The 247,476-nt window shown below is 41.1% G+C and overlaps 1 protein-coding gene, 1 long non-coding RNA gene and 1 other non-coding gene across 4 annotated transcripts; 2 read left to right on the top strand and 1 right to left on the bottom strand.

The window, feature by feature from the left end:
* Positions 1-4,695: 4,695 nt before the first annotated feature.
* On the bottom strand, positions 4,696-196,938 carry SYT9 (synaptotagmin 9). Of its 2 annotated transcripts, none has more exons than XR_005375717.1 (7): positions 196,754-196,938; positions 140,026-140,377; positions 130,296-130,842; positions 59,093-59,213; positions 57,517-57,688; positions 55,330-55,454; positions 4,696-6,913 (listed from the first exon to the last, which is right to left on the bottom strand). XR_005375717.1 is itself a non-coding variant. In XM_038568931.1 (7 exons), the coding sequence occupies exons 1-7, from the start codon at positions 196,896-196,898 to the stop codon at positions 6,905-6,907; spliced, it is 1,476 nt and encodes a 491-aa protein (XP_038424859.1). In that variant the 5' UTR covers positions 196,899-196,933; the 3' UTR covers positions 4,696-6,904. The 2 variants fall into 2 exon arrangements, 1 of the variants encoding a protein (XP_038424859.1); XM_038568931.1 differs by having other exon boundaries at positions 55,330-55,459; positions 196,754-196,933.
* LOC119864997 lies at positions 112,385-142,021 on the top strand. The gene is made up of 3 exons (XR_005375719.1): positions 112,385-112,501; positions 140,258-140,400; positions 141,778-142,021. It is a non-coding gene; the product is annotated as an uncharacterized LOC119864997 (long non-coding RNA).
* Positions 163,662-176,459, top strand: LOC119864863. The gene is made up of 3 exons (XR_005375718.1): positions 163,662-163,672; positions 167,715-167,720; positions 175,957-176,459. It is a non-coding gene; the product is annotated as a heat shock protein HSP 90-beta-like (transcript).
* Positions 196,939-247,476: the final 50,538 nt, after the last annotated feature.

Below are 247,476 nucleotides of genomic sequence, written 5' to 3'. Positions count from 1 at the left end.
TATTGAGCTTTCATGACCGAGTGTCATGGGTATCTAAGGAGATAAGAGGCTTTGAGAGAACTGGACTACTTGTGCTAGGTGGGCAAGTGCACTCAAGAAGATTTGCCTTAGTTCTGATATTTCCATGCAGCAATTTCTAAAAGATCCAGAGAACTCCTTGTTGCAGAGTTGTAAAGATCAAGTCTCCCGGCTCTGCAAGGGGCCATGTTTCATTAATCATTTTCTCCTGCTTAGGAGGGACAGGAAGCTCTGCACCAGCCTCTTCTGAATGCTCCTGCATAATAATTGCATTTGTGCTCATGTGTGTGCACATGTACAGTGGAGATCCCAAACATAAAAGGATGCAGTAGGGATACTGAGCACCAGAAGTAAAACAGTAAGAGGCTAAGTCAAAGCAGAAAGTCCATGTCACATTTCTGTTGTGTGCTTGAGCTCTTCAAGGATTGCCAAAATCCTCTTAACCCCAGAAGAGTGGGAGCCAAGTACACCCACAAGTGCACTACTTTTTCTCTCTTTGGCATGTGTGTAATCTGGTTGCATGGGGATTGACAAGGGTCTGGGCAGGAACCCTTGAGGACCTGGGGTGTAGTAGAAAGGTAAGGCCTGGAGGTCACAGTGTTGGTCAGTGATGGGGTCGACCCTCAGCCCTACCACAGGTCAGGACTGTCTCCAACCAGCACTCTGCTGAGGGGAAACTGATTTGAGATCCTTCTGCATCTTATAGGGCCAGCTGGTCTCTACCACTGCTCTGTCCACCAAAAAAGGCAAATGTTTTACAGTTAGAACCAAAGCAGTGAGATCACGCACTAGAATAGTTTCAAGTGGCGGGTAAACATTTAGTTGACCTTCCTTCCTAGTCCTTAACCCCCATATAATTATAGCTTCAAGACTGAAATCTGCCTTTCTTAAACTAAGCTGGTGATTTTATGTTGTCCCTTGGAGCAAAGAAGGTCATGGGTTCTTTTCTCATTATACAAATGCTTTCCTCCATAAGATCCACCCTCCCCATGGAAACATGAGATACAAAGACCGTGCTGAGGTTTCCTGGGCCTGCCCAAATAGACTCTTTCTTCTTCCAAACTATAAAGGACCCAAGAGGGGAAGCAGGTCCTCCTAAGGCTTTACCCATAGGAGCAGCCCTTAAGAAGCACCCACAACAGCTACTTTACCTGGGCAGGGAAATGACATACTAGAGCTGTTCAACCAAACATCAACACGTGGACCATCAGATCTAATAAATGCTTGAATAATTTACCTACATTTTCTGGTTTTATGAGACTCTTTAAAGTCACAGCTAGATCCCTTGGATTTCTTTTAAGTCCACTGTTTACATTTTTTGAAATTTCATCTTTATTCCCCTTAAAAATCCAGGATCAATAAACTTTAAAATGTGGAAAAAAATAAGAACACAGCCCTTGGGCCAGCTCTAGATTATGTGTGCCTCACTCCCCTGCACACACACACATGCACACACAGTGGTTGTACACTCTCCCTTGCTTTGGATTTTTGAGGACCAAAGGGCCAAAGTGGCAGTTGCTGCCCAAATGGCATTATCCCGACCCAGAAGCCCCAGAGGTTTCTGTCAAAGCTGCAAGGTGGACTGTTATAGCAAGGCCTGGGTATCTCTAGGCCAAGGCTCGAGGTGGCAGGGCCAGTAGGTGTTAAGAGCACTAGTTCGGGCCACGGATTCACCACAGTAGGTCAGGTAGGCAGCTTCCTCACACCAACCCTGCAAGACCAGTGGCACCTCAATGTGCCTTTCATGTGTGGGAGACACCAGAGGGCGAAGTTTACACATCTTCTGGTTAATTCTACTCCAACAATTACAATTTTTTTAGAACCTACCAGTGCTGTTCAAGATACATTTTCACTTAACTTTGCAGAGAGCAACATAAAACCAGTATGTATTTTGGAAAAATATTTACTTTGGTTGAAGTACTTTCAACCCTAGAGTTCTAATTTGAAAAGTAGCATAGAACAGCTCCTCCTTTTTAAACAGAAGCTGAGACATACTGTTTCTCTCCATGGGGCTTGACTCAGGGCTGCCTGCGTCTTATTCTCAATAAAGAGAATTTCTGTGTTTGCTCTCAGAAAACACTGACCATAACTGAAAAATACTATCCATAATGTTGACCATAATGCAGATTTGCTGCTTGGTTAAGAAAGTTCATGAATGTCACTGGAGCCAGCAGGCCCAGTGTGAGTTGATAGACATGCAGACAGGGCTAGTGCATTTGTTTCCCTTCAAGAAATGTAAAGAAACGTACCATTTACAGCAAAGCATTGCTTTTTCTCTTTAGGTTCTTCTCTTGCTTACACTTTCTAGCACATTTTTAAGGTAATGATTGAAACCAAATTTTATACTCAAAATCTTTAATTCTAAAAACTCCTGGGGGAAAATACATTTTAAAAATCATTACTTTTTTGCAATGAAGACAAAAACCTGTTTCTGGGGTGCCTGGGTGGCTCAGTAGGCTAGGTGCCTGCCTTCTGTTCAGGTCATGATCCCGGAGTCCTGGGATCAAGTCCAGTGTCAGGCTCCCTGATCAGTGGGGAGTCTGTTTCTCCTCTTGCCTCTGCCCGCCCCCCTCCCTACCACTCATGCTCATTCTCTTTCTCATAAATAAATAAATAAATAAACAAACAAATAAATAAATAACTTAAAGAAAAAAACCACTTGTTTCTGGAAGATTTATTTACTAGTTTATGTAGCCCATAAGCTCATCTGTGAAGACCTGAACAGACGTATCTTCAGGTATTTATTATTCTCTGACAGCTTTGAGTTGGATAAATTAGAGAAATTGCCTTTCTTTGATAAAGTCAAATCTGGATACTGCTGCCATGCAAAAAGAACTTTATCTAAATTGTGCTAAAATCAGTGTCTTGAGAATGTTCACTTGATAGGAAAAACTATCAGTATTACTATGTCAGATGCTGGTTTGGAAATAGCTTTAATGCAATTGATAATTACTGGACTAATAGCTACAATAGATTTAGTATTGAGCCAAGAAGATAGTAATTTTTTTTTTTTTTTACTACCTTTACTGTTTGGAATAACACTTGGATTTTCAAAAAGTAAGGAAAATGGGTAAAAGCAACACCATGTGATGTAAACTATAAGATGCAATGGTGTTTATCATCAATTAATTTCTTACTGATAATTATACTTTTTAAAATGTCTGGCAACACTCATCTTGCTTTCATGAAGAAATCTATCCTATGATGGAGTTTAGCGATGACCTAAGGGGACACCTTTGTGGCAAGTGTCCCTTTGGCTTAGAGATGGAAAGTGTCCAACTTAAGCTTTCGAGCTTTCAGTAGAATGATGATAATCACATTTTTCCTCCAAAGTTTCTTGTGACATTGTAAGTTCTGTAACAGCGATAGCCAGTTGCGTTTCCTTAGATTTTGCTCTATTTAAGTGTCCATGGATAGCCCTCCGCACACCTCCCCCTGCCCCTAATTACTGCCTCACTCACCCCACCCTTGTGCATGTTAAGCATTGCATATGCTTTTAAGGTGACAGCTATCCAGGAAGCCCTCTGATTCAGTGCCATCTCCCCTCCACTCCCATCCCTGCTATTTCCAAAGTAGCCCTAGTGAGCCACACTTTCTATTCCATTCTTGTGTAATCCCGTCCCTCAAATCTAGACTGGCCCGACGCAATGACTTGCTCTTGACCGGTAGTGTGTGGCAGGAATGACTCTGTTACTTGAAAGGTTTTTTAGAAGAACCGTGCAGCATGTTCTGGGAACATTTGCAATGTTAGCTCTGGGGGAAGCCAGTACTATGCAAACAGTCTGACTACCTTGAGACCTCCATGTTGTGAGGAAGCCCAAGCTAATCATGTGGAGAGACTATGTGGAGAGAGATGCCCAACCAGCATCCAGCTGTTCCAGTCACCCCAGAGAAGGAGCCAGACATGTGAGTGATGAATCCATCATGAATATTCCACCCTGCCAGGCATTCAGATGAAGCCTTAGCTGCCATCTGACTGCAACCATGAGACTCCAAGAGAGAGCGATCACCTAAGCCCAGCCAACCCATATAACCATGTAGGATAATGAATTTCCCTCTAAATCAGTAAGCTTTGTAGTGCTTTGTTATGCAGCGACAGATAACTGGAACACCCACTGCTGCAGGACAGGATGCCATGAAAATAGCTCTCCATGTCTACCTTTTGTCAGTCTCCTTGGCTTAAATATGAGAACATGCAACACTTTCTTCTTTTCATATGAAATTTAGTTCTACTGATGGTCATGAGGGCTAAGTCGTCTCATTGAGAGGATTGTTGGGGCATTTTGAAAACATCCACACTATAGAAACCACTGCTCTGCTTCCCTCCCTTATTCCTCCTCTGGTCATGCAGCAGTGTACTTCCTGGACATCATATCACTTGCTGAATGTGCTCAGTATGCTGCTGGGGAGATGCTCTGGCAGCTGCACACATCTGAGACAGATCAGCTTGAAGATAAAGGCAGCAAGGGGCTGAGGAAGAGGCTGAGGATCAGGGCCAGGTGGGTAGGGGAGACACTTGGCCTCTCCCATCTCTTGGCACCAGCTTTCCCCAAAGTCTTTTCCTAAGATCTGACCCTCTCACTGCCATTTCCATTTTTCCAAGGCATGTTAATTCCCTTCTCTAACCTGGGAAAGACACTGGAGAATCCTCTTCCCCCCAAGTTCAATGAGACAAAGTTGGAATTTTTCAAAAGGAACATTTACTAGGAAACTAAAGGGAAACCAAACAGAATGCAAGAGAACAGAGGCAGAGGTGCAGATGGGCTCGGGGAGTTCAAATCCAGAAACAGCCTCTGGCCACAGCTGGACTGGCTAGACTAACCTTTCTAGACACAAAGCCACCAGCCTGCCATGCAGCCGGGCTTCTTTGCCTGCTAGCCTCTACAAAGCCACCTTCTGTTTCACACCAACAAGCCAGTAACATACTCAGTAGTACCCAGGGCTGCTAGCTCTCTGGGCAGGAAGATCTTAGGGGGGAAACAATAGGCACAGCTGCCCCAGGATCTCCTACCCAGGCTCTTAGTGCCAAGGACATGTCAAAGTTTATTGAGATGGCTGCCTGCTATCTATTGGGGCCAGTCTGGTTTCTCTGGGACCATTCTTCTGGGCTCATCTGCCTGGCTCTAGAGACAGTCTTTCTGCTGGCTATCCTGCTGGCACATGTCCTTCATGCTTTGGTTCGAAACACTGGTAGGTGGAGGATGTCTGGATGGGGAGGAACAGGCAGGGTGGAACTTTGGGCAAGGAAAGTTGAATTCTTCTCACATCATCAGACACAGGCAGAACCTTGGCTTCTCTTTGGATCCAGGTGGTTGAAAGCCAATCAGAGATGGAAATGGTCTAGGCAGGCTGGGGAATGCGTGAAGCTACAGTGTAGTAACACTGACTCACACAACCAAAGGCCTCTCTCCTTTTTAGATGTGAAATCCGTGTAGAGTTTCTTGCACCAGGCAGCTGCCACAGTAAGAACTTTCTGCAGACATGCAAGGATCTTGCTTCCACCCAGTTAGTCCCACAGCGAAACGTTAATTCAAATGAAGATAGTGAGCTTCCGAGGATGTTATCTTGGAGAAGTGGTGCAATGTGTGGTTGGGGTACCTTGCACCCATAATAGGAGAGAGAGGACCACTAGGTAACACCCACCCCCCTTCCCCCCGCCCCAAGGTATGCTAAGGCCTTTGGTTTCATTTGTATGGAGGCAGAAGCAATGAGGATGAGGAGCAGAGCTGGCAGTGGGTTGGCTGATGTGGTCACAAAGGAAGCTGCGTAATGAATGAGATACCCGGGGAGAGCCCTTGACCTTCACTCTTGTAGGTATTTCCATTCCCCAAGTGCTATGAAAGTGATATATGTGTCTGGAAGTGAAAGGAAGCCTGTTTGTGGCTGCCCAAGGCTATGCCCCTGGGCTGTTGCATATGGAAATACCCCAGAAAGCACTCAGGCCAAGATGGTCCAAAAATTGTGCCTTCCTCAGGGGGAGGGTTGTGTTACCTCTCCATCAACTTATACATAACGGTACACCTGTTCCTGTGGCTGTTCCCCCAGTGGACAAGCATGCTCGGAAAAGGGTATTCCAGAATGCTTATGCCATTGAGACACATGCCTCTCTAACAGAGATGGCTATTAACTTTCATTCTACATTGAACACCCGTTGCAAGGAAGTGGCTGCTGGCCATCTAGAAAACACTGTCAGGGATTCTGACTCCTCAGAATCTGGGTTTAGCACAGAAAGGACTATGATCAACTCTCTGCCATATGCATGGGAGGGGGCAGTGAATTTGCTGTGAATCAGCCCTCCTTGCACTAGATTTTCTCCAGGGGAACAGCCTGTTTATCCTCTTACTGTCCTGGGGCTATTCCTTGCAAGGCTGAAGCACTTTTTGGGGTAAAGTTATTTTCTGAAGACAGTTATTAGCTCAAAGGTAGTCCAGTGTGAATTGGATCTGCTGCCTATTTAGCACCTGGATATATTTTTAAATATTCTGTCCTTCCAGGGCGTCCAAGCAAATATCATGTCAGAGTGACGTTGCCAGGGCAGGTGCTATGACCCCATCACCAAGGGCCTCATGTTAATCACTAAGAATCCTAGTGATCGAGGGTACTCTTAGTGTTCTCACTACATCGGGTGGTTTCTTCCATAGTCCGATCTTGTTCTTGGCCATGACAGCCGTGCTTCCCACACTACCTTAGGCCACTTGAAGATGGCCAGAACGCTCATATTCGCCAAACCTAATCTGGAAAGAGGGCCAGTTATTGCCGTAGTTACAGCTCAGCATTTGGTCACTGGAGTCGTCCGGGTGTTGTTGGATGAGAAAAGTTACTTAAGATCTTTGTAAGGTGGTTGTCCCACTGTGTCCTTGGCACAAACATTCCTCTTAACTGATGGTCATCGTTTCTGTAGGAAGAAGAAACAGAAAGAATACTTTGGTTTTCATCTATATATATTTTTTTATTTTTCTAAATTGAGGTATAATTAACATATGGTGTTATTTTAGTTTTAGGTGCACAACATACTGATTCACAATCCTATATGTTACTCAGGGTTCACCAGGATGAGTGTAGTCACCATTTGTCACCATACAACATTATTATAATATTATGGACTATATTCCTCATGCTGTATTTTTCATCACCGTGACTTATTTATTTTATAACTGGAAGTTTGTATCTTTTAATCCTCTTTACCTATTTCAGCCATTCCTCCCACTGCTTCCCCTCCAGCAGCCACCAATTTGTTTTCTGTATTTAAGAGTTTTTTACTTGTTTATTCATGTGTTTTGTTTTTTAGATTCCACATATAAGTAAAATCATATGGTATTTGTCTTTCTCTTATTTCACATTGCATGATGTTTTCTTTTTTTTTATTTATTTATATTTTTTTATTGGTGTTCAATTTACTAAAATACAGAATAACACCCAGCGCCCGTCACCCATTCACTCCCACCCCCCGCCCTCCTCCCCTTCTACCACCCCTAGTTCGTTTCCCAGAGTTAGCAGTCTTTACGTTCTGTCTCCCTTTCTGATATTTCCCACACATTTCTTCTCCCTTCCCTTATTTTCCCTTTCACTATTATTTATATTCCCCAAATGAATGAGAACATATAATGTTTGTCCTTCTCCGACTGACTTACTTCACTCAGCATAATACCCTCCAGTTCCATCCACGTTGAAGCAAATGGTGGGTATTTGTCATTTCTAATAGCTGAGTAATATTCCATTGTATACATAAACCACATCTTCTTTATCCATTCATCTTTCGTTGGACACCGAGGCTCCTTCCACAGTTTGGCTATAGTGGCCATTGCTGCTAGAAACATCGGGGTGCAGGTGTCCCGGCGTTTCATTGCATTTGTATCTTTGGGGTAAATCCCCAACAGTGCAATTGCTGGGTCGTAGGGCAGGTATATTTTTAACTGTTTGAGGAACCTCCACACAGTTTTCCAGAGTGGCTGCACCAGTTCACATTCCCACCAACAGTGTAGGAGGGTTCCCTTTTCTCCGCATCCTCTCCAACATTTGTTGTTTCCTGCCTTGTTAATTTTCCCCATTCTCACTGGTGTGAGGTGGTATCTCATTGTAGTTTTGATTTGTATTTCCCTGATGGCAAGTGATGCAGAGCATTTTCTCATATGCATGTTGGCCATGTCTATGTCTTCCTCTGTGAGATTTCTGTTCATGTCTTTTGCCCATTTCATAATTGGATTGTTTGTTTCTTTGGTGTTGAGTTTAATAAGTTCTTTATAGATCTTGGAAACTAGCCCTTTATCTGATATGTCATTTGCAAATATCTTCTCCCATTCTGTAGGTTGTCTTTGAGTTTTGTTGACTGTATCCTTTGCTGTGCAAAAGCTTCTTATCTTGATGAAGTCCCAATAGTTCATTTTTGCTTTTGTTTCTTTTGCCTTCGTGGATGTATCTTGCAAGAAGTTACTATGGCCGAGTTCAAAAAGGGTGTTGCCTGTGTTCTTCTCTAGGATTTTGATGGAATCTTGTCTCACATTTAGATCTTTCATCCATTTTGAGTTTATCTTTGTGTATGGTGAAAGAGAGTGGTCTAGTTTCATTCTTCTGCATGTGGATGTCCAATTTTCCCAGCACCATTTATTGAAGAGACTGTCTTTCTTCCAATGGATAGTCTTTCCTCCTTTATCGAATATTAGTTGCCCATAAAGTTCAGGGTCCACTTCTGGATTCTCTATTCTGTTCCACTGATCTATGTGTCTGTTTTTGTGCCAGTACCACACTGTCTTGATGACCACAGCTTTGTAGTACAACCTGAAATCTGGCATTAAAGGCATTCAAATTGGCAAAGAAGAAGTCAAACTCTCCCTCTTCGCCGATGACATGATACTCTACATAGAAAACCCAAAAGTCTCCACCCCAAGATTGCTAGAACTCATACAGCAATTCGGTAGCGTGGCAGGATACAAAATCAATGCCCAGAAGTCAGTGGCATTTCTATACACTAACAATGAGACTGAAGAAAGAGAAATTAAGGAGTCAATCCCATTTACAATTGCACCCAAAAGCATAAGATACCTAGGAATAAACCTAACCAAAGATGTAAAGGATCTATACCCTCAAAACTATAGAACACTTCTGAAAGAAATTGAGGAAGACACAAAGAGATGGAAAAATATTCCATGCTCATGGATTGGCAGAATTAATATTGTGAAAATGTCAATGTTACCCAGGGCAATATACATGTTTAATGCAATCCCTATCAAAATACCATGGACTTTCTTCAGAGAGTTAGAACAAATTATTTTAAGATTTGTGTGGAATCAGAAAAGACCCCGAATAGCCAGGGGAATTTTAAAAAAGAAAACCATATCTGGGGGCATCACAATGCATGATGTTTTCTAGGTCCTCCATGTTGTCACAAATGGCAAGATCTCACTCTTTTTTATGGTTGAATCATAGTTCATTGTGATGTGTGTGTGTGTGTGTGTGTGTGTGTGTGTGTGTGTGTGTATGGGCTGCTTCCATATCTTAGCTATTGTAAATAATGCTGTAATAAACAGGGATGCATATATCTTTTCAAATTAGTGTTTTTCTTTGGAATTTTGGAATTTTCTTTGGAGTTTAGTGGAATTATGAATCATATGACATTTCTACTTTTAATTTTTTGAGGAACCACCGCACTATTTCCACAGAGGCCACACCAATTTGCACTCCCCCCAACAGCACATGAGGGTTCCTTTTTCTCCACATCCTTACCAACACTTGTTATTTCTTGTGTTTTTGATTCTAGCCCTTCTGACAGGTGTGAAGTGGCATCTCATTATGGTTTCGATTTGTATTTCCCCGCTGATGAGTGATATTGAGCATCCTTTCATGTGTCCATTGGCCAGCTGAATGTCTTCTTTGGAAAAATATCTACTCAGGTCCTCTGCTCATTTTATAATAGGATTATTTGTGGTGGGTTTTTTTTGTGTTGAGTTACAAAAGCTCTCTCTATATTTTGCATATTAACCTTTTTTTTTTCGATATATTGTTTGTAAATATCTACTCCCATTTTGTAGGTTGCCTTTTGTTTTGTTGATGGTTTCCTTCACCGTTCAAAAATTTTTTACTTTGGTGTAGTCCCAATAGTTTATCTTTGCTTTTGTTTCCCCTTTGTTCCCCCAGTGGACAAGCATGCTCGGAAAAGGGTATTCCAGAATGCTTATGCCCCTGAGATGCATGCCTTTCTAACAGAGATGGCAATTAACTTTCATTCTAACATTGAACACCAGTTGCATGCATATGAGGAGACATATTTAGAAAAATATTGCTAAGGCCAATGTCAAAGAAATTACTGCCTGTCTTCTTCTAAAAGTTTTATGGTTTCAGGTCTCACATTTTGGTCTTTAATTAATTTGAGCTTGTTTTTAAGTATGGTATAAAAAAGTGGTCCAGTTTCATTCTTTTGCATGTAGCTGTTCAGTGTTCCCAGCATCGTTTATTGAAGTGATGTCTTTTCCCCATTGTATATTCTTGCCTCCTTTGTCATAGATTAAGTGACCATATATGCATGGGTTTATTTCTGGGCTTTATATTCTGTTCCACTGCTCTGTGTGTGTTTTTATGTCAGTACCATGCCATTTGGGGTTTCGAGGGAACATACCTTCACATAATAAAGGCCACATATATGACAAACTTGAAGCTAAAATGATATTCAGTGGTGAAAAACTGAGAGCTTTCCTCTGAAATCAGGGAGAAGACAAGAATGTCCATTCTCACCACTTTTAATCAACATGGTGAGAAAGTCCTAGCTGTAGCATTCAGACAAAAAAGATATAAAAGGAATCCAAATTGGTAAGAAAGAAGTAAAACTTACACTATTTGCAAATAACATGATATTTTATATAGAAAATTCTAAACACTTTACCAAAAAGCTATTAGAACTGATAAATGAATTCAATAAAGTTGTAAGATACAAATTAATATATAGAAATATGTTGCATTTCTATACACTAATAATAAAGTAGCAGAAATAGAAATTCAAAAAAAATCCCGTTACAATTACACCAAAAAGAATAAAAGATTCAGCAATAAACATGACCAAGGAGGTAAATATCTGTACTCTGAGAACTAAAACATTGATGAAAGAAATTGACGACAACACAAACAAATGGAGAGATATTCTAATACTCATGGCCTGGAAGAATTAATATTGTTATTATGTCCATACTACCCAAAGTGATCTAGAGTCAACGCAATCCTGGTAAAAATACCAATAACAGTTTTCATAGAACTATAACAAATAATACTAAAATTTGTATAAAACCACAGAAGCCCTGAATAGCTAAAGCAATCTCTTAAAAGAACAAAGCTGGAGGTATCGGAATTCCAGATTTCAAGATATACTACAAAGCTGCAGTAATCACACATGTATTTCTTAATGTAGCCAGGCACTGTGATAGATGCTGGGGATATAGATCCCACGAGTAAGACACATACCCCACTTTCAAAGGGCTCCCAGGGGGAGAAGTTACAAGGTTAGAAGCTGAGTAACAGAGGTGTGCATGGAATGCATAGGAGCAAAGAGGAGGAAAGGATGAGGGGCCTGAGGAGGTCTACAAAGCGGATTCTGAAAGATAAGTTGAGTTGGGCCATTTAGTCTAAAGGAGAGTCCATCAGGAGAGAAGAAGAGAAGGCTGTTTTGGCCAGGGGAAAGAGCCCATCCAAAGGCACAAAGGCAGGAAAGCATATGGCCCATTGGAGGAATAGGTAGGATTTGGTGTGAGGAGTAGAGAGGAAGGAAATAAGGTAGGAAGAGGAGTGGGTGGGTGGCTGGGGTCTTTGTGGTACAACATCCATTCCTTGTTTTCAAGCTGGGAAGGGATGGGCTCATTCAGGGGAGCCCAGACTCAGAGCAGCAGGATCTCTCCTGTCTCACACTCAGTGCAACATCGATTTAATTTAAACTCAGGGCATGTTCCAATACAGATTAAGGGTATTAATGCTGCCAGCCTAGAGAGAAAGAAAACCAGAGTCGCTCCCAAGGACACAGCACAACAACAACAAAAAAACATATGTATTAACTATAGGAGGGTCACAAACATTCTGAAACAGAAATATATGGATTGCATTTCATGGGTCAAATGTTCACATGTGAGGCTCTAACTTAGAGCAAGCAATAAAGCCAGAGCATACATTGTAGATAGACAGCCGTGTCTGACTGTAACCCTTGACTCTGAAGTGTGTGCCTGGCTGTGGGAGGGATGTTCTTTTCTGAGTCTAGAAGGAAAGTATGAGTGGATATTTGTCTTATGTTGTGATTCAAAACAACCTTCCCAGACTAGCTGATGCTGGAGTAGCCTATGAATGGATCTCCTTCCCATTGCATCCCCCCCACATCCAGCAGGATCTTCCCAGGGCCCCTTCTCTCAGTTGTGAGACCCTGCAGGCCCAGCTTGCCAGCCCCTGTCCCTCAGTCCTTTTTATCTAGGAAGGCAAATTGTCAACAGGCTTAGCCCCACCAAAGAATTAGTTGTGTTGCTATTAGCCAACTAGGCCATGTACCATATTCCTTCAGTTTTTGAGTGCAGATTATGTGCCAGGCACTAGGATATGAACTTTACAAATCCTTAAACAAAGATCTACGAGTTTCTTTACTGGAGGATACAGACATATAGAAAGATTAATTTGCCCAAAGCCACACTGTTACTAAGTGTCAGAGCTGGAATTTGAACATAAGACTTCTAACTTTAAAGTCAATGCTTCAGCAATTACAGAATTCCTAAATCCACTCTGTAAGTCCAGTCTATACATTTGAGCTTTTGCCTTGGTTTTTTAGATACTGTAACTGAGATGAAGGAACTTTCAGGAACCCTAGTCTGAGTCAGTAACATGGAGCAGGTGCCACAGTCCACTTACAGCTTCCAACTTTATTATTCCATTTCTTGGGATTCCCCTGGCTAGTGACCTGCATGTGTACCTCATTTGCTCCCTCAGCTCTACGTACAACCTCAATCTTCCCTGTTCTCACCTTAGTTTCTCCTCTCCATTTGAGCAGCCCTTCACACTGCTTTGGGTAGAGCTCTCCCAAAGTTCCCTGTCTTAGGAACCATCTCTGTACCTGATGTGTTATGGCGTCACCTGAAGCCTGCATAAAGGGCTGAGCTGTGACTTTAGCCAATCTTTTATCAGTCTCCATACCCAGGGATATTATTAGCAGAGCCCACGCTGCCAGGGGCCAGCTCTGACTTGCCTCCATAGCTGGGTTTTGCTCACTTGGTGAGGTTCCTTGCACATACAACTAGCTGGAGTCAAACTCAGCCTCTGGGAATACTGTGGAGTGGCCTATTCTCTTCTTCTTTAGTTGGGTTGATTTTCCAGGCTCTGATCCTGTCTGGTCCCAGTATCTTTTTGTTCCTACTCTGGATAGTGCCATGAAGGCCCCAGGATGTTTTTGGTCTGCCAGCCCACAAAATTACAGGATAAAGGAATTTCAATGTCTGCTGGAATGGTAGGGTCATCTCTACCAGGCGTCTTGCAAGAGAAGCTTCTTGGAAATGAACTTCTCCTAGGGAAAGTCAGATATAGAATTCAGGTGTGAAAAAAATAGTTGTTGTCACAAAAGAAGGACAATTTTGAGTATGGCATGGGTGAACTTTGCTGTGGCCTAACCCCTTCTGTGTGTCTCTTGTGGGGGGAAAGACTGGAAAAACTCAACCAAAGAAAGCAAAATAAGTAAGTTACAACACTTTTCCAAACTCTTATAACCGAATGGGCTGTTTCTCGGGCAAGATTTTTATAAAATGAGGTGTATGGAAGGATTTTTGTATAATTCAGAAGAGCAGTGACTCAGCAGGGTTTTAAAGGGGAGGAGGGACGCGGTGGTAGAGACTGTGGCACCAGCACCAGAGACAGCAATGGTGGTGCAAACACTGGTGGCCAGAAGGCTGGTCTAGTGGGTTCCAGGGCTGGCACCAAGCCCATCTCACGGGGGCGGAAGCGGCAGTGTCCTTGTTATCTGACCAGTGGCCTCCCTGGCAGCGCCAGAGATTTGGAAAGTATCAGGAACTTCAGTGGCATCAATAGGAAGTAGTGGTTACAATCTTATCAGAACAGAGGGGAATTGAAGTGAATTCAATTGTCCTGAGACACACAGATCCTATTTGAATTAAATTGAATTGAAACCAAAGATGAGAACAGTCTCAATGAAAACTGTAATGTGAAGTGACATTTCGATCATAAAAATGACAGCTGATGTGAGACAGGCCATTGAAACTGACCCCAAATTAAGAACATGAAAAGACTGGGTGGATCATTAGATAATATCTTCCTGTGAATTTGAAAATGGGTTTTGATTACAGGAAGTATCTAAGGGCTTTGAACTAAGAAGCTTGTCAGAAATTGAAGTGACTCATTACATGATTCAATCTTACATGGGCTTATTATCATTAAACTTGTACTTTAAATTTTTATTTAAAAACCATAAAAATCTTGTAATTTTGTTGACTATTACTTAGCCCTGCCATGCAAAACACATGAGGAAATATCATGCCCTCCTGCTTACAATCTGATTAGTATTTTTATTCTTTCTCCAATGGCGTTCTTTGTTCATTGCCCCTTACCCCTTTAAAAATCAGGTTAGAGATGTGTGAATGTAACTGTACTTTCAGTCAGAAGACTGGGGTGATAGCCGGAAAAGGGGAATCCACTTGGGAAATAACTACTCTTTGTGGAGCACTCCAGCACTTTGCTCTATCCCAAGAGCTTTGCATAGCTTATCTCTTTCAATTCTTGCCTGGACTCTCTATGATTGAAGCTACAATCACATTTTTTACAGAGGTAACAGTCTGAGAAAGGCCAAATAAAGGTAGTGAATGGCAGAGACAGGATCTGACATCATGTGTTTATGGTTCCAAATGTATGCTCTTAAGTACCATGATCAGGATGGCAAGTCATTGCCCCCTAAATGCTAACTCCATCACCTTTCTAAAAAGGACTTTCAATTCAAAGAATAATTCTGAACAGTCCAGACTTTGTAGGAAAGTGTACTAAGACCCACTATCAAGTCAACCAATAGGGGAAAGGTGGTGAGTGTTGGCATGAGTGACGTGTACACTGTTACTGAGAAGGTTCAGCAGAAACAAGCAAGAAGCAAGAGCTGAAAGTGAGGGGTCATTAAAAAGGTATTGGGGAAGTGCTGTCAGAGTTTTCAGATGAAAGAGCAAGTTAGGGAATTATGGCAAGGCAAAACTTACTCTACTTGATGGAGTTGCATGGAGGATATTTAGAGTTTGCTACTCCAAGTTTATAATGTATTACATTTATTCATGAATTCATTCAACAGACATTTATTGAGCACCAGACCAAAGTGCAGACCATTAGAAACTCAAAGATGATCAATGCACACCATACTCTTGAGGAACTTGCAATTGTCACCAAATGACTAGAGAAACAGGATATTGAGCAAGAAAAGAGTAAATGAGGTCTCATCAAGAAGCTTGACTATAGGGCAGCCATGGTGGCTCAGGGGTTTAGCGCCTGGAGACCCAGGATCGAGTTCCGAGTCAGGCTCCCTGCATGGAACCTGCTTCTCCCTCTGCTGTGTCTCTGCCTCTCTCTCTCTCTCTCTCTCTCTCTCTCTGTGCCTCTCATGAATAAATAAATAAAATCTTAAAAAAAAAAAAGCTTGACTATAGGGGTGTCTGAATGGCTCATTCTGTTAAGCATCTGCCTACACCTCAGGTCATGAGTCCTGGGATTGAATCCCACATCAGGCTCCCTGCTCTGCAGGGAGTCTGCTTCTCCCTCTACCCCTCCTCCCTGCTTGTGGTCTCTCCCTTCCTCTCCCTCAAATAAATAAATAATTTTTTTTTTTTAAAGAAGCTTACTGTAAGTCCCATGGTTGGGGGGAGGGAGAGAAATAGAGTGCGTGTGTGTGTGTGCACATATGCCCACACTCATACAGAATTCCATCTACCCAAATCAAGGAAGAAAAGGGAAAAAAGTTATAAAAACAATTGGGTCAGGGTAAAAGTTGAAATGTTCCTAGGATATATGAGATGCACTGAATTGTGAAATGAAATCCCACTAAAAAAGCCTGGTGTTATCTTCCACTGACAGTGCAACTAGCAGAAGCCAACTAGAAGAGACTTGCCTTGTTAATGCAGAGATGGCATTTCCTGGGGGTGGGGGTGGCAATCCAGCTCTTTCCCATATCTGTGCGCAGGTATCCTACCTTTGCAATTTGGGACTCAGACCTTTGAATAACCATCTATAGTCTCAGAACTGATAATTCTGTTCCTGCTCTTTGGAAAATTAACTTTTTAACACCAGAACAGTATAACACAGAAGAATTCTAAATGATGAATAATACTTTTGTGTAGGTTATATTTATTTCAGTGCAATAACACATTTTGTGATCTACTTTATGTTTTTGAGGTAAGTGCTGAATAATACAATATAATAAAATTACCAGATTTATGATTTTAATGGATATATTTAGGATAATCGACTAGTTACATTTATTCAACATTTAAATGCTTAGGAAAATCCAATATGAGTTCATAAATTTATTTTTTGAAGATGCTGAAATGCTTAAGGTGATTTAATCTAAATGTTAAAGTTTTATTTATTAGCATTATGAGTTAACAGTGTCTGACTGAGGATCTTAAGGACATGGAGATACTCTGTATGATACATGCCATCATATGATGGATAGATTCCACTATATATTTGTGTAAACTCATAGAATGTACAACATCAAGAGTGAATCATGATGCAAACTAGAGACTTTGAGTGATATTGATGTGTCAATGTAGGGTCATCGATTGTAACATATGTACCACTCTGGTGGGGGATACTAATAGTGGGGGAGGATGTGCATATATGCACCTGTTATATGGGAACTCTCTATACATTCTACTCAGTTTTTCTGTGTGAGACTAAAACTGCTTACAAAAATAAAATTTATTAAAAAAAGTTAACAGTGCTTGAGAATAATTTTGTTTAACACCTACTGTGTTAGATGTTTGAAGTGTTTGATATAATCACACTTTAAATTTGTGACTTCAGTTTGAAATATTTAGGGAATGTAGCCAATCGATTGCTTAAATGGTGCTTACATAGTAGGAGAATTTTATGTTAAATTATAAGGCTTTTTCTTTAATTTGGAACTTTTAAGAGAATTTGATTAAGTGTGAAATTAGTGTTTAGCAGTTTAGGGAAGTATAATCTGTCAAATTAATGAGCTAATTGAGAATTAAACAAAGAACAAATGAAAATGAGCATTTTAATTTCAAAACAAAATGAATGGATTTATAAATCATCATAATAGTTAATGTTACATAGCATTTCATATGAACTATTCTAAGAATATTGCATCTGTTAATTTACTTGCTCCTCGCCACAATTCTCTGACGTGCGCATACTCTTATTATCCCCATTTTACAGATGAGGAAGTCAAAGTACATTATGTAAAATGACTGCTTTATCAAGTGCTACAGAATGAATTCTGTACCCCACAAAATTCATATGTTGAAACCCTAACCTCCAATGTGATGATATTTTCAGGTGGGACTTTAGGATGAGATGAAGTCCTGAGGGGTAGGGCCCTCATGATGGGTTTAGAGCCCTTACAGGAGATACCAGAAAGCTAGTGCTCTCTTTCTCTCTTTCCATCACCACACAGGGAGAAAGCAGCCATCTGCAAGCCAGGGAGAGAGTCCTCACCAGAACCCAACTATGCCAGTACCCTGACCTTTGACTTCCAGCTTCCAGAAATGGGAGGAATAAGCATCTGTTGTGTATACACACCCCACCCTCTAGTCTATGGTATTTTGTTATGGCAGCCCAAGGCTACAGCACCAAGTGCATCAGTATCCTGGGGTTTTCATAACAAAATACAATAAACTGGATGGCTGAAAACAATAGGAATTTATTCTCTCCCAGTTCTGGAGGCCAGAAGTCTGATTTCAAGGTGTCAGGGGGCCCTTCCTCTTTCCAAAGGCACTCCAGAAGAATTCTTCCTTGCCTCTTCCTGGCTTCTGGCAGTTGCCAGCAATCCTTGGCATTCCTTGGCTCATAGCAGTATTACTCCAATTTCACCATCACCCTGAATTCTCTTTGTTGGCTCTCTTGTGCCTTCATCACATGATCTGCTTATTATAAGGACACTAATCATTGGATGTAGGGCCCATTCTAATCCAGGATGATGTCATTTTTAAAAAAGATTTCATTTTAGAGAGACATAGAGAGCGAACACAGAGGAACAGACTCCCCACTGAGCAGCGAGCCCCCCATGAGGCTCAATCCCAGGAGCCTGAGATAATGACCTGAGCCAAAGGCAGATGCTTAACTGACTGAGCCACCCAGGCACCCCTGGTATGACATTATTTTAACATAACTAAATATATCTACAAAGACTCTATTTCCAAGAAAGGTTCAGAGTAGGTGAGGATTTGGGAGGACACCATCAACCCAGTATCTCTTTCCACCAATTGAGTTGATAAACTCAATGTCTGTTTTCAGTCCTCATATTCTTTGTCCTATTGGCAACATCTAATCACTGCCTTGTCTTGGAAACAGTATCTTCTCTCCTCTTTGGACACTCCTGGTTTCCTTACTACTTCAATGATTCCTTCTCAGTCTCTGTTGGTTTCTCTTCTTTTTCCTCCCTTTAAGTATTGGAATGTCCTTCAGCCCTTGGACCCTTCTCTTCTCCATCTATATGTTACAGTGTCTGCCTGACCTTTCTCTGAAACTCTAGGTTTTTGCATCTAACTTCCACTTGATGTCTCCCTGTAGATATCTAAGAGATGCTTCACACTTGGGAGGGCCAACTTCTGATTGCCCTACACGGGTGCTCCACCTGCTGTCTTCTTAGCCCAGGTCTAAAATGTTGAAATCGTCCTTCACTTCTCTGTCATATCCTGTATCAGGAAATCCTATTAGGTCTCCTTCCAAAAATATATCCAGACATAGGCAGAGGGAGAAGCAGGCTCCATGTAGGGAGCCTGATGTGGGACTTGATCCTGGGACTGCGGGATCACACCCTGAGCCAAAGGCAGACACTCAATTGCTGAGCCACCCAGGCATATATATATAGACAAATGATGCAAATAATGAAAAGAGGCATCTTGAAAGATTGTGGAGATATGTAGCCAGCATGGTGAGTCTGAACATATAGAAGTTCTGGAGGAAGTGGTCACCATTTCTTCAACCTGTTTTTAAACTAAGATGATACTCTGGCAGAGACCCTTATGAGAACTGTGCTTTTTGTCACCGCAAATCCCCTCTAAACCAGTACTGGGAACTTGGCACTGTTGTAATGCTCATGGGTGTTGCCTCATACTTGGAGAACTGAGAGCTGGAAGGAAGGTAGAGCTTGTCCAAGAAAATGGAGCTTCTTTGGCTTTCAGAGCTAGCTAGCACTGTGTTACTCGTACACATTAATAGAACCCTGTAGCTGCAGTTTTGAAAATATGACATGCAGAGTTCATCTAACAAATCCACAACTATTTTCCAAGTTGTAAGATAGAAGAAATTGGAATTCTATCCAACAAGAATTTATTCAATGCTGACTCCATGACAGGCATTTTGCCAGGTCCTGGTTATATGGCCATGAATAATAATTGCTATGGTCAAGAAGCAGTTGGATGTGCCATGGATGACTTAGACACAGATAATATCAAGTGGCACCAAATGCTATGGTAGGGGCAGGCCCAGGGTACCAGTGGAAGAGAACACATACAAGAGACATTTAACTCATAGTAGGGAGCTCTCCAGAATGCCTCCTGAAAAAGACGACAACTGATCAGATGCTTAAAAGATGAGCTGGATATAACCAAGCAAAGAGAGGTAGAGAGGATAGCACAAGAAGTCAAAGCGGGAGCAAGGGCATGAGGTGAAGAAAAAGCATGGAGCAGACCACCAGAAACTGGGCATAGCCTCAACATACAGTACAAGGAAGAGATGGAGGCAGGGTCACAGAGGACCAGGAATGGCAAGGTAGGGAACTTGATCTTGGTCTGAGCAAAAAGCAGCTATTGAAGTAGGGGAGGAGCATGGTAGATTTGTATTTTAGGACTTGGACCCTGCAAGCAGTGCAGAGGCTGGTTGGGAGAACACACAGGAGAGCAGGGAACCCAGGGTGAAGCGACCATGTAGGAGCAGCTGAAGCACTTCTCTTGCTTTCATGGTCCTCATTCACCCTGGCCCTACAGAAGTGTTGGTTAGATGGAGATAGAGAGGAGGTAGCTGGCTTTGGCTCCTGAGAAATTTTTTTGGCTGGTCCTCAAACTGGACCAGAGTATTTAAATTCAGCAATTCCTAAAAAGGGACAAATGGAACTCTGAAAAATAATGAAGAGCTACACATACATATACCAAAGAGATAATGAATGAAGAGTCATGTATCCACCTCCCAACCCACCAAGGTGTAGTATACAATAAAACGAATGCTCCATCTGTTCACCTGTGAATTTTACTCCAGGGTATCACCACTACTCTTATGGATGGTAACCATTTTCTGACTAAAGAACAAGACCCCAGTATCTTCTAGCACTCATTTGCCTGACATGAGGGAGACATTGTAGGCAGATGTACCCAGTCTGCTGCATGTGTAATTTGTACCTCTCCTCTGGGTGCCACACTGAAGAGCCACATGCAGACTGCATGTGTCTTAATCCTTTCTTGGGGGTTTCACACTGACCAGTCCCTTCTTGCCTATTGATCACATTCGGGAAACTTCTCTATGGATCACAGAGGAAAGGCTCAGTCACTATCTGTAGTAAAAGTCCAGCAATGAGCTCATGTCAGCTAAATACATCAATTGAGTGAATAATGAAAGCCCTTCCTTTTCACTATGGGGAGGAAACATAATCTCAGACCTCAAGGGGTTCACAGTCAAGACTGAAGATAGATGAATCTAACTCAGTATAAAGCGGAAGCTAGAGGCAATAAGTGGTCAATTTGAATCACAATCAAAGTATCATGGGAGTACTTCATGCTAAGTGGGGCGCAATTCACTGGAGACTTCACAGAAGAGGTGGCGCTTAAATTGAACCCTGAGGATAATGTGGGATTTATACAGTAAGGATGTAGAGGAAAGGTACTCTAGGTTAAAGGCAGCAACACGAGAAAAGGTGAAAAATAGAAAATTAATTTAGGGAACATAAATAGGCATGGCCAGCCAACAGAAGCTTTTGAAGGAGGGAGATCTGATAAAAATCTGAGTTCTCCTTCCTAAGGAGAGTGGCTTAAAATGAGAAGGAAACAGCCAAGGGACTGTTGTAGGGGGTGGGGATGGCAGGCACTGGGGGGCCTCTTTCCTGGGCACTTGTTGGGGCCAGCCTCACCCCAACTGGCTGGTGATCCTCACTTCAGCAGATATGACACAGGAGATGGTCATCCGTGCCCAGAGTTTACACAGGCCAAAGAGAACAGCTGTAGAATTTGTAGCCTATTACGGCACCACAAGAGAGAAAATCCCTGCTATGTGGTGGCCTCAAGCAGAGGTCCACCCCCACCAGCTTACCCAGGTCCATTATGCTCCCCCTTCCTTCTCTGGGTGTGAGTATGGATGTATTTTTTCTGGGAGAAACCTGGGAGAAGTTCTCAGAATGAGCTTAAACTCTGGGATGTAGTTGTAGGAAATAAATACATCTAATAAGTTGAGCAGAACTGCATCTTGAAAAGTCAATTAACTACGTGGTAACTAAAAAAAAAAAAAAAAGTAATGTCTTGCAGCTTACTTTTCTGTGGGAGAGAGACATCATTAAATGTGTTTGTTGTCTGGGAAAAGGGTGTGATAGAAGACACTCTCTTTTTCCCAAAGATTTAGAAGCTTATATGAAGTTATAAATAATATCAATATTTGGGGTATTATTCCTACCATCGTCTTCTCATCTCAGCCTCCCACAATGTCAAACAAACAAACAAACAAATAAACAAATAAACCTATCAGCACAATTTTCTCTTATCTGAGTAGCTGCTCTCTTCTGAAACATCTGCCCGGCCATCGGCCATGGAATGTATCCCTCCACAATGCCGTTAACTCTGGGTCTTTGCAAGAATTAGAAACAGGAGCCCCTCTGGGCACACTCACCACTTGGTGAGAGAAGACAGCTGACCTGGCTTCATGTCTCCCCTCAGCCTGGCTCCCTGCTGCAGGAACCACGTGCAGAGTGTTGGTGAGGCCCTGGTGAGAAGCTCTTGGGGATGGGGGTCCCTTTTGGGCCTTAGATGATCAGGTAAGAACCCATCTTGGCCTGAGAGGCTGACATCACAGGAGGCTGCATTGTTGTGTGACGTGTCTTCCTTGCAGGCAGTGTCCCGTTGGCAGGGATAGCCACGACATGAGGTGGATGTGTCCTTCCCTGGCTATAGAATTTCTAGTTTCATATGATCTGTTAGTCCTGTAATTGCTCACGTCACCCCCAGCCCTTAGGAAAGCTTCATTAGACGCTGTGGCCAGGCACTAGCTGTGCTCAGGGGACCCGTGGAGGAGCTGGGTCCAGGCTGGGGGTAAGCGGTACAGGGAGAGGCTGTTGGTTTGGGGGAGAAGGCCTGGGAGCTCTGAGGATGCCCAGCAGAGAACCGTGGAGCGCAGCTGGGGGCAGAACGGGTGAGCAAGGAGTAGGACTCGTGAGACAGGGACTCGCCGAGCCGTGTGGGGACAGAAGTCCATGAGGGCAGACACAAAGGCCCAGGTTCACACAGCTAGAACCCGCGGACCTTGCATCAAGGGGCTGGAAACGCAGGGAGAAGGGAGAAAAGTGATGGGGAGGAGCCAGGACTGGGAAAAGCAGCTCTTCGGGATGGATTAGGGGCTGGTGTTACCTGCGGGGAGGCTGAGCCCTCCCAGCTCTCCTGGGAGCACCTGGCCTGTGAGACGCAATGAGCCTGCAGAGGGGACGGGCTGAGAGGCTGAGCTCAAGGCCAAGGCCCGTCCCCTGGGCTCCTGGTGAGGGGCAGGGGCGCAGAAGGGCAAGGGCAGCCGGCCTGCTGGAGGGGACAGACTCCCTGGGACTCGGCGTCCTAGCCACCCGCCTCCTCTCTGCTGCTCTGCCCAAGTCTCTGTTCCGCGGGCTGCTTCCTGGCCCAGGTTCTGCAAAGGGCCACCGCCCAACACGAAGGTGCCCCCCCCCCCCCCACATCTCTCTGCTACTTTCATCCTTGCACTCATCATGACCTACTTCTGTTTACGCCTTTGCGGTTTGCCAGTGTCCGTCCTCCTGCCACAGTGCAAGTCCCACGCTCGACGCTGCATTCCCAGCGTCCAGGGCGGCAGGCGGCGCGTGGCAGGTGCCCAGTGAACGCTGGCTGCATGACGGGGGGAGGGCAGCCATCGGAACAGCTGGAGCCCACCGTGGGAACCGATGGTAAATGTGCCGGTGGCCAGCCCCCCTCACGGGGGGGGGGCGCAGTTAGCTCACGCTGATGACACCCCCTCCTCTCTGTCACTGCAGCGGTGAGTCCTGGAAGCCACGCTGGCAGGACCTGGCTGTCCCTTTATCCCCCCACCGCACCCCGCACCCCCACTATCCCAGCTGTCCCGGCCGCAGTGGGCACCCAACCCAAGATCTGGGAATGAAAGATCTCCTATGAGAAAGTCAGGACGGAAAAGAGAGAGGAAAAGAGAGAAATGAGAATATGGAGAGAGACAGAGAGAGGGGTGGGGTGAGGGGGAGGGGAGAGGGAGGGAGGGGCAGGGGAGGGGTGGGAGAGAGAGAAGTAAAAAGGAGGAGAGAGCAGAGTGAAAGAGAAAATAAATGTCATCTGCTTTCCCCAGAGTTTCCAGGTGCCAGTCCCAGGCCTTCCTGGAACTTAGATATATTTCTGTTCTCGAATTCCAAGAATTTCCCTCTCCTCACAAAATAGCCCCAGCTAGTTCCATTTGGTTTCTCTGAGCTGTAGCCAGAATAAACTAAAAGAAGAGGGTGCTGGGTGCCTGTGCCACTGCACACCCCGAGCACCCCGGGCCCCCAGGCTCCCCGACAGCAACCGGCACTTCCCCAGTAGAGGTGGTGAGTCAGGGAGGGCAGAAGCCCAGCCCTGCACGAAGGGGTACCCGGTCTCACCACCGCAGCCCCCCTGAGCTGCCAGGGCTCGCAGAGCCACCCCACTCACCCTCAGGTCCCACCACCATCCTCCTGCCTCAGGGGGGCCCTGTCCTGACTGGTCAGCTTCTGGTCCCAGCCTCAGTTTACCACTTCTGCCCCGCCGACTCTGCCTGCCTCTGTCAGTCTTGGAACTTGTCCCTGTGGCCCGGGCCCTGGCAGCTACCCTTCCCGCACCGCTGAGGCGCCCCAGCCCCAGCCACCTGCTGCCACTCCTCTCTTCAGCTTGCTGTTGGTCAGGGGCCGGGGGGCAGGCCAGTTCCACCCTGAGCCACCCCGCTGCTGAGTCAACGCTGAGATGCTGAGTGACATTATCAACATGACTTCACGGTGTCTCAGTCTGCCTCTCCGTCTCTCCCTCCCTCCAGACGTTCAGACCAAGTGTCACCCGGACTCATCATCACTTTCTCCGCATCTCACCGCGGCTCTCCTCTGACTTGCTCTGTGCTGGGCTGTGTGAGGGTGACAGAGCAGGAGCGACTCCACTTGGGCATCCTCAGGCCCCCAGTCTGGGGCAAAGATGTGACTGGTTGACAGTTCCAGCAAAATCCCTGGGCCTAAGCTGGGTCATGTCATCACCCTGAATCGATGCCCAAGTGTGCCAATCAGACACAGGCAGAGGTGACACAGATGCAGTTGTGCTCCTGGGGCAGAGGGCCTCATCACGTCCCCCCAAACCACAGGGGTGGAGGGGTGTGTGGCGGGTCCTCAAGGAGAACAGGGTCTTTTTATCCCAGGAAGGAATGCTGCAGAGGCAAAACACAAGTTCATACTCCAGAGCCTTTCACATTAAGAGAAAATCATGTTCTTATTCGAAGGAAAAAGTCTTTGCTGCTATCAAGTTTAGTCTCATCAGAACACATTTCAAGACACACTTGCAGAAAAAAACCCAGAGAACATAATGTGACTGCTACAACACAAGAGGATTTTTTTTTAAAGGGTTTGAGCGAATCAGTTTTACTGCATATTGTTCATTGAATGTCCTCCTGGTTTTGAAAATTATGATCATGTTGAAGCAGCAGAGGATGAGGTGCAGGAGAAACAGCTAATACAAGACAACTGAAAGGAAGTTAGCCAAAAAAAACCTTCATGAGGAATCATTTGGGAGCGTGAGGTTGTAAGGGATAGAGGATTAGCATATGTGGGAGGAACACAAAAGAATTTTCCAAAGATTCTCAGGCGTTGTTTTGGCTTTACAGTCTTAATTGAGCTGAATAATAACAAGCACAAAGAGAAAGATCTCACAGAACCAGTGGAGCCGTGCAACCCATAAACTGCCTGGCCATGTGAGGGACTGGCTGTGTCCAACTAATGCCGCGGTGTCTTGCAAGCTCTCTGGCAGGCAAAGAAGTGGGTTTGAGAGTTGCTGCGATGTGTAGGTATGGGCAGGTATTTTTCTAGGAACAGAGAGCAACTGGAACAGCTATAGGCTACCTGATTCAACCTGATGAAGACAGGAGGAGAGAGCCTTTTCTGAGAGGGTAATGAGGTCCACATTCAGACCCCGTCAGAACAGCCTTGGTATCTTGATGCCCAAGAAGCACCAGGGCAGGAGAACATGGTGATTTTAAAAGCAGTGAACAGAATCAGAAAAATCTGTATTAGTCAGCTTCTGCTGCAATAACAACCAACTCCCCGATCTTAGCTACTTAAAACAACAAACACCTATTTCTTGCTCAGGGGGCTGTGGGCTAGACCTGGCTCCAGACAGGGGGAGGTCTGCTTCTGCGTCTTCTCATTCCGGGACCTACGTAATTCCCGAACAGGTGCCAAAAGTTAGTTCCACAGGATGAGTAGAAACATGGGCTGCCTCTTAAAGCCCTCACCTGGAGCTATGGCCCTGTCTGTTGAGCAAAGCAAGTCAGAGGGCCTCATCCAGAGTAACCAGAGTATGAGATCCTTGCAGAGTGTAGAGAGCGCGGATAACAAGGCCCAAATAACGCAACCTATGCCAGCTCTACCACTTCTTTGCCTCATGATGTTGGAAAAGTTAGCCAAGTTTCAGTGTTCTGGGAGATGATATTGCATTGTGAGGGTGAAATTGGATGATGCATGTACAGTATTTAGCACGGTGCCCTGGAGTCGGTGCTTGCTAGGAAAGCTAACATGATATTATTATTATTAGTCTGAGGTACTGTGTTATAGGCAAGGTGCATCTGCTTGGAGGGTGGTGACTGGCTCCGGGAAGGTGGGACAGTCATTGCCAGCTTAGATGGGCTCAGTTCAGGGCAGCGGGAGGGGAGGTGGTGATCAGGTAGGCTGGTAAGTGTCTAAACTGGTGGAAAGGCCATGGGCACACTAGGTCCAAGACTCATGAGCACTTGGTGGTGACGTGTGAATGACTGGATACACCGATGACAGATGGTTCAGGTCAAGTCCCCCCACAAACAACTCTTTGAGGGCAGCTAGTCTGAGGGTGGCTGTGGCTTTATCGTCCTACCCCCAGGACAGCCTGGTCACCTTACTTCCCCGAGGGAAGGCACACTTTGCTCTCTGAAGCTGATCAACCAGGCCTCACTCCCTTACCTTCTGCCCTCACTATCCTGTCATCTCATCTCTTCACAATGTCCCCCATATCCTGCTCTGTACTTCCCTTTCTCTGAAGGAACCCCTTCTTTGAACCAACTCTGGCCCTCTTGGTGCTCTCCACAGGCCATCCTCTCCGTCCTTGACTCTTCATTCGAACCTTCCACCAGCCTCCCCACCCTATGTTCTCTCTCTCGGAGCTACAACTCAGAAGCCTCCCAACAGAAGGCCATTTAGGCCCCTATGTCCCCTGGTTCGCAGGGTAGGGTGGTGGCATTGTCTCTATTGCTCCTTGATGCCTCTGTTCCTCCACCTTCTCGTAAACCTCCGGGACCTCTCTTTCCTGCTACCACCAGGAACAGCCCCCTTCGTTTAATGAAGACTAAGGTATCTGCTGCTCCCGGCCCTGTGATTGCCCCGCACTGATAACTAGTCCATGTGGGTGTCTCACGTTGGTGCCAACCCATCCCACCATGGAACCGTGGCCAGCTGTGAGGGCAGTGGTGGTCACGGTGGCTGTGGGGGTGTCGACGGAAATTCAGATCTCTGGGGAAGCTGCAGAGTGGTGGCCTCTAACTCACTGTGCTCCCTGCAAAATTCTGTTGGAGGACCTATAAAAGGTGAGTTATTTTGAGAGAACTCTCTGTGCTCTGAAGCAGAGGAGATTTTGCCACTTTGTCAAAGGATTTCAGTAAGTTTGGAAAACAAAACCATGCAGGACACAACTCTGGAGACACAGTGGGTACAGTTGCCATTTTCAGCATAGACCGAAGCGGGATAATCACAGCATGAAATTGCAATAAATAGGCACAGTCATCTCGCCGAAGCCAGCGCAAGCACACACATGGGCTGCTTTCTTCTTCAGAGCGGGGGTTTCATGCTGCTACTACCTGTCTCCACCTTGCAGGGAGCACACAGAAGCTGAGATCCGAGGGGGTGCCCTTCTCATAGGTGCCATCGAAGGCTCCCCCAGCCTCAAGCTACATCCTCACAACTGAGTGTGGCACACTGGATGGCAAAGGCTGTTTGCAGAACAGACTCTGAAGCCTTTCTGCAGGGCAAGGCCTCTACCCCTGCCACCCCTCCATCACCTGCCTTCATTGTTTCATGAGCAAAGTCACCCAACCATCTCAAAACGTGAAATATCCCAGAGTCAGGGGCCTTGACGCCCAGGTGTATTTCTTTCCTTGGGAGCCTTATAGACTTTCCCTACTAGCCCCTCCAGAGAGGGAGATCCCATGCTGTAGGGCAAGGCATGAGGTGTTGCCAGGGAGGGCTTTTTCCATTCAGCTTTGCAGTGGGTACATGTGTAACCAGGCAATCTGCTGAGATCACGCAGAGGCTGTCAGTGAAGGATGCCCAATCTGTGATCAGGAAAGGGTGTGCATACCTCATGTGAGACATGTGGGAAGCTGGACCCTCTGCCTCTCTCTCATCCAGCCAACTGCAAGCACCTACTTGCTGGGGCCAGATAAGGATCTAGGGATTCAGGGATGAATGAGATCTACTCCCTGTTCTCAAGGAACTCATGGTCTGTTCAGGAACATAAATATGAGATGGCAAAAATCGCATTATGGGATCAAAGGTCTATCTGTGAAGAGAGGAGGTTATGCTTGGGTTGAATCTAAAGGAAGTATGTGTTTGCAGGGAAGCTTTGGGGAGGCATCCCAGGCAGGTGGAACAGCACGGGCAAAGGCAAAGGGACATCACAGAGCACAGGGTCTCCACATCCTCGGAGCAGCGAATGTGGTGTGGCTGGGCATAAAATGTCAAGGGCAGTGATGGGCTAGGACTCCAGACAGACTCCAGACAAGGGCCAGCTTGTGTAGGCCTGTGTGTGCACACTCAGGAATTTGGGGTCTACCAGTAATAGACAGCCTGGGAGAGCTGGAGGGAAAAACAGAATTGGGGTAAGGTGGAGGGTGAGACATGTAGTGGGAGACAATTTCCAGATGTGCCCACTGGAGCACGGGAAAGCTGGCTGCATCTGTCTCCTGCTCCAAAGAGCTCTGGTTACAAGGTTAGACTGGTCAGACCCCAAAATATAGCATCTCACAGAACCGGAAGGCTGAGTTCCATCAGCCAATGTTCTCACCTGTCCTGCAGTCTCACATATACTTCCATGTGGCCAAACCCCATATGCCAAAGCTAAAAGACACGAGGATGTGTGTGCCCGTTGGCTTCAGGAGTGACAGCTGTGTTGCAATTATGGCCAAGTTCTGTTGGGACCCAGGGTGGATAGCCCAGGTGGTATTAGCATCAAAGTATGCCCTATGCTTCCTTCCCTTGCTCTTCTCAAGGATTGGGTCCTCCCTGTCCACTGGATGGGCATTTTATTATTCAGGAGTCATTGCAAGAGACCTGGGGGACAGACCAAGGCCAAGGCTCACAGGCAGAGAGGCAGGGCAGGAACCCCCTCCTCACATTACCCAGGAAGAGGGCAGGGGAAGCTGGGAGGTACCAGTGTACCAGCCTTGAGCCCTGGATGGGGAGCTCACAGAGTATTCCCCTCCTGCTTCTCCTTGAGGGACTCAACCCAGAGGCCATGTGAGTGGTGGGTGTTGAGGGAAAATGGGCAGGGAGGGCCTGTCCTTTTCTCCTTCTGGGCAGTGCCAGGATCCAGGTTCCTCAGGAACCAGCCTGTGGAGTCTATGGTCCCAAATGCTGAGTTTAGGAATCAAAAAGCTGTCATGATATCACTGGGTGTGGACAGGAGGACCAAACCTTCCAAGAGGTCCTAAAGCAGGCGGGCCAGGACTCTATAAGCCACATGGAGTCTGGTTTCTCCCTTAATAATAATAATAATGATAATGATAATAAATAATAATACTAATTAGTATCTATTGAGTATATAGTAGGCACTAGGTACTCTTATAAGTGCTTTATATTTATTAACTCATTTAATTCTTACAACTCTGGCAGGTAGTTAAAAAGATAATCTTCACCTGAAGCCTTCCTAACAATAACCACGATCGTCTATGAACGTAAAGACTGGGCATCCAGCTCCGTGACGTCACAGGCTGGGAGTGTCTCATTTCTCTGCAGTCCTGGCTGCACAGCTGGAGGATCCAGTGGGTGCTCCAGGCCGGTCTGGCACCTGGATGGTGCTGAGCCTGGGGCTGGTTCCCAGCCTGGGGCTGCCACGTAATTGCTGCTTACGTCAGGAGAAAAGCCAGCCCTGCGGTCAGTGCCATTCTGGCCACATGAGTTGGGCTTTGAAGCAACCTCAGCAGAAAAGGCACGTCCTGAGTGCAGGAGGGTGGGGCCAGCTGAGCCCAGAGGCTGGCCAGGCGTGGTGTGGCAGTCTGAAAACGTCAGCTTCTCAATAGGGGACTTCCCAGTGCCCCATGGTGGAGACGGTGCCTCTGGGATCCCTGCTCTAGGTACAGAGTCTCAGTAGCTGATTTGGCCCGAAAGCCGTGCCTATTCAAAGAACTGTGTCTCTGGCATCAACTGTATCCAGTGCCCCGTCCCCAAAAGCTGCTTTGTGTGGCATAGAAGAAAGTTTATGTTAAAACATAAACTTGAGGCATGACTGGATCCAACTTGGTGAGCCCAACTGAATATGAGACAGGAAAGGGCAGTTGGAGATGTAAGAGGAAAGCAAGTTTGTTCTGGGAGCCAGCAGGAGCCTAGAGAGGGGAGGATTGGGGCAGAAGGGGCACAGAGTGAGGCTGCAGTCAGGAGCTCCTGGGCGGGTCACCATGGAGGGAGACTGAGGCCTGAGGGCAGGGCTGTAAAGTCCCAGCTGGCCAGCGAAGCCTAAGGCCTGCTGCCATCTGTTCCCAGAGGCCATTGGGCCTTGACGTGGCACATTTTGGACAGTCTGGTTTTCCCTTCTGCTTTTCTCCTTCCCCTGGACATATGTGTATTTAAGTGACTACAATTATCCAAATTTACCTAGCATGCTTTAAGGGCCGACACCGTATTAAACAAACATGCTACATTACTTTCTCATTAAGTCTCAAGCTGCTCCATGTGGGAGGGTCAATTGCTGTGCCGTTACAGAGGTGAATAATCTGAGGCTCAGAGAGGCTCAGAAATGTGCTCCAACAACACAGCTCAGAAGTGGTGGAGGCAACACGGGAGCCCCGTGGTCTGACTCTGGAGCTTATATTTTTAATACCATGCTCTCCTGGGTTCCCACAGTGAAAAGACTTCATCCTTGGCTTTCGGTTAGCGTGGCCTAGGGCTCCTAGAAAAATCCCTCCTGGAAGCCTGTTGGGAAGATGAGCTACCCTCCCGTCTGTCCCCAGTAGCTGACCTCTAGGCCTGTGTAGTAATCCTGCTCTGGAAAATCATGAGCTCCAAGACAGATCAAAGGCAAAGCTGGTGCCACCCCACCAGCCCATTCCCACCTGGCCCCTCCCATGGCAGGCTTCCAGGGAAGCAGCCACCACAGGACCAGAATATCCCTGGCTCTGCCTCCACGGGGGAAGCACACACGTGGGCCTCCGTTGGCTCTGGAAATTGGGTAATTTTTCACTTAAAACCATCTGAAAACAAACTTCATGCCTTCAAAATTATACATTCACAGAACATTTCCAGACCCTGGAATAGGATTAGGCGGTAATGATTTAATTGATGGTTAAGTGTGTAGATAAAATGAATGTGCTGAATCCTTTCTGTAATTATCTCTCCAAGGAGCCCTGGCAGCTGTAATTACTGTCTGAGGCCGAAATTACAAACCAGCTGTAGTTTTAAGCGAAATGTGTTGAAGCCCCTGCCAGACTGAGTGAAAGTCTGTCACTAGCAGCACAGGGGCTCCTTAGGACTCGTCACAGGGGCCGCGGCCCTTGCAGAGGCTCAGCTCCCAAACCTGGGGAAGGTGTTCTCGCCCTTGCATTTCTCACAGCTTCACCCCTGGCCCTGACCGTCACTACAACACAGTCTACGCCCTGTTGGTGGCCAGTACACCAAATTAGGTTATAGATTCAGGTCTAGACTAACCAGAATGGCTATCTCCACGGATCAAAGGAGCCCAAGCTCCTGCCAGGATACTTATGCGCAATACACATATTCATTCAACCACCACCGCAGAATGAGGGTGTGCCTCCTGTGTGCCAGGTGCTGGGTGAAGGACTGGGTGTTCCAAGGTGAACGGAGTGGATACGGCTCCTGTAATATTGGACCAGGCTGCTCGAGTTATCCTTGACCTGACCAGGAACCTACTGAAGATCTCACACATCTGGAGCTGCACATGGAGATAAGGAGGTTGGGCACAAGACAGTGTCAGGAAGGGGTGGGAGCACTGTGGCTGAGGAGGAGGCACGGGAGCTGCTGGTTTCAGCATAGCTCATTGGAGGCAATGGGCTTGGTTCTCAGACCTCAGGTCTGCAGCCTCCATCACACATTTGGCACCTCCTGAGATGCTCATCATGTGCACAGACTCTGCTCCCCTGTTTCATTCCTTCCACCCCCAAACTATGGATCCCATACCCGATCCTTGCTGTGCAGGACTCTTACTAGATGTGAACAGGGCAGAATGTAGCGAAAGGTGATGCTTACTATAAGTGCTATCAATCTGATTACTTACCTGTGTCTATGTCCTTAGATTCTAAATTCCATGGGAATGGGGGTAGCATTTGCTCCCTGGTATCTCTAGTGCTTGGCAGTATGCTTGGCACCATGCTTGGCACCTGCTCAGAAATATCTGGTTTATCAATGAAATCAAACGTGCTGGGGCGGGGCGGGGGATGGGGGAAGAAGGCAGACGGGGTGGGCACATTCTACTGCTGGAGGGAGGTCAAGGGTCCTCAACTCCACCCCAAAAGGGAAGGCATGTCAGGTGCAGGTTCTGGGTAGTGGCGTCTATGGAATGACGAGCAAATCCAGGCTTCCCCAGGGGTCCACTAGAATTCATCCATTCCCATTCTCTCTCTTTTGCTCTACACTTGTCCCCATTAGACTGTGCGCCTGGAAAGAAAGTGCCATGTGTTTTTATCCTTGAATCCTCAGTGTCTAGACACTACGTAGTAAAGTGGCCCCAAATAAGTATCTATTGAGGAAGAGCATCAGTAAAGGCATCAGGGTGCTGAAGGGTTGCCTGCAGTGATGCTGATGGCCAGGGGAGGGCAGCAAAGGGCAGCAGAGCTGAGGGCAGAGCCCCAGGAGAGAGAGGTTTGCTCTTTGGGGATGGCTTGGCATGGAGGCAAAAGTCCTATTATTCATGTGAATATTTGGGGACACTGGAGGTGCCAGGACTTGAGAACACAGCCAACAGAAGTCCAATGAAGCCTAGTGTCATAAAGTAGGGGGACCAATCTGAGTGGGCAGCTGGAGAGGCTAGGGGCCATAGATGGAGTACTGGTGCGTGGACAGAGGGGCTGATGTCCAGGATCCCAAGGCAGTAGTCTAGAGTCACAGTGCTGGCAGCACAAGCCCTGTGCAGAACAGCTCCCGGAGCTCCAGACTGACTCTTGGAGCTTTGGTTCTTAAAGTGACAAGTGTCCGAAAGCTGGGCCTGATACCACCTCCTGGCCCGGTTTGGGCTCAGGAACAGTAGGAGGAGAAGGCCAAGACCAGCTGGGCTGCATGGAGGGATGCTCCCAAGGTCCCCCATAGGTGTGGGGATTGGCAGACTGCCAGCTCATTGGAAGCACTCCTCATCTCAGTCGATTTTCCCCGGTGCACAGAGTGCTGAGGGCACATGCAGAGGTGTGACAGGCGACAGGTGGGGCACAGGCCGTGGCTGCCTGCCAGGACTGCGTCTCACCTGGAGGAGCAATTACTCAGTGGGGGCTGCTGATCCGGCAAACACAAGCTGCGGACTTGATTCGCTGTCCTGTGGTGCCCATGTTGGCTAGAAAATAGTTTGTTTCCAGGAGGAGAGACAATGGAGCCCAGAGCTGTTGGGGGCGGGCCTCAGGGGAATGGAGGGAGTCACAGCTGGAAGGTTAGACAGACATTGCTAGGGGACAAGGAGGTGGTGTTCCTTGACAATGTGAAGGACAATGTGAAAGACAGCGTCCTCCAAATCAAAGGAAGGCCTCTGTGCCTTGATGGGTGTGACACTGCCAGCTATCCCAAGTGGTAAGTGGGACACAGTCTTTCAGGATGCTCTGAGTGTCGGGAGCTTTGGGAGGTCCTTAGCTGGGGAGGATATAAAGAGGTGCATAACCTCAGGTTTTTTAACCACAGCATTGATGGAAGCACATTTGCTGCACGATGCCTCCACATGTCCCAGTTGTGAAAAACAAGCGGCCCTGGGTCAAGTCCATGGTTCCTTGAAGCAGCTCAGCTTCCCAGTCGAGACAGAAGACCAGATTTCTAAGTGCATGAGCCCCTCTAGGGAAGTGGTGAGACAAGCAAGGTCTATATTTTCTAGAGAGCGGAAGTACAGTGGAGAGGCAGAAGGACGAGGACTCTGCACAGTGGTGAGAGAGAGACCAGGTAGTAAGACAAAGGCAAGAGCGCACCTTCCTTATGGTTTTCATTTCAGCTTTTGTCCCGGTTCATGTAAAGCATCAGTAGGCAGGTCTTCCTCCGAGTCCTTCCCTTCCCATCATTTGTGACCATACAGTCAGAAAGAGCTTTCCAAATATGTGCCATCTCTCCAGCCAGGCTCCCAGCAATTGAAAATGCCTCCCTATTTTTTCTTCTGAGTTTTCAAAAATCTTCATTCGAAAGCTGATAATAGAATCTGACCTTATCCGAACATTATCTCTTTCTCTACCATGATCTCTAGGATGAAACAGTAATTTTCCCCAAGGGACTAATTACTTCTACTTTGCCAAAGAGTTCTTGTTTTTTTTCTACATGTTTTCTTTCTTCTTCTCTTTCTACTTTAATATATTATTTTTTCTCATTGTCTACATTTATCAGAAGATGTCTTATGAAGCATACTGTTAATGACCTGCCCAGCATCCACTGCCCCTTAATGTCCTCCCTCCTAAGGGAATCCTGAATTTGCCAGGTTTCCATTTCTCCCCATGCACCTCTGTAACTTTGGGGAAGAGGACCCATCTCTGGAGTCGGATCTGTTTGGTCCACATGGTCCCATCCTTTTTGCCAGTGGTGGATTCAAAAATTGGCATCTTCTGGTCAATGACATGTAAGGGGAAAGTCTGTGGAGGGCTCAGGGAATTCTTTTCCTTGCCCCCAACAGAAAGCTAGAAGAATTACACTTTCCTCTGGTTATTTTTCATGTCTGGACACAAAGCCTAGAGATCCATCTTGCCACCAACCTGAATGAAGATGGACCAAAAAGGAAAGATGGCACAGCAGTATAGAAAGATCCAGAGTTCCTGATCTTCTCATTAACCACTGTAGAGAACCTATAATTCCCAAGCCCTGTCCAACTCTAACTCCACCTCCTCAGCCAGATGAATACATTTCTTATTGTTTAATCAAGTTGTGGCGGGGATTTTGTCCTTCACCTCTAAAGTCTTCTGATACATCTTGCCAGCAAAGCAACTCAAGAGCTTTCCAGATCCTCTGTTCTTAATCAAAGAGGATTTCCAGGACCTGTCTCCTTGGTGGGAGATTCTGCTTCTGTACTAGGGTTATGGTTCGATTTAGGACAGTGTTGCCCCTCTGCCTGTGATCACTCCACTAAGCCCCACATGTACCCTTGTCGTTGAGTTTTCTGCCATAGGTGCATGGCTTTGCAGGTGGGTACAGCACACTAACCTGCCCATTTCTCTCTCTTTTTAAAATTTTTATTTATCTATTCATGAGAGACACACAGGGAGAGGCAGAGACATAGGCAGAGGGAGAGGCAGGCTCCCTGCGGGGAGTGTGATGCAGGACTTGATCCCAGGACCCTGGGATCACAACCTGAGCTGAAGGGAGATGCTCGACCACTGAGGCACCCAGGTGTCTCTAACCTGTCCATTTCTAAGTGATCCTGCTGACATGTCTGCGTGTCCACAGACCTTGTGCTGGGTTATTGGACTTGTTCTCTGTGTGGGATACATTAGAATGCTGGAGGTCACTTAGAGCTGGGCTTCTGATCTTACCTTCCGTGTATCACTGACACTCCTGGTCCCAAAACTCTTTCTCCCACATCCTACTTAATATTAATAAGGATTAGTCTGGTGTGCTATCTCTTTTGTTGTGTTGTTTCCCCTTTCCTCTTGGTATTCACTTTTAAGTCCTCTTGAAGGGATTAATCAAACAGTTGCTAATTCCTCCATCTCTTCTTAAGATCTGCATTCTTGGCTAAAAATGATTTTGTCTGGTATTTTAAGCCATGGTTCAGAACCTCATCTAAACATCAGCCTGATTTTTTTGAAGCAACTGTTGATCATCTCTGAGGCATTCCTTTCCAGTGTTCCAAAGGACAAGGGGAAGGAGTAAGGCAAATACCTCTCAACGTTCATTTTCTCACTGCAAAACCATTATCTCTGAAGATGCAGCTATGTTTGCTCCTAGTGGGTTGTCCATGAGAAACAGTAAGTTGACCAGTCTCATCTGACTCTTTATTATACCTCATTGGCCACCAGGAGGCCATCCTGCCATCAGGTCATTTGGATCCATCTGCAACTGTCTCATGACAGGGAATCACTGACCAGGGTCTTTTAAAGCTTCCCTCCACGCAGCTTTCCTCACACTCAAGTTCTTGAGGTTTCTCCATCTGTGCTACTCTTCCAGAAACGGTGGCTTCCTCTCAATGGGATACATCTTATTCCTCTTGTGTATTGTTCTATTCATTATAGCTTCTTTTCTATTGAGGGAGTTTCCTACCACCTTCAGGTTTCATCCTAAGCACAGCTGGATTGTGGCAAATTATGTGACAACAAAGGGAGTGGCCCAAATCCAACACTCACCAAATGTACTTCTGGGGAGCCCGACATCCATACATGTTTTGCTAAGTCACTGAGTTGCAAGGAAAAAAGGCTCACTAAGGTAGATCAATATAAAGGTTAGCCAGGGATGGTGTAATTTATCATGAAAACACTCACAGGGCAATAATGGAATGGAATCTCACAGAAGTTCGAGAGCAAGAACCCTGGTAGGTGTAGGTCCTATGACCAATCGGGCAGGAGTTTTGTTCTGGGTCCAAGGTAACTCCTAGAACCTCTGCATCACAAATTCTGGATCTTCGCTCTGGTCCACTATTAACTGAATTCAGCGGTGCTGTTCTCTTTTTACCACTTGGCTTCTTCATCTTCTACTGAGCGTATACTTCTACTCACTACAATTTCAGCATACTTAGAATGTGGCTTTTCCATGGCCAACCGAGACCTCTAAAGCCTCTCTTTATCTCATAGTCCTGCTGATGCCTCATTTTTTTTTTTTTTTGACATATCCAGGGTCACTGGCAGTAATGGACCCAACCTACCCTAGGGTATCATGTGACCATGTCGTACGTTACTGGGCAGCCCGTAGACTGGCTGCTAGGAGCAAGTGCCCCTCTTGATCCAATCATCTGTGGCCAGCGATACATTTTACAAACCATGATGATTAGGAATGCTTCTTCAACAGATGGTCGGGGTGGAGCTGTGTGTGCATACAAGGGAGGCTGAGATAGGGCAGGCACCGTGAGTAACATACTCAGTGGAATTCTCTTGCATGGCTCTGCCTCCCATCTGCTCTGTGTCCCATCCTTGCTTCATTTTCCTCACCTCCGCCCTTGAAGTCTGCTCAGCCTCTCCAATCTCAGTTTACAGCCCTCTCACCTCTTAGCCTATCTGCTGACTTAGTGTTGCCTGACTGAAGCTCCTGTGGCTTGGCCAGGGTGTCCACTATCATCGAACATTTCTACCAAGCCTCAGTAGGTACGGCCCAGCGTTCTTGAGCACTGGCCAACCTGCTGGCATCAGCACAGGCTACATGGATCAAACATGCTCCTCTTCTCTATCAGCCCACACTGTGTGCCAACACTGGCTTCCCCTAGCCTCCTTCTCCTTGTTTGCTGGAACAGAGAAACCTCCCAGAAGGTTAAATTCACATTCTAAGTGAAGGTTTCACACCATTATGAAACTCTAGTGATACAGCAACCTCTCCTCTTGTATGGTGTGTGCATGCCTCAGTGTCTCCATTGCTTATAGTATTTCTTCCATTCTCTCCTGGAACATTGTCTCCTCTATTAAACTGGGTTTTTAGGAACCTTTTTTCACGCTGTTTCATCTCTTCCAACATCTTAGAGTTTGTCTGATTAAGGCCAAAAGGGCACAGCGAGTGTTCATATTCTGAGTTGTGAGGAGCAGCCTCTCACATCAGCTTTCAGCGCTTCAGGACTTTAGAATAAATGCTCAAAGACTGTCCACAGCAGGACCTGCTGGAATTGAATGAGGTGGGGGCTATGAATTAGAATCAGGAGGAGGACTTAGCAGGAAGAAGCTTCTGCATCAAGGCTGATGCTGAAATGAGAGATGAGGTCTAGGCAGAGGCGTGGCACGCCCATTCAGGTGTCAGGCGTGGGACGCTGGGAGGTGCATGGGAGGACAGGGTGCAGTTGATCTGAAGGGTCAGTTTCAAAGTGCAGACAGAGCATTGGAAGGAGTCTGGGCCATTCCAGATATTCTGATCAAAGTTGACAGAAGAATAAGAGCAATGTCTAGATGCTGGCAAAAGGCTCAGCAGGATCCAGGTAGAGAAGGAGGCCCTTTCAAGGTGGGGCCAGGTTGAAAAAGGAACAGCTGCTTTCAGGACATGGCAGTGTGTAAGAAGTATACACAGGAAACCTGGGGACCCAGAGGCTCCAGAAGAGAGCAGTCAGGGGATCATCTGGGTCTTAGTTCTGGTCATCAGGGGAGGTGAAAAGGGGCATTGTGTAAATGCTGAGTGCTCTGCACAGCATCAACCCCGCCTATGGAGTGGCATCTGCTTCCATAGGCCCCCTGAGGCAAGATGGAGCCGTGCTGTGCCTGAACCAGGTGGGAAGAGCACCTGTGTGCTCTGCTAGAGGAGCTGGGCATAGGCCCAGGACCCGGTGTCTCCAGGTTAGCGCCCACACAGCCGCCATCCCTTCTCTCCCTTGTATCTTTGACCTTTCCTTCTCCATTGAAAATTAGGGATTCTTGCTTCTGAAAAAGAAAATCTCATTCTTGAAAATCCTCATCGTTCTCTAATGACTGGCCTGTCTCTTGCCTTCCCATTTCAGCCAAGAATTGTGAAAGAGTTATCTGTGTTTATTTATTAACCTTTCACCTGTCTCTGGAAGACACCAGATACCACCACTCTGCTGAAACTGCTCTCCTTGAGGGGCGGGGTGATATACAGACATAAAAACTCAGGGCAGTCAGCCCAATCAACCCATGCATATGGAAACACAAGAGTGCTCTCCTTCTCTCAAGATTTGATCAAAAATATTTGAGAAATTTGAAGGGAAGCAGAGAGATGCACATAGTATTGAGGAATGATTTTAAAGTATCATTAAGTTTGACAACGATTTGAACAGATTTTGCTAACCTTCCTTCTGTCTTGCCCTGCTCTGTGACACCACCTTGACACTGACTACCTTACTGTTACTCTGTCCCCTTGTGCCTCTCCAGTCCTTGCTCCCTCATCCACTCCTTGTTTGGAAGACACCCATCCATCTGAGCCCCTTGGAAACTGTTGTTCCAGAATTATTTTTTCAGTCCTCACTCTAGGCCTCAGTGGGAGAGGGACACGCTTCGAAGACTCAGCCTGTGTGAATGGATGGCCCTTCTGTTCACAGTAGGGTCACAGCCGAGTCTGGATTCTCCAGTACTGATACACAGGCCATGTGGGAAAATCCACAACCTCCCTTAATTCAGGGAGAGCTTTTGTTGGTAAAGCTCAGAGTTTTCTGACATGCTCTTCCTCACGGGATCCTGGGTTTAAAATCAGGCTAATTAGCCTTTTGTCAGCAGATTATGGGCATGGGCATTTTCACCCAGTGAAAATGGTTGAGTGTCTGTCTTTGCCTCAGGTCGTGATAACAGGGTCCTGGGATCAAGTCCCACATCAGGCTCCCTTCTACCTGCTTCTCCCTTTGCCTATGTCTCTGCCTTTCTCTCTGTCTCTCATGAATAAATAAAATCCTTAAAAACAAAAACAAAAAACAAAAATGGGTGAACAAATCTGCCTTTTTTCCATGGCCTTGGGCCCAGATTAGAATGTGACTGGCTATGAGCTGAGAGGAGGGCAGGAGGTAGGAATGCAGTGTGGGTGTGCATGCATGCACTTCTGTGTGTGGGGGTGAGTAAATGGTCAAAATTGAAGTAACTTAGTTGTGGATACTATATATCTTCAGAGAAGCATCTTTTAGAATGTACTGTTTCAAATGTCACTGCTGTCCGCACATGGTGAAACTCTTTCATCTCTCCACTCCTTGTACGCTTGTACAAGCTCTCTGCACTCTTTTCCTGCACCCAAACACCCTATCCTTTCTCTACCATCCTGTAGCTCAGCAGACGTCAGGATCATCCATTCAGTCAGCATCAGCAGCCTGGGAATCTCCCCAAACTCCTCTCCCTTCCTGGCCTCCCATAAGCCTCAGCAAGACTCTCTTCCCATCGATGCCTCTACTTGTGCCCTCTTCAGGTCGGGGCATGAGCACAGCTCACCTGGACCCTATAGCAGCGTCTGCCCCCAGCCTCATCCCTGTCACTCAAGTTCCTCCAGGTGGTCGGTGTGATCCTTTTGAAACACGGATTTGGGCATACCCGCAGCTCTTCCTACAAATCATTCCAAAGGCCCTTACTGTCCCAGCAGAAAGTTCAAATTTCTTATCATGGCTGAAGAAGCCTTTCCCTCCCTTTTGCACCGATGTCCATCCCCACGGATCCTGTGTTTCAATCATCCTGAACTCCCTTGCCCCAGGCACCAGCCTTCCATCAACATTCCATGACTTTGAATGTGTTTGCCCTTCTCTTTGCTCTGGGAAGATCCCTACTTCTTATGCGGAGCCTCCCCAGTGGACCAGCGTGTCTCTCTTTGGCCAGCCTTCTCCACTGGGTGGCTGGGGACTCCCATCTATGCTCCCTTACAGATTTTGAAAATGATAATACAGTCTGTTGTCAGACTCCCCCACCAGACTCCTTGAAGATGGGCACTGGGTCCTCAGTGCTTAGGACAGTACCCAGCACCTGGCAGGGGTATAGGAGTCCATGGAGAGATAGTTACCCCCAGGGAACTCTGGAAGCAGCAACACATACATCCAACAAGAATTGCCTCTCCCTTCCTTCTGTAGCTTTACACAACATTTTTCTTCAATTATAAATGCACAGTTGGTGTCTCTGTGATGTTTAAAGCATTGTAAGGCTAAGTACAGCTCCAAACTAGGAGGTTAAATATTTGTGATTAAAAATAACTTATCTGTGTTCACACACATGAGTCAACATCAAGTCAGGCCTGCGGCATCCAACATAGAAAAACTAAAGCCAGCGGATGGTGGTGTTTCCTGATAAATACATGTGATGAAAAGCCTAAAATCCCAATCTTTTGGACAAAAAGCATTCTGGATGGTCCTAAAAAAATGCCATGTAGCTAGTTATGGTCCACATTTCCTTCCTAAAACTCCCATACTACATCAAAATCACAGTGGCCCTAAAGGTGCATATCCTGTACCTCTGCGTTTTTCATAGTGTGAACTGTGACCTGTTACTGGGGTTGTGAAGCCAATTTAATGGTTGTGACCAGTATTCTTTTTTTAGAAAAAAAAATTTCTTTTTAAAAAAAAAATGCATCAATATGTGTCTATTATTTCATAAAAAGCTTATTTCAGTTTTATATCTGGTATGTCATGATGTAAAATGTATTTCTTACCCTAAATCATAGCTAAGATCATTTGAGGACACTGCTCTATTCCCTTACAATTGGGAGCTTACTGAAATACAATGCTGCCCCTCACGTTCTTGACATTGAAGTCTCTGGAAATTCCAAAAGCCAGAGAAACGACAGTGTGGAATATCCCCAGGAAAGTTACCTTATTTGAGCACTGCAAGAATGTCCTCAACAACTAGTGGCTGAAAGTCTGGGTAGGGTTGTGTTTTCCCACTTGTTCCTCACTTACTGAGCATCTTTCACTGCCAGGGACTATGCTGGGTGCGTTCATATATGCTGTATCATTTAATCATCACAATGGTCATTTAAACAGTTCATTTTGCCTCAGTTTGCCTTGGAGGAAACTGACCTGAAAGGGAGTAGGTAATTTGCTCTGGTGCAGATTACCAGAGCTCTAAGGGGCAGACTAGAATCAGGCTCCCCTCCCTGTTAGACACCAGTAATGTGGCACAACCGGACCAGCCCACTGGGACGTGTAACTGGTCATGCCTTCCTCTTTGATTAAATTATTTTGCTCTCCATCTCTTTTGCCGGCTTCGATCACAGTAGCTCTTGCATTTATCTGTTTTACTCATTCAGGTTCCAATTAGATTTGACTTCAAGAAAGAGTTCACCAACAAAACAAAACAAACCCCAGCCCCCCAAATTGGACACGACTGTCTTAAAGAATTAATTTAAGCCCTTGGGTATATGCTTAAATTTGCAAAGATTTAACCTATTAAATTTGCACATTTACAGATGCATATAAAGAGTGGGTTACAAATAGTTCAGAATCATGTAGGACCTCCATGGGCCCTCCAGTCTGGGGGCCAGATCCAGTAAGTTCTCACCTTAAAATCTAAATGCAGATCTATGTCAATCCTATTGAAGACTTCCTGGAGCTATTAAGGCTACCTTGTCTCTGGCCAATAAAACTGACTCTGGATCTCACTAAAATGTCTTTCATCTCCCAGCATCCCCCAGTCCACCAGATTCCTTTCCCTGTGGCTGGCTACTACCCCCCAATCCTCTCCCCCAAACCTACTCTTCTTTCGACTTCTTCAACCATTTGTAGGGCTTCTTATCCAACCTCTTACCCCATCCCACTCAGTAGCTATTCAGCAGGCAGGTCCCATCCTGCAACACAGAACCTTGAAAACAGAGGTCACCTAATGTTCTCCTAGCATGGTGGGGTGGAGATGGTGGAGGGGGCTGGCCTTGACCTTCCAGGGAATAGATGAAGCCTTGAGTCTGATCCAGAGCTGCTTGATCTTTCATAGCCCTGGTTCCCCAGCACTCCCTGGCTCATGGACTCCCCTTCTGGTCTTGGCAGCTGATTCAGTAAGCAAAGAGTTAGAGCAGTCTCTGTCTGCAGTTGCTCAAGGACTCTCAAAAAGCTCAGAGCCATCCATGCTGACGACAACACATGGCTCAGCACTGCATTTCCAGGGCTGCTCCTATCATGAATGCCGTGCCTAGTTCCAGCTACTGAGGAGGTCCTTATGCAGCAGGGCAGTTTCCTGGGCTCCCATGAACTCAAACAGCATCTGCAGACACTGAAAGAAGCTGCATCTGTGCTGGGGGCTTTAGAGAATTAGTGGCATAAAGCAGTAAGAAGAACATCTCCTGGGCTGAGTAGTCCTTGAAGACTCCCATGTGATTCAAAAGTCCTTTTCTTGCCTATTATTCCCTTTCTTGCTTTCAAGCATCTCCTCTGGTAGCAGCGGCTGGAGCTAAAAGCTATTTCGCTGTAACAAAGCACAGCTTTCCCAAGGCCTTGCTATTAACACTTTGGTGCCCACTGACTTGTGAGAGCAGTAGCAGGATGCAGGGTGGAGCGGTGGGCACACTATGTGGGATGGCCTAGATTCTGCTGGACTCTGTGAGTGACGGCAGGATCTCAGATTTCCCCTTGTTATTCTGAGAATGTGGGGTTCCCTGAGTCACTATTTCTTTTACTACAAGGATCTCTGGATCCTTATTCCTGGTAAAAGGTTTAGTTCTAGGTATGCCCACATTCACACCATACTTTGGTTCCATACTTGAGAAACAACAGAACACTCACATTATTTTTAAGCAGTAGGAGATGAGCCATTAGCACCAATCCTGGAAGTGGACATTTTGTGCCTTTAAGGAACATAATTTTTTTTTAAAGATTTTATTTATTAATGAGACACACAGAGAGAAAGAGAGAGAGGCAGAGACACAGGGAAAGGGAGAAGCGGGCTCCATGCAGGGAGCCTGATGTGGGACTCGATCCTGGGTCTCCAGGATCACGCCCTGGGTCGAAGGCGGTGCTAAACCGCTGAGCAACCGGGGCTGCCTGGAACATAAAATTTTAAATGCAAGTGTAAGATCAGATCCTGTCACTCCTCACCACTCACCTATGGAGGCACTGCTGACTTCACCCTGCAGGCTGCAGCTGGAGAGGCACAACTGCAGCTCTGTGGCTGCCCTGCTGCACTTCAAGGTCCTGTGAGGCCATCTTCCAGGGGAAGACCTTAGGTGCCCAGGTGGGTCAAACCCCTATACCCTTTGCTTCCACCACCAGATGGATCCAGCCTTCAAAGCTGAGATCCTACTTGGATCCTATCTCAATCCTCAAAGTTTGCCGTGAAGAGCTCTGCCATCATTCTAATAACAGAAGTTATCAGAATGCTAGTGCCTAGTGCTAACTGCCCTGATCCCTGCCTTGGCTCTTGGCTTCGTTAGAGGTTGAATCTGCAGCTATAGTTATTGCTACTGGAGGGCTCCACTCATGACCCTGTATGGAAGCTTCCAGAAATAAAAAGGGTGCCCTAGATGCTCCATCTCAGTATCTTAGTTATGGATCCTATGGGCGCTGTGCCCATCTTCCCCTCATGAGTAGGTGTTGCCTGTACCAATTCAGATCTGCTCCTCAATGTGACCATGATTCCAGGCAACAGGGGGGAGAGAATGTAGATAAAGCCCAACTAATAACACTCTGTGAATCTGCATCTTCATGTCCCCCCCTTCAGAGACTTCATTAAGCATTAATATCAGGAAGGAAAATTTGGAATGTTTAAATTGCTTAATTTGAGTCAATTTGAGTCTCTTTGGATGGCATTTTCTTGATTGGCTTTATGACCTTTTTCTAGTAAACTTCCTAAATCTGGACATTTCCTATCAATACGTACAGTGTGAAAGCACATTCCACTCAGATCCTCAGCTACCCAGGGGGAAGAAGGCACATCTTTGTTTCCCTGCCCCTCATTCATAACTGCTTTTCCTGATAATCTGAGCATGGCTCATGGTAGTACACCCTAAGCCTCAGAGTTAAAGTTGTACTTTGTAAGTGCTCAATGATTTTTTCCCCCTGTTTCTTTATTTCAAAGCATTTGAATGATCAATGTCATTACACTTCATGTTCTGAACTTGATTTAAAGTGGGGGAAAATGTGTAAACTGATCACAGACTTTAAACATACAATTGAGCTATAGATCATAAATAAATAAGAATGGAATTAAAAGATAATGTTAGAATTGCTCAAAATACTGTTATTAAAAAGAGTATCGATTTTTATTTTCATTCTTAACAGAGGAATTGTAGTACATGGTCGGGGAGAGACATCACAGGGAAATGACAAGCATGTGACTGATCTTCATTCCTGAGGAACTGTGCCTTCATCAACCCAAGGAGCCATCATCAGATACAGAGCTGTGCACAGGTCCTTCAGGTACATACAGGTTTTGAATTTCCCTTTGCAAAGTAAGATACAAAAGCAAAGCAGTTTTCCCTCCAATTTTTTTTTCAAAGATCTCATCCCTTTACTTGAGAGAGAGAGAGAGAATATGAGCAGGGGGGAAGGGCAGAAGGAGAGGGAGAAATAGACTCCCTGCTGAGCAAGAAGCCCAATGTGGGGTTGATCCCAGGACCCCGGGATCATGACCTGAGCCAAAATCAAGAGTCAGATTCTTAACTGATTGAGCCACCCAGACACCCCTACCCTAAAACTCTTTGGATCTTGGTCTCATAATCCTCATCTTGCTGTGTCTACCTAAAGTATTACATCATGATCTTCACTGAGTCCTAACCAAGTACCCCCATTCCATACCAGGCAAACAATAAACTCAGCTTTACCCTAGCAACGGTTGTTCTGATGATATATCGGAAGCAGCATTCAACAGGCTCAGCTCCTGAAAGACTTCTTTGCAGGAGCAGTGGAATTCCAGACTCCTCCATCCTCTGCCAGGATGCACTACCCTTGCTCCAGGCTCCTCAACCCAGGAGGTTCCCTCTTACCCCCAGATACCATGTGGGGGTGTGGCTCTTTTAGAGGCTGGCAGATTCGAGTGGGTTTCATCTGTGCAGGAAGAATTGGCCCACTGGCCCACTGTATAAACCGTCGCCTCTGAATGCCATTCCTGGAGATGGAGTATTGCTGAAGACCCAAGCCCATTGTTAACCACTTTCTTATTTAATTATTATTCAAGTGGGCAGCAGATGCACTCCAGGGCAGTGACTGCTGGGGCAAGGTTATTTTTGAATAAGAGGAGAGTTCAGATGCAGTTGACTTTTTGTTCAGGCAGAAATGTTATTTTCTAACACGTTATTATTATCTCTTATATCTCTAGTATTACCCTCAAATGTTTCCATGTTTTGTATGATTACTATCTCTACAGACACTTGGAAGAATGCTGATTTTGCATCCCAGCTGAAGATGATAAAATATTTACCATCTCTCTCTGGCTGTCTGTCTCTCTCTCTTTTTGTTACAGCTAATTCAATATAAGAAAGAAGACTTGCTTGGGAACGACTGAGTGCTCTTGGCTTTGCTTGCTGACCATTTCCTCTACCAGCTGGAAATACAATGCCCCATTAACACTAACCATGCCTACTTGTCCAAACAACATTCTGGCTGCTTGTAACAATTGGCACAGATGCTGAAAGGTTTGTTAATGTTTTTCAGATCCCCAAACATGTAGCGTATCTTTATGCTCCTTGCAATTGGTTTTGCTTCAGTGGCCCTGGAGGTGTTTATGGATACTGGCATGCTAAATATCATCAATAAAAAGTTTATTTTTTGGGAAAAAAAAAATCTCAATTATAAGTTCTTCATTTTGTCCAAAAAATACTTTCCTGGTATTTTTCTCTTTTTTATCATCACAGGTAGGTGGAGTGAATCATTACATTGTATAAAACTGCTGCTAAAGTGTTTCCCTGGTGAGAAAAGCCAACTTACGGACTAATGTCCTTGTCCCTCCTGACTAGTTCTCATAGTCTAGTCTAGTCACAGGATGCATCTGTCTACCACTCGCCATAGACGTCTTTATGGTGTTTTTGCTTCCTCTGTCTAATATAAAAGAAGACACTGAAGTACTCTAGGACCCGGCCACCTACATCAGTTTGTGGGGGGTCCTTCATGATTTACTACGGCCTCATTACTGTTCTGATTATTTCTCAATTATACTCGAAATGCAAAGCTATCACCAGATGGCAGAAACAATAGGCCCCAAATGGAGTCACTTTTGCTAAAGCCCCATGTCAACAAATCAAGACTTAATACCAACTGCAGTTTCAGCCTTTAACCAGTGAATGTGACCTTTAACCAGTCAATCTGGACTTACCTGGTCAGAGCTAGTGAGGTAACCTGCTGAGCCCCTCTCTTCCCCCAAAGGAAGGTGATCTTGCTGAAACAGTCCACTCTTTGCTAGAACAACTTCCTTGCTTCACCTCCTTCTGCCTACAGAAGTCTTTCATTTTGTACAGCTCCTCAGAGCTCCTTTCTATCTGCCAGATGGGATGCTGCCCAATTCATGAATCACTGGATAAAGCCAATAAGATCTTTAAATTTACTCAGTTGACTTTCGATTTTTTTAAACAGTGGAAACAGAGAAAGAAAATGACCTCTTCTCATCCTTTTCCTAAATGGAGAAAAGTTAATCAAAACTTGGAGCTTATTAAAGGCCATTTTCATTTGAACAGCCCACTGAGTGTCAGTACCTTTTACATCTTGCCCTGAAAGGACTTCCACTTTGGACTCTGTTGAATGGAAAATTGTGGAACTTTAGAACTAAAGGAACCCAAATGCTTTCACTATATGTCTCATTCATTCATTCATTCATTCATTCATCAATACTAATTCAATGCCTACATAACAGAAGTAATGTTTCTGTTCTCTGCAAATCATATTGTTCCATGCAATGAATCAATGCCATAGATTCCTATAAGCTAAAGGCAAATAACACAAGGTCAGTCATCAGCTAGTCCCTTATGAAATAAGAGTCTGGAAAGCTGGGCCTTGTTGAGAGAAGAGATAAATTCCAACTGTTCCTTTTACATGCAGATAGGAAATACTGGAGATCTGAACATAAGGCATAAGCAAAGAGGACTCATGCTAGATATAAAGGAAGCATAAACAGAAAGAGTTAGGGGTCCCCCCACCAAAGAAAGATGCGATAGAGCTTCAGTGACCTATGAGAAGTCCTTTAGGTCCCCAGCTATCTTTTCTGATCTACTTGCACAAGCACACTTCTTGTAGAACTTCCTAGGATGTGTCAGAATCACAAAGACATGCAAAAACCACTAATCTCTACCAGGCCAGGGAATAGCCTGTTTGCATCAGAGACAATCAATCAGTGGTAAAACCACCCAGTGCTGTTTCAAAAGTAAGCAAGGACCTGCAGTGGGCTCCAAGATACGGACCCCAAGACTCCAGGCAGTTTATATTGTTCTTGAGCTCCAGGAGCATGTCCAGAGCCCCTTCCCCTTGTCTGACAGCTACCTCTGCTTCACTATACCATCAGGCCCCTAAAAGGAGCACAAACTTCATTAACATAACATAGGATGAACGCATAGTCATGTTTTCTAAGTATGTCTACACAATCTGTCTGTCTACAAGTGATGACAAAGCTCCTCTTTCTGAATATTCATCCTCAATTTTATTTTATTTTATTTTATCCTAAACTTTAAATAAAAAGAACCTGTTCATGCAGAACCTGCTCATGCTTGCTTGGGGGGAGGGGGGTGGTGGTCATAGTTTTGGAAGTTATTCCCTGTGATCTCCTTATTTGCTGCAAATGAAGTTTTCTTTGTGTGACAACTCCCCTTGGGGTAGTCTCCACTTGGAATTCACCAAGGAGCAAACTCACATTAGTTCAGTTACAGAAGTTTCCACCAGCTGAGAGGAGGAAATAAAGAGCCTTTGGCAGAAGAGACAGAGAGAGGGGAATAGAGGCTCTCATGTGAGGTCCTGGCTTCACCCCCCAGGCCTGAAATCCCAAGTTTCAGGTGGATTGAGGAGAAAGCTGAAGGTGGATGTGACCCCTCTGCCCACATGAGGCCAAAGGAAAAATGTAGAAATGGCCACAAGGGGTGCCCAGCTGGCTCAGTGGGTGGAATGTGTGACTTGATCTTGGGATTTTGCCACATTGGGCATGGAGCCTACTTGAAAATAAAACCTTAAAAGAATAGAATAGGCATGCAGAGGGCACCTCCTATGTCATCAAGTCTCCTGTAGCTCCCATGTGTCCCTGATGTTTGGAGGGTGTAGAAAGGTGACAGCTAGCTGACAGGGTTGGAGCAGGGTCCAGCAAGTGGGGAAGTGACCCCATAGCAGGGGCTGCAAAGACTTTCCAGGCTTCCTAGGCTGGGCATCAAGTGAGAGGTGCCACCAGACTGCTGGGATCTATAGGGCTGGCAAGAGCCAAACGCCCAAGGAGCAATCCTACCTGGCTTGTACTGTGAGGAGAGGTTCCAAGTTACATGAGCAGAGATCCTCAGCACAGGCAGTGACAGGCAGTATCTGATGCCCAAAGACAAGAAAGACAGTGTCCCCTGTCAGATGAAAGCATGCGGTCCACCCCTGCCACCTGGACACAGCTTAGGAAGTAGGAAGAAGGGGACTCTAGGAAGAAGGGAGAAAACTCTGGTAGGGAATTTGAACATTAAATTTGACTGAATATTTATCCCAAAGAGACTGAAATTATCTAGAAAAGACCAGAAACATGAATTAGCAAGATCAAGTTTATTTTTTTCCCCTTCCTGTTTCTTACCAGGATGGTATTCATTTTAGATAATACAGAAATTTACATTTTCTTACACTATTTTAATATACTTTAAATGCTTCTTGTTCTCTCAGTTCCATCCAGAGCAAGCATTTTGTTCTCTGTTGGATTATGTGTGTGTGTGGGGGGGGGGGAGCATGTCACAACATGGGGATAATACTGTGATAGCTCGTGGCCTTCTGGGTACTGAATCCTCATCTCCATTACTTCCCCAACACACACTTTAGGCTTATGCTCAGCTCATTGACCCAGTTCTTGAGCCACCCCTTCAGAGGGCAAAGCATGTGATTGCCAGCCTCAGTTCATTCCCTACTTATTGGAACTGGATTCATGGTATCTCCAAAGACCTGCAATGGGTCCCTCCTGCTTCTGAGTGGCAGCACTTTCTAGGGCTCTTCTTGTCCTATCCCTCAGTCCGTGATCCTCCCTCCTCATTCCAACCAGTCTTCTTCTCTGTTAGTCTAGTCCTCACCAGGACTCAAGTCTTGCAAAAGACCCAAATTCCTTTGATCAGAACCCAATCTCCTGCTTGGTTCTTTCCAGCCAACTCCTCCCTTTTCTGGAGAATCACTCCTGTTTCTTCAATCTTTTATAAATAACCATTTGCCCAAAGTGCTAAGGCCTCTGACTCCCTCACTTCAAAATCTGGGTAGCAGTAGGGTTCACCCATGTCAATTTCCCCATCCTGCTGAGCTCTTCTCAGGAAGTGGAAATGGGCCCTGGCTCACATTTCTATGACCCCCGACCGACAGCAAAGTGAGTCGGGAGAGACACTTAACCCAACCAGGGCAATCAGATGCCTTCCCCTGAGAGTATGTGTACCTCAAAGACTCCAGGTAGGTCCTGCTGGGCACCTGATGGATACTACCTAGAGCTGGTTTTAAGGGCCTGCTCATGTAACTCACAGTGCAGTCTAGGCAACTGACATTTGCTTGAGCTCTACAGCTCTAAGTTTACACTTTTAAGGAGGCTCCAGAGGGTGGCAGATGCTCATGCCAGACAGGTGTACAATGCCACACCTGTCCCTCAGTTACCCTGGGGAATAACTCTGAGTTGCAAGGGGGCACTGGGCTCAGTGAGATGGCCCTGCAGATCGCCAGACCAGCCAAGTACAGAACCTCGTTAGCCTTATACACATATACGAGTGAAACGCTGAGCTTGGAGACAAGAGACTTATCCACACCTGAGCACAACTTGAGTAGGACTTTGTGGTTTATAATCTTCTACTTCTGCCCGTCAGGATAATGTTACTGATCTTCACTATACATTATTTTTTTTTTTTTTTAAGATTTTACTTATTTATTCATGAGAAACACACACAGAGAGAGGCAGAGAAATAGACAGAGGGAGAAGCAGACTCCTCACAGGGAGCCCGATGCGGGACTAGATCCTCAGACCTGGGGTCACAACCTGAGCCCAAGGCAGATACTCAATGGCTGAGCCACCCAGGCATCCCTTCACTATACATTCTGATGGATATTCTGTCTTCTAGCTCTTTTAGAAAAGTAAAATTTTATTTAGCCAAACAGTGTCTGTATCTGATCTTTCCAAACAGTGTCTGTATCTGATCTTTCCATTAGACTAGGTCACTCCCTGTTGATGCAGAGGTTGTAGAGCACTCCAATGGGACGCGGTGAAAACCTGGAGCTGTTTTTGTGGACATGGCTGCTATAAACATTGGGGTGCAGGTGTCCCACTGTTTCATTGCATCTATATCTTTGGGGTAAATCCACAGCAGTGCAATTGCTGGGTCGTAGGGCACCCCAATGTTTATAGCAGCAATGTCCACAATAGCCAGACTGTGGAAGGAGCCTCGGTATCCATCGAAAGATGAATGGATAAAGACGATGTGGTCTATGGATACAATGGAATATTACTCAGCATTAGAAATGACAAATACCCACCATTTGCTTCAACGTGGATGGGACTAGAGGGTATTATGCTGAGTGAAGTAAGTCAATTGGAGAAGGACAAACACTATATGGTCTCATTCATTTGGGGAATATAAAAAATAGTAAAAGGGAATAAAGGGGAAAGGAGAGAAAATGAATGGGAAATATCAGAGAGGGTGGCAAAACATGAGAGACTCCTAACTCTGGGAAATGAACAAGAGGTGGTGGAAAGGGAGGTGGGCGGGGGTTGGGGTGACTGAGTGACGGGCACCGAGGGGGGTACTTGACAGGATGAGCACTGGGTGTTATGCTATATGTAGGCAAACTGAACTCCAATTAAAAAAAAAGAAAAAAAGAAAAGAAAAGAAAAGGAAAGAAAAGGAAAGGAAAGGAAAGGAAAGGAAAGGAAAGGAAAGGAAAGAAAGAAAAGAAAAGAAAAGAAAAGAAAAGAAAAGAAAAGAAAACCCAGAGATGCTTTTATTATTCTTGCCAAAGGTTCATGATGGAGGCCAGCTCCACATGCAGGAGGGTGGGACAGGTGCTGGGATGCGGCCAGGCAAACACCATCTTCTCTGGGATGAGAGAAGACAAGGCTGTGGTGGGAGCTCCAAGAGCTCTACTGCCTCCTGAGGCCCCACTGAGGGGCTACTCCTTCCTGTCCCCAGGTCCCAGGCAGCCAGCTCTGGGGGAGTCTGTACAACTTCCCTAGCCTTTGGCATCATGGAGAGTAAAGGGAGCTGTGTTGGCTGACCTTTGAGTGTGCAGTGAAGCCGTCCAGAAACCCTGAGAGAGAAATGGATTTTTGAACTCACTGGCTTTGAAGACTCCATCTGGCACCTGCCCTGGCAAGGTCAGGGTGTGCTGGATGCAGCCTGGAGGCAACTGCCAGACCTCTGCAGGGGTCGGGGTTCAGTCCTAACCTGGTCCCTCAGCCCCCAGCAGTGAAGAGCCTCTGGCAGGTCAGCCTCCCTTTATACTAAATCCTACTTACCCCATGTCTTCTCTCTTCCCTTTCTCTCATTCATTCATACACACACATATGTACACACACACACACACACACACACACAAACACACCCACACATACAGAACTGGGATTTAGTTGCTGTTTTTGTTTTAAAGCAGAAAAATGTAAAGGTTTTTAGATAGTACAAGGAGAGGGGAGAAGAAACAGAATTTAAGCACCTGCACCTACGTCCAGTCATGTCTCAAGTGACCCCTCCCCCTAATCCATTGGGGGCATTTCCAACCTCCCTTTTACCCTCTGTGACAAACATTATGGATGATAGGACCATGAAGACACACAGCAGTCCCTCACAATGTGCGACATACAGAATAACGACCATAATGGAGAACCTCACAGAGTGCTTATTATGTGTCACCACGGTGCTCTCACACTTGGGAGACAGTTGCTGTTATGGCCACTTTGCAGATGGGAAAACTGAGATTCAGAAAGGGAAAAACAAACAACTTGCAAGTGGCAGCACAGGGATTTGAACCCAGGTCCGTTCAGTTCCACAGTGAACACCTCTACCTTATGGCTCAGCCTCCTGCCACTTCTGTCCTTAGAGCTGTCATGGTGACCCTCTCGATCCTGCTTGTCATCTCCTCTGGTACCAGTGTCCCACTTCTGCTAGCTGCACTTTATTTTTGAAAGGTAAAGTATTGCTTCCATTCTCAGGATGCATGTGGAGCCCTGGGTACATACTTCAAAGAGACAGGAAGCAACTGGGCAGAGACAGTTGCTTGCCCCTCACATGGGTGCTCCAGCATGTTGTTCTGCTGCAGCAGTTGAGAAACTACTGGTGTGCCAGCTGGAGTCACTCTAGTTGCTGCAAAAGACAACTCCCAAGTTTCAGCAGTTTAACCCTAAAAACATCGATTTCTCACTTACATAGCTGTCATACACACATTTGCAAGAAGCCAAGTGCTCAGGGTTTAGGGAATATCTCCTAGGTGAGTAAAGTCAGACAGTGTTTTTTCCTTGGCAGTGAAGGAAGCTCCCAAAGCCCGCTTTCTACACTTCCTGTCGGGTACCATGCATGCGCTGCCAGTTGGGCCCAGCGTGCAACACACCACCCATCCTTACTTCCCAGCAAAGGGCATTGAGAAGGAGTGGCTTGTGCACTGAATCGGGGCTCCTGTCTCAGCCTTACACCAGACCCCTAAACCTCACTCCTTCCCCATCCTGTGTCTAAGAAGCAGGGAGCTCTGTGACACTCCAGATTATAAGCAAGAATTATAGTCAGCAGTGACTCATTAGTGTGCAAAAAGTCTATTACAACTGCTCTGATGGCCACTGCTACTGACAGACTCAGGCGGTATAATAAGCCCACACGTGGACTCCTTTGAGAGCGAGCTCCACGAGAAGCTGAAGAAGCAAGGGGCAGTTGGGTCAGTTTCCATCTCTCAGCTACTTCTCAGGTGCTTCCCAGGGACTGTGGGTCTCCCTTAGGGATTAATTTTGAGTCCAGGAAAGAAAGAGTCCTGGCTTCGATGGCTCAGGGGCAAAGGTGTCCCCAGGGACCTGTAAATGAGGGGGCCCTAGGTGCTGCTCAAATACACCCAGAGGCCCTGAAGCTTAGAATCAATCCATAAGGCCCATACTACTCTTCTCCTTTGGCATCACCTCCAACAAAGGAAAGACTGTCCCTTCCTCCCCAGGCCTGCTGCCTCTCCACAGCCGCCCCACATGTCAACTTCAACCTAAGGCTCCTGACTCTCAGTGGCAGCAGGTCTCACACTGACAAGGCTCTTGCCTTGGCCTCTCAGGATGGCTTTGCAGGGAGCAGAGTTGCCTGCACTGGGAGAATAAGAGGGATGTTCCCTGCCTGGAAGTCATGCTCCCTGGAGTCCTGGGTCTTGGGGGCTCACTTCCCTTCACTTACCAAGAGCAGGAGGTGAGAACACTTCTTGGGCAATCTCACCTCCTTCCTCTGTGTGCTCCTGCAGCACCTACTGTGGGTTTAAGCCTATGACCGTACATTTTAATGATTAGTTTGCATGCCTTCTTCTGTCTCCCTTGTGGTCTATAAGCTCTTCAGGGGAAGGCTGCTTATTCACATCTATTTACTCACAAATGTGACCTAGTGAATGCAATTTGTTTTTGAGAGAATGAGTCAGTAAATAAAAATGAGAGTGGGCCAGTGGGGGATGCATAAAATGAGAAGTAAGTGATGGGCGGAAATGAATGAACGTGTGCGGCAGAATGATGGCCCACCGTATGCAAGTATTCACTCCTCTCTTCTTCCTTGCGCACAGAACCCTGGTTTTTAGTTGGGCATATTTCCAACCAACAAAAGAATCCATTTCCCATATGTGGCCATGTGACTGTTCTATGACTAAGTTAAATATAGGTAGATGTGTTGCACACATCAAGGAAAATCCTTTCAAAGAAAATGTGTGTGCTTTTGTCTTTTGTCTTTTTCAACTTTTCTGTAACCTGGAAGATTTGTGATGGTTGGAGCTTAGCAGCCATGTTATTCAATGAGGTAACCTCAAAACAAAACCAAACCCACAAACCCATACTCGGGCAGTGAAGCAGAAAGACAGAAGTCTAGGTCTCTGTTGATCAGAGAGCCACTATAACACCTAGACTGCCTTCTTCTGGACCTTTTTTTAGGTAAGAGAGAGAGAAATTTCCATTGCATTTTTTTTTTTTTTTAAATCACAGGTAGTTGAGTCTGCTACTAATCAGCTTGTCCAGAATCATAGGTTAATGCTAGAGCCAGTCCTGGAATCCAGACCTCCTCCCTCCCAGTCTCCAGTTCTTTCTGATGCTACACATAAGTCACCATATGGCAACCTGAAACTCCACACTCATCCAGATCTTGCAGATACCTTCCAAATGTCAACCCAAAGCCAATAAACAGGGAATCAGAAAATCCTGATTTTTGAAGACAATCAAAGTGAGGGATGAGTGATCCATGTTTAAAACCTACTAGACAGGTGGGGCACATAGATTCAACCTCAGATTGAATGCAATTTCCAACAGCCCCAGGAAAGGCAACCAGAGAAACCCGTCAGTGACCACAGACCCTGGTACACTCACACTTTTGGTGGCTCCTGCATTTTAACAGCAAAGCATTTATTCTTCCATAAAGTGGAACATGTGGGAGTAGGGTCTCACCTCCACCAGGGAATGCCAGTGTGCGATGGGCTTCCGAGGATATGACAACATTTCACTCCAGTGGTCTCTGCCCAGCCTCTCAGCTTCGTTGCCTACTTGACACACGCCGATGATCTCATTATGACCTACACTGTGAAAATGGCCCACAATAATTTTTGCTTAAAATTTTGGTATGCAACAGCAACAACTACTCAATTAAATGAGTGGGAATTAGGGAAAGGGTGGTTTTTTTCATTCCCTCATTTAAAACTACAGGACCAGCATAACAGGTAATAGAACTTGGGATCCAATACTGTACTTGGTGGTACAGAGAGGAGGAGCAGAGTATGGCCATTATACATCTCAGCTTTTGTCACACTGGCATGGCTTGGCTTGTTCTTGATGCCTGCTAAGGATGACTCTAATTCTAGAACTAGGCTGACCTCTAGGTCTTCAAACCTATATACCAAAGAGGAGACCATCTGAAAGGAGTTCCTTGCATTAATGGCTGCTCAAATTCCCATAAGAGGCAACCAAGTATGGGTAAGGGAGAAGTGCTGTGGAGGGCAGCTGTGGTCTTGAGCTTATAAAGAGGGCAGGGTGGAGATAGCTCCTGGTCTTCTTGCAACCCCTCTCTTCAGAGAACATGTATTCTCATGCCCTATGCTCTTTCCTTCCAAGCTCATCAGTGCTTCTTTGATCCAACTTGATTTCCCTACTGTAGAAAGATAATTTCGCCTGTGTAACATTAGGATTAATACTTCTGAAACTTCCCCTGGGTATGTCCCTGCCTCAGGACAATTTGTCCTCCTTAGCAGTTTTTGTTTGGAAGTCATCTGCATACCTACAATGATAGGACCCATCCTTTAACTCTTTGGGATCCAAACTCATGGACTTTCTTTTCCCTTCCTGCAAAGATGAATGGTTTTTCTCCTTATTTGTTTGTAGGGAATAAGAGTGAGACATGGGTGGGGGAGAGTGAGGGATATTCGAGTCTATGCTCATTAAAATCAGTTGCATGCAGAAGCCCCATGAATTCTGCTATGGATTTTTCCAGGCAGATTCATGAGTTTACTGAGAATTGAATTGAAGCAGAGCTCATATAATCAGATTTGTCGATGCGGGAAACTTGGCAATCGCTTGAAAAAAGCTGGCCTAGGTTTCCACGGTTGGTGGGCAATGGCCCCTCCTGTGGCCTGACACTATTGGTGTTGCATTTCCTGCAGGGAGGACAGGATGAGGTCTATCGCTGGATGTGGGCTGTCACACCCATGGGCAGCTGAGCCAACCCATGGGCTCCCTGCGTTGGAAAATGGGTCTGCTTGACCTAGGCATCAGCTAGAAAGAGTGTTCAGGGAGCTGAAGCTGCCTTACTGACATTTCAGGGGTATGTGGGAAAATTCGTGGCTACAAATAATATTTATAAGATTCTATCAGAAGTCAGAATGATTTTTTATAATTGTGCCCAGACCACGTGGGAGGTTTCCAATTAAAAAGAGCCTGCATTTCAGTCTAATGACTGGTTTAACATGTCTAATTCCCTGTTGGTACTTCCTTTGCATATTAAAATGACTGTTTTTCAAATCTGTCCTTTAAATACACAATTGGCTACAATGCAGGCTATAAATATCTCTTCTGTGCTGTATTAATTAGAAAGTCGAGCATCTTATACATTTTAATGTACCCTGTCATCCATACTGATTCTAGCATTTTCAAGAGAACATTTCTGTTTGCTTTCAGACTTAAGTGGATGGAAATGATCTTTATTAAACACATTGAGAGAAGGGAAAAAATAACAGAGTTATGTATTTAGAAATGCAGCTAAAGGAATCACTCTTCTATTTTGAGTGGAATCTTCCCAAAAAGGCCAGGCAGGATTGCACGGGAGAATATTAAGAGCGGTGGGGCCACGGTTTTCCAGGCTGAGATTCTGAGGAGTGTGCAGGGCCAGAGAAGGGATGAGGCTGGGAGGTGGGGAGGGTGGGGAGGGTGGGGAAGGAGAAAGAAATGAAAAGGGGGAGAGCAAACCACTACAGCAAGGTTTGGAAAATGCTGGCTCCTGGTCAGTCAGCTTTCCCCACGGGGCTCATCTGACTCGGTTCCCACAGCATGGGACCCCAGCTAAGAGTCTGTGGCCACACGCCCCCTCTGCCCTCCCTGCCCTGAGCATGGAAGAGCCACCCTGAGAGAGAGCTCCAGGCATCTCACCGGTCGTAGTCCATGACGGCTATGGACAAGTGGATTTGGTCAATGTTCTCAGGGGGGACGTCAAAGACTATGGCTTCGTTGTAAACAGGATTCAGAGTGTTCCTCTTGGTGGATGTTTTCCTTTTCTTCAGTCGTCTGCCATCACACATCAGGGACACTTTCACGTAGGGATCTGTACAACCATGAGAAGCAGAAAGGATAAATGTGAGGATAAATGTGGATCTGGGGGCCAGTTTCATCACGGCAGAGCTCCACGGACTGTGGGATGCAGAACTCCCTTACCTGCCTATAGACGGGAGTTGAGGATTTTAATTAATATGATGCCTGGGCAGTGATGAGAGTTAGGATAATTAAGACATTCATTCAAGAAAAAGCAAAGGACTCCTCAAAGTGTGTGGAATTTAAAGATAGTGTGAAAACATCTGTTACCGAATAAGAAAACATTCCAGCTCTATGCAAGACCTGCCTGGCTTCCATGGGAAGAGACATCAAGGTGTTCCAAGGCAGGGGAAATGGGCTGCAGGCCTCGACTCTGGGCCACCCCAGAGACTCTTCCTAAACATTAGGTCTTTAGGAAAGGGATGGACAGGATATCTAGATGACAGGGAGACTTGGGGGAGAGCAGGGGCCTCGAGCCCCAGAGCTGCCTGCGGCTGCAAGGAAAGGAAGGCCAAAGACTTGCCTGCAGTGCAACACAAGCACAGGGTGACAGGTGACAAGGCTGGTCTCTGCTTCCAGTGGGACTTTCTGGTTCCGCCTCACTATCCTTCTGCTCAGTGGGTGGGTTCTCTCTCATTACCTGCATAACCATGCACTGCCCTGACTGCCCGTACACCGTCCAGGAGGGACTCAGAAGGGGCCACATCTTTTTTTCTCTTGGAAAAATACTGAAGGACAGTAAACAGGATATATTGCATCCAATACACTTTGGTTTCTGTGATCAATAGCCAGTGGACTGGGTGTTTTAGGACCGTATTTTGAGAGCCTCTGCAGAGGCTGCTTATAAACTTATATAGAAAGAACTGCATGTTGAGGCATTTTTGGTTTAGGGTTTAGAATTTAAGTGTACATGCTTGATTCACTGGTAATACCAAATTATACAGCTCATTGATGGGCCTTTTTTGAGGATATAAGATTGTTTTCAATCTTCGTAGGCCTGAGATGGTAACTTTATATCTGAGGAAGGACCCAGTTAGATAAGCTGTATCAGCATGTGCAAACTATAGGATTAGTTCACAATCATGGTGAAGAAGACCTAAGACAGAATAATAATGATTATTCACATTAGATAGCATTTAGTATGTGCCAGGTACTATTCTTACAATTTTATATGCATTAACTTATTTAATCTTACAACAAGCCGATGAGGCAGATACTGTTATTACTCTCATTTTACAGAAGGAGAGTCTAAAGTGCAGAGAGGTTAAGGGACTTGCCCAAGGTCACACAGCCATGAGGTCTAGCACTGGGACTGAACCTAGGTAGTTTGGTTCCATGCACCTCGTTACTCTACTAGAGACTTCATGAGCACTACATTAGAAGCCTATGAGGAAGTCCGAATTTGAGAATGTCCTACCTGATGCTCCTGTTATGTCCATTGCCTTTAAATTCCTTGCTTTTATAATGGTAATGGTCAGCCTGCCAGCAGTTGGAAGATAGCAGAGGGAAAACATCAACTCTCCAAGATCCACATTGTCCTGTGAGAAAGCACAAACTGATGCATTAGAAAGTGTCCTGAGCCTTGTCTGTACACGGATCAGCTGTGGGGCAGCCCTGGAAGGGATAGCACTTCTGCTCCTCTTGTGAGTCCCCGGTATCTCTCCCTTCATGTCAGTCACAAGGAGAGGAACAGGTGCTTGGACTTGGGGGTCCCTGCCCCCAAGGAAGTATAGCCCCTGCTCAGATGGCAGGGCTATGGAGCCACGCAGGGCCTCTACCACTCTCTAGCTGGCAGCTTGCAGCCCTGCTCAGCCTCACATAGGTCCCTGCAGCCCTGAATGTAGCCCCCAGGGATGAAGCCCCCAAAGCCTCAACTCTTCTCCACAGAGTCCCCCATGTGGCTCCATTCACAGTCCCACCACAATCCCCCAGGGTCCCCAGGACAAAGCTGCCTGAAGAGCTGCTCTATAGGTGTGCACAGCCCCACCAACAGCCCAGACATACTCTGCACACAGCCCCACACTGCCTTCTGCAGCGTCTCAAACAGCTCCCCATTTAGTCCCTCCCTGCTTCCTCTAGAGCTTCCCCCATAGTTTTTCCCACAGGCCCCACATCAGTCCACAAAGTCCTTCAGATAGTCAGCAGCCATATACCTCCTTCCTTTACAGTCCTACATACGCCCTAACACAGGACTGCCATACTTCCACACACTCCTGCAAACACTGCACCCCCAAAACACACACTGGTGCATGCACGTGCACACACACACACACACACACAGACACAACCCTCCACCCACCAGAGCACTGCACACAAACTGGTCATATACTATGTGTGTAGGCCAACATACAGTTCTGCTCTATCCTGAAATACTTAGTCTCTACCATCTGGTTCTAGACAAGCACTCTGCAGAAGGCTGAGAGTGGCACCCCTTGACCCATATGTGCCATTCACAGTCCTAGACACATCCAGACATTCACTTGGCCCTGTCCAGCCTCAGATAGAACCCTGTGTAGGCTCCACACAGGGAGAGGGGTGATGACCCCCTACTGCTGGCCTCGGGGCCTCCCACCTGGCTATACTTCTTATTTTCTCTTGGTGTGTCCCATGAGGAGCCCCTGCTTCCCTCTGCTGGGGAACACATCTCCCCAGGCAGTGTGCAGTGGTTCAAATAGGAGGTTCTCTTCCTCCTCCTTAGCCCAAGGAGAGTGTTATCAGAAAGGGGGAAAAAAGCCAGTTCATTTAGTTTCAATTTCTGTGATACCTAATGCTATCGAGCTGGGTGCCTGTGTCTAATTAATACAGTTTCATACTGACAATGCTCTGGGGAGTCTGGGTTTTGCCCTCAACATCCACAGCCTCCCCTCCCCTCCTCCATTCGCCAAGGATGCTTCTATTTTTAGAAGCAAAGATTCAGTTCTGGAAGGTGACCTTGCCCAACCTCCCTGCCTTGACCGCTTCTGCAGGATGATGAGGCGAAGGGAATCTGTTTGGTCGCTAAGGCAGATGGATTGCTCTGCATCTTCGTGCATTGCTTGCCTTTTGTAAATAAATGACCTCACTTTGCAGGCAAGGCTTTCCTGTATTCTGAAGCCCGGATCTCAAGAGACCCAGGTAACTGGTCCTTTCCCTCTGGGGTAGAGTGAGGAGGAGAGACAAGGATTCTACAGGAGAGGGGGTGTCACACGGGGTGGACACTGGACAGTTTCATGCTGCTGGACTCCCCATTGCAGGACAAGTATGTGGTCTCCCTAAAAAGGGAAGATCTGACCCAGCTTCCTGCTGGTGGTAGAGGAGAAAGAGAAACAACAGCTGTTCCTACAAATTATCTTTTTCCTTCTACATTCCCTGTCCTATTCCTTTGCCCTTTGATTTCTGTCTTAAGCAAAAAGGCTAAAACACCTGTTCCTCCCTCAGCATTCTGATCACTGCTCCTTGATCACCACCACTTCCTCTCCTCCTGCCCAGAAAATCAGAGTTTGACAAAGTAAAACAGGAGTGACCAAAATCATGCCTATGAAGCTTAATCGTCACTAGCATACAATTCTGGAAGACCTGGGCTTACCCAAGCTCTGTAGGGTTCGAGATGTGCATGCCAGACCCTGCCCTCAAGCCCAGTGCACATGCTGAATGTGACGAGTCCGTTACTTTGTGCTAAGTACATTTTTTTCCCCAATATAAACCACATTCACAAATACTCATAATATGGCTCTTTGCTCATAATTTAAAAGAAAAAAAAATCAAGCTTCAGACCTGGTGAGACAGTATTTGAAAAGTCAACTAGGACTAAAATCCACATTTTTACTTAAAACCCCCCAAACCCCAGAAAATTAAAATGTAGTTACCGAGGAGAAAATGCTTGATTTGATTTCCAAGTGCTTTAAAAATAAAAGTTAACATTTTCTAAGTCATGAAAGTAAAAATGATGATAAAATTCAAATATAGAAACTTTTAGTGAAACAGTAATCATCCCCCTTTCTTATGCATATAACATCTATGTCACTCCTATCCTCAGAGTAACACTGTGAATAATTGTTATTTTCTTTTCATCCATCCATCCAACCATCCACTCACTCACTTATTCCTTTAGTATTGGCTATGGTTGTGATGGTTGAACATTGCTCTTTTCCAGGTGCTGGGAGCTGTTTTTGCAGTGGGGGAACAACAGACACAGTCCCTTAAGGACAGATGGGCTTGCAGGGATATGCAACAGGAGTAGATGGAGCCTAATGTTAATTCTACTTTTTCCTCACCCCCTGATGTTGATTTGGGATCAAGAACCTATAGATTCTGATGTTTGCAAACACTCCCTTAAACCAATGGTTCTTAACTAGGAGCAGTGTTGCTCCCCTGGGAGGACATTTGGCACTATCTGGAGAAATATTTTATTGTTACAACGGGGGAGGCAAGTGTTACTGGTATCTTGCAGGTGGAGTCCAGGGATGCTGCTAAACATCCTACAATGCACATGGCAGCTCCTTCCTGCAAAGAATTATTTGGTTCAAAATGTCAATAGTTTCAAGGTTGAGAAACTGCCCTACACAGAAGTGCCTAATATTATTCATAAAAATTCTTCCAGAGTGCTGATAAAAGTCAAATATAAAAGGGTGATGGAGTATTTGGCTTCTTTTTCGGCTTGACAGGAATCAGATATGTAGAGTGTCACTGGTGGCTGTGTGCCCTGGCGGATACAAGGGGAAAGAAAATGTCATATAAAGAAATGCTTCATTTGCTCCTGCTTTGTGTAGCCAAGTTCAGTATTGATAGCAAAATACATTAAGAATTTATAGCAAGTGTGTGTGAATTCTCTACCTGCCAATTTGTAATGTGGTATGTTTACCTACAGTGGTCCATGATAGCTCTAGTTTTTGTCTAATTAGAGCACTTCTGCATTCCTCTTCTTAGGTTCTTCTGGTGAGCAACTTTCCAATTCTATGAAGTTTTAGAACAGCTGCTGCAAAGCTCAGCAAAATATTCATGCCCTTGTCCACTGTTGTCTATTCAGGGATGAGTATAAAACCCAAGCAAGGCCACTTGCAGTCCTCTCTGGGATTGGAAAATTGATACTGAAATGGAGAAATTATCATTTTATTGGGATTACTCATTGAGATGATATGAAAGTAGGATTGTAAGGTTCTTGTACTGTATATAGCACACATAGTATAATATTGCTTTAAGTTAGGTTGTTCGTATATATTAAAGATGTACACTATAAGTCCACAAGAAATGATTAAAGTATTAAAAGGATTTATAGCTAACATGCCAAAAAAGGAGATAAAATGGATGCTTTAAAAATATTAAATTAATCCAAAAGAAGACAGGAAAAAAAGGGAAAGAGAATAAGATTAGAAGAGACAAATCTGACAGAAATAGAAAACAAATGAGATGGTAAATTTAAACCCACTATTTCCACAAACACATTAAATATAAATGATTTAAGCATCCAGATAAAATGCAAAGATTGATTCAGTAAAAAAGCAAGACTCAATTTTATGGTCTCTACAAGAAATGTACTTTGAATATAAAGATATAAGTAGATTAAAAGTAAAAGAATAAAAAAAGATATGCCATACTAACACTAATAAAAAATCTGGGGTGGCTATATTAATATCAGACAAAGTATATGTCAGAGCAATGAATATTACCAGGGCAAAGAGAATTGTTTCATCATCATAAAGGGTCATTTCATCAAAAGCACATGACAATTCTAAATATTTATGCACCAGATAGAGCACTCTCAAAATACATAAAGCAAAAGATGACTGAATTGTGAGAACAGACAAGCTATAGTTAGAGGTTTGAATACTTGAACAACTCTGTCAACTAACTCAGTGTAACCAGTGGCATTACAAAAGCACTAAACAGCAGCAGAATACACATCCTTTCCAAGGGCACCCAGAACCCAAACAAGAAAGACTATGTTCTGGTCCATAAAACAAGTCTCAAATTTGAGAAGATTCAAAGTATATTTTCTGGCCTCAGTGGAAATGAATTGGAAGTCAATAATAAAAAGGCATCTGGAAAATCTCCAAATATTTTGAACTAAGTATCATACTTGTAAATAATCCATGGATCAAAGAAGAAATCAAAAAAGGAATTAGAAATTATTTAGAACTGAATTGAAATGAAAACACGATATATTAAAATTTGTGAAAAGCAGCTAAAGCAGCAGTTAGGAGGAAATTTATACCACCAAAATGCCTATATTATAACAAAAAAAGTTCAGATCAATGACCTCAGCTTCCATTCTAAGAATTAAGAAGAAAAAAATAAATAAATGAAAATTAAAAAGATTAATAAAAACAAAGTAAGTAGGGCAACCCGGGTGGCTCAGCAGTTTAGTGCCGTCTTCAGCCCCTGGCGTGATCCTGGAGACCTGGGATCAAGTCCCACGACAGGCTCCCTGCCTGAAGCCTGCTTCTCCCTCTGCCTCTCTCTCTCTGTCTCTGTGTCTCTCGTGGGTAAATAAATAAAATCTTTATTAAAAAAAAAAAGTAAGTAGAAGAAAGGAAATAACAAAGATTAGGTAAAATAATGTAAGATGTATATTTCAAACAATAGAGTACTCACTAAAAAACTAATTGGTAAAACAAAGCAAGACCTAACTATATATGCTGTCTACAGGAAATCCACTTAAACTATCATGACAAAGATAAGTCAAAAAGACTAAAAACAATTAGGCTATATAAACACTAATCTAAAGAAAGTTTTAGAGGCTATATTAATATCAAAGAAGATTTCAAACCAAGGAACAATACTAGGAAGGGAAGGTTAAATCATCAAGAGGACATAATCTTAAATGTGTATATATTCATCAATAAAAATTCAAAATACATTAAACAAATCTGATAGAATTAAGAGAGGAAATAGGCAAACCCACAAGTAAAGGTAGAGATTTCAACACTGCTCTTTCAGTAATTGATTGAATAAACAAGCAGAAAAGAAGTAAGGATATAAAAGACCTGAGCAATAATATTGAACAGCTTGGCCTAATTGTCATTTACTTTACCCATTATTATTCCATTTAATAACAACAAAATTCATATTCTTTTCAATTATACACCAAACAGTCACCAAGATAAACTACGTTCTGGGCCATAAAAATAATTCTCATTAAATTCAAGAGGATTGAAATCACACAAAGTATTTTCCAAATAAGACTAAAATTAAACTACAATGCAATCATAGCTATCTGGAAAACCCACAAATACTTGAGAATTAAAAAATACTTCTCTAAATTATGTACAAGTCAAATAAAAAAATATAAAGGATATTAAAAATTATTTTGAAAGGAATAAAAATGAAAATATATCAAAATTTGTAGGACACAGACAAAGCAGGGCTTATGGGAAAACATACTTACATTTTTGGGACACTTGGATACCTCAGTTGGTTGAGCCTCTGACTCTTGATTTCAGTTCAGGTCATGAGCTCATATATCATGAGATAGAGCCCGGGCATCAAGCTCCGTGCTCAGTGGGGGTCTGCTTGAAGATTCTCTCCTTCTGCCCCTTCCCCTGCTGTTTCTCTCTCACACAAATAAATAAATCTTTAAAAAATGCTTACATTCAAACAGAGGTATCATTTCAAAACAATGATCTGATCTTCAACTTAGGAACACAAAAACAAGAGAAAATTGAACACAACATAGATAGGAAGGAAATAATAAATATAAGAGTAGAGAACAATGAAATATAAAAAATGGAAACACCTAGAGGAAAACCAATGAAACCAATATCCTAATAAGACTGATCAGGAGTGGGCAGCCTGGGTGGCTCAGCGGTTTAGCACTGCCTTCAGCCCAGGGTGTGGTCCTGGAGATCTGGGATCGAGTCCCATGTCGGGCTCCCTGCATGGGGCCTGCTTCTCCCTCTGCCTGTGTCTGTGGCTCTCTCTCTCTCTCTCTCTCTCTCTCTCTGTCTCTCTGTGTGTGTGTCTCTCATGAATAAATAAATTAAATCTTAAAAAAAAAAAAGACTGATCAGGAGCAAAAATTAGGAAATACTAATCATCAATATAAAAAATGGAATTGGGTACATCTACACAGATACATCTACACAGATTATAATTATAGACACTAAAATAATAATAAGGAAATATTATGAACATATTATCCCAATTAATCTGACAACATATATAAAATGAACAAATTACTTGAAAGCCAAAAACTCATACTAAAGGAAAAGATAGATAACCTCATTGTTTTCTTTCCACTAAATAAACTGAAGTCATAGTTAAAAACCTTTTCACAAAGAAAAGTCAAGCCCATTTAAGAAGGAAATAATGCCAATTCTATATAAGCTGTCCCAGAAAACTGAAGAGGTGGGAACATTTCCCAACTCATTATACAAAGACAGCAATATCCTGATACTAAAACTGGACAAAGATATTATAAGAAAACTACAGACTAGCATCCTCATGGACACAGATACAATTATCCTTAATAACATCTTAGCAAACTAAACCCAGCAATATATTAAATAGGAGATATATCCTGAACTAGTGGGATTTATCCTGGGGATGCAAGTTTAGCTTACCACTTGAAAATATTAATCAAAGTAAATCACCATATCAACATACAATAAAGGAAAGACCGTATCGACAAACACAAAACAAACCTTTGAAAAAAGTCGATACCCATTCAGGATAGATGCTCTCAGGAAACGAGCAAGACATCTATAAAATATTACAGTTAACATTTAATTTAATGATGATAGACTTTCTCCCCTAAGATTAGGGAACAAGGCTGGGACATCTGCTCTCACCACTTCTATTCGACACTGTGCAAAAGAGTCCAGCCAGTGAAATAAGGCAGAAATTAAAAACATATACCTTAAAAAGGAAGAAGTGAAACTGTTTTATTTGCAGATGCAATGATGGTTTACAGAGAAAGTCCTTAGGAATCTATACAAAGCTACAAAAACAAGTTTAGCAAGGCCAACAAGATTAATACAAAAGCAACATTATTTCTATATACTAGAAATGAAACAATTAAGAATTCAAATTTAAAAATACATTTACATTTATTTATATTATTAAAAAAATTTTTTTTGAGAGAGAGACAGCATGCGAGTGGGGAACTGCAGAGAAAGAAGGAGAAAGAGAAATCTTAAGAAGATTCTCTAAGCTCAGCACAGAGCTGGATGCGGGCCTTGATCCCACAACCCTGAGATCATGACCTGAGCTGAAATCAAGAATCAAATACTAAACCAACTACCACCCAGGTACCCCCCCAAATATATTTAAGTTTATACTCTCACAGATAAATTTAGCAAATTATGTGCAACATCTATACAATGAAAACTACAAAACACTGCTGAGAAAAATTAGATAGGGGACATAAATATATGGAGATATAATCTACATTCAAGAGATTCAATATCATTAAGATATCAATTCTTCCATAATCTATAAATGCAATGCAATTCCAATCAAAAGCTCAACATACCATTTGCAGATGTTGACAAACTGATTCTAAAATGTATGTGAAAATATAAAGAACCTAGAATAATCAAAATAATTTTGTAAAAAAAATTGAAGGACTTAATACTACCTGCCTATGAAGCACAGAATAAAATCACAGTAATCAATAATCAAGGAGGTGTTGGCAAAAGGACAGACATACTGATGAACAGAACAGCATGAAGGGGCCAGAATTAGACCCTCATTTATCTGGTCAGGTGATTTTCTAGAGAGGGGCCACATAATTTAATAAAGGATACTCTTTTAAACAAATAGTACTGGAATAGTTGGATATCTATTTGGAATAACAATAACAAAAGAACCATGACCTTCCTTCACATGATAGGAAAGAATTTGATGGAAAGGATCATGTAAGAACTGAAACTATGAAAGTGCTAGAAGAAAGCCCAAGAGTAAATAAGAGTAAATATTTGTGACTTTGGATTAGATTCCTTAGATGGACATTAAAAGCACAAAGCATAATAGAAAAAAACTAAAAAATACTGTACGTCACCAATGTTAAAAATCTTTTGCTCTTCAAACTCATACTTAGGAAAGGCAGAGGTTAAGTAAGCCACAGGCGGAAGGATTATATTTGCATAACATACAACCAATAAAGGACTTATATCCAGAATTCCTACAACTCAGAGAAGGAACCTAACAAAAATATGGGCAAAATAGCTGAACAGGCATTTCACCAAAATTACATTAAACCACAGTGACATACCACCACACACCCATTAGAACAGCTAAAATGAAAGACTGACAATATGACTTATTGCCCAGGATGCAGAGCAATTGACTCTCACAAGCTCTGCTGGAAATGCATAATGTTGAAACTACTTTGGAAAAACTGTCTGGCGATTCCCCTAAGCTACACATACACTTGTTGAATGACCCAGAAATCCCACACCTGGTTATTTTTCCATCCACATATCCAACCAAAGATTTGTATGCAATTGTTGTGAGACCAAACCAAAAGAAACCCAAATGGCAAATGGACAAAGTGTGGTATGTTCATACAAAGGAATACTACTCAGCAACTAAAAGGAAAACCATTAGTAAAAACAAAAAAACAAAAAAACAAAAAAACAAAAACAGGAATACATTGTAAAAGCGTTATGTTGAGTGAAAGGATCTACACACAAAAGGCAACACTGCATGATTCCCTTTATGTCAAATTCTGGGAAAAGCAAAATAACAGTGACATAAAGTCATCCCTGGGAATTAGGGACTGGGGGGTGGGAGGAGGGGATTGACTGCAGCAGCACTGGGAAACCTTTGACAGAAATATTTTATGCCACTATTATGGTGATGGTTACATGACTGTATACATGTGACAAAACTTGTGCACTTAAAATTGGTGAGTTTCATTGTGTATAAATTAATGATGGGCATTAAAAATTCTGAAAAGACACATTTTGCAGAGGACTATACTCTTCTAATTTTATTGCCTTGAGTTCAGAGAATACGTCTTAATGATTTCAACCATTTAAAATATTATGTTATTCTATCCTATCCTGTCCCATTCACTTGTGCTTAAATGTGCTCAGTGTGTATTCTCCATCTGCCAGGGCCAAATTTCTATGTAGATTAAATCAGGCTTGTTAATTTTGTATCTGAATCTTCTTCCTCCCAGAATTTAATTAATTATGCTTTTTGTCTTTTAAAATATGTTTTTGTTTTTGTTTTTGTTTTTGTTTTGCTATTCAATTATGTTTCCCAGCCAAATTAACTAACATTTAAACTATGGCTAAAATATTTTCATTTCTTTGCTTACTGAAGTTTCTTAAAACCCACATCATCCCCCCGCCCCTTTTAGATACATTTTTCATTTTGCTTGAGTATGTCCTTGAGACCTTTTTTTCCAGTGAGTGCTCATAGACAGTTAAAAGAATCTTTATTGTCTAATTCTTAAAAGAAAGTTGGCTGGGTACAAAATTTAGGTTAAAATTATTTTTTCTTAGAATCATTTTACATTGTCGCAATGTCTCTAAGAACTTCATGTTCCAGCTGGGGTGTTTGATGCCATTCTTTTGTAGATTTTTTTTTCCTTTCAAGAAGGTTTTAAGATTGTCTCTTTGTACTTTTACTTTGTACTTAAACCTTCAGAAATTTCCCCAAAAGGTATTTGGATAACTTTTCACTGATCTTGTTTGGCTCTCAATGATCTATGTTAATTAGAATTCTTTCTTTTCTTTTAATGTCTTTTTCTCCAGTGATCAGTTGATCTATTTGTTTATTTTGGACCATGATGGTGGTTTTTCTCGGATATCCCTAGTTGTCTATCTATATAATCAAAGGGTCAAAGCAAAAGTCTACTACTGCTTTGACCTTTGCAGTTCCTTTACTATTATTTTATGAGGGGTTCCAAGAGGGAGTAGAGGCAATCTCATATTTTTCATCTGATGCATTTAACTAGTTCTGATTAATTATTCTTTAATGCTACTTGTGTAATATTAACATCACAAAATTACTGGACTTTGGCTTTTAGAAGGTTACAAAAATTAGGCAAAGAGAATCATTATTGACAGACTTTTGATACCCCAGTTTCCTCAATATTTTTAAGTACCACTGTACTGGAGGTTCCCAAGATGACTCTCAGTTTTGATGATTCACTAAAAGGACTCTTAGAACCTAGAAAGGCTGTTATTCCCACAGCTATGGTTTATTACAGCAGAACTCAGATTAAAATCAACAAAGGAAAAAGATACATAGGGTGGAGTCCAGGAAAAACCAGGCATGAGTTTCCAGTTGGCTTCTCCCAGTGGAGTCACACAGATAGCACCTAATTCTCTCGGCCATGATGTGTGATGACACATATCAACTATTGCCAACTGGGAAACTTATCTAAACCCTGATGTCCAAGGTTCATATCGTGGGTGGCAAAGAATGTCCACATGACTGACTTTAACTAGTCAGTATTCATTCTCCTCATCAGAGGTCAAAAAGCATGGCTCAGGGCCCTACATGAACAAAAACAGGTGTTCACCATTATCATATTGTTAATGTAAAATATCTGGTGTGGTCCAAGGTCCATTATATAAAGAACTCTTATCAGGCAGGATATTCGAAGGACTTAGAGGTTGTCTCTCAAGAACCAGTCAAAGACCAGTCCTTTCTTCAAAATGTATAGGGTTTGGGCCACCTGGGTGGCTCAGTGGTTACATATGTCTGCCGTTGGCTCAGGTCATAAACCTGGGGTCCTGGGATCGAGTCCTGCATCAGGCTCCCTGCAGGAAGCCTGCTTCTCCCTCTGCCTAGGTCTCTGCCTCTCTATGTGTCTCTCATGAATGAATGAATGAATCAATCAATCAATCAATGAATTAATGAAAGAAATCTTTAAAAATAAAATAAAATAAAATGGGTTTGAGTACCCAAAACTCACTGAGTTAACCCTTTACTGAATGCACTCAGTGCTCTCATTTCAATTTGCTTTGTCAGACATATTTTTTGGTACTGGAAAGGGGAGACGTGGTTGTTGTCCAATGCTTTTGTACCCAACCATAACCTAGAGATCAACAGTTGATGTCATGGAAGACATTCTGGAAAGAGGTTAATTAACAGCAGGACCTGGCAGAGACCTTAGGCAAGATGAGGGCTGACCATAATGCACATAAGCTAGAAATCTACACCAAAAAAGATAATTAGAATGTTTCTGTTTTTTGAAAACTAAGAAATATACTTCCAAATACACCATGAGTACAAGTGAAAATCACGATAAAAATTAGAAGTATATTGAATCAGATGACAGTGAAAATAATACATTTCAAAGTATGTACAATGCTGTAATATTATGATTTATGCAATGAAATGTATATTTGGTTTGTGTCCCCCCTGGGACAGAGTTCCTGAAATCCTTGTAAATTCTTAAGTGATAAAGAGAATGAGGAGCATCTTTTGTTCTACTGAAGCAACTCTGTGTGGGCTTCTGGATGAGGGTTGGAAGACAAGAAAGACAAAGGCATGATAAAAAGCTTGGAATTTTCAGCCCCACTCCTTATTCTCCAGAGGAGAGCCAGATGGAAGGGGTTAATAAGTGATCATGCATACATGAGGAAGGCTCCATAAAATCACAAGAGTCCTAGGTTCAGAGAGCTCCCAAGTTGGTGAACATGTCTGTATAATGGAAAGGTGACACATCCCAACTCCACAGGGATAGCTCCTATGCTTGAGATCCTCCAAAACCTTGCCCTATGTATGTATCTCCTCATCTGGCTGCTCATCTGTATCCTTTATCACATCTTTTAATAAACTGGTAAAAGTAAATAAGTGTTTCCTTGAATGTATAAGCTGTTCCAGCAAATAATCAAATCCCAACAGAAAAGAGGTCAGGGGAATCCCTGATTTGTAGCCATGTTGGACAGAAGTTGTGAGTAACCCAGGGACCCACTACTTATGATTGGCATCCAAAGTACAGGCAATCTCATGAGCCTAAGCCCTTCACCTGTGAGATCTTGATGCTCTCTCCAGGTATATAGTATCAGAACTGAGTTAAATTTTAGGATACCAAGTTGGTGTCACAGAAATGCTTGGGAAAACCCCACATGTTTGGCATCAGACGTGTTGTGAGTGTGACAGTGGTATGAAAGTAAAGGAGAAACACATAGGAAGAGAATGGTAGGGTTTTTTTCTACATAAATGCTTAAAAATCAGATTAAGGGAAAATTTTTAGTTTTAAATGCATAACAAAATAAGGTTGGTTATTATTATTTTTTAAATAAGGCTGATTACTAGTGATCAAGGCATCTACCTGAAGAACTTGGAAAAAGAACAATAAACTAAACCCAAAGTAGAAGGAAGGAAATAATAACTCTAAGAGTGAAATTAATGAACTAGAAAACTACATTAGAAAGAGTCAAAAACCCAAACAAAGACAAAGTTAGCTTTGAAAAGGCTAATGAAAACTACTAAACTCTTTTAAAGACAGATAAAAAAGGGGGCAGGGTAATAAAAAAATGTATGAATAACCATGTCACGGTTGAAAATGCAACACCACTACAGATCTTTACTAAAAACATTAAAAAGATAAAAAAAAACAATTTATAAACAACCTTACACCTATAGATTTTAAAAATTAGAGAAAATTGGTGAACTTTTCAAATCACAAAATTTATAAAATTAATATAAGAAGAATTAAAGATTGAATTTTTATTGTTTATTAAAGAAATTGAATCTATAATTAAACATCTTTCAGGCCCAGCTGGGTTCATGGGAAATTCTATTAAATATTTAGAGAAGAAATAAAACCAATATTGGGCGAACACTTTCAGAGAACAGAAAAAATTTGTTTTTGAAGCCATTAAATTTTAGGTACCAAAATATAAGAGGCCCATTACAAGAAAGGCAAAGTTACAGACCAATTTCACTTATGAACTGAGATTTTTTTAAATTAAATAAAATATTAGAAAACAATGCAGAAAAACATAAATAACACATTATTAGCCTATGTTTTGTATCTCAAGTTTACAATGTTAATTTAACATGTGAAATTAAAAATCATAATTGTCCATAACAGAATAAAGGGAAAAATCATATAATTATCTAAATGAATATAGAAAAATATGATAAAATCAAACATCTATTTGTGATGAAAACCTTTAACAAACCATATACGACAGGGGAATTTACTTACCTGATGGACAGCATCTAAAAACAAGGCTATAGCATTGGTGTATTTAATGGTGAAATGTGGAAAGCTTCCCAATTGAGTTAGGAATAAGACACATAACTACTTCTGTTCTACATTATACTTGAGGTCCTAATTAGGGAAATAAGGCATGAAAAAGATATAAAAGGCATAAAGTTTTGACATGAAGAATTAATTCTGTCATTATTGTTAGCTGATATGATGTATAAAAGTATCCAACAAACCCTACAGAAAAATTATTAGAATCAATAAGCATGTTTATCAATAACTGATAGATTAATGGTCACAAGATCAGTAAACAAAGGTAAGTTTTCTTTTTACATACCAGAAAAAAAATGAAAAAAAAAAAGAAAGAAAAAAAACCCCTCACTTAAAATAGCATCAAAAAACCCCCCATCGAATACCTTGGAATATGTTTACCAAAAAATGTCCAATTTTTTTATAGAAAAAAAGATAAAGCATTACTGAGTAAAGTTAAGGAGGGTGTAAATAAATGAAGAGATATCCCATTTTCATAGACTGGAAGATATAATATTATGAAGGTACTCTCCAAAACTGATCTACATACTAAATATAATTCCAATCAGATTACAACTTGACAAAGTAATCCTAAATTTTATGTGGACATGCAAAATGCCAAAAAAGTCCAAATTCTCTTGAAGAAGAACATTGGGAGACTTCACTAGATAGGAAAACTAATTAGAATTCTACTGGACTAATGTCCACAATGGACTGGACTAGTGTAACATTTGTGCAAAGTAAACAAACCAACAGAATTGAATAGAGAGCCCAGAAACTGACCCGTGTATGTATGGATATTTATTTTATGTACTGGTTATCTTCATTTGCCTTTCCACACAACTCCCTGCTCTATGCCCTAAAAGGCTGTTTTCTACAGTAAGAAATAAAATCTGGTATATATATTATGAGATTTAAACATCTGATAAGAGTTTGGAATGAATTAGTGATAGGAATATGGACACATACAGAAAATAATCCCAGATAATTCATTTGTTTGTTCTTCATTCAACAAACATTTATGGAATATAATTAGCTGTCAGGACTCTTCTGGGTGCTGGGAATCCATCAGTGAACCCAACAGGCAAAAATCATTTTCCTTCATGAGGCTTATATTTCTTGTGAAGCTAGACAACAAGCACAATAAATTACACACACACACACACACACACACACACTCCTAAATACACATATAGCACACATATAATGAAATGTAGAAAAGAAAAAAGTAGAAAAGAGGTTTAAGTAGTGTCAAAGGATTAAATAAAATATTAAATAGGAAGGCTTCATCATAGCATGGCTTTTGAGTAAGGACTTGGGGAAATGAAGTGAAAAAGCTAGCAGTGCAGCTAACTGGGAAGACTCCACACAGACCATAGAGTAAGGGCAGATGCCCTGAGGTGGGAGTGTATCTGCTCTTCCCGAGGAAGGAAAAAGAGATAGGGAAAAAGGAAGAGAGTAAAAAAGACAAGATCAGAGAGGCTGTGAGGGACCAGATCATGTAGGTTATCAAAAGATTTCTGGCTTATGCTCTGAGTAGGAATGGAAGCCATTAAAAGGATTAAAGCAGAAAAGTAGCACAATGTGACTTTATTTTAACAGGATCAGCCAGGCTGCTGCATTGAGAATAGTCTGAGGGGACGAAGGTGGAAGCAGGGCCATTAGTTAAGGAGGTTATCATCAGTTAGTGAGAGGTAATGTGGTTTCGTCCAGAGAAAGCAGTAGAGGCAGGGAGAAGTCATCAGATTTTGAAGATAAGAGGATTTTCTAGTAGATTAAATAATAGAAAGAGAGGAGTCAATGATGATTCCAGTATTTTTGGCCTGAGTTAATAGAAAGGTAGAATTTCTATTAACCCTCATTTCTACAGGTAGAGGGAAAAGACAATGGACTATGGGAGAGATCAAGAACTCAGTTTTTTGTACATTAAATGTGAGACCCAAATGGGGATGTCACGCAGCCAATCAGGTATGAGTATGGAGATCAGAGGAAAGAGCCAGGCTAGAGATACAAATGACCAACTCCTAGGTGAGAATAGAGAATGACAGCACACTTCATGGTTCAACTATAAACCAAGTTAGCATAATAATGGCCTAGACATAATTACTTCCACAAATTTATAACTGTTTTGAGAAGATGGGGAAGAGTTTGCATGTGCAGTGGACTTAGGAGCTATGCTCTCATCTTCCATAATAAAATTCAATAGAAGCTAAAACTAAAAACAAAATAAAGCATTTAAAAATATATGGATTTTAAAAGAAATAGTTAAAGTAGCTCAAAGTATTTGCTTCTACAGTGGGAACTGGAATTGGATGCATAAACATAAAGATGACGACATAAATTGGCAAAGACCCTGCTGATGACATAGATTGGTATTTTAATGACCCTGATGTAGTGCAGCTAACGGGAGCTGAATTCAAGTCTCAGCGCCTCACTTACTATTATGCAAACTTAGACAAGATACGTAATTTCTCAGCATCTCCTCATGTGGAGACTGGAATTAATATCTAAAGCACAGCGTTGTTAAAAAGATTAAATGTGGGATGGCAGGGTGGTTCAGCAGTTGAGTGTCTGCCTTTGGCTCAGGGCATGATCCCGGGCTTCTGGGATCGAATCCTGCATTGGGTTCCCATCAGGGAGCCCACTTCTCCCTCTGCCTATGTCTCTGCCTCTCTCTGTGTGTCTCTTGTGAATGGATAGATAAAATCTTTTAAAAAAAGATTAAGTGTGAAAACACTTGCTATATATGTCAGTACTGAATACGAGGTATCTATTACCACATTGTCTTTGATCACATGTTTCTCACTCTCACTGGTCTATGTACTCTTCAGAAGTCCCATTCACTCACCTCTCCCAGTGGCCAACACTTAGGAGGAACTTGGTCAGTATTACTTGAATTAATGAAATGATTCACAAATGAAGAGTTGGTACAAGGGTCCTGGGACACCTGCTACAGCCTCAGAAGCCTACCTTCCTGGGGCCTTTTGGTCAAATTTCCAGCGAGCCACCATGCAATGGGACATGTGATCACTACAAACTGCCCATATTCTTTAGCACTCCTGACTCGTTGAGAAGGCCTACTGTAAAGTCCCTGTGAGATGCAGCAGCATGAAATTGTCATTTAGCAAGTGGAGAGGAAATCCTAGTTTTAACATTTCCCTCGAGTGTTATGAATCCTCTACTGTAATAATCACAGTGATGGCCCAAACCTGCCCCACCTGTAACATGGAAGCTGTTCATGATTTGATCATCCTGCTTTCTCAGAAACTTCAACTGTATTCCTGATACTTGCCACAGACATGACAAAATTGGCAGAAACATCCTCCAGTGACAGATCCTACCAATAATTAGCGATGCACTGTTAAAGTAACTGTTGATTGCACTTTATTTATAGATATTAACATGATTAATTGCACTGGCAGTGAGCCTCGAGGATGACACTTTCTGATCGGTGCTGGGGCACAAGTAAATCCAGCAGCCCTTGCAGGGTGTTGCATGGGGTTGTGGTCAGCCCACTCCTTTTCCTTCTCTGAATTGCTTTCTCATATGACTCCAAGTCACATTCCATAGGGCTGGCCCAACATTAGACAGCATTTGCTCGGACTAGTGATAGGTTCGGCTAGGAGAGGACCAGAGAATAACATCACATGTGTGTAAAGTATTTCATGGTTGACTAAACATTCAGTATCCTATCTTATCTGATCTTATCCAGCTCCTTGTTTGGATTTTTAAAAAAGATATTATTTACTTATTCATGAGAGACCCAGAGAGAGAAGCAGAGGCACAGGCAGAGGGAGAAGCAGGCTCCATGCAGGGAGCCCGATGTAGGACTTGATCCTAGAACCCTGGGATCACCACCTAAGCCGAAGGCAGACACTCAACCACTGAGCCACCCAGGCATCCCTAGCTCCCTGGTTTAAAATGCAACTTCTACATGGCTGTCCCCAACATTTATGTCTCCATTTCAGGCTCTTCCTGGTATTATAGACTCATACATCGAGGTGTGTTCTCTAGATGTCTAGTTAACTAACAGGCAACCCAACCTTGACAGTTCACAAATGGAGCTGACTTCCCTCTCCTGCCCCCAGCCTTCCCACCCAAGTCGTCTTCATCTCAGTTTGGTAAAAACATCCTCCAGAAGCTGAAGCTCACAATCTGGTAGTCAGCATATCTATATTCCTCCTCTCCTCTCACCCTCCCACATCTGCAAGTCATGTTATCTCTCCCTCCCAAAATATCTCGAGTCTGTCCAATTTTCTCCTTCTCCATACACTTCCTTATTCCAGGATACTGTCACCTCTCTCACATGAACAACTGAAGAACAGTAAAGGAAAAAGGAGAGGCGAGTCCTTGAGGCTACTGGCTGCTCTAGGCCCACAGAGCATGCTCCCCGATGGCTCACGGTGCTCAAGGTGGAAGGAAGCCTTCACTGTTTACTTACATATCCTCACAACCCCACTGCAACATGACTCTATCTGGGATTCCTAGTCTGGTCCCGTGCACTGGTGAGTACATGGACAGAACTTCAGGAAAGGACTGGTCCCACCAGGGAGAGGATCCTGCAGTTCCCTACTTGCCCCTGTGATTGGTGCTTTCCCTTACAGGCTTCTGGAGTATGGCTTGGGGGCTGGGGAGCTCCCAAGATGCCCCTACCACACAGGAAGTGGCTGTCCCCTAGAGCTGCAATGGCAGACGAGACTGTTAATAGTAACAACAGGAGGGAAAACCCACCGACGAGAAGAATGTTAAGAGCTCAGTCTCAGCAACCTCTCTTCCCTCTCATAAAAGAGAGGCAGCTTTGGTTTATCTTGAGTGACATGATGGCTGGTTTTACTCTGCTGGGATTTGAGTTTTTCATATTTTAGAACACGACCCAACACAGCCAGGGAAGATGTAGTGACTTGGCAGGCACTCTCTTCTGTGACATACTTAGCTGACAGTAGCTCATGGAGGGCCTATGAGGTACTCAACTATTCTCAGCACTAGAGGATAAGGGAAAAGCTTGGTGACTGGCTTGTGCTCTGGAGGGACTGACTGCCTACGATGATGCACAGAGCTTCAGCACAGGCAGGGGTAGGGTGCTAGCTGGCAGAGGAAAACCGTACACTCAGGGTACAGAGTTAGGCCCTTTTCCAGGGAAAGGACACTTGGTGCTCCCCTCACCTTATTAGGACTGATTATTATTATTTTTTTTAAGATTTTATTTATTTGAGAGAGCGAGAGGGAGTGTGAGCGAGGGGAGAAGCAAATGGAGAGGGAGAAGCAGACTCCCCATCGAGCAGGGAGCCCGACATGGGGTTCGATCCCAGGATCCTGAGATCATAACCTGAGCCAAAGGCAGATGCTTAACTGACTGAGCCACCCAGGTGTCCCGAGATTGATTATTTTAAAACCATGGTGTTGAAGGCTCTAAAATTTTATTGAGTCTTCATGGATTCATTAAACATGGGAGTCAGTAGACCAACATCACCTCCTTTTTTTGATTTGACTCCCACATCAGGGTACTTTTGTAAGCACAGTAAATGTGGACCTCAGCACAGTATTTGGTGAAGTTTTTCCCAGTCCCCTTGTACATAATCTGGATAAATTTAGGCTGGATGATAGAAAAAAAAAAGATGAATTACCATTTAATTGGACAACCATACCAAAAGGTGCTGCTTAATGATTCAACAATTGGTATTATCCAGTCTAGTATTGTGTCAATAATTTGGAAGAAAACCTAGAATTTGGCCATGACACAATATGTACAATAAGTACACTGGAGCCCAGAATCAAGATTCATAAAAATCCTGATAGGTAAGTGATATGGATAAAGCCTAACAATATAAACTTATTAAGATAAATTATTTGAGGGCCTACAAAGTCAATGATGCAACCTCTGAAGTAGATGCAATTATGTAAAAATAAAAGCCTGTATGGCTTAATTCTACCTTCAATCAAAATGTGATATAACTACCAGAAATTGATTTTGTTTGGGGGCTGCATCAATAGAAGTAGAGTCTAGGAAAGGAAAGTATACACCAGTCACCACACGCCCAAAACATTTATTCTCTTCTGGGCATCTCAATTTTAGACATATGTAATCACCTGGAAAACAGTGTGAGAACAATCACATGGGAGAGCGTCAGGATTATAGGAGGAGCAATGAGGAGCTATTAACCTTTAAGGAAAGGATTTAAAGATTCAAGAAAGATGAGGTTATTGGCAGCACATATTTGAAATGGTGTCACACAGAAGAAGGACTCAACTTGTTCTTAATGCTTCCAAGAATTAGAACTAGGACCCAAAAGTAGAAGCAATGGGAAGATGTAGAACATTTTTCTCTATCACAACACAGAATCACAGTCTGCTCATCTCTGAAAGTGGTAAATTCCCTTCCTGTTGGGCGGGCTACTCTGCTTTGAAGAAGAACAGAATATGGAGAGGTGGGTAAACAAACGTAAAGCCTTGCCCAGCCCTGGTATCCTGCAATTTCCTGATCTCAGACATGAATTGACAGGCAAGCGAGACAAAGTTTTGGAGCAAGGCAATTGTGTTATCAGAAGTGAAATTAGGAGATAAGATTTGGTGGGGTTTGCAACTGTATTTGAGGGAAAGATCTGGAGACTGGGAGGTCAGAGCAGTAATGGCCGTTGACTAAGAAAGCTCAATTGTGTGTCTCAGGAGCACGTATACTTTAAAGGGGGACATGGGAAAGAGGAGGTGAATTTCAAGCCTTGGTGCACCTAGCACAGGAATACTGAGTATAGGAGTCTTCCTGAACCTTCTTAATCTTTCTCAACATGCTTCCCTAATAGATACTTTGAAATTTACACATGATTTTTTTTAATGCTCCTGTTTTCCCAGAGTGCATGTCTAGTCAAAGACTGTCCTCTGTAAAAATAGGTTTCAGAAGTTAAAGGGCTACAGAAAAGGCTTTCGTATTGAATTTGAATGTAAAATGATTTATTCTGAAGACTTTTTATAGATCTACCAATTCTCAATAGGAATAAAAACCCAGAAGTAAATGGAGATGAACATTTGTTCTTATTAAAGCACAAATTTCATTTGGTAATATCAGAGCATCCTTAGAAGCCTGGGCGGTGTGTGTTGGCTCTGATGGCCACAACATGTATCAGTGGCTTTTGGAGAAATCAAAACATTAAGATAAGTTGGAGATAATTATGAATCTACCTTGCATTCTAAACATTCTTGCCATTCTGAAAATGTCCATCAAAACTAAGAATTCACATTTATTGAAGATGGGAGAATGAGAGTCTCTAGTAAAAAACACCCTCTAAAAAGAAGTATAGCAGTAAGTGAATGAAACCAACATGTTCAATGGTAAGAATAATCATAAACACATTATTTTTACCCTACCATGGATGGAGACATGCTTCAGAGAGAATCACAGGATTTGGGTGTTTTTAATCTTTTACTGGAGACAAGCACTAGATATCCCCATCATCTGTTCCTCCATCCCTATCACTATATGACTCTTAGAGTTTAGTACGTGGGTCACTGAGTCACTCACTTCATTTGACCTCCAAAATGTGTCTTCATTAACACTTCCTCTCTATTCCCTCTGCATTAGTCTCTGAAAGATGCCTTGGTGGTAGTTCTACTTCTTCCAATCTACCGTCCATGGAAACACAGATCTGATCACTCCACTCCTTGCTTAAAACCTTTGCTAGATCCCAGATGTCCTTAGCATATCCTGCAAATGATGACTTGTCCAGCTGATTTCTTCTTATTTCTCCTAACATCTCCAATTCTCCAATCAATCTGAACTATTCTTAACTCTCAGCACATACATTACCCTTTCATTGCTTTGTGTGCTGCTGCTTCTTCCTGAATGACTGCTTGCTTCTCTGCTGATGAAATGTTCTTTTGTATCTTTGAATACCCAACTTGCAAGTAATCCCTACTGTGCAAACGTCAGGTCCCTCCAAGCCTGTGCTCTCTGCTCGGGGAAGCTCTTTGTCCATCTTTCCATTACTGCATGAAGTTAGAGATATTTGTGTTAGCTTGTGAGATGCTGAAAGTAGGAGCTATATCTCCTTTCTTTTGGCACTTCTATCAGGGCCCCAGACATTCAACAGAAGAGAACTCTGGGTCAGAGAGGTTAAGTAGCTGGCCCAAAGTCACACAGCTAGTTAGTGCTGAAGCCATGCCCCAACCAGGCAGCCTGACTGGAGAGCCTACAGTGCTCCCAAGTGGAGAATCTTTGCCTAGCCCAAGAGGCTCTAAGAGGATGGTAAAGGAGAAGGTGGCCAAATTCTCCTTTCTTGTATGGTGGAGAGAGACTTGAGGAAGCATGGGGGAGCTGAACTGGGAAATACAAGTCTCCAGAACCTTCCCTTTACCACACAAGGTTTCTACCCTTATGGCTGACCTTTACTTTTTATCAGCAGGTACTCACTTCTGCCTTTGCAGTTAGTGGGGGAGAGAAAAAAGGAAAAAGAGAAGCGACTTTGACTGAATCCTATTTGAGAACTAGGGCAAATGGGGCTTTAGCAAAAGAGGATCTGCCTTTCCTTCCTGCACAAGCATCAGACCATTTCCTTCTATATCCACTAAATGTTCCTAATACTCTTTAGGGAAATAAGAGATTTGGTTACAATAAAGGGAAGTGTAGTGTAATTAGAAAGCATTTCAGATGTGCTTCGAACAAAGACAATAATAATCGTCTCTCTCTTAAAAATTAAATGAACTAATATAGGTAAAACATTTAACACAATGTCTGAAGTACGTGTTAACTCATTATCTGTGTGGCTCCCGCACCTCTTAGAGCACTGCATGGCACAGAGGAGGTCTAGAACTATCAAGCACAATGTATCACTTATCTCTATGGAAAAGATAAGAGAGACTCATCAGAAAAAGCACAGAGCAAAAATTCCTCTCCAATAGCTCAATCCACATTTGAAAACACTCTTACATCCTGATCTGCTAGCTGGATAAAGGAGACACACAGATACTACAGAAATTTCCTAAGCTATGAAAAGAATTATACAAGAAAGAAGACAAATAAAATATCCTTCTAAAATAGTACAGCCCTAGGAGCTACAGAAGGTTATTAGATACCAACAGAGAGGTTGAACAACCTGCCTATGGTCACAAAGTTCACCAATGTCAAGAATGGATCTGAAGATATTTTCTATCTCCCTGGGCTGTGACGCCAAGTCTTCAATCAAAAGTAGTGACTTTTAGAAGGTGTCAAACCATCCTATTAGAACTTTAGAACAAACCTCCCACTCTAACTCCCAGGACTCAGCAGAGTCTGCAGTTTTCTCCACCTAATGCTCCAGCTGAGGCTCACAGGCATTTCTAGGAAAAGGAAGTCAACTGCTATAGACAGTCTACTTCTTGGTGATGATGCACGACCATTCCGTGTGTTGGGGTGTTTTGGGTGACAAACCTGGGCACCAACGTTGCCCTGATCACTTGAGGAATTCCCTGACTCCTTAGAGTCTCATTTTGTAGGAATTCTATCTTCTCTCTGCAAAGGCATAGTTCATTTATGCAGGACAAGAAAGGCAGCTTTGCGGGAGGCAAGGGAGACCTAGGCATATTTTTTTAAAAAGAGAGAAAGAGTTTTTAATTAATTAATTAATTAACTAATTAGAGAGAGAGTAAGAGCAGAAGGGAGAGAGAAGCAGACTTCCCACTGAGCAGGGAGCCTGATGCAGGACTCAATCCCAGGACCCCAGGATCATGACCTGAGCCTAAGGCAGACACTTAACCAACTGAGCCACCCAAGAGCCGGAGTCTTTGCTTTAAATTTACTCATTCATCTACTTAACAAGTGTTCGTTGAAAACCCACCATGTACTAAGCACTATACTAGGTGCTGGAAATACAAAAGGGTAAGAAAGGGTAAAAATCATTGCTGTGATGGAGTTGCCATTGCAGTTGATATTCTAGAATTCAAACAACAAACAAATTTTAAAAAGTAAACTATATTGTATGTTAAGTGGTAAGAAGGGTTACCATAAATTATAGGCAGATAGGAGGTGGTGGAAGGAAACTCAATTTTAAATAGGATGGTCAGGGAAGACCTCAGGGATGATGACACTGAAAAGCAGACCTGAAGGAAGTGAAGAGGCAAGGCCTGTGCATATCTAGGAGAAGTGGTTCAGGCAGAGAAAATGGCCCTGAGGCAGAAGCGTCTGAACAGCAGCAGGAGCCTCTAGTATAATTAGAATGTAGAAAATATTTTGGAAAGGACTTGAGATGAAGTCAGAGGTAATGGGAGATGGGGCCCAAATCCTGGAGGACTTCGGCTTTTATTCTGATGAAACTGGTAGCCATCAGAGGATTGAGGGCAAAGAAGTGACAAGAATTAACCAAAAATTTAAAAGGATCATTCTAGTTTTTGTGTAGAGAATGGCATGAAGCAGGGAGGCAATATAGGATCATGATAACCAATTAGGAGGCCATTGCAATAAGCCTGCAACTTATCCTATTCAAGTGTATATTGTTTTTAGCTATTTTCCTAAGATTATCTTGGATTTTTAAGGTCTCTTTAGTCATTAAGAAGTGGCTTAACTGGTTAAGGAATTCGCCACTGCTTTTGTTATATACACGTCTCTGCTACTCATCTAGTCAGATGCCATAGGGTATGATACAACATTCCTTTTGGTTAGGAAGATTCACAATAGGGGACTAGATGTTTATTTTTCCCAGGAACTCTGGGCTATCAAAACATAACTCTCCAGGACAATCTAGCAAAATGTAAAAAGAACTTTGAAAATGTTCACCAGGCAATCTTTCCCAATGCTGGAGGCCTCAGTCATACCTAATATAGGTAGCTCCTTCTAGGTTCTCCAAAACAGAAGATGTGAAGGCTTCCTCAGCCTCTAGATGCTTCTAGACATCTGGGAGGAGGGAATTCAAGTATTAGGTTGAATTATGTGAAAGTTCCACTTCTGTAGTTAAAAAATGATAGACTATTAGTAATTTCATATAGTTCAATCTATTTCATGGTTCAGAGTCAGTGTAAACTGAACTTGCTGCTGCCCTAAATGCTCTCACAAATGCCCTCTGACTTAGTACAAGAGAACTCATTCCAAAATAAAATGCAAGCCTCAATGACTCAGGGCAGCCTGTACAAAGGAGGCTGATAAAGTCTGTACTTGAAGCAGTCAGACCAAGAGCAGACCAACAGCAGGTGGGAACACCTGGAGCTCAGTACTGGCCAATAACAATATGGGAAGAGGAAGTGCAAGCTTAAGGAAAATCACTCAAGGGTAAAATGGATAGGAGGATAGGAATGAAAATGTGACATACATAACTGACTTACTTAAACATATATTCCAAAGGGGAAGAAAATAATAACTCTTATATTGAGTCTAGTATAACCCTGAAACTAATATCTGACAAAGGTGCACAAAAGTCACAAGCACCTCTACCAAAATAGTAATAAACAAGCAAGCAAACAAATCTATAGGCTAATTCTTATATGGATATAGTTGAAAAATCCTATATATTAACAAAATCTATTGGTATTAATAATACACCTTGACCATATAGGATTTATGCCAAGATGTTTCAAAATTAGTATATACATTAATGGATTAAAGAGGAAGCATCTCAACAGAAAAGGTATTAGATAAAATTCAACACCCATTCCTAATAAAATAATAATGCAAAATTAAGAGCATTATCATTAAATTCATGATCACAAGAATTCTGGCTATCACTCCTGTTATTCAACAGTTTGGGAAGTTCTAGCCAATGCCACAAAGTAAGAAAAATAAATAAAAGCTAAAATTATTATAAGAAAGGAGTAAATACAATTCTTTACAGAAGATATGATTGCTTATCTGGAAATCAATGACAACTACATGAGTAACTACTGAAACTAATGCAACAGGTAGGTAATTACATGTATGTAAAAGTCATAAAACAAGGACAACCCAATTAAAAATGGGCAAAAAGCTAAAGCATAAATTTTATAGAAGATACATGGAAAGCTAGAAAAGGAGCTTGATATCAGTAGTCATAGGGGAAAACCACAATGAAACACCATCACTAGAGTAGCCAAAATAAAAAAGATAATACCAAATATTGGCAGGGACACAAAGCAACTAGAATTCACATGCACCACTGGTGTGAATATGAAATAGGACAATGTATTAAGAAACTAGTTGCATTTCTTATAAACATATATCTACCTTATGAGCAAAGAATTTTACCCTAGGTATTTATTCTAGAGAAATGAAACACATGTCTATCCACAGACTTATACAAGAATATTCATAACAGTTGTGTTCATATTAGCCAAAACAAAAGCAAACAAAGAAAAAAAACTCCAAACTAGAAACAACCCAAGTGTCCAAAAGCAGAAGAATGAATAAACAGATTCTGGTGTGTTCTTATGCTGTAATATTACTCAGTTTAAAAAAAAAAAAAAAAGGAATGAACTACTGATATACTCCACAGCATAGTTAAATATCAAAAACTATGCTGAGCAAAATAATTCCCTCCTACACAAATTATTAAATATAAAAACAGGAAATTGTGGTGATAAAAGTCAGAATTTGGCTGCTGTTAGAGTAGGATAGAGGGACTGACTGGAAGAGGACATGATGGAACTTTCTGGGACAACGGAAATGTTCTATACCTTATTGTGGATGGTGGTTATGTGGGTGAACACAAATGCTAAAACTCATGAAACTGAGCACGTCAGATCTATGCATTTTATCAAATGTAAATTATATCTCAATTTTAAAAGTCTTTTCTATATATATCAGTGAAGCAGATTTTGAAAATGAAAAAAATTCCCATTCTCAATGGCAGCAAAAATATGAAGTACACAGGCAAAATCTTAAAAAGAAATGTAAGGAATCCAGATAAAGAAATTTTACAAAATGTTATTAAATGACTTTTTTAAAGATTCCAAAGTACATGGAGATATTCTATGTTCCCAGATGGGAATCTTTAAATTTGTAACGATGCTCATTCATACCAAAATTGTACATAAACATAAGTAAATCCCACAGAAATGTCACAATTCATTTTTTAAACATCTTTCTGAAATTATGTAAAGGATTACTTGGAAGATTACATCCATGAAATAACCAATCTTTTCACTATTTATAAGAATAAGATGAGACATTTGTCTTACTAGGTAGTAAAATGTATTGTTAAGAGACTGTAATTCTAATACCAGTATACTGCTACCAAAAAAGAGAAGATGAATGGAAAAAAAAAAACCCCATAAAGTACAAAAATAGACCAACTATATAAGCAGTCCCCTACTTGGATGCATAATTATCTCATTAAAACATAAGGTATACAAATGCATACAACTCAAGAAATGTACTTTTTTTTTAATAAAGGGGTTTCTATTCTCTAAGAACTAAATTTCTTATTAAAACCCTAATCACTCATTACTTTAGCAGAACAATTTTTAACATGTTCCCAACATTCTCTTTCATTCACAAGAGATCCCAGAATCACCAGGCTAAGTGTAAGACAGCATCTGTCTGAGGATAACAGTGAACTGTTTTCAAATTCTAATTATTTCCATATTTATCCCAATTTTATTACATTTTTGAGGGTTATACTTTATGATTAATATCAGCACTTTTTAATTTCCCATCTTCTGTGTGTGCACGCGCGTAGGTTTTTGCTTTTCTAATTGCTTTGCAAAAAAAATAATTTGCACCCCATAAAATTCACCTGCTTTTAGCGTAAAGCTCAGTGAATTTCTGTACATTTACAAAATTCTGTTAACATCACCACAATCTAATTTCAGACCATATTCATCATTTAAAAAAAGAAACCTCACACCTATTTCATCACTTCCCATGACCTCCCTAGTCCTAGACAACCACTAATCTACTTTGGATCTCCATAGATTTGCCTTTTCTGGACATCCCATACTAATGGAATTCCATATTAATGGAATCATACAATATATGTTCTACTGTGTCTGGCTTCAAAATAAGGGCAAGATGAGATAGAATTTTTAAACAATTATATAAATATCACTAATCAAATGAAGATGAAAACATCACTAAAACTGCTCTGTTCCAGCCATGCCACTTTAAAAAGTTTTCAAGAGCTTTATCAGCTGATGTGTTAAATGTTAAATTTGGGCTATAAAAGGTGGCTTAGTGATGTCAATGTATAAGTCTCAAAGGTACAGACTGCACAAAAGTTAAAAATATGAGTATTTGTTATATGACAATATTGGCAGTTTAGGAAATGTTGGCTTAATCAGGTGGGGTTGAAATAACTAATAATTTGGGAAAAATTAGTTAAGATCGCTAGTTTGTATGTACACCAAATTCATTCTAAGTGGATTCAAGTTTTAAAGTTGAGAGTACGATTTAGATTGCAGCCTCTGGAGTCAGACTATCTGGGCTTGAGTCCAGGCTTTGCCACTCAGCATGTTAACCTTGAACAAATCACTTCACCTCTTTGTACCTCAGTTTCTTCATTTGTAAAATAAGTTATAATAACAGCATATGCCTTAGGGGGTTTTTGTGATGAATAAAGAAAATTTCATGTGCAAAGCTCTTAGAACAGGGGCTGGCAAATGGTTAAGTGCTTAGTAAATGTTAGTCCTGGATGCCTCTGGTTGTGGGTATAGGTGATTTTTGTAATCTCAGGAATGACAGTGGAGATGGGAGGGACATTCGAAGCACATCTCCAAAGGCAGAATTTTCAGTAGAAGAACATCATGTATGTGAATACATTTAAAAAGGTCAAAAAGCAAAGACTGACACCTTTATTTTCAAAAAGATCTTAAAAACTACTAAGAAAAAACAAATGCAAATCCCAATACAAAAACAAATGAAAGAAATGGACAAATCACAAAAGGAAAAAGAAAAACAAATGGTCAATAAATATATAAAATGATGTTCATCTTCATGAATATTGTAACACAAATTTTTATATCAAAACCTGTACTTTGCCTGTCAGAGAATACTTCAATTATGATAACAAAAAACCTGTGAGATCTATTCAGACTAAAAGAATAACTACAACAACCAGAAAAAAAAAAATTAAAACAGGTGAGAAATCCTCTGAAAATGTCAGTAAAGAGAAAAAGCAAAGAGAATCAGAAGTCAATTATGCCGAGTGAAGTCAGTCAATCAGAGAAGGACAACCATTATATGGTTTCATTCATATGCGGAATATAAAAAATAGTGAAAGGGATTATAGAGGAAAGGTGAGAAAATGAGTGGGAAAAATCAGAGAGGGTGACAAACCATGAGGGACTCCTAACTCTGGTTAACGAACAAGGGGTAGTGGAAGGGGAGTTGGGTGGTGGGATGGGGTGACTGGGTGACAGGCACTGAGGGGGCACTTGATGGGATGAGCACTGGGTGTTATACGATATGTTGGCAAATTGAATTCCAATAAAAAATATACAAAAAAAATAAAACTGGCGAGAATACTCAGCAAGAAAAGTATATCTGCTTATTCATTCATTTAATTAAAAAAAAGTTGTCACTCACGAGATGTCAAACTTGGCACGAGGTGCTAGAATTTGGGGTTTGCAAAGGTGAACTAGAGTCTCCAGACCCTGAGGAGTTCCCATCCCATCCTGTTTTCTCAGAAATGCAAATCAGATACACCCAGCAATTAAACATAATGAAAACATTATCAGAACATGGTATACTATGAAGTCTTAAAACATTTTTAGGCTTGCAAAGACACAAATTGAGAAATGTGAAAATTTTTTTTTTTTCATTTTTGGCTGAGAAAAAAAAAAATGGAGAACGTGCTTTTCACCATAACATGGGAGGAGAATAAAGGCTGTACTTTTTAGACTAGGGTGTCTGTTTTCCCGACAAGTCATCTGTTCCCATTCTCCCACCCCATCTGGACGATTTCTAAGTTGTTTCTTCTCTCCACAATCCTGATGACAAAAACTGAGTACATCATCACAGCTCTCCATATCATTGGAAATGGACAGATTACTGCAGGATTTCACTACCCAAGGGAGTGAGAGGAGATGAGGGTTAGCCTGGGAAGAGGGAGCCTGGTGGCCTCAACAGCATACTCACTCAGATACCCCAGGACACACAGCAAGGGCCCCGAGCAATTCAGAGAACCTGTACCAGGAGGCAAGGCTGTCCCGATACAAGGTTCAGTTTAGGACAGATCTTTTTTCTTCCCTTTCTCCTGCTAGCATTTGCTCCCTCATCCGTCACAGCTGCAGAGTTCCCCAGCCATGAAGGAATCTGACCCCAAATTCTATTTTAGTCCTAGTGATGCCTTACATTTAACAGAAATAAATGTAACCACAGAAGACGACAAACCCTGCTCACTCAGGTTAGACTTTTCAACTGGGTCACAAAGGATCTTCAATATCCCTGTGAACTGTATAAACAGGACAGTGAAGGGGCGGCCGAGAACTCCAACAAGCCAGGGAAAACTGGAAGGGGGTTGTTTGGTCTTTGCCACAGGCTCTAGTGTTTCAAATTAAAGGGTCAGTTGAAAGGCAAACAGATCAGTGGCTTAGTCCCAGCTTTGCTGACCACGTTGGGCAAAAAAATTTAACCTTTGTTTTCACATCTCTAGAGTGAAGGTACTAGCACTGATTTTTTTTTTTTTTTTTTTAAGTAGGCTCCATGTCCAGCATGGAGCCCAATGTAGGACTTGAACTCCAGACCCTGACATCAAGACCTGAGCTGAGATCAAGAGTCAGACACTTAACTGAGCTACTCCAATGCCCCATAAATAGGTTTATCTGTGATTATTAGAAATAATATATGTCCCTGACACTAGAAATTTAAAAAAACATAAGCTATTATTTACCTGTAAATAAGGCTTCTAACTCTTTCTCAAACCTCTCTGAACTTTACCTGTGCTTCAACATCAGCAAATGACTTTGTTTCTTTGAGGAGAAGACAGAAGTCATTGGGCTGCTCCCTCGACATCCTGACAAAGACCTCCGTATCTTTATTCTCCTTCCTGAGCTGGAAGACGTGTTCCTCATCTGATGAGGCAGAACTGACATTCCACCCCACTAAGCCCTTTGAGGAACTTAATGAATTATTTCTGCTCTCCTCATTTTTTTTTTCACCCTTTGCTTCTCCAATGCATCCTGTGTATCACTGTTTAAACATACTCTCTGGGGCAGCCCGGGTGGCTCAGCGGTTTAGCTCCGCCTTCAGCCCAAGGCCTGATCCAGGAGACCAGGGATCAAGTCCCACGTTGGGCTCCCTGCATGGAGCCTGCTTCTCCCTCTGCCTGTGTCTCTGCCTCTCTCTCTCTCTCTCTCTCTGTGTGTGTCTTTCATGAATAAATAAATACAATCTTTTAAAAAAAATAAACATACTTCTGAATTTTTAAATAAATCTCTTTTTTAAAAAAGATTTTATTTTTTTTATTTGAGGGAGGAAGGGATGGAGGGGGGAAAGAGAGAGAGAGAGAGAGAACGAGCCCTCTGGGGAGAGTGTAGGACAAGGGAGAAGCAGACTCCCCACTGAGCAGGGAGCCTGACATGGGGCTTGATCCCAGGACCTGGGATCATGACCTGAGCTGAAGGCAGACTGAGGCCACCTACGTGCCCTAAATAAATCTCGTCCTTGAAAATATGGCCCTCGTCCCAGCTACTGCCTGCCACTTTCTTATTTGGCCCAACTTCTCTAAAGGGTTGTTTAGACAAAATAGTTCCAATTACTTACCTGCCACTTGCTCCTCAACCCATGTCTACCTGGCTTATGCAGCCAGGGCTCTATCCAAACTGCTCTCACAAACCTACTAATACAGTGGGCATTTCTCCATCTTCATCTTGACCTTTCAGAGGCACTTGTCACAAATGAGCCATATGCTCTTTGTGAAAGCATTCACTTCCCCTGGATTTGACAACGTTAGATTCTCCTGCTTTTCTTCCTTCTTTCTGACTCTACCTTTTCAGTTTCCTTTGGTTAGGCTTCCACTACATTGGACCTTTAAATGTAGAAAGCCCCCATGGTTTGGCACTAGGCATTGCTTTGTTTCCCCTCTAGATCTGGGATGATTGCTTCAATATGCTCAGGGCAGCCCTACCTTTCAGTTTTAAACCCACACATCTAAGGGCCTATCCAGCATCTCCACTTGGATGGCCTACAGACACCTCCAATTCACTACGTAAAAAACTGAATTCATTACCTACCACTCTAAACATGTTTCTAGTATCCTCCATTCCAATAAATGGCATCACCATTCACCTAGATGCTAGTGTGAAAAAACTTAGGATCATCATTTTCTTTTTATGACTTTCTGGTATGAAAAGTACTCAATTTGTGCCATGTGGGGTGATATGGGAAAATTTAGGTTAGTTGTTTTCTTACTAATTTCTCTCTCCAGCTCAGTGAAATCACTCAAAAGTTGTAGCAAGAGTGATTCCAGGAGGCCAATTAGGAGACTGTGCAGAGGAATGATAATAGCTTTGACCAAGGTAGCAGTAAGGGAGATTCAAGCTAAATGTACAAACTGAAATTTACAAAAGCTGGTGATTGATGGAATGTTTGAGGAGAACAAGAGAAGAGTAGAGAGAGATGTTCTGAGTTCCTAATATAAGTAACTGGTGCAAAAAAGGTATTGGTACAAAAAAGGTATAGTGGCCAATTGAATAAACAACAAGAAAAAAAGACAGAGGAGGCAAAAAAGATATCAACTATGTTAAAGTGAAAAATAGTAAAATAGTGAAATAAATTCATACATATATAAGTAACAGCAATATATGCATGTGGATTAAATTTTCACATAAAACTTAGTTCTAAGCTCTTTATGAGACATCCCTAAAATACAACAACATATTAATGTTGAAAACAAAGAAATGAAAAATATATGCAAGGTAAACACTAACCAAAAGTTCATATGATATTGGACAAAGGGTCTTTAAGGTGAAAAACACTACTTGGGATAAAGCAAGTACAGCATACTCAGCTGATTTTCTACTAAATATTCAACCTCTCCCATTTCCTGACTAATGGAACCCCAATTTTGTTTGAGGCAGCAATGGGCCCAGTTAAAAATACTCAATTTTCTGGACTGTTTTGCAGCAACGGATGACTGTCATCATTTCTGGCTGAGAATATAAAGGTGGAAATCTACTGGATGGTACTTTTCAGAAGGCTATTATTTTCCTGATATGAAAGAATAGTCTTAGCTGACACTTGTCTTTCAACTTCCTACCATCTTCTTATGCGTAATGCTGAACTGATACTGTAGGTAGAGAAGGCATTCAGTGACTATGAATTTGAAAGTACGATTTTAAGAATAGTGGAGTGGGAAGTTAGAAGGATCTGAGTCCCTGAAAACTTCCTTAGAGTGTGACCAGCCCTGAGCTATCTATTATCAGATTTCTTACTTCTTGAGAAGAATGATATTCTCTCACTAAGCCACTCTAGTTGGTTTTCCATAACATGCAGCTGATCTCATTTCCAGCAGACATGATGATATAAGGAACAATTCATTAGGATATAATAATTCTGAACCAGCATATAGGTACCAGAAAGAGACACCAAATTAATAGTCATAGTAGGACATTATGATATAGCCTTTTCAGTAAATGATAACCCAAGCAAATAAATTATGTGAAGTATAAATTATTTGAAAAACACAATAAATGAGCTTGATCTATTGGATATACATGGAAGCCTGAATTCAACAACAGGAGAAAACATTCTTTTTTATACAGAAATATACATCATAAATTACACTGTTCTTATTTTGGACAAAATGTTATCTGTGAATTGATCTGTTATGTTAGATCAATTAAAAATAAGAAAGATGAAAGTTTTAATTTTTATCTTTGCTTAATTCTTCCTTGATCTACTTCCTTTTTTATACAGATCTAAGTTTCTGACCTATATTATTTTCCTTCTCTCTAAAGAATTTGTTTTAACCATTTTGCAAGGCAGGTCAACTGGTAACAAATCTCCCTCAGTTTTTATTTGTCAAAGAAAGTCTTCATTTCTCCCTCACTTTTGAAGGACAATTTTGCAAGAATTTTTGGTTGGTTCCTGTCTCTTAATACCTTACATATTTCACTCCACTCTTTCTTGCTTACAGTTTCTGAAAATAAATCAGAGGTAATTCTTACCTTTGTTTTTCTATAGGTTAGGTATGGTTTCTTTCTGGATTTCAGGATTTTTTTTCTCCATCTTTGGTTTTCTGCAATTGGAAAGGGCTATGCCTCAGTGTAGTTTTTCAGCATTTATCTTTTGTGGTGTTCTCAGGGCTCCCTGGATCTGTGGTTTGGTGTCTAACATTAATTTGGGGGAAGTTTTCAGTTATTATTGTTTCAAATATTTCTTTAGTATCTTAATTTCTTCTGGCAATCTTGTCACATGGATGTTACACCTTTTGTAGTTGTCCCAAAGTCTTTGAATATTTCTTTTTTTTTTTCCTCAGTATTTTTCCTCAGTATTTTTTCTCTTTGCTTTTCAGTTTTGGAAGTTTCTACTGAGATATACTCAAGCACAGAGATTCTTTCCTCAGCTGTACTCAGTCTACTCATAAGTCTATCAAAAGCATTCTTTATTCCTGCTATGGTGTTTCTTATCTCTAGCATTTCTTTTTGGTTAATTCTTAGCATTTCCCTATTTCTGCTTACTGACCATCTGTTCTTGCATGCTCTGTATTTTATCCATTAGAGCCCTTAGCATATTAATCATAGTTGTTTTAAATTCCTAGTCTGACAATTCCAACATCCCTGCCATGTCTGGTTCTGATGCTTGCTTTGTCTCTTCAAATTTTTTTTTTCCTTTTGGTGTACGCCTTGTAATTTTGTATGGATAGCTGAACATGATGTACTGGGTAAAAGGAACTGCTGTAAATAGGCCTTTAGTTATGTGGTACTGAGTTGTGGGGGAGAGGAAGCATTCGACGGTTCTATGATTAGGACTCAGTCTATTTATGAGCCTGTGCCTCTGGACTGTGACCTTCACAAGTGTTTTTAATTATTTTTTCTCCCATCTTCAGGTGGGGGAGGATGGCTAGAGCTGGCCAGAGTTGGGTACTTCCCTCCCCTAGTTAGGCTTTCATAATACACCAGCAGGTAAGTCTCTGGTTAAACTTTCTCCTAAGGGCAGGTCTTGTTAAGTAGAACAGGGTACCTGGCACAGTTCAAAATGGTTCTTTTTCCCTTCCACCTTCCAGAAGCAAGAAGGGATTTTTTTCTGATATTTACTATGAAAACCTGGTTGAACTGGAGGTAAATTTTACAAAACTGTGAAGTTATGATTGGGTTCCCCTGGAGTTTTTAATTCTCAGAGTTGTCTACACTGAGCCTCTAGCAATTCATCAGGTTTCTGACCCAAGCACTAGTTCCAGCAGTGGTTTCCTTTTTTTTTAATTTTTTTTCATTTTTTAAATTTTTTATTTTTTTACATATTTTTAAAATTGGAGTTCAATTTGCCAACATATAGCATAACACCCAGTGCTCATCCCATCAAGTACCCCCCCTCAGTGCCTGTCACCCAGTCACCCCCACCCCCCTGGCCCACCTCCCTTTCCACCATCCTTTGTTTGTTTTCCAGAGTTAGGAGTCTCTCATGTTCTGTCTCCCTCTGATATTTCCCACTCATTTTTTAAAGGGCAAAGGAGAAAAAATGACCAGCAGTGGTTTCCATGAGTGAGACCTCACTCCAGAAGTTGTTATGCTCCGTACTGCCTGTTGGTCTCTCCAGTCTTGGGGGTTTGTTCTGTGTCCTCACCTCTATTTTAGATTCTAAAAGAATTGGTGGTGTTTTTCAGTCGGCTCAGCCTTTTAGTTGTTAGGAGAGAGAAGCAATTTCCATGTTCCTCACATGAAGAACCAGAAACCAGAAGTTGAAAATACATACTTTTTAAAGAACCATGGAACACATATAAAGCTGCAGAGCAAGCCTCAGTAAAATCAAACCACCGATATTCTTCAAATCATGTTCTCTGAGCAAAGTGCAATAAGATTATAAATCAACAATAGAAAGCTAAACAAACCCACAAACTTGGAAACTTAAAAATCATACTTTTAAATAATTCACCAGTTGAAACAGGTATTAAAATGGGAAATAGAAGCTACTTAGAACTGAATGAGTCATAGGATACAACAACAAAAAAAACACATCAAAAACTATAGACAGCCCTATACAGTGTTCCAAATAGGAGAAACAACTAGCAGAAGGAATGAAGAGAAACGAAGTTGTATTTTGTTAAAATTATAACCTAAAGAGACTCTGCAAACTAATTTAACTAATAGCCAAATATAAAAGTTTGCTGGATATAAGATCAATATTGAAAAAATCAATAGCATTTTATTCAGCAGCCAAAACAACTGTCATTTAAAAGATAACTTTCACAGTAGCATACAAAACTATACCGTACTGAGAAATAAATCTATAAATGTTGTAAAAAAAATTTAAGGAGAACATTATTACTGAATGACAAAAAAAGGTCCAATATAAAACATTATTGTCATTCTTTATTCCTTTGCACATCACTTTTTCTTCTCAGTGATACTTCTGACCTTCTACCATGTGTATTTTTTATTGTGTGTTTCCTCTACTAGAATATAAAGTCCTCAAAGTTAGTACTCTTTTTGCTTTTTTTCTCTGCTGCATAAGTCTCTGGAATAGTGTGCTTGGCACATAGTATGGCTCAATAAATACTTTTTCAATGAATTAATGAACATCTAACCTAATGGAGAAATCTAGTATCGAAGGGTAGAAAAAAAAATCAGTGTTTTAAGTTTGTCATTTCTAGTCAAATTAATATATCAGTTCAATGCAATTTAAATAAAAATGTCTACATTTTTTTCATGAAGCTGAATAAGCTGACCCTAAAATTCTTAAGGAATAATGAAAGGTTAAAAATAGCCTATTCACATAAGAGGGAGGAGAGGGAAACTGAGAACAGAGTTGAGCAGAAGACTCACACTGCCAGATCCAACAGTTACTAACATGCTATAGAGAGGGAGACAAACCTCTCCCTTGCTGGAGGGGAGGTTGGTGGGGGGATGGGGTAATTGGGTGATGAGCATTGAGGAGGGCACATGATGTGATAAGCCCTTGGTGTTATATGCAACTGATAAATCACTGAACTCTACATCTGAAACTAATGATGTACTATATGTTGGCTAATTGAATTTAAATGAAAAGAAATGAACAAATAAAATGCTATAGAAATTGATGAAATAAAAACTGATGGAAAAGGGAAGAGAGCCCAGAGGAAAAACAGTGTCTATCTGAGAATTTATCATATGTCAAAAGTAGACTTACAGACTCACAGGGGAAAGGATGGACTATTCATAAATGGTGCTGAGACATGTGGCTGTTATGGTGGACTGCCTATAAAAATGGCTCCAATGCTCCACCCCTCTCTGTACATACCTTTGGCAAAATCAGGTTTCAGCTCCTCCCATAAAAAGGTGGTCTATTTCCCCATCCCTTGAATCTGGGCCAACCCTGAAACTTGCTTTGGCCAATAAGATGACACCAAAGTGCCTGTGTGTCAGTTCCAAACCTAGGCCTCCAAAGGCCTTATGTGCTTCTACTTTCCTATTCCTGAACCTGTGCCAGGAGAATAAGCTTGGGGAACCACATGGAGCAGAGCAAAGTATAGTTGGCCCAATGGAAGCTCCAGACAAGTAAATGTGCCCAGCCAAGATCAGCAGAGCTACCTGCCAGCTTCTAGCAGATAACATACTCATGAGCAAGGCCCTTTAGGCCCTCCTCTGATCACCACAACAGCCAAGCTTGGGAGCAAAATAATTATGTCACTGAGGTTTTGTGGTTATTTTTTATGCAACGTTGCTGTGGCATTAGATAATGGATATAGATATCTTTATGAAAAAAGACAGGTATCTTTTAGAGAACACTCACACCGCACACATAAAAGAAAATCCACACAGACCAAAGAATAAACTGTAAGATACAAAACTAAAAAGTTTTAGAAGACAGTCGAAAAGGTTCTTTTTATAAAGTTGAGGTATGGAAAGATCTCTTAAAACCATCTAAAACTGCAGACCATAGGGATAGAGACAATTCTGACCGTGTTAAAAGTAAAGGCTTCTGTAGGGCAAAAGATACAACATACAAGGTTAGAAGCTAAGTTTTAGAATGAGAGAAGGGATTTACAATATCTATAATTGAAAAATGATTTATAACTAGAAAGTAAAAAAAAAAAAATCCTAACGATTAATGAACCCAGGAATCCTAAAAGAAAAATGACTAAACTATATGATTAGGCAATCTGCAAAAAATCCTAATGGCAAAACATATAAATGTAATAAAAATATAAGGAAATGTAACTTAAAATAATGAGCTACAACTGTCAAAATTAACCAAACGACCAAATTTGGAGGAACATATACAGATACTGAAAATTATACATTTCTGTTGGGAATATAAATTGGGATAACTACCTAGGGACGCAATTTTTTAATACCTAATAAAAATTGAATTATGTATCTATTCCAACCCTTACCAATTTCATTTCTAGTAATATCCCAAAGGGACATGTAGAAGGATGCTCATTATAGATTTTTTTTTAGCAGAAAGTGGAATCGATGCAACTATCCAGCAGGCAGGAGATGGATAAGCAAACTAATTTATTTACAAAATGGAATTCTGAATAATAATTAAAGTAAGTTATCTATACATCCAAGTATCAATGTGAAATAAACCTTGAGAAAATAAATAAGAAGAAAAACAAGTTACAAAGGGACGTACAAATTGTAATGCCACTTATGAAAAATTTCAACACATGGCAATATTAAATTGTTTATGGACATAATCACGTAGTAAAATACTAACGATATGCATGGAAAAGATATACACCAACTTCAGTGGCTAGGTCAGGTGGTTGGGAGGGCTTTGACTATGTCTGTACTATTTTATAACTATAAAAATATTAGAATCAAATATGGCAAGATATTAACATATGAACATCTGGGTTTTTTTTTTTTTTGGATTTTTTCTATAAGTTAAAATATCAGGAATAAAAGACAAATAAAAAGGACAATGTAGGGGTGCCTGAGTGGCTCAGACAGTAAAGCATCTGCCTTTGGCTCCGGTCATGATCTCAAGGTCTGGGGATTGAGCCTCACATTGACTCTCTGCTCAGCACACTCTCTGCTTCTCCCTCTCCCTCTGTGCTCTCTCTCTCTCTCACACATACATACATAAAATATTTTTTTTAAAAAAATAGAGAGACAATGGAAGGAATTAACATACTAGCCATCCATTCTCTCCCCACTCTAGTCTTCCTGACTTCTCAGTCAACCCCTGTTCCCAGGACAGAATATCTTTAAAATTGTGGATATTTTCCCAAAATGGATGTTACTGATGACAGATGAGCAATGGCTCTTCTTGGGTAATGTCTTAATTTTGTTAGCTCCTGCCAAAGTGCCCTTAAAAAAAAGTAGGAGTTAAGTTTGGGGTCTCTGGTTATCCATTTATCTGAAAACTATCATATCAGGGGTTTACTTCTCATTGTCTCTTTACCTTTAGGACACTCATCCAATTATGGTTGGTTGGTTTACATTACCTCACTTGGGAGACAAAGTTTAGTAATACCAATAATTTAAAAAATTTTATTATCAGGTCTTAAAGACCAGTGTAAACATAATATTACTTTTTTCTTCTTATGCTGGTATTCATATCCTATGGCAAACATTAGCTCCCTTTTGTAATCTCACAACATTAAGACAATACCAATATAGTCCTTGACAATTTCCCTAGACACCTTACAATCTCTTCTTCAGATAACAGTCTGAGGGCTATTTTAAAAATGCAAATAATTTCATGTCACTTTCCTCCTAAAAATCCTTCAGTAGGTTTTTACTTGTTGTTTAAGGGGGGAAAATCCCAAACACTCAACATGGCTTGTTTTTTCATCATGAAATGCCCTTTCCAGAACTTCTCCTTCATCCTCTTCTTCTGGTTAGCTTCTAGTCACACTTTGCCCTCAGCAGAAACATTACAACTTTGGGGAAACCTTCCTTCAGGCCTCAGAACAAGTTCTGCCCTCTTGCTACCGATTCTTGGAGTGTCAGATATTTTTTCTTGTGCCACTTCTCACACTATCAATTAAATAGGAATCTGTGTAATTAGTTGTTGAATATCTATCTATCTGCCTTCCCTCCATGTAGAAACACCACGAAAACAGAGACCCTCAGATGTAGCCAGCCAATGCCTGGCACACAGTAACCATTCAACATGTTATTGTGGGATGCATGAATTAGCATGTCTTAATATTACAACTCAAAAAAAAAAAGTGAATCAAAGATAATGATTCTCCAAATAACAGAACCTGCAAGGGGAGTTTCAAGTGCTGATGATTTTTACTTTTCATTGCATCTACTGTAAAATGTTGACAGTTGTCTATAAAAGACTCATTTTAGATCTTTCAAAAAGTGCTCTCAAGTCATAGGTTTAAGTAATTGGATCACAAGGGGAAAGTAGCATTAGTGGAGAACAGGGGGGTAATTGCAACAGGGCATCCTCTTCTTCCCTCCCTGGGGTGCTGCATTATATGAAGTCAAAGCCATGCTGGGAAGGAGAGATAGCAAGGGCAGAATAGAGCAAGCCCCTAAACCAGGTAAGGTTAGGTTAGACTATGGCCTGGATGCTCACTGCTCCTATTTTAGATCACTGAAATACAAAAGTGGCCATTTCTCCCAAGGGAGAATCTAAATGCTGAGTGTCAAAGTTGCAAAGGTACTACAGTTAAATTTCAAGAACTAGAAAGATGAGTCAAGTTTGAAGATGCAAACAGTGGACTAACCAAACAGTTCAGTCTTTCTTTCTGTGCTAGAACTATATTAGGATCCAGACAACTGGTGTCACAGAACTGCTTCTTCCATCCTTAGGCCAAGCTCATTACCATTTGTGACTTGAACTTCAGTGACCAAGCTCAGCTCCTGCATAAGCTCAAATACTTTGTCAGTTATCTCAGGCTAGACTTGAGACAGTTGATGAGCATAAGAGAAACTACCATTCCACTGGAATGATTTAAGTTTGATTCTTAAATGAAATCCAAGGGAGAGGCTTGGGTGCAACCAATCAAGTTCAGTAAGATACATTTCATGAGCTCCTACTTTGTACAGGGCCCTGGGCCAGGCAGACACAAATCAATAAGGAAAGCAATGGGCCTCCAAGCTGCTCCTAAGATAACCAGGGAGAGAAGACACAGCACAAGAAATGCAAACAGCACAATTGTGGACTAGTTATGAGAATCCTGGCACTCCAATGCCAGCTCCAGGGGATTAAACTAGTTCCACTGAATCTTAGTAAAGCTTCTCTCAAGGCAATCCCACCCATCTCACTGTGCCCTCCCCACCCATCTCACTGTGCCCTCCCCATTCTCTAACCCAGTACTTGCATCTAAGAGATGTCCCAAGGCAGTGGTGAAATATCTCTTCAACTGTCTAATCAATGGATCAGGCAATAACTGTGGTAGAAGTATATGAAAGAGGGTGGGGTAATCTGCTCCAGATGGATGCTCTACTCCTTCTGGCTGAGGAAGGCCAGAGAGAGTTTAAGGGAGGGATGGGACTAGAGTTGGAGCCAAAAGGAATAATGGAAGAGACAGGAGAAGAATAGAAGGTGACTCCAACACAGCGCCTCCCTAATATTTTGTGTTGTGGCAAACAAAGCTATAACTGTAGTGCACCCCAGAGTGGGTGGGAGGGCTGGTGGTGGTGGGAGCCCACCTGGCCTCCCAGAAAACTGAGGAGAAATCAGTATATCAGCACACCTGTAGGCCATCTGGCACCCCTGTGTCCCACAGCATGCCAGTTGGGCAAGAGTCTGATGGCAGGAAGGAGCAAATTGCTGCTTTTAGGTTTCAAGTAGGGTCAAGTATGCAGTGTGAGTGAAGTTGTGAGGAGAAAGCCTATGGACATATATACTTTTGTCTTCGTGTGGGCCTTGAAAAAAAAAGTTAGTGTTTACTGAAATATCTACTCTAGGGCAGCCTGGGTGGCTCAGTGGTTTAGCGCCGCCTTCAGCCCAGGGCGTGATCCCGAAGATCCGGGATCGAGTCCCACATCAGGCTCCCTGCATGGAGCCTGCTTCTCCCTCTGCCTGTGTCTCTGCCTCTCTCTCTCTCTCTCTCTCTCTCTCTCTCTGTGCCTCTCATGAATAAATAAACCTTAAAAAAAAATCTACTCTGAGTACCAGTCCAAACACTAACTCAGTTGTTCTTCCCAACTCCATAGGTAGATACAAGTATTAATATCTTTTCCATATGAGAAGACAAAGACATAGGGAGAAACAGTGACCATAGGATTTACAGAGGAGCAGCCTGAGAGAGTGTTCCCAAGTGGCAGTGTTAGTGGCAAATAAGACAATGGACATATCTGCATGGCCCCTGCACACCTCTGAGAACAAACTATAAAGCATTATTGTGGGCCCAATACATGGGCGGCTTCTTGCCTAGAAGAAGCACAGCGTTATACTGAAGAGGGAGAATAGATGAGAACACCGTTCAGCTGAGAGCACGAGGAAGCAGGACCTTGAATTACATGAGGACATACATGTTTGCAAACTGGTGGCCTTCTCAGAATGGTCTACGATATGCTTTGTAGTTTATCATAAGAGCAATGGAGAGCCAATGAAGTGTTTTAAGCAAGAGAGTGACGTGCTTTTTATTGGATTATGATGGCTGTGGACTGTGAAATGAGCTAGAAAGGAGAGAAGGCGTAGACTTAGACTTAATATAAAGATGGATGTGGGCAGCCTCTCTTGATCTCAATCAGAAACATTATTTAAAATGTAGATATTTATAATTATTAATGATTAACCATACTTGATCTTTACGGAGATATTTGCTAATATCTCTTACTTGAGATATTCACTAATGATGGTATAAAACTATTATAATCAGCAAGATAGTTAATAAACAAAATTTCAAATACACAATATTTCATCTTTTATTAAAATTTTTATGTATATTTTAACACATTTACGGAAATTAGTAAAGTAGCTCATGACTATAATTGATAATAAGAAAATAAACATATATTGGCAGTTAAGGCTCAATTCTTTTTCTTTTTTTTTAACTAATAGAACTGCACTGTTATGAGTCTGGGTCCAGACAGGAGAGAAAAAACCACCCAGTAATTTGGACAGGTAAAGTTTAATATGAAGAATCACTAATTATACCAAAGGACTGGAGTAAAGAGAGAGTGGCTACCAAGGAGGAAAGAAAGCTCTAAAGAACACAGGAGGGGCATCTGGGTAACTCAGTTGAGCATCTGCCTTCAGCTCAAGTCATGATCCTGGGATCCTGGGATGGAGACCCGCATTGGGCTTGTCTGCTTCTCCTTCTACCTATGTCTGCCACTGACCCTGCTCATGTTCTCTTTCTCTCTCAAATAAATAAATAAGTAAATAAAATCTTAAAAAAAAAAAAAAAAAAAGGAGCAGCCACTTTCCTGGGGCTGAGATAGAGCACCCAAGGAAAAGATCCTTCCCACCTTCAAGGAAGAGCCCCAGACATTGTTGGAGAGGGCACAGCTTTCACTCACTGAATGACAAAGAAGTCGCTGTAGTGCTGCACCAGCAGAGCTTACTGGAAATCCACCCTCTGGAACTTGCCGAGAATCTGCCATTGAGGTGCCAGGAAGGACTGTTCATGAGATGTCTCACCAAAGGTACTCTGCTAGAAAACCACCTGAGAGGGGTGCCAGGGAAAGCTGATGGCCACCGAGTGCTGGAAAGGCCACCTGCGTTGTGGAGGCCGGCACTGAAACAGATGCTCGCATTTCAGGAAGAGGGCCCTGGGGTGCCGAGCCGGGTGCTGGAGAAGCCTGGCCTCCTGGTGGGAGCCTGAGAACACCAAAACTAAGGAACACAAATCCCTTCCTGCTCCATTGTCTGTCCAGCGCCCTCTACTGCCAGAGCTTAGCATTGTGTCAGGTGGTAAAGGTAAAATATTCAAAGGTTCCAATTAATTTTTCGAGAGCAGGCAATGAAGGATTAATTTGGAGTTGAGAGGAAATAAATTTATAACTGGCACATGCAGTACAAAAGACTGGGGCATTATCCTCAACCTATGTACATTTGCTTACTTATAATTTACCTACAGAAAATTCTAACAAATTACATAGAATATACACAAAAAAGAAACCACAAAGATGATATAAATAGAAATTCTATCTTATTCTTTTTTTTTTAAGATTTTATTTATTTATTCATAGAGACACACAGAGAGAGGCAGAGACACAGGCAGAGGGAGAAGCAGGCTCCATGCAGAGAGCCCGACGTGGGACTTGATCTAGTGTCTCCAGGATCACGCCCCAGGCTGCAGGCGGTGCTAAACCGCTGCGCCACCGGGGCTGCCCAAATTCTATTTTATTCTTGCACCTCAATGTACTTCACTCAAACTTGTCAGCGACCACAGCCAAACTACTTACTCTGTGACATCTTTCTCATCTTTGTAACTCATAATAATCTCCTCATTCATTCCACTCCTATATGAATCCCGCTATGTACTGCTCCTTCAGTGTCACACAAGTGTACCTCACCCCCGCCCGCTGCCCAACAACAGCAGGGGCACAGGTCACACTATACTATTCCCCACAGGGCTTGATAAAAATTACAGTCATCACAAACTTCTAATAGTTGAGTCACTGACTCTTTTTTATTTGCAAAACCACTTTTCTGAGGTACACTTGACATATAAAAACCTAGACAATTTAATGTATACAACTTGATAAGTTTGAGGATAATGCCTATACCCCCAAAACTATCACCCCAATCTATGCCACAAATATATCCATCATCATCCACTATTCTTAAATAACATCAATATCTACTGAACACCATTTTTCTTTACTATTCAAATAACTGGGAACCCTGGGTGGCACAGCGGTTTAGTGCCTGCCTTTGGCCCAGGGTGCGATCCTGGAGACCCAGGATTGAATCCCACGTCAGGCTCTCGGTGCATGAAGCCTGCTTCTCCCTCTGCCTGTGTCTCTGCCTCTCTCTCTCTCTCTCTCTGTGACTATCATAAATAAATAAAAATTAAAAAAAAAAACAAATAACAATGAGCCAGAGGAAGTACATGTTTCCAAAGTTTAAATTATGATGTCTGGGTCCTTTTTTAAAACTCAGTCCTCAAAGGATACGAGGCAAGAGCACACTTAATAAAATGCATTTGTTGTTGTCAGTTGGAACATTTGTTGTACAACTTTCTAATGAGTTTACATAAATACTCTCTCAATCCCAGTACAGACATTCAGGGCAGCTATGCAGACCCAGTTGCCTTACTGGAGAGACCCTTATCTCTTCTCCATCTCTGAGTGCTTAGACAGCACCTGTAATAGAAACTTCTGTGTTTATGTTTCTTTTGGAAGGAAAAAGCCCACTTCCTTTGAGATCATTTATGTCAGGAGTCTAAAGATGCGTAAAATCCCTCCCTGGGGATGTCACTGGGTAAAATCTCTCTCTCTCTCTCTCTCTCTCTGTGTCACACACACACACACACACACACACACACACACACACACAAGCACACATTTCCCAAACCTTCAGAGATGGCCTGTCAAGCCAGTTGGGATTTGGCCAAAGAACCACACAACTGCTCACCATCAGGGACCTCCTCAGGCTCATAGCAGACCTACACCTGCAAAGAAAAACAAGGACCAGTGGTCTCTCTGCTCCCCTCACTCCATCCTGTTCCTCCTACTCCCATGGGGTTTACTTTCTGGAAAACATATTCACAAGCCAGTCATCCCAGATCACCCATACAGTAGGCTCTGGCACAGGGTGCTGGTTGTTCATTAGTTTTTTCTTCCTTTCTGCTCACTCTCAGGCCTGTTACACTCCTGGCGATGTCTGTAACTCAGATAGAATCCTCCTAGTCCTGGGTATTCAAATAGCAGCCTATCTTTCAACTGAGCCCACTGTTTGTCTGAGGATACTTTGCTTAACGGAGTGGCCAATTGTTGACAAAACAGAGCTCAGCCTCATCTCAAATTTCCACTTCCATCTTCAGAATCGATGAGCATTCTGGAAAGTGCATCATTAATCCCATTACATCATCTTATTGAAGACACTGGTGTGGTGTTTACAAAAGGAAATGCTTTCTTTCCCCATCAAATCAATGCTGACAGGCTAAGGGTCTGGGCAGGGAACGAGCAGTCTGGCGCTTCTGTCCAACACACCCCCCATATGGGGAGCCCGTAACTCTGAAGTTACTCTCAAAAGTAGGCCAGCCTCACCACTGCATCGAGCATTAGGTGACTCCCATCAGACAGGCTGCCCAAAGCCATGGGAACTCTCTTGTACTGACTGCAGGAGCTTGACCCTGGTTAGCCACATCCCTGGCCAATTAGCACAGATGGTGGAATCTTGAAAATGTAACCACTGCCCCAAATGACACACAGATAATACTTTACTTCTATTAAAGATCTTAGGAACTGTTGAACTATTAGTTTCTTCCCCCACTGAAGTTCATGATATTCAACCATTAAAAATAGGAACTACATACCACTTTATATTTTCAAAGTACAAAAAAAATCACTAAAAATTATTTTTAAAATCTTGGCTATTCATACAGGAGCAGAACTTTTTAAGGCAGACATTTGAATCTGGATGGTTTTAAGACAAGAGCATTCTATCCTAAAAATCACTGATTTTATTATCAAGTGGGTGCTACCCTCATCCCTGGCCTCACTTCTATGTGATCATCACTCCCAAATAAGATGAGGGTTAGAGACAGGGTCAGAGCTGGGAATCCTCTAAACACAGTTGCTTTACACATTTTTTAGACAAGTTTATAAGTGCTGGAAGTTTGTTTGTTTTTAGGCAGTGTCAAAACACACAGAGTATTTATTTCCTTTTTTTTTTTTTAATTTTTTTTTTAAGTAGGCTCCATGCCCAATGTGGGGCTTGAACTCAAGACCCTGTGATCTAGGGGATGCCTGGGTGACTCAGTGGTTGAGCATCTGCTTTCAGTTCAGGTGATGGTCCCGGAGTGTGAGGATCAAGTCCCACACCGGGCTCCCCTCAAGGAGCATGCCTCTCTCTCTGTGTCTCTCATGAATAAATAAAATCTTAAAAAAAAAAAAAAGACCCTGAGATCTAGAGTCACCTGCTCTACCAGCTGAGTTAACCAGGCACTCAGTATAGGGTTTATTTTCTACCTCTTGCCCCGCCCTCATTTCTTTTGGAAAAATCATGCTCTCAGGTTGAATGTTGGTGGTGGCAATAATAGCAACACCAGTGATAAAAGGAGCTGGGGATGTGGCAATGGGGGAGAGGAGTGGAAAGAGAGAGGCATAGGGAGGCCTGAACAATGAGTCTTGGGATAAGGAAGATGATGGGAAGTCACCATAGGCCACAGGACTGCATCTTGGAGGTCCATGTCTGTGAGGCAGATGTGGGTGGACAGGACTGCAGGCTTGAGCCTGCACAACAGACCAGCGCATGCGGGCAGCTCAGGCAGGAGCCATGGGCTGTCCTTCAAAGTGGCATTATTTATATACCTCCTCGGTATTTATCAGAAGATACGTTGCCTGTACCGGTGGGTCAAGAAAGACGGTTGTTGGAGGCAGCACTGCTCTCCCCTCCATCACCATCTTCCCATGAAGTGGACCAGTATCATCAGAAGACATGACAATGAGCATCCACTGCTGTCGGGGCTATTCAGGAATGTCCATGCGCTCCCTCTGTGGCTTATTGTGGTACTTGTTCCAACTACATGTAATATTCTCCTGGAGAGAAATTTTGATTAATAGTTTCCTCCACCACAGTGTTTTAGCATTTTTTATTGATTACTTCTCTGGAAATCTGTCTGGCCAGCCTGCCCCTATTCAAGCTCTGATGTATCATCTATTCATCAAAAACTACACTGGGGGACAAAATGCTGTAGGTGGATCCCACCGGCACAAGTGATTCACAGGGCGGAGGGGATCTGTGATGGAAACACCAGGAACACTAGCAGCGTTCGTTAGTGTGCTAGACGCAAACCAGGATACAGACGCATTTTCATTACAGAGTTGAGAAGGCATTGTTCAAAGCCTATTTTTATACTGGGAACAGATATTTGGAAGTGTGGTATAATGGAAAAAACATAGGTTTCAGAACACAGGCTTTAAATATGCCTAACATTCAGGTTTTCTTTTGCCCCTTATTACCTGTGTGACCTTAGGCAAGGAATGAACTCCTTTATGCCCAATCCCCTCTTCTGTAAAATGGGCATAACACCTATTTCCCAGTTCTAAAAATTCGTTGGGATACATAAAAGCCCTGAAACTGGGCTCTGGCACCTAGGAAGTGTGTATCGCTCGAGTTCTTTTCTCCTGCCTTACATCCTGCCTGCCTCCCTACCCCCACCCCACCTGGAAACTGGTGGAGAATCCAGCACCAACCAGGGTTCAACTGCTGTTGAGCTGTTTGTTGACCATCCCAATGATTTCTAGGAAAGAAAATATTTTTCCAATTTAGACTTTTTTTTCCCTCCAGTGGGTATACGCAGCACCCAGGAGAGAGACTTGCATGGATGGGGTATTGAGACAAGTGAGAATTCAAAGAAAGTGAAATAAAAGGAGTGAATTTTGTAAGGATGCGTGCCCATGGGTGATGACACAGGTCTCCAGGAGCTGAAAAAAGGCCAGTTCGCATCTCCTGGAGCCTGGTCCATACTGGAGAAACCATGCCTACCATATTGTCTCCATGCCCAGTGGAGGCAGGGCAGCTCTGTATGCTCTGCTATAGGCTCTCCTCTGCTAGCTATAGGTCTCTTTCATCTCCTGGTGGAGGGTTGTTGTTTTTCATAGAGGAAAAAATACACATTTCACAAAGCCTACAATTTTTACCATTTGTAAGTGTACAAATCAGTAGCGTTATGTACATGCACTATGTGCCACCGTCATCACTACCCATTTCCAGAACTTCTGCATTATCCCAGACATGCTATATCCATTAATTACTCACTTCCCCTTCCCATCCCCTGACAACTCCCACCGAGGAGTGGGTGGTGGTGACAACTAGGCACAGGGACCCACCTGAAATTTCCTATTCCAAATCCACTTGTGAATCTTCTGACTCCTCTGCAAGTCACTCCCCAAAAGCTGTAGTGAGCTCAAAACCACATCATGGCATGGCGTATGGCCCCTCTGCCTGAAAGGCCTTCCATACTCCTCCCACCCCATCCCCAGCTGTGGCTTGTACCCTCCTCAGTGTGTGGAGATTGGCTCCCTTCCCTTCTCCAGGATCAAACCGACTTCAACTACCTTCTGATAACTGCTAGAATCGAGAAATACACACACCACAGCCAGGATGAGACCTGATCTGACGTCCATGGCTGGGTAGGAAATCTAAAGATCTAGGGAGACAGTAAAAGCAAAACCCATTTTGCAAAAGGACTAGCTCAATTCCTAAAAACCACTCATCCACAATCTGAAAATCCAGAAGGATTCTCTTCTAAAAAAAAAAAAAAAAAAAAAGTCTGGTGGCTCTGATACCTGGAAGGGATTAAATGCTAAAAATAGCTCAAAGCATTAAGAATGCTGAGGGAGTACACAGTTCATGAAGCAGAGGGCAGTAAAACCTGGCATTAAATGCTAACAAGAGAGGAGTTCTTCCAAAATGATTGGGATCTGTGAATCACTGGAAGCCTCTTCCATTAAATGCAAAAGCAATTTTCTTTAATAGCAGCACAATTATGGACCTTACTGTCCAACCCTGTGTGTTAATAAAATACTAAATGCCTAGGAAAGGATCCAAAACTGACCTGAAATGAAGAAAATGAACTATGGATTAGATTCTCTAACGCCTCCCTGTTTTGGGCGAAGCCATGCTGATGGCCAGGTGGCATTTGCAGGGCCATCTGGTGACATTTCTTTTTGGGAACAGATTAAGGGAGACCGGGGAGGGTGGTACAGAGGCCAACACAAGATTCTCAGGTGGCTTCCTGGAGCTAGTGTATGTCTTTTGTGGGGGGTGGGGGGAGGGGATCCCTACTTTTTTCTAGAAGAGTGTGGTCCAGCTATAGTCATTAAGCATTGCATGATCTTATGGAGGACTCCTTCTATGCAGAGAGTATTCTTTTAATTATGAAATGTAATTCTAATTTATTAACATGAAATGCAGGTATTAAGAGAAGTCCCTCATTAGGAATTATGCTTGCTTCCTTCCTCTCACTCTTCTAAGATGAGAGGGGAATAAATGCAGCTAAAGATAAGTTTCTTCTTCTTGGAATTGCTTCCCACTCTGATGCCACAGACTTGGTGTCTGCCAGATGGTGGCTTCTCCTTCAGTTTCTATGGGCATCCCAGGGCCTAGCATCCAGCCTAACTAGCAATGTTTGCTGGTTCACCGGACCTTGGACCCTTCTTCCCTTCATGCTCTGCTCTGAGTTATAGACCTCCAGCTCAGTACAACAAGACTCCCAAATTTCCTCTGTTGGGCCTCCATCTCTTCAACAAGCTGTTGTCCACATCTGCTGTGAAAGAACACTGAGAACTTTCCCTCTAGGCCTACGTGGAAGCACCGCAGAGCCGCAAACTTCCTTGCTCCCCAGGGCCAGCAGCATCCTTTAGCACAGGGATGCTGGCCCTAAGATCCTGACAGCTGCACCTGAGACTTCCCATTCCCCAGTGCCTAGCCCTGCAAGCATTACCCTAATTTGATTGGAATATTTGCATAATAACTATTTGAAAGTAGTATTGGCTAATTGGTGCCAGCCCTTCTTTCAGACACACTGACTAAGACCCCTCAGCTTCCAAAGAGAGAGAGAAGAAGCCAGACAAGCTTCCTCTGAAGGCTGCACACTGGATTTGGGTTTGTCCAGGGCTGCCTGGCTCCCAGGGAAACCCTGACCTCAGGACATGTGGACAATGGGAATTAAAGGCCCGTCCAGTTGTTCAGGGACAGAGGCCACACCCACCTGCAGAGGGTACCCTCTGAGACACACAATGGTGCATTCTGCTTCTTTCCCGAAACACATGAAAGCAAAGAAGCAGGCCAAATCATGTCACAACTCTATCAAAATGGCCAACGAATAGCCATGGGCAGAGATCACATGGGAAAGACATATCCAAACCTTAACCTGTCCAATGTGTGACTCTGGACAGAGGGATTGTGAACAACTTTGTATTCAGGATTATCTATCCTTCTGCTCTTACTCAAGTTTTCTGGTTTGAGCCTATCACCCAATAAAAGGAAAAGCCAACAACTTGATTTGAAAAGTAAAATATATCCTAAAATATAAAACAGACCAAACTTAAAGGGAGACTAAGTTTAATAAATTGCATTTTGTAGTTATCATAAAAGAACTCATTGGGCCAGCACATATCAAAAGACCACAAGCTCCCTGAGGGCAGGGGCTCCTGCATATACCCTCTCAGCACCCAGCTCGGTCTCACCCTTCTCAGAGAAGACAGTCACTGGATGGGGCTGCACTCAACCTCTTGCTTGTGTGGGGTCTCCCCATCCGCTGTGACAGGGGAGGAAGTGCCCTACCCCAGCCGGCCACCATTGGTTCCTCTGTCCAGTCCCACTGGTCCTGGGGCTCCTGGCCATGGGGCACCCTCTGCCGCTCATTCTCGCTCTCCTGCATCTTGAGACTCTTCCTCTTCACCTGTCAGCAATTCAAAGGTCCCTTCCATCTCGACAAAACCGCCTTAATTCCAATCTCTTTTCTTTGCAGACAAATGAGTCACAGAGCTATTTCAACACAATGCCTCCCTGTCTGCTCATCTGCTCTTCAGCTGGCTCCATGCTGGCCTCGTTCCTTACTGCTGACTTCCCTTCCTAGGATCACCAGTATTTCCCATCCTAGACTCCAATGGGTTCTTTCAGTCCTTTCTTAATTGACACACCAGTGCAACTTTTAAACCTACCAGACCGCCCCCAGGTCCTTGAAACATTCTTGTAGTGACTTCTGTGACACATTCAGCCAGTTTTCCTTTTCAATCTTGGGGTGTTCCCCCTCAGGTTACCATAAGTCTCAGGAATTGGTCCCGCACTCTCCTTTCCTCACCCTAGATTCTTAAGTAACTTCCTCAACCTCTAAGATTCAAAGGGCATAAACAATACATGTTGACAATTCATAAATTCTTACTTCCAACTCAGACCCTGCTTCTGAACCACCGCCTTGGGTATCCAATCACTTTTTGTGTTTTGCACTGAATGTGTCACTGGATGCACAAACAACATAGGCTAAAAATGTCATGCATGAGCTTATCAACACCAAAAATATAAATACTTCTTTATCTAACACTCCCTATCTTGATAAATACCAGCACCTTTTTTGGAGGGGGTGGTTCTTACTCTGGAAACCAGGAAATAATTTTGATGATGTCCATTCTTTAAGTCTCAGAGAAAATAACAGAGAGACAGGAAAAGAATTTATCCTCACATCTTCAGCAACTAAAACTCTGGACCAAGTATGTGAAATGACGATTTCCAAAACACTGAACACCAGGCAGGGAGGATAAGTGATACTTGGATGATAAGAAAGAAAGGAGATGAGTCCTACAAGGAGCTTGGCTCACTACCCGGAAAGAGTTTTCAAGACACAGCATGGAGAGATGAAAACCCCTGGCAGAGCCCAGAGGGCTCCGAGCATGGGGAAAGGCACTTGGGAGTCCAGAAAGGTCAACCCAGCTAGAGTCCTGGGAGGAGAAAGATGGATAAAACACCACTGAAAGAAATTAGAGAAGATGTGTTAAATGGAGAGACATATGCTCTCCATTATTAGGAAAACTCAGTATTTTTAAGATATCCATTCTTTCCAATTTGATTTTTATAATCAATGAAACTCCAATCAAAATTCCAACAGCATGTACATTAGTATGTATGTGTGTGTGAGAGATAAGACTTAAGCTAGCTATAAAATTCATACGGAAATGCAAAGAACCTAGAATAATAAAAACCACTTTGAAATAGGACAAAATCGAATACTTATATTACCTGATTTCAGGACTTATAAATCTACAAAAATCAAGACACTGTGGTATATTGGAGAAGACAGACAAATAAACAATGGAAGATAGAGTCCAGAAACAGATCCACATATCTGATCAACTGATTTTCTTCAAAAGCGAAAAAGGCAGTTATATAGATGAATTATAGTCTTGTCAATGGTGGTGTTCAAACAATTGAATGCCATATACAGAAAAAAAAGAACTCCAATCCATACCTCATAATATATATAAAAACTACTCAAAATATATCAGAGTCACAAATTTAAGAGCTAAAGGTATAAAACTGCTCAAAGAAAACAGGAGAAAATCAGACTATATAAATTTGAATTAGGCAAAGATTTCTTTGACATGTCAGTAAGTGCACACTCCATAAAAGATTAAATGGATAAAATGGACTTGAACAAAATTAAGAACTTTTCCCTTTCAAAAGACAATAGTAAGAGAATAAAAACACAAGCTATAGCTGCAAAGAAAACGTTTGCACCTCAAATGTTTGATAAAAGAGTGGCATCCATCATACACAAGACCTCTCACAATTCAATAATAAGAAAGCAAATAACTCAATTAAAAATGGACAAAAGATTTAAATAGACATTTCATCATACATGATAAGCTCATGGTAGATAAGTATATAAAAAGATGTTCAACATCATAAATCAGTAGGGAAACACAAATTAAGGCCCAATGAGATTCCGTTTTATACCTGTTAGAATGTATAAAATTAACGACCAACCTTACCAAGTGCTGGTGGTAACGCAGAGCAACAAGGACTTTCATACACAGCTAGTGTGGAGGTAAAATGATTGAGCTGTTCGGGTGAACAGTGTGGCAGTTTCTTAGAAGGTAACTATATAACTACCATATATATATATATATAATCCAGGCAGTCTACTCTTAGGGACTTATCCAAGAAACATGAAAGCATATGCCCCTACAGCAGCTTATTTGAAATAGTCTCAAACTGAAAAGAATCCAAATAATCCAATAATAATAATCCAAACAAGCAATGGATAAATAGTTGTATATCCATGTAATGGAAGAGTACTCAGCAATAAAAGGAGTGAACTACTCATATGTACAACACAGAAAAAATCTCAAAATCATGATTTTGATTGAAAGAAGCCTAACAAAACAGAGAACATACTGTATGGTTCTTATGTATATGAAATTCTGGGAAAATCCTAGCCATCCTACAGTGACAGAATCTAGCTTGACAGGTGTCTGAAGGGCTGGAGGACGCATACCAGGGAGGTGACACAGGAAGGGATTATCAAGGGGTAGAAGACAAGTTTTGGGGGTAACAAATATGTTCATTATTTTGATTGTGTAAGTGGTTCCACAAAATGTATACATGTCAAATACTGTCAAATTGTACACCTTAAACACATGCAGTTCATTGTATACCAATTATTCTTCAAACAAAACTATTTTTTTAAAACCTAGAATCTGTTCTTTTCCTCCCACTCTATTACCACCAGCCTGGAGGGAGAAATCATCATCTCCCTCCTGGCCTTCTACAACAGCCTGACCCTTTCCTTGCTGGGTCCCCTTATCCATTCTCTATGCTGCAGCCAAAGTGTTTTGTTTTTGTTGTTGTTGTTGTTGTTGTTGTTGTTGTTGTTGAAGAACATAAACCTACTTGTATCACTTCACTGCTCAAAATCCTTCAAAAATTACTCATAAAGATTGAAACACTTGTTCTTGTTCCTGCCTGAATTCTAGTCTCACAACTCCATTGTGTTTCCCTCTTTTTAACCACTCTGCACTTTCTGCTCCTGGAACTTGCCAGAGTTGTGTCTGTCCCAGGGCCTTTGTACAAGTCAGTCCCTGGACTTGGCCTTTTTCCAGATGAACTCCCAACCTTCCTTTTGTCACAGTTTCGATGGTTTCTAGCCATTCTTCTTTGACGCGCTAATGGGTTAGGTCTTAAAAGTAACACTTACCTCTGTCTCCTTTGTGGAACCAGCCACATACATATGTAATCAATTGTCTCTGTAATTTTTGTCTTTACTCTCCCTTCTCCTCATATTCCATCTCCCAAGACCATAAGCTCTAAGACAGTACTTGATACCTAGTACATTGTCTTGTACATAGTAGGTACCCAAAAACATTTGCTGAATAAATGATAGACTAAGAATTCACTTCCTGAGTTCCAAATTAGATTTTTCCTAACCCACACATGCAAAATCCGTCCTGTATCTGACAGCCAAGTAGACTTTTTCTAGAATTACTTATGTCTCAAATTGTTAAGAATTAGGAAATGTAATGAAGCAATAGCTTAAGTATTAAATACTTTAAAACCAAAATATTAGACTTAGAAAAGTTAGCAATGTTTGGCACAGCTGAACTAATAGATCAGCTGAGGTTTTTAAAAAGTCAGTCATGCTCATTGTAACGATACATTTACTCTGAAAGTTACACCCCAAGATAGTCACAAAGTTAGTTAAGGAGACAGTTAACAAAGCATGGAGGAAATAGGAGGAAGAAGAGGAAAGAGAGGCAGGACCTTGCAGGAAATGAAATCACAGCCTCCTGCAGAAAGGTGACCACGGACCCAGCACTACCATGTATTTTAGCAAACAGTGGCCTAGATTCTCAGTGTAGTTGAGTGTGTGGGGCTGGAAAGATAAAGATTGCAAACATGGCCATTTTCCAGAACAGCTTCCTAAGAAACAGCCTACCTTCCCCTCTCGTTTACTCCCCCACTATGTTTATAGACTCCCCTTAATTAGAGCATTTCAGCATGGAAGCAGAATCCAATCTGAAAGAAAATTTCCCTTGAGAGCCATCTGTCAGAATTGGACTATACTTAGCTACTGGACAGTAAGGCTGTATTGTAAATACCACAGACTGCTTTGATTCTCCAAAGGCTCAAAACTCATTTCTAAGCAAGCAAATGCCAATCCATGGGATCAGGCTTTCCATCAGGAACTGGCTTGCTATTTTGGACACGAATGCTTCCACAGGTAGAAGATCATTAAAAGCTGTCCCAGGGGAACATCCTACCTGACTAGTCGCACCTTTCTTCAGGGATGAAACTGCCGCCCTGACAACTCCATTAACTTTTCCTTTAGCTGTTTCAGGGTTGCAGGAGATTTTCATTGAGCTAGGCTGTCCCCACGTGTTCAGCTGAGGAGCTGTTGGGTTGTGTAAAGGGGAGGCCAAGGAGAGCCCCCTCCAGCTCCATGCAATGCCAGCCTCTCCCTCAGGAGCGCTCGGCTCACAATGCGCACACCTGCCTTCGGTACCTTCCCCCAGGCAGCAAGCGGACTCTTGGCTGTAAAAAGAGCATGCAAGATGAGATGGGGGTGGGTGGGAAAGAGTCCCTTCCCTCCTTCATCATTACCCTCCATTTCAGAGGCCACGCGAGTCAGGGTCTCCCCTGCTGTTCTATCACACTGCGGTAGACTCCACTGTGTCGTGCCCACATCCCCTTGGCCAGACTGCTGCACCCATTCCTCAGCTGCTGACCACTGGCTGCAAACAGCTCATGGCTGCATCCTTCTTGGGAGAGTTGCCCTCCGCCGAAGGCAGTCACCTTAAAAATCACGGACTAGTTACACCCTCTCCCCCAGAAATGGCCTGCAGCAGATGACAAACCAGTTCGGGGTTTAAAGGCAGCCCACTCCGCTTGACTCAGGATGGGATACCCCTGTGGTGCCTTTCATGCTCCACAGCTGCCAATGGGATCAGGCTCAAGACAGGCTCTCACCAGACCTTCACCCTTGCCTATCCTCCTCCCCTTACTTCCTTACAGACTTCGTGAGAGCAGTGCCTCAGGAAATCACCTGCACAAGGATCCCTCCCAGCCTCTACTTCTGGGGAATCCCTACTCCAGATACACACACTATATTGGAGCTATGCTCATTTTGTTCACTTATTCATTTTTTTTTTTACTCAAAAGCATTTATCATCTATTTCTTGGGTTAATAAAGAAAGACATGGTCACTGACTTTGTCCTCAAGGTGCAACTAGCTTAGTGGGGTGGGTCAGGATCAACAGATACCTCCAGTCAAATGGGATCAAGGCTCTGAAGAGTTGCATATAGGATACTTTGGACACCTGATCTGTTCTGGGTGGATACAGTGGGCGCGGGGGCTGACTTAATGAGGTGATGGTTGAGTGTGGGACTTCTAAGACAAGTAACATTTAGTTGAACAGAGAAGAGGAGTGGGAAAAAAAGGTCATTGCAGACAGAGAATAGTATGTATAGAGAACACATACATGAGTGAGCAATTAGAGAGAATAAACTGGAATCACAGAAGAGAATTGGTTGTCCAAGGCTTATGGCAGTCATTGCTATTGGATCCTGGTCTTCTCGTTTGCTGGGCTATGATACTGCTTCTTAAACCTTCCCACAGCCCTCTAGTCAGCTACCACCAGTTGATTAATGTTGATCCTCCATGTGAAAACTTCATGCCATTTTTTTTTTGGCACATACATTTTTATGTTTTATCTTCCATTATGCATCTCCAAATCTACAAACTTCCCTGCTTCTGCTCCTGTCCTTTTCCTACTAACCCCTGATAACAAAGAAAACAATGTCCCTGTGTGTATCTAAAGTCAACCCTTGGACCTGTATTTTGGATTTTGTCCCCTATTTTCTCAGGGAACTTGTTCTATTGATTATCCTACTCTCTCGGTATTTTCAAACTCTACCTATTCTGACTTTTCATTAGCTTTTTTTTTTCTCATTTAATTATTTATTTTCCCTTTCAAAGGTGATTTTGAAATTTTTGTTTTTAATTTAAATACAGTAAAATTCAGTTAGACAGTTGAATGAGATTTTTGACTAATGCACAGAGGCTTGTACCCACCACCACATTTATACTAGGCAGTTCCATCAGTTCCCCCCAATTCCCTCTTATTGCTCTTTTGCACCCACTGCATCTACTGGCCCCAACTCCTGCAACCACTGATTTGTTCTCCATCCCTGTAGTCTGTTTTTGTTTTGTTTTGTTTTTGTTTTTGTTTTTTGCCCTTTTGCACCCACTCTATCTCCTGGCCCCAACTCTGGCAACCACTGATTTGTTCTCCATCCCTGTAGTCTGGTTTTTTTGATGATATCATATACACAGATCCTACAGCATGGAGCTTTTTCAGTCTGCTCTCACTGAGCATAATGCATCTGATATTCATCCATGTTACTGTGTGTGCATCATGCACACATTGTTCCCTTCATTACTGAATACTATTCAGTAGCATCAATAGTATTAATAGTATAGATGTAACATTTTATCCACTTATCCACTGAAGGACATTTGTTTCCAATTTTTGGTAATTATGAATAAGGCTGCTGTAAATATTCACATACAAATCCATAGAGTTTTTTTATAAGTGTTTTTATTTCTCCTATAAATGTTCTCTTTTCCAAATTCCACCTAAAATAATGAAAATATAGGTAGATTTTATAGAGAAAAATATCAGTACCCTGCTATCTCTTGAGCTGTTGGTACTGCCTCCATGTACGTTACACAGGAATCCCAACAGAGCCAGCCTGCTTGCTCAGCTTTCTGCTCTGTCCTTCTCCTTGTCCACCTACTTATATGTCTAGATGGGATATTGCAATTCAGACTCAGATTCAATGAGAAGTTCTTGAGCATCTCCTCATGTGCCACTGGGGCAGACCCTAGAGACCAAATAACTTGACATTAATTTCCAACCCCCTCATCTGGTCACATTCCAGCATAGAGGGTGAAAAATTAAAAATTGTGTTTTTAATATCATTCTTAAATGTGGTTATTAGACATAGATTTGGCCAGTAAGAAATAAGCAGAAGACACTGGTGTGACTTCTAAGAAAGCTTTACTTTCCTGATGGAAAGTTTGAGAGGTAGTAAGTACTACTCTTTCTTCCTGACACTTTCCTTTTGTCTCAAATGCAGGCAGAAGTGATGTCTATAATCATATTATTTTATAATTGTCTGATTGAAAGTATTATATAAGTAGATTGATAGGCTTAAGGAAATTTTTAACAGATATTGAATATGTGAAAGAGGATTATACAAATGACCAAAGCTTTGGGAATCAAAGCTTCTAGGAATGAAAACTGCATTAATAACTGGGAGGATCAATGGATTCAGTCTATAGCTAATTAGAAATGGATAAAGAGAGATATATAGAACTGAAAGACAGATCTTTAAAAATTACCCAGGATGCATCAGCAACAGAAAAAAGTAAACAAAGGAACAAACATAAAATACATAGTGAGAGGTCTAAAAATATGTATTTCCAGGAGGAAAAAACAGAAAGTGTCAGGGAGAAACAATATTTGAAGAGATTGTGGCTGGGAATTTTCAGAATTAATGAGATACTCATCCCCAGACTCAGGACACCCTGTGAATCCTAAGGAAGATAAATAATTTTTTTTAAAATCCACAACATTTATGTTATCAAATCGCAAAGAGAAACGTTAATACAGAGAAGAAAAAAGTGTACAATTAGATTGTACCTGATTTCTCAAAACCAAGCATTTGGAGGCAATGAAATAATAGATTCATTTGCTGAGAAAAAAATTATCCACAAAAGACCTGTCTACTCATGTTTTCTCAGTTGTAAATGTGAAATAGTGTTACTTTCAAACAAATAAAAACTGAGAGAATTAACATTGGCAGACCCTTTATACCAGACATAGAAGGTTGTGTGGGTCAGTTCTACTAAATATAGAAAGAAAAAATTATTTCAATTGTTCACAAAATCCTCAAGAGAATAGGAAAAGAGAATGCTCCATCAACTCATTTTGATCATGAAACCAGATGAACAGAAAACAAGAAAATAAAATTAGAAGCTGATCTCACTCATTAATTTACTTACAGATATACATTTATGTATATCTATGTATATGAAAAACACATCATGGACAAGTTGGATTTACCACAGAAATGTGGTTTTTACCAAAATTAGGAAATAACACAACATACTTTATCACATTAAAATATGAAAGAAGCAAAAACATATGATCATCTAGATAAATACATAAAAATGATCTGATAAAACTCAATATCCATTCAGGTTTTCAAAATTTATAGCCAATGTCCTGCTTAGTATGAAAATTCAAAGAATTCCTTTAAAAAAAGGATTTACTTATTTTATTTATAGGAGTGGGGAGAGGAGCAGGTGGAGAGGGTGGGAAAGGGGGAGAGAGAGACAGAGGGAGACAGAGAGAGAGAGAGAGAGAGAGAGAGAGAGAGAATCTTTTTTTTTTTTTTTTTTTGAGAGAGAGAATCTTTAGCAGGTTCCACATTGAGCCCAGAGCCCGAGCAGGGCTCGATTTCTTGACCCTCAGACCATGACCTGAGCCAAAATCGAGAGTCAGATATTTAATTGACTGAGCCACCCAGGCATCCTTCAAAGCATTAGGATAAGGAAAAAGGCAAAGATTACTCTATGGGCCTTTGTACCAGCAGTCCTGGCAAATACAACAAAGCAAGCAAAAAGGGTGATGTGGGGAGACAAGTCAAAAGGAAAAGAAAAAGCAAAACTGTTCTTATTCATGAATGGAATAACTGCCACTGTACAAAATTCCAAAGAATCTGTGGTTAATTTAATAGAGAATGGAGTAATACTAAGTGTTAGAAAGACAGGTTCATGTACTGTTGCTGGGATTGTTCACTGGTCAAATCTCTTTGAGATACAATGTTCTTTGCTCTAGCAACTGCATTCCTAGGTGTATACCCTCACAGAAATTCCTGCACATTTTTACCAGGAGACATGTACAGAAAGCATACATATAGCAGCATTTCCTAAAATAGAAAAAACAAATTAATTCAAATATCTATTGACAAAAGACTAGATAAGTATGGTACACCATACAATGGAATGCTAAAATACCCCTGCCCAAAATTTTAAAAAGACAAAAAAGGATTACAGTATATACATGAACATAAATGATTCAAAACAAAATATTGAAAATAGCAGTTTGCAGAATACATATAATTTATCCACATAAATTTCAAAAATAGGCAAAACCGAACAACCTATTTTTATGTGGTAAAGTGATTTTACAAACAAGAGAACTATAGATATAAAATTCAGTTTATTGGGGTGCCTGGGTGGCTCAGTCATTTAAGTATTTGACTCGATTTTGACTCAGGTCATAATCTCAGGGTCGTGAGATGGAGCCCCACATCGGGCTCTGCACTCAGCAAGGAGTCTACTTAAGGTTGTCCCTCTTCCTCTCCCTCTGCCCTTCCCTATTGCCTGCTCACTCTCTCTCTTAAAAAAAAAATTTTTTTTTAAATTTAGTTTATCAATTATCTCTGGGGAGATTTGGGGGATAGACAAAAGGCATAGAGAGAGCTTCAAAGAGATGGATGATGTTCTCTTTCTTGAACTAAATTCTGGATTGACTAATGTAGATTTTGTTAGTATTGTCAAATCTTACATATATATTACATATACACTGTATTTGTCATGTATTTCACTTAGAAAAGCAAATGTTTGTTCTCTGAAAGGATAAAGCCTATCCAAGTCTCTCCATCAGAGACCTGCAGCTTTAGTAGCTTCTTCCTTCAGATGTTCTGCTCTACACTTGTGCCACTTCTTGCTACTTCTGAATAATCTTGATGTCAGGGGGACAGCATGTCTGAAGGATCATGAATGGGAGAAATGATAGCGTGGGATTCCGTGGATTTTCATGAAGATTCAGTTCATGAGACTCCAGGGTTGGCTGACTGCACCCACATCCACATTATGGAAAGAACTTGGCTTCCCTGTCGTCAGCTGGAAACCAGAAACTTCTATGGGATTTTACGAATTGCTGTTCCCTTAGGATCAGTTATCCAACCAGTCTTAGTATTTTCAGCACTAAATGCAGTGGTGTCCTGGAGCCAGTTCTTATCAACTGGCACCAGCTTGCAAGAGCCAATGTGAACATCATTTGCCAATTCCACCTTCAGTGATGTCACACTGATAGCTTGAAATCAGCCCTGCTAAGAGTATTTACACCACACAGAAATAAACAAATGCTACAAATTAGGCCCCCTTCTTGTTCCTCCACCCTAGCAGCCAGATGTTACACATCTACCAAGATGACACCGAATCTGACATAGCCATACAATCTTATGATGGTAACTCAGGACTAATGATGCAATAGAATGAAACAGGTTTTTTTTTTTTTTAAGACTTTATTTATTTATTCATGAGAGACACAGAGAGAGAGAGAGAGAAGCAGAGACACAGGCAGAGGGAGAAGCAGGTTCCATGCAGGGAGCCTGATATGAGACTCAATCCTGGGACTCCAGGATCACACCCTGGGCAGAAGGCAGGCGCTAAACCGCTGAGCCACCCAGGGATCCCTGAAACAGGGTTAAACTGATAAACTTCTTCAGTAACAGAGACTGCCTGCCCCATTTGCATTCAACTGGCTTCCCTGGATACTTATATTTGCTCCTGAGTAGTTCCAGGTATCTACCTCTATCAGGTCTAAAAATGGCCTCAGGAACTTGGAAGATGGAACAGGATAATTCCTAAACCAGCCTACTGAAAAATACAGGACTTTGCAATGACTCACAAGTCAAAATTTGATGGAAATGTAAAGTTTTAAAACTCCTAATATTAAAAGAGATTCTATACTATTGTAAACTGTACCTTTTCCTTTTCTGAACTGGGATCCATACTGGCATGGAGGGAACCTCATGACTTCCGCTGTTACCCTGTGAAAACTCCAGCATCTCCCCCAAATTAGAGTCTTGCTGAGATGATGGTACATTCTCAAAAAAAGTCTCTGAATCAGTTTCTTTCTTTTTTTAAAAGATTTTATTTATTTATTCATGAGAGACACACAGAGAGAGGCAGAGACATAGGCAGAGGGAGAAGCAGGCTCCCTATGGGGAGCCTAATGCAGGACTATATCCCAGGACCCCAGGATCATTATCTGAGCCAAAGGTAGACACTCAATCACTGAGCCACCCAGGTGTCCCTCTGAATCAGTTTCTAAGTGCCATTGAGAGATTCCTGAACGTGCAATGCCTATTGTGAGGCAGCCAGTGATGAGTAAGGTATACAGAAATGTCTAGATTCAGGCATGACAACCAACATTCACCCAAACCACTGAACTCATGCCCTCCCAACTCCGACCTTCTCCCGGATGCGGTCTTCTCTTCTACTGACTGACACATGTCCCACAGAGATGCATCCTAGTATGATTGATTCATATGGCTTTGTTGAGAGGTTTAATCAAACTACTGTTTTTACACTCAATAATTGCCATATTTTATTCTTTCACAAGAAAGTGTGAGGATTAGTTTTTATTTGATTGCTAAATTTACAAAGCCCATAATCTCCTTGGGGAAATAAAGAACAAAAAAATTTTTTAATGAAAAGATTAGTTTATAGGTTTCAGCACTGTGTAACACTTCCTAACCAAATCAGTCCCTAGAGCTTCACCAAATTAGCCCCTCCTAAGGAGCTGCATTTTATTCAATAAGTGTATATTATTTATTTCACTTCCAGGCACCATTCTAGAGGTTGGGCACATGGTAGTGAACATGACATATATGGTCCATGCACTTCCAGAATAGTCTAATGGAGAATGAAAAAAATTGAATAAATACATATGAGAAGGCACGATGAGTAATGACAAAAGTACAGAGTGTCATAAAAGCAAATACCAAAAACACCTACTCTCCTACTCCAGGTCTCAGATATAAGTTCTCTGAGAAAGTGGCATTTGAGCTGGGATCTAAGAGCTTCATAGGAGTTAGCTAGGTAAAGAGAAGTAAACCAGCATATACGATAATTCTGAGACACCTTTTCATGAACTGCATGAATTGGTTGTTGAAAACCCTAGTCCTAATTCCTGTGTGGCCATTATTCAGCTATGTGACCTTGGCTGAACCTTCCACTTCAGTGTTATGTGCCAAAGGAGGATTTCAGATTACAGAACCTCTAAGGTTCTTTCTGGCTCTTTGCCACAAGGCAAACATACAATACAGAGATTACTACTCAGTTAATACAAGTAAAAACTGCTTTTTTTGGACAAACTTTGAGCAATATAATATAGCACATGGTATTTCCAGCAATAGGGCAAATGCTCACAGAAACTCCTCCAGCTAAAAATACTGGATCACAAAATCCTTTTTAATGCATTGCAGAGCTGATAGGACAGTAATGGAATTTTTTTTTTCAAGGCCAGAAAGAGTAAGAAAATATGAATCCATGGAAGTAAATAAGCTCTGGATCTGGAGCTTGAATGGAAATAAATGTGAATCTCCAGTGGCTTAGTGCCTGGTTTTAGAAGACTATAGGAGAATCATGCATAACGCCAAAGTCCTAAAGATTAAGGGACACATCCTTAAAGGCTAAGCAAAAATGAACTTCTCCCCTGCGTAAGTCGATGTTGGCAATATATTTGGTCTTGGACTTGCTCTAGGTAAAGCAAGGTAAAAGGCTCCCCTGCCCGAGTCTAACCATTAATACAAGCCTGCACTTACACATTTGGAGCCTATATTCACCCTGACTCTCTATTGCCCCTAAACCCTCAAGCTCAAAATTTAGTTAGAATGGTTCCATGTTGGTCAGCTCACAAATCATCTCTGAAGGAATGCATTTAAAACCAGAGCTTGAAATTTTCCACTGACAAAGTTCCAAGCTAGATGAGCGTACAATCACAAATCACTTAATACAAGGAGCAATAAGGCATGATGAGTTAGAGCCAATGGAAATACCAAACAAAAAAAATCAGAGCTGCCAAGTTGGAGTTAGGAGTCACAGAATATAAAAAACACTATGTACAGAATGATGAAAGAAATAAAAAAGGGAATTGAAAGTATGCTCGAAACAAGAACAACAAAAGAGACTATCAGAGATATTAGGCAAGGTAAATGGGTAAGAATTTTCCAGAATTGATAAAAAGAATCGATCTCATATTCAGGAATCCCAATAAATCTGTCAGGATAAATAAAAAGAAATCACCACTTAGTAATGTCATAGTAAAATTACAGAACCCCAAAGAAGAAAGCAAGATAATGAAAGCAATAAGGAAGAAAAGAAAAATTACACACACAGAGGAATAAATATTATGCTGTCAACTTCTCAAATGTAGATGGAGGTCAGAGGACTATGGAATGATAGCTTTGTAATGCCAGAATCAAAGTAGCTGAGAGTTTTAAGCCCTCACTTTTAATCCTCAGGAAAACATTCTAAGAACAACCGCAAAAAAATGACATATTTAGAACTGAGGCTTTCAGTTGAAAGTTTTTGCCAGCCTACATATGCCCTGAGGAGGGTATTCTAGGGGAATAAATATGCCAACCTCGCTCTCCCTTGCTCACTTCCAAAACCCAAACAGAAGCCAGAGACTAAAAGAGGTCTTTTCACTTCAGAGAAAAATAAACAAAACCCTGCAAAGCCTCCAGGAGCACCAAGGGGGAGCAAATGAAAGTATCCAAAATAAAAAAATAAAATAAAAAATAAAATCAAAAAGAAAGTATCCAAAATAGTCTCCCAACTAATTTTATAAATCAAGAATTACCTTGATTCCAACCCAGCTAAGGACCATATAAAAAAGTAAATTACGTGCATCACCCATCAGCACAGATAAAAAAAATGTAAACAAAGTATTAGCAATGTATGAGACAGGTAATACATCAAAGTCAGTTTGAATGATACTAGGAATATAAGATTGTTTCAAAATTAGAAAACTGATAAATGTGATTGAGTAAAGAAGAAAATTAAAGCAGAGAAAAACTTCATAGAATCATAGCAAATTAAAGCAGAGAAAAACCTGGGGCACCTGAATGGCTCAGTCAGTTGAGTATCCAACTCTCGATTTCTGCTCAGATCATGATCTCAGGGTCATAGGATCAAGCCCGGTGTTAGGCTCTACACTCACTGCAGAGTCTGTTTGTCTCTTTTCCGCTACTCCTCCGCGCCCCCCCCCCCCCCCCAGTAATGTTCTCTTTCTCTCTCTAAAATAAATAAATAAAATCTTTAAAAAAAAAAGTAAAGCAGAGAAAAACCTCACAGGATCATAGCATTTGACAAAACAAATGTTTATAATAAAAAGTCTTAGTCAACTAGGAATGGAAGGATACATTTTTTTGAAGGATGTAGTCTTAATATGATAAAGATGTCCATAAAATATCTACAGAAAAATCATGCTCCATGAAATTTTTTTAAAGATTTTATTTATTTGGGCAGCCCAGGTGGTGGCTCAGTGGTTTAGTGCCACCTTCAGCCCAGGGCCTGATCCTGGAGACCCAGGATTGAGTCCCATGTCAGGCTCCCTGCATGGAGCCTGCTTTTCCCTCTGCCTGTGTCTTTGCCTCTGTGTGTGTGTCTCTCGTGAATAAATAAATAATATTTTATTTATTTATTCACGAGAGACACAGAGAGAGAGAGAGAGGCAGAGACACAGACAGAGGGAGAAGCAGGCTCCCTGCAGGGAGCCTGATATGGGACTCGATCCCAGGACCCCAGTATCATGACCTGCATCAAAGGCAGATGCTCAACCAGTGAGCCACCCAGGCATCCCCTACTCCGTGAAATATTAAAGACATTTCACTTAAAAGTAGGAACAGTCAAGGATGACTACTACCACAATTATTATTTGGCATTATACTGGAAATCCTAGTCTGTAAACTCAATTTAAAAATAAATAAAGGCATACGGATTAGAAAAAAAACCAAAACTATCACAATTCACATATCTGATTATCTACAAAGAAAATTCAGGAGATTCTGCAATCAAATTATAAGAATTAATAAGAATTTTTCAAGATTGTCAAATTGAAGATAAATATACAAAATTTAACCTGCATTAGTAAGGCAGAGCAGCAAAAGTGAGGAAATGTAATTTTAGAAAAAATGCTACAGTTGATACTTGAACAATGTGAAGGTTAGGCTTGCTGATCCCCCAAAACTTAACTATTAATAGCCTACTGTTGACTGGAATTATGGATAACATAGTCAATTAACATGTATTTTGTATATTTTAAGTATTATATACTGTATTCTTATAATAAAGTAAGCTAGAGAAAAGAAAATATTATTAAGAAAATCATAAGGAAGAGAAAATACATTTACAGCACTGAACTGGATTTATGAAACAAATACATGTATAAGTAGATCCAAGCAGTTCAAACCTGTGTTGTTCAAGGGTCAACTGCAGCTGAAATGATGAAAAGTATAGCACCTACCAATAAATCTAACAAGAGACATGCAGGATCCTCGTGAAGAAAATTACAAGCCTTGAATGAAAGAATACTGTCTTTTGTGAATAGACTCAGTATCACAAAACATGCAAAACTTCCCTAATCTACAGACTTCGTACAAGTCCAAACAAATACCTGTAAAATTATTAACTTGACAATTTGATTCTAAAATTTATGTGAAAGGTCAAATATCAGCCAAGACTGAATTGAAGAAAAAGCAGGTTGGATGACTGTCCTTTCAGATATTAAACTTTATTACAGAATGACAGTAATTTGCAAATTGTGCTATAGGTAGATATAGTCAAAAAGGACAAAATAAAAAAATTTTCAGAAGTAGATTCTTGATATATGGAAATATATGTGGGACAGAGCATGCACTGCAGATTTTTGAAAAGATATGCCAGGAAACTGGTTATCCATATGGAAAAACATGGATGCACCAGGGACTGAATGTTTGTGTCCCCCACCCTTCCCCAATTCATATATTAAAGCCCTAACCCCCAACACAATGGTATTTGGAGACGGATTCTTGGGGAAGCAATTAAGTTTAGATGGGGTCCAGAAGGTTGGGACTCAATGATGGGATTAGTGCATTTTAAGAGAAGGGCACCTGGCTGGCTCAGTCAGTGGAGTGTGCAACTCTTGATCTCGGGGTTGTGAGTTTGAGCCCCAAAATGTGAGGATGCATTGAGAAGGTTACCTGGGAGGGCCGGGTAGGGATTACTTAAAAAACTCTTTAAAAAAAAAAAATGTGAGGATGCATTGAGAAGGTAGCTGCCTGCAAAGCAGATAAAAAGCTACAAGGAACTAAATCTGCCAACACCTTGATCTTGGACTTTTCAGCCTCTGAAACTGTGAGAAATAAATGCCTGTTGTTTCAGCCACCCAGCGTACGATATGGTGCTACAGCAGCCTGAGCTAATACAGGATGCCTGTAATACACTTACAGTTTCATTCTGGGTGGATGAGAATCATAACTAGGAAAGTCAAAACTTTAAAACTTCTAATAGAAAAAATAGGAGAAATATCTTTATGACACAGGGTAAGGAAGGATTTCTTTAAAAAGACACAAAAGCACTAACTTATGAAGGAAAATACTGTTATGTTTTACTACATTAAACATAAGAGCTTCTATTGATCAGAAGACAGTATCAAGTGAGTACAAAGACAGTCATAAATTGAGAGATAATGTCCATTAATACACATCATCAACAAAGGATTTGCATCCAGCCTATACAAAGAGCATACAGAAATCAGTAAGGAAGAGGTAAAAGTGCTGAACAAGCATTGTGCAAGAAAGGAAATGTGGATGACCAATAAACATATCCAAGATGCTCAACTTGACAACAAAGGAAATATAAATTATTTACCATGTCACGGGCATACACATACACACATATTAAATAGTGTGGCATCTGTAAGAGTTGATGAGGAGGTAGAAGGCAAGAACTCTCTATCCCACCAATGGAAGGGCCAGTCTGGACAGTCACTGTGGAAAGGAACTCTGTGTGGCCTTGAAAAGCTAAACGCATGTGCACCTTACATCTATCAGGGATGCACCCCAGAGGAAGCAATGCATTTGTAAATTAGAAGACGGGCACCAAAAGGTTCTCTGGAGTATTATTCAGAATCATTAAAAACAAATAACCACCCAAATATCATCAATGCAGGAAAGCTAGTTTGTCATCTATAATGCAATGGAATATTAAACAGCAATGAAAATACATGAACCGCAGCTCTACTGAACTCTATTGTTAAATGTCATAATCAAAGTGGGCTGAAAAAAAGTAGTCAAAGAAGAGCTATGAAAAGCAGAAACAGACAAAACCAGACAATATATTGTCTTACAAATATGTCACAATATAAATGAAATTCAGGATAGTGTTTTCCGCTTGGCAGGAGTGGATTGAGAGGGAATGTGAGGAGGGAAGACAACCCAAGGGTCAGCACAAATATTGGTCCTGTTCTATTCTTCGGATGAACAGCGGGTTCGTGCCTGTTCATTTAATTATTCCCTCATTAATCTGTATGTGTACATTATCTACACTGCATTATATATATGCTATATTATAAAGATTTATTTATTTACTTGAGAGAGAGAGCATGATGAGCAGGAGGGGCAGAGGGAGAGAGAGAGAATCTAAAGCAGACTCTGCACTGAGTGTGGAGTCTGAAGTAGGGCTTGATCTCACGACCCTGAGACCACAACCTGAGCTAAACCAAGTGTCAGATGCTTAACCGACTGTACCATCCAGGTGCCCCTACATGTTATACTACAAAAATAGAAACTTGGCAAACCTCAGACCTTCATGCTCAGTATCTATACAAAGTCACAATCAAAATAGCCTCAAATAACAATTTTGAAAATGGGATTCTAAAAACTATAGGGCAGTACACCTGAAACTAATGTAACACTATGTGTCAACTATACTTCAATTTAAAAAAAATTATATGGCAGATTATGACATAAACTGTAATTCCATTTTCAAAACCTCCTCTCCCCTGCTGCCCATCCAAAGGTCTAAATCAATGCTCAGAATATTTGTTATTCGCCTGAGGAAAGAGCTGAGAATTCTGAAGTCTTTAGCCTTGTAAGTTTTCCTCCTTAATAAATAATATTACAGTCTTCTCCACTCAGTGGAAATCCAGGATTCTCCAACAATAGACACAGAAACTCTTACTCTCAGTGAAGTGCTAAAATGGCAGTGATTTCAGGGGCAGGAGGTCTCTGCCATTCTCTATTCTCATGCCATGGGAAACTGTTCTAGATGTTTCCACCAGGGATCAGCCTTATCCAGATTTTTATCAGCTACTGTGTACTCAGTGTTACTCTGCCCATAAAGTCTCTCAGAAGTTCACTCAGAGCAGGATCCCTGTTGAGCTTTCTGATAATCATCCCAGCTATTTTGTGGAATCCATTTGTCAAAAAATATAAATGGATGCCACACCAGACTGTGTGACCAAGCTCTGTCAAGTAGTGTCCCTACTGGCCAGCAATATCTCAGCTCATTCCCCAGGGAACCTGGTAAATACTTCAGTAAAAGAGTTTGTTCTTGAGCCACTCATATCTTAGTATAAACAGTCCATTTTGTTTCTTTTAAGCTTCTCATGCTACCTCCTGATTTTGGCAAATGGGATTTGCGATACAGTCCTTGCTTCCCCCAGCATCCATTTTTGGATTTACAGACCTTTTCAAGTCTGAAGAGATCTATTCCTTTTCCCATCTCCCAAATCATCTTAGTTTCACCAACTGATGTTCCCTGCACCTTCTCCAGTTCTTTCTTCCCTTTCTTCGTCATTATGGTAAGGGCCAGCCAAACTCTATGCTACTCTTTGCTTATCTGAGTCAGGACAAACCTGGCACTGGTATCTTGCAGCACATGAAGAGATGGTGTCTTTTGAAACAGCAAAAGTGTGAGTGAATCCCCAGTTCACAAAGGCAGCCAAGAGTGAGAAAGTACTAGTGTGGGTATTTGGTCACTGGGCAGAGGTTTTGCATGTTCTCTTCCTGAACAGAATGAAAGCCTTTCACTTAATGGACTCCAAACTCCAAGCTGGATCATCATTTGAGTTGAGGGAGGATTATAGTGCTTGGTGCCTTTGCATGCCAAGGCAGAGAATGAAAACTATGCTGGCCTCAGTAGGGCTTGTATTCTAGAAGATGTGTGAGCAGAGTTGCTTGAGGGAATCTGGAAGAAAGAAGTGGCTTTAAAGTATCACAGTTACCCTAAGAGAGTCTATTCTCCTCTTTCAGGAGTGTCAATACATCTGCAGGACAGTGGAAAGGATGTAAATGGAGTAATAATATCACCACTGCAATCTCATTTAAAATGTAAACACAGGTATGTGGTGTCACTACAGAGCACTTTTGCACTCTCTCCTGAGCTCTAAATTGGATTTGACCTTCCATAGATTAGTTTTGCCATTATCTGCACATCTTTTCAGACTGAACTCCTTGTCACTTTGACTCTGTATTTTAAAATGTGGTGCCAACTCTTCTCAATCATTCTCACTTCTGGGATTAAAGAGGAAGATCTGATCATGGAAAATGCAACTGAGCTGACCTGGGAACATGGGCAAGGATTTAATGCTCTCAGAGAGTCTGGCAACGGTCTCGTAGCTGTAGATTACAGTTAATAGGACGCAAAGATCCATTTAGTGCAAATAACCTAAGAAAGCTCTACAGAAAATGCGGTAAGGAGGGCAGATAATATCTACTGCCAATTAGGGGATAGCTAAGAATTAGAAAGTAGAAAAGAGAGATTGTTATTCTTTAATACTGTTTCATGAGTAATTCTGGGAACTTTTAAAATGAATATTGGTAAAGACCCATTTCTGAGAAGGTACAAGAAGGTTCTGAAACAACAGCCATCCGGACATTGACATGAATTTTATACTTCGCCCCCAAAATAAAAGAAGGTGTAAATAATCTGTTTGCACGCAGACCAAGAAGTCGCCCCCCCAAATGGAGAAATGTTGGACTTACATTAGTGACATACTCGATATCCTTCCAAAGGATGCACTCCCTGGGGAAATCAGCCAAGTCTAGGAAGTGATCCACCACCACTTGGCCGATTAGGTCATGGCGAGAGAACCTGTCAAAGTCATACACAGAGAAGTGAAGCTTCCGTGCTGCAAGGTCATTGTAGGGAACTGGAAACAAAAACACTTCATCAAACACAGGGTTCAAGGTCTTTCTGTGCACTTTAGTCTGGTGTTTTGTTTTCCGATCAGGAAGCAAATAGATCTTGACATAAGGATCTGAAGTTCCAGAAAAGTCCTTGGCAGGCAAATTGACAGCTTTGTGAATCTTCACGATGAGCTGCTCTAAGTCACAGTCATATTTTAAAATGAAATTCAGTTTCCCACAGGCTTTGCTGTTACCCCTAGTCCCATCATCAGTATCCAGTGACCTCTGCTTATATAATTCTGGTTTAATTCGACCAATTCCGGTCAACTGTTCCTGTTTTTGAAGCTGCTGGATATTGAAGTCTGGGTTTGACAGGTTGAGTTGTCTTCGGATTGAATTATGCCTTGAGTGAAGAGCAAGAGAGAACAAAGTTACAATCTCATTAGCCACAGGTTTCTCAGAAACTTGTGCATGGGATATAGGTAGCCTGTTATGCCCTTTTAAAAGCTTAGATCTGTGGGCCTTTTTTTTTTTTTTTTGGCCTAAATTCAAAATGCTCATCAATGTGAGTAAGCTGCTCCCCAAGGCTCGAAGCTCAAAATTGAGGCTCGGTATCAGGAAATGAACCAAGTAACATGTGACCTTGGAGCTTTTAAGGTTTAATGCACTTTCTAACCTAATATGCCATTAAAGAAGCTTATTCGGCTGGTAGAATGTAAAGATTTGTACAAATTGCTTTCAAAATAAAATTGTTCACCTTTATACATAATGTCATCCTGAAACTGAAATAGTTAGCTTTGTGTTGTCTTAGGAGAAATGCATCTGTCTCTAAATCACATAGTACTTCCCGTCACTGGCTTGTAACTTTATTAGTAAGTAAATTCTTGCTGGTTCAAATCAAAGCATTTCATCCCAAGAACAGTTTTAGCTCTTGTGAGAATGCATGTGACAGGATGTGTCTGCCTGCAGTGGACTGTGTTGTCTGTGACAGGTACAAGTGGCAGCTCCCTGACGGAGCTCCTGTCACACTATGTGGGTGATCAGTGATCAAGAGGAAGGGTTTTATTTCTGTAGTAAACTCTAAGAGTATAGAAATTAAAGGTAAGCCATATAAATGTATGTAGGGATTCAGAGAAGGTCGAATACTGATATTTGCAAATTAAATATTTGCCGAGAGAATTTACTCTTCACCCTATCAGCTTATTGGTTTCGGTGAGTAGTTTCCCTGAAATTCTCTTTGGAACCTGATGTATCTGTGTGAGATACAGGTCTCTCATAAACTGAGAGATGTAGTCATTATGTACAAGGTTGTTTTTCATGTTATCTTTGTTTTTGCTCAGAGTTCAGAGTCATTATATTGTATTTTCTAACCAAAGTAGCCTCTCTCCACCATTAGGTGAAAGGAATAGCCAGGCTGTCTCTGAGGGATTGATAAATAGCTGGAGAGGCAGAGTAAACATTTGAGTCTGTCTTCTCTTCCTTTCCTGAGATGACTTTATGAAATAAAGATGTAAAATGGGATTAAAAGACCCCCAAACATGTTTGAAACTACTCTCCCTTGTGGTGTAGATGCTGTGCTGCTGAACATTCCTCTTCATCCTCAGATATACTTGTGGTCACCAAACACCTCCACGGCACAGCAAAAACACAGTCATGGAACTGTCACATGGACCTGTCAGGGCCAACACAGTCCACTGCAAGCGGATACCTCAAAGGCATATACATTCCCGTATGCACAAAAACTGTGTCATCTGTAAGTCTCTGTTGTCAGATTTTAATTTCTTACAAAGAAGTCTACCATCTGAAGTCTTCTCTGCATCTTATGCTTTCTCAGGGGGAGGGAGAGGGTAAGGGATGCTGTTAAACACCTAAAAGTGGCTCCCTGTGCTGGTAAAGCTCAGCCATTCCCTTGTCCAGACACTGGCCCTTTGTAGAGCTGGAACAGAGCTCCAGTCTCACTCCACTGGGGTCTGTGAGCGGAAGAGACTGGCAGGGAGCAGCAAGTGCCCAGCCCTCTGCACAGGCCATAAGGGGCTAGTGCCAGTTCTGGCCTTTGATGTTGATTTTTCCTTCTAGGCTGGATTGAAATAAGGGTCATACTTGGGTCTGGTGTCAGTTCCCACCTACAACAGATCATTCCAGGAACTGTCTAGTAATCCTGCTTAAATATTAAAAGTGCCTCCTCAAGGCCCATGACACATACCTTCTTTGTACCAACGTCTGATGGAACACCAGTCCTGTGTCTATGCCAGACCCAGACCCTGCCACTCGGCTATCACTTCTCTCCCAAGGTGGTTGTTGAGCAGACTGTCTGTGCCTAACAACTTACCTTGAGTTTTTTGAGTACTGGTTTTAGACTCATCATAGCAACATTTTGTCTTAACCCTATCTGTAGGCTAGGCCTGCCATGTAAATTTAAATTTAAAATACATGACTCTGACTGCTTAGCAATGGAACATATTCTGTTTTACTTATACATTTTCTTAGACAGGAAATCTGAACAGAAGTAAGTCCCATGTGCTTTGTCTTTCCTAACCACAATGGATTGCCAGGAGATCGAGGCAGTAGGTTGGGGAGGATATCATAAAGAGATCTTACTTCAAAGACCAAAGCAAGATCCCAACTGCACAGGATGCCTCCATTCAAAATTGTAATAGAGCTAAAGAGTCTTTTTTTTTTTAAATAAAACACAGATATGAACACAATCATCTATCCAAATGTTCTTCATCACTAATTTCATTCTCAATACTTCTGCCTCCAATCAGAACCACACTTACTATTAGGAAAACCACTAAATCCAACTATAAGGCAGTGGCCTAAAGCAGACAGCACAGACTGTAACAGGCCATGACAGTGCTCGCTCCCTGGGGCTCTCTTTCAATCACTTTCAATTTCCTTTCAGGAGAGAGTCAGGGATTACAGGAGTTGGGGGGTGGGTGAGCAGACCAGAGAAGCTCAAAGCAGTCAGGGAACCAGGGTAATTCACTGCCCCTCCACATAACCTCTGCAGCTCTCTGGGCTGAGACATGAGCAAAAAGGGCTGTCCCAGGGATGAGAAGAAGACAAAGGAGAGGAAATGGAAAATCCATATCCATCCCATAGCTCTCATAGATTGCTCACATGGAGGTGGGAAGGAAAACCAAGTCTAAATCGAGGTACGAGGGGGGGGAGGGGCAGAATCTTTTGATCTGGCTCCTGCCATCCCAGGTGAGGTGGTTCTAAAATGGTCAATGGAGGTGGCCTTTGACTACAGTAAACTAGAAGCCTCCAGGGTAAGGGTCTGGAATTTTACTGTCACAGAGTGTGTGACAAGGAGGGATCTGTGTCTGAAGCAGACAGTCCCCTGAGAGGGTCTGAGGAGTCCTGTATGTTGGGTGTTCTCAGGACTAAATGTGCATAATGAAAGGAAGGAGAAAGAATGGATTCCAAAGACTGGGGTGGGAAAGGGAAAGCTGAGAGACAAGGTCCTCTGTAAATAAGTCATACTCTGATGCTGTCCTTAGAGAGGCTGGACAGTGAGGGGAAGATCCTCTGCTGGACCCACCTCCCTTCGTGCAGGGGGAGGACATTTTCAGATTGTGGAAGAGAACTGAAAGATTGGAGGTTGCTGTCCCAATCTGATTTGGAAGATTGATGGTTGAGCCTGGAGAAAGATTAATTTTGAAGATGATTAACAAAACCTGTAAAGCATATTTCCCACAACAAACTCAAAAACACTTTAATGCTTGAAGGACTATGAGCCTCCTGCTGATATGTAGCCTCAGGTTAGCAGAAGCAAGATCCCAGATGTAAAAAGCTTTCCCTTCTCTCTTTCCTCAAAATTGAATTAACCAGTTCCAGGGTCCCACTTTAAGTCCCTGAACCATCACCCAAATAGCCAACTACCTCCACTGGATTTTAAGAAAGAGGGTAGTACCACAATTCACCAAATATGAATGTGCAAAGCAAGGGGTCAGGTAGGGTGGAGGGCATAGAAACGCAAACCTAGTCACTGCCTGCAAGTTAGTCAAACACTGACTACACAGCAGGTCAGAAGAGGATAAGAATTGACCAGACATTAAGGAGCCAGACAGGCAGAGAGAGAGGCCCCTGGCTTGGGAAATGGTCATGGAGGAAATGGCACTCTCATAGAGCCTGGCTACATTAACTTGGCCTCATATTATTAGCTTCCAAGCTGATGCTAAGTAAGTTGCCATCTTGGATCCCAGCTCTCCAGCAAGATAGGATCTTCAACTCTGTGTCCCCAAAGCTTTCTCCTTACATATGCCTACATGTTCCATCCAGGGTCTGTGGGAGAGCCAACATTCATCATTCCCACAATCCCTTCCACCTCTGCATCTCCCATGCAACTATAGGCAAGTATGCGCTCTTCTATCCACCATCACCTCAGTGACCCTATTTCAGAGGTGAAATTTGGCCTATCCCTTCCCTGAATCTGGAGCACCACTGTTGACAGAGCTTCAGGATTCAAGGAGAGGAAAGAGAGAAGCAAACTGATTTCAGAACCACATGGGTTTCTTTACTAGGTTCAAGTCAAGACAGGGCAGTTTGGGAACAATGAAGATATCCCTGGGTAATAAAGAGGAGAGAGCTGGATTGTCCTGAGCCACAGGCAGACTCGGAAGAGGAAGTCTCAGAGCAGATGCAGTGAACTGACTACAGGGCAGAAGGAAATGGGGACCTTTCTTAGCACAGGATTCAGAGGTTTCCAGAATGGATGATATAACAAAGATGTAAGCATCACACCTTGGTCCGTGGAGGTATGTAGTCAAGTGCAGTTGGATACTCTGATACATGACCTACATCCTCGACATCCCCCAAGTTAAACAAGTTTGAAATCCTGGTTTCACTTAGAATATTTTATTCCCTATTTATTTGACAAGCCTAGGTCCACCAACACCTTCTCAAAAGTAGCTTACAACTCATGCCTCTTTCCATTCCCATTGCTTCCAACTGAGTTCAGGCCTCATCATTACAGGCCTGAATCAGCCCCTTATAGCCCCTATTCACCCTGTCCCAAGCATCTGAGACACTCCTGCCAGATTAATCTAGAGAACAACTGGAGCACTTCAATGTGTGTAACTGGTATTCTTCTCACCTATTTTCCCAACTAGGCTATGGACCTGTTGAGGTCAGGGATGTCTGTCTGTCTGTCTGTCTATCTATCTATCTTTATGACCTGCGCATGCTATAGAACTTTGCATGTAGCAGATGCTTAATACAAGTGTCTTGAGGAAATATATGAATGCCAAGGACATATGGTTTGGTTTCCAATAATTAAATCCCAGTAGAGAAAATGTACATTTACATCTAATTTCAGAACCTCATGAGAATTAAAAGAGGTCTAAGCAGCTTCCATTTTTGAAGCTGTCAGTGTATTAAAATCTGAAGAAACATCTAAGAGTAATTCAAAAAACTGTTGCATTTTGAATGTTTACACCTAACTAATGTTTTCACCACACACCTACAAAAGCATAGCTTAATAGAATCGTGGTACTCTTGAGTAATCATGACATTTGACCCCAGCATACCAAGTTGTGGCCAGCCATGGGACCCAAATTTAAAGTTCAATGACTGTCATCTTCTTTCAACTCTGTCAGAATATTTCTGTGACTCTATGGACTCCAGAGATAAGGTCAAAAGTCCTCCTGTAAGGCTCTGGATGAAGGTAAAACAGGTTACAAAAGGCCTTCCTCCAGCCTCATCCCATATAGGCCCTTCTTCGGTTTACACTTCTGGCCTTTTGCCATTCTTGTCAGCAGAACATGAGAAAAGTGGCTGCATACTGATGAAGGTATTCTGTTAGTCATCCATGCTAAAAGTCTGCTCTATGTGCTCTATGCCGGGGGCTGCACAAGGTTTGGATATATAGGGAAAAACAAAGCAGATGTGGTCTCTGAGCTCATGGAACTCACAGATTAGAGAGGGGTTACAGGCGACCAGCAAGTGAATGATCATTTAGTTGGAGAGTTCAACCTTGTGAAGAAATGCAAGCAAGGCAGCATGTGAGGGAATGAAGAGTGCAAAGTGGTGGAGGCAAGAGCACATACTTCAGACAGGGTGGTTGGTGAGGTCTTTCTGAGGAGGTGATTCTGTAGGAGGGACGCTGGAGCTGGAGAGGAAAAGGAAAAGCATTCCAGGCAGAGGGAACAGCACGTGCAAAGGCCTCAAGGCAGGAAAAGGTGGGAGGTTCTGAAGACACTGAGAGAGAGGCTAGGGTAGGTGGAACGTGACAAGGTTTCCCAGATAAAGCTTCCTAGTGAGTCCATGTCCTCCAGGGTAGTGCCATGTGGCGCTGAGTTGGTGAGCTGACAGGAGACTGTGGCAACAACATGCAGGCCCTAACAGGCCTGATAAAAAGATGGCAGTGTGGTCACTGAAATTTTTATAAAACCAAAGTGTTACCTAGGAAGTTTGAGAAGACTTAATAAAATAGGTTGGACTTTAATCTCGGGATGTGAACCAGGAAATGGCCTGTCAAGGTTCCTTCTATTTTGAGGATTCAGGGATTTTTATATATTTGGAAGAGAGATCTTAAAAATGTTCTGGTATTGAAGCATTCTGAAAAAAAAAATCCATATTCCCAGGATATTACACAAAAGATATTTCATCTAAACTGCAAAGAATTAAGAGGAACTTTGGAGGGTTCTAATAGTAACTGAGCTAAGTAGAAACAGAATGTTAACATGCTTGATCTTGGGAAAACAAGAGAAAGTCATCCTGACCAGAAACCTTCTGAGAAGATAACACAACTTGGCTCATCTTTAGGGTACTCCACAGACATTGGTGGGGGGCCACATATAGTCAAGTTCAAGAGGCCAGGAGACAGTGAGCTTCCCAATGTCAATGCTATGAGAGAAGCTATGCCAATGGATCTCGGGGACAGTAGAGACACCCTTAACTGGGAGTCTAGGTCTTATGTGCTCTGGGTCAAGGAGATGTCCTAAGACCCCTGGAACAAATCACAACAACTCTAGGAGAGAATCAGTAAGAAAGAAAGAGACAGGAGTGAGAAAATAAAGAGCATAATGAGAAGAAAAAGAAATAAGAACTAGCAGAGCAGACTGTTTAGAGGTATCTCAGTACAGAGTACCTGCTCCCTCCCCAAATTCAGTATCAAAAATATTAATTAAAAAACAGTGTTAAAAATGTTTTGGAACATCATTTCTCCCATTTTGTCAGTAAAAAGGTTTTGTGTTTGTTTATAATATAACACAATTCCTAAAGAATTAGAAGATGACACACCACTCATTATGGTGAGACCATGAATCATAGATATGTATTTCCAGACATAACCCATAAAACTGGGTCAGTAGTAATTTAGGTAAGAATGTTTTAAATGCATAATGATGCAGATTATCAGTATTAGATCAAATGCAGCTGGAAAGAATTTAGTTTTCTTATGGTAGGTCAGATTTTACTAAACTTGATTTTGGCCATCAGAAAAGATAATTATGTGACTCCAAAACTAAAATAAATCTAAATGTAAAATTCATTTTATAGGGATAATTCCTTTGCTTCTTCTTTTTATCTTTTTTTCCTTCTATTCAATTTCCATAAATCAATGTTGAAGATACCAGTTTTCATTTACTTTTATTTTTTTACCACAGTTTTTATTTTTAAATGAAATATATTTCTTGAGGTGTAGATTACTTATATATTTTTCTAGAATAAATATTGTGATAATTATAGTGATACTACTGCTATCAATTCATTAGAATTACAGCAGTCTTCAGCTACATAATCTAATAAAAGCACAGTACTATCACCTTATATCTTATATCAATGAGGACTTGATCAGAAAAATTAAGAGGCAGAGTAAAAACAAATAGGAGATGATTTCAATGGATACTTCATCTGAAAGATTCTAGTTTTTGAAATACTGAAGGAATTTTATTCCAAGTCTGCACCACTACATGAATGCCATGACAGCATCAAACAGAGCTCCAGTTATATTTAAGTCTATATCTAAAGAGAAATCCTAGTGATAAAATCTGAGGAGTTCTTCTAAATCAAATGGCAAACAACCATTCATTTCCTTACAGAGGAATATTTTAGGTTTACTTCTTTGATTCAGAATTGGAAATGATGCTAAAATAGGTTTGTGGAAAAATTAAATTATAAACTGTCATATTCCATCCCACTTAATGTGAATGAGCAGAGTCTCTAGGATAAACTCGATTAACATAAAAAAAGGGTAAAATCTTATTTCTGTTTCTAGAGAACAAATAAAAAAAGATGTTTTAAAAATGCCCCCAAACTGTGCTCATACTTTCCGAATGACAGCACATGCTATTCCTCTATCGCTCAGGCAAATTTTCATTTTAAAAAAGCTGCTTTCTCCATCTCTCTTCTTGAAATCTCCTACGGAAAGAGGATTTTTACATCCAGCAATTGGGAATTGGCTATTTAACCTCAAAGCCACATCTGTGCCCCATCTGAGTCTTGGGAGAAGCCAGTCGCAATGAAAATGATCATGACCAAGGCAATACTGCAATCAAAATGGCAGCTCAGGCTTTGGTGTGCTTACCAGATGCAGCCTGTACAAAGGGCATGATGTACATGCTACTGCTTCATTCTTAAAACCACCCACATGTTGCTATTATTACTATTCCTCTCTCACAGAAGAGGAAATGGAAACATGGAGGTTAAGTAATATGTCCAGTGTCACGCACATAAGTAAAGCCAGTTCACCTGATCCCCTGAACCCTTGCTGCTTATCACTGCACTAAAGGATTTCTCTCCTGTTTAAAGCACAGAGCATCCCACCCATAGAAAGCAAGTAACCCTAGGCCTGGGGGCTCTAGGCCTTTCAAAGGCTGAAGAAAGTCAGGCCTGGAGCCACTCTGTGTACTATGGGGACAGCCTGTGTGTGACAGCTAGGGCAGGTCAGAAGCATGGGGCATAAATTCAATAGCACCAGGAGGACAGCAGGAAGAGTGGTTAAGAGCTCAGGCTCTGGTGTTGGCTGAATCAGGGCATATCAACATATGACCTTTTTAAATTTAAACTCTTTGACTTGGGCAGCCCCAGTGGCTCAGCAGTGTAGCACCGCCTTTGGCCCAGGGCCTGATCCTGGAGACCTGGGATCAAGTCCCACGTCGGGCTCCTTGCGTGGAGCCTGCTTCTCCCTCTGCCTATGTCTCTGCCTCTCTCTCTCTCTCTCTCTCTCTCTCTCTCTGTGTGTGTGTGTGTGTGTGTGAGATGAATAAATGAATAAAATCTTTAAAAAAAATAAACTCTCTGACTTAAGTTTCTTCTTTTGTGAAATGAAAATGATAACTTTGGCATCTTGTGCAAAGTTGTGAACTACCGTAAAATTATGCCTATGAAGTTCTTAGTACTTGACATGGGAAGTCTTGGTGATGTAACTCTACTACTATGGCTAAAGTGGAGCCTACGTAGGGAGCTCAGGAGAGGGAAGGAGGAGCCCACTGGTTCCTTCATGTTCCCATCTTCATGTCTCTAATACTGAATGGACGTATGAAAGGCTACGGGCTCCAGCGCTAACCAATGCTACTACTGGCAAGAGAGGGAAGAGAGTGGTCCTTGCCTTGCATTCAGAAAGGAAGGGGGCATTACTGACCGGGCCGACGAGGTTGGCTCTGTGACTTGGCGCTGTACACGGACGCCATGGGCACAGTTCTCCGGCCCCCCCGCCTGGGTTGAGAGGGGGATGTCCGGGGACGTGTGGCTGATCTTCATGGAGGAGTCAGGGCAGGGGGTGGGAGGGTCTAAGAAGCCCTCACTGTTCTCCTGCTCATTGGTCTCTGTGTCCGTGTAGTTAAGAGGTTCCCGGTTGTTGTCTTTGCTACCAGACAGCAGGCCTCGTTCTCGCCACGGAACCCAGCAGAGCTTCCAAGACACGAAGAGAGACACGCCAAAAAGCGCGAGGCCACAGGCAGTGACCACGAGGGTCAGCAGGCTCACCGAGATATCTGCAAAGAAGCAAAGATCAAAGGTCAGTGTGGCTGCTCTTCCTGGGCCCATCCATTGCACAATGCAGGCAGATGACCCTTTCATCCATTCATCCCTCGGGAGCTGGCCGCAGGGTCACCTGATTCTGGCGTGGGGACAGTGAGACTCAGAGACAGCATAGGGAAGGTAACAGGCAGGCAGTATTTCCAAACGATGAACGGTCTGCTCTAGCAAGAGGCAGGATATATTCAGGGAGACTAGGAATGCCCTCTAAGGCAACTGAGACCCTACACCAGGGCAATATAAATCACTGGGGTTTTGTGAGCAGGACAGTTTCAGCAGTCCTTAAAAATGACTCGGTCATTTCAGAGAGCCGTATAATAGAATTTGGGAGTTGTGTAACAGTTTTCTAAATCAAAAGAAACTGGAATGTTTTCTTTCTCTTTCTGATATTGATTTTGAAGAATCTAAGCAACATGAAGCTCAAGTCCTCTGAAGCCTCAAGGATATCCTACAGCCAGTGGCCGGGTGCCCGGGACCCAGCACCAGCCATCATAGTTTGGGTCTCCCAGTAGCACTCCCCGAGACAAGTATTCAAGGGCAGGTGGTTTATTTATAAAGTGAAGAAAACACAGGTAGAGGAGTAGGGAAGTGGTCCAGGGAAGGCGGCCAGCAAAAGAGGCTTTACCAAGCCAGTCACTACAGATGGAGGTTACATCTCCTGGGCAAGAGTCACACCTCAGTCACCCCCACAAGAGGCAAGGAGCTGGGTTACGTAAAACGTCAGCTCCCTTAGTCAGGGATTGGAGGGCAGCTCTCATGGGGCATTTCCCACCTGCAGCACAAGTGGTGCAGTCCCAAACTCCCACATTCAAATAAATGCAGAGGCTGGCCTTTGGAGGTCAGCAGGCACGCGCTGAAGTGGTGAGGGTGAATGGATATGGCAAGGCAACCATAGCATCTGCTACCTGGACCGTGTGACCTCAGCTAGGGCCCATGGCAGTGCAGTAGCTATGCCCCTAACTCCCAGAATATAGCCCACCCCCCTTCAGGCTTCTGCCCCGTGCCTCAGTGGAGCCAGGGAGGCTAAGGCATCAACCTGAACTCATTCCTGGCACTGTGGTGGTTGTAAACCCCTTATTTTAAAGGACACTCGCACCTGCCCTTACTGTGCTCCATTACACTCAGGAGCTCCAAGAATTCTCCCAGGTTTTGCCTTTACTGTCCATCATCAAAATATTTGCATTGCTTCAGCCCAAGTTTTCTGAATGTCCATTACATGCCAGGTACTGTGCTCAGTTTAGGGAACTGTACAAGGGAAAACATGACAGACACATTCCATACTTTCTTCATAGACTCATATTCTTATGAAGGAGATAATTAGGAATAAGTTAATTTTCACAATATCAATTATCCACAGCATGCCAACAATCCACGACATGAAACAACTGGTCTTTCTGCTGAGATATGCGTGTGAGGCCCAACCACAAGTCACTTACCTACTGAGCCAAGCTGACCACCCACCATCCGTGTGCTTTTCAGCATGTCTCTGAAGATACTTGATCATTCTTATGAAATGATAAAACAGTTTCTTCATGAAAAATTGAAAAATTGCTCTTGAGAGAGCGCCAGCTGCTAGGGCTGGTGATGGATCTAATGTATCTCCTCTATGCCTCCCCATCAATCTTTGTCCTTTTGGTGAAATTGTATTCTATCTCTGCTCGACAATACTAAGAGTTTCACATGGGTTAGTGAGCTCAACTCTGCTACCTTTCTCTCCTCTAGTCCCACTGAAGGGGATTAGCAAACTCTACAGCAACTGAAAACAAGGATGGGTTCCATCAATCCATCAGTGAACCAGTAACATTGAGGAATTTCTAGAATTGTTTTAAAGTTAAAGCCAATTAGTACTGAACATTTAACACAAGCAAATGAAGTGACACTAAGGAACAATAAAAACTAAAACTCCCAGGTGCAGAGCAGCAAGGGCAGGGATGGCAACAGGAAGGAGAGTCAGTGGGGGCAAAGTAAGGGGCACCAGAAATCACACCTTATGGAGCCCCAACATAAGGCAGGGAGAGAGCATGGTCCAGCCACAGGCTCCATTGCATTCTGATGGCTCACACAGGAGCATGGAAAATTTGTCAACACAAACTTCTAGCATAGGTAGTACTGCTGGGGACACAGAAAGGAGGAGACCCTGTCCCAGTTAATCAGACTGCCACAGCAAACATCAACTCCTACCTTGTCCAAAAAAATCTAAAAACAAAACAGGCTCCACAACACAGTGAAATCCCTTAACACATAGTTATTCAAACTGAGACAAAACTCCTTGCCTGTTAATCACTTTGGCACTGTCCTGACACAAGACACTGCTACAAGACACCAGCTCAGACTGGAGTTGGGGCACACTGGAAAGCAGTAGTGCTCACCAGTACAATGTACTAATTATATTGTTATTCACCCAGTATTTGCTCTCCCCCCTCTCCATCACAGTGCCCCCCTATGCCGAGGAAGGAGAATAAATCCCAACCTCTAGATAATGGTTTTGTCCATGTGACTTGCTCTAGTTGATAAGAGTAGATATGGCCCATGCCACCTCTGACCAGAGTACTCTTGGCTCCACCTTCTCCCATGAGAAGAAATCTTAAATAAAGCTCACTCTTCCAACTTAGGACGGAACCAGCTGTGGGGCAGAGCTGTAGCTGATCCACATATCCATGAGCAAATCCTAGAGAGTTGATGTTTTAAGTCACTAACATTTTGAAGATGTTTGTTACCATGGCAAAAAACGTTGACTAACACATGACCATATAATTTATTGTCTAAAGTTGGGACACCTTAAGAGAGAGAAGAGGGTGGGGGTGCCTGGGTGGCTCAGTCAGTTAACTGTCCAAATCTTGATTTTGGCTCAGGTTATGATCTCAGGGTTGTGGGACTGAGCCCTGCATTGGATGCCCAACTCAGTGGGGTGTCTGCTTGAGATTCCCCCTCTCTCTCTGCCCTCCCCCCCACAACTTCTGCTCACATGCATGCTCTCTCTCAAACAAATAGATAAATTTTAAAAATATATATACAGAGAGAAGGCGTGATATTAATAATCATTTGGGACAAGAGACTTCAACCAGTACCCAGGGTAAACTAGAGCATATGGTCACTCTGGACTCATCACCTTGGTACAATATAACATCACAGGGTTAACATGGCATAGACAACATACTAAATAAAAGAAATTAAAGCCTGGGGCCACTTTTGCTAGTAACCACAGGGCTCTCACCCAGCTCAAGAATGTCCCCAGCTTGTTAGCTGACTTCAGCTCATGCACCAAAAAAAATCCCTCAGCTTGCTGCTCACAAGTCCAGTCATGGGGGATCCATGAGAGCAAGAATCTTGTCTATCTCAGCACTGAATGCCAAACAACTAAAAGAATGCCTGGCACACAGTAGGCATTCAGTAAATGTCTGATGACACCACCCGAGGAGCGCTGTAGCCATCTGCTACATTTACCATGAATTATGGTTGTGGCCTACACACCCTTGGAGGTGCTACTCACCCTCATAATCATTATGGATTTGGGAGCATACAGGTATTACAGAGAATTTCTGCAAGTGACAAAAATGATTTTTTTCTTACTCACTCTAAAGTGCCATGTGTGTTAGCAATGGGCCAGGGAATATCTTCCAGAAGAAACCAATGATGACCTACACAGACACACCAACCACTGAGTACAATCATCTGGGCTTCTGTTTTGCAAACAACTCAGGGTACCCTCTGGACAATTTTCTTTTTTCAGAACAAAGTGTTAGAAAAAACTGCTGTGGAGTCACTACGGCCATAGATACTAGCCACCTCAGACTCACAACCTTAGGATAGGGAAGAGAATCAGCTCAGAATCACACAATAGCTTTGCTTAGAAGAGAAGTTATTTCTTAAGTTAGGTGGTAGGTACATGGCCATTTGTTTTCTGATTGATCCTGAAACCATATGTTATCAATATATATATTCTTTGGCATTTATGGCATATTTCATAACAAAAATGGAAAAAAATAGTAACATCAAAAAATGATTATTCTAAAGATAAATTTTCTTAAAAAATGGGAAAGTATAATTAGTTCTTTTGTCCAAGAGCCAAGAGAATAACCAGATGGTGATTCAGGGATGAAGGGAGGCAAATGGCAACCCAGTTCTGCTCCAGATCCCTGGAGGTGCTGCTGCTTGGAGGTGACTGTGCATGAAAACTATACCCAGACCTGACATTGAGTACATTCTTCCAAGGAAGATGTGGCACAGAAGATCCTGCAATCAGGTCTGACCATCAGAACTCTCTTCTTCCTGCTATTAGATGTAGCCATTGGACATGATGTACTGTAGCAATACCCCTCAACACCAGATACAAGACACCATGACATCCCTACATTCAACAGATATCCCTATACATCTATAATTCTAAGAGATCCATGCAAGCCTAAAGACTTGTTCTGGAATGGCAAATATTATTGTCCAATGAAAGAAAGGCTTCAAAGTCCCTAGTCCATACACTGTACATGGACAGATGAATAGTAGTTGTTCCCCTAAACTGTGAAGGTCCAGGAAGAGAATATATAAACTGACAACCAAAGAAAAGCTATGGGACAAATGAGCAGCTCAAAAGAAGTTAACCAAGCTGAGCCATTAGAATAAACTGGCCCTTGACATTAAACAAATTAACATAAGAGGCAAATTAATTTCTATACTCAGTAAGATTTATAAAATAGTGAATAAAACTAAGAAATACGGATGCAGTAGTGATCAGAATCAGACAGCCTTGAGATCCCACCTGATCTTTTAAGAAAAGAAGATTGTACCCCTAGAATTCTATAGCTAGCCACATTATCACAAGAGGGGGAAAAAGGCATTTTTTAGCAGTCAGTGACTCAGAAAATATACCATTCATGTACCTTCTCCTGCATCAAACCTAAGAAATTCTCCAAACAAACAAATAAAAATTTTTGTCAGAATAGAGAACCCAAGAAAAGGAAAGATATACTATATAAGATATAGACTTACATACTGTGTATCACAAGAATTAGTGATAAGCAAAGAAAATAGCACAAAGTGCACTAAATCTAAGTTATTGCTGTTATGAGGTTATGAAGTTCAATGTAACTGCTCAGGAAAAAAAACACATAAAAGAGCAAAAGAATGATGCTATACGCACACTTAAATTCTGACAATTCCAACAAAATATGGGAGGCAGAAGAAGGAAAGATGTAAAAACAAATTAAATGTCCTATATTGTTAGCATGTAGAAATTATCGATACCTCGACTTGATGTTGATAAGGAAGCATGAGTGCAAATATGTATACGAAATATTTAAGGGGGACTTTGATTCATAGTGACACATCTGTATACATGTTAATATCCTCTTCTTCTGGAGACCCCCATTAAGTGATAGGAAGTAAATAAAAAATATAAATGATAATAACAGGGAGTACAGCACAAGACAACTGACAAACTGAAAAACTTTCCTGGAAGACTGTATGTGGATAGAGAAGCAGGAGAGGATGCAGAAAGTAATACAGCAAAAGGGTAGGCAACCTCACCTACTGACCTCAACTTCAGGACACAGACATTTCCAATATGGAGGCAGCTAAGACTGAGATACAAAGCTAAAAATATGGGCACAGATTGAAAATCTTCACCAAAATATTGTCCGATCTATATAGGAAGAAACCAAGGCAACTAGTATGAGAATTAGTGCCCAAGGGCAAAATCCGCCACATTCTTGCAAAAAATCTAACCCCCTAAATCCCATTAAAGTAAATTTTGCCTGTTAAAATATCACCCACACACACAAAAATAAATAAATAAAATAAAATATCACCCACAGATACACAGCCTCATAGCTTTTCTACTACCTCATTATTAAATATGACTAAGCTACAAAGAATCACCAGCCATGTAAGGAAATCTTACAGCATCCAGTTCAATGTATAGAAGCCAAAAAGAGGTTCCTACAGAAAACAGATAAAATCAGTGAGGAAATAAGAATTTTTCATTCACAGGATGTTTCCAGAAGGTTTTTAATCCACAAAACTAGAGTAGATCACTAGTAAATGAATGAAGAATTAGACAATGTTCTAATTCTCTAGAAGTAAAATAACATGACTGCTGAAACAAATTAAAAATTTCATAGAGGGCAGAGAGCTTCTGATTCGGTAGGTCTGCCTAACAAGTTCCTAGGTGTGGCCACTGCTGCTGCTACTGGTCTGGGATATACTCTGAGAACTACTTTGCCTGTTGTTGAACCTAAATGAAGTAAGCAAGTACTATGCATAAATTTCAGAAAGGAATGAAGAGAAGACACATCCTCTTGTCCTCAAGAAGCTTAGCTTCTGGCTAGAAAACCACAAACTGCATATTCAGGAACCATAGGCAACAAAGTGGAGAATCTGATACCTATGGAAATTCTAAGAGGAGATGCTAAGTAGACTACTGACAACTCAGTTGGACACTTTGCAGAAAATTTAGAGATGTATATTCGGGAGATATTGTCCATGGGATCACCCAGGCCCAACTAGTGATGGGGGCTGATCAAGAAATATTTTTTATTCTTATCTCCTCCCAACTTTGCATTGTCCCAGAGGACTGGAGTTTTCAAAAGGATTACACTGGAACCTAAAGATTTAGGGTCTGTGTCTAGTCCTCTCCTGGCCAAAGGAAACAGACAATAAAGACCCAGAGAAGCCAATCGACACTCGGGATGAAGGAAATGTGGTATTTCCAGGGTAGGCAAAAGAAGCTGGGAATCACAATTGAGGAGGGAAAGCATAAAAGATCAGAACCAGAAAAATGGTGCTAAGCACTGGGCCTGAGATGGAGTGGGACATAAAGAAGAGGGAACTTAAAGTCAGAAGCTAAGATGATAGGAACTGGCTTAAAAGACTGCAAAATGAAGGCAGGCAAGTGGCTCAATGTCACTGATCCATTCATCTACATACGACTTACCTTTCAATCAAAGGATTAGAGGCAGCTTAAAAGATATATATAACACACATACACACACACACACACACACACACACACACACCACTGGGGGGCCTGGATAGCTCAGTCCATTGAGGATCAGGTCATGATTTCAGGGTTGTGAGATCCAGCCCCCCCATGGGCTCCATGCTCTGCCAAGGAGTCTCCCAAAGATTTTCCCTCCCTCTCCCTGCCTTTGCTCCTCCCCTGCTCACATGTTTGCACACACACTCTTTCCCTAAAATAAATAAATAAATCTTTAAAAAATTAATATACAGCACAATAAAATAAAATAAACTTTGTGAGGAAATCAGGACCGAAGAAAAATAAAAGCAAAATGAAGATGAAGTCAGGGGTAAAGTACATAGCCAAAAAACATGTATGAAGTTTTGTAAAGTTGCCAGAAGTGGCTAGAGAATTGGCTCCCAACATCCCACTTGTCAGAGAAAAGAATGACATATAAATAATTATGTGATTCAGCATCCAAAACACTAAACAATTAAGAAACATTTTAGACAAGGAAAATTGGAACTAGAAACGTAATGATGTTAGAGATTACTGTTAACTACTTTCTAGATATAATTATATTGAGGTTATGTTGTGTAGATACAAATGAAAACATTCAAATGATATCTGGAATTTGTTTCAAATCAATAAATGAAACAAGATTGACCACGGGTTAATAGTTATTGAAACTGAGTAATGAGTATGTGGAGTTTATTATTCTCTTTACTTCTGACAATTTCTTAATGAAAAATAAAAAACAAAACATGTTTTGGTCAGGAAAAATGTTGATCCCTGACTCCAATCTTAGACTTTCTTATTTAATAGGCCTTGGGGTGAAGACCTTTAATTTCCATTTTTAATAAGCATTTCAAATCTTAGATTAAGCTAATGTAGGCAGTATACAGATAACACTGAGTACACCTGATGTATATCTATACATATGGCATACACATATCCATGCGCGCACACAGACACATAGTGGTTCAGAACACAAGACGCCTTCCTAATCCTAAAACAATTGTGTCTTGAGGGCCTAATAAAGATAACACTGGAAAATCTAGTTAGACAGTCAGGCCACAGAGAACTTGAGGCTATTAACTGGTGCCTTGTAGGTAAAGCAGTAATGTAATTAGATGGAGGGAACAGGCAAGACCAGACAGCTTTGAGGATAAGCTGTCAGGGAACCAACATGAAAAACCCTGTACTACAAGAAACTTGAGTGATCACCCACAACAGCCCATGTCAGAATTCCCTCATCAACAATCCCTTCCATGTGACCATGAGGCCTTCATTTGAATACTTTATTTACTGTCCTTTTAGCCTTAATACAATGAATATGTATTCTTCTACAATTTAAAAAGAGAATAATATAGTAAAATTGCTGTGTTTAATAATCACAGCATTCTGGAGTTATCCAGAAAAGGGGAACTCAGCCTCATACACACCTCAGTAGCCCAGAGGGCATCTTCTGGATGGTGACCCTCAGGCATCTTAGATAAAAGTATATAATAGGAGATCCCTGGGTGGCTCAGCGGTTTAGCCCTGGCCTTTGGCCCAGGGAGTCCTCGTCAGGCTCCGGCATGGAGCCTGCTTCTCCCTCTGCCTGTCTCTGCCTCTCTCTCTCTCTATGCCTGTCATGAACAAATAAATAAATAAATCTTTAGAAAAAAAAAAGTATATAATAGATTTTAGACTAAAATTAGATGTTTTGGTGTTTAAATTATTGCACTTAAGTTGTCTGGGAAATGCAATCTTGCAGAACTTTCTCTTTAATTATACTGCAAGCACAAGAGCACAGTGGTTAGGGGCACACGTTCTAGAATCACATAGTCAAGGTCTGCAGCCCCACACCAGTGGTGTAACCACACTTAGATTTCTCCTTATCTTATTTCTCTTTGTAACAATGCTGGGATAATAATAGTATTTACTTCTTGGGGTTATAGTGAGTGTTTAGAAAGGTCTTAGCACTCAATAAATTATTGGGTTTTGTGTTTTCAGGATTCAGCCACTGCTTATCCAGACTTAGTCTTATGTCAAAAAATGGTCAGCGTGGTTAATAAATAGTGAGACCTCCTGTAGCTTGATGAAATGGGCTAGGACAAGCAAACATCAGGTGCCTAATAGGTGCTTATGGAGCTTAATTACTGAGGACAAAAAGAAAAAAAAGGAGGGCCTCTTAAGCACCTGGTATTTGCTTGCCCTCAGGGAACCACTAGTCAAGAGAATTTCAACAATGTTATTCAGGAATCAGCGAATCACCACCGAGTGCTAGCTACTGAAGGCCACCACCGAGTGCTAGCTACTGAAGGCCCGAAGTGGGGGATACATAACCCAACCTGGCTTTTAGACAAGGCTTACCATAAAAGAGGAGGGAGCCAAGTCCTACTTATAACTACTTCTCTTATACAAAGACCAAACTCAGATCACTTGGCCATGTGAGCAAAAGACTTTACCAGAAGAAAGGCCAGCTGTATATGGAGGCTCCAGGAAAGAACTGGCATGTTCCACGAGCTCTAGGACCAGCTATGCCACCATTTGTAATTCATAACCTTGTGTAGGTCACTGCCTCTCTATGGTCTTCCTCATCTGTCATAAAGGTCTGGGGCATGGCTCTTGCAATTCTGTGGTTCGTGTGAAGATGCCAAATGACCTTGGGTTCACAGCAATATCTGTATCCAGAGCTAAAGTCATTACCATCATTCATTCCCGTTAGTGACCACAAGCCAATGGGTGCTATCCAACTGGAGGCTACAGTTTAGGACCATTCCTACTTTTTCATGCTTGCAGCAAGTCCTCTTAGCACTAGCTCATGGTAAAAACTTCAAGGATTAAGGAGCGTTAACTCAAGTCTGCAGGGTCCATACCGTGATGAAGGTCCTGAGCCAGACAGAGCTCTTCTCTGCCTTAACCCTAAGAAGCCCGTGGACTAGTAAAAATGAATTAGAACATGGAAATTGGCAATGACTGCATTTTCCTGTGATTGACATAAAAGGTGGAGCACATTTAGCAGGACCGTGTCTCAGGCCCTCAGATCCCTCAGATCCCTTCCTCAAAAGGCTGCCCAAGTGATCCTGTATGTTAACTAAACAGCTGGCCTAAAATTAGCCTTGCGAGAACACCTTCTGTCGCACCTTCTATTTGCAAAGTGCAGCCTCATCAGCGTGACCCACTCCTCTTCACAATGGCATCAGCCCCTCTGCCTCGGCCACACGGGGCAGGGGCTTGCTCCCACAACACTGGGGCTGCAACCACAAACACCAACAGCTGGCTTTTAACTCTGGTTCCCCTGCCCTTCTAGTCCTGTGGCACCTGAGCCCCTCCTGTCTGCACAACAGGAGGGTTCAGAATTATCAGGTTTGCCACTGGGCTCCCAGTCTCTTGTTATTCTCTGCAGAAATTATTTAACTGGAAACAAAATCTACTTAAGAAAATCTTTTACCACCCACTGTAGCTTCACTGGAAGTGCCTGCAAATACAATGTTTTCCATATCATGGGATTCTGGCCTGTGCAGAGTAAATGGAAACACTCAGATGTACTCAGGTTCCTGTGAAATAATAGAAAATCTGACATGTATGGGGTCAGACAATGGGGACTTTTTGCCTGAAAAGAACACCGTGAAGTGGAACCCAAGAACATGTGGGGGCTAGACACAACCCAAAGAGGTCGGCAACCTTCCTTGGTGTGTGTCTGCGGAAACTGGGGGTCCTAGCCCACCCAGCAGTGCAGAAGGATATGGGCAGCAATCGGAGACCTGATGTCCACTTCTTTTTTTTTGTATGAGACTAGGGACTGCCTGCAACCGCTCCAGGGCCGTTGTTTACTTCTAAAAGGGATGAGGAAAGTCCTCCATGCCTGGCTCTTTTGAAAGTTAGCTGCACTTGCATCCATATAAAAGCCTTCCATATGCTTTCATAGTGTTGAGATTCTCCTTAAGCTTGGCACTGCTGCATTGACCCAATAATTTGTACCCTCCACAGGACCCCTTTCCAAATTTCATCAGTCCCAGTCACTTCCTAGACCAGATCTGGTCTTGCTTTGATCCAATTACCATTGAAATCTCTCCTCTACCCTGTGGAACAAGATCAAGAGGTTGCTGACCACCACCTTTGTGAACAAGCATTTAGAAAAATCTCATAAAGCAATATGGAATGTTAGGGTGACAATGCTTCTTCCCATTCCTGGTTCCCATGAGGAGTGATTTTTCCCTAAATGCTCCTTATCATTACCCTCCTCTTCTCCTTTCAGAGGTGAAGTGGGTTGGTTGCTCAAGTAGAAAGCATCTTCCTTTTTTTTTTTTTTTTAAGATTTTATTTATTTATTCATGAGAGACACAGAAAGAGAGGCAGAGTCATAGCCAGAGGGAGAAGCAGGCTTCCTACAGGAAGCTTGATTGTGGGACTCCATCTCAGGACCCCAGGATCACTACCCAAGCCGAAGGCAGATGCTCAATCACTGAGCCACCCAGAAGCCCCACAGCATCGTCCATTTACCCCAAATCCATCTCTTTCCCCCTCTGTCTCATTTTGGGACATGGAGGTTGACTCAAATGGACTGTATCCATGAGGTTCCTTGCCTTGGCTTCTGTTGAGTTAGGCCAAGAAGAGGCCCTAATAGGAAATCAGAGGGTGAGTAGAGAATAAAGTTACAGTATTTATTCCCTCAGTTCTCTTCCAGCTAGGTTACCAGGCCATATGTGTCCCGCTACTGGAAACCATAGCCCCTTTTCTGGATTCTTTCAGGCTCATGGGTGGCGATGGCTCTCTACTATTTCAAGCCCTGGAGTACTGTACTGGCTTCCCTGCATCCTGACCATGCCTTTGTAAAACTCACTTATTAAGCAATCCTCAAATTACCCAGTTTGACCGCAGTGCCTGTTTCCACTGGGACCCAGAATGATATGCTGTAGAATGAGCTGTTTTATATTCTAGGCCCTACCTCTTGTCACCTGCTTAACCTCAGGGAACCTGAACTCATATTTGAGCCTGAGTTTCCTAATATATAAAATAAGATGCAATGAGATGGAAGGGCCCTTCCAGATCTCACGTTCTTGAGTGAGAGAAATTTTATATCTAAAGTCTCTTCTACAACTTAGCATGATGTCTGGCACACAGGAGGCACTCAATGTTTGATGAATGATAAAATTCTAAGCTGTGTATCATTTCCATTTTTGTATCCACTAAAAAAATGTGCTTCAGGAAAAGAAACTGCCAAAGAAGTCGTGTGCTTCAGTATATATAGAGTGAGCGTTAAGATAACCTTTTCATCACGATTGAAAATGATACAGTATTCCATGCTTCTTTGAACATTTAAGACTCTATAGAGGCAGTGCAGGGCAATGGAAAGAGCATGGGCTCTGTAGACAGGCATCATTTCTTTTTTTTTTTTTTTAATTTTTATTTATTTATGATAGTCACACAGAGAGAGAGAGAGAGGCAGAGACACAGGCAGAGGGAGAAGCAGGCTCCATGCACCGGGAGCCCGACGTGGGATTCGATCCCGGGTCTCCAGGATCGCGCCCTGGGCCAAAGGCAGGCGCTAAACCGCTGCGCCACCCAGGGATCCCCAGGCATCATTTCTTTCTTTTTTTTTTTTTTAACTTATTTTTTATTGGCCCAGGCATCATTTCTTAAATGAACTTCACAATGCATTGTATTGAGCTGCCTTGATGAAATTATTATGTAATTAGGGGTAGAGTGACCTATAAAGAGTGTGCCAGAGAAATCACATTTTCAGGAGACATTCTTACAGCCAGATAGTGTCTCCAGATAGTCTTGCTTTTAGGGCAACACTAACCCTAGAAGCATCTCTTCTAAGAAAGGTTCCAAGCCACAGGATGCTTAAGTCAGAACAGAGAGTGAACTCTTGGCTCCAGCTCTTCCCTATTTTTTTCCCCTCTGTCTGTCTTGAACCCTGGTCCATGGGAACAGGCTTCTTCCAATGTGTAACTTTTTACTAGTTTGGACTTCTATACGTGAAACCCTAATGTACCCACCAGGTCATGGATCTGCCTGTGCAAGACATTCAGGCTTAAATAACTGGCAACTGATTAAAAGCATGGGCTCTCGTGTCTTGTATTTAACTCTTAATTTTCTACAAATTATGTTTTTAAGTCGATTTCCTTTCAGTAAATATTTCATGCTGCCAAAATGAAGATGGTTTCTCTTAAATCATTCATTTTCATTAGTAGTTAGGTATAGAAAGTGGCATCTATTCAACACCAGAATGATTAATATTACTGGTATATGACCCCAAAATGTAGTACTTGTTCTAAAAAGCATTCGCTGTAAAGAAAAAAAATACTTTAGGTTTCAATACAAATTACTTTTAACTCTAACTGGAAGATACAAAGAATACCAATGCTTCTCAAAAATTATCTCTTTAGGACTGCCTCTCCTTGAGTCACAGAAATTTTGACTAACAGGCAAAGTGGCTACTACTATAGCTATAAGCACACACTGATGTTTTTTCCTAAGACTTTTCTGTGGTCTTCACTTCTCTTTATATTGGGTAGGGTTTTATTTTCCACTTTTTTTTTGTTGTGGTAAAATTCTGCAAAACAGAAAATTTACCATTTTAACCATTTTTATGCACACACTTCAGTGGCATTAAGCACATTCACACTTGTACAGCCATCACCACCGTCCATCTCCAGAACTTTTTATTATCCCATACTGAAATTCTGCACCCATTAAACAATAACCTCCCATTCACTTCTCCATCCCTCTCCCCAGCCCCAGGTAACCACAGTTCTACTTTCCATCTCTCTGATAAGCCAAATAGTGTGCTTCATTTTAATGAAGCCTACATAGGCTCTTCACCTCTCAAAAGTGCAGAGAGAACTGAAGACAATGTCAGCCAGAGAGCACAGGCAGGCAGCTACAAAATGCCGAGTAAACAAGAGAGCCTGGGGGGCCATTCCAAATGATACTTCAGAGACTTAACTGGGAAAGGGGGCCACAAGTAATTGTTTTACTAACATTCTGCCAGTTCCCCGACCCTGGATGGAATGTGCTGTCCTGCAGCTGCATAGACCTTCTCCCACTTTTCTTTTTTTTTTTCAAATTTTATTTTTATTATTTTTTTTAATGAATTTTTTTTATTGGTGTTCAATTTACTAACATACAGAATAACCCCCAGTGTCCGTCACCCATTCACTCCCACCCCCCGCCCTCCTCCCCTTCTACCACCCCTAGTTCGTTTCCCAGAGTTAGCAGTCTTTACGTTCTGTCTCCCTTTCTGATATTTCCCACACATTTCTTCTCCCTTCCCTTATATTCCCTTTCACTATTATTTATATTCCCCAAATGAATGAGAACATATAATGTTTGTCCTTCTCCGACTGACTTACTTCACTCAGCATAATACCCTCCAGTTCCATCCACGTTGAAGCAAATGGTGGGTATTTGTCATTTCTAATAGCTGAGTAATATTCCATTGTATACATAAACCACATCTTCTTTATCCATTCATCTTTCGTTGGACACCGAGGCTTCTTCCACAGTTTGGCTATCGTGGCCATTGCTGCTAGAAACATCGGGGTGCAGGTGTCCCGGCGTTTCATTGCATTTGTATCTTTGGGGTAAATCCCCAGCAGTGCAATTGCTGGGTCGTAGGGCAGGTCTATTTTTAACTGTTTGAGGAACCTCCACACAGTTTTCCAGAGTGGCTGCACCAGTTCACATTCCCACCAACAGTGTATGAGGGTTCCCTTTTCTTCGCATCCTCTCCAACATTTGTTGTTTCCTGCCTTGTTAATTTGCCCCATTCTCACTGGGGTGAGGTGGTATCTCATTGTAGTTTTCATTTGTATTTCCCTGATGGCAAGTGATGCAGAGCATTTTCTCATATGCATGTTGGCCATGTCTATGTCTTCCTCTGTGAGATTTCTGTTCATGTCTTTTGCCCATTTCATGATTGGATTGTTTGTTTCTTTGGTGTTGAGTTTAAGAAGTTCTTTATAGATCTTGGAAACTAGCCCTTTATCTGATACGTCATTTGCAAATATCTTCTCCCATTCTGTAGGTTGTCTTTTAGTTTTGTTGACTGTATCCTTTGCTGTGCAAAAGCTTCTTATCTTGATGAAGTCCCAATAGTTCATTTTTCCTTTTGTTTCTTTTGCCTTCGTGGATGTATCTTGCAAGAAGTTACTATGGCCGAGTTCAAAAAGGGTGTTGCCTGTGTTCTTCTCTGGGATTTTGATGGAATCTTGCCTCACATTTAGATCTTTCATCCATTTTGAGTTTATCTTTGTGTATGGTGAAAGAGAGTGGTCTAGTTTCATTCTTCTGCATGTGGATGTCCAATTTTCCCAGCACCATTTATTGAAGAGACTGTCTTTCTTCCAATGGATAGTCTTTCCTCCTTTATCGAATATTAGTTGACCATAAAGTTCAGGGTCAACTTCTGGATTCTCTATTCTGTTCCACTGATCTATGTGTCTGTTTTTGTGCCAGTACCACACTGTCTTGATGACCACAGCTTGGTAGTACAACCTGAAATCTGGCATTAAAGGCATTCAAATTGGCAAAGAAGAAGTCAAACTCTCCCTCTTCGCCGATGACATGATACTCTACATAGAAAACCCAAAAGTCTCCCCCCCAAGATTGCTAGAACTCATACAGCAATTCGGTAGCGTGGCAGGATACAAAATCAATGCCCAGAAGTCAGTGGCATTTCTATACACTAACAATGAGAATGAAGAAAGAGAAATTAAGGAGTCAATCCCATTTACAATTGCACCCAAAAGAATAAGATACCTAGGAATAAACCTAACCAAAGATGTAAAGGATCTATACCCTCAAAACTATAGAACACTTCTGAAAGAAATTGAGGAAGACACTTTTCTGTCATTCATCAGCATCCTGTATCACTCAGCCCAAGCAACACTGCCATGACACACTCTATACAAACAAGGCTTGAGACAGGAAAAGTGTTTTCCTAAAGACCAAAAATGCGAGTGCTAGAGACAGGAGTGATGAAAACTCCAAAGAGCAAGTAGAGAGGGCAGGGTTCTCACACATAAAGGTGCAAAAGAAATCGTGGCTAGAACACTAGCAGTAGATCATGCAGGGGGCCCTAAGGACAGAGCTGAGATTAGCGGGCAGCCAAGGCGAGGAACACAGGAGCAACATTGGAAGAAGAAACAGCAGGAGCAGCAAGTACACATTAGAGGCAGGACACAAGCAGTAGGTTCAGCTGAAAGATGGCAGAGCCAAACAGAGTGGCTCATTTTAAGTGGGATATTATTATCTACCATATTGCCTATGGGAGACTCATAGGAAAACACAAGAAGTGGGAAGACAGGAGTCCTTCCTATCCCATAGCAGGTAAAGAATGATGGTCCAGCAGGCCTAGGTATAAAATGCTAAAGTTGCCTCACATAGGAGGCAACTATGTGCCCAGGAGATATTTAATCAATTAAACAGAAATAAGAATTATTGAAATGATCAGAAAGGATGAGACATCATCATAAAAATACAAGAATTACTATGCAAGGAGCAGGTTGTGAAGAGTTACATTTCTAACAAATACATACATAACTCCACAGCTTTAGCAGTAATAGCCAGGCACCCGTTCTCTCTCAAGTCCCTCTACCAAAATACTCTTAATGGAGTATTGCCCACTCCACAGTTTGGGGTTCCTTCCAGGGTTTCCCAGAGCCCTAGCATCACTTACTTATTCCCACTGTTGTGACTCCGGAGTCTGTGTCAGAAGAGCCTTTGACAATCTTGTAAAATCAAGTCTAGGAGTATCTTTGCCATTTGCCATGAAGTCATGATGTTTCTTTCCACTGTGAACATATGGACTGCTATATACCACTTGGAAAATGTGGTGCATCAGAGCCTAAACAATTCAACTTCCATAAATAACTTATAAAATATATAAGGAAAGGGAATGAAAGCATAAAGTGTTTGGTTGTCTTTATAACTTACATACTGTTTTGGAAAATTCTAGATGTTTGCTGATTTATAATTTGTTAGAAACTAAAAGGGGGCCTCTATCTCATTGTACCAAATGAGAAAGAAAAAGTTGCAATTAGATATCATCACTATTAATCAAGTTACGTTTAAAATAAGGGTACAGGGCAGCCCCGGTGGCCCACTGGTTTAATGCCGCCTTCCGCCTGGGGTGTGATCCTGGAGACCCAGGATAGAGTCCCATGTCAGGCTCCCTGCATGGAGCCTGCTCCTCCCTCTGCCTGTGTCTCTGCCTCTCTCTCTCTCTCTCTCTCTCTCTCTGTGTGTGTGCGTGTGTGTGTGTGTCTGTCATGAATAAATAAATAAAATCTTTTAAAAAAATAAAAAATAAAATAAGGGTACAGGGGCACCTGGGTGGCTCAGCTGGTTGAGTGTCTGCCTTTGGCTCATGTCATGATCCCAGGGTCCTGGGATTGAGTCCCGCATTGGGCTCTGTGCCAGGAGTCTGCTTCTCCCTCTGCCCGTGTCTCTGCCTCTCTGTGTCTCTCAGGAATAAATAATCTTTTAAAAAATTAATTAATTAATGGTTCTTTTTATAAAGTCAGGAGTGTAAGGTTCAGAACTCTGCAACCAACATTAGTCAGAAGGGGTTTTCAGCAAAGTCAGCTTACTTCTTCCTAAGATAACATCAAGTAATGATTGGACATATTTACCACATTGGCTTCTCAGTTTGCTGGTGGTTATGGTTTCTACCCTTACTTGTTCAAAGGTCTGAGCAGAAATTGAGTTGCTCCCTGTCTTAGAAGAGGATCAAGCTCCTTACTATAGCCTTCTTCACCTTGAGATAATCTGTATCCTTATTTTTTTTAAAGATTTTATTTATTTATTTATTTATTTATTTATTTATTTATTTATTTATTTGACAGAGATAGCGAGGAAGAGAAAGCAAGAACACAAGCAGGGGAAGCAAGGAGCAGAGGGAGAAGCAAGCTCCCCGCAGAGCAGGGGGCCCAATGTGGGATTGATCCCAGGACCCTGGGATCATGACCTGAGCCAAAGGCAGACACTCAATCACTGAGCCACCCAGGTTTCCAAAAACCATTAATTTAATATGAGCATTGAAAAGATAGAAGCCTGGCTGAACTTTAGTCTCAAAATTCCCTAAAATTGGATCTAGGAGTAGCTTGTGCTATAGACTGTATACCTCCAAAATTCATATATTAAGTGCTAATACCCAATGTGTTAGGAGGTGGGCCTTTGGGAGGTTATGAGGGTAAAGCCCTCATGAATGGGATTAGTTCCCTTATAAAAGAGGCCCCAGAGAGCTCTCTTGCCCATTCCACCAGATAAAGACACAGGGAGAAAATGGCATCTATGAACTAGGAAGTGGGCCCTTAACAGACACTGAATCTGCCTATATCTTAATCTTGAACTTTCCAGACCTCAGAATTGTGAGGAATAAATCTCTGTTATTTATAAGTCACCCAGTCTATGGTAGTTTGTTATAGGAACCCAAGTGAACTAAGACAGTGTGGCCCCCAGGATGTGGAAATAGAACCCAATGGCCTGAGTAAACTCATACTGAGTTGTCTTTCTGTTTCTCAATGCTCAAACCCCATGATTAGGTGAGGGGGAGAATGTGGAAAATTAGGGTTAAAGGGTCATGTAAGGAGAGAAAAGTATGGAGAAATGAGAGGAGGAAACAAAGGATTCACCACATTAGGCTATTCTGATGTAAACTTTTGCCTTCTAATATACTAAGAATACAGAGCAGAAAGAAAAAAGCTGCAGAGAAGCTGGGAAACAAAGAGGATTAATCCAGGAGTCCCCCTCAAAGAGAAAATGGAGAGGAAGAAGTTCTCATAAAAATAACATTTCCCAGAGTAAAAGAAAGACATATGGTTTTGGACTAAATATCCCAGAAAATGCTGAGCAAGATGAATGAAAAAAGGCATATATTCAGACACATTGCTATGAAATTTCAAAACCCCAAGGCTAGAGAGAACATCATAAAGAGATCTAGAAGCAAGCACCTTTAGACTTTTAAGCAATTCTGTAATGCAAGAAGACCGTGAAACAGTACCTTTAAATATCCAAGAGAAAATTATTCTCATTATAGAATGTATGCTTAGCCAAATCATCCATAAAAATGAGGGCAAAATAAAAGCATTTTTAGAATGCAAAAACTCAGTATCTATATCCTATGTCCATCTTCTGAAAAATTTACTTGAGAATGTACTCTAACTAAATAAAAATAAAAGGAATTCAAAAAAGAGAAAGTAGGGAAACTAATAAACAGTGTGCTTAACCTTCAAGTGCCAGTGATATGGGGTCCCAGGACAGGACCTCTGTCTATGTTAGAGAGAATATTTCTAGATGAGAGCAGGAACTCCTGAGAAGAATACTATCAAGAAGAAAGTAGATTCCCAATACCATATATATGATCAAGAGACTGGCTATTTTTGATAATAAAGTGAAGAAATATGCTTCCTTTTATATTTGCTATAGAAAATACTGTAAGATAGTCCAAGAAACACAAAATGCCATAAAAGGAAGTTACAGGGCAGCCAGTGTGGCTCAGTAGTTTAGCACTGCCTTCAGCCCAGGGCCTGATCCTAGAGACCCAGGATCGAGTCCCACGTCAGGCTCCCTGCATGGAGCCTGCTTCTCCTTCTGCCTATGTCTCTCTGCCTCTCTCTGTTTGTGTCTCTCATGAATAAATAAATAAAATCTTAAAAAAATAAAAAGGAAGTTACAGTCAGATAAAGTTACAGTCAGATATCAAGTTAATTACAATACAACAAAATTATGAACAAGTGATGGCACATTACTGAAAACTTTGGATCCAAGGAACCAAATCCTTCAAGTGGCACAAGGTTAACAACATAAAACCGTGTTTCCCTTTCCGAGGTCCAATCCCACTTGATGGTGCAGCAGTTACTGAGTTTTACAAAATCACAAAAAGACAATAGCAGTAATAATAGCTCCACCTGTGAGCGCCTAACAAGGGCCAATGCTGTGATAAGCATCACCTGTGTGTTAATTCACTGATCATACGGAAACCCTATGATCACCAGAGCTTAGCAGATGAGGAAACCTGCCTACAGAAAGGTAACTTGTTGAAGGCTACTCAGTCACTGTGCTCTAACATTACCAGTCAATAACACTTTTAGCTCATGTGGTTGTTGCCAGTTAATTGAAAAAGTCAGTTAAAGGAAAAACCCCACCTCCCCTATACCTCAAATATTTTATCTTAATGTAAACATTTTGTTTTAACTTAAAATATTAATTCACCAATTCTTCGATACTGGGTAAAGCACTTCTCTTTACATATGGGTCCTCAGATTATAGTTTTGTGTTGTCTTTCTTATGTCACAAATACCCATAAGACTGTTTGTGTTCAACTTGAGTTTGTTTAAACTAGAATATGAAGTTAAAGATATTTGTGAGGCAATCTGATAGGAGCATCCTAGGTTTTTACCATGGTTTTCAGTCTTTCACAATCGCTCCTCTACTCTAACCATATCAGCAACATTTAAAAATACGACTTACCTTTAGTAAGTCTTAGGGAGCATTTGGTTCAATTTTCACAGAAAGAATAATTCCCTTTTAGTATTCTTATTTCACCAGCATATGTAATATTTAATTAAATTACATAATTGAAATAATAAATACAACCAGAATAAATAAGTTCTAGAACAAAAATAACTGCTTCCTAGGAAGCATTCCACTTAACTTATGGAAGCAGAAACAAACACGAATTGTAGTGAAAAGCCTGCTGTCTCTGAGCACTCAGCTTCTCATGGTATTTATGAAATGTCTTCTAGAAGAAATGGAAAGCCCTGATAATTCCAGCCAAACAGACAACTGGAAGTTAGTTAAGAAAGCTTCAAGTGTACCGTAAAACACAGTTTGTTGGTATGTAATATTGTATGTAATATTTAGGATTAACATATGGGCAAAGCATGGATGGCTTCATGATTACAGAATGTAAGAATGTTGCCATCACAGCATAGTAACAGCATGATAGTCAACCAATTTATCTTCATCCTACAAAGCAGAGGACCCAGAAATAATGACTAAAGTTGATACAACAGGATATGGAAATTTAAAAAATTTAAATATTTTTTAGAGTAACCAATAAAAGGATCCAAAACATAATAACAAATAAAACTTGGGAATGGGAACATTCCTAACCCTGTTTACATATAAAGTTGATAAACAGGGGTGTCTGGGTGGTTCAGTGGTTGAGATCTAGCTTTGGCTCAGGTCATGATCCTGGGGTCCCGGGATCCAGTCCCACATGAGGCTCCTTGCAGGGAACCTGCTTCTCTCTCTGCCTGTGTTTCTCTCTCTGTGTCTCTCACGGATAAATAAATAAAAATCATGAAGTTGGTAAATAAAAAACTGAAGCACAAGTATATTATTTACATTGTGAAGGCAATTACCAGAAACCTAACCTAGTAAAGAGCCGATGAAAATGGTCACCTCTGAGAGTGGACCTGCAAGTAAGAAATAAAGCTTCTCTTTCTCCTTTTTTCAGTACTGCGTGATTTCCTGAAACACTTTCTAAACATATATATTACTTAGATAATTATAATTAAAAACTGCAAATAAGATGTGGAGAAGTTAAATATAGTACACATAAAGGAAACATGCTTTAAATCAGGAAGCTGAAATATGCCCAGTTCTGGTGAAAGAAGATCATTAAGGACCCAGAAGGGGCTCTGTCTCAACTGAAGCAGATGCCAAAAGCCACACAAAAGCACCTGGGAAGATTTCTGCTCTCTGAAACTTGCCACAGAGCTGCCGGCAGGTAACCCTAGGGTGGGGGACGCAGATGGCTTCCCAGGAGTCCCTGGGTCAGCGCCTGCTCAGAGGGCCCTGGGAGGTACGTGCTGGAGGATCTGTAATTAGGCACCGCCTGTCATCACGCACGTGAAGCCCAGGGTGCCTAGCCTGCCATCTGTCTACCTGCCTGCCTCTGTGAATTCACACCTCGATACATACCCGGCCAAAGGGCATTTTATGGAAGCCCTTGGTCATGGTTCCACTTTTTGCCCCGAACCAGAATCACGGAGTCAGCTGCACACACACGGAGAGAGCGTCTATGAACATGGATTTGGCTTCAAGAGAAAAATGGGAAGACGGTGTCCATACTGTAAAATAGGTTCAGGGTCTCCCTCCAGCCAAAAGATTGTTGGGTTTCATTTTACGGGTTTTTTTATGATACGAAAAAAAAATGGGTTTTGTTCATTTAATAAATGTAAAATTTTCTTACAATATTAGGAGTGAATTTTCCTTTACCCCAATTAACAATCAGGGAGTGCCCTAAGAATTTTAACTTGAAGAAGTATTTGAGAGCCTGTAGAAGATTTCTTATGACTGAAATAGCAGCCAAGTTGCTGGATTATATAGCCAATATCCACAGCAGGAAAGAGCATTAGCAACTTAAAGCAATTTTGCATTTATATTTGTTAGGTGAAAGTCTGTTTAAGTGGGTCCCAGTGCCATAATTACAAGGGTCAGTACAGAAAATATTGATAGAGCTTAAGTCCCTACAGTGGGAAATTCAAATGCACCTCAGGAAATGCTCTTGGGGAGAAGGATGAAATTACTCAACAATGTGCTTGTAAGCATAACAGTGAGAAAACAGGAAGAAAGGATGTGATTGTGCACCGGAGGCATATTACTTACTCCCTGACTATCCAAAAATTCTATCAAAGAAACAATACTGCACAGCACTGTCAGTTTTAATAAGAATTCAGGTAAAAGTGCAGCTCAAATCCTAATTATCTTTGGATATTGAGGCAGATAGCCTCAAACTTCCAGCTCCAAAAACTTACAAATTGCAAGCAAATTCCATATCTGGCTTTGGGCAAATGACTCCAAAAAATCTACTCTAATGCCCACAGCTAGTCTTGCATCAAATTTTAATAACAAACTGACTGCCCTTTTACAGAACAGGTGTAGAAGAAAATAGAAAAGAAATAATAATATCATAACATACTTGTATTCAGGTTTTCCTGACTGGAGTGTCAAAATATCAAAAACAGTTTTGCCGGAATCAGTAGGATGCAACCAAGAGAGGTACCCTTACATGTCAGATTATCTACTGATGCAAAACTCGAAGCTGGCAAAGAACATGAGTCATAAATAGTTTCCCAGACATGACAGGGGAAACCTGTTCTATTGGATCTGAACTCATCTGTTTAGGAATTCCTCTTTACTCTGATGCCCAGGGGCAGGACACATTTGTCAGGCATGTTATAGCTATGCTCTGGCTTAGAAGAGCTGCATTTTATGCAAATATGAAAAGGTGCCTGAATATCTTATCTGTACTCCTGCATAAAAGTAGGAACATAACCAAGTAACCAATCTGCAGGTTCAGAAAATGCGCTCCTATTCAGCAGCGGGTTAGAGCCAGCTCACAGCAGAGCGTAAGGGCCAATTGTTAAATTTTCAGGGATTTTGAGAGCTGGTTATTAAACACAGCCATTATTTTAAAATTAAATTACACGAAAAAAATTAAATTACAGAAGTTACAATTGTATAAATTATATTGAAAACAAAAGTAATAAATATTCAAAAGTTGCCATTTCCTACCCATTTGACTACATTTACTATGACCTCTGTTCCCAAAGTTATTTAGATATATTGCACCTGTATGGTGGAAATACTATATAATTATATGCTACTGCTCGTGCCTTCCCAACTCTTGAGTTCAGTGATGTCATACTGGTAGGTTAAAATCAGCTATGGTAGAAGCATTTACACCATGGAGACTTCAAACACAACAAATCACGGCTTGATTTATTCTGTTGATGGACTAGTCTTAAGAGAGTGATGGAGAAAATGTCAATAATATAGATGAAAAGTGTATCATGCCTATAGCCATTACACTGTGAACAGCACAAAAGATTAAAGATACATTCTTCCAGTATTTCAGCCTATTGCCTGATTCAACAAAGAGGCTGCTTCCGTTATTGAGGAATGAGTGACATGAGGGCATGTGTTACTGTTATTCACTTTCATTTTACTTTCTAACATACATGAAACTATCAACCACCATGCATGTTGGACCCACACTTGGTCAACTGCAACCAAAGGTTGCTATGGATATAGATGTTTGACAAAAATCACAGAAGGCATTCTGTAAGAATCAACTGTAATGTAATCAATAAAGTATGTATATTATGAATTGTGTGCTGCACATCTTTTATTGTAAAATTTACAATAAACTTATGTGTGTATATTTATGCACCTATTTTAAAATCTGTGCATAAATGGTTGTTCCACATAGAACAGCACCCCAATTCAGGCATCATGGAGACTGACTCTCTTAAGGAACTGTACAGAGCTAAGTTTCTTCAAGCATGTTCCCCACTGCTCTTTACATAAGGTCTTGCATCATTTTAGTGCTCAAAAGATTTGCCTCATCAGCCCTACTTTTCCAGCGTAAATGGACTATCACCAGATGGTAACAGAGTTGGGTCTGACCCTGGGCAATTAGATACAGAGAAAGATCAGAAATTTCTGGGTCATAATCATATACAAAAAAAAGAATCTGCTTATAAAACAACTAAAAAAACACCAATACTTCTCTACCTGGGTAACTTTCTTTACAGCACATGAGCTTATCTTTAAAACAATAGTTCTAAAATTTATGTGTGCTTGATGATTGCCTGGGAAGATTGTTAAAAGTATAGATTCCTGAGCTGTGCCTCCAGAGATCCTGATTGTGGGTGGCCCAGGAATCTACATTTAAATGAGTATCACCAAGTATCTCTGAAGGCAGGTGGCTCCTGGCTCCCTGTTTGAGAAATGCAGTGTGAGGGGGCAGTCCAAATATAGTAGCTTATTGATGCTCCCCACTCCCTTTTCAAGCAGACTCTCCCTGGATCCATCAAGCTGGCCACAGGAAGTACTGTCCTGCCTCTTGGCTTTTCTCTTCAGCTGACAGGAGCCTCACCTTACACACCTTTTCCCCAACTCAGTTTCTTCATTTTCAGTGAAAAAGAACTTGTGTTCGGTATTGTAAGCAGCCTCATGAAAAATCTTGCTAAAGCCAAGAAGGATTCAATCAAGAAAGGATGCACAGGACAATTACTATGACTTGGTTTTAATAAGCCAATTCTGGGGCACATTTTCTTTCCTAGGTGATCACAAACCATCTGCTAAATTGGCTTAGGACTTTGCCAGAGATGGACACCAAGTTTGCAAGCCTTGAATTTCTAGATTCCACATATCCTCCACTGTGAGGACCGGGCCATCTGCCCAGTTTTATCTGCTGGCATGGCTTCTGCCTCTATTGGATGTCTCCTGGCATCTGTTATTAATCCCTCTCCCCAGGCAGGGAGATGCCTTCCTTCTTGGTTTGAACATAAATTAAAAGAATACATTTCAGATTATTCCTTGGATGTTTCCAAAATACTGACCAATTCATTCTTGCCACCAGCATTCCTGGAAACATGTTTGTAGCATATGCCTCCTCAAAATTCCTGGATTATATTTGTCTGGCCCCTTCATTTGGGTGTCATAACCCTTTACATTTGTGCCCATTGGCCCTAGTTTCTAAGATAATGGGGTCTTCCCCTCCTCCTCTACTTTCAAGAGTTAGAATGTGAGAATGTAGAGTCCTCTATATTTTTCATTCCGCTTAAGCTATTTGGAATCTGACTACATGAAATTATACCTAGTTGTGTTCACTTACAATTTTTTTCCATGTTATAAAACACAAGTCCAGCTCTATTCAGTCAAATCAAGCCAAATATAATATCATGGGAAATATGACAAGGAACCCACCTACTATAAACCAGATACCAGTATTGTTGCTCAGGTTCAGTGAGAGTGAAGGGAAGCTTCACTTTCACACCTTAGGTTCAAGTGTAGCCAAGGCAATGTTGCAGAATCTCATCAGAGCTCATGAAACCAGAGTTTTAAAACCACCCTGAAGATTTAAGTGCTTACCTCAATTTAGGACTGACTTCCCTCTGCCGTTTAAGTAATGTGCAGCTTTCGTAGCTTTGAACAAGTTTACAGTATCACTGGCACAGTGCCTTTCTTGGTGAATCTACATGCCACAGGGACAGAACTGTTCAACTCAAAAAATTCTGGGCATGGATTCCAACAAGTTGATGATAAAATTCCACAACAGAAACATTTATTTTCACATTGAAAACTCAAATCCAGTATGTACTCTGGGGGATGGAATAGTGACTTTCAACTACGGATACTCTAAATCCTTAAGAAATTGTTTACTAAGCCATAATGTCCACGTAGCTGACACAATACATGTTATAATAACACAATTACTTAACTATGCCAAAAAAAGTCCTTTTATTCTTTCTTCAGAAAACCTTCAGACTCATACAACATGGAAACATAATCTTCCAATGGCCCTTTTTTTTCTTTTTGGTTATTGTTGATTTGGGGTCTTAACAGAACAATAGGAAAGGGAAGACATAGCATTTCCTGACAAGCAAGTTTAAAGAGAATGTTCTAAAAAAAAAAAAAAAAAAAAAAAAAAAAAAAAAAAAAAAGAGAATGTTCTATAGCACATAGAACACAAGAACCCTCATCTTGCAGATTATACTAATATCTTCCAGGTTTTTAAAATGCAATCCTGTGCCATAACTTGATGACAATGACCAGATTTCAGCCAGAAACACCCATCTTGACAGGTTATTCATTCTTTCTTTCATCTATTCAAGTATTCATCAAGTACTTATTATACTTCAGCCAGTGGGTAAGATTAAGAGGAAGGGAATAGAAAGATGAATAACAACACAGTCCTTTCCATCAAAGCATTCTCAAATGTAAGAGGTAGATACATGGACAGATAATGTTTTAAGTGTAGGTACGGTGAAAGGGAGAAGAGCACAGAGAATCCATATGAAAGTGATCCACACCTGAATGTTAACAGAAGGATACGAAAGACTCCTCTAGAAGGAAGGGGACAGGGGAGAGAGGAGAGTCATTCCAGGCTAAGAGGACAGTTTAAGTAAGAGGGCAGGAGACTGCATGGCACACTCTACCTTTAGTAAAGCGAGGGTTGGCACAGTGTGCGCCTGGAGTAGCCTCTCACAGGTCATAGTAAAGAGATTGGACTTGGGGATCCCTGGGTGGCGCAGCGGTTTAGCGTCTGCCTTTGGCCCAGGGCGTGATCCTGGAGACCCGGGATCGAATCCCACATCGGGCTCTCGGTGCATGGAGCCTGCTTCTCCCTCTGCCTGTGTCTCTGCCTCTCTCTCTCTGTGTGACTATCATAAATAAATAAAAATTAAAAAAAAAAGAGATTGGACTTGATCCTATAGCCGACTAGAACCAATGTCGAGTTTTTCAAAAGAAAGCAGCAGGGTCAGATCTGCTTTTCAGAAAGACTACTCTGGCTTTGGGTAGAGGTTCAGTTTGGGTGTTAACAATAGAGGCAGGTCATTAGGCACTCCAGTAATGCAAGAGGGAGGTTTGAGGCCTAAAATAAAGTGGTAGTCAGAGAAACAGATTTGAGAAATACTTATGAGATAAAACTAACTGGAATTGGGGACTGTTGAATAAAGGAAGGCTGGGGTATCAGTGACAGAAGTTTCTGGAATAACATCTAAGTTTCTGATATGAATGATTAAGGATGGGTGTGGTATTACCCATCAAGATAACAAAACATGGAAATCAGTCTGGGAGTGAGGGGGAGGGATAATTTAGTTTTTCACTCAGGATTTGGGTACCTACTATGTTGCAGAAATTGGTCCAGATCCTATAAATATAATAGTGAACTAGGTAGATAAAGAGAGCTTCCTTTCTAATGGGGGGAAGCAAACACTAAACAAGTAAAAGTAATTCTATCATATCAATTCAGATATATGTGTTCTGAAGGAAAAAAAAAAAAGTCAGGGAAGAAACAGGTAGATATGGCACCTTTCTGAGAAGATGCTCACTGAGCAGAGAGACTCAATGAAGAGAGTAGTAAGCCCCATGGGACCAGTAGGAAGCATATTCCAGGCAGAAGAACATCAGTATAAAGGCCAAAATTATGACTCTTGTTTTGGACATGTTGAATTTGAGGTGACTTTAATTTATCCAGATGGAGACATCCAAGGCAGTAAAATATACAGGGCTCATGCTCAGGGGAGTCTGTGCTAGAAGTGTATTTAGAACTGTCAATGTGTTAGAGGCTGCTGAATTTTGAGAGTAGAGGGGATGAGTTGGGGAAAAATGCAGAAAGTGAGAAAAGCAGTGGCCAAGCTAGGTAATTAAGACATACAAACAGTTAAGCGGCAAATAGAAAAAAAAAAAAAAAGAAAACCATGAAGGAGAAAGAGAGGAATGGGTTCAATGTTGCAAAATGCAAGAAGATAGAAAGCAGTGAACACCATGCCCATAGGAGCAGCATTCTAATAACTGCAGTGTGGCTGCTGGTATTAGCAATTAGCAGGTCCTTGATGACTCTAGGAGAGCAACCTCAGAGGAGTAGGGGGGTTGGGGAGTAGGGGAAATTGGATGACAGGGGTTTGAAGAAGTTGAGAAGGAAACCCAGCAAGTATAAGGCATCTTATGAGAGTGTGGATGTGAAGAGAGAGGTCATATGGAGAGGTGACAGGTAGCAGAGAGAATATCTATACCAGGAGAATCCAGAATCTGTCGAGTCTGGAGAAATCAGCTGGGGCAGTGCTGGCAGGCCAGGGGCATGCCCTGAGCTGGAGCAGAGGCCATGCATGCTTTGCCAGCTGGCTTTGTGCAGCCCTGCCTCCCAAGAACTCATTCCAGGCCGTGCCCTGGACTTCACAGGGCCAGGATAGAGCTGTTAGATTACCTAGCTTTCCTCACTCCAGTGGACTGCAGAAATCTTTAAGAAGTCTTCCCAAATCTATATGAGGAATTGGGTGTCATGGAAGATACTGTAAGCAAAACATAACAAATGATGTTTGTCGGTGGAGGGGCCTAGCCATGAGGAAGGGGTTGGGAAGCCCCTGCTGGGTTTTCTGAGAAGGTGGCCTTATGTGTGATACTATATCCTATAATGGAAAACTCCTCGTTCCTCCATTTATACCATTAGGCATCAGCCTCAGAGTCCAAGGTCAGGTCCAGTTCCATATATCAGGTGGGATGTGGGAGGTGTAAAAGGGAAAACTTGAGTAGTGATGGAAATAAGAACCCACCTGTCTGTGAAAAAAACAACCATACAAAGTAACATCATAAAAATATGAACTTACAGAGGTATGAGCAAAGATTATACAATCAGGACTGGTGTAAATTACAGACACATGAATGTGGTCAACAAAATCTGAGATATTAGCAGCAAAAGAGAAGCACTAGAAGCAAAGCGGAGGTCAGGCTCTGACTAATCAAAGGCAGCTCTACACAGCTCAGCAGGTAATAAACTTACCATAGGACTTCATTTCAAAGGACATAGAAGCCAGAAATAAAAATAGACTCTAAACATTTTTAGATAAATTCAGCAATAACATAACCACAGTTGTTTCTTAAATGAAATTAGCTGATTTAGGCTTTTTTTAGATTTTTATTTATTTATTCATGAGAGACACAGAGAGACAGACAGACAGAGACAGAGAGAGAGAGAGAGGCAGAGACACAGGCAGAGGGAGAAGCAGGGACCCCGATGTGGGACTTGATCCCAGGTCTCCAGGATCATGCCCTGGGCTGAAGGTGGTGCTAAACCACTGAGCCACGTGGGCTGCCCAGAAATTAGCTGATTTAGAAATACCTCTCATCTTGAAGGCTGAGTGCAGGCAGGATAAGACCTTATTTATCACCCACCCCAAAAACTCTCATTCATACACTTCCCTTGGGGCCACCATCAGTCATGATTCTGGCCACAGGATTCACTTAGAATGGCACTTCTGATTCTTAGAAAGAAGCTAACCTCCAAGTTCCTATAAGCAACTCCTTTACCAAAGGTTAAACATTCTCCATTTTATTCTAATTGCCTTCACAGGAAGTGCATCCTGGATTCTCTCTCCTCACCACAACTATGTTCTCACACTTTGATCCCACTTGGATACATATAATTGAGCCATCATTACCCAGCTATGCATACCAAAATATAAAGACAAGCAGAAGGACCAGAATCATGCAGAAAGACCCAAGAAAACTGGTGTGGCTTGGTGGCTTAGTCAGTTAAGCATCTGCCTTTAGCTCAGGTCATGATCCCAGTGTCCTGGGATTGAGTCCCACGTCAGGCTCTCTGCTCAGCAGGAAGTCTGCTTCTCCCTCTCCCTACACTCTCTTTCTCAAATAAATAAATAAAATCTTAAAAAAAAAAAAGACAAGAAAACTACTAGCAGTAACAAACGTGATCACTACCATCATTTCAAAATATTTGAAATTGCATTTCCATTTCAGACCCATGCTTATAACTCATATTTACTATATATTACAGACACACATTCCTAAAACTCAACACAGTCTCTCTCATTCCCTCAACCTGCTCCTTCTTGTGCATTCTGTATGTCCTAATTCAGAAACCTCAGACTTCCTTTACAACTCCCTCCTACTGTACTACAAATTCTATCATGCCCTACAAATTCTATCATCAGATAGATCACCATTACCATTGGGATAAAATTTCAATTCTTACCACTGCCCACAAGACCCCTATTTACCTTTCTGACTTTATCTTCCATCACACAAACACCTGCCACTCCAGCTCCCAAACTCAATTTTACCAACCCTAAACCCAATCAGGCTCCCTAAGGTCATTCCCTACTTCAAGTATTCAAGCCTTTGCATGTGTTGTTTTCTTTACTAAAAACTCTTGCTCTGAATGCTTTGCTTGAACTCCCACTTCCATAACACATCAGAGCTTCTTTACTTCTTATCTGGAGATGCTGTTTTCGACACCACTCCTGGCAAGTTTGAGTTAGGTGCTCCTCCTATGTGCCTCCCTAACACACCACACTTTCCCTTATTGCGCTCAATTGTAATTGCCTGTTTACTTGTCTGTATCCTCTACTAGAAGGTCATCTTGGGACTAAGGACCATGCCTTTCTCAATTATAATAATTCCAGCACCAAGGACAGCATCTCACACGTGGTAGTTTGATGTTAAATATGGTGAATGATTAGCCAGATTACATGACATCTTCATTTATAAAGAGCCGCAGAAAAGAGCCAATAACAAGTTTGAAGGATAAAATGAAGCAAGGGGGAGTAAGATGAAGAAAAAGGAGAGAAAACATTAATGGAGTAGGGCATCAGAAGATGAGTGGAAAACAAGAAGAGAGATTAATGCAACAGGGTAAAAGAAGGCAAAAAATAAAGGATGCAGTAAAAGTCACCTGTGCGGATTTTCAGGAAGCTCAGACAAATCTTTCTCGAGGGGAGTAATAAGGGAACTAACATTAACTGAGTTCTGAGTGCCAGGTCCTGTCCCAAATCCACAATCTCATTTATATCTTACAGTTCCCCTATCAACATTACCATCTTCCTTTTGCAGATAAGGGAACTGAGACACCAATAATTTAGGTAACCATCCTCAAGTTATACAAATATAAAGTGCTGAGGTCGTCTTTGAACCCACTCTACATGCACTGCCCAGGAAATAGTTAACTGTAGAACAAAGGTCAGATTTGATGGTTTAAAAAAAAAAAATTCTAAGCAGCAAATCTTATAAATGAAACTGTGATTTACCTTGTGATAGCTCAGCTCCTGCTTTTCTTCCTTCTTTTCTTACATAGCTCCTCTGAGAGCAAGCAGACTGTCCTGAAGCCAGAATTTGCCAAAATCTTACATGGAACTGATCTCAGGACCATCCATGCCGCTCCTCCTCCTCCTGCCAGCCCTGTCTAGGGAAATGTTGGCCTACAAGGACCTAGGTGACATCTATATAGTGAGGTTGCTCTAGCCCACCCTTTGCTACAGGCTGCATATGGGCCTGGGGGTTGTGTAGCAGTGCTGCTATTACAGCAACCAGCAATCCTGGCTCATGCTACACAGTCCAGCACTGCATTTCCATGTTCTAGCAATACCCCCAAAATGTAAATTTCTGGAAATGCACAGTTTGCAGCAGATATGGGCCTCAGATAAGGCACCCATCAGGGCCAAAGGAAAACCCTTCATAAATTGACATCAAAAATGGACTTGGAGCTAAAATATACATATTGCATTATTTTATAATGGAAAAAACTGTTCTCTTTTTCCAAACTTCTATAACAATAAAATAGCTTTGTCATGACAGCATTCATAGATGCAAGGGAAAGAAGGCTACTTACTCCTGTAGCTGAACAAAGGCTCACACAGTGGCTATTATGCCTTAGGCTCCTTCATTTTAGATAGTCCCTCTCCAGGTAGAAGCAGAATCCTTAAAGGCAGAGCTCTTGCAGCTTTCCCTCATCTTCCCCACTTTTTGAATTTACTAGGCTTTGCAGATTTTTAATCTACAAATATTCTCCACATCTGATGACACACACACACACACACACACACATATACATATATATTTCTTGTGTTATCTAGATATCAAAGTCAATACTTTCTCATGGAAGCATATTTTCACAAGAAATTAATTTTAACTGATTCAATTCATCATCTAACAGTGGTTACCAAGGATACCAAATAGCCGAAATCAGTTGGCTCCAACTTACTTGTTAATCAGAAGATATTAACAGAAAGCTGTGAAGAATTATTGTTGTCTAAGTAATCTGGCCAAGAAAGTACCACCTCCCATTGTCCCTCAGTCCTGAACTCAGTTAAAAACATTCCAGTCTATAATAATCATTAAAAACATGCAAGGCTTTTTCTAGGATTTAAAACTCAGTGATTAGTATTTAGAAAAATGACCGCTAATGGTTTCACTTTTTCACTTCCTGATGAAGCACCAAACTGAGAATGGCTACTGATTTGATCTTCTTATTAATCTGAAAGCAGATGATTCTAACCATAGCAGTTAATTGAGCATTCTGGTAATCTAGTTGAATCTGTCCTAAATCAAACAACCCAGAAATCTACATGTATTAATAGAGGGTAGCAGCAAACAGATGAGCCTAGTATGTCCCTCTGAGGGGTAGAGAATTAAAATAAAAATGCCTAAAACAAACAAAATGTTTCTCCTTGCTAAAAGATCAACATGGTTTTTTTAAAAAGTACATGTAAGATTAAGTCTTGTCTAGTCTATAATGTACATCTAAAGAAAAACCAAAGAACTGATGCTTTCTCTCCAAAAGGCAAAAGCAATCAGGTTTCTTACTAATTAGTATATTGGTTTACATTTTGAGAATATTAACTACATGCCATTCATTGCAATTACTCTGTCTCATTTTATGGTTTGTCGTCATTTTATTTATAATGCCTTTTGCAAAAGAAAACACTGTTGCTATTTTGTTTGCCAAAATCTGTCAAGCTTGTCTTTTATGGTTGTGGGCTTTGGGATCACCCTACCTACCAAAAATATGCCCCAAACTGGCAGTTGCTACCCAGTACCTATTTTTCCCTTTCCCCCAAAACAATGAAACAAATTGAATTTGGAATTTGGCTTGACACCAAAAGACCACATTTCCCAACTTTGGTATGGCCATGTGACTAAATTCTGATCAAGAGATGAGAGCACAAGTGTTGACAGGGGCTTCCAAAAAGATTACTTAAGAAGATCAGACTTGGGCTGGAGGTAGACTCTTGTCTCTTTCAGGAATGTAAATGTGAGTGCTGGAATTCCAGCAGCCATCTTAGCCCATGAGGTGACTTGAGTTAGAAGCTGGGCTTGGGGCAACTGGGTGATGCAGTCAGTTGGGCATTTAATTCTTGGTTTTGGCTCAGGTTGAGATCTCAGGGTCATGGGTCTGAGCCCTGTAACAGGCTCTGTGATCAGCCCACAGTCCACTTGGGATGTCTATCTCTCTTCTTCCTCTGTCTCCCGCCCTGCTCGTACTCTCTTACTCTATTTCTTGCTCTCTCAAATAAATATTTTTTTTAAATGTACCTTCTGTGTTTAAGACACTATTAATGTTTTCCTGTCACATGTAGAGGATCCTGATTATATAAATTATAATTTCCTTTAGAATTTTAATGATTTTACTTTTTGTAAAATTTGTTTATTTTAAATTAAGATCCAGGTTTTTCCTTTTTTTTCTTTTTTTAAGATTTTATTTATTTATTCTTGAGAGACACACACACAGAGAGAGAGAGAGAGAGGCAGAGACACAGGCAGAGGAAAAAGCAAGCTCCATGCAGGGAGCCCAATGTGGGACTTGATCTCGGGACTCCGGGATCACAACCTGAGCCAAAGGCAGATGCTCAAGTGCTGAGCCACCCAGGCGTCCCACTTTTTGTAAAATTTAAAATAAATTTGGGGAATGGAGCAGAAATAGAGTACTTTTCCCAGCACCACTTACTGAATAATCCATTTCCTCCCCCACTAATTTGAAATGCCACATTTACCAAATACAATAATGGCATGTTATTCTATTTCTGTTCTATTAGATTGGTTTGTTTGTTTTTGCATAGTCTTTATTTTCTCTGAGAAGTGGAAGTTGAGAGTAGAGGAAGGAGAGAAGGGCAAGGAAGAGACCAGATAACAAGTAAGAACTACTGAGCAGCACTGAGGGCCTAGATAAAATGAGATTCTCCACATTACAGCCTAAGGATTAACAGGGTAGACTCTGCATTCAAATTCCAGCTCCATGACTTACTTACTGGCTGTGCGGAGGCAGACAAATCACTTACTTGACACTCTGGCTTCCTCCTCTGTAAAATGGGGATCGCATTACAACCTATCTCAAGGTGGCTGTGTTAAATGAGGTACTACATAAAAAGCTTAGAACAATATCTGGCATCAAGTACTACTATGTCTCATTGGTATTATTATTATTAATAGTTGAAATTTTTAACATTATCATTGTCACCATCATCATTCTTAACATTAAGATGGCAGCTTTTTTGTTTCCTAAGGTATTATCAAGAATAATATTGAATTTTATCAGATGCTTTTTTGGCATCATCTGACATGATTGTGTTTATTTGTTTCTCCAAAAACTTATGTATTATGAATAAGACACCATTTCATACCCACTAGAATGGCTATAACAAAAAAGAGAGATAACAAGAAATGACGAAGTGGAGAAATGGGAGCCCACAAGCACTACTGATGCAAATTAAATTACTGCAGCCATTTTGAAAATTGTTTGGCAGTTCCTCAAAACATACCTCCATACAAAAACTAGCACATAAATGTTCTTAGTATAGCCCCAAACTGTAAACAGCCCAAACACCCACGAACCAGTGAATGGATAAATAAAGTGTGGAATATCCATGTAATGAAATATTAATCAGTAATAAAAAATAAAGAGCTAATGGCACATTATACAACGTGATTGGACCTCAAAAACAGCATGGAAATAAAAGATTTCAGTCACAAAAGAGATCACCTATGTAGGATTCCATTTCAATGAAATGTCTAGAAAAGGCAAATCTAGAGACAGAAAGTAGATTAGAGGCCTTCTGGAACCAAGTAACAGTGAATGGGCATGAGGGAGACGGAAATGTTCCAAACTTATGGTAATGCTTACACAACTTCATAAATTTACTAAATTAAATTAAATAAATAAATAAATAAATAAATAAATAAATAAATAAATAAATAAATTTACTAAATAGTCACCAAATTGCATACTTTTTAAAAGTGGCTGAATTACAGAATATGTAAAAACATGCCTCAATACAGATAAGAACGACAAGGCTGTCAAGGACCTGGTGGTGCTACTGTTTGAAACAGCTCTACTCTCCTCCGGCTTCTCACTGGAGGATCCCCAGACTCACTCCAACCGCATTTACCGCATGATAAAGCTAGGCCTGGGCATCGATGAAGATGAAGTGGCAGCGGAGGAACCCAGTGCTGCTGTTCCTGATGAGATCCCTCCACTTGAGGGTGATGAGGATGCCTCTCGCATGGAAGAAGTCGATTAATTTCTCCTTGCAGATCTTGTGCCCTCTGTATAGTGTCCCCATGGCTCCCCAGCAGCCCTGAGTGGCCCCGGTTCACCTGGTTCCCTCTGCTGATGTCTAGTGGATTTTTTTTTTTCTCCTCCTGTCTTTGTTAGAGGCAGGACAGAAGGGCCTTAAGCCCTAGCCCTCATGACATTTGACAAGGGGTTTGGATGTGTATTGTGGTGTTTGTTTATTTTGTTCTGAGATTAAAGTATGCAAAATAAAGAAGATACGGTTTTATACAAAAAAAAAAAAAAAACATGCCTCAATAAAGCTATTTTTTTTTTAAGTTTTTATTTATTTATTCATGAGAGACATAGAGAGAGAGAGAGGCAGAGACATAGGCAGAGGGAGAAGCAGGCTTCCTGTGGGGAGCCTGATGCAGGACTCAATGCCAGGAGCCCGGGATCACAACCTTAGCCAAAGGCAGATGCCCAACCACTGAGCTACCCAGGTGCCCCTAAAGTTATTATTTTTTTTTTTAATGAGGGAATGGATGAAGATTAATTGGAAAAAATGGGAGAAGTTTATGTTAGTTATTTTGTATAAACAGGATCAAAACTTAAAACAATTATATATATGCATATATATGTATGCATATGTATTTACAATAAATCCTATTCATGCAGGGATAGGTTTCTCATATTATCAAAGTAAACACCCAGTAGAAAATTCCACTGATTATACTATATCATTCTTCTTCTTCTCCTTCTCCTTCTTTCTCCTTCTCCTTCTTTTTTTTTTTTTTTTTTTTTTATTTAAGAAAGAGCAAGGGCTAGTTGATAGGGCAGGGGGAGAGAGAGAATCCTAAGCAGGCTACACACTCAGTGCGAAGCTCAACCTGGTGCTGAATTCCATGACCCCGAGAACATGGTTTGAGCTGAGATCAAGAGTCAAGCGCTTAACTGAGCCACCCAAGTGCCCCTACAATATACCATGCTTTTAATACAAAGCTATCTTTATTTTACTATTATTTAACATAGAGCTTGGGCATTTATGTGCTTGATTTTTTATGTGAATAAAGATCTTTTTTCTTATTTGTTATATTTGATATCAGCCTCATAAAGTGAAATTAGGATGCTTTCTATATCTTTTCTAAGCTTGAAATAGTTTTAAAAGTAAGACAACTTGATAGTTTTTTTAATAAAATCTTTCCAGAGGACAACTTGATAGTTTTTTTTATTAAATATTTAAAGTGCATAAGCCTGCAACAATGTGGATGGAACTGGAGGGTATTATGCTAAGTGAAATAAGTCAATCAGAGAAAGACCATTATCATAGGATCTCACTCATATGTGGAATTTAAGAACAAAACAGAGGATCATAGGTGAAGAGAAGAAAAAAATAAAACGAGATGAAATCAGAAAGAGAGACAAACCATGAGAGACTATTTATCATAGGAAAAAATTGGGGGTCATTGGAGGGGAGGAGGGTAAGGGGATGGGATTACTGGGTGATGGGCATTAAGGAGGGCACATTATGTGATGAGCACTGGGTGACATATAAGACTGATGAATCACTGACCTCTACCTCAGAAACCAATAATACATTATATGTTAATTAATTGAATTTAAATAATTTTTTAAAAATTTATTTATTATTTTTTAAAGATTTTATTTATTTATTTATACACACAGATTGAGAGAGAGAGGCAGAGACACAGGCAGAGGGAGAAGCAGGTTCCATGCAGGGTCTCCAGGATCACACCCTGGGCTGAAGGTGACGCTAAACCTCTGAGCCACTGGGGCTGCCCAATTTTTTTTTTAATTTAAATAAAACTTAAAAAAAAAAAAAGGAATCAGGAATGCTACAGTAACTTGTAAGTCTGAGATTATAGAGCTGGATGGTTTCAGAGCAGAACCTAGAACCAACACTTTAGACTTCCATATAGTGCTCCTTCCACTACAATGCACAGCGCTTTTTATAAATATATTTAACTCATTAATAAAAAGATACAATGTATTTTTATTACAAATATAATATACATTACATTCAAAAGTTAAAAAACCCTCAAACCTTAAGTTCAATTGTGGTAGCGTTTTTTTTTTTTTTAAGATTTTATTTATTTATTCATAAGAGATACAGAGAGAGAGGCTTCTACCTAGGCAGAGGGAGAAGTAGGCTCCCTGTGGGAGCCTGATGTGGGACTCAATCCTGGGATCTCTTCCTGAGCCAATGGCAGACGCCCAACCGCCCAGCCACCCAGGCGGTAGCATTTTTTTTTTTAATTATTTTAATTGGAGTTCAATTTGCCAACATATAGCATAACACCCAGTGCTCATCCCACCAAGTGCCCCCCTCAGTGCCCATCACCCAGTCACCCCAACCCCCCACCCACTTCCCCTTCCACTACTCCTTATTCATTTCCCAGATTTAAGTGTTTCTCATGTTTTGTCACCCTCACTGATATTTTCACTTATTTAAATTATAACATGGACATACAGCTGTTCCTTAGCAATACCTTTCCAGTTACATATAATAAAATTTTAACCTGTGGCTATAAAAAATAAATAAATAAAGTGCATAAGCCTAGATCTAGCAATCCAATTTCTAGTAAAAAGAAATAACAATGACTCTTTCTGGACAGTGAAAGTGGTAGTGACCTTTATTTAATTTTTGTGCTCATGTAAAATATTGTTTTGCAATGAGAATTTAAAACAAATTTGCAATGACTATTGGGTTCCAACAGAAGAGAAGAGGATGATGCATTATTTGACATTTCGATAGATTTGACTTATACACATATCTGGGCCTATACTTTTTTAGGGGGAATAGTTCTTTGACCACCTTTTAGTTTCTTCTAAATATTTCTATACCTACTCTGAGACGTTTACAACTTCTACATCACTGGCATATATGGCATTTTCATTTAACCTCTTCTATATCTGCTTTTAAATCCTTCTCATTCCTTTCGTTTTGTGTTTTCACATTTTTTTTTCTTGGTCAGAATAGCAAAATATTTATGTATATTTCAAAAAACACAGTTTTGTTTTTTAATACTGCTTTTGTTTGTGTTTTTTATTCTTTTTTTTTTTTTTTTTTTTATTTATGACAGTCACACAGAGAGAGAGAGAGAGGCAGAGACACAGGCAGAGGGAGAAGCAGGCTCCATGCACCGAGAGCCTGACGTGGGATTCGATCCCGGGTCTCCAGGATCGCGCCCTGGGCCAAAGGCAGGCGCCAAACCGCTGCGCCACCCAGGGATCCCCTGTGTTTTTTATTCTTCACTTTCTAATTGATTAATACCTTCTTTTGGTCTTACTAATGCTTTGCTACTTCATGCTTTTGGTTTATTTTTCCATTTCTAGGTTTGTAAATTTAATGCTATATATATTCCTTTCCTATAACTCTATGTATTCAACTAATGAAAGTTATGAATTGTCACCTAAATATAGCTTTGGCTTCACTTTACAGTTTTTAACATATGTGCTTTCACTTCCATAGTATTTTCAATGTCTATAACTTTTGATTCTATATCTGAGTTTTTAATTAAAGAGATCTCTGAAAGAGTTCAATTTTCAAGTGTCTAGGGTTCTGGTGTTGTTATTACTTGTTATTCACTTATTGATAGTTTTATTGCATTATGGTCTATAACCATGGCTCATAAAATTTGGTCTTTTGGAATTAATGTTTCTCTTTTATGGTACTGACCCATTTTTTTAATGTTCTGTGAACATTATTTCTCCCTTGGTAAGAAGAAAATTCCATTGGTATTTCATATAAATCAAACTTTTAGCAACATCATTTCTATCCACTTCTTTTATCTATTAATATGTCATTATTAGTGAAGTCTCCCATGATAATTCTGATGTTTCTAACTTCTGAAGTTTGAACAAACTTAGTTCAATATATTTGAATCCTACTTCATTCATTAAAAATTAATGACTGGTAAGTCTGCATTGTTTATAGCACTAGTACCAAGCTAAAATACATTGTGATGACGTTTATGTCATATTCAGTGTGTTTATTATAGGAATGTTAGTTTGATTAGCATGAAGTCTTAGAAAAAAAGCAGATAAAGATGATATAAAATCCACAGAGGGGTGCCTGGGTGGCTCAGTCAGTTAAGCGTCCAACTCTTCATTTTGGCTCAGGTCATGATGTCAGATGTGAGATCCAGCTCCACATCTGGTTCCATCTTCAGCAGGAGTCTGCTTGAGATTCTCTCTCTCCTTTTGCCTCTAACCCTTCCCTTCCCCCTGCTCTCTCTCTCTTTCTCTCAAAATAATTATTTTTTAAAACTCCACAGATATTTTACACTTGTTATCTTAATATTTTCAATGAAGCCATTTCCTGAACACTTAAAAAATCAGGGAGTGTACATTCAACTCTGATCCTCCTCTGACATTTCCCCATGTTCTAAGTTGCATTATTAAGGCCACTATTTAACACCCACTTCTGTCCATTCCCTGGATCAAATCTGATGACTGTCTTTAGTACTGTGACTGCAAGCCCTAAAACATCCCCTTTTACTATAAAGACATATGCTATACGGGCCCTTGTCTTGTGAATCTGTCCAATTCAACTTTCCATTTCTAACGTACAGAGGCCCTAGGAAGACAGCTGTGATTAAGACATTGATATGTAAGACAATATAAAAAATAAAAGATAAAGAAATCAAGGTAATGGGAAAGAGCTGTGATTGTAATCTTTATTGGCCTAAAGAGTAGATCCTCTCAAACTGAACCTACAGGGATTAGATTGCCTCCAGAGAAGCCTACAGTAATCCACATATAAATGGCCTCAGAAGCAGCGTGGAGTTCGAATCAATGGATGCTTCTCCCAATAGCATGTGGAAGGAAAAAAAGAAACACTTTGGGGGATTTTCTAGTTCTCTTTGTAGACTCTCTCTGAAATAGATTCCATAACATGATGAATTTTAGCTACCTCAAAATTAAAGTGATACACACAAAGTACTTTAAAAGCCCCAGAAGAAAGATGACCTATAAATTCAGTATATTACAGTGACATGAAATCTAAAGTACAGTAGAACAGATTAAAGAACAGCAAACAACAGTCTTCTCATTCCTTCTGAACTAACTTGTCCCAAAATAAAATATGTTTGACCTGAGATTTTCAATGTAAAGTGTTAAAAGTGGTTCGAATGTGGCCCCGCATTCATCTTCATATATGCCCTTCTTTGTTTCCCAGTTTCTTCTGATAGGAAATGAACATATAAGCAGAAACAAGTGATAGACTACAGGAATCAAGCAACCCTGTTAGTCTCTAAGCTCAGCCTAGTTAGAGTTTTTACAGAGCTTATTTACAGTGTGGTTATCCTAAATTAAAAATAAATGATAATCATATTACATGTCTAGCAATAAAGAAGACCATGATTTTAGTCAGTGCCAGAATGCTATAGTTACATCCTACAGCTAAATTTTCTATAGAATGTATTATTAGTTGTGCCAACAGCAGCTGTCTAATAATTTGAGGTTAACTCCCACTGTGGTTTGAAAAAAAAAAAAAAAGAAGGATCAATGATAGATAGTAAAAGCATTTTCATGCTTGGATTTCCTTGCCTATTATATTATAACAGTTTTATACAGATGGTTGAAGCATTTATTTTGACAATGGGGCTGTGAGAAATCATTTAAATCCATAAAGGCCATAAATGCATGTCATGTGCAACCCCGGATGCACACCAGACTCATATGTAGGCATACTCTAGGCATCATTCCTAAAGATTCTGATTTAGTTAGGGAACGATGCAGTTATGACTTCAAAAGTTCCCCCAATTGATTCTGATGCATAGCCAGAACTGAGAATCGCTTCCCCAAACCCTTCCAGCTGGAAGGAGCCTTAGCATTCAACCATGATTTTTGGTATATCTTCCCTGTGGTCTCCCAGTCAACTGTCTGCATCAGATCTCCTAGACATTCTCAAACTTAATGCGTTTAAAATCTTATTTTGGGGCAGCCCGGGTGGCTCAGCGGTTTAGCGCCACCTTCAGCCCAGGGCCTGATCCTGGAGACCAAAGATCGAGTCCCACATCAGGCTCCCTGCATGGAGCCTGCTTCTCCTTCTGCCTGTGTCTCTGCCTCTCTCTCTCTCTCTTTCTGTGTGTGTCTCTCATGAATAAATAAATACAATCTTTAAAAAAATCTTATTTTTTCCCATAAAACATGCTCAACTTTTTGTCATAAACCTAATAAATCATGTGACCATCCTCCCAGGCACTTATGCCAAAAATCAGAGAACTAGGATCCTTCTACTTAGTATCAACATACTGATTATTTTTACCCCTTAAATATGTTTTATATCAATCCCGTCTTCCCTAACTCCATTGCCTTAAAACATTCCTTCAACATTTCAGCCTAGATAAATACTAACAGTCTACTATTTCTGGTGTTTTCTCTAAAATCCCCAAGCTTTGAATCTCATGTTGCCTAACTGCACCACTATCCCACAACTGCCCATCCTCATCACAGATATCTATATTCCTCAGGTCACTTCTCCACTCCCCCACCATTCCTGGCTTCTTGTCACTCTCTCCAACACTACTTTTGTCTTAACCTGTGATTAATTCAATACTTCCAAAACCATGCTCTTTCTGTTCTTGTTCCTGTCTTGTTCAGTAACCTGTCCTTCTCCCTACCTGAGGGCCTCACTCCACTATCATACCCCAGACTTGATTATACCAACAACTGCAGCCCTTCCTCTTCACTGCATTCCCCATAATTGACCTACACCAGGGGACCTACAACACTCTAGTCCTATAAACTTTTCACTACCTCCACCTGTCCACTTTCCCCTCTTTACCTCTGATGAGATTTCAGAGTTGATCTCAACCCCTTCACTCTACACCCTCAACTCTTGCCACTCTCTCATCTTCATACATAAGTACAACCCTTCTTAAACACAACTCCTTGCCTGCACAAACACAAGTGCATGTGTGGGAAAAGTACCCATGCCTGTGGTGGTGCATATCACTTTAAATCCTTTGGAAAACCCACCTACTCAAGTATATCACCCAGGCAATTGAATCCCTTACATCATTTTTTTCCCTTTTTCAATTGAAGTATGATTAATATGCACTATTATATTAGTTTCAGGTGTACAATATAATGATTCAACAACTCTATACATTATCAATGCTCATCACAATAAATGTCCTCTTGATCCTCTACCTATTTTACCTATCCCCCTACCCATTTCTACTCTGGTAACTATCAGTTTGTTCTCTATATTTAAGACTTTGTTTTCGCTTCCTTTTTCTTTGTTTGCTTGTTTGTTTTGTTTCTTAAATTCCACATATGAATGAAATGGTATTTGTCTGACTTATTTCACTTCGCATTATGTATGCCCTCTAGATCCATCCATGTTGTTGAAAATGGCAAGATGTCATTCTTCTTTATGGTTAAGTGATATTTCAGTGTGTATGTGTGTGTGTGTGTGTACCATATCTTTATCCATTCATCTATGCATGGATACTTGGGTTGCTTCTATACCTTGACTATTGCAAATAATACCAATAAATATAGATGTGCATATATCTTTTTGAACTAAGTGGTTTTGTTTTCTTTGGGTAAATATCCAGTATTAGAATTACTGGGTCACATGGTAATTCTGTTTTCTCCCACTCTACTTGCTGATCCTTTTCAGTCTTTTGGTGGTCCTTTTCATCTTCCTAACCTCTCACTAATTGTGTGATGACTTCTTTTTTTTTTTTTAATTTTCATTCATTGCTTGCTAAGCACATCTAGTTTCTTAGCTTTAAATACCATCTCTATGTTGATGCTCCTAAATGTATCTACAGACTACCCTTGTTTCTTGAGCATCTAGGAAGGATATCCTAATACCCATTCAAGAATATTGCTCCAACAATTCTCCCCCTTTGTCCTACATCATATAGTTTTGTTCTCCACCAGATCATTCCCATCACATTAGTGATGTTCTCTCTTAACAATTTTAAACAAAGAAAAAAAAAAAAAAAACCCTTGATCTCACTTCCCTCACATCAGATAGATACTTGCCATCTGCAGAAAAACTTGAAATAGTCTATACTTACTCTCCCACTTTTGCCAGCCAATTCTTCTTATAGCCACCCTAATGAGGCTCTTGTCCCTGCCTCTTACCAAAACTGCTTGTCAACATCACTTCCAAAGACCCCTACATACCAATGGCAGTGGTCAGTACTCAGTGCTTACTCTACCTGACCTAATGGTAGCATTGACACAACTTTTATGCCTTCCTCTTTGATATAGCTTTTTCTTGGCTTTTCATCTTGGCTTTCGGGTCAACACTCTTGGATTTTCTGGTCCATCTTTATTAGTCTTTTTTCACTGGTTCCTCAACTTCTCTCTATCCTTTTAGTGTTGGGAGAGCTCTGGGATTCAATACTGGTCTTCTTCCTTCCTCTACCTTCCTAGATCATTTCAGCCAGATTCATCTGAAATATCATCTCTATGTGACAATGCTCCCATATATATCTGCAGTCCAGCCATCTTTCTGTAACTCCAGGCTCATATATCCAACTTCCTAATCTGTGCCCCATTTGACTCACTATAAGCATTTCCAACTTAACACATCAAAACTGAGCCCTTAATTGTTCCCCTCAAACTTACCTCTCTCATACAACTCTATTCCCTTGCTCAGGCAAAAGTTTTGGGAGTCATTCTGATTTCTCTTTTACACCCCCCATCCACTCACTGATAAATCCTGTCAACTCTACCACTAGGTTACCTAGAGTCTGACCACTTCTCACTATCTCCATTGCCATCACTCTGGTCCAAGCAACCATTATCTCTCACATAAATTATTATAATAATCACATAGCTGTTCTCCCTGACTCTACCCTTACTCTTCTACAGTCCAATCGAAGTGATCCTTTCTATTCTTAAGTCAGATATTATCACTGCTTTGCTTAAAACTTTCCAATGACTTCCCATCTTACTCTGATTAAAAGTCATATTCATTAAAATGGCTTATAGGGCCCTCACATCCCCTTTCCAACCTCACCTGCTATGTCTCTCTTCCTTGCTCCTGGCTAATACCTGGCATGTGCCTGCCTCAGGACCTTTAAATTTTTTTTTTTTTTTTTTTTTTTTTAGGACCTTTAAATTTGCTGCTGCCCTGCCTAGAATGCTCTTCCCCTGATACACACATGCCTCGCTCCCGTCATCTTCCTCTGACCTGTACTCATCAACTTCTCAGTGATGCCATTTTGGTCCCCCATTCTTCTTCCATGTTTTATTTTTCTCCTTAGTACTTATTACCATCTAACACTACTATGTAATTAATTAATTTATTTATGTATTATCATTTTTCCTCTCAGCCACATGTAAGTTCCACAAAGGCAAGCTTTTTGCTTGGTTTGGTTCCCTGCTATATGTACAATACTTATCTAGATATGTACCCTACCTACAACAGAACCCTGCACTTAGGAGATGCTCAATAATCATTTGATGAGTTAGTAAATGGCTTCTCCAATCATGAGCTCTCCAATCAACCTTCATCCTGTCTGCAGAGTGACAGAATAAGAAGATAAATCTGTTCACCTTAATTTTCAGCTTAGAACTCTTCAATGGGTCTGCAGTGCCATAGCTGATGCAAACTGAAATGTCTTCAGTAGCCAGGCATATACCATAAATGTGATGACTAACGTTCATTCGTGTAGGGCAGGGAACAGGAGGATAAGAGAAGCGGAGAGTATATGACCCATCTAAGGCATTCAATTGAATTATTTTAACATATTGTTCCCACTACTTGGAAGCCCCTGTATGCACAATAAAGAACCATTTCCACAGCATAGCTTGGTAGGCACTAGGCAGGCATGCCATGCTTTTACCTCCTCCTGGGCCCTATAACATCAGAAAAAACAGACTGTGCATATCCACGAGCTGAGTGGTTGCAATGCAACTGAACACGTTGTTTTTTCATTATTAAATAAACAAGTGAGGAAGCAAGATGTCACTGTTGGCATAATCTGAAATTATATCTGCAGCCCAGATGTTTGAACCAGATGACTAACTTGTTAAGGCAATTATGTGAGGTAATTATACCTGAGTTTCAGGGTGACATAATTGGGGATTTAAAATAGGTGATCTCCCATTAAGTGATTCTAATCTGTCAGGACCTTACCCTTGGACAGGAAGAGCATCACCACCACCAACTTGAGCTTGTTTCCCATGAGGAACCAGAAAGACTTGAGATGTGCACCCGCAGAACTTCTCTTATCCTGAAATCTCCTGGAGTACTTTGCTGAGAATGGGTTGTTTGGACTCATCACAGTAAACTGTGGTTCTTTCAAGATTTCTGGATCAGAGTGCTCTAGCTCAAGTCTTCTGTGGGACTTTGACAATGGCATACAAGACTTCCACTAACTGACAGATGTTTACTAGAACAGACTCATCCCTTAACAGTCTCAATACATACTCTGCTTACTATTACTACCAAAGATTCATCCTCTCTTGTGATAGGATCTTTAAAATTCCTGGAATGTCCTTCCCACTGATACATTGCAGGCAAAGTACTCTGACCCAGAATCAACTTCTCTAGGAATCCTCGCAGATCCACGCAAGCCAGCTAATTACTTCTCTCTTCTTTTAATGCATGGCGTCTCATATACATCTCCTTTTCTGTCTTCATTTTATTAATTGCAATTATTCTTTTATCTCAATTCCATAGGGGCAGCAACCATGTCTAATGGATCTCTGAATTACGATGCCTAACCTAGTACCTGGCAATTATGAGGCATTCCAATGTCTTCTTAATTTAATTTAATTATAATTAGAAAAGAATGATCTGGTCAGTGTGGCTAGAGTAAGTAAGGCTTCATAAGTGCTGTGAAGGAAGGAGGAGTTGGATAAAGGGAAAAAGAACATAGAGAAAGAGAGATTCAAGTTATATTACAATTTCTTTTCATATTTCACATACATAAATAAAGGCAACACTTTGCACTGGAAAGAATGTTATAATGTGTCAATTTTTTTCTTTGCCATTATGGGCAGAAAGTAAAAACACTAAATTCTCAACATTGTTCAATTAAAGCTTAAGTCCTCCCCCCAAAAAAGAGTATTACAATGAATCCCTACTTGTTGATGCACCCTTAAAATTTTAAAAGGCAGTCTAGTTAATGATTGATTGTAGTCAGACAATGAGAGCTCATTCACTGAACTGTGAACTAATCCTTCTGTGAGCTAATCTGTCAGAATATTTATATTCTAACTAATGCAAATTAGTAATAAAACCATTAAGATTCTCAAAAAAATAAGCTGCCACATGATGGACACTAAACACAGAAAATTCACATAAGAAATAGAAGTAGGGGGACGCCTGGGTGGCTCAGCAGTTGAGCAGATACCTTTGGCTCACGTCACGATCCTGGGGTCCCAGGATTGAGTCCTGCATCAGGCTCCATGTGTGGAGCCTGCTTCTCCCTCTGCCTATGTCTCTGCCTCTCTCTCGGTATCTCTCATGAATAAATAAACAAAATCTTTAAAAAAAAAAAAAAGAAGACATATAAACAGGCTTAAAATATTAAAAATATTCAATTCCACCACTGCCAATAAAAAAATACAAATTGAAACCACAACCAGGTAGTTACTTAAAACCTGTTAAATTAGCAAGTTTTTGTACACATCATTACCACCTAATGCTAGTGGATTTACTGGTTGATTCATAGCAGGGATAGTTGGCTCAATCTTGTGAAAATTAATAATAGGGAACTTTAAAATGTGGAAAATTAAAAATGGAGTCAGGAGGTTTGGGAAGGGGTGCTCCTACGCCCTATCACCCCACCACTCCTAATCAATAGCAGACCCAACAGGAAGAAATGGACTTCACCTTGCTTGAGGTACTTTACTATCCCAGCCCAGGAAAACATGCTTTCCTATCGCCCCACCCACTCAATGGCTCAGCCAATGAGAAGCCATCGCACTTGGAACCCAGTTTACTCCTATGGTCTTTTGGTCTTTTGGTTACTTCAAAAAGTATCCCTTTGTTCTCCAGACTTCTGTGGTTTTGCCACAGCTTGTTTGTCCCAGATGTCAATTCTCTTTTATTCCTGAATAAACCCATCTTTTGCTGGTAAAATATCAGGCAACTTTTATTTGTAAGGTTGACAATCTACAGGAAAGTAATTGGAACCCATTGTTGATAATTTATCATTAAGAAATTTTCCACCTCTTCCTTTTCAAGGAGGCGGCCGAGCGGATTGGTGGCTATGGTCTTATGGCAGATGTAGAGGTACAGATCTTTGTGGAGACCCTGACGGGCAAGACCATCAAACCTGAGGTTGAGCCCAGTAACACCACTGAGATCAAAGCCAAAATCCAAGACAAGGAGGGCATCCCACCTGACCAGCATCATCTGACTTCTGTGGACAAACAGCTGGAGGATGGCTGCACTCTGGGACTACAATATCCAGAGTCCGCCCTGCACTTGGGCGCTTGGCCTGCAGGATGGCATCATTGAACCTTTCCTCCATTAGCTGGTCCAGAAATACAACTGCAACAAGATGATCGGCCTTAAGTATTATGTTCACGTCTACCCCTGCACTATCAGCAGCCATAAAAAGTGCAGGCACATCAACTACCTGCACCCCAAGAAGGTCAAATAAGGCCCCTCCACTAGCTCTTCTTTTGTTGGCAAGGCAGCCTCCTGACAAAGCCCCAGAGCCCTGGGACCTCAATATAGTTTCCTTTTCACTAACTGAAGAAGGAAGGAAGGAAGGAAGGAAGGAAGGAAGGAAGGAAGGAAGGAAGGAAGGGAGGAAGGGAGGAAGGGAGGAAGGGAGGAAGGGAGGAAGGGAGGAAGGGAGGAAGGGAGGAAGGAAGGAAGGAAGGAGAGAGAAATGAAGGAAGGAAGGAAGGAGAGAGAAATGAAGGAAGGAAGGAAGGAAGGAAGGAAGGGAGGGAGGGAGGGAGGGAGGAAGGGAGGAAGGGAGGAAGGGAGGAAGGGAGGAAGGAAGGAAGGAGAGAGAAATGGAAAAGGGAAAGGGGAAAGGGAAGGGAAGATATTTTCCCAAAAGGGAGTAGGATACTATAGACACAAAATAGTATTTTTAGGTAACAAAAAAATCAGAAGGTAGAAATGCCAAAAGCATGGTTAAGTGAAAAAGATTCACTTACTCTTTGGAATATATATATATATATATATATATATATATAGTCATTGTAAAAATTGCACAATGACTTTCATCACAGAAAAAATATAATAATCATGATAATGGTTAGTATTTATTGAGCATTTACCATGTGCCAGGTACTATGGTAAGTCTGTATTTATTTTTCCTTTTTTTTTTTTTTTTTTTTTTTAAGTAGGCTCCAGCATGGATCCCAACGCAGGGTTTGAACTTACAACCCTGAGATCCAGACCTGAGCTGAGATCAAGATTCAGACACTTAGCTCACTGGGCCATCCGGGTGTCCCTGTGGTAAGATTTCACATACACTGTGAGATAGGTACTAAAATAGGGTTTCTAGATTTAGCAGATAAAAATATAAGGTACATAGTTCAATCTGAATTTCATATAAATAACAGATATTCAGTATACATCTGTCCCATGCAATATTATCCACTGTTCATCTGAAATTCAAATTGAACAGGGCATCCTATATTTTATCTGAATACTGGCAGTCCATTTTACTGATGAGGAAACTAAGACATGGAGATTGCCTAGGAACATACAGCTAATGAGCAGTGATAAAACGCTAAGCATACAAAAAAGGCAGAATGGAAACCTTTTGTCTCTGAGTGATTATAAATGGGTAAAACATATGCATGCCCATGAATCATGGCTGAGAGGGAACGAGGACAGAAGACACCACTGCCACCAAAATCTCTGGAGCACTTAGTCTGAGCACTGTGCTACAGCAGCCTTCCACTCCCATTTTACAGATGAATAAACTGAAGAGTTAAATATTTTGCTCTAAGTCATAAAGCTAGTAAGAGCACAATCAGATTCTGACTTTAAGCTGTTGCTTTATTCCACGTTGTCATCTTGATTTCCTGGGTGAGGTTTTTTTCCCCTTCAGGTGCAGTTCCATCAATGTTGATATATAAGTTTTTGTATGATAAAATAAATGCACAAAGACACATGAATATTTCAATGAGATCTGGAAGACCTAGACATTAAGGGTTTGCTTTGGTTTTAAGCCCTTTCTAGAACTAACCCAATAAAAGACTTAAAAGAAAAAGTCAGGATGCACATTGTGGCTTAAATTGTGATTTCATTTAGAAAGTAGAAAAGCATACTCCATACCTATCCTTTTAAAAGTGAGATTGCTCCCCTACCTATGCCTCTCACTAAGCTCCTCCCCTTTCTCTATACATGTCAGCATGTAAACTTGTCGGTTCCTTCAAATAACTCAGATAAGAAAAGATTATGAATTTTTTCAGGCCAATCATGTAGGAAAACACATGTGCACAAACAAACACAAAAGTGCGGATATGTTTTGCACAGTGAAAGCAATGCCTATGCTCTGTACATAATAGGAAATTTTAGGTGATTTCCCTTAGGTGTCAGCTTAATTCTTCCTTGAGAGGTTAGCCCACATCAAAAAGTTTGTGCTTTTGATTGTTTATTCTGAAAGAGGCAGCTGGCCACAGGGCTGCCTGTGATGCCTTTACCACAGTTTGCTTTTGTTTCTCCCTCTTGATAATTACCTCATGACTAAACCACTCACTGGTCCATGTAGAAGAATCCCACAGAGATGAAAACACACTTGTTTAAATAAAATATTTATGAAGAAGCCCTAAAATGTCACTGAAGTAAATGCAAATTATCTTCACATATTGTGCATCCAATATGCCACTCATTCCTTAGAAGTCTATTTCCTGATTGCAATTAACATTAATTTTTAAAAATTAATCCCATTGTGCATAATACCAACACCTATTAAAAAAATCCAATGTTTTAAGGTTACCTGTCTTTTGACTATCTTTGAAAGTTTTAAGACTTATATTTAGTCTTGATGATTATTTAGAAGATTTTTCCTTAGAAACTATATTTAATTATTATTTTATATGTATATCTCCTAATAAATGATTACATTCTAATTCAGTATAACATGACATTTGTGAAGGTTCCACATTCTAGCCCTTTAATGAAATACTATTCGGACAAAATTTTCTTCTTTTTTTTTTTTCCTCAAGTTACGTGAACATAATGGATTCTCATTATATTTTTATAGAACCCTCAAAATAAAAATTTGAGGTAATATTATCAAAAGAGAGTTAAGAATCAGTAGATATGTGTAGTAACTGTTACAAGGCCCCTGACTTTTGATACATCTTTCCTAATTTTTCAGGAAAGAAATATGAGCTGAGCTGAGAAGTTCAGGTGGTTTCATCCTTTGCTTGATGGTCTTGACAGTTGTCCTCCACTTGGCTACACTTTAGAATCAATTAAAGAACTTAAAAAATATACTGATACCAGGCCCCACCCCCAGAGATTCTGAATGAATTTGTCTAGAGAGGGGCACCTGGGTAGCTCAGGGGTTGAGCAACTGCCTTTGGCTAGGGTCGTGGTCCTGGGATCCAGGGATGGAGTCCCACATCAGGCGCACGGCGGGGAGCCTGCTTCTCCCTCTACCTGTGTCTCTGCCTCTCTCTCTGTGTCTCTCATGAATAAATAAATAAAATCTTTTTTTAAAAAAAAGATTTTTTCTAGAGAAAAGCTCAGTCATTGGTAGCTTTTTGTTTGTTTTATTTTTGTTAGAGCTCCCTAATAAATGTTTTCAATGTGCAGCCAAAGTTGAAAACCATTTGCTTAGAAAAAGCTTTTCCTTAGGAGGGTTAATGTCCACTTGAAAAGAAGAGTCATTAATGATGAGCTGTAAGACTCTGCTTCACACCTTGACCAGAAAATGAAGAAAAATCTCTTGAAATACAAAGCTGCAATGCCAATGTAAACCCAATATCCTAAACAAAAAGAATGTATAACCTAAAAATTAAGCTGAACTTCCATAACTGCACAGAATTTAATCTACAGTAAGATACTGAATCCTTTACAGAAGAACTAAGTAGACAAAATATATAATACTCTCTCTTCATTCTACACCAGGAAAAAGAAAAATACCTAGGAAATTTTCATCGATGAAAACTTTCAGATTCTTAGTACAATGTGATGTGTTTCCCTAAGAAACTACTTTGACTTAGATTCAACCTTTTCAAAATGGGATCCATGGCCTTGGTGCTTAGCTCTGAGCTTCAGTTTATTCATACATACCAACCTCTCTTAGCCATGCTTCTCAAATTTTAATGTGCCTCCAAATCACCTGAGTATCCTGTTAACACATAGATTCAAATGCAGTAGGTCTAGGTGGAGTCTGAGAGTCTGCATTTCTAATAAGCTCCCAGATGTTTGTTGCTGATGCTGCTGGTCCACAGGTCCGCTTGGAGCAGCAATATCTTAGAAGACATCATGAGGATTAAATGAAATGACCTACCTAAAACTCCTGGCACTGATGTGGTTGGTGTCCTACAAAAGAAAAAACTTAACAAGGAAAATAATAAAATGTGCTGAAAATCCAGAGATATATGATCTGATCCTCCTTTCTTTTCCAGATGTGAAAACAGCAGGTTCAGAATAGTTGAAATCTCTACCCCCTTACAGCCAAAGGAAAAAACAACAACAACATTGTTTTCACTTGCAAATAAGTGCAACCAAGGTCTATAAGTGGAAGTTCAATGGAGCTCTCTCTTCATTCTACACCAGGAAAAACCATTTAACAATAAATGTTGCCCTACAATCAACTGGCCCTCTTGAGGAGTGAATGTGAAGTCTCCAGTTACAAAATGTGAGCACAGAACAGTTGATGATATTAAAGAATACATTCACATTTTAGGTGGACTGCTGAACTAATAAGAGACATCACACACTAGGAATGAAAATATATATTTTTTAAGACTTTAGTTATTTATTCATGAGAGACAGAAATTGAGAGAGAGAGAGAGAGAGAGAGAGAAGCAGAGACACAGGCAGAGGGATAAGCAGGCTCCATGCAGGGAGCCCGACGTGGGACTCAAACCCAGGAACTCAGGATCACGCCCTGGGCCAAATGCAGGTGCTAAACCACTGGGCCACCCAGGGATACCCAAAAGAAAATATTTTTAAAATTAAAACGGAAACCTCATTTCCTTCCCCACTCTGACTCTGCTCCTCCTAAAGTCCTCCCCTCTGCAGTAAATAGAATTACTTGGGTCAAAAACCTTGGAGTCTTTAACTCCACTTATCTCACCCCTCACATCCATTCCATCAACAAATCCTAGCACTGTTACCTTCAGACGTGTACACAACCCAGTCACTTCTGGCCACCTCCATTATGATGATGTTGGCCAAGTCACTCTCCCCTCTGTCTGGATGACTACAATAGCCTCCTGCTACATTTCTCAGTCTTCACTCTTGATCTTCAACAGCATTTTCTCAGCAAGCAGCTAGAGTGCTGTTGCCACTTCTCAACCCCTTCCTTCTCCTTCAGAATAAAATCCAAAGTCCTCCTACTGGTTACAAGGGCCTGCATGATCTCCCCTCCCCCCAATCCACTCCCCCCCCCCACCCTGCAGCCCTCAACCACATTTCTTGTCATTCTCAATCTTTTTCTCTCTCCAGCCACTCTTGAACTCACCATTCCTTGAATCACATCAAGGATGCCCCTGTCTCTATACTTGCTCTTCCCTTCGTCACGAAGGCTATCCTCTGGGGTTTGCAAGTTTATGTCCCACATTGCCAATGTATGAAACAACATAAAGATACTTAACAGAAGGATGCTAATTGCTGTCTATGGAAAAAAGTGCCCCCACTCAGCTTCAAGATCAGCACTTTACTTTCCATAGTTGGTACAGATGAAAGGCTGGGTGAGGCGTTCCAGTTCCACTTGTGACACAGCTTTGCTTTTAAAAATTGCTCTTTCATCAAATCCTCTCTTAACACCAGGTCAGGTAAGACTAGGTGCTGTACTTCCACATCAGAGCACCGCAGCTACCTAGGCAGAGAATAATCCTTTTAGATGGCCCACTGGTCTGTGACCTGGGCGTAGCCCGCCTCTGAAAAACTGAACAAACATCCCGGATACAGTGTCCTTCTGCTGCCCACAGGGAATCATGTCTGTTTTCTTCTTTTGAAACCAAAGTTCCTTAGTTGAGCTTGAGAAAACTTAACTACCAATGAGTAGCCATGGATGGGCAACAGACAGAAAAGGCTGGTCCATGGCGCCCAGGGCAACTTCCTTCACAGGAAAGGAAGTCATCCACTTACAGAGAGAACTCGCTCAGGGACCCACGTCCCAGGGCTGCTGTGTAAGCTCATTCTGGTTCCCCACAAGACAACAGCAAGGGCACCATGCACATACAGTGTTGTACAATACAGCTACTCCAGTTACTCAGCTTTTAGGGCCTGAAATGAAAGCCACTCTTGGTCCAGACAATCAAACAGCATCAGAGGGATGGAGATAAATGCATCTAATGTAAGAGTTAATGAAGGCAAGGAGAGGAAGGAGGGAAATGAAGAGAGATTCTGGCCTGAGCTGAAGTGCCCTGGAAGAGAGGATGCACTCTGTGAGCTTCAGCCTTAGTTCCTCTCACTCTAGCTCACAGTGCCCCACTCCTATCTCACGAGCAGGCTACTTCTAACCCAATCCAAAGAGCCAGAAGGACACGGGCTACCTAAAAACCACTTGTTCAGAAAGCGCAATAGTGTTCTTAGGAACTCAAAGAATAGCAAGGCATACTCTTAACTGTGGCTCTCAGCCAAGGAATGATTTGTTTCTTGCATGGAGTTTTTTTTTTTTTCTGTGACTCTGGCAGTCCAGTGCAAGGGTTGAGTAAAGCCCCAGAATGTGGAATCCAGCCCATGTATTAAAGGAATCAGGGGCATAAAATCATACAAAAAGAAGTCGACTATTAAACAGGAGACTCATCAAGAGGCCTCATCCATCTTCTCTTATAAAGACAAAGGCGCTATTTACTTATGTGAGAAAACAATGGAAACTTGTGGCACAGTCATGGGCAAGAAAGTGGGACATTTCAACACTAACACTTGCTTGGGGTGAAGCATGCCAAATAATTTTCTCGTTCCTGAAGCTTAAAGAGAAAACGTTCCCCACTTAGGACATCATCCCGGACTCCCAGTTCATGAGACAAGGAGATCTTATTTCTATCTGTGGTCTGTGCAGCATATCACAGCCAGCAATGAGCCACACAAAGGCTGAGCACTGAACCTCCAGGGAGATCATTGGGGATCAACAGTATTTCTTGACTTAATTCTGTACTTTGAAATAGGACATTAGTGATCATCCGATAAATTTAATTAATGTAACCACAGGCAATGGGAAACAATCTTTCTTTTTCAGTAGAGAAATAGATTTCAAATAGGGAAAATCTGATATAAACTTTGAGCAGATGATTTTTCTTCACCACACAGGCCCATTTTGAAGATACTATCAAGGAAATGCTATTTAAGTCAGGCTCCATATATATCTCTCTACAAATCAAATAATTCCCTAACTTATCCTTTGTGAAAGTAGACTTTTATATTATATATATAGAATATATAAATGTCATATATTATTTATATATATAATATAATGGATGGTCTTAAAATAGGTAAATTTGTACTGGATAATTTGCGAGGCAATGGTTCATTTCCAATATTTATACACTGGAATATCAGGGGTGAAGGCCATTTTCTCACCTCATCTTTAACAGAAGACTATATAGAGAGAGAGAATATTCGAGAAAATGATTTCTCCAGGTAAGAAGAATCTCAAGTGGACATTTGGAAGCAGTGTGTCTTCCAGGAACCAGTAGTGGGTGAGACGTGGGAGACCCAGGGCCCTTAGGGAAAGCAAATGGCTCCACCAGAACTCCTTCCTCCAACCTTAATTGGTCAAATGCCAAAATACACGAACTTTCCAAAGTTAGGAGCTGTGCAACTTTGACGAGGGAGGCCTGCGGTGCCCCCGCCGCGCCCCGCGCCCCGCGCCCCGCGAGCCCACCGACCCGGGAGCGCCCGGCGGCGGCGGCGGCGGCGAGTCGGGCGCCCAGGCCCAGGCCGCCTCCACGCAGGCGGCCCGCGGGGACCGGGTTCAGGCCCGGCTGCCGGGACCCGGAGCTCCGCGCCGCCGGCCCAGCGCCAGCCCCGCCCCGCCCTGCCCAGCGCAGACCGAGCAGGGACCGGCGCCCGGGGGCGGGGGTGAGGAGCGCCCCGGCGGATTCAGCCGCAGCCGGGCCGTCCCCAACTCCCAACTTCCCAGAGTTTCCTCCGGCCTCGTCCCCCTTCCCAGCGCCGCCGGAGCGGCCGCGGCCTCCCCTCGCCCGGAGCGCAGAGCCCGGGAAGTGCAGCGCGGAGCCCCGAGACCGAGCGCAGGTGGCGGGCGTGGTCCCTCCACCCGCCCCCCCCCCCCCCGGGCTCGGCCTCGGTCCCCGCCCGGGTCCGGCATCAGGCCACGGCCGCCGCGTCCCGGTCCCCGTCTCTAGCCCCGCGCCCCCCCCGCCCCGCCGAGTCCGCGTCGCTCTCCTGCCTCAGGCCCCGGAGCGGCCCCAAGTCCCGGCCCAGGGCCCTCCGGCGGCGGCGGCGGCGGCGGCACGCACCTGGGTCGCGGAGCCGGGGTCGGGCGCGGTCCCGCAGGTGGTAGATGAAATCCTGGCAGCTGTCGTGCTCCAGGGCCCCACGGGCGCAGAGCTCGGCCAGCAGCTGCAGCGCCTGGTGACAGAGCGCGTCCCTGGCCCCGGGCATCGCCCCCCCGCATCCTCGGACCGCGCCGGGCAGGCGGGCGCGGAGACGACCCTCCGCCTGCCAGCCCCGAGCCGCCGCCTCCGGGCCGTCCGCGCTCGCCGTCAGGGAGCCGCCGAGCCCCGGCGCGAGCCCCAGCCGCGGCCGGCCCGGCCTCCCACCGGTTGCATGCAGCGCGGCGGCGGCCGGTCGGTCGGGCTCTCCGGCTCTCCCGCCCGAGCGCTCCGTCCCTCCCCCGGCACCAGGGGAGGCGGCGCCGCACGGCCCCGCGCGCCTCTCGCCCGCCGCCCCGCCCGCCACTCGCGGCCGCCGGGGGCGGGGCCGGGTCAGGGGCGCGCGCCGCGGGCTGGGATCCCGGGGCCGGTCCCGCGCTGGGGGGGGGGGCGCTCGCCGGCTCCTGCGGGAGCGCGGGACGCGGTGGGGACGCGGTGGGGACCGGCGCTCGGCGCGGCTGCGCCCGGGCGGGGGGTGGGCGCGTCGTCGGCCCCGCGGGGCTCGGTCCTCAGCTCGCCAGCCCTGCCCTCTCCCGCCCGCGCTGGGCGTCCGCGCCGAAGGTGCCATCGGGACCGCACCCGCGCGGTCTGGAGAACCGGGTCCTGGTTTCGAACTTGAGAAAGCGCCGTCTGGGCAAGAAACATGGGCCTAAGGGCTCTAGCCCCCCCCCCCCCCCACCCCGCTCCCAAATGCGGGTTCGAGGCCAAGATATGCCAACAAAGGAAGGATCTCCCACGTGCAGGACGTTTTCGATCCCCGCCGCGTTTTGGAGGGGGAGGCCCAAGCATTAGTACTGAGGTCACATGAATGGCTCCCGAGGACAGATGCCAGGACATAGATCCTGGCTGGCTTTCTAAGCAACTGATTAGAAATCGGGGGCTTGCCAACCTGTTCTCCCATATCCACCAACTTAGAGTATCACAGAATCAGAGCTTTTTTGGAAGGGAACTCTGGGCGCCTCTCATGAACTCCCCTCTTCAGCCTCCCAGGCAATAAGCCCAGAAATAACTCCGAAGTACTGAACTCTTGGGGGGGTGGGAGGGAGAAGAAGAGGGGTGCCGGGCTCTACGCCACGAGCCTTTTAAATACATTATCTCAATTCATTCCCTTGACAGCCCAGCAAGGTCTGTAACTGTTATCCTCATTTTAGCAACCTCAGACTCAGAAAGGCATCACTTGCCCGAGTTCATACTTGAGGAGGCATGGTATTATTACATAGTAATAATAATAATTATTATTATTATTAGCTTCAAGTAAAATTAGTGTCCTGGCCCTGCTATAAAACAATTAGAGTTGACTCTCCACAGCTGGCACTCTTAGCCATAGGTTGTGCTGTTGCTAGGGACACCTCATAGCAAATAATACTGTGCAGGAAGGTATTTCAGGATGCCAGAGTGTTCGCTGAACAGAGAGCTCTGAAATCCTGCTGTGAACGGTGCTAGGGCCTCAAGCATCTTATATTAGAACAGCAGAGAAAATGCAGAGTTATAAAGATAACTAGACAGTGAAAAGACAGGTTGACTCTGACCTAGGAAAACGAGGAAGGAGATGAAGCCAGCTGAAGGGGGGGAGCCTGTGGAGGAGGTAGTGCAGAGGCTGGTCCCTGAAAGGAGGGAACCATGTAATGGTGAAGGGGGAACCAGAGAGAGAGCAAGGGGCTAGGGCTAGTATAGTAATGGTGGGGAGGAGGTGTATGTTCAAGCATGTATAAATATACTACTGATGTGACCACCTCAGAGAGGAACTGAAAGCGGGAGTCCAGTCAAAAAATTACATTGAGGGCAGCCTGGATGGCTCAACGGTTTAGCGCTGCCTTCAGTCCAGGGTTTGATCCTGGAGATCCACGATCAAGTCCCACGTCAGGCTCCCTGCATGGAGCCTGCTTCTCCCTCTGCCTGTGTCTCTGCCTCTCTCTCTCCGTCTCTGCCTCTCTCTCTCCGTCTCTGTCTCTCATGAATAAATAAATTTTAAAAACTTTAAAAAAAATTACTTTGATAAGCCGGTTAAGATACAATGAGGGCCTAGATCAGGCCAAAGGCACTAGCAGATTGGCAAGAACATCTAAACTGGAAAAACATTTCAAGTATTAGTTGACAGGACTGCAATCAATGGGATGAGATAGAATGAAAGACATAGAAGTTTCACAAACTGACCTGGGTCATATGTGGTGAATAATGGAAAATGCTTAGAACTGGAAGCCTAGAGTTATGGAGAGAGGGGAGACTGGAAATCATCCATAGAAAGAGAAATTGAGTTGCCATATTGGATGGATTCCTCCAGGCAAGGAGAGCTGGAAAAATGGGAGAGAGCTTTGTCATTTAAAATGTGGTTCAGTAAGGAGGAGATTGAAAGGCAGCAGTGACAGAGAAAACACTGGACAGAGGGGAGTCGTGGGGGCCAAAGGAGGAAGAACATTTGATGGAGGAGTGATCTACAGCCATCAATTATCAACAGAGCCTACACAGACAAAAACTAAGAGGTGCCCTTTGGATGTAGCAGGCAGTATGACATATGCAATTTAGAATAGTTACTCTGGAACCAACCTTATGGAAGTTACTTAAAATTTTGTGCCTAGGGTTTCTCTTCAGATAATACTAATATATGCATTAGTGAATTGTTATAAAGATTACATAAAAGGACCTGGAACAGTGCTGTCACACAACACAGGCTCAGTCAATATATGTTGTTGTTGTTGTTTTTATGGCTGTTATGTGTCTACTACAATGTATGAGATGCTAAACACACTTTCTTAATTTATTAGTGACAACATTCCTAAGCAGTAAGTGTTATTTCCTATTTCACAGGTGAAGAATGTGAAATCAGGTAGTTAAATAATTTTCCCAAGGACAAATTGGGAAAACCATCCCTCCCCCCAGACTGCCAAAACCATCCCTCCCATTCCACATATCCTTTTTCAATGTGATTTTACCACTCCTTCAATCAAGAAATTGAGTCTATTTCCCATCCCCCTTGAACTGGGCTAGCCTTGTGACTTATTTTAACCAAAAGAATATGGGAAAGTGATGTGATGTCAGAATGGTGGCTGGCAATGATGTGGAGAAAAAGGAACTCTTATGCACCACTGGTGGGAATGCAAATTGGTGCAACCATTATGGAAAACAAAATGAAGGTTCCTCAAAAAATTAAAATTAAAGGGGTGCCTGGGTGGCTCAGTCAGTTAAGTGTTCGACTCTTGGTTTCAGCTCAGGTTGTGACCTCACACATCATGAGATCTAGCCCCACAGACAACAGGCTCTGAGCTCAGTGGAGAGTCTGCTTAAAGATGCTTTCCCTCTGTCCTTCCCCCTAGTGTCTCTCTCTCTCTCCCCCTCTCTCTTTCTCCCTCCATCCCCGTCTTTTTCTGTAAAATAAATAAATAAATCTTGGGGCACCTGGGTGGTGCAGTTGGTTAAGCATCCAACTCTTGATTTCAGGTCAGGTCTGATCTCAGGATTGTGAAATCGAGCCCTTCCTCTGGTTCTGCACTCAGTGCAGTCTGCTTAGGCTCTTCTCTCCCTCTCCTTGTGTCCTTCCACTGCTCTCAAATAGATAAATAAAAGCTTTAAAAATAATTTTTTAAAAAACCTTTAAAAAATAGGGATGTCTGGGTGGCGCAGTCACTTGAATGTCTGACTCTTGGTTTCAGCTCAAGTTGTGATGTCAGGGTGACGTAGGGCTCTGCGCTCAGCATGGAGTCTGCTTGAGATTCTCTCTCCCTTTCTCTCTGTCTCTCCTGCTCATGCTCTCTTTCTCTCTCTCTCTCTCTAAAATAAATAAATAAATCTAAATAAATAAATAAGTAAAATCTTTAAAAAGAAATTAAAGTTGAACAACCATATGATCCAGCATCCAGCAATTGCACTTCTGGATATATACACGAAGGAAATGAAATCACTGTCTTAAAAAGATATCCGCAGCCTCATGTTCACTGCAGCATTATTCACAATAGCCAAGACATGGAAAGAACCTAAGTGTCCATCGATGGACAAATGGATAGAGAAAGAGAAAATGTGACACACACACAGGAATATTATTCAGCTTTAAAAAAGAAAGAAATCATGCTATCTCTAACAATATGGATAAACCTGGAAGGAATTATGCTAAGTGAAACAAGCCAGACTGAGAAAGACAAATACCACATGGTATCATTTGCATGTGGAACCTATAAAACCAACCAGCCAACCAACCAAAATACTGATCTCACAGAAACAGAGTAGAAAGATGGGTGCCAGAGGTTGGGATTGGTGAAATGGGGAGATGTACAAGGATACAAACTCAGTTAAAAGACTCTAATCCATAGGATGGTGATGATGGTTAATAATATGGTATTGTGCACTTGAAATTTGATGAGAGTGGATCTTAAATATTCTGACCACACACACAAAAAAATGTTTTTAATAGAGTTAAAAATTTAAAAGGTGATGGATGTGTTAATTAACTTTATCTTTATGTATACCAGATCATGTATACATTTACATTTTAAATATATACAATTTTATTTGTCAATTATTCCTCAATAAAAGTGGGGGAAATAATTTTTATATTTTATTTATTTATTTATTTTATATTTGCATTTTATTTAAATTCAATTTGCCAACATAGAGTATAACATCCAGCTGGGGTGGGGGGGATAATTTTTTTAAAAATCCCGTAAGCGTTCCATGCTGCTCTTAGACCATATCCTTACTCCTGCTTTCAACACCCATGTTCTGTTTCTTGGGAAGTGTTTTGGCACTCCTAATGGCAGAACTTCCTATTTGTTGGCATTTTGTTTGATTCAGTTCCTTGCCAGTTTGCCTCTAACAAAAGAAAATAAGATCCAACTGGCACTTGTTTTTAGTGAGACCATGCTATTTCCCAGTGATTACCACCCCTATAAAATACTCCCAGACCTCCTGCTTAATTAATCCTGATAGGAATTCATCCTCACACTTGTAGAGCTTGCACTCCCTATAATTCACCTGGACCAGGAGACAAGAAGTGAGCTCATGTTCTGTGACAAGCATTCTCTCATCCTGGGCATCACCCTCCTTTTAAGTCTGTGAGCTTAGTTCTTCCCTATTTGGAGTGAACTTTTTTTTTTGAGAGATAAAATGAAAGCAGATTTTGGATTGAGGGGCCCCACTTTGCCCATGTGTCCGTTAATCATTACACCAAATAGGTTATTCAGGAATGTTCAAAATCTTTATTTTTCCTTCCTGAGCTGTGCAGTTCCTTCTCAGTTTTATGATTGCTGGTTACAGAGTTATAGCTACAATTTCTTTGACTTAAAAAAAAGTAGAGATTTATTAACTTTAGTATTTAAAAGATACACCATAAAAGGAGTATATTAAAAGGAACAGAAGGCAATGTTCCGGGTCAGAGGGCCTGGCACTCCTCTGCGGTCTCTTTTTAGTAGACACTCATTCTACATTTGTTCATCTTTTCAGAATGAGGACAGGGGAGAGAGCAGGGGTCAGATTTCTGCTGACCGATAAAAACCTACACCTAGGTACCTTCTGCCACCAAGTAATTTTTTAATAACACTTTTGCGTCCCTGGAGCTGCCTTTCAAAGTGGCTGATGTCCTCACCCTTGACAGGTCTAGGGAACTGCTGGAGTCACTCTGGATGCTGCAAAGAGAAAAGAGGATGATGGAGTCCAATACTGGCTGGACCATGTCACAGTGGTCATGAAATATCCAACCAGCTAAAGAGGTGACAGAAGAAAAGATTCCAAATAGCCAGTACCATTTCTTGTCTTCCACATCAAACTTCCTTTTATCCTCAGTGTTAAAAATAGGTTGACTTGCATTCAAGTGCCTGCTTATTAAGAAAAGGGGTCAATGTGCAGATTTATGAGCAAGAATGTAAGCATTAAGCACTTAAGGAAGAATTTCAACAATCCCTTTCTTGATCTTTTGCTTGGCGATAAATGGTTTGGACAAAAATTTCTAGTCATACGGAGAGAGAGAGAGAGAGAGAGAGAGAAGGAGAGAAGGAAGGAGGAGGGAGGGAGGGAGAGAATTCATGTCATTGCCTCTCTAGCCTTATTCAGAAGACCATAAGACTGTATATTTTCCTCAGCCCTCACTCTATCCAAAGAACCAAGCTTCAGGTTGTCTACTGAAAAGTTCAGTATTTAATCACATTTAATCAACCAATTAATCATATGTCTACTAAGTGCTCACTAAATGCAAGGGGTTTTTGTTACAACTTATGACATGAATATTAAATTTCCATACTTAAGCTTTCTTCTTGTATCTTTTGTAATTTAAAACTTCATCCTCTTAGTACTGCTTATACTTTGAGTTATCCCTATGGCAAATTTTCCTGACTTTCTTTGCCTCCTCTAACCTACCTGCTCTTCATCCTCTTCTCTCTCATTTTGTTTCCATAAATCCATTATGCAAAGCTTTTGTCAGGAAGCAAAGTAGAATTTGGGATGCCAGGGGTCTATTTCAAAACTTTATTAGGATTATTATATTACTTTTTACTATAGATTTTCTAGCTTACGCTATGCACCAGACACTCTAAAAAGTATTCTAAATATATTGCTCATATAATCTTCATAATGACCACATGAGCAGGGTATTGTTATTAAGTATCCCTGCTATTCAACTGAGAAGACATAAGCACAGAATTCAAGTAGCCAGCCCAAGGTCACAAAGCTAGTCAGTGGTCATGATGGGCTGTGTGATCCTCAGCTCTGCTTTGAACACTGTCCTCCTCTGCAGGTGGATATGCTGGGTTCAGGTGAGAGCACAGAGCCCACATCCCAAAGCTGAATGAACCCAAAGGCCAAAAGAGCAGAAACTGGCATCATGCCATTACCAACTCTGGTAGTTGTGATCAGAGCTACACCTTGATTTTGTTTTCTGCAAGTAAAGATGGGCAGGATCTGATCAATGTACATTTATGTCCTATGGGGTCTTTCCAGACTGCCTTAAGTGTTCGTTTATAGTGGACATTTATTAAACAATTGCCTCATGCCATATACTGCATGCTGTGCTTCACATGCTTGGCTTAACTGAATCACAACCTTTTGAAATACTTGTTACCATCCTGACTTTAGAGATAGCAACACTAAAACTTTGAGGTCTAAGTTACCTGCCTAAGGTGGCGCAGTTAGCAAAGGATGAAATATAAATTTGAACTCATGTTGGGGAGACTCCAAAAACCAAAATCTAACTATCACACAATATGTTTCCCCATGAATTTGTTATCAGAACTGTCTTACAGGAGTTTTCAAGTTTTATGTATATTCGTGGCGACTCTTATGATCCCCTTGGACAACTGCAGGAAAACCAAATCCACACTGTAAAATGAATTACATGTAGCTTACTAAAGAACTGATTAAAGCCCAAGTGACTTTATGATAAACTACCAGTAAAACACTCTGATCTTCTATTATTTTGTCAACCCACTCCCACCTGACCTAAAAATCTGCAGTCCCACTGGAGTCTGGATCCGCTCCACTGAATTTCTCCTGGCCTGCATTTTCTTCCTATTTTTCTTCTGCACTTCTGCCTTTCATGTCAGCATTAGAATCACGTTTTCATCCACAGAGACCTCAACTTTTCTATCTGTAACTTATGAAAGTTCAGATTTTGCATAAAGAGTTTCCACTAACCTTTCAGCTCAGGTCATGATCTCAGGGGTCATGAGTAAGCTCCGAGTCAGGCTCCATGCTCAGCCTACAGTCTGCTTGAGATTTTCTCTCTCCCTCTGCCTCTCCCCAGCATTCTGTCTCAAATAAATAAATAAATCTTTATGAGTTTCTACAAACCAGATATAAGTTCTCCTCTTATTCAGAACTGTAAAATAATTGCTATCCTCTACCACACAAATACTTTTTATCTCCTTGTACACGAGTAGTACTTTACTATTTCTCCATTACCTTATTTCTCTCATTTTCATGATGGTCTCTAAAATATGTGCTGTGTGTGTGTGTGTGTGTGTGTGTGTGTGTGTGTTAAATAATCTCTACCATCTTGTTAGCAAAAGAGAACTCTTTTCAGGGCGTGGCCTGTAGAGGAAGTAATTGACTCTGTTGCAGTACAAAGCAGCTTCCCTAGATACATATGGATGTAGTAAATAAGCTATTTCTTTTTTCTTTTGAACCATGTTATTCCCTCTGGAAGAGTATTTGTTTCTGAAAAAGGTTAGAATTCTTCAGGTTTGTCAGGGCACAACAGTGAGCCAGGGTGAGGGCTTACTTCACATTTCTTGAAGAGTCTTTTGAGATCAGACATCTTCTGTGAGGGTACAATGTATTGAAAGGAAGAGAAACTCATCAAGTTCAGATAATGAAGGTTTTGTGCAAAATCTGAACCTTAATGAACTGTAGATGGCTGCCTGACTTTGAGGGTTTAATTAGAAGAAGAAGGGTACCTTTTAAACTATACCTTTAACTCTCATTGATTAAAATAAAAGTACATGCCTTAATTTTCTTTTAGATCTAAAAAAATGGGGTCATTATATATTGGTTGTCCTATTTGAAATCGTTCTATTTTAAGCAACATAATGTTATTTGTGAACTACTTTAAGGATACGGATTCAATAAACTAGCAGAGGTGGTCTTGTTCATTTTTTGTTTTAAAATGCTTGGCATATTAAAAGATAAATTCTTTTTTGTTTGTTTTATTTCGTTTTTTATAAATTTATTTTTTATTGGTGTTCAGTTTGTCAACATATAGAATAACACCCAGTGCTCATCCCATCAAGATACATTCAAAGCTTGTTTTGTGAGCTGTTTTTTGTTTGTTTGTTTTTTATTTTTGTGTTTGCCTTTTAAGATGCCATTTTGGAGAAAAATGGCTTGCATATATTATTCAAGAAAGAAAAACTAGACAAGTTTTTTTAAAGTTTTTTTCACCCTCAATTACATTCTTAATCTCCTTTGACTTCCAGTAGTTTTTAGGCTCAATTCAGGGGTGAAACTCTCTTAAAGTAAAGTGAATCTGTTCTATAGAACTTCAAACACAGATGAAAGTTAAAATGCAAACGATGGCTGTTGCCTTTGAACACAGACCTTCAGTGATAGAGTGGGGGAGTGTGAGAGGAATTAGGGCTGGATAGGCCTAATACCTGGGTATTCTCAAGACATGGCAGCTGGTTACCCCAAAGCGAGTCATCCAAGAGAGAGACAGAGCCCAAGATATAAGCCACAGTCTTTTATGACCTAATTTTTGAAGTTATATACAATCACTTCTGTCACATTCTATTAGTTACACAAAATAAACCCTGGTACTGAGTGTGGGGGACTACCAGAGGTGTGACGAACGGGATGGGGGATCACTGGAGGCCATCTTGGAGGCCGGTTACCACAACAGGAAATTGTCTAAACACAAGAAGAGTGTGCAAAAGGAGCTCGATGATCAGAAAACATGAAAAATGTTCATTAAAAAAAAACAAAAAACAGAAAAAAGAAAAATGTTCATAAGTGCAGTGCTTTCCAATCTTTTTCACATTGTGGCAGACATGGAAAATGATGCTATTTATTCAGTAATCTCAGATTAATGGATGAGTTTGTTTGTAGACAGACCAATTCTGTGGCTTTGGTCAGCTCAGTCCTCTCCTGGTTACACTAAAGACTAAAGGAATCAATATCTTTTACACCTATAACCTGTTTATGTGCTAAAACATTTTTCTCCCTTCTTCCAGTCTTTCCTCCTACAATCCTTCCTCCTCAGAGCAGCTATAGTGATCTTTTAATTCATTTTATTTCATGAGTTTAAATCACTTCGATTCATTACTTAAACCCCAAATGGCTTCCAAGTGCAGTGGACATTAACAATCCAAACTCCTTTATTTGATCCATAGTGTCTAGCATGTGTCTGACACCATCTTGTACTATTCTCCCCCTTGCTGGGTTTCTGTAAGTCACATTGTTTTCTTTCTGTCCCCAAATACAATCCATTTGTTCGTAGTTCAGTGATGTTTCACTGGCTCTTTCCTCTTTCTGAGACATATGTCCTCAGTTGGCTCCTTCCTTTTCTTAACATTTTAGCTTAAACATCACCTTCTTAGAGAGGCCTTCCGTGTTGATCCTATTTAAATGCCTCACTTCATATTAATCTATTTCCTTCATATCACTTATCACTATCAGAAACAATCTTACTAATTCTACCAAATTACAAATATTTATTGAACACCTACTATGTACCAGAAACTGTTTCATATGCCAAATTTGCTTGTTTTTCCCCTATTCCCACCCCTCATTACTCATGGGGTAGGACCTTGTCTGTCATACTGAGAATCCAGCATCCAAGACAGGGCCTGATTCTCATGAAATATCCAGTACATATTTGTTAATTAAAGAAAGTTGGATGATGGCAAGCAGCATTCAAATTCTGATGGGCCAGGGTACTCATGACAGCATGGGTCATTAGTTTGGAACACATAAGAACCAGTGTCATATGTTGAAGAGTCGCAGTCTGGATCTGGGTATATGCAGGACATGGGGTAAGACTGTGGAGAACCAGAAGCAAGATGGGAGGAACTGGTTCATGGAAACAAAGTAAAGCTTCCCCCACCATGGCCATCTCTATCACTGTCAGTTTTGTCACTACAGACCAAAGCAAGCAAAATACAAGCACAGCTATTGAATCGTGTCCCCCCCAAATTCATGCCAACCTGGAACCTCTAGAATGTGACCTTATTTAGATACAAGGTACTTGTGGATGTAGTCAGTTAAAGATCTAGAGATGAAATCACTCTGTATTTAGGGGTGACTCTTTCTAAGAATAGGAGAGGACACAGAGAAGATGACAGAGATAGAGATGGGGGTGATGCAGCTACAGGCCAAGGAATGTCAAAGAATTGCCAGGAGCCGCCAGAAGCTAGGAAAAGGCAAGGGAAGATTCCTCCTAGAGCCTCCAGGAGTCTGGCCCCACCCAACACTTTGATTTTGGACTTCCAGCCTCCAAAATTATGAGAGAATAAATTTCTGTTGTTTTAAGTCAGCAAGGTTATGGCAATTGGTTACAGAAGCCTTGGAAAAATAATACAACAGCTTTGCTGTTATTTTTTCTGGGCATAAAGTATGTGTTCAATAATTCAGCCAGGCAAATTTGTAGACAACAACTTGCCCAGTGTTTGGCACGATGACTTAAAAAATTCTTATTGAAATAAATGTTTGATGATAGGGTAACCTGGTATAATTTCAGAAAACCCCCAAGAGAAATATATCAAAACCTTTCAATGATTCTGTCTGTGAATATGAAGAATCAAAAGCACCCTGAGGATCTTGACCTTTTCCTGCTAGCTGAAATAAAAACGCATTACCTTTGTCCATATAATTATACAAGACCTGAGGTCAAAATGGATAAGGAAACAGAAGGACTTGGAAATATGTCTGTAGTTTTTATGCCAAGTTTGAAGTATTTTTAACTTGAATCTGTATCTTAGATTTAATTCTTTACTACCTGTGTTGCTTCCTTGTGTAACCAATGGAGCCCTACGCCAATAGCAAACTACCTGGACTAGGCCAGATCACTTTAGGCTGATGAATTGAGCACCTTCTGGATAATTATGATGGTATTAGTCACTGTGAGGTTTGAAAATGTATAAGACCAGCTCTTACCTTATGGGACCTCCCAGTTCTGGAGAAAAAACAGTGGTACCTAGGTAAAACACAGAACCATGCTAAAGTTACTATTGTTGTTATTTATGTGGAATTACAAAACAATTAAGAGGGATGGAGAGAGTCATTCTATTAAGAAGCATTTGTCTAGTATCTGGTTGTGTGGCCATAAGTAAATGGCTTTCTGGATATTGGGATCCCATTGTCAAAATGAACACATTTGACAAAACCAGGTCCTTTTAAGCACTGACAGCATAACCTTGACCTTGGATTGTCTCTTTCATGTGTATTGGTTTCACCTCCCCTGTTAGACAATTATGGAGTAGGACTGATGTCACAGTCATCCCTGGGGCACTGCCTGGCCCACAGTAGGTATCCACTAAATGCATGCTAATGCAGTGAAACTCATCTTTCTCTCCTATTCTAACATCTCAGAATTTCTTACCTGAGGTAGGGGCTCATATTTCTTGTTGTCAGTCTTTGGGCCTCCGTTTCCTATTCTTTGTAGGAAATTCAATTCACTGTGAAGCTTTAGATAAAGATGACTATGGTAAAGTGGCCATTCTCAGGGGTGTGGTTTTTGGTTTTTTTAGAGTATTAAAAAACAGTAAGCGAGCAAGCTTGGCTTTCTCTACTGAATAGATAATGTTCTGTCTGTTAGAAGAACTGTTGTCTGGAAGCTTCTTTTTTCTGTAGACATTTGTTTTCAGTTTATGACCTGCTCTGTTCCCAGAGGGGCAAGAGCATAAATCATCTGGTTTTCAAAAGAAAGAACCATAAAATAAAAAACAAAGGCCCCCAAAGCTGACTTTTTTCCCAGTTTAAACCATACTTGTCTGAGTGAATATGTATGAGGTAAGGCCCAGCAGGGCTAAAGCATAAGCAGGTCCAAGTCTGGGCCTCCAGAGACTATCCCATGAGTGTTAATATTAATCTGTTATTTTCAGGGAACACAAAACAGCCTTATGTCACACCACTTATACTGTTTCTGGGTCAAGATGACTCCTGAGGCAAAAGGAACTCTGTACTGGGCAAGCTTAAAGTTTCTCTTCTTGTCCACTAACACCCCTCCCGTCCCCCATCATCTGCTGTTCTATTACAAAACTAATGGCCAACAGAAAGCGGACCCATTTGTGGAGCTGTTGCTGTTCTAAGCACTTTGCAAGCATTGACTTACTGAATCCTCAAAATAATGCTATCAGATAGGTGCTATTATTATCTCCATCTTATAAGTAAGGAACCTGAAGCCTTGACAGATTAAGTCACTTGCCCAAGGTGACACAGCCAGTAAGTAGGAAAGCTGGGGTTCAAATCCAACCAGTCTGTCTAGAGACTGTTTTATTAACGGCAACACCACACCTTCTGACTAACCAGGCCCCTTAGAGCCAGGTTCTAGAAATGGACATGTAATGTTAATATTAAATAAAATCACAATTTAAAATAGAACAGAACTTTGGCAACTATATATTTAGATATTGATTGATTTTTAGGATGATAACAAGGCAAATACAAGAATAAGAAACACTAGGAATTTGTTGTAACAACCTATGACTGTAATTTTTTGAAATATACTGATAATTGTAAGGAGACTGTAGTGTTTTCTCTGTCTCTACTCTTTTATACAATCAGCCTGATATCTCTGGATACAGTATTCCCCCACCTGTCTATATTATGCCCTTAGCTAGGTTGAATCCTGGGAATTCAATTCTCTAAAAGCTTCCAGAAAGAGAGGTATTAATGTGGACACTGTTGTGTATGGCTTGAGTGGGAGAGAGGTCCAAGGAGAGTGGCTCTTCTGTAGCCTTTGGTGGGTAAAGTCCCTGGGCCTCTTGGATTCTCCTCACTTAATGCCCTCGCTACACTCTGATGATTGGCTTTACTTGGAATCTACTAGACTTCTAAATAGTATTCCTATGTAACTTTCTGTGTTTTCAGAATATGATTGCTGGGAAAGAAGGGAAGACAAGTCAGGGTTGCCTTGCTAGGCTCCCCCTGAGTCTTTGAGTTGTCTCTTCTAAAACAGATTTACATACATATCTCAAAAATCAAGTGGAATCATGAAAACAGATGCTTTGGTATAATATCCTGTGGCATGCTGCTTTTATACAATGATGCATCCTTAAACATATCATTGCATTTCCTATACTCTGGCTCTATTAAACATTTAATTCCATTCAGAATCCCAAATCAGAGTCTTCACCCAAATTTATCAACTATCTGATATACACTTGATTATTTCTCCCACTGAATTAATTATCTCTTATTGCATAACAAATTACAAATAAAACTTAGGAACTTGAAGCAACAAACATTCATTTTCTAACAGTCTCTGTAGGTCGGGAATCTGGGTGCAATTTAGCTGGCTCAAGGCTTCTTAGGAGGTTGTAGTCAAGCCACAGGGCCATGGCTATGGTCTCATCCGAGGATCTGATGGGGAGAATCTCTCTCCACGCTCACGCATGTGGTTGTGTGCATACTTCAGTTCCTTGCAGGCTGTCGAACTGGGAGCCTGAGTTTCTTGCTAACTAGTGGCTGGAAACCTTCTTCAGTTCTTTGACATGTGGATGTCTCCAGTAGGAAGCTCACAATACAGTAGCTGGCATTTCTCAGGGTGAGTAAGATAGGATGTCCAAGATGAAATCTGTAATCTTTTTGTAATTTTATCTTAAAAGAGATATCCTATCACTGCTGCTGTATTTTATTTGCTAGAAGTGAATCACTAAATCTAACCCATAATCAAGGGGAGGGACTTCCACAAAGGCATGAATATCAGGAGGTGGGGATCATTGAGGTCCATCTTAGAGGCCACCCACCACACCCCTTACAGCAGGGTCATTCTGACTGGGAATTATTTATACTCAAGCATTTACAATCTAGTACTTCCCAAATTCTCCATCTTTCAAGTCTTATCCTATTATCCAAATAAGATGGTTCAAGCATCCATCCTAATACTGTACAAAGTACACCTACCTCTACCACTGGTATTGTCCTTTGGATTTCCAGGGAGGGCTTGTGTTCTGACATTACATTCCATCCTGAATCCCACTGCTTCATCACAGCCTGCTCCTGAAAGACTTTCTTTGTTTTTGGGTCTGTGTAGACTCTTTTCCTCTTCCTCCATACCTACCAAGTACCACAAACATTAGGTTATTTTAGATAACAGATTTCTACTGAAAGTTTAGAAATATTAGAAGGTAATAGTAGTCAATCAAGGAAATGCCTCCAAATTTAATAACAGACATCATTGTTCCTAGAAATATATTAGCCATTCTCCATTCTTAAAAATTTCTCACTGGCTGGAATGCTCTGAACTAGCTTAACCTCCTGACATGACATGTTCCTGGAGCTCTTCACCACCTCCAACTCTGTCATACATCTCATATTTCTTTGTAATCTTCTAGAGACTCAAAATTTCTTCTTAGTCTGTTTACTTTGGGACCCTTGTGCTAGGTTGGGACCATCTTAATTCATCTCTGAGATTTTAGTAATGTTGACTTTTCAACAGGAAGGGGATGAAACATTTATCTGTCGTTTGGGGCAGCTTCATGGCTCCTATGTAAAATTTTCCACTTTCTACACTCAAAGATCAGTTATGTCTACATACTTGAGACACTCAGAAAAGGCAGCCTTGACAAATATACAAAAGTCCCTCTTGTCTCTTTTCCCTAGGATGGCAAGTGCTTACTCTTCTAATATTTACAAAATCGAGTAGCGGCAGTAGGCCAAGAATATCTGTTTCAATGTGAATCTCTGTGTCCATCTATACAAAGAAGAATTTGGCAGCTTCTATTGCTAAAATATTTTTAAAGTTTTTCTCTTCCAGGTACCTTGTTACAAGAATATGATCTTATTTTAGAAAGCAGAAACTCTATAATCTTATAAATATATAGAAGCAAACCTAGAAGAAAGTCAGAGTAGTTAGAGTAGTTATAGCTGAGGAGTGAGGTTATTTTGGAGGAATTCTATGAGAGAAGGAATAAGTAGTGAGAGAGATTTTCTTTTTTTTTTTTTTTTTTTTTTTTTTGAGATTTTCATTTTATATAACACATATGTCTGTATATTCTTAAAGAATCAAATGTATTCTTTTTGTCATTCTCTTTAAAATTCAAGAATGAAGTATTCTGGCATGAAACAAAAAGAAAAGTTGGAAGATGAAGAAACTAAAGCCAGCTTTATAATACTCTTCAGCAATGCTAAGTATCAGGAAATAATGAAACAATATAGTACAATTTTGAAGAGAAAAAAGTATATGAGAAGAATTTTTTTCTTCAGCTATTTTTCTATTCCTGATAGCAACAGGAAGAAATCCTCAGATAATCAAAACTTCAGCAAATACACCATGCTCATATTCATATGGAAAAAAATTGTGCACAATATATATACTTCTATGTCTTATTCCAGCTAAACTAAAAAAAAAAGGATGTGTAATTTGTAGTATAAATGAAGAAGAAAGTAAAGATCAATACAAGAGAGAATTCACTAATCTATTCGGGAAGTATTAAATTCAAATACCATTAAATACCAATTGTGTGTTAGGAATGCTTCTAAGGTCTTAAATGCATCATCAACAAATAAAACAAAGTCTTATGGAGCTTTCATTCTAATTATATAATATGCCAGGTGGTCCCATTATTTTTTTTTTAAAGGAGAGACGCCTGGCAAAAGGCATCTAGAATATGGGGAAGGGGGTAGCCAGGTTATAATTTCCATAATATTTTAGAAGATGTAAAAATCTGAAATAAGTCAATGAAAATAATATAGTACTAAATTAGAAGAATAATCTGCCCAGAATATTATGCAGACTTCTTTCTTAGAATACAAGTTTATTTAGGGGCTCCTAAGTGGTTGGTTAAGCCTCTGCCTTTGGCTCAGGTTGTAACCTTGAGGTCCTGGAATCAAGCCCTGTGTTGGGCTCCCTGCTCAGGAGGGAGTCAGCTTCTCTTTCTGCCCTCGCCACTGCTTGTGCGCTCTTCTCTCTCTCTCTCTCTCTCTCTAAAATAAAAAGTAAAATCTTTTTAAAAAGTTCACTTATAATAGCAAATTTATTAGTATTGCCCATCAGTAATAGGTCAAAGGAGAAGAGCAACATGATCATTCCCACAGATGCCCTAATATGCCATAAAATTGTGTATCAATTCCTGAGAAAAGTCTTAGAAAATAAGCAAGGGAGAAAATTTCCTTAACATTACAATGATATAAAAATCTAGAGGCAACATTCTGAATGCTTAAACAACAGAAATATTTCCTTTCAAATTCAGGAACAACAATAAAAAGTTCTAATGTCATTTTACTTAACAATACTTTTTAATTTGCAAAACAATAAAAGAGTTAAAGGGAAACATGGTATTGCTGTTAAAATAGAGGAAAAATATTTTACAAATTACTGCTTTGTTGATCTAGAAAGACTCAAGAAATTTTAAAAATTATTCAAACTAATTAGAGAAGTTAGGAAGATGTCCAGATGCAAATATAACAGGTGTTTCTTTTCACCAGCAATAGTCTACTTAAAATTATAATGGTAAAACTATTTTATTCTATGTCATTTAAAATAATAAAGCACATTTTCAAAAAACACTAATAAGAAATCTCTGAAGGGGTGCCTGGGTGGCTTAGTTTAAGTGCCTGACTGTTGATCTTAGCTCAAGCCTTGATCTCAGGATCATGAGTTCAAGGCTTGTGTTGGGAGAAAGAAAGAAAGAAAGAAAGAAAGAAAGAAAGAAAGAAAGAAAGAAAGAAAGAAAGAAAGAAAGAAAGAAAGAAAGAAAGAAAGAAAGAAAGAAGAAAGGAAGGAAGGAAGGAAGGAAGGAAGGAAGGAAGGAAGGAAGGAAGGAAGGAAGGAAAGAAGGAAGGAGTGAAAAACAATTTAGAAAATTGTATGTCATCTCTATGAAGAAAATTAGAAAACAGAGAGATATAATAGGAGAATAAATGGAGAGATATACCATGTTCTTGAATGGGAATACTAAATATTATAAAGGTGATTATTTAATTCTTCTGAAATAGTTGAAAGGTTTAATCTGATTCCAATAAAAATCTTTTAAAAGAATTCTTCCGATTTTTCCTCGACAAAGAGATAATACAGCTCATTTTAAAAGTATATAGTTTTGAATAGTAAAGTTTCAAAAAGATGAAATAATATAAGATGGAAAGAGTAATGAAGAGAGATTTGTCTTATGAGATAATAAAGCCTACAATAAACTTTCAGTTATCAAGATCCTGTGTCTCTAGGGCAAGAATTGACAGTTTGATCAATGGAGCAATATAGATTCTAGAAACCAAAGTTCTTCTATATAAGAATTTAAAATATAGTTAAGTGCCCATCGTAAATCAGTATGCAAAAGGAGAAATATTCAGTAAATGATGCTGGGAAAATAAAGCTAGATTGAAATGACTTAGTATTGTGCTTAAAATTAAGACAAAATAAAACTAAACAAAAGTCAACCAAACTAAACAAGAATAAACCATAAATGAGTATTTTATAGACTCCAGAAAGGGAAAATGTTTTCCAAGAATGAATGACATAGAAGAAATCACAAGGGGAAAAACAGTAGATTTAATTACTTAAAAATCTAAAATGTGTTTCTTATCAATTACCATAAAATAAAGTTAATAGAAATCTAACAACTTGGAAAATTATTTATAGACAGCCTAAGTCTTCTTAAAATATTTTAGAATATATTTTACTGTCAATATATTACTGTCAAATCAAGTGGAAAGACCAAAAGTGACAAAGGAACAGAGAAAAGCTCAGAAGAGATAAAACAAGTAACAAAATGGCACTAAATACATATCTACCAATAATTACTCTGAATGTAAATGGACTAAATGCTCCAATCAAAAGAGGGTGCCATAATGGAAAAAAAACAAAAAACAAAAAACAAAAAAATCAAGACCGCTCCCCCATATGTTGCCTATGAGAGACTCATTTTAAACCCAAAGCCCTGGGTGGCGCAGGGGTTTAGCGCCTGCCTTTGGCCCAGGGCACGATCCTGGAGACTCGGGATCGAATCCCACGTCGGGCTCCCGGTGCATGGAGCCTGCTTCTCCCTCTGCCTGTGTCTCTGCCTCTCTCTCTCTCTCTCTCACTGTGTGCCTATCATAAATAAAATAAAAAATAAAAATAAAAAAATAAACCTAAAGCTACCTGCAGACTGAAAGTGAAGTAGTGGAGAAACATTTATCATGCAAACGGACATCAAAAGAAAGCTGGAATAACAATCCTCATAACAAACAAACAAACTAGACTTTAAATCAAGGACTGTAATAAGAGATGAAGAAGGACAAAATATCATAAAAAAGGGGACAATCCAAAAAGAAGATCTAACAATTATAAATATTTATGCACCCAACATGGGAGCACCCAGATATATAAAATACTTTATAACAAACATAAAAGACTTCATTGGTATTAATACAATAATAGTAGGGGAGTCTAACACACCGCTTATATCAATGGGCAGATAATCTAAACAGAAAATCAACAAGGAAACAATGGCTTTGAATGACACGCTCAGACCAGATGGCCTTAACAGATATATTGAGAATATTCCATCTTAAAACAGCAGAATATCTATACTTCTCACATGGGTGAGAAGTGCACATGGGACATTCTCCAGAACAGATAACATCATGGGTCACAAATCAGGCTGAAAAATCAGGTACAAAAAGATTGAGATTATACCATGCATCTGTTCTGATCAGAATACTAAACCTTGAAGTCAACCACAAGAAAAAAAAATTGAAAAGATCACAAATACATGGAGGTTAAACAACATGCTACTAAATAATTAATGGGTCAAACCAGGAAATCAAAGAAGAAATTTAAAAAATATATGGAAACCAATGAAAATGAAAACACAATGGTCCAAAACCTTTGGGATGCAGCAAAAGTGGTCCTAACAGGGAAGGACATAGCAATACAGGCTTCTCGTTAGAAACAAGAAAAATCTCAAATAAATAACTTAACCTTACACCTAAAGGAACTGGAAAAAGAACAACAAACGAAGCTTAACACCACCAAAAAGGAAGGAAATAATAAAGATTAGGGGATAAATAAATGATATAGAAACTTAAAAATCAATAGAACAGATCAATGAATCCAGGAGCTGGTTCTTTGAAAAAAAAAAATCAATAAAATTGATAAACTTCTGACCAGACTTATCAAAAAGAGAAAGAATCCAAACAAATAAGATCACAAATGAGAGAGGATAAATAACAACCAACCAAAGCAAAAAATAATAATAATAATTATAAGAGAATACTATGAAAAACTATGTGCCAACAGATTGGATAACCTGGGAGAAATGGAATAAATCCTAGAAACATAAACTACCAAAACTGAAACAATAAGAAGTAGAAAACTTGAACAGACTGATAATCTGCAAAGAAATTGAATCACTAACTGAAAACCTCCCAAAAAACAAAAGTCCAGGACCTAATGGCCTCACAGGTGAATACTACCAAACACTGAAAGAAGAGTTTATTCCAAAAAATAGAAGAGGAAGGAATATTCCAAATTCATTCTATGAAGCCAGCATTACCCTGATACCAAAACTAGATAAAGACCCCACTGAAAAAGAGAACTATAGGCTACTATCCCTGATGAACATGGATGCAAAAATTCTCAATAAAATACTAACAAACCAAATTCAACAGTACATTAAAATAATTATTCACCATGATCAATTGGGCTTTATTCCTGGGCTGCAAGGGTGGTTCAATATTCACAAATCAATCAACATGATGTACCACATTAATAAAAGAAAGGATAAGAACCATACAATCCTTTCAACAGATGAAAAGCATTTGACAAAGTACAACATCCATGCATGATAAAAATCGTCGTGTTGGGAGAACTGGACAGTAATATGCACAAGAATGAAACTGGACCACTTTTTTTATACCATACACAAAAATAAATTCAAAATGAATGAAAGACCTAAATATGAGACAGAATCATCAAAATGTTAGAGGAAAACATAGGCAATAACCTCTTTATCATGGGCCACAGCAACTTCCTACTAGATATGATTCCTAAGGCAAGGGAAACAAGAGCAAAAATGAACTACTGGGACCTGTCAAAATAAAAATCTTTTACACAACAAAGGAAACAATCAACAAAACTAAAGGCAGGGGCTCCTGGGTGGCTCAGTCAGTTAAACGTCTGCCTTCTGCTCAAGTCATGGTATCGGGGTCCTGGGATTGAGCCCTATGTCAGGGCTCAGGAGGGAATCTGCTTTCCTTCTTTCTCTGCCCCTCCTCACCCACCCTGTACTGTCTACCCAGCATGTACTCTCTCTCTCAAATAAATAAATAAAATCTTAAAAGAAAAACAACTGAAAGGCAACCTATGGAATGGGAGAAGATATTTGCAAATGACATATCTAATAAAGGGTTAGTATCCAAAATATATAAAGAACTTATAAAACTGAACACCCCAAAACCAAATAATCCAATTTAAAAATTGGAAGAAGATATGAATAGACGTTTTTCCAAAGAAGACATAAAGATGGTCCACAGGCACATGAAAAGATGCACAACATCACCCATCATCAGGGAAATACAAATAAAAACTACAATGACATATCACCTCACACCTATTAGAATGGCTAAAATTAATGCAATAAATAACAGGTGTTGGTGGAGATGTGGAGAAAGGAGAGCCCTCTAAGATTGTTGGTGGGAATGCAAACTGGTTCAGTCACTATTGAAAAGAGGATGGAGGTGCCTCAAAAAGTTAAAAATAGAACTACCTTACAACCCAGCAATTGCACTACTAGGTATTTATTCAAAGAATACAAAATACTAATTTGAAGGGATATTTGCTCCCCAATGTTTATGGCAGAATTATCTACAATAGCCAAATTATGGAAACAGCCCAAATGTCCATCGAGTAATGAATGGATTAAGATGTGGTATACATATACAATGGAATATTACCCAGACATAAAAAGAATGAAATCTTGCCATTTGCAACAACGTGGATGGAGCTAGAGAGTAGTATGCTAAGTCAGTCAGTCAGACAGGGACAAATACCATATGATTTCACTCATATGTGGAATGTAAGAAACAAAATAGATGAACAAGATGGGGAGGAGAGAAAGCCAAACCAGGAAACAGACTCCTAACTGTAAAACAAACTGATGGTCACCAGAGGGGAGGTGTGTGTGTGTGGGGGGGGGGGGGGGGGGGGGGATGGGTTAAACAGATGATAGGGATTAAGGAGTGCATTTGTCCTGATGAGCACCAGGTGTTGTATGGAAGTGTTGTAACACTATACTGCACACCTGAAACTAATACTACACTGTACATTAACTAAATGGATTTAAATAAAAACTTAAAAAGTAAAATAAAATTACTGTCAACTCAAAAAGAACACTGCCACTTCATGAGCTTCTAATGAATAAAGGACATGGACAGATAATTTATCAAACAGGCAGAAGCAGCAAACAATGTGAAAAAAATATGATCTTTTAGTTATGAAAAAATGTTGGTTAAAATAACAATGAAGCAATGTTTTCCCGATTCCAAATTTGAAAAAGCTTTTAAAAAGCTGTAATGCTCAGCGTTACTAAGGGTTATCCTAGCATTTAAATCCTGTCTGGAAAATTCTTTTGAGAAAGTATGCCAAAGTAGTTATATATTAATATCCTTTGACTTAAGTAACCTTATTAATTGGAGTTCATGTTATTAAAATAGCTGCTATTTTAAAAGTTTAATTATCTAACAATAGAAAAGAATCATTAAATGTTGAAAGATTAATAATATTTCAGCAATTATAAATCAAATTCTTAAAGAAATTTATGACCTTCAAAAACATTCACAAGGCAAATAAAAACTAGAATGAAAACCTGTTTATATACCATGACCATAAATCTGTGTATATCTATGCACATGCATATACAAACAACAACACATGTCAGATTCAGAGCTCAGCAGGAAGTGGGATGGGTACATGGCAGATGCAGTCTGGTTTTTGGATCAGGATTTGCTTTTCACTTAGCTTCTTTTCTTTTTTTAAAGATTTTATTTATTTATTCATGAGAGACACACAGAGAGAGGCAGAGACATAGGCAGAGGGAGAAGCAGGCTTCCTGTGGAAACCGAATGTGAGACTTGATTCCAGGATCCAGGGATCATGCCCTGAGTGGAAGGCAGATGCTGAACTGCTGAGCCACCCAGGCACCCCTCACTTCCAGGCTCTGTTATCTTCTACATAGAAAATATGTCAAAGAGCAGGAGCAGTGACATACCTGAGAATGTCCCAGTGGGAGGAAAAGCGAAATCATATTTATTCCTCAGGAATACTGAAGTGCCCTGGAGTAAGCAGACATTCTTCTGTAACAACATTAACAGTAATACTTTAAATTCCAGCACAGTGTTTATATATTTGAAATGAAGTCTGTTTTCTGTGTTATATTTTCTCTCTGGAAATTGCAAGGAGGTAGTCTTTTTTCTTTTAAAGAGTTTATTTATTTATTCATAACAGACACAGAGAGAGGCAGAGACATAGGCAGAAGGCAACGCAGGCTCCCTGCAGGGAGCCCAATGTGGGACTCGATCCCAAGACCCTGGCATCATGCTCTGAACTGAAGGCAGATGCTCAACTGCTCAGGTACCCAGGTGACCTGCAAGAAGGTGGTCTTAAAAGAAATAAATTAAAAGTAGGCAGCCGAGGGACACCTGGGTGGCTCAGTGGTTGAGTGTCTGCCTTCAGCTCAGGGTGTGATCCCAGAGTCCTGGGATCGAGTCCCGAATCTGGCTCCCCATGGGAGCCTGTTTCTCCCTCTGCCTATGTCTCTCTGCCTTTCTCTGTATCTCTCATGCATAAATAAATAAAATCTTTTTTAAAGCAGCCAAAAAAATAAAAACAAATACTAATACATGTGCAGACATAAAAATGTTACAGGAAAATATTCAAAACCAAATTTTATCTTTATGGGTGGATTCTGAATGTGTTTTCTTTTAGTCTCTTTATTTTTGGTAATTTTGAAAATACTGAGAATATATATTTTTATACTAAAGAATTTGAAGGAAAAGGATAAAGAGATACTTCTAGAACTAGGAGACATTGATCCATACACTCATTTAACAAATATTTACCAAGGGTCTGTTGGTGCCAGTCACTGTGCCAGGTGCTCAGTGTACATATAGAAAGGGCTAAAAAACAAAACAAAACAGGCACGGTTCCTTCTCCCAGTGACTATATAGTTCTTGTGCCTCTCAAGATTTGTATGTTCGGTTTTTAGCCTCTCCTTTCCTGGTATTATCTCCCTCAGAATAAATAGGTTGCATTTTCTCATACTCAGCAAAAAAAAAAAAAAAAAAAAAGCTTGCTTTACTGCAAAGAAAAGCTAGCAACCGATTCTCTTAACTTGCTATCCTTTTGCTCTAATAGACAGCCCTCCCTGAAGCAAACTTTTTTCCTGAAAGATGACTGTGTCATCAGCAGCAGCCAAATTGCCAAATGACACCTTCCTTTCTCTCTGATGTGTTACCAGCCCAGGAGCTCAGTTTAGCAGAGTTCTGTACTGAGGCCCAAAAGGAAAGAATTGTTTCTTTTAAATAAGCAGTAAGATGAGCTCCAGGAAGAGCTACAGTGAGATACATTTTCCCCCAAGGTTTTGCTGATATTTCTACAACATAGTGTGAGTGTGTGTGTGTGTGCGTGCACGCGATGCCTGTGTGCATAGGTGCTGTGTACACATGATATATGTATACTAGATTTCCCAAGTGCAACTGAACAATTAGTTCAAAATATATTTAATAAATGATTCCAAAATTAACATTTGGTAAAGCTACTGCCCTTGAACTTACTGATTGGCTGGACCAAATTTTTAAAGCATTATTTTTCCTCCAGTTGGGAACAGCTCCTGTCAGGCAGTCATTGGACACTTAGAGAATCCCTTCCTTTTTTTTTTTAATAATAAATTTATTTCTTATTGGTGTTCAATTTGCCAACATACAGAATAACACCCAGTGCTCATCCCGTCAAGTGTCCCCCTCAGTGCCCATCACCCAGTCACCCCCACCCCCCGCCCTCCTCCCCTTCCACCATCCCTAGTTCATTTCCCAGAGTTAGGAGTCTTTATGTTCTGTCTCCCTTTCTGATATTTCCCACACATCTCTTCTCCCTTCCCTTATATTCCCTTTCATTATTATTTATATTCCCCAAATGAATGAGAACATATAATGTTTGTCCTTCTCCAATTGACTCATTTCACTCAGCATAATACCCTCCAGTTCCATCCACGTTGAAGCAAATGGTGGGTATTTGTTGTTTCTAATGGCTGAGTAATATTCCATTGTATACATAAACCACATCTTCTTTATCCATTCATCTTTCGATGGACACCGAGGCTCCTTCCACAGTTTGGCTATTGTGGACATTGCTGCTAGAAACATCGGGGTGCAGGTGTCCCGGCGTTTCATTGCATTTGTATCTTTGGGGTAAATCCCCAGCAGTGCAATTGCTGGGTCGTAGGGCAGGTCTATTTTTACCTCTTTGAGGAACCTCCACACAGTTTTCCAGAGTGGCTGCACCAGTTCACATTCCCACCAACAGTGTAAGAGGGTTCCCTTTTCTCCGCATCCTCTCCAACATTTGTGGTTTCCTGTCTTGTTAATTTTCCCCATTCTCACTGGTGTGAGGTGGTATCTCATTGTGGTTTTGATTTGTATTTCCCTGATGGCAAGTGATGCAGAGCATTTTCTCATGTGCATGTTGGCCATGTGTATGTCTTCCTCTGTGAGATTTCTGTTCATGTCTTTTGCCCATTTCATGATTGGATTGTTTGTTTCTTTGGTGTTGAGCTTAAGAAGTTCTTTATAGATCTTGGAAACTAGCCCTTTATCTGATACGTCATTTGCAAATATCTTCTCCCATTCTGTAGGTTGTCTTTGAGTTTTGTTGACTGTATCCTTTGCTGTGCAAAAGCTTCTTATCTTGATGAAGTCCCTATAGTTCATTTTTGCTTTTGTTTCTTTTGCCTTCGTGGATGTATCTTGTGAGAAGTTACTGTGGCCGAGTTCAAAAAGGGTGTTGCCTGTGTTCTCCTCTAGGATTTTGATGGAATCTTGCCTCACATTTATATCTTTCATCCATTTTGAGTTTATCTTTGTGTATGGTGAAAGAGAGTGGTCTAGTTTCATTCTTCTGCATGTGGATGTCCAATTTTCCCAGCACCATTTATTGAAGAGACTGTCTTTCTTCCAGTGGATAGTCTTTCCTCCTTCAATTTACACGTTTAATGCAATCCCTATCAAAATACCATGGACTTTCTTCAGAGAGTTAGAACAAATTATTTTAAGATTTGTGTGGAATCAGAAAAGACCCCAAATAGCCAGGGGAATTTTAAAAAAGAAAACCAAAGCTGGGGGCATCACAATGCCAGATTTCAGGTTGTACTACAAAGCTGTGGTTATCAAGACAGTGTGGTACTGGCACAAAAACAGACACATAGATCAATGGAACAGAATAGAGAATCCAGAAGTGGACCCTCAACTTTATGGTCAACTAGAGAATCCCTTCCAAGTGGCAGTAATGATCCTAGCCACTGGGGCTATTAGATGCATGAGGCAGTCTTTGGTCCTAACTCCTTTACCAAGCTGAGCAGAGGTAAGAGCCATGTTCAAGGTATTTTCAAGAATCTTTGGGACCCAAAGGAGAGATCATCTCATAAATTCTCATGAACATAAACTATTTGTGTTAAGTTTGCACACATGTAGAAGCTCAAATAGCACATAAAATGAGGGGCAGGAAAAGAAGAGGCATGTGAAAAGTTAAGGAACCAACAAGAATACTATAAAGTGTGAACCAGGATAATTTATTGCTACTAATGGTTGTTTTGTTTCTGCTGCTGTAAAAGAATTGAAAAGGATGTGAGCTCTTTGCGTTTTTCTCATATTTTCTCTCCTTCACATTCTGACCAGTAATAGAGCACTACTCTAAATCCCTTTCCTAGCTATTAATTCAATCTTCCTGAAAGCACCATGAGAGAGGAACTAGCATTCTCTCTAGCTTACAGATAAGAACATTGAAGCACAGAAGAGATAAGTAACTTATTGCTTAGTAACAAACCAGAATTCAAACAGAGATTGGGTCAAAACCTATAGTCTACAAACACTACCCAAACAAAGGATTCATATGCAGGATATATAAAGATCTCCCACAATTCAAGAAGAAAAAACACAGAAAAATCATAGAAGAAGATATCTGCATTAACAATAAATATGCAAAAAAAGTTCAGCCTTATTTAGTTTTTGCAAAATAAAAGTAAAGCCACAGCATAGTGCTATTTTTGTGTCATCAAATAGGCATATATTAAAAAGTTCTACAATGTCAATTATTTGCAAAAATTTGGGAACAATGGAATTGTCATACACTACTGGCAAGAATATAACTTAGCACAACTTCAGAGAGCAATTGGTAGCAGCTATGTAAAATTTATGATTCAGCAATTCACTCTGGATGTATAAACTAGAAAAAATTCTCACATGTATGCACCACAAAACATATAATGACATTAGTTAATCTATTGCTTTTTATCTATTAAATCTGACAACCTCAATGTCTATTACAAAGGGACCAGGCAAGAGGCACTTAGGTGGCTCAGTCGGTTGAACTTCCAGCTCTTAATTTAGGCTTGGGTCATGATCTCAAGGTTGAGGAATCGTGCTTGTGCTCCGCATTGGGCTCTGTGCTCCACAGGAAGTCTGCTTGAGATTGTCTCCCTCTTCTTCTGCCCCTCCTCCTATATGATCGATCTGTCTCTCTCTCTCTCTCAAATAAATAAATAAATAATTCTTTAAAAAACAAACAAAGCAGAAACAAACAAAAAAAAAATCCCAACGGGAACAGACAAAACTTTTTAGGCTAATAATCATGTCGTGAAATACTCCACAGTAAATAAAAAATTTAAGCTATATATAGCTTACCTATGTCTGTAGGCAGTTGCCACCATTAATTCTGAGTTGTGGGAAACTAGGTATTTGTTATATTATTATTCTTGTATTTCCTTATCTTCAAAATTTCTTATGAAAAAACCTATAATCTCTTAGGCAAGAGAGCCTAAGGATCTTTCCAACCCTTAAAAAAAATAGACAATCCCTCTATCTCAAGAAAGAAAGCATCAATCCCACAAAATACTGTAAGTGTCTCAGATCCCAATTGTATTTCCCACTTTTTGCCACTTTCCTGATTTTGTAGAGGCAGATAATTAAGTTTATTGAAAGATTTATGACTATTTGACCCCTATCCCTCCTTCCCTCCATGGGTTCAGACTGTTGGTTCCAGGGCTAAAGGGTATCCTTTACAAAGCCATGTGCTGTCTTATTTGTGCTATTTTACTGTTTTCAGATGCACCATCTTGAAACAAAGCTTATCTTTTTTTAATTGCACAATGTTTGTAAAGGGCAACAGGAATAGCAAAAATGCTTCATCTCCCTTATATTTTCCCATCAAGTCCCTTGAAGTCCTAGCTTTATAGTAGGCAGAATCTGACTCTAATGACCCAGTAGACAGAAGTTTAACCAGCTGCTTCACAACCACTCAACTCAAATTGTCAACTTCTCAGCAAGAGGCCCCACTAACCAATACCCGAATTCTGCTAGCTCTACAACTATGACTCTGTTAGTAGTAATACTCCAACCTCTGTACACTGTTTGGCTTTATTTTTTATTTTATTTTTTAAGATTTTATTTATTTATTTATTTGAGACAGAGTGCGTAAGCAGGGGGAGGGGCAGAGGCAGAGGGAGAGAGAGAAGCAGGCTCTCCATTGAGCAAGGAGCCCAACACAGGGTTCAATCCTAGGACCCCAGGATCGTGATCTGAGCCAAAGGCAAATGCTTAACCATCTGAGCCACACAGGTGTCCCCTCATCTTTGGTTTTAATCTGGATATTTTAAATGATTAGGATTAATCAAAATACTATGGATTATGTGCTTTGGTATTATTTAGAGATAACAGAACCTCAAATCAAACTACCTTACCAAAACTGAAGCCCATTGGCTCATATGCCTGGGAAGTCCAAGGCTTAACAGTTCCTTCAGACATAGGTAGACTCAAGAACTTAAACATTAGATCCCTCTTCCTCCTTCTTCTCCTTTTCATATTACTCCTCAATTTTTTATTCTGTTCTTGTTGGCCCTATTTTCGCCTACTAGAGATGGCTTTAAATATGCATTTAGGGAAGATGGTTGCCTGCAGCTCCACATTTATACTCTTTGAGTTTAGTAACTTCAGTGGAAAGATAGACACTTTTTCTCAGTGTCCATATATCAATCCTAAGAAAGAGTTTTGATATCCTTGTTTGGGCCAAGTGTCACTCCTTTGGGCCACTTACTGTTGCCATGAGGTGTGGGCACATGATGATACCCTACCAGAACAAAATAGAATGGGAATGGAGAGTTTCCCCAGTGGAAGAATGGTGCTATTACCAGACAAAAAGGAAGAGATGCTGGACAGCAAAACTAATTGGTACCAAGAGACTACTAGATATTCTTTCTACTTATCTCTAAACTTACATGTAACATCTTTCCATTAGTGGTTCTACAGAGAATTAAAATGGAACTTTAAAGAAAAATGGCCTTCTAAAATACATGCACCCCAATGTTTATAGCAGCATTATCTACAATAGCCAAATTATGGAAGCAGCCCAAGTGTCCATCAACTGATGATAAAGAAGAGGTGGTGTACACACACACACACACACACACACACACACACACACTGGAATATTACTCAGGTATAAAAAAGAACAAAATCTTGTCATTTGCAACAGCGTGGATAGATCTAGAGAATATAACACTAGGTGAAATAAGTCAGTCAGAGTAAGACAAATACCATATGATTTCACTGGAAATCTTAAATGTGGAATTTAAGAAACAAAACAAATGAACATATTGGGGGGGGGGGGAAGAGAGGCAAACCAGGAAATAGACTCTTAACTATAGAGAACAGACTGATGGATACCAGGGGGAGGTGGATGGGGTGATGGCTTAAATAGGTGATCAGGATCAAGGAGTGCACTTGTGTGATCAGCACCGGGTGTTGTGTGGAAGTGTTGAATCAGCATATTGTACACCTGAAACTAATATTAAACTGTATGTTAACTAATGGGAATTTAAATAAAAACTTAAAAAAAATAGCCTTCTCTGAATCATCCTTCTATTGAGGCCAGCATGGTGGTGGCTGGATCAACATTATGGAGGATGGCAGTCCCAAAGCTCCAGGTAATGGCTCCAGATCAAAGTCGACACCTAAGGCTTTTATGAAAGTGATATGAGAAACTAGATGATAATAGAGAAGTCTTCAGCATGAAGTAGCCTAGAAGTAGATATGGGATAAAATCCTTCTTCCCTGAAATACACAGAGAAAGAAAAGTCTGGGATGGCATATTGGTCAGGATTACCCAGAGAAACAGAACCAATAGGTAAAGAATACATATATTCTGATATGCTTCTTTATAGTGAAATATATGTATGTGTATATGTATACCATATATCCTATTGGTTCTGTTTCTTTGGATAACTATGATATGATATGATATGATATGATATGATATGATATGATATTTATCATTAGGTATTAATCACACAATTATGGAAGCTGAGAAGTCCCAGCAACTGTCCCAGTTAGCAAGCTGGAGACCCAGGAAAGTTGATGTTTTGTTCCAGTCTGAGTCTGAAGGTCTGAGAACCAAGAGAACCAATGATTTAAGTTCCACTCTGAAAGCCAACAGACTCAAGATCCAGGCTAATATTTCAATCTGAGTCTGAAAGCTGAGAAGACCAATTCAGTAGTCAAGGAGAGTGAGTTCCTTCTTATTTGCCATTTTATTCTTTTCAGGCCTTCAGGAAGTGACGACCACCTACACTGGGAGAGCAATCTGCTCTACTCCCGTCTAACAGTTTAAATGTTAATCTTATATTGAAACACTCTCCCAGACACACTCAAAATAACGTTTGAACAAATTTCTGGGCCCCCATGGCCTGGTCAAATTGATACATAAAATTAACCACACAGAAGGGGACAGGGAGATGTCCCTGATTTTCTATGTTCTCAGTCCCTTCTGCTTCTTTGTTTGGCTTTTTATTCTATTCCGTCTTTCATTCTTCTTATCTCATGTGCCCTCTTCTCCTCCTTCCTGACATGCTTTTTTCCCATATTTTAGATTTTCTTATAGAAATTAAAATCTTTTCTGGTAAAAAAAAAAAAAAGACAATTGCAGACTTTTCAGGAAAGACTGTTCTCATATTGACTCAGTTACTAAAATGAGAAAACTAACTCTCCACAGCTGTGACATGATGAAAATTGTTCTGTTTTTTAAAAAGATTTTTATTTATTTACTCATGAGAGACACAGAGAGAGAGAGCAGAGACATAGGCAGAGAGAGAAGCAGGCTCCATGAAGGGAGCCTGATGTGGGACTCGACCCCAGGTCTCTAGGATCACGCCCTGAGCCAAAGGCAGACTCTGAGCCACTCAGGCGTCCCAAGTTCCTCCTGTTTCAAAGGATGTGATTAAAGATGCCTATGAGGAGAACAGAAAGATATACAGAACAATATTAGGACATATTTAATATCATAAAAATATGTCCTTGGAGAAAGAAAACTCTAGAAAATTCATGGGATGCTTCCTTGAGCATCTTGACTTCTTTTCACAAAATTAGTGGACACATGACCAAAAGACATCAAGGACCTTCTGAGGACCTGAATAAGGAAGGGAGGGTGTCATGAATGGTTAGCCCGCCTACTCTCAACAAGCTGGAGGATTCTGTGGGATTTAGTAATGGTTTATACTGTGTCTGGCTAGCTAATAACCCATTCATCCCCAAAGTTTAATTTTGAACTCAGTCATACTCGTAATCATCCCTCATTTCCTGGGTTCATATTTAGTTCCAGTGTCCACAGTAGGAAAGACCAATGCACACAGATTTCCTCCTACTTTCTATGAGGACTGCATGCCATAGCCAGATCCTGACTTCATGGCTGTCTAGTCAAATGGAAGTACAAGTGCTTTTTTATTCTCCCAGGAGAACCATCTGCCCTCCCTCAGTGTGGCCGTGCTGTGAAAAGAGAGACTGTAGAGTATCACTCTATAGCCTCTTCCCCTGTAGCTGATCACCAGGCAAAATGTCAGAGCAGCTGGTGCTCATCAATTCACTCTCTGTGATTTCAAATATCAATTAGAATTGTGAACTCCTAATTGCCTCATTTCTATCCATTTTAAAGTAATTAATAAGTAATTGAGTAATGCGTTAATAATAGCCTCAATCATTTTCCCTATGATCAGTTCTTATATAGAGTCATCTCTATGACCTGTGGGGAGTACTGCACTCAGGTCATATCAGGTTAATAGCCCCCAAACTGGCCGTGGAAAGCAATCATTTCTTACCAGGGAAATTTGCTTTCATCCCCCAAAGCAGTTAAAAACAAAACAAAACCCCAAAACCAAGCAACCGAATTAAAACACCCAAAAAACAAAACTAAACAAATTCAACCTTTTAGCTGTGATTTGTCAGACATCTTTTAAAATTTTCTACCTCCTCTTGCATGTCCTGCCCCTTCCTCTCATCCAATTTATTTTCCCACTTAAACTCAGAGGGAAGTGTCAACATCCAGGAGAGATTTCTAATTGCAGCGAAGCCTTATCGCATGACCACTCCTGGGCACACAGTTCCTGCAGTGGTTGGAACATTCACTTGGACTCCCAGTTTTGTTTCATCATAATTATAGCTTATCTCAGCTGTGAGATGTGAAGGGACTTATTAGCCTTTGGGTTTTGGTTCAAGGGGAAGGGTGACCACTGCAAAACTTCCTAGACCATCAGGAGAGCTGTAAGCAGGAAGCACAGTCATTATAAGATCTCCCAAAGACACTGAAACTTGCTGGTCTCGTGATGACCCTCAGCAGCTGAGAGTCAGGATGACCAAGTCATTCAGAAATGAGTTGAGAAAAAAAAAAAAAGAAAGAAATGAGTTGATAAAGCCCTGGAAGTCTCTGTCAAATATCACCAATCTTCAGTCTGAAGGGATTGGGGATTTGGAGATGGAAACTCCAATTCTAAAGATGCAAGATAAGAGTTCTTGCTTTCCGAGTGTGGGCATGAGACTACTGGAGAATAATTTAGTGGGTTTGGGTGGGATAGGGTCTTTTCAAGCAAAGTGCTCTTTTTTCTTTACTTGAAAATTTTTTTTATGATTTTATTTATTTATTTATTTGGGATAGAGAGACAGCTAAAGAGCACAAGCAGTGGAGAGGGAGAAGCAGGCTGCCCATTGAGCAGGGAGCCCAATGCAGGGCTCAATTCCAGGACCCTAGGTCATGACCTGAGCTGATGGCAGCTGCTTAACCAACTGAGCTGCCCAGGCACCTGCAAAGTGCCCTTCCATCAATTATTTCTTCTTTCCCCTGATTCACAACTGCTCTTTCTCTCTCCAGTGGTTTCTTTCATCTAGAATATAAATATAGTAAAGTATCTCCTTAAACAAGACCGCTCTTCTCTACTCTTCCCTCTCTCCTCTAGGGACTACCTGTGTCACAGATAGACTTTCCATTTGCAGTGTCACACCTTCCTCAACAGGTCCATCCCAAAGTACAGATAGTTCCACAGTATTAAAATTGTGTTTTCTCAAGGAGGTGTTATGGGGTGTGTCAGAATTTGGGGAAGGGAGATATCTTCTGCTCCCAGATGAGAACTACTGTTTTAGAATCACATTAACTTCTCATTTTGGAATCTTTTGATCAGTCCACTAAATAGCAAAATCAAAAATCTGTTCCTGTTCATTGGATCCAAATCTGGGAGACATTAAGCAGATTATAACATATATAGTATCTCCGTTAGGTTGGGTTCCCTAGAAACAATCATTGCAACCAAGATTTGATGCAAGAGGTTCACTGAAGACTGTCCTTGAGAACAATACCTGTAAATGAGTAGGACAAACTGGATTCTACTAAGAGAGGTTAAAGTGCTTGCACTGAGATTTCAGCCAATCTCATGGTAGCTCTGAAACCGAGATGGCTCTTCACAGATATCCTGAATTGAGGCAAGGGGTCTAGGTTCTGATATCCCTGCATCAACAAGTCATTGAATGCAGGTTGCTCCTGGGGAAGAAGCATAACCTTGAAAAAGGACAATTTCTGTGGAAGGACTCAGCCATGAGCAAACAAACAGCAGTCAACTTTCTTGACAACTGGAAGAAACTCACTCCTTGAAGATGAATCTAGAAGACGGGCCTCACATGCAGCACATTTACCTTTCCTTCCTCCAAGTCACTCTCCTCAAGCCCGTTCAGGTATCCCAGCCTTGCCCATCCCTTCTTACGCAGAAGTATGGTAGGCCTCTCAAAACATTGAGGTGATGTTGTTCATTTCCCTCAATGTGTTGAGAGCATGATTTTTTTTATTCCTTCTCTCCCACTTTAGGAAGTGGGCTCTATTCACCCTCCAATAACAAGCCACCACCACAATTTTCTTCCCAGAGGCTTCCTTCTAATTTCAAGTACTTCCTCTAAAACCTGTTCAAAAGGTGAATAATCAAAGTCAAATGCAATTCTAAAGAAAGAAACCGGAACTCTTCCATATCCTTTGTCTATACTTCCAACTTAATTAGAGTTTTAATGACTTCCTAATTACCAAAATCAAAGGACACTTTTTTTAAATAAATTTATTTTTTATTGGTGTTCAATTTGTCGACATACAGAATAACACCCAGTGCTCATCCCGTCAAGTTCCCACCTCAGTGCCCGCCACCCAGTCACCCCCACCCCCTGCCCACCTCCCCTTCCACCACCCCTAGTTCGTTTCCTAGAGTTAGGAGCCTTTCATGTTCTGTCTCCCTTTCTGATATTTCCCACTTATTTTTTCTCCTTTCCCCTTTATTCCCTCTCACTATTTTTTATATTCCCCAAATGAATGAGACCATATAATGTTTGTCCTTCTCCGATTGACTTATTTCACTCAGCATAATACCCTCCAGTTCCATCCACGTCAAAGCAAATGGTGGGTATTTGTCGTTTCTAATGGCTGAGTAATATTCCATTGTATACATACACCACATCTTCTTTATCCATTCATCTTTCGATGGACACCGAAGCTCCTTCCACAGTTTGGCTATTGTGGACATTGCTGCTAGAAACATCGGGGTGCAGGTGTCCCGGCGTTTCATTGCATCTGTATCTTTGGGGTAAATCCCCAGCAGTGCAATTGCTGGGTCGTAGGGCAGATCTATTTTTACCTCTTTGAGGAACCTCCACACAGTTTTCCAGAGTGGCTGCACCAGTTCACATTCCCACCAACAGTGCCAGAGGGTTCCCCTTTCTCCGCATCCTCTCCAACATTTGTCGTTTCCTGCCTTGTTAATTTTCCCCATTCTCACTGGTGTGAGATGGTATCTCATTGTGGTTTTTATTTGTATTTCCAAAGGACACTTTTTATTCCCCAACTCATTTGACATCTCTAGAATATGAGCTTATTTTACACTTTGAGACTCCCTTCTTTCCCTCCTCCATGTTTTTGACCTCACATTCTCTTCATATTCTGTTTACTTCTGGCTCTAATCTTTGAGATTCTAGACTCCTCTGTCTATCTTCAAAACACCAATATAGGATCTAGATCATACTAAAAACCCAGAAATTGTATTCACTATTATATTCTTTCTTTACATATCAACCATATGCTATCGATGTGCATATCTACAAATTTAGCGCATGTATCCTTAATGAGCAATTTTGTTACATGTGTAATGTGTGGTATACATATTAGATATACTTGGGACATTTACATACAAACATCTTAGACAAATTATACACAATATGCCCTCTTTTTCTCTAAATATACATTCCCTGCCTCAAGAAATATATCACCAGACATACCCATCATCAAGCCATCCTAGGCTCTGGCTTCTTCTCATTCCAAGTGTAATCAAACACTAAGTCTGTTTATTCTACTTGCTAAGTAGCTTTTGAATATCTCCACTATTCTTCTCATTGCCTATAGCTCTAGTAGAAGCCTCATAAATTCTCACCTAAACCTCTCTGAGAGCTTCCTAATGGGGTTCCTCATGCCATTCTCTCTTCCTCCAATTCATTTTCCACACTGCTAATAGGACGATATGCTTAAAACACACATCTAATGTTTTTGCTCCCTTCCTTAAAAGCTTTCAACTTCTGATTGCCTTCTGGATAATGTTCAAATTCTTTGTCATGCCATTAAAAGAAATCCCAGGATCTGGCTCTTGCCCAGCTCTGTTGCCTTATCTTTTGCCACATTCCACTGCAGACACTCCAGACCTTCTGCAATTTCCAATATTTTTCATGCTCCTCATACTACCATGTCTTGCTTCTGGTGATTCATTTGGACCATCCTTTCCCACTTCTGGAGACTATTTTGCTGAAGTGAGTTGTGTGTCCATAGCACTTCTCATCTGACCATGTCGTCCAAGGAGAACTATACGGGTGAGGACAGGTTGGTAAGTTTTACCTGAATGTTCATACAATTGGAGGGGTGGAGATAAATGGAGACAATTCCTAGAGATAAAAATGTGTACCACCATCACTTCAAAATTAAAGTTAGGAAAAATAAGGCATAAAAGATATTTAGGACTCTGAGAAGATAGGATTCTAAATTCAACTTGCTATTGAGACAACCCAACAAATGATGAAGGTAGAGCACAGAAAAATTATTATCACTGGAAAACAGAAGTGGACCAAACCAACATACCTGCAATGTTAGGTTCATAAAACGCGTTCCAAGGAAAATGACTTTAAAAGATAATCACATGTCCACTGGCTGTAATTAGTCACTGCATGAAACTGGTGGCTGGCTGGGTGGCAGCTCTCTTGGCTAACTGAGGTCCATGCTGCCTGACTGTAGATATTTTACTTTCCTGTAAATAGATAAAGCCAAAATGAGCCCAAACTACCCATAGATGATGCCTAGATTGAGGGTCTGCTTGGCAGTCATAGTTCTGCACCTCCAACCTATATAGCCTCCAGAAAAATATAACATGGCAACTGGAAAGAATTCCCATAGTCACAAAAATAATCTGAGGGGGTCTTATAGTCATTTACCTCTTAGAAAAGACTCACCTGAGGTGAAGATCTATGCATCTATTACCTTGTATAAGAGGGCCTTCCCACTTCTCATCTATGATCTTCTAGGAAATAAACCCAATTGCTGCTTCTCTAGGTATACAGATATCAGAATTACATAGAATTTGAAGGTGAGGGAAACTTTGTAGCTCTTCAAGGCAGAACAAAATCATGGAGAAAATAAAACTAGTACTTCAAAACTGAGTATTAAACAGAGTAATCAGAGCAAAGAAATCAGCATTTCTTTCATAAAAAAAGAGTTAATGTAGAAAATAGGAGAAGACTTTAAAGAATTCTAAACCCTTTTCTGCTCTTTTTAAAGATTATTTTATTTACTTATTTGAGAGCGAGAGGGAGAGCAAGCAAGTGTGAGTGAGCAAGGGGAAGGGCTGAGTGGGGGAGAATCTCAAGCAGACTCCTAGCTGAGCATGCAGCCTGGCTTGGGGCTCCTCTCATGACCCTGAGATCATTATCTGAGCTGAAATCAAGAGTTGGATGCATAACTGACTGAGCCACACAGGCACCCCTAAACCCTATGCTCTGTTAATAGGATATTGGATTGATAAAACTCAGCAGGCTGCCATACTAAAGAGCAATTTGACAATAAAAAAGTGTTTTTCAATATAAAAATTATATTTGCCAAAATAAAACATTCAACAGAGGCAATGAACAGAAGAATGTATGCTACATTCTTGAATGTAGTTTAATTACTGAAACACACATTCTCCCAGAATGCAGAGCAAGAGGATCAAAAGAAATTATGAGAAAACTCATAGAGGACAAATTCAGGTGCTCTAATCTGAACAATGAGAGAACTGAAAATAGAGAAAAGAGCTGATGGAGAAGAAATGCCAATAAAAACTAACCTGGAAGAAAATTTCTCTGAGTTGAAAAACCAAATACTGGCCAAGATTACTGAAAAAATATCTATGTATACTTAGACATATCCAGTGACATTTTAGAATCAAAAGATAAAGTCCTAAAAGCTCCCACACAGAAAAGAGCAGTTACCTAAAAAAAAATTTTAATCAGGTTGGCACCAGTATCTTCATATGTAATACTGGATATACAGTATCAATGGAGAAATATCTGTGCATTTTTTAAAAAAGAGAGGGTAATTCTGCATTACCATATCCGACCGAATTTTGTTCATTTGTGATGGCAAAGAATTTTTAGACATGCAAGTACTTAGAAAGTATTACATCCATATTTCCTCTCTGAAAAAAAAGATATTCATAAAAGTACTCTAGCCAAATGAAAATTGCATTAGCATAAAGATCTCAAGATGGTGAAAATTTAATATACAAGAAACAGTAGCAATCAATGAAACTAGTGGTAATTCAATCTAAATAACAGTTGGTACTATGGTCCTGAGGTATGTGAGAATTGTTAACAAAGATTTCTTGAAATAGAAAGGACATAATGTAAGCAAAAATGAATAACAATGTAAGAATAAATTCAAGAATACAGATCCTCAAGTTTAACCACTACTTCTATCACTTTCTAGCTATTATAATCAAGAGCAAATTATTTGACCTCTTGTGCCTTGGTTTCTTCCTCAGTATAATGAGCTTGATAATAGCATCTGCTTCATAGGGGTGTTGTGAAGAATAAATAAATTAGTATTCATATTAAGCTTGGAAAAGTATTTCACACGTATTAAAATTAGTACATATAAAGGGCTTAGAAAAGTATTCAGCATATAGTAAGTGCCTAATAAACATCACCTATCATCATCATCGCTGCTATTGTTATTATATCACTGAGAGGACAAAAACATAATTTCTGTTCAATTCTTAACACCACTAGAAAAAAACAAAAAGTTTCAAAATGTCTATTTAAGGTAAGGAAAGCAGTAGAAAACTTGAAATAGGTTACAGGACTTTAAAATCAATTGATGAAAAGAGGAACAAACATAATTTGATCAATCCAGTTTATTAACTACGATGATAAATACAGGAAAAGAAGCTTTTCTGAGAGGATGATTATAAACCAAATTTTTCCCACACCGAATTTGAGCTTCCTCTCTGACAATTAATTGAATATCTGGGACTGAAGACCAAGATCAGGACTAGAGACATATATTTTTGAAAATGAAATTCACCGATGTAGTTAAGGCACACGAAGATTTCAAAAAGAATTAGGGTAATATGCAGCAGAAAGGTCTGATAAAATAGTTTGATTTGGCCACAAGGAGATGTCTGATAACTAGATGAGAACAAGCTTGATCATAGCAGACTGAAGAGGTGATTGGTACTCTAGCAGTATGGAAAATCAGATGGCTAAATTTAATAACACTACCTGGGGAATACTATACTAAGGGACGAATATACTTGTCTCTGTGCAGAGGTAGAAACTTTCACACATGAAATGGCATTCTAGGAATAGGACAGAGGCTATGTGGCAAAGAGGCAATCAGACCTTCACTCATTCAACAAATATCTATTGAACACCTCCTTACTAGATGCTGCACTGGACTCTGGGGAAGCAGTGGTGAATAGAACACATATTCCTTCCCCCGTATGGGATTAAGGGCCATAGCCATGAAGAAATGAAGTCTTTCCTCAACCCACAAAAGGGAGAGGTTTCTTTATAGATGTAAAACCAGCAAGATAAACGCTGAGCTATAGGAAGGCTCCCACTTCTTTACCTTGCCAGAGAGAAATGTTCACTTTTATCAGCATTCAGTACATCCTGAACACAGGATACACAGGTGATAAAGGAGATAAAAGAAATATATATGATATAGGATGTTAACTACATGACACTTGGGGTCCCAGAATCCTCTGTATTCCATTAAAAGGGACTCCTTCTACTTGGATGGAGACCACCCACTTATTATTCATTTTTAGATAAACAAACAGCAAGAAAAACCTCTCTTTCAAGGCTCCCTACAAACTGTAGGTGGCTTATGCAGGAGAAAGTCTGAGCATTTCTTATGGACATTTCTTGCTCTCCCTCCACCCCAACCACCTTAAATCAGTTTTAGGAAGGAGACTGGGTCAAGGAATGCCTTTTCTCACAATTCTTATGAATACTCTGTCATGATTTCAAACTTCATCATTGTCAATGTGACAAGAGCAGTTTCCTGTCTGTAATTTCTCATCCTCATATAAGCATGCTGCATTCCCTTTTGCAGGGGTAGCACAGTGACCATTTCTCATCAGTTGCCTTGAGTGAGTGATGGAAGACTGTCTGTCTTAATTTGTTAAAAGCCTATGGGACTAGAATTGGATATTAAATTTGGGGTCGGGGCTCAAGAGACAAAAATCAGGGATGAAGAAAGCAAGAGCACAGGCACAGAAGTGTTGGTGATCACCTTTATGAAACTGCTTATAGTTTTTTGGGGAATAATATTGCAGAGTTGGGACACGTCAATTCAGTGGTTGAGCTCTGCCTTCGGCTCACATCATGATCCCCAGGTCCTCCTGGGATCCAGTCCCTCACTGGGCTCCTTGCAGGGAGCCTGCTTCTCTGCTTATGTCTCTGCCTCTCTCTGTGTCTCTCATGAAAAAATAAAGAAAACCTTAAAAAAAAGATTTGCAGAGTTTCTGAGATCTATTGAAATTGTATGTGATATCCATGAGCACGAAGCAATTTTTTGGGAGGATTAAGTCAGAAATCTGTGTGGGCTGTAGAAAAAAATAAGAACATAAATTTGCACTAGCTCCAATAAGCATCCCTTAGACTCAGTCTGCTCTGGTTGTCTGTAAAATTATTACTATTGAAGGCTGGATAGTCCATTTGAATTATACATTATAGTCAACTTACCCATTCCCTTATTGTTGAAAATTTATGTCATTTCCATATTTTCACTCATATAATACTGTGATTTACATCTTCATACATGCATTTGTGTTTCTATTAAATATTACACAATATCCTTAGGATAGATAGTTGCAGATTTTTAGAAGGAATTTAATCTGATCATATGAGTATCTCAGAAAAATAGTTCTGATGGGGCACCTGGTGGCTCAGTCAATTAAACGTCTGACTCTCGATTTTGGCTCAGGTCATGATCTCAGGGTTGTGAGATCAAGTCTTGCATCGGATTCCGCACTCAGCGGAGAGTCTGCTTGAGATTCTCTCCGTCTCCCTCTGCCCTTCCTCTTGCTAGTGAGCTCTCTCTCTCTCTCTCTCTCATTCTCTCATATAAAAAAACAAATCTTCAGAAAAACAGTTCGGATGAAAAGGGAAAAGAACTAGACATAAGGAAACAAAATAGGAGACTCTAGCAAGGGGCACCTGGGTGGCTCAGTGGCTGAGCATCTGCCTTCGGCTCAGGTCATGATCCCAGGGTCCTGGGATCAAGTCCCATATCAGGCTCCCCATAGGGAGCCAGCTTCTCCTTCTGCCTATGTCTCTGCCTCTCTCTCTCTGTGTCTCTCATGAATAAACAAAATATTTTTTAAAGAGACTGTTAGCAATGACTGAGATAAAAATAGTAATCACTGAACTAAGGAATTGGCAGGGACAGTGAATATTTAAAAAGAAGAACTGATAGAACTGGATGTCTGAGCAGATGCAGTAGGGAGAGAATGGTGGAACTCAGGCAATTCCTTAGTTTCCAGGAGGTGGCTGTGTTGAGTTTAAGGTGTCTATGAGATATCTTGAGGGAGACTGAAATATAAAAATAATACGGGAAGGAGAGCAGAGGAAGATAACCTTTTGTTCTTTCAAAATAGAGGTCAATGATATAGAAGAACCAAAATATGATGTGATTAAAGAAGCCAAGAGGGGAGAGTTTCAAAAACAGAATAAAATATTTCCAAAAAAGGAAATATGTTAAAGAAAAGTCCAATAGGATAAGAATTAGAAAACAATTGGTATTAAGCTTTCTTCTAGTTTCAAGATTCCTTTAGTGGCTCCTATTCCCAAATTGGATAGAATTAGATTATCAGTGAATTACTGAAAAATAAAATGCATACTTATAAGTGACACTTATCCTATGCCTAAAATTCCCCAAATTATATATAATAAATTTAGTTCTGCTATTTTGATTTTTTATTTATTTTATATACTTATACCACACAACATGCTTATATGTTTTAGAACTCATGTACAAATTAAATATTTTTTAACCAGAATTCATCTTTGGTCCTTTACTGTACCCACTAAAATACTTTGTCTAGTATCATTTCTTATCAAATATTTACTGGATTTACTTAATTGAATCTAAGACATAATTTGGAGCACCTAATAGACACTCAATAAATGTTTATTGAATGAATGAATTAAAGAATCAATGAGCTTAAAGTCTTAGTCCATAGAGACTGAATATTTTATCTTCCTCCTTTTAAAGACATAATGTTATACTACATAGTCTGCAAGCCTTGTTGTAGCTGGAGGCAATGTGCTATGATTGAATGAGGTGATAAAAATTAATAATTAATCACTACTGTGTGATAGTCATTGGGGACAAGTATGGTGCATACATATCTCCATTCACCAGAATCTGCACCTTTATTCTTTCTCTCCTTTCTCTCCTAATGATGAACACTTTGTGTGCTTGCTTATCTAAAGCCCCTCCACTGACAGACTCAGTGGTATGCTCACAGATGTTAATATCCTATTCTCCTGGGGTAAAAGAGCCCAGATTTGTAGTCTCTACTGATTTCTGTGGTGTAAAGAGTCCCAAGATGGCCTATCTGATGTCATTGAACTTGGAGCTGAAAGAGATGTTCATAATCTGGTCTTTGGAGCTTGCATGAGCAGGACTCAGAAACACCACTAGATGTGTGAGATCTCACCTTTTCTTGTCACTCAAGGATATCATTCTTGTAATTTTTCCTTCTTGCTCCTGAAAAAACAATTTCCCTCTCTTCTAGAACTTTCTTATCAACCTGTGAACATATTATTATTTGTCCCACAAAAGAAAGAAGAAAGAAAGAAAAGAAAAATAAAGAAAGAGAACTCTCTTAACCTTACTTCTGTTTCCAGCTACTATTTTGTTTTTCTATTCCCCTTACAGAAAAAAAAAAAAATTAAGGAGCTGTATATACTCACTAATATGGTTCTCTTTCCATTTTCTCTTATACTCACTCAGACTTTGCTTCTACTACTTCACTAAAACTACTTTTTTCAAGATCAACAATGACCCCATTTTTGCCAGATCCAAAAATCCAATGTTTAATTCCATATTTAAATTCCATTGACTCAATATTTCATTCCACATCCTCATGTTACCTGACTAATAAGCAGTAATAGACACTTTGCATTCAGTACTACTTATCTCCTGGTTACTCTTCATCCCTACTGACCACTCCTTCACATCCTCATTCCTAACCTGTGTTGGTTCTTCCCCACTCCTGATTTCTTAAAGCTGGAGGATCTCAAGGCTCAGTCCATAGACTTCCTTTCTCTCTCTCTCTCTCTCTCTCTCTCTTTAAGATTTAATTCATTTATACATGAGAGACACAGAGAGAGGTAGAGACATAGGCGGAGGGAGAAGCAGGCTCCATGCAGGGAACCCGATGTGGGACTCGATCCCGAGACTCCAGGATCACGCCCTGAACTGAAGGCAGACGCTTAACAGCTGAGCCATGGAGGGATCCCTAGACTTCCTTTCTCTATTCATACTCCCTCTTTGTCTCATAGCTTTAAGTATCATGTACGAAATGACAACTCCTGGGGCATCCAGGTGGCTCAATTTGAGCATCTGCCTTCAGTTCAGGTTGTGATCCTGGGGTACTGGGATGGAGTTCTGCATGGGGCTCCCAGCAGGGAGTCTGCTTCTCCCTCTGCCTATGTCTCTGCCTCTCTCACGAATAAATAAATAAAATCTTAAAACAAACAAACAAAAAACCCATCTATACTTGAATGTCAAATCACCACCTCAAATTTATCATGTCCAAATTTGAGCTGTTCTTACCCAGCCCTATCCTGTTTCACCTGCACTCTAGAAAATTCCAGCTAATGGCATCCTTTCCATTGCTTAAGCCGAAAACTTTGCAGCTATCCATTTATTCTATTTTTCTCATATTTCACATATATTCATCAGTAAATCCTTTGAACTCTGTTCAAAATATATCTAGACTCTGACCACTTTTCTCTGTTTATAATCATCTCTCACCTGGATTTGGACTTCTTATTTTCTTCTTTTTAAAATTTCATTCTGGTTTTAATTCCAGTACAGTTAATATACTCAGTGTTATATTAGTTTCAGGCGTACATATAGTGATTCAACAATTCTATACATTACTCAGTGCTCATCACAAGTACACTCCTTAATCCTGGTGTCCCTGTTTTCATTCTTACCCTTCTATCATTCTCAGCACAGGGGCTAGTGAAAATTTTTCAAAATGTAAATAAGCTCACGTCATCCCTCTGTTCAAACATCTCCAATGGTCTTTGGTCTCATTCAGAGTAAACACATGATTCTTACAATAACCAACGATACTCCATGTGATCTGGGTCTCTGTTACCTTTCTGGTCTCATCTCCTTCCTTCTCCCCCTACCCACTCTGCTCCAGCTGCATTGGTCTCCTTGCCATTCCTTGAATATGCTTAAGGTTCTTTGAACTGTAGGGCTATTGTCCTGGCTGCTCCCCATATACTAGAGCACTCTTTCCCCAAGATGTTTGCTTCATTTATTCCAGGGCATTTTTCAAGACTGCTGAAATGTCACTTTCTCAGTGATAACTTCCCCCATCCCCACCCCAGAACTCAGTCTCTCTTGACCCACGCTGTGTCTCTATAGTACTTCTAATATACTGTAACCATTACTATTTACTAGAAATGCAAATTTCTTGAGGGTAAATAATTTTTCCCCTGTTTTGCTCATCAATATATTCTGAGCACTAAGAACAGTTAGTTATTGGCATGTAGCAGGTATTCAATAAATATTTGTTGAACGAATAAATGATCTCATTTGCCCCTCACAATGTTATGAGGTAGGTGTTAAAAAAACTTTCTTATGTTACAAATGAAGTAACTGAGGCTTATATATATTATCTGGTTCATATTCAAAGAACTATTAGCTGGTGAAACTGAAACGAAAATTTATTAGTATACTGAATAGAACACTAAAAATTACTAACATAGTCCCAACAATTAAAATATAGGTCTTTGGTTACAATAGGCAATTTTTTTTCATTACCTAAACAAAATGTCTGTTACACACAATAATTATGAATAATAATAATTTCTTCCAAAAAATTTTTTCTTCCAAAAGGTAGGGAGGTTGTAAAAAACTGGTTCCAATGATTTGGAGTTGATGTGACTACCCAGTTTCCTCTAATTACAAGTTAATGAAAATCATCCTAATAAATCATGCATATCTCACAGAATAATGATTGGTCAACAGATATATTTAGGTAGAATCATCTTTTTGAAACTGGAACTTGAGATGGGATGCCACTTGTTAGAAGAAATTGTGCTGGTCTAATATCCCACTAAAATCCCTCACAATTAAAAACAAATGCTTAATGTGAACTCTATCCTTTTAATGAAATACTATTCCCCCATCAAATATTCAGCTTTTTGAGTCAATGAAAGGGGAAAACTGGACAGAAAGAGTGAAAGGTCTCAAACTTACAAAATATTCAGAGATGTACATCATACCAAGAGGGCACACAGCAAATCAAGGTCCAATGGTGGGAAAGTGCAGAGCTTCATTCATGAAATTGGGCAAAGCATAATACAAAAATAGATTGGAATGAAAAGTTGAAGAAAAGCATGGGAGGTCATGGCAGTGATGCTAATTTGTTTCTTTAGCAATGGGAAACTTTGAGGGTTTTTAAAAATGTGATGTAAGTGCCATTGTGTATATGTGTGTGAGAGAGAGAGTGAGAAGCAGAGAGACAGAGAGGAAAGAGATGAAGAGAGTGTGAGGTTGTAGTTGTAGACAATCAAAGGAGAGGAAAGGAGATTAAACTAAAATTTGAGGGGTGCCTGGGTGGCTCAGTAAGTTGAGCATCTGCCTTTGGCTCAGGGCGTGATCCCGGGTCCAGACATCTATTCCCACATTAGGTTCCCTGCACGGAGTCTGATTCTCCCTCCACCTGTGTCTCTCTCTCCTTGTGATAAATAAATAAAATCTTTAAAAAATAATAAAAATAATAAAAATAAATAAATAAATCACACAAGCGGATTTCCACAGAGAAGTCTATGATTAGAAGGAAGGACATTAAAAAAAAAAAAAAAAAAGGACCTCTGGGTGACTCAGTGGTTGAGCATCTGTCTTTGGCTCAGGGAATGGTCCCACAGTCCCAGGATCAAGTCCCGCGCCAGGCTTCCTACATGGATCCTGCTTCTCCCTCTGCCTATGTCTCTGCCTCTCTCTCTGTGTGTCTCTCATGACTAAATAAATAAAATTATTTATTTTTGAGAGAGTGAGAGAGGGAGCATGAGTAGAAGGAGGGGCAGTGGGAAAGGGGGAGAGAGAATCTCTCAAGCAGACTCCACACTGAGCACGAAGCCTGGTGAAGGACTCCATGTGGGGCTCAATCCCACAACCCTGAGATCACAGCCTGAGCCAAAACTAAGAGTCAGATACTTAACCAAATGAGCCACCCAAGTGCTCCTAGTTCAAAAAAACATCAAGTGATAGCTAGCCAATAGGCTGTTGTGGCCCTCTGGAATGAGGAAAGCAAATAGACACAAACACTTGCAGGAAGTGGAAACAGAAAGCAAGTAATCTGAAATAGAAGCCAATGCAATGGAAAGAAGTACAAGTAGAACCAGTGTAGGTAAATTAAGCATATACAGCACACATACACAGGGACAACACACCAAGCTGCATTGTCAGAGCAAAAGTCTGGACACATTATGAGCCATCACATTATGTACTGACTATCCTGGTCCATGTAGACTGCCACACACTGGGTGATCACAGTCTGTATTTGTCATTATATCTGCAGAATGGCTGGTGCTGGGCTGTTAGGACAGGCAGTGGCTGTGATGGAGCATGCAGGCTGATAAGATGTGTGCTGTCGCAGTGTACACAGACTGTTAGAGTACCGGCAGACTGACCCATACTGGTCTGCTAGCATGTTACGATATCTACCCCAGGCAATCATGGTACATGTAGACTGACATGAAATGCCACCCCTCTTTGTGTAAGATGGCTAATGTGGTTCATGTAAGGCTGTCATGGTATATATACTGAGCTGCCAAGGTATATGCAGAATATTGTCACAGTGCATGCCAGCTCATAGATCCTGTGCTGTCCCAGATTATATTAGCTGTCATGATACATACATCCTGACATACTCTGTGCTGTTTCAGCGAATATGGGAGTGTTATGGTGAATGAGACTGACACTGGTCCTGCATAGCGTAAAATGGCTCTCCAGGTATATACAAACTGACCTATTCAGTGCTGTCATATATACTTGGTTGTCATGGCACATGCAGATTAATATATAGGGCTGTCACAGTGGGTCATGAGCTGGCATGGTACACACACACTGACATACTTTGAGCTGATAAGACATATGTAGTGCCCTCCTGGGACAGGTAGGCAAACATATTGGGTTAATGTCAGTGGACTGTCATGGTGTAAGCAGGCTGGCACATACTAGACCACCATAGTGACAAAGTAGCCAAAGGAGTTTCCTATTTTATGGTCCACTGATGTATACTTTTAACCCCTATACTAAACCACAGTGTTCATAATAGTGCATTTATTTCAAGTTGTTACAAAGCCCCTCCATTCAAAAGGAAATACCTAAATAGCTGAGCAATCATATTCCTTTCCCTGACACATAAGGGAGTATCTTTGGTATTTCAATTTTCCTTCAGTTAGTTGATTTATACATTTTTTTTTTTTTACTTATCTAGGCAGATGGCAATAAACATATTGTGTTTTCCCTGACAGATAATTTGGTTTCCTACACTTAGAGTATACTATGTTTATATCAATACATTGCAATATTTATCTGTCACTTCTCTAAGCTAAATATATTTGGAAACTTTAAAGAAATTATTGATAATTTTTAAAAGTTTTAATTATTAAAATAAGATAAAATGTATTTTCTATGTAAACTTTTATAGGCTGCGTATGAGAAAATACATAATGCAATGTCATTTGGTTTGCATAATAAAAAAGTTTTCACGAGAATCAAATATAATGATGCAATGGAACAAAAAATACAAATTTAATATCATATCAACTAAGGACTCTGAGAACTTGATCTCAAGTTCTGATTAACATGGATATGCTGAAATGCACCTAAAGTGTTTACACCTTTCTTCTAATGGTTAAAATATGGGCTCTAAAAATAAGTACACTCTAAGTCCAGAAAGAGTTCACTGAACAGTAGTGAAGAGGAGACAGGAGTGGCTAGTGTGATCAGTGCCATGGTGAGCCATCTGAGAAAAGAAGCTGCTCCAGGCTGTGAAGGTGAGCATGCACTTCAGGGAAAACCTATTTGGGACTGGAAATGGAAGTTCTGATTTTAAGGTGATAGAATATCCCACAAACCATTTTATTCTTTCTTTGGCATGTAGTTTTCTATTTTTAAACAATCTCGCACTTCCAGAAAAGTAGTGTGTACAGTACAAAAAAACTTTGAGAGTGGATTGTTGACTTGTATTTCCTACAAACAAGGATATTGTTTCAATGATCATAACATAAACATCAAAATCAAGAAACCATTGTGATACATTAATACTATCTCAGTCTTACACCCCCATTAGATTTTTCGAGTTGTCCCAATAATGTCCTTTATAGCAAGAAGATCCAATCTAGAATTAAATATTGCATTTAACTGTTAGGAATTATGTGTTGCATTTATGACTTCTGAAGATTATGGGCCAATTATTTTGCATCATGTCTCTCTTTTTTGGTGTGTCTGATACCTCCTCATGATCAGAATCAGATTAATTTATCAGATAATAATGCTGTGCTCTTGTCATTGCATCCCATCAGGTAACATAAGATTTCAGTTTGTCCCATTATTGATCATGTTCACTTTTATGAGGTAGTTTATGCCACACTTCTTTACTTTAAATTACATTTTTTTCCTTTGAAATTAGGAAGTGATTTGTGAAGAAGTTTTTTAAAACTATGTAATTATCCCATTATTCATCAAATGTTCTTATTTCTATCAGAACAGACTATTGGTTCCTATTTTACTCAATGGGTTATAATCCTTTATTCCCACAATATATTTTGATGCTCAGATGTGATGGCCTTCAAGATGGCTCGTGTGTCTTTTGGACATGTCTCATCATTCTTTGAGCACTTCCTTGCTTTCTGGTATGAAAAGATGTTCTGGGCTCATCCCTCTGCCCAGCCTTAGGATCAGCCATTTCTCCAGGAAGCACTGGTTTCTTTTATTGGAAAATGACATTTAGAAGTCAAGATCTGGGTACCATGTGCTCACTCCTATTGAGGTAAGGCCTCCAGGCCTCATAGTCAACAGAGCATTCACATATATTTATATATACATTTATTTCTATATCTACCTATATTTAGAGAAGTCCATGAATTCACACACTACAGTTCATCCTAGTTTTATCTCTGTCCATATCTGTAACTCTCTTCTGTGATAGTGAGAAATCTCACTCCTATTATCTTTATTATATTTCCTACTTTACCAACTCCAAGGTATGTAACCAATCTCCCATCACTCTGCCTATCCTCTTCCCTATGTGAATACTCTCCTCTACTTGCTCTGATTCTAGCATCCCACTCCAGGGCACCTGTGTGGGTGCCTTCCCCATTCCACGTGGTCCCTGAATCCCATCAGGGAGCTCCTCTGTGTCAACACCCTCCACAAGCTGCACTAGAATGCATACTCTGTACCAGACTACCTCTCCACACAAACACCTCCTCACCCTACTTGAACTCTGACAGCCAAGCACAGCAACTTATTTATTCTTGAATGAATTACTGAGCCTATATATATGCTCCGACTAGACTGGTCATAAAGAAGAGAGTTTCAAATTTTCCATCTGTGTTAGGAAGTGGCCAAGTAGGAGAATTTATGTTGATTTACCAAGAAGGGCTATTTGCAAATGCCTCCTCTAATAACCACATTCAATCACAATATTCACACTGAGAATAAACTGTGGGTCAGGTAGTATGGAAGCTCTTCACTCACAAAGCAACTTTGAAATTAGATTCTTTGTATCAGATGCCTGGTATATAGTAAGTGCTTAAATGATATTTATTAAGTTAATTAACATGGGACATTAAATCAGTGATCATCTCATGATGTCCCCTTTTTTCTAGGCTCCATACCAGGCATGAAGAAAATACAATAGTGAGTAAAATATATTTCCTTGATAATTTGGAGGTGGATATAAACATGTAAATAATTATAATGCAATATAAAATAAATGATACAAAGAAAGCTATGAAGAATTGCAAGAAAGGAAAAATTTATACAGTGATGATCTCATGGATAAAGTGGTATTGGAGCTTACTACAGAGGGATTAATTAAGCTTTTCATAGTGGTGAAAACAGAGGAAATTGTCCCAGACTAAGCCATAGCAGGAGTAAGGTGGGGACAAATAAAGTGGAGCATATATTTGGAGAATGAGAAGAATAAAGTGTGGCTATGCAACAGTACACTGAGAAGAGTGACAGGTGTCAAGCCTGGACAATAAGAATAAAATATAAATATAAAAGTTCTAGGAGATTAATTTGGCCATCAGATTGATTTGACATCAGCTGTAAAGTTAACTGAACAGATATTAAAAATCAAACAAATTAAAACTAAATCACTAAAATATGATCTATGTAGTAAGTGTCCTAAATATAAGCCAAAAGAGCTTCACATTGTACCATCAGTGTCCTACTTATTTAAAAGGGGTGTAAAAATTGCTGAGGGGAATCATGATTTAGGGTTGACAACTTGTTATATTTGGTGGTAAGTATTAATATTAATTGGAATATTGCTAACAGTATCCTTTTTTGTTATTCTATGTTGAAATCAAATCTTCTACATTCTCAGAGAAATTAAAGAGGTAATGTATTCTTT

The sequence above is a fragment of the Canis lupus genome, chromosome 21, assembly GCF_011100685.1.
Source record: "Canis lupus familiaris isolate Mischka breed German Shepherd chromosome 21, alternate assembly UU_Cfam_GSD_1.0, whole genome shotgun sequence".
Lineage (NCBI taxonomy): Eukaryota > Metazoa > Chordata > Mammalia > Carnivora > Canidae > Canis > Canis lupus.
The sequence above is the reverse complement of the archived record's forward strand: the minus strand, read 5'-3'. Positions and strand labels throughout refer to the sequence as shown.

What these genes read in the sequence shown, in the direction of transcription:
- SYT9 (XM_038568931.1), bottom strand. Translation starts at nt 196,898, where the DNA reads ATGCCCGGGGCCAGGGACGCGCTCTGTCACCAGGCGCTGCAGCTGCTG. An exon ending in GAGCCAACCTCGTCGGCCCG is followed by an intron (nt 130,843 to 140,025) that starts GTCAGTAATGCC and finishes TCTTCACTCAAG; the next exon opens with GCATAATTCAATCCGAAGAC. An exon ending in GCCGTCATGGACTACGACCG is followed by an intron (nt 55,460 to 57,516) that starts GTGAGATGCCTG and finishes CCATTTTCACAG; the next exon opens with TGTAGGTCATAATGAGATCA.